The 288,358-nt window shown below is 40.1% G+C and overlaps 13 protein-coding genes across 26 annotated transcripts; 8 read left to right on the forward strand and 5 right to left on the reverse strand.

Moving 5' to 3' along the window:
• The first annotated feature begins 2,137 nt into the window (after nucleotides 1-2,137).
• LOC103723260 (methionine aminopeptidase 1A) lies at nucleotides 2,138-34,246 on the forward strand. 4 transcript variants are annotated; one of them, XM_026800024.2, is made up of 19 exons: nucleotides 2,139-2,346; nucleotides 2,660-2,713; nucleotides 2,854-2,931; nucleotides 3,478-3,519; nucleotides 8,128-8,178; nucleotides 9,296-9,469; nucleotides 11,506-11,581; nucleotides 15,796-15,843; nucleotides 15,940-15,984; nucleotides 18,064-18,163; nucleotides 21,922-21,973; nucleotides 22,073-22,114; nucleotides 27,957-28,018; nucleotides 28,101-28,199; nucleotides 32,649-32,722; nucleotides 32,824-32,893; nucleotides 33,092-33,157; nucleotides 33,222-33,310; nucleotides 33,869-34,246. In XM_026800024.2, the coding sequence occupies exons 5-19, from the start codon at nucleotides 8,141-8,143 to the stop codon at nucleotides 33,944-33,946; spliced, it is 1,113 nt and encodes a 370-aa protein (XP_026655825.1). In that variant the 5' UTR covers nucleotides 2,139-2,346; nucleotides 2,660-2,713; nucleotides 2,854-2,931; nucleotides 3,478-3,519; nucleotides 8,128-8,140; the 3' UTR covers nucleotides 33,947-34,246. The 4 variants fall into 4 exon arrangements, with proteins under 4 accessions (XP_008812354.1, XP_026655825.1, XP_038976996.1 ...); XM_008814132.4 differs by lacking the exon at nucleotides 3,478-3,519 and having other exon boundaries at nucleotides 2,138-2,346; nucleotides 2,837-2,931; XM_039121068.1 differs by lacking the exon at nucleotides 3,478-3,519.
• Nucleotides 34,247-34,746: 500 nt separating this feature from the next.
• Nucleotides 34,747-78,590, reverse strand: LOC103723259 (tubulin-folding cofactor D). Of its 3 annotated transcripts, XM_008814131.3 has the most exons (18): nucleotides 78,304-78,567; nucleotides 77,831-78,141; nucleotides 77,594-77,729; nucleotides 74,629-74,731; nucleotides 69,257-69,433; nucleotides 62,845-63,036; nucleotides 60,796-60,912; nucleotides 60,417-60,521; nucleotides 57,876-58,046; nucleotides 57,531-57,746; nucleotides 51,825-52,023; nucleotides 46,412-46,617; nucleotides 45,998-46,222; nucleotides 45,351-45,902; nucleotides 43,377-43,652; nucleotides 40,085-40,129; nucleotides 35,439-35,624; nucleotides 34,747-35,195 (listed from the first exon to the last, which is right to left on the reverse strand). In XM_008814131.3, the coding sequence occupies exons 2-18, from the start codon at nucleotides 78,027-78,029 to the stop codon at nucleotides 34,908-34,910; spliced, it is 3,393 nt and encodes a 1,130-aa protein (XP_008812353.2). In that variant the 5' UTR covers nucleotides 78,030-78,141; nucleotides 78,304-78,567; the 3' UTR covers nucleotides 34,747-34,907. The 3 variants fall into 3 exon arrangements, 2 of the variants coding, with proteins under 2 accessions (XP_008812353.2, XP_008812349.2); XM_008814127.4 differs by having other exon boundaries at nucleotides 77,594-78,141; nucleotides 78,304-78,589; XR_005509361.1 differs by lacking the exon at nucleotides 34,747-35,195 and adding an exon at nucleotides 37,630-37,826 and having other exon boundaries at nucleotides 35,538-35,624; nucleotides 77,594-78,141; nucleotides 78,304-78,590.
• Nucleotides 78,591-102,296: 23,706 nt separating this feature from the next.
• LOC103708511 (hsp70-Hsp90 organizing protein-like) lies at nucleotides 102,297-108,597 on the forward strand. Its single transcript, XM_008793471.4, has 7 exons — nucleotides 102,297-103,347; nucleotides 105,507-105,795; nucleotides 107,401-107,486; nucleotides 107,600-107,823; nucleotides 107,917-107,983; nucleotides 108,063-108,122; nucleotides 108,307-108,597. Exons 1-7 carry the CDS (start codon nucleotides 102,478-102,480, stop codon nucleotides 108,418-108,420), a joined length of 1,710 nt encoding a protein of 569 aa, XP_008791693.2. The 5' UTR covers nucleotides 102,297-102,477; the 3' UTR covers nucleotides 108,421-108,597.
• A 4,680-nt stretch (nucleotides 108,598-113,277) lies between these two features.
• On the forward strand, nucleotides 113,278-118,024 carry LOC103708510. The gene is made up of 6 exons (XM_008793470.4): nucleotides 113,278-113,595; nucleotides 113,687-113,742; nucleotides 115,188-115,311; nucleotides 115,414-115,520; nucleotides 117,535-117,604; nucleotides 117,692-118,024. Exons 1-6 carry the CDS (start codon nucleotides 113,511-113,513, stop codon nucleotides 117,766-117,768), a joined length of 519 nt encoding a protein of 172 aa, XP_008791692.1. The 5' UTR covers nucleotides 113,278-113,510; the 3' UTR covers nucleotides 117,769-118,024.
• Nucleotides 118,025-119,164: 1,140 nt separating this feature from the next.
• Nucleotides 119,165-124,499, reverse strand: LOC103708509 (elongation factor G-2, chloroplastic). Its single transcript, XM_008793469.3, has 4 exons — nucleotides 124,155-124,499; nucleotides 121,096-122,510; nucleotides 120,015-120,527; nucleotides 119,165-119,542 (listed from the first exon to the last, which is right to left on the reverse strand). Exons 1-4 carry the CDS (start codon nucleotides 124,390-124,392, stop codon nucleotides 119,375-119,377), a joined length of 2,334 nt encoding a protein of 777 aa, XP_008791691.1. The 5' UTR covers nucleotides 124,393-124,499; the 3' UTR covers nucleotides 119,165-119,374.
• A 2,014-nt stretch (nucleotides 124,500-126,513) lies between these two features.
• LOC103708529 (21 kDa protein) lies at nucleotides 126,514-127,326 on the reverse strand. The gene has a single exon (XM_008793488.3). The coding sequence runs from the start codon at nucleotides 127,266-127,268 to the stop codon at nucleotides 126,642-126,644; it is 627 nt and encodes a 208-aa protein (XP_008791710.2). The 5' UTR covers nucleotides 127,269-127,326; the 3' UTR covers nucleotides 126,514-126,641.
• An 8,240-nt stretch (nucleotides 127,327-135,566) lies between these two features.
• Nucleotides 135,567-136,455, forward strand: LOC103708508 (21 kDa protein-like). The gene has a single exon (XM_017843170.2). It carries the CDS (start codon nucleotides 135,682-135,684, stop codon nucleotides 136,306-136,308), a length of 627 nt encoding a protein of 208 aa, XP_017698659.2. The 5' UTR covers nucleotides 135,567-135,681; the 3' UTR covers nucleotides 136,309-136,455.
• Nucleotides 136,456-141,105: 4,650 nt separating this feature from the next.
• Nucleotides 141,106-172,233, forward strand: LOC103708507 (AP-2 complex subunit alpha-1-like). Of its 2 annotated transcripts, XM_008793467.4 has the most exons (27): nucleotides 141,107-141,488; nucleotides 144,346-144,477; nucleotides 147,672-147,797; nucleotides 151,799-151,861; nucleotides 151,943-152,040; nucleotides 152,139-152,346; nucleotides 154,776-154,847; nucleotides 154,927-155,019; nucleotides 156,346-156,447; nucleotides 156,623-156,720; nucleotides 161,217-161,298; nucleotides 161,545-161,633; nucleotides 163,964-164,069; nucleotides 164,181-164,246; nucleotides 165,492-165,598; nucleotides 165,689-165,793; nucleotides 165,923-166,043; nucleotides 166,181-166,357; nucleotides 166,439-166,678; nucleotides 166,945-167,025; nucleotides 167,213-167,377; nucleotides 167,463-167,549; nucleotides 167,658-167,783; nucleotides 169,967-170,047; nucleotides 170,121-170,192; nucleotides 171,408-171,487; nucleotides 171,563-172,233. In XM_008793467.4, the coding sequence occupies exons 1-27, from the start codon at nucleotides 141,357-141,359 to the stop codon at nucleotides 171,720-171,722; spliced, it is 3,069 nt and encodes a 1,022-aa protein (XP_008791689.2). In that variant the 5' UTR covers nucleotides 141,107-141,356; the 3' UTR covers nucleotides 171,723-172,233. The 2 variants fall into 2 exon arrangements, with proteins under 2 accessions (XP_038977047.1, XP_008791689.2); XM_039121119.1 differs by lacking the exons at nucleotides 171,408-171,487; nucleotides 171,563-172,233 and adding an exon at nucleotides 170,299-171,395 and having other exon boundaries at nucleotides 141,106-141,488.
• A 2,187-nt stretch (nucleotides 172,234-174,420) lies between these two features.
• On the forward strand, nucleotides 174,421-225,133 carry LOC103708528 (endonuclease MutS2). 4 transcript variants are annotated; one of them, XM_039121125.1, is made up of 20 exons: nucleotides 174,423-174,798; nucleotides 174,899-175,027; nucleotides 178,121-178,288; nucleotides 178,381-178,464; nucleotides 185,458-185,508; nucleotides 189,329-189,385; nucleotides 189,465-189,547; nucleotides 196,947-197,076; nucleotides 197,149-197,208; nucleotides 198,977-199,231; nucleotides 204,219-204,302; nucleotides 204,401-204,548; nucleotides 208,574-208,701; nucleotides 214,377-214,424; nucleotides 216,345-216,472; nucleotides 217,610-217,692; nucleotides 219,986-220,089; nucleotides 222,905-222,975; nucleotides 224,297-224,586; nucleotides 224,712-225,133. In XM_039121125.1, exons 1-20 carry the CDS (start codon nucleotides 174,556-174,558, stop codon nucleotides 224,876-224,878), a joined length of 2,511 nt encoding a protein of 836 aa, XP_038977053.1. In that variant the 5' UTR covers nucleotides 174,423-174,555; the 3' UTR covers nucleotides 224,879-225,133. The 4 variants fall into 4 exon arrangements, with proteins under 4 accessions (XP_038977061.1, XP_038977066.1, XP_038977053.1 ...); XM_039121129.1 differs by having other exon boundaries at nucleotides 174,424-174,798; nucleotides 196,947-197,070; XM_039121133.1 differs by lacking the exon at nucleotides 214,377-214,424 and having other exon boundaries at nucleotides 174,421-174,798.
• A 1,111-nt stretch (nucleotides 225,134-226,244) lies between these two features.
• Nucleotides 226,245-236,411, reverse strand: LOC103708506 (probable ribonuclease P/MRP protein subunit POP5). Of its 2 annotated transcripts, none has more exons than XM_008793464.4 (5): nucleotides 236,223-236,411; nucleotides 235,381-235,580; nucleotides 235,071-235,208; nucleotides 226,694-226,881; nucleotides 226,245-226,508 (listed from the first exon to the last, which is right to left on the reverse strand). In XM_008793464.4, the coding sequence occupies exons 2-4, from the start codon at nucleotides 235,556-235,558 to the stop codon at nucleotides 226,733-226,735; spliced, it is 465 nt and encodes a 154-aa protein (XP_008791686.2). In that variant the 5' UTR covers nucleotides 235,559-235,580; nucleotides 236,223-236,411; the 3' UTR covers nucleotides 226,245-226,508; nucleotides 226,694-226,732. The 2 variants fall into 2 exon arrangements, with proteins under 2 accessions (XP_008791686.2, XP_008791688.2); XM_008793466.4 differs by having other exon boundaries at nucleotides 226,251-226,465.
• A 3,818-nt stretch (nucleotides 236,412-240,229) lies between these two features.
• On the forward strand, nucleotides 240,230-243,970 carry LOC103708503. Its single transcript, XM_008793460.4, has 2 exons — nucleotides 240,230-240,412; nucleotides 241,972-243,970. Exon 2 carries the CDS (start codon nucleotides 242,025-242,027, stop codon nucleotides 242,454-242,456), a length of 432 nt encoding a protein of 143 aa, XP_008791682.1. The 5' UTR covers nucleotides 240,230-240,412; nucleotides 241,972-242,024; the 3' UTR covers nucleotides 242,457-243,970.
• A 643-nt stretch (nucleotides 243,971-244,613) lies between these two features.
• On the forward strand, nucleotides 244,614-253,738 carry LOC103708505 (probable plastid-lipid-associated protein 10, chloroplastic). 4 transcript variants are annotated; one of them, XR_005509403.1, is made up of 10 exons: nucleotides 244,614-244,953; nucleotides 245,027-245,152; nucleotides 245,250-245,384; nucleotides 245,481-245,576; nucleotides 248,938-249,018; nucleotides 252,513-252,599; nucleotides 252,983-253,038; nucleotides 253,135-253,248; nucleotides 253,345-253,407; nucleotides 253,491-253,738. XR_005509403.1 is itself a non-coding variant. In XM_039121148.1 (8 exons), exons 1-8 carry the CDS (start codon nucleotides 244,798-244,800, stop codon nucleotides 253,247-253,249), a joined length of 858 nt encoding a protein of 285 aa, XP_038977076.1. In that variant the 5' UTR covers nucleotides 244,616-244,797; the 3' UTR covers nucleotides 253,250-253,252. The 4 variants fall into 4 exon arrangements, 1 of the variants encoding a protein (XP_038977076.1); XR_005509401.1 differs by having other exon boundaries at nucleotides 244,617-244,953; nucleotides 245,033-245,152; nucleotides 253,129-253,248; XR_005509400.1 differs by having other exon boundaries at nucleotides 244,636-244,953; nucleotides 253,129-253,248.
• An 18,549-nt stretch (nucleotides 253,739-272,287) lies between these two features.
• LOC103708502 (protein RESPONSE TO LOW SULFUR 3-like) lies at nucleotides 272,288-273,031 on the reverse strand. The gene has a single exon (XM_008793459.4). It carries the CDS (start codon nucleotides 272,841-272,843, stop codon nucleotides 272,532-272,534), a length of 312 nt encoding a protein of 103 aa, XP_008791681.1. The 5' UTR covers nucleotides 272,844-273,031; the 3' UTR covers nucleotides 272,288-272,531.
• Between the last annotated feature and the right edge of the window lie 15,327 nt (nucleotides 273,032-288,358).

Raw genomic sequence — 288,358 nt, forward strand, 5'->3', positions numbered from 1 at the left:
TAACTGATCTAGTTAATCTCTTTACTTCCATGCAGCCAAAATACAAGGATGAGCAAAACATCTGCAAACCATTTAAGCAATATCCAGTCATTATGAGGATGAGTGGAGCTTAAAGGGACATAAAAATCATTCATAAAATTTATTTTTAATTTACTAAGGTTTTAAATTCTTAGTAAATTTATCTTTTACAAAGATTTAAATCCTGTGAGTGGGGGTGTACTGATTTCTTCATAGAAGAGGACGCTTCACTATCCTATCTCTTTTCGCTAGTCATCTCACTTAAGCATCTTAGTAGGTATCATACATTTTTTTCCCTTTTTTTTTTTTTCCTCTCTCTTTGTTTCTTTTACTTTTCCTTTTCTTTCCCTTCTTTCTTCCTTTCATTTGTTCCTCTCTCTATCTCTTTTTTTCTTCTTCCTTTTATCCTTCCTTTCAATTCTTTCCTCTTTTTTTCTTCTTTTTCTTTCTTTTATCCTTGCTTTCTCTCTTTCCTTTTTTTTTTACTTTTTCTTATTCTTCTTTCATTTTATTCTTATTTCTTTTCTTTCTTTCTAATTTCGTCCTTTACTTTCTTCTCCCTTTCTTCCTTATTTTTCTAAATTTTTTTCCTTCTTTTATTTTTTTCCCTCCTATTCTTTTTGTTTTTTTGTACAATCCTTTTATTCTTCTTTACTTATTTTCTTCTTCTTCTCTTTATTCTTCTTTTTGTTTTTGAAAAAATCTGACTTGCTGGATTCGAAACCATGACTTCTTTCCTCTTTGTTCTTCTTTCTTTGCGTTCATGGAGTATTGTCCCTATCGTGGTCCTATTTTCTTACAGAAACAAAACGGAATGTTTAGAAAGCCACTCATCCCATCACTAGTTAAAATACTGTTTCTCAAAGTATAACTTTTGGAATTTCAATAAACATTTAAAGTTAGATATTTAAAGGCTAAATAAAATAGAGAATAAGGATTTGATTTTGCAATTCTACCTAAATTTTAAGCAAAAATAATCACAAGTCCTGAAAATAAGCCACAAATATAATGTTCACATAAGACTTACAAATCAGAGGTATGTACAAAGAAGTGCAAATTTCTGCAATAAAAGATCCACATAAAGATTCAGATGTAAAAATCCAAATAGAAAAGCACACCGTCAGAAAACCACCATCAAAGTAAGCAGGAGAAAATATTAAGGGACATATCTGTGATTTAGTTGTATTACCAATAAAAAAGAGATCATTTAGGATTCCAAGCAAAAAAAAAAAAAAAACAAGAAAAAGAAGGAAACTATCCTGTCAAAATCCCTCTATTAAATGTATGTGTACATAACCGGTTTGGCGCTTATTCGAGGTACATGCCAGGGTACACTCTTCTCCCTCGGTGAACCAACCGTGAGGTTTCAAAGAAGGTCGGATGCATGCACTTGCGGGAGAGAGAAATTGCTGCAATCTGTCCAGGAACTTGCCACGTAACACCAAAGAATCAGACGCAACATGGGCACAATACACACAGAAAAATCAAAATTTATTTTACATAAATATCTTCCTCAAAACTCAAATTTACATAAATTTCTTTTTAAAATTTATATTTATTTTTATATTTTCATAAAACACTGTTTTTGCACAAATACTCCTAATATAACGTTTTTTCAAATACCATTAATAAAAACCATATTTATTTTAATTAAAAATAAAATAAAATTTTGAAATTACTTTTTTATTCTCCATCACGATAATTTTATAAATATTTTTTTTGGCATATTTATTCATTAAAAATATTTTAATCATTTTAATTTGAAATCATTATTTTTTAATGGCGTTAGATGGCATGGATACATGTACAAAAATAAGGATAAAAAAGAGTAAAATAGTAAAACAAGTATTTTATGAGGATATACATACAAACATCAATTTTGAAAGGTTATTCATGCAAAATTTGATATTTATAAAAAAAACCCCAAAATAATAACCTGTTGTAAGTCAGTACGTGGGGCCTGAATTAATATCGGCAAGCACAATACCGGAGACATTTTTACATATAACTCCCACAGAAGGTTAGTATTACAGCGCACGCGGTCATTTTTGTGCACCGCGTGTCGAATTCTAAAATTAATCTGCTATTTATTATATTGTTATTCCTGGGCCTCTTTTCCCTCTTTTCTCATTCTTTTTCTCGAGAACCCTTGTACCTGGAGTTCAGTCTCCTCCCTCGGCGCTCCTCCCTCCCCCCCTCTGCAACCCTAGCCTCTTTATCCCTCGCCTCATCTCCGTTTAAAGACCGAATCCATATATAATAGAAGTAAATTCATCGCAAGATCGATCTCTACCTGGAGATAAGGAGGGCTCTCGCCATAAATCCCCGGTATGGAAGCTCGCCGCCGCCTTCTCCTTATTCTTCATTCCTTAAGTTTTCCTTTCTTTCTTTATTTTTTGTTCTTTACCTTCTTCTTTCATCAAGAAAAAGCATCTTTGCTTTTATATCGGAGTGCGAGCATCCACTTTCTTTCTTTTTTTGGTACTTTTCTTGATTTCTTTTCTTATTTCCTGCGAATCTCACGGGACGATTGTTTCAAGAAAGTGCTACGGGTTGATATCTTTGAGAGTCGTTTGTTTTTTGTTTTTAAGATTTTGTTGTGATTCTTTCCTTGCAATGATATTTCTTGATTCTTACCCAGGTATAAGGCGGGCCACCTAAATCTGCTACCGGAGCTGGTTCGGTAGAAATCTAGGTGATCTTTTTTCTTTTTTCTTGGGTAACCATTTGATGTAATAGGGAATTCTTGTTCTGCTTATGCTTGTTAGATAATTCTTATTCCGTGATCTAGCGGTAGGGTAATTCTTTGTTGATGCAGTTATTATTAGAATTCAGTTCGATGGACAAACGTTCGAGCTCACCAGCTGAATCAGTTCTGTCTTGTGCTCGCTGTGGAAAACCTGCTTACCTTCAGTAAGACTTTTCATTATTTTTATTCCTGACTGTATATAATATGGATAACTGGTAACGATTGAATGGATGTGATATGTCTGGCCATTGTTATGATCATTTGAATTTTCTTATTTATTTTATTTTTCTTGTAATCAAGCTTAATTCGGAGGATGATGTCTTGACATGGGTTTTATTTTATTTTTTATCACAGGATGTAAGGTTTCATGCTTGTCAGTCAAGCAGAAATTTTGAATTTATTAGTTATCTTTTTTTTTTTGGGTGGTCGTGGTATTGGCAATGGAATTAGGTAACAACTAACAAGATATGGTTTGTGATAACAAAGTGGTAGAAACCAATGACACCAAAAAATAAACCACTAGATCGGCATGTTCAATAATATATGACAATATCAAGATTGATTGGTGCAGTGAATCTTTAAATTGTTTGACACTGCATTAAGGTCCCTAAAGTGTTTACTGCATCAGAATGAATTGGATTTGGCGCTTTTACATAGTGTGTGCTGCTTCTCATTCTTTCTAAAATATTCTTCATTTTCTCATTCTCCAGAGCCCCCTGCCTATCCTGCTCGCCCTCCAACTAAAACAGCAGGCATGATAAACCCTACTTGACATGACTTACATTTGAAAGCTATTTAAGTTTTCATAAGAAGAAATTCTTTACCAAATATTGCAATATTAAATATAGCTCAAAGAGTAATAGTCGCTGTGCTGCAAACTGCTATGAAAATAGGTTCTCTAGAGCACAGCTAGCAAGGCTACATTACTGATTTGGAGGTTGTTATAAGTAAGAAACTTGTTCACAGGAACTCCTATGAAAGCTTGAACTTTAGTGGTATGTAGAGTTTTCTTTCCCAATAGAAGCTTGTTAGATGACATGAATATTTGCTTGGAACTTTATCACATTCAGAACCACATTTTTTGGCCCATGGAAAGTCATTGCTTTTTTTGTTTGCTCCTACGGAATGTTTGTTTTGTCTTGCCATGGATGGTTGTGCAAATTCTCAAAACATTTGTGGTTTATATCTTTAGCATGTACTCTACAAGTACACCTTTATTTCTTACCATTTGAGATGCTGCATATAAAAGTGTTCCTATTGCTTGCCTCTTCTATGTGAATAAATACGGCAGTAGGTTTCCCTATCTTTCTTCCTCTTTACATCAACTATCAAGCATGAAAGTTGCCTTCATTGCTGTTCTCCTTGGCAAAAATCTTCATTGGCTCAGAGAAATTATTGCTACATTTTTCATTACCTCTTTCATAACTTTATATTGTATCTGTAACTATAAGTTCAGTCCTATGGTTGTTAGTACCATTTTGTATAATATCATTTGTTGTTTTGAGTGGCACTGCATTATTTTTGATCATTTATTATTTATTTTTTCTTAAGATATCATTATAAAATCTAGGTATAAAAGTATATTTTTTTTCTCCCATTAAGCTAGTTCAATGAGTTGATGTGCACCCTTGTCAAGTTGTAATGAAGTTCCCACAAGGTCCTGATCTTTAACATCACCCATTACTTTTGTAGAGAGTAGAGGGTCAAGAATAGATAATGACACGGAGATGCTTATCCTTAATTTCCACATCCCTTAATTTAGTAAGATGCTTGGTCACCAGATCAGTTTCCTCTCAACTTTTTGTTGCCACGAAAAACTGCCTTCTTCACAAAAGCGGTAAAAAAATCAGCCGCAATACAATTAATTTCCACATCCTATTTATCCTTTGAGAATTTAATTCTTTTTCACTTCTTCTTAACCTAAATTGTTCGCCACTCTAATTTCCTTCTACCTTTCAAAGTTGTTTATAACTTTATATGAAATGACATTATAGATAATGGTAATAGGTTGATTACTAGTTAAGATACATTATAAATCTTCATACCTGTTTTATGCAATGACACTCAGTTTAACTTGATGAACTCCAAGGATTCATTTCAAGAGGTTGGCATGAATCGATGTTTTGATTGTTTTAAGCAAGGGAGGTAGTATCCTTTCTAACTAACTGTTAATCAACCTATGACTAAGGATTTCATTTATGTTTACTACTTTGGACTTGATCCATAACTCGAAACTCGGTATTCAAGGACCATCCTGCATGCAGTATTAGCGATCCCTTAGCCAAATTCCTAAAGTAGCCTTACCTAATTGACCCATGGATATATAAGTTGCTCCTCATGGTAGCCTCACTAAAATATGATAAGAATGTTTGAATAATGTAAATTATTGTGAATGCCGATCCCTTTACGAGAGAATAAATGTTAACTTTTAAGTTGTCCTATGATAATGTACTATCTTCCTAATCTCTTGCATGGGATGTCTTAATGATGAAGAATGAAAAGGAGATTGCAAATATATTAAAATTCAACAAGTCCAATTTGGTTGTAGACCATCTTTTGGAGAATAGGACACAATTGATCCCAAGTTAATTGATAAACCAATGACATAAGTTTATTTAGTTTCCTTTGTATGTGGTTATAAGCCATCATTGGTTTTGGGATTTTAGCTCCCTTAGAATTGTTGTGGTACTTATGACCAAAATACAGAGAATTAGAGATTAGATTAAGTCTTTCATTTTGAGTGAGTTGACATGAATGTATCATATTCTGTTTGAGTGAGAGGTCATTATAAGAAAGTTAGGGACTGACATGGTATGCATACTCTATGTCGTATCATGTCTATATGTGCTGGCATAGAAACATACACATCCATAAGGAAAAACTGCAATTTATGAATTAAGATGCACTGCTTTGTTCATCTTTTTAAAACACAAACTAATTTTTGCTTTATATTAAGATATAGACATTTGTAATAAACAAATATGGTTTCTGACTAACCTATAAAAGTCCTGGTGTACAAATTATTCTCGATCTAGTAAATTGTGGGCAAATAACCAGATGTTTTGGGTTTGAGCTTGGGTGTTGCATCTTTAAGTATTCAAACTTGGGTAGTTATTATACATGTCAGCTTCCCCTATTTTCTCTCTCTCTCTCTCTCTCTCAAAAACAAAAAATCATCTAGATCTCTTTGATTGCATTTCAGCTATACATTATATAGTTTTACCTAATCTATAAAACCTATCAAGACAACAATTTTACATATTGGGAACACAAATAAGCCAAAAATTCATGATAAAAACCAAGATTTGCCATGCCGGTAGCCCGTACCGGTCGGCTGGCTGCACGGTTCAATATGCCCCTGTGCCGTTCCATGCCGAGCCCGTATCGATGCAACAGAGAGGGTGAGGGAGCAGGAGAATGAGAGAGAGAAAAGGAGAGAGAGAGGGGGAGGAAGGGAGAGGGAGAGGGAGAGGGAGGGAGGGCCGTAGGAGGGGCCCCAAAGGGGTCATTTGAAACAGGGTCCGTCAAGGCCTCTTTTTTTATTTTGAAAATTAAGTGAAGTCGGTAAGGGGTCTGCCGACTTCATTTAAAATTTGAGCCCGCCCTTTTCCAATCATAGCTATAACCATTCGGTCCGTCGCCGGCATGGCTCAGAATGCCCCAAACCGGGCGGTTCGGGACAGTTCTGTATTCATTGATAAAAACTAAGCAATAATATTTCAATTTTAAGTGATTTACACATGTTGCCAATGCTAATAGTAGCAATAGAACCATGAAAAGCTTATATGCTATAAATGATCTTGGTTTCTAACTTGCAGTCCTATTTAAAGTGATAACTTCTTATAGTTATGATGTCCTGTGGGCTTTATACCCTCAAAAAGATTAAAAAAAAATCAAGAACAGCTCTTAAGCACAGAGTAGAAAAATATGATGTTTAGGATGGTCAAGCAGAGGCATAAACAAGAAAGTGGTGTACAAGTCCATACAGCAACATCGTGGCCTTTATTGAAGAGATATGCATCAACATGGGCTGCGACATGTTAATGACGGGCACGCAGAGCTCAGAAGTGCTTACCCTCATGCATTTTCTGTCACAATATATTGGAGTGCTGTCACAATATATATTGCAGATGTGGTAAGATATAGAAGGGCACTTTAGTCCCTGATTACAAGTAGATACTTTCGTTTCCTTTTCGAGAGGAACAAGTGGATAGTTTTAACCCTGTAAGGATGTCAATTGTCCCCTTTAGGTGTTTGTTAATGGACACATGCAACATTCTCTTCCTTTCCGATAAAAACAATCCTTTGAACCCTGTTGCTGTGCCAATCTTCATTAAGACAAGATTCTTTATTTAAGTTCTGCTTGGACTAGCAAATCTCTGAAAGAAGCTTCTGCTTTCACCTCCTTCCTTCGCACACTAAACTCATGCTTTATTTACTTACAATCTCCTTCCTGGATAGGGAAGTGGGTTGCAGTGGAGTTATCCTCTCTCTTTTTTCTTTTCTTTTTCTTTTTTTTTGGTGGGGGGATGTCATAGGGAGGTGAAGGATTTGGGAGACGAAATGAGGAAGCATATATCATATGGAAACATTTTGTGAGACTCTTGTTCTATTTTTCGGTTGGAATTATGAAATCTACTTTGTTGTTGTACATGGACACTCCAAATTATAGGGCATCTCACTTAAAATATTAAGCCATCAAGATCCTCAATCCAGTAATCTAATTATCTGAACAACCATGTGTAGCCAATATTTATTTAGTTTCACATTCTTATTTTAAGTTAATGGAAAATGACAGAGAGAAACATAGCCTTCATATCTCCAATCCTGTGAACTCTATTCTCATGATTCCCTGCAGTATCCTTCTTATCGTGCATGGAGCCACTATTTTAGATCTTGACCTTTGTTGAAGGCTATTTACATCCTTGGCTGTGATAATGCAACTTGCACTCACAGACTTTGGTCTTTGTCTCTTTAATCCTGATTTTTAGACTTCTTCCCATGTTTAATGTCTTGCCATTGTTGATCTAATTATTGATGAAGAAGAAACTAAGAAAGGGCGAAGGGAGGGGGGAGGGGGTTTCCAACATAAAAAATCCATCATCCATTATCTGTTGAAACCTAAAATACTTTCCTTAACTAGATGAGAAATGGGCTGCATTGCTGACCTTGTCTCTTGTGCTGTCAAAAACCTTTTTCATTGCATTTATTGCATATATATAGTTCATGGTAACTATTCTTGTTTGCTCATAACTTTTTGGTTAGAGATCTTAACCTTTTAAATGCCAGCATTGATACTTATGCTTATACCTTTGAAAAATGTCTAATGCATTATATTATCTGCCTGCCCTTGTTCACAGATGTCCAAAATGCATGGAGTTAAAGCTCCCTCGAGAAGGTGCTGCTTTCTGGTTCGTTAAGTTTTCCTGCCCTGGGTTCTATCTTTTGTTTAGTGCTTAATGTTTTATAAGTACTTCTAGAAAGAATGGTGCTAATTGCTTAATTGATACCTGCTTGTAGGTAACTAAAATCTACATGCCTCAAAAAGCATACCAATCCAGAAGTTCTGTGGCTTCCACCTGAGCTATGGTGTGCTACGCACACAGAAACTATGAATCCGTGGTGATACTTCCATGGGTTTGAGCCTTTCACCTAGATGCATGTCTAGCTCATAAATCCTGCCTTTTACAACATTCTGCATCCTATGGCAGGAAGGTCTTCCACAAACTATATGAGGAAGAAATTAAAGACTGTTTGAAAGTGATTGCTTGATATTCATTACAAACTTGTACTAATTCCACTTTCTGTACTTGAATTAATTTCTATGATAACCTTATGAAGAATCTTCTTTTGAAGATAGTTAGTTCGCTTCGTGTCGTCACCTTTTCTTTTGATGTTGCTTAAAATTTGAATCTTTGTAATGCTTTTCTACCCAAAAATAGGGTAATGCAAGGATATCAAAATAATGGAGGAGGATTCTAATTCTTCAGTTCAGAGCTGAAAGTGATTTAAGTGTAACCAATTCACATTTCAAAAGAAACTGAAACAGGCTTAATAATCTACGACAGTTGACACCCATTGAGCTAAGTAATCACTTAAATATAATACATTCCCTGCTGTTTACTTTTTAGCCAACCTGCATGCAGCCAAGTTTGCATTCCTACAGCTATGCTGAAGGTCAGTTATATGTCCTGGGATACCAAATTATTTCCATAAGGTTAGCCTTCCTGGATTAAAATCCTTCCAGGGTACATGATGTCGACTTATGCATGCCCTAAACAAAGAATGAGATCTGAAAAGCTTAATTTCTGTCATGAGATTTTCTTAAGTAGTAACATTGTTGACCTGAACATATTTGTGCTTTTGTACTTGTAGGCATAGATGCACAGGCTTTTTGAATAACTCTTTTCCCTGAGCATTGGCTCTCCTTTTTTTTCCTCCTATATTGACTCATTTTGAACAACTTGCTACACACACTTAGGAGTTCTGTTTGACAAGAAAAAATGTTCTGCTTATTATTGCTTGCAGCACGCAGGATTGCTTCAAGGCAGCCTGGAGTTCTCATAAGTCAGTGCACCTGAAGTCGAAGTTAGCAACTGGTATAGCAAGTACACCATCTGAACAATCTCAAGAGGGTTGGCTATATTGCTTAAAGAAAGGCCAGACTCGAACATCTGTGCTTCCCCATTTTGATTGGACAGGGTAATTATCTTTTCTCATTTGGATGATTGGCCGTATGATATGCTCGAGTCATTGTAAATCCTTTTGGTCATTGGATAGACTTGTAAATTTACATTGGCATCAAAAATCAATGCAGATTGAATAACCAAATTGAGTAGATCTGATGGTGCACTACTGTATCATGAATATTTACTTAATTGATATCAACAACTATGAATTAATGTGGAAATATTGATCCAAATTACAAGAATGCAGAAAAATTCAAGTTGAAATATGTCCACCATATATGGATGATATGGAAAATCTTGAAATAACATCAAAGGTGGCTCTAAATAAGAATAGTTGGTGAATGAGGACCCATGACTCTAACCCTGAATTCTGGGGATAAGGGTGGATGGTTATGGTTATGCGAGCTGGCAAAAGATGCAAATGAAGTGTGGATTCTGCTTATAGAAAAGATAGCTGTTCATCAAATTCTCATTCATGTTGTGATAGACGTGCAGATGAATATGGAAAAAGAAATTAATAGGGCATGTTCATGTTTACTTTATTGCTTAGCAAACTACCTAGGAAGCCATGAAATCTTTGTTTTCTGCAAGGATATTATAACTGCCCATCTATTTCATTTCATTTCCATGATATGGATCATGCTCACTGGTTATTGACATGTTAGATGTATGCATACCTTTATTCTATTTGCATTAGCTCACATCAGTGACTATCAGCCTATGTCAGTGTTTATTGCTTTGAGTTGCGTAGTACAGGATGATATGTAATGACACAGGTCTGCATTCTAATTTCCCATAATGATTTTTTATCCCCGACCATCTTTAACAACCATTTTTCTAGTTTAGATGGCCTGAAACTCTTCCCTACATGTTTTTTTTGTCCTCTTGAATTTGAGATGGTTTGTTATAGATTGGACATGATAATAACAAATATTAAAATATTATCATTCCATATTTAGTTAAAGTTTAAAAATCAAACTGACCATGGTATATATTGTTCCCATGGTACTACAAATTTGCAGTTTTCATAGACTCTAAGTGTTTATGCAACATATTATGCAACAATTAAAATATGTTGCTAATGTGTAGCTACATGCCCTTGTGTGGTTTTTATTCTGAGTTTAAAGTTTTTTTGTGTTCTCATGTATCAAATAGTTGCTACAGTTTCTAAAGTGTTGTGGGTGGCTGATGAGAAGAGAAGTCTGGGACCTCGGTGCCTGGGCAGACACCTGGAGGTCAAAGCAGGTGAAAAATTTAATCGATATCAAAGAGAATCTAGAAAAAAGTGGCCATATTCTACAAAATGAACATAACATATCAAATAAGATATAACTAGTTGATGGGATGCACCAACTTTGCAACATTTAGTATTAATTCATGAATATCCTCCATGTACCTATAAAATGAAACATGACATATCAAATAAGATAATGTTAGTTGATGGGAAGTACCAACTTGGCAATATTTAGTATTAATTTATAAATTGATGTCATCCTTCATGTTCCAATAGTCAAGCATGATGCAAGTTGTTAAGGTGGGTGGCTAGGAAGCCATTTTACATAATATTGGTTGCCTAAACTAGGAAGCTAGTTGATTCACAAACTAAGCACATGCTATATTGCAACTGTCACAGTTATCTATGATGATTTTTGATCATCCGATCATACGTATCTGCATATTACTTAAAATTTTGTTTATCTGTTGACAACATGTCTGTTGTGCTATAAAGCGATTAAAACTGGTTTGTGTTTAGAAAGATTGAATATGGAACAGTATTTTGGCATGCCAAAAGTGAATTTCTTTACAGAATTTGATTTCTTTCAATGCCAGTGTATGCACTATAAGATATCCATGTCATTCTAGGTTCTAATTGGCACAGGCACGATACATTGTACTTCATTCCTTGCTCTTTTGATATCTCATCACTTTAGTGCTTGTTTGATTAATAAAACACTTTCTGGGGCCTACTTGTGTCTCTTCTTTTGTACTTGTGGAGAATATCTTGTGCTATTTTGTGGCAATAAACAAATGCCTTCTATGTTCTTGCAGACCATTAAGGCCATATCCAATATCAAAGCATTGTTTGGTGCCAGAGGGGATCGAAAAACCTGATTGGGCCCTTGATGTGAGTTTAATTATTTTTTATTCTCATTGCTTGCTCCCAAAATTTCTTGTTTGGGGATGGTTGGGTTAGTTTAAAGGAAGAGAATGATTCTGATGTTTTGCATTTTTAATGCCTTTCTTCACTGGCTCATGTTGCTGCCCTCATTCATTGGAGCTTTATGAATGGCAATATCACTGTTTGTTATGCATTGGTATGTGACAGTCCAAAGAATACATATACCGATGTAAGTGGTTACATAGGTGGCTACTGTTTGTCAATTTACTATATCTAACTTGTTTGACAATCTTAGGCAGCGTTACCTGGACACAGGACATGGGTGTCAAGTGTCCAAGCAACCGAATAATGCAAAATGGCAACTATGAGAAATTCAGATAGGGACATGACTAGATATACCTATAATAAATTATTGCCGAGCAATGAGACATTGAAATTGACCAAAAGCAATTCGTGATCTATACAAAATAACAGTGATATTGCGGTGATGATGCAATGGCTGAAAGTTAAGTATTCAAAGCTATTAGAAGAAAGAGAACAGGGTTACATGCAGAAATCTCCTAGGTGTAGCCAATCAATGTGTAACTCTGACCTCTTATTGACAGCTGGTACCTGACATGGTGCTGATTGTCAATGAGAGGATTATTTAAAAAGTTACACCTCAGTCATGAAACTTTTTCTGTGGGAGACTTTCGCATTACTTTAGCATGCCATAAGAAAGGGGACAGAGCAGTAGTACGGTTGGATAATGCAGAAGTCATAGACTGCCCTGGTTGAAGAAGAGAGGAAGGAGAAAAGTAGATAGTGGAAGATGGAGAAGAGGGGTACTTGAAGGGGAAACTCAAAGGGCAAAGCCTTGGAGGCGAAGAGGAGAATCAGGTAAGTACCATGACTCTTCTTCCTCTTCCTTTCTTTCCTTTGTTTTTTCCTCCATGTCCTTCCCTCCTTCTTTACGCTTCACCTAGGTAAGAAGGATGATAGAGAAGGAGAGTTGGGCTCTTTTGCCCCTTATGGCTTATTGCACAGAGGTGGAAAGATGGAAAGGGATGATTTGGGCAATCCATGGGGTTGGGAGTGAGCTTGGACTATTGAAAAACTTTTTCCTTAGTGTATGACACTGTATCTGATGTACTATATCATGTCCCTATGGGGACATGGTGAAAAACCCAAGGATGGCCGTATTTGGGTGCCATTGCTTATATATTCTCAAAATTGTTGTGGTCCATGATTATCGATGCATAGAATAGATAGAAATTGTATTAAACAATCTAATTATGTGCCTTATTTTTTTATTTTTATGTTTTTATAGTTTTTTAGCCTCAAGGCCTTTCACAATCTCATTGGATGCTGTGTGTATAGGAATGGTTTTGGCAAAATTCTTTGCAGGTGCTAATTATAATTTGTAAACCCTTCACACCATGGTTTACCAATACCCGACTCTACAGCCCTGTCCTCGATATATCGTAATGGTAGTGAACTGATAGCATGGGAGGACGTACCAAGTCCTCGATACCATGAACCAACCTATACTAACACTATGCCAAAATGGTACTGGCACGGGTACTAAACTGTCATTGTGAACCTCGCTTCAAAGATTGCAACTGTTGGTATCGATCCAAATTTCTTTTAGGGGACCTTAGCTTTTTTGTCAAGTAAATGTGAAACTAGATCTTTCATATGGAATTGTTGAGGTATTTATAGTCCAAGCTCTTGGGCATCATCTTCTCAAACACATGCTTTTCAACCTCTACGGACCATGTTGGTGTCACAAAAGAGAATTACATGAAAGTGGAAGAAAGAAGTGAGGTGTACTTTAATGAATTAGAATGTACTTAGTAATAAGTACATATTTCTTCTTTAAATGTTGACTGGCTGTATATCTGTATGCACTATGAGTCTTGGGGCTCTCTAGAGTGCAAAAGCATTGTTGAAAAGAGGTCTATTGGAGGCTTACCTTGCCTCACACCTTGAGGCAAGGCTGTTAAAATGCTTAGGGGTGTGTAGATGGTTCTATATTTGGTGAAGCACACATCTCTCATAGAGAGGTTTGTGCAACCTCCCTTGCAAGGTGCAGACCTTTACTTTCATTTTATGTCCATTGTAGGCACTAGGCACACAGTCAATATTTAATTATTTTCACAACCAATGGAACGGAAGCAATGGATATCCATTAGTTTTTTATGACATGTGGACTAATTGGTGTTCTTAGTTATGAAGGCACATGCCATCGGACATTTGAAACTTAATATGGAGTTGTGGACATCAAAGCACAATCATTTTGTGCTTTCACAGCCTTTTGATACCATTCCTTCGAGATTTGCGCACAACTGGCATATGCAATAGGAGATCTTTGCTTACCAAAATTAGGTACAGTACCAAGTCTAATTCTAAACACAATGCCCATTTCCTTGGTCTGCTTAGCATGCCATTTATCATTTTGCCATTTTATTGTTATAAAATGGCTTATGCATTTCGGTTAAAGAATATTTGACTTGCCCAAAGCCTTTGCCTTCTTTAACATTGTGCCATTTTGCCAAAAAAAAAGAAGAGAAGAAAAAAGCTCGCTGCCTTGGCTTTGTAGGCAGTTCTGCCTAATGGTTTCATAGGCACCTTTCTCGATCTTTTGCATTACATTTGAGTATGGTGGAGTGTATTGATTTCTTGATAAGTATTGAATGTTCCCAGCTTTACTTCCCAAGTTCATTTAAATTCTAGACACATTGTTTGGGCAAAACACGTCATTTACCTTTTCGTAGGCATAATTCTGTCTTCACACGTCAGCTATAGAAATTTAGTACATATTTCAATTGACTACTTTTGACTCCATTGGTGTATTGCATGGATTTCAGCTAAGGTCGTCGTAGTGGTTCTCAAAATCTGGTTTGGCAATTGCCTAGAGTTTGGATTATTTTGAGATAAAGTGGTTTCTTTCATTCTTTTGATTTTTTTAAAAACAAATGTTCTGGTGTTGGAAGTGATATACTCAATAGGCAGAAACATACAATAAATAATAGTGATTCCATCAAGAATTCTAACCATAAAATTGTTTATCTTCGCATGTTGATAGTTATAATCCGACTTTTGATTCATGTAAAGTTATTTTTCTCTTTCCAATGCTCTCTCAATTTTTTTTTTTTTTTTTTTTTGTAAGAGGAGTGTATTTCAAAAGTGAGAGCCCCAAGGTCTCCTGCACAATCAGTGGGACAATTGGATTATATGCAGTAGAGATGGTTGTAATTATTATTGTTATGAATGGAGGAGAGTAGAAGTAACTAAAATGAGGGATATCCTAGTGCAGATATGAATGGTGAATGGGTGGTTGAGTCTGATGCATGAGGAGTATGACTTCTGTATTATTAGGTTGGTGCAGAAAAATAAATAAACTTCTTTTCTTCATTCTTTTTGAGTAGGTTTTGGTATCGTATTTGCCCCATAGGTCATGGATTACTATCTGATTTTATGATTGTGCAATATTATCCCAGAATCAAATCACACTATCAGATGAATAAAACATATCATGATGTACAAGAGCTTACTTAATTGAAGTTGACTATTGATTATACTTGCACTCACTGCATCTAATATACAAACAGAGTCTTGTCTCACCAAGATTTTTGCAGTCTGTCATGTTTGATCTTAGGATCTTTGAGTTTAAGAGGGTTCTTGATATCACCTATATATAGAGTTGTTATTTAGTTCAGACTGCTTCATCACTGCGTTTCTTATAAGATGTCGCAAGGTTCCAAGCCTGAACCGGTGTTAGCACCGATATGAAAATCATCCTGTCATTTTAAATTACCTGATTACAACAGCTAACCATCTTTGCATATTCAAAATTAAACCATACTCCCATCCTCTCATGTTGAACTTTGTGCACAACTTGCTCAAATGTGCTCCATACCCCTCGTCTTGTGTTGCAAACACATGCTTACACATAGAACTTGATATGCACCTTGAAGGCAGACTCTTGTGGCTAGAAGCATATTGCCCTTATATCAATCCGATGCAAGTAAATAAAAATGGGTCATACATTTTCTATGTAGTTGTTTTTCTATTTTACTCATGAGTTTGCTCGAGACTTTGGTAAGCAAATGCAGAAGCTTTGTTGAGAGAAGAATCTAGTTTTTGCTTTTTATTTGCTTGTTTCATATGAGGGGGCTTTGTTTCACCCTTACTTAAAAGTATACTGTATTTATCATACTGTTTACCCACACTGGCAGGGTATCCCCAAAATTGAGCCCAATAGTGACTTGCAGAATATTGTGGAGGTAAGTGTGAATTGGGACTTATATCATAGCTGGGTTTTCAGGTGGATATTCTTATGAAATTTGTTTAATGTTATCTTTACATTGTTGCTTTCAAAGATCAAGACGCCGGAGCAGATAGAGAGGATGAGAGAAACATGTCGAGTAAGTATTTTTGTAATGCATATGTTTCCCATACAAAATTGCCTGTTTCAGTATGCTTCTCAGGCTTGTGTCACATAGTTGCATAATTTTTTTCCTATGCCTTTGAGCTAAACAATAGCAACAAGCTGGCTGGAGATCATTTTTAAAAGTATACAACTCATTGTTGCTGTATTGTGAGGCCATATTTTGTTGGGTGCCTTTACCCCTTTAATTCTGGGTTTATGAGTATTTCCTTTTTTTTCTCCGTGTTCATATGTGCATTCCTTGCAAAGTCATTAAATTGATATCTGCAATGCCATGGTCGTGGCTGAAAGCACTTTCTGCTGTTCGTAGCATATATAGAACTTCCCACTTCATGGATAATGTGATCAAGTTCCTGAAGATGTTTACTTGTCAACAAGTTTGTTTTTGGCTAGATTAACACTGTCCACAATGCGAACCTTGAAAACTTACCACTGATTTTCTTTATTGGTAAAGAGAGCATATTCACTTCGTAAAAAGTATTATGCGAAAATTGACTTATTATGACTGATAGAAAATTTATAAGCTCTTTTTATTGAGGTTATCTACCTATTATGTACTGCTGTCAAATTATGTATATATCATATAAATAGTTTTCATACAGTATTGCATAATTCAAACGTGACTGATCGAAAGTTTGATCTGCCCCATAGAAGTTAGCTTTGGTGTCCAACAGGATGCTTTTATGTGGTAGATAGTAAAACATATTCTAATGGTGAGTAATTCTGCATATTGATAGCAGTGTAGAATTCTAATTGGAGTAGGCTCTTCTACTTGGCTATGAGCTATTCAAATGGGAAAAATTAAGTTCAGTCCGCAATTATTATTATTTTGTGTTTGCTGTTCCTTTTGGAACTAGTTAAGTTATTTTGTGGTGGTCTGGAGTGTTCAGTCAGTTTGTGAATTTTGAAGAACTGTCCAGCCACTGAAATGGACCCCTAGGAATAGGTCGGTAATAACTTTTTTTTCTGTTTTCTGTTGTTATCTTTTCTTTTCGATTCTTTTTTTGGAGAAATATCCTTGTTATATTAGAATTGTTTTGGCATTACATGATCAAGTTGTGAAACTGATTTCAAAGTTTATATTTATCTCAAATAATGTTTTTTTACTTCATGGTAGTTTGCCAACCAACCATAATATTTGAATTTTTTTTTCTTTTTCAATGCCGTGATTTTACCTGGAAAAGTTATCAACTCTTTGTGCAAATTGATATCAATATAAAACATCTTTAAACATTTTTAAACAATAATTTTTTCTCTTTCTGCTCTTTCCTTTTGTTGATGTGATCAAACACCTAGCTCAAAATCATCAACTCTTGTATTACAATAGGGTTTAGTCTTCTAGGTGGATATGCTTAGAACTGAAGGGTCCTTAATCTTGGTTCCTGCCTTTGCGCTATTAGTTTTTAGGCTTTAAGTGTGGCCTAAATTTCACCTTCAAAATTATTTCAGTATTCTTGAGACTGCCCTCTATTGTGCTTGTGTCAGCTTGATATATTATCTATTTCATATAATGGTTCTTTTGAGAAATGGGCATAAATCTACTCCTTTTCCTAACATGCACTTGCTTCTCTCCTTCCATTAATGTTTTGGGGTCATACATACACAAGAGGAGAGTATTTGTTGAAGACTACGCTATATCTATTAAATATATCATCTAATAAGAACTATAAAACTATACTCCTAAAGCCAAGTATGTTAATATGAATGACATTGTTTGGCATGTTTCCTATTCCAAAGAAAAATGAATTAATTGATTTTCCTTAATTTATGTTTATAAGTTTGGTCTGACTTTTAGAATTGTAATTAAGCTTTTCAGCAGATAGTTAATGTCATGAAGAATAATGAAAATTGTGCCTGCATTTTGTGCATTTCTTTGTTCTAACTAGATTTTGTGAATCTGATGGTTTTGACAAAGATCTCTGTACCTATTTATGCAAAGGGAACCTGTCTGCATTTCATGATGACATGATCTGATGAACGTGTGAGAGAATAAACATTTCTCTCATATTGTTTCTTATTGTATCATTCTACGTCTTATAACTTATTCATGAATCAGATTGCAAGGGAGGTTTTGGATGCAGCTGCTCGTATCATCCGACCTGGAATTACAACAGATGAAATTGATAAAGTGGTTCACGAGGCAACAATAGCTGCTGGTAAGTTGTTTTTGTCATTTTCCTATAGACAGTTTTTAGCTAAGAGTTTATTGCACATGTAAATGTGTTGTACGAACTTCTCTGCCAAATCCAGTGATCAGATAATGAAGTATGCCTTTCTATGCGGAAGTTATTCTTTTACAAATTTGGTTTCTAATCACATTTATGTCTCATAAGAAGCAGTCAATGTGGAAATCTTAGAAGTGTAACTTTACTAGGGTGTGGCATGTACCGTGCACAGGATGTGAAGGACACCCGGTGGAGCTTCACACACTTTTCGGAAGTTTGCTTTTAACTGTAGAATTGGCATAAGCTTATACTTAGAGATATACTTGACTGTTCTACCAGAAGAAGAATGAAAAAAAGAGTCAAATGCAACTGTGCAAACTGTGAAGTAGGGCTATAAGTGGGCTGTTACTCTGTTGATGATATAAAGTTTCAATAGGATTGTCCTGAATACGCGACTAAAATTAATGCAAAGTCCGACCCACGAGCAACCCAATTCCAGCCCTAGTACGGAGGGTTTAGTTCTCAGTAGGCGTGATGCTTGCAGCTCTGCATCAGTTGAGAGGACTAACATGGCGTGAAGCTATGAAAGCATGTGAAGTTGAATTTTTTTATTGTACACATGAGGAGTATCTGCTATCCCTATATTTGCTTAAAATCACACAATTATCTTGGCATTTTGAGATGATTGGAAAACTTGATACTTGATATCATTGACAGAAGTACCTGCCAAGTGATGTATAAGTGATAACGTTCTACTTACATACCAATTAGTTATGATACGACTTTTTGATGGCTGATGTGCTTTTATATCTATATTTGTGCAATGAAATTGGATAACCTTGAATGGTCTCCAAAGGATGGAGGGAAAAAAATGAACAAAAATAAAAAAGAACTGGACCTTGGTTACCTTATTTGGGACAAGGTGCTATGCTGGATTTGGGTGTGAGGGGGGATGAGAGCTCCCAAAAGAAACATTAAGAAAATACTAAGCAACCGTGCTATGGGGAGTTTCTGAAGCAAGCGTGGTACCTAAAGTAGAAAATTCTGAGTACTAATAAGTGGACAGAAAGAAACAAAAAATATTTAAATTAGAGAAGTAAATGAAGAAGAATATTAAAATGTTGATGCTGCTAGTGTTATTGATGAGAGAGAAATGGTGTTAGATACAACAAATTTGCAAATTCTGCTCATGGTAACATGGTGGGTTGTGGTGAGGAGTTTATCATTCATACAAGCACCAAATGTGCAATCGTCAATTCATGATAGTAATATTATCATTCGAGAAAAGATAAAACTGAAAGTTCAATAACAAATAGGGATCTTCCATTTTAATGTTAGTCTTGTTTACTGTAGAAGTTATCACTCTTAGGCAAAATTAGATGCAATACTCATCGCGGAGCTATTGTTGTAACTGATGAAGGGAGTTAGCCACATTATGTGCACTACATGATTTAACAAAGCAGTTGGCAAATAAATTAGGAAGAGTACCCATAGATTGAAATTTGATAATTTTCATGACATATTTGTAGTCCTAATTTAGACCTCATCTGTTAAAAAAAAAACTAACATGTTAGTTATGAACAAGGTTAAAAAATCTTATGGTATATACCATGTACCTTTTATGTATCCATACTGTAAGAGATGTGGGTGGTATAACCCCCTTGTCTATTCACAGTTTGCTAAACTGGACAATACCCCCATGCGGGGTGATATGGTTTGCTGTGTGTGGTTGATACGGTATGGTATGGTCGAGATTTGAAACCTTGGTTATGAAATAAAGTTTAGCTTGGAACTGCTGGCTAGTATATGAGACTTGGTAGTCATTCTAATATATGATATGGTCAAGGTGAAAATATGTGATGAGAACAATTTTTTTGGTAGAACGGTGAGAATGATATTAAAATGCAGAAAAGATTTGCTATTGAATCATGATTAAAATAAGGCAGCATGATGCTAATATGTGTTATAATTGTATATGGAATCATTAAATTTATCTTCATAAAATCAATCACACAAATTAAAATTGCATCAACTTTCCTATATCCACATAGTATAAACAATGGTGAGATTTTTGTTATTCTTTACAACTTGCTAGAGCCACATGATAATTGAAAATCAGAATTAGTTAGAATGGAATGATTTAAATTCAAGAACTAGGATTTATTTTTATAAATGTTTATATTGTATGAGATTCTTACCAAATATCATCTAACTTTATGGTGGTATCTAATTTATTTTTGCAATTCATGTTATTTCTTAATTTCTCCTATTTTAGATGTTTTCATATTTTGTAAGCATATGACATGTAAAGATTCTAATAAGCTATATAATGTACTCTTGATCAACTTGTAAATTTTTTTGCTATACTTTCCTTTATTTTTTATGACAAATATATTGATGACTACTTTTGGCTGAAATCTGAAACACAAATGAGACTTCTGAAGTCGCTGAAATTGTTGAAACTGGAGAACAATCATCTCAGTTTGAAAGGGAAACTGAGTTTTTGAGCCTTGTCTTATCAGTTATGGTCGCTATTGAATATCATTGTTTATATTCCTCTTGAGACCTTTGAGGGATTATTTCCAGACTGTGCCTCTCTAATTGTTATATCTAAATACTTTAATGCTTTTTATGTAGATAGTATGTCTGAATAGACATGCATGCATGTGCATATTATTCCAAGTGCTCTGGCCTTATCCAAATCCAACTTAAATGTGCTCCGGGTTGAGGAGTTGGAGCTAGAATTTAACCACTGGCTGGATGGGAAAGGTTGCTTCTTGTTTTCCTTGGGGCTGGTTCAGTTTTTCTAGAGCCTTGCGTGACCTTATTGGTGGTTTGGTTATTGTTTTCTGGTTTCCCCTCATAGGTTACAGCAGTAGCTGATCACGAGCAGGAAATGTTGGGTATAATTTGGTTCCACATCTGGTTGGCTACAGTTTAAATCCAAACTCACTTGCATCCATACTTAGGCAAAACCTGAACTTGTGACACTTGTAGTGTTTTTGTATACTTTCTGCGCTGAGTGCTTTATAATCATCTTGTAACTTCTACTACTTCTACTCGAGAGCATGCACATACGCTAGTGTTTTTCTCTAGATGAATATTTGTGGTGATAAATTTATAATTAAATGGCAAAAGTGTAATCACAAGATTTGTAGAAACTTGACTAAAATGGCACTGCATTGTGCTGCTATGAAAGTGAAGAAAACAAAAAATATTTGATAATGCATAAATGTATAATTATGTGCATGAAGAGTATAAATAGAATTATGTATGTAAGAATGCATACGTGTATGTAGATATTCTGGGAATTTATAACATGCTGCTTATAGACAATTCACTCCCTTGACCACTAATGGTTAGATCCATCGCTACCCATGGGCTATGGCTGCATGACCAGCTTATTTGGATTTGTTGGTAACTTTCTATCCCTGGTCAAAAGGAGCGGATAACATCTTTAATCCTGATTTACATTATATTCTTTGCCTAATTTGCTAACCTACAATGTGCTGAAGTGTAACCTAATCAGAATAGCAGGGAAGTCTTTGCTTCAGAATATGGGATATTTAGTAGGATGTACACATTGAAACTTCTGATTATGGTGGTGATTAATGGAAATTTTGCTTTAATTTACAGTACATCTATGACTTTGGTGTAGATGATATACAGTTTTTTTTGTTTTTCTGAATATAATGCCTGCATTATCATGTATTTGTGGGGGTTCTTAATCTATTTTAATTATTTTCCAGGAGGATACCCATCTCCATTAAATTACCATTTCTTTCCAAAATCTTGCTGCACGTAAGTTTTTTTTTTTTTTTTTTTTTAGTTTAAGATATCAGAATTTGCTGTCAAACTAGGTTTATTTTGTTGACCTTTTTTTGTTCTGTTAAAATACAGGTCTGTTAATGAAGTCATCTGCCATGGAATTCCAGATGCCAGGTGTGAATTATCTTAACTTGTATATCTACGTACTTTGCCTTGCTTATACCCAATCCGATTTTCACAAAGGGAATTTACTACAAAGATTCCATCAGATGTCGAAATCTGGTAAATTTTGTACATCAAAACCTTTTTGCTTTGAAGTAATGTAGATTATCTAAGGTCATTATGTTTGAGAAATCCATAATTTTTTATTTTTGATAGTGGTAGACTAAGCTTGAACTTCTGCATATACTAGAATATGAAGAACCTTTAGGTATAAAACTAAAGTTGTAAAGGAATCCTTTGTTGAATCTATTTAATTGTGCTTATTGAATACTAGTTGGATTGGAAAGGGATGGGTGGTCAAGGAGATTGGTAGATTAGGTGTAGTACTTTTTGAATATGTGGGACATAAATAAATTTATACGATCATGATAGAGGGTAAGAGATGAACGCCTTCTCTGAGGGACAAAATTTAGTTGTGTTGAAAGTAACAATTAGATTTTTAGGTTTATGGTATTGGGCACAATGGAGTCGCCATCAATTCTGGGACATCAATTCACAACCTTGTTATTAGCCATCAGTTGGCGTATTAGCACTTCTCCTTGCCAAGTTTGTTAATTTCTGTATTCCTTGTACTTTTATATAAATAATCTTATTGTTACAATCATGCTTGAATTGTGATTTTGTACAATTTGTAAACTTGCACACACTCCAATAGGACATGATGGTGAACTTAAATGATGCATTATGCATCACTTGGTCTAAGTCACTAACTTTTATAGGCCCTTCTTTTTATATTGAGATGGATGATTTTTCCAGAGTAACCAATTGGCAAAATGGTATGCACATGTTGCTCAGTTTGCAGTGTCGATGTTGCTGAATTCAAATGACAAGCTCTTTCAGATTTGTTCTTGTGTACCTGTTAATGGGAGATCATGACCACAAGGAAGCTTTAGATGTGATTCATGACAATAGCCATGATAGTGCAATGCAAGGAGTAGGTTTGCACATGTGTTCATAGTACCAAGATGAGCTGAATATAGCATGCACGGCGAGTAATCTTGAAGCTGCATGCAATATGGGTTGTTCTGATATGAATTGCTGGAAGCAAGATTTATTGTCTCACCCTTACCGATACCATGTTGGTATAGTGTCAGTATGCTCAAAATGAGATTAGTTTGGCATACCGAGACTTGGTATGCCCCTGTATCGAGTCTCGGTTCAATATTGGTACAGTAGGTATGCACCGGTATGGCGGACCTTGACCAAAAGTGTAGTTTAGTCTTTGAAAGAAGCCTAACTGGCAATTTTGATGGCAAAATCAACCTCTGATCTGGTCAATGATGTAGGACTAAAGTGGACTGTCATTAAGTTAAATTGCTAGAGAAGCTGGCTAATTGATCAGAACTAGAGCAGGGGTTTGTAGGTCATGTTAGGAGCATGCTGATTCTCTAAGAGCATGCATTTTGGATGAAAGGCTAGATCATGACGGGTGCATAGGTGGTAGATGTAACTAGGTCTTTGTCAAGGTTTTAGACTAGTCAGATGATTGTGGAAAAAGGTGCAAGAAACCGATGATGCATGTGAAGCTGGATTAATCTTCGAGGATCTAATGATAGCATGGAGATGGCTATCTTAGTAGAATGTATATGGTGTGACAATGACTTCAACTAAATAAAAATGTTCAAAACCTAACATTTTTTCTTAGCTCATCGGATTTATAATCCCCGTGGTTACTTTAGTAAGTTTTGTTTGTACGGTCTGCTTTAACACGTTTTTATGATACATCCATGGATTAGATGAATTGAATGTTGCAAGAGGCTAAAGAGTCAAGATAAACCTTAAGAGCTTGATTAGATGTCAGATTAACCAATCCAGGAGATACTTCTGCTGATAGGGGTGAAAATGGATTTAATAATACCTGTCCACATCCATTTTTGTATATGAATCTTTCTAGATAGGGATAGAAATTAGAACATGCGACTAGTTCTGTATTTGTATCCACATCTGTCAAAGAAAAATGGATACAACTACGGATAGACAACTATTCAATTCGTACCCAAGTATCCAATTCCGTTTGTAAACCTATTTAATCTTATATAGCACTCATGAACTTTTAGCAGAAATAAATGACAATACCGACGTGTTATTGACTTAATTGACTTTCTATTCAGTGATATTGTTGATTTGGTTGTCATAAAGTTCAATTATCTGACATATACATGTATTTATATCTATATTTTCTGTCCTATTTGTATCTGTGACTGTTTAAGACAAATACAAATATTAATTTTTGCATCCAATTAATATCTGTATCTATATCTGTATTTATCAAATAAAAATGGATATGGATAATGGATATACTTGTATCCAATCTATATCTGATTTGTTTGCAGGCTTATCTGCCAGGATGATTGTACCATATGGAGGAAAAAAGGGAATACAAAAGTTCAGGGGTGGGCCTATAAGCGTGTCAAGGATCAACCTGAACTGAACCAAGTAATTTCATTGAGCAAACCCAATAGTTTGTCAAAAGTTCTTTGTAAACCAACCTAATCAAGAGTTAGATTTTTGATCTGATTTGGCTAGGGGTTGGGGTCCAGGTCAAGGTAAGCTGATAATGTTTGGGTTTGTATTCAGGGTAGGATTGGGATTTGAGATAGGAAGGAGTTGAGGGTGGAGGGGTGGGGTTGATGGTGGGGTCAGAGGTAGGAGAGCAGGTGAGGTCAAATTTGGGGGAGATATGGGATCAGAGGTAGAGGCGGCGATTGCACCCAAGGCAGGAAGTGGTTAAGGATAGAGGTGGACAGGTGGCTGTAGTTGGAGGTAAAGGTGCAGTTAAGGATGAAGGTTTGGAGTTCGTTGTGGTGAGGTTAGAGATAGTGGGCAAGTTGAGGCAGAGAGAGAGAGAGAGGCACATGGAGAGGAAGAAAGCAGGGAGGAAATTGGGGGGAGAGAGATTTGAAGTGAGGAGGATTAGAGTTTGCCAACACTTGCTTAGCATCCAAGCTTAGAGAGATCAAGCAGTGGGAAGACCCTTTACCTTCTGAATTTCACCTCCTTTAACCTTCATTAGGTCTTTGATTTAATGATTTGTGTAAAGTTTGTTTAAAAATAATTACTTGTTATAATTTGTATTATATAAACCTATGTTAGTTTGGGCCATGATCGGGTAAAGTCAGCCTATGCCCAAAGCCCAATCTAATTATTGTGTCGAGTAATCAGGCTAACTTATGGATGAAAAGACTAACTGAACATGACTTAATTGGGTCATATATGGGTTAGATTCAACTCACTGATAGGCCTAATGCCTAGAGGTCGTTGCTCTTCAAACCTGAGTTTTCAGGGATTATGAAATCCATCAAGAAAGGTGGTGTCCCTGGTAATACTTTTGTGATCCTTCAATTCAGGGTACCTTTTATTTTTCCACTCCACATATTGCTAGTCGGTTACACTGAATTGCAATACGATTTACTATAGATTGGACAAAATGAGCTATTTCTTATTGGGTGGATACCTGTTGGTGATTTGGATTTCTGATGGTTGTAGGGTGGCCATGTCTTGCTGAAATCCTGGATGTTGGGGGTGTTAAGTCGGGTAACTTTTCTAGATAGAATGGCATTTTGAATTTGAAAAGAGAGTGGAGGGTATAGTTGCTGGATATTAATAAGTGCTGGGGCATTGTGGTTATAGATAGAAAAATATCTTGAAGTATCTTTTCTATGTGAGTTGACATACATAACTGAACAATGTGTAAACCTGAAGCCTTATAACATATATTTTACACTTTTAATCGATAAATAAATGGATCAGGTTTTAACAAAGCAAAAGTTTAATGGAAAATTATTATTGAATTAGAAGTTGACACCATCCGTATCTAATCAAAGCGAAGTATAGAACTTTCTTAATGTTTGTACGAGAAATGTTCTTTTGATCGTACTCTTAGCGGTATGAATCTGTAGCTGAACTAAGCAAACCAACGAACTTGGTAACATTGCTTCCACTTCATCCTTTTGCTTTATCTCTTTGCACCCTCTCAATTTTTTTAGGAGATATCACATGGATAAATTTGCCAAATATGAGGAAAGTTGTGGAGACCCTTATTGAAGTAACGCATTTGAATACATGTTGATGTTTGGTGCAACAAACATTCTAGGGAGGCAAACATACCAGCTGATTGGTTAGCTAACAGTTATCATACATCTAGCATATCTTCCAACTGCACCTCCGGGTTAACCTTGTGAACTCCATCTCACTATAACTGATGCTGATGGTTTTATTCTTTTAAGGGCCTAGGCCCTTTTTTATTACCGAGAAAAGATCTTCTTAAGAGCACAGAACTTGATCTCACAATATGTTATGTTGCTCTAATTGAGATGCTAAGAAGGCCAGTGTTAGGGTAAATTGGTTTAAGTTGTACACAAATTTCTTTTTCATTCATCAATAGCTGCGGTTGGTGCACAGATATCAATAGAGGGAAGAAAGTTCTTTAAAAGGATCATTATTTTGAATAGTATTTCTGATGCATCTTTCTAGGTGTTGTATGAATTTGTGACCCTGTTGGATTTTCTTTTAGGTAGGCTTGGCACCATGTTGACATTTTGGCTTCAAAATCTGTTGGACATTACAACCTTGAAGCCTTATACACATATAAGAATGATGATTAGATGTTCATATTATGAACATCAAGATTTAGGATATATAGTAGGATAAGGTTTGCCAAACCGCTATTGGAGGACGTATCGGCCGATTGTGGGTTCACCACGTTATGGGTCCGTACTGTGCCATACTGATACAAGGAGAGCCAAAAGGGAGGAGAGGAAGGAGAGAGAGGGAGGGAAAGGGAGGGGGGAAAAGAGGGAGAGGGAGGGGGAGAGAGAGGCCAATAGAGAGAGGGTTGGAAAGCCCTCATAATTGGGTATGGGGGGCTTGAATGAGAGAGGGCTCGGAACCCTGTCCCTAACCCCGTAAGAGAGAGAGAGAGAGAGAGAGAGAGAGAGAGAGAGAGAGAGGGGAGGGGGGATGCATATTGATGATGCTAGCAAGGGGAGGGCATGCAGCATTGAGGGTCGCGAGCATGGGGGGAGGCGAGGGTTGCGAACGCAGCGGGGAGGTGAGGCCGTGAATTGAACACTAGGCCAATGAGCGAGGGTGACTTTTATACCGAATCGAATGGATATGTCGAACCGTCCCGGTAGCTGAACCAGCCGGTTCGACATGATTTGGCAAACCATGTAGTAGGATATCTTTTACTCTTCTACTTCTTTGCATTCTCTTTTTATGTTTTACATTTTACATGTTTTCCTTCAAATTTTCTTTCAAGAAGGAAATTTTATGAAGCTTATGCCTTATCTTATGCCTTATGGATGAAACTTATGTTTCTCCTTATTGGGACTCTGAAATCTGAATGCCTTGCTTTTTCATCTGCCATTTGAAAGTTTGGTGGGAACAATAACCTCCAAGAGTCTCGTAGTTCAAGATACTAGAGATTAAGTTCAGGGCTTTTCGTTGTGGTTTTTCTTTTAATGCCATGTTTATCTACTTGTGTAAGAAAAGTTGCACATTTTTTATAATATGCAGGGTGAAGCACAATTTCTATGCAGTTGGAAATTCTGATGAAGTACAAGTGCTTAAATTAATAGTGTTTTTATGCACGAAATATAGGCTAACTTCTTATGCATAAGGTTGTTTAGGTTAGTTTGTGATTGCTCTCTACATACCGATATTGTTGCACTATGTTCATGCTAGAGAAATTAATGGATGTATATACAAAAAGTTAGCTTATTTGTGCCATAGCTGTTGGCTAGTAAGTATTATCCAATCCAATTGATTAATGTTATATCTTTTTTTTATGCAGGAGACTTGAAGACGGTGACATTGTCAATGTTGATGTGACTGTATATTATAAAGGCGTCCATGGTGAGATACCACTACTGGTTACTAGTAGCTTGTTGAAACGATTTTCCTTTACATAACTCCATAGTATTGGATGAATCTGTAGGTGATCTTAATGAAACATATTTTGTCGGGAATGTGGATGAAGCTTCTCAACAGCTTGTCCGTTGTACATATGAGTGCTTAGAGAAAGCTATTTCAATAGGTAGTTCCTGTTAAATACATGTTTTTATGTTCTGCATTATGTGGAATCATTTACTTATTAAACATTTGATGATTTTTCTTCCAAGTTAGATTTTGTCATGAATCATGGACAGATTATAATTTCTAAAGAGTTAATTTCCCTTCATTGAGATCAATTCTTGTAAGTAAACTTATTCAGCATTATTAATTTTGCTAACTTCAGTTAACTGCCTCTTTGGTTCTTCACAAGCTCTTCTCCTTGATGCATAGGTTTATTCTGCATAAATTAATCACTGAAATAAGATAAGTGTGCCAAAGAAGAACATAGTGGTACAAATTAGCAATTGCATGGTAAAAATTAACTTCTAAAAAAGTCCTCCACTTGTAGAACACAACCAAACACCTTCCTCCTTTCAACCTCAGTTCTAGATTTCAAAATCATGGACACCCTTGCATCCTTTTGCCAACAATTTTGATTCTTTGTTTCCTTCTTGCTCTTATATTTCAACTCATAGACAATACCCACCACGAACTCCCTTCTCACAACCCCATCAGCACCCCTATACTTCCCAATGGGACAAATACCATCTTCACTCATCTCCCTCATCTGAACAGTGCACTCCATTTGAATGTCTGCAGTTGTATAGAAATCTGCCGTCGGGTTCGAGAGAAGGCCATGAAGAGGGGAGGGGATTTCATCAGCTAGGATGAGGGATTTTGGGAAGGTGGATAGATGGAAGAGAGAGAGGTGACGGTGGAAGAGCTAAGGATGATCAGTGCTGGAGGATTCCTAGAATGGATGATCTGTTCTGGAATGGAAAACCAGTTGCCAGAATGGCCAATTGTATCACGGGAAAGGCTAATTAGGCTAGAGCTTTGATGAGGCAAGGAAGAGGATATGGAGAGATGTAAGCTAGAGCTGATACTGGGAGTGGGATGAGAAGACTTGGTTTTTGGGAGGATTTGTGTTACCTTAATGCAGCTTGATTATTTTGATTGCACCACTCAAGCTGTGATAGCTTGTCCTCCGCAAGTTGCTACATCTCATCGTGTTTGGCAATTAAAGTTTCTGCATCTCAATCGGGCGCATCTCTCTAAATAGTCTCAAGTAGTTCCGTTGCTGCAACCAGGGTTGTAGAGGACCAAGCAACCAAACAAACTCCTATGTTATTAATTGACTTTTTGTTCTCTAAAAGATATCCTGGTTGAATTGGTAGTCCTAATTTAAGTGTTGAGTCTTTTGAGATGGTTGGGTGCTATTTGTTAGAAGTCCATTTTAGAAATCTTTGTCACCAGGATTTTTGTTTCCATTTTCAGATTTCTCTGTTCTTTAATCAAATCAACAAATTTTAATGTTACAAGTAAAGAAGGTCCAAGAAAAGAAGATGCATGTACTAGAATGTAGAATGTTGGGTTGGACTTAGAGGGGTAAACTAGAAAGGATAGAGTTAGCAATAAGTATATTAAATATCTAGGAGTTACATTAGTTCAAGACAAATTGATGGATTGTCGGTCAATATGGTATCAGCATATGCGGTGAAGATTTGAGAAGTTTTCCACAAGGAAATGTGCTTGAATCTATGTCAATTCTTGAAGGATATAGTATGAGGGAATATCTGAATTCTGAAGTAACATGCAAAGGAACTTGTGATTAAAGGTACGGAAAACTTGCAATAATGTCAATGGTTGATGTTAATTGGAATTATTGACAAATGAAAATTGATAACGCCAATTCCAAATAGTTGGCACAAGCCTTCATAGTTGCAGTATGTGTATGTGCCACACTTTGAATGAATGTTACAATATGTTTGGTCAAACCTATTTATTGATAATATGAGTTGATCCATTTTATTTCTGGGAACTTTGAAAATCACTCATTGGTGTATGATACTTAAATTTGAACTCTTTATTTTAGGTGGCAAGGTGTGATTATGCTTTTAGTCTTCAAACTTAAACAAGTTTTTTCTCCTCATATCGCTTATCAACATCTTGATGGTAGTGCAAATACCTCAAAAGCATGGAACATTTTTTTGATTCTCCACCTTAATGTGATGTTACAGTTTATCTCTAATAATGCAACAACCATGATCTCCCTCATGGGCTAGTATCTCTCCCAAGAGTGGGGTAGAAGTGGTCATTTGATCTTCCTCTTGTGGTTGTAGTTGCTACAATGAATATTTCAAAACTGCCAGAATAGGATGGTAGGATTGTTACCATAATATTGCAACGTGGAATCAGCACTCATACGGGTATTGGGATATCAAAACACTATGTACTGGTACATGCTAGTCATATCATAAATCAACCATCAAGGTTTTCCAAATCGGTATCAAGGCTCATATCGGACGATGACCAATTCGGTACAATAAAGGTCCGTACTGTGCCATTCCAGTTGTATGGAAATAGGGAGAGGGAGGGAAGGAGGGAGAGAGGGGGGAGGCTTATCAGTGACTCTTGGCGGCTCTTTTGGTTCTCCATCATGTTGTCCTAGCTCCACCATCGGCATACCTCCACCCACTTGCTCAACCTCAGCGACATAGCACCAATGCCCGAAAAAGAAGAGAACACCAGGAATGGGGGTTTGAGGGCTACACCCTAACTGTAGCTCATCATGGGCTGGGCTTGGATACAAAAAATGTCAAATTTTAAATAGGCCAGGACCAAAGCCCAACTAAAAATAAGTAGAGTTTAGGCCTGAGGCCCGGCCCATGATTAGCTCTAACCCTAACCCTGATCCTAACATAGAGAGAGAGGAGGGGCATACCAGTGACGGTCTCAAAGAGGGGGAGCAAGCAGCATCCATTGATATGTGAACAAGAGCCCTTGAAGGTTCTTGAACCATAGAACCAAGGAGGGGGGCAGGATTTTATAACTGAACCGGCCCATCCTGTTGAATCGTTCTGATTTAGCGTTGGTTCAGTTTCATATGGGCCTAACCACCCGATTTGGGTCTGTTCGATGACCATTGCTGACCATTTTTCTTTTTTTTGAAAAAGTAAGTTTTGATATGTATTATTGATATCGGAACCATATTGTTATCATACCATTCTAATAAAAAAAATGGTACAAGCTCGGTACCAATATTTAAAACCTTAACATCAACTATGCAATTGACTTAGAGTACAAACACCTTTGAAATCATCTGTGTTGCAAATCGAGATGTTATTGTGATCCAATCTTGTGCTTGCTCGTTGTGGGTGGGGTAGTGGATGTGAACCTTGCTGGTGAAGCAGTCTCAATGTGGTCATTAAGGTAGTTGCAGTGTAAATGATGCTTGAGTTAGGGTTGACTAGGTTTTGCTTGTTGTGTCTACATAATCTGGTTGCTTGTTTTGCTAATGGCATTGAGACTAAAGTTGACACTGCAGATTGGCAATAATCACATGGAACACAAGTTACCACTACAAAACTAGAAATCATTGATGGGGTGCTTGGTGCCGCATATCTACGGGTCAGTTAAGGCGGTCATTGGGAGGGGTTTCACTTGCCCGAAATGCAACAAGAGAAATAGAGGGGGAAAGGGGCATTAATGATGGATGAAATTGGGGAGGGTAATAGCAGTCAAGTTGGAAGAGGGAGTGGGAGCTTTTGTGTGCAAGATTTTGAGGGATGTTTGGTTAGGTAAATGTGTCATCTTTACTTTTGCTAGAGGCATAACCAGAGTGATTGGATTTATATATATCTATATCTATCTATCCATCTATCTAGCTATATGAACTTTGGAAGTGGTTAGTGGTTTGTGTGGAATCAAGAAAAGGTGAGGGATTTATTTGTAACATTGAGGTTTTATATGGTGTAAAATGAAAATATCTTAAAATGGAGTACTAAAACTCTTTACCAACATCTCTAGGTTACAATAGTTTGTTGCGATAGGTAGGGAGAATAACGAAATAAGAAGAAAAATAAGAAAAGAACAAGAGCACACAATATTTATTTGGTTCGATCTATTGACTTACGCACATGGGCAGCAACGTTGCAAAAGTGTCACTAAAGAAATTGGAGATCACATAGTACAAAATTTCCACAAAAACCCTAGCTCCCAATACATCCGATCTCTAGAACACTCAATTGCTCTCTTCTCTTAGGGTTACAAGAGAGTTATATAATAAAGTCCATTTAGACTAGAATTGGTATCCTACAATAATCAAGTTAGCCCGGCCTGCAGGAGTTCTGCCCCCGCACCCTTGGCTAACTATTTGTGTGACCCAAACAAAACGTGTGTGGCAGCATGGGACCATTTTGGCTCTCTAGGGCTTGTAAACTCAAGACATACTCACCGTAATTTTTTCACCACGTTTGAAAACGAGTCTAAGTTATTATTATATTTTATTTGTCATCTTGTTGATGACAGTCATATTACATCTTCTATACTAATGTTAAATTTTGTGACATAGATCATCTGCTTGTTTATATTGTTGGTACCTTTAATTTTGAGATAAACTGATTCAGTTACTATCTCTCTCTTGGATCAGTTAAACCTGGGGTTCGATTTCGTGAGGTTGGGGAAGTCATTAATCGGCATACATCGATGTCAGGGTTCTCTGTGGTAAGGATGATGTATCGTATATGATGATCTAAGTGATTCTTAATGTTTTGTAGATTACTGTTTCACTACTTATTTGCATAAAATACTTATTTTAAATGCAGGTGAAATCATATTGCGGACATGGTATTGGAGAGCTGTTCCACTGTGCCCCAAATATTCCGCATTATGGAAGTATCCTGGTTGCTATTAGTTTTTCAAATGAAATCTTGCTCTCTACTTTTCAATTGTTCTGACATGTCAAGAAAATATAGCATTGTTGGATGCAACTTCCATGTGTGTAAATTGTAATAAAAGAACTGCTATAACTATTCTTCAGTCATAATAAACATTCCTGACAATCTGGGCTGCTCTTTCCTTAACACATCATAGGAAATAAAGCTGTTGGTGTCATGAAAGCTGGGCAGACATTTACTATTGAGCCAATGATAAATGCAGGTAATCATCTGAGATAGACAAGCATATCTGTATTTAAACATCTTAAAGGGCTGCTTTTCTGCAGGAGTTTGGCGTGACCGATTATGGCCAGATGGATGGACTGCAGTTACTGCAGATGGTAAACGAAGTGCTCAGTTCGAGCACACTCTTTTGGTTAGTAAACCTATTCACCTATATTTATTAGTTTTCTCATATGATATCTTGTTTTAAAAAACTATTTAACAGATTTGTTGTACTGATGTTCTCTGCTTTACATGTTGAATTTGTACATTTCCTTCAAAAATATATATGTTGAATTTGTATGGTGTCTAGTTACCAGAGATAATTGAAACTACGTTCGGTAAATGCAGCATGTTGTCAATTAAACTAGTAGACTGAATTTTCTAGGCTAGTTTAAACTCAGTCGTCCTTTCTGTTGAACCACAAATATGCTTAGCATATGCCCAAATAAGTATGTCAAAAGTTTCTTTCTTCAAAAGGTCGTCTCTACAGATGATATCCATGTAATCCTTTGGCTCAAGAGTATTTTAATTCTCAACCACTTCAATAAAAATGCTTACGTTATATAGCTGCTGTGACATTTATACCACTTAGGTTTAACTACATTTTGTGCCTGTGTTTATTTGTATCACTTGATACTAGAACATTCCAATAAGTAGGGGTTATTTGAGATTTGTCTTCTGTGTTCTGAGCAACAAATTTCTTCTTCAGGTTACAGAGACGGGGGTTGAGGTTCTAACAGCACGATTGCCTTCATCTCCAAATGTCTTTCCTTGGTTGAACCCTTAATCACGCATGCAGTAACCAGCTGCTTTTCAACTACAAAGCCATCAGCGGACGCAGCGGTGACATCTAATTCTGTCAGAATTTGTTTTGATCCTGTTCACATTTGTAACAGATCAGCGATCAGCTTTTCCAGCCATTTGTTTTGTTGTACCATATGATTGAGCCCAGATTGCTGCTTTTTTTGATAGGGAATCATCTGTCATTTCCATCAGGCCTTGTATGCCGGCAATTTTTATTGCATCAGTATACATCCATATTAAAGTTTTTTAATGGTGAAAAACTGGGGTATTCATTGGTCGTTAACTTTTTGTGAATGCTCAGAGGGGGGATTCGTTGGTCTGCCAGCGTGGAGTATAATGTAATGACAGACTCGGAGCTGACTGTTCTGTAGTTGCTGGACAGTGTTGTGGCCTTTCACTTGCTTACACCAAACTGCTGTTCACGCTGTGCGGCTGGTTTCACATTCCTGGAAGAAAAGTTGGTAAGACTGTACAGCGATTTATGGCAGCAGGAAGGCAAGGCCTATTCCATCATCTAGATACATATGTTAGAGGTAAGATGTAAATTACGCGCTTGTTCATGGATCACAAAGATCTGCGACGGTAGGGTTTTTTTGGGGCAGTGCAAAAAGTTAGATCAGACTTGCTCCGGAGCTTTGGAGGAACTTTTTTTATTCTATTTTTTTTTTTTTCTTTTTGCGCGTCATTGGAGACTAGCCTATCTGCCTGTAGGATTTCACGCTTGTTCATGGCAAATTTCTCCAACGAATGTATCAATGGCGGAGTTTGCCACAGGAATCTAGATAGAGAAAAGTGAATTATATTTGCTTCATCTCTCAATGGCATATGAAGCATGTTTAATTTCACTAACAAAAAACTAACCCGAAAATATATAATCTCTTATATATATGTCCTGGGAAAAGTAATCAGAAATATAAACTTCAACAATATTAAACATGTTGTCTTTAAAAGCCGCTAAAACCAACTAATGAGGAATATGACATGTTTTCATCAGCTGATGTAGGCCTTCTCCCGACCAACTCGGTAGATTCTCCACTAGCCTTTTGACGGGCGCCCCCATCCAAGCCAGACATCTCACATAATTGCAACCTCCTACTTCTGGCCTCCTCTGCAGCACCTTCCCAGCATGTTTCGGAAAGGACTTCAAGAGCTCTTTCCAATTTGTCCTCTGCCACGAGATTCCCATTTTGCAGCAAAACGAGATAAACCTGATCAGCAGCAGCTTTCCGTATCTGAAGTACAAACCAAATGATGTGTTAATATAATTTGTGCCAAACAGATATGAGGAAAATTAGTTCCCCGCATAGAAAATGCAACAGCATATAACTTAATGCCTCACGAATCATTTTAATAAATGAAATCAGCTTGACCAACGATAGCCAATAGGGTAGACATAAAGGACAAAAGTATTTTGTTGAAATTTTAGTAGTCACATACTACGAAGCCTGGAAAAAGAAAAGGATGTGCGGTGTTACCTTGGGGTATCTGTGGCCAAGAAAAGAAAGAAGCTGAGAAAATGCACGGGAGTTGATTGGTTCCGTAAGTGAAGCAACAAACCCAAGAATCGAGAGGCCGGTGCACAACTTAGTGAAATCCCTTGATCCTTTCAACTCAACATCCAAAGCTTCCAAAACCCCCAAGCAGAAGAGCTGAGTATGGTCCTGTTAGCCGTGATCAAATATAACAAAGCCGCCAGAAATCTAGGTATGCTTATGCAGATTACAAGGAAAACAATGAAGGAACCATAGAACACAACACCAAAGCAAAATACTTGACAGTGCATGACCACTATGGCTTGACCCAGTGATCATCCCTCTCTATTTAGCAACCAAACTTTCTGGATTTGTCTTGGATGGTGCATCATCAAGCATCTAAGCCTAGGTAATTAAGCGCAGGTAGACCCCCCCCCCCCCTCCTCCTCCTCTCTCTCTCTCTCTCTCTCTAAACCTTAACAGTTCTCAAATTTCACTACTAGTTTTATTCTTTCCATATTTTCTATGTTCTTTTAACAAGTTGACTGATGTAAAAAATCTGAAGATTTACTGTACCAGATAATATGGTGGGGCAACAATATTAAAAAAAAGCTGCACCATTGTCCTAAGTGTGACCTCCAATCCCACGTATTCAAATAATGTAGATTTAATCATGAAAATTTTGAAGAAAGGAGGGCAGTTCATAACTTATAAATCTTTCCTATCTGGGTTAGCTTCATGAATCTTCATTAACCACTATATCCTAGTTTCCAAATCCTTCCACAAAAGTTCTATCAAAACCTGAAACCCAATAGGTTCAGCAGTCATTCGGCAAACTTGGGCATGTATAAACAACCATAAGGCCAGGCCCAGGCCAGGCCCGGGCAGGACTGCCACTTACACTTGATCAGGTCTTAAGCTGAGACACAATCCAGCTCGCCCATCCACCTAGTCCAACTTGGAGAACTTAAAATTCCCATAGTGTGACAATCCTAACCTCTCATTTTCCTCATCTTGTATCTTGATATAACCACAACAATTTGGATCCCTTACTCAACCCATGATCACCAATGTCTATATACTATGTATGCAGGTTCCTTCCCCCTCATTCCTCAACTCCCCCCAACCCTTCCAATTGCAACCCCTTGCCGTGAATCAAGAAGCAAGAACAAGAAGAAGAGCAGCTCATCTCTGTGCGCGCGTGCGCGCACGCGCATGCACGCAAGAGAACCTTTTAATTCCACCTCCTTAGCCACTGAGAAGGTTAAAGGAGCTTGGGGAGAAAAAGGATCATCATCCATGTAACTCAACCCATCTTCTTCCTTATATTCCACCTTGAATTAAACATAGGATTTAGCAATATATAAAAGGAAACAAACGAAAACTCTGAACTCTTGAACTACTACTTTGATGACTCTTTAGCAACCATGATTTTTGAATACTAAACTTGACTTTCTACTTAATGGCTCATTTTGCATATTCTTAACAACTCTGCTGGGAACTAGATAATGACATATAGTACATTAAACATCTGCATAGGGTAATATCTCAACATAAACAAACCTCATCGCTTTGATATAAGCACTACAGTGATGTAACCATATCATCTAGTTGGTGCCCGTGGTCTAGTTCCATATATGCTATAAATGTCCTCCACTCCTTACCTCTAACACATTTGCATTGGAACTACACCCTTGGTTCACGAATATCCTAAATTGGCATGACTTTGTACCTCGCTAATGCACTCAATTCCTTCTTGATTTTACCTCATATTCATCTTTCCAGTCTTTTATATACTATCCAAGTCCATTTTCACAATTGTCCAATGAAATGCTTATAAGTTTAGAAAGCAATCAGATCTTGTCTGAGCTCCAGAATCAAGTTATTACTCCTCTTTACCTTCATCAAACAACAGAAGCAGCAGCATCAAAAGTAACAAGATTTTATACAAGGTCTAACTGCTAAGTCAATCAGGTATCTAAAGCCAATGGTGCATGAAGATGCCCCATGGGAAAAAAGATGAGTGGTTGAACATTTCTATACCTCAGCCTAACTTTTACTAGAAGTAAAACTGTATTGATTAAGAAGCCATTTCTTCCAAATATGTAACCGTTGCCAAATATCCTTTCATCAGGACACTAGAAATGAACATTATGCCAAAATAGTCATTTATGAGAAGTTCAGAAGTTACCACCTTGATATCATTAGCTACTATATTTCCTCTCTCAGCAGTTCTTATAATTTGTTAAGATCATCTCCTTGCATGGTCAGTCATCTATATGAATTATTTGGCTTGTTCTGCAACATGGCTTGCTCGCTATGTAAAACTTAAGGGGAATTCAAGCCCTGAGCGGAGTGACCACCTTCAAACATGTCCTTTATCATGATAAACTGAAATGCCAAATGGAATCATGTATAAGAACAGCATGTCCTGTGCTATCTAGAAACCAATGACAACTACATGAAGGATATCAAAACTCAGACACAATATTATTAATTATATTATCCCTTGTTTTAATTACGTCCTCCCAATTTTATTTTTTAAATTAATGTCAATACTCATCCTTATATGAAGGCTACCAAGACCTAATATTATTAACAATATTAACTCTGGAATTGTTTTAGCCAAGACTTAAGCTACCATCAAGAAACGATACTGGGTCAAGGTGCAGCATGCTGAAACTGGCAGGTTTGGTTGGTACTGCACCTGGCCCACTGGTCCACCCATTTTGAGAAAAGGGGGGGGGGGGGGGGGGGGGGGGTGTTGAGTTGGTAGGCAGCTTGCTCTCTTTTTTCTGTAAGAAGGTACTGGCGCAACAAGAAAGAGAAAAAATTCAGCCCATCCACCCACCCACTCTGTTGCTAATTTCTTAAAGCCAACTAAATCCATGAGTATCAGTACAAGTATTGGCATCATATACCCCCATAAAAACCACTCAAGCATGTAAAAAACAAAAAAAAGTCACTCAATATTCATTTAAGATAAAAAAAGGCTAAAAATGAAAAAAATAAAATAAAAAAAGTCTCCAGGTATGGAACCAGGAAAATGAACTGTCCTGCAAGTTAGTATAATACATTCTGGTACGATACAGGTCCAATGGAAAATCAGTACCACTGTCAGTATAGGTATTTAAGTCCTTGGATTTAAGGAGCTGAATATCTATATTTTATTTAATAATGTTGAAATTTTGCAGATAGTGGTACAATGATAAATAAGGAACAACATCATCTTGTTCGTAAGCTAATAGATAAAAAAGTAAGCTAAAGTATTTATCATCAATGATGAATATATTGTTATTTTGTAATAAACTTCTCTTTCGTTTTATATCCCCATAGTTGTATTTTATTTTCATTATTTTTGGATGACCTATATACATTGAGTGAATCCAGACTAGCACTAATGTTGAGAGTTGAAAAAGCATCTTGGTCATGATGACTTGGCTCCTAACGAAATTTAAACCTTATGCAAGTTCAAAGGTGTGCATTACAGAGTTTTTGTGCTGCTTAAGTCCTTTAAACCCTTACGTTTTAATGGCATATTTTGTTTGATTCAGCTAAGGTATTGCAACTTCCAAAAATAAAGAAAGAGCTGTAATATATGATGTAATCAACTTGCAATCAATAAAAAAACAAGGATGATAATATGATAAAAGGAAGAAACAGTTACAAATGGGTACTGTAGAATATGTGCTAAACTGACATAGATAGAGTGATGGACTAACCTATAAAAATGACAAATTGCAATAAAAGGCCAAAAAAACAGCCTACAAACTACAAACTTACAAAGCATGCCCGCATATGGGTAAACATACAAAAATAGAGGGCAAAATGATGGAACAAGATTTATAAAGGCAGATATGTAGTATAATAATAATATGTGTCAGTTATAGGATTGCTCTGAATATTTGAAGGTGTAAAGGTAGGTTTTAACCATAGATATTTAGATATTCATACTTCTATTATGTTGACTATGTCGAGGAGTTAGAATTGTTTTTGAAGCTCTAAAACCTGATGAAGAAGGAAAAATATCTTCAGAAATGTCAATCTTTTATAGTTTTATATGATTAATAAGGTTATACAATAGATTTATGGAATGTTGTACCGCCTTGAATTGTCTGGTTCAAGGTGCACCAAGCCGTACTGGCGGTAGACTAGCACAATTTTGCCGCTCAGTTGAGAAATCCGGCGAAACAAAAGAGAGGGAGGAGAGAGAGAGGAAAAAAGGGAGGCGAAGGAAGCGGAAGGAAGGCAGAGAGAGGGAGAGGGAGGGGGGAGAGAGAGAGGCTGAGAGAGAAGGCTTTTGAGCCCCTTCTCCTTCGGCCACACAAAAACATCCTTCCTCTCTCCCTTCCTTCCACTCCCTCTCCCTCCCTCTCTTTTTCTCTCCTCCCTCTCCCATCCCTCACCAACTCTAATTTTCAGTATGAAATGGAACAGCACAGTACTGTACCATACCGTCGGGCAACCAGTATGTGTCCCGGTACCAGCATAACATACCTTGAGTAGACTTGTCATGTTAATATTGTTCTAAAATCATTAGACTACTAAAATATTGCTATCTTTTGAGCATACAATTTTCCAATAACATATATGTGTGAACATGTGCTCCATTAGAAAAAAGTAACTTTCGATGAGCAATATAAACTGACCTCCATATTCAAGAAGATTTTTTTGCTAAAAAGAATCTCAATTGTCTGCACCAACAAGAACGGTTGTGTTAGAAATCCAAAAAGGAACATCAAGCCATTTTGTCACAGAAACTTGGTTAAAAAGGTGGACATGATTAGGAAATCTTAGTAGGAAAATAAGCAACCTTGATGCCAGAGCACGAGTTAACAAATGATAGAAATAATTGACAAAACACAATATTTTAATATGATGAAGTGAGATAAACTGCTGTCACAAAAAGGTAGTAAGATGCAACATCCTACTAATGCCACGTGCTAGACTATCAGATATGTCTTCATCACTTATCAGCTTTAAGTCTGTAACTTGAATACTTGGTATTAAAATGAATGCATAATCTGATTAGGTTATAAAGCCATTTATTAACATGTACAATAAAGTCAATCCTGTGTAAGACACAATACAATCCATATACACACTTCGAAAATACAAAAGTATACAAACTCTCGAAAGGATTAAAAGAGTATTAAAATAGCTCACAACTTTATTACACTCTTTCAAACTCTATCCAACCCCCCCCCCCCCCCCCCCCCCCCAACCAAAAAAAAAAAAGAAGCATTGATCAAGTGAAGTTAAATTTTAAACCATGATTACGACAATCTTATCATAGGTTGAAATCAAAAGCTCTAGATGTAATTGGAGGACCACCTAACTCTAAAGCAGGAGAGATGGCCAATGTGGTATAAAGAACAAATTTTGAGTGCAGAAAGTGTTTAAAGATGCAAAACGACAAAGTGGCATAGAAGAACTGTAAGGAATTGGGAACTATCCTAAAGGAGAAAAATTATGGATAAATAGATAAGAAATCTAAGTCGGTGATGTCCATAACAAGAAGATAGAAACCTCATAAAATAAGACAAAAAATACATGAGATGGACTTTGTTCCTCTCAAGTCCAATATCAATTATCGAGCCCCTAGACCAAAGATCCACAGTGATCATGATCTATACTACTAAAAATGACTAAAAACCTCTCTAACCTATGCATCAAGTAGACACAAAAATGGACGATTAAAGTGATAATGACACCATGTTTTGCTTGACCAAAGCATTAAAATCTATTGATTTTCAATCTATATATATTTTAACATGTGTTGATCATGATCAATGAGGTGAATTTTTAGTTTAACTGCTTTATCTTGTGTTTTGGCACATTAGCACAATGGAAATTATCCATTTTTTCTAGTTGATGCATAGGTTTAGACTTTATAGATCACTAAAACATGCGATTTTTCCATTTGTAGGCATTTTCAGTAATATAAATCATGATCAATGGTGTGGATTTTCAAATTGAGTGGCTGGTTATTGATTTTGGTCCTGTGGAGTAAATACCCTCTCAAGCTATGCAAGAAGCAGCCTCAGGAAAATGGTTAATTCAAAACACCAAGAGCTAGAACATCCTCTAATAGGGTAGAACTATAGGTTCTGGAAGCAAAATTGCAAACAAGCAACATAGTATAACAATTATTACCCTTGAACAAAGAAACAAAAGATCTGAAAGGGTAAAGAATTGGACATGTAGCAAACCAAAAGTAAGAAAGGTTATGCAAAAGTTGAAAGAATTTTCTGCATACTAGTCCCTCAAGTCTACCTTATTCGCATATTAATCCCTTGATTCTTTAAATTTTCATGTTATTCCGTAAAATTATATAACTTATTGCATATAGCTCCGTACAGACTAGTTAACCACAATTACAGCATATATTCATGGAATATTCCCAAGTAGGCATTCAGTTTGTAATGGTCCAAAATATTTTAGAGTATTTTACCCTTAGATTTTTTTAGGGCTTTTATATATAAATCAATGAAAATTTCTTAATTTGCTTCAAATTTGCATTAGGCCATCCAGGCATTTAAGACATTGCATATTCATCCCTTGAATTAACTATGGTTTTGTAATGAAAATTCTTATTTCTCTCTCAAGTAAACCCATCCATCTCTTAATTTGAAACTTTATAGTTTAAATTGATTGGAAAAATTTTCAGTTTTGGATACCTTAAGCACCAATCAAATATTGCATCTTTTCCTATTTCATAAAATGTATATGAGTAAAGATTTATAGTAAATTGATTGGAAAAAAATTCAGTTGTGGATACTTTGAACACCAATCAAATATTGCATATCATCCTGTTTCATAAAATCTGTATAAGACTACTGAAGTAACTACTTGTGTTCTCTAGAAGGATAAAGGACAAGAAGGGGTGGGAGGAGATGGATCGAATGAGAGAGGAACCCCTAACGTGCAAGCACTACTGAGGATAAAAGCTTAATCTCATCTGCGCTTAACCTAAAATATAGACGAGGGCATGTAGATCAGCTTACCATTTGGATAGAGGTAGGGCAACCAGAAGGAATATTATGTCTAACAGATGAAATTTTTATAGGGATTAATATGCATATTGAAAAAATTGATGGATTAATATGCAAATAAGAAAGATTTTAGTGACTTTCCTATAAAAATTTTTTCAAACCCCTTCAGGTATGAAAGGTTCAAGATTCCTTCAAAGTCCATCATCCAATGAACAAAAACCTTAATTGTCTAATTGAAATTCAAGGAGTTTTTGACAACAAGCTAGCAGCCAACAAGTATGGGGATCCCATTTTCGTTCAACCGTTGCTAAAGGACACACATAGAGAGAAGATAAGAATGATTCCATCCAATGCTAGCAGTTGAATATGCGTGAGCAAATCACATGAGGAGGCTCTCTAAACTCTAAACCTTTTGCTAAGGCCTTAATTGTTCCCTCCTATGTCAAGAAACTTGAGTGAATGAACTAATTCACCAAGGCACAAGCAACAAACTAATACAGTAAATCAGAGATCTACATCCTAAAGATAGGAAAACATACATGAGGCACATACAATCGATGTACATCTGAAAGTTCATAAACGATGTAACAAACACATGAGCACTACATCAGTGAAGGACAATAGTTTATGCAACAAGCATCTGAGTCAGCAACCAGAATTAAGTGTAGTATCACTAAGCAAGGTTCAGGGTACCTAACTTTGAATGCACTTTGTTATATTAATTCAATATATTCGCTGCATATTGTAAATCTTAAGTATTAATTCCAACATTGCATTCTTACATTATAAAACAATCTGACCATATTGTACGATTCTGATTTGGTCACTCAAACAGAAGCAAACTTTGCACATTAAAAGACTGAAATAGTAAAGAAAGAGACAAAAAACTAGATAGCCCAAGCGTCTTGGCAACATGATATCGGACAAGGCCCACATATCTAGGTACCTTCAATGTCGGTGTGATAACTCTCTCACATTTCTGATATTTTTGGAGAACCCAAAGAAGATCAGTACTTAATACATACTCCCTGGTTTTTTTCACATCATTTGTGTCAGTATCAGCTTCAGAAGCTTGAAGATACTCTAGCAAAGCTGTTACTGATGCCTTCCGCAATGACTCCTGCAACCCACCCATAGAAATCACAAGCCCAGAAAGCACAGATCTGCTATAGCAGCTGATCCCAAGGAGCTGCACTAAATGTGGAAAAGACACGGAGGGCACCTGGTCAAGTGAAAGATAAGAATGTATTAGAATATCTCTAGTAATTTTGATCTTTCTGGAAAGAATGCAAACAGCACTATCTACACTGAAAATTGAAGGCATAATCTAATGCACTTGTACAAAGCGCGCATTGTACAAATAAGATTTGAAGATATTATACTATTCAACTCAGAGTATATCTTATCATATTAGCATAACTATTTTTTTTAATAGGTGATCTCTTAATTGTAAGTTCTTGTAGAAAAGAAACCAGGTTACAGTGATAAACACTCAAAATTTGACAAAATAAAAACTTCAGAAGCTTAACCTATGGTTCTTTTCTATTATCACTTGGAGAACCATTACGTTTTTGCATTAAATCCAACAAATGCATGAGTTCATGAATTCCAGTAGATTAAAAGAAAGCAGCTGAATGACAGGAGAGTGATGAATCAATAACTAAATTACAAAGCTGCTTACTTCAGAATCATGTTGCTAAAATTATTTCAACCAAAACCAAACACTGAAGCTCTAGTGAATGTGCTAGGAAAATAATTAGTTTGACAGAATACCACAGGCAGGATGAAGGCATAAAACTGTGCAAGCAAGAAAAGAGGGGGTCATAGATCAGAAATTGGCAGGTCTGATGTGGTCCAACAAAGCTAAAGAATGATACTTTAAGCTATGAAGTTGCTGGCTCTATTTCAATTATGAAAAAATGGGAAAAAATATTCAAGAAGTATACATATTTACATAGTTTATTAAGTGTCAACTAGAGATCCGCATAACCTCACTTTCTGTATAATTTAGGCTAGTCTGACCAGGGCATCGCCCTGTGAGACACATTACAAAAGAGAAATATAAAAGAATGGTACATGTTTGTTTGCCTACACAGTAGAGGAATAATTTCATGTAGCATTTTTTCCTACCATATGAACTACTTACATGGAAAAGAAAAATGGGAAAAAAAGAGAAAAGAGAAAACGATAACATGCTTGCCATTATATATGACGAAGTATATAATTAAAAGAGCACTCACCATACACACTCATCAAAGAAAGCATTATTAAATATACAATCAATCAAAAACTTCAGTAGTTAAATTGACATAATGAAACCTAATTATAGAGAAACGATTTTTCCAAAATTATGACTCCCCCAAAAAAATTTGCAAGTTAAATGCAATTACACCATACTATAATATTCAAAAAATCAAATCTGAACTTAGAAAATCAATTCTTAAAAAAATCTTTCTAAAAGCAGACAGTTATCGTATGACAGAAATATGCAAAAATTTGCAATTTGAATTATAGGTATGTGGATAATGCAGCAAGCAACTTTTCATTCATCCAAGTAAGCCAAATGTGTATGAGAAACTGCTACCACATTTTAGGCCATCTTGCATCTAGTTATTGATTAAAAATAACCACTGTAATCTAGTCCTCTATAAGAAAACAAGAATGACCAGCTCATTACTAATTTAAATGTGAAAGTATTGCTAGTAATAACTACACCACTAATAAAAACTTATTTTGTTGAGAAAACAAATCAACTAGCAGAAGCATATGAAGTTTAATATAGTAGTTACAATGTCATAATTAGTTACAGGAAAACAAAAGATCTAATGTAACAACTGCAATGTTAAAATAAGGGGCAAGTGTGAGAACGAAGTGAATCATTAAAAGTTATCATAATCAGCAATCATCAACTACAACTTACTCCCCACTTAAGATCTGCATCCCTGGGAATAATAATTTCCAGTGCTTCTCTATGAGGTATGTATGAAACAAAGTAATTTTGGTTGTATAGAATCCTTTGTAGAGTCTTGGCAGCTATATCTCTTATTTTATCTATTTTTTCAACAGCTTGCTTTGCAATTCCTCCAAGTAAATCAGTAGCAACTTTTGCATCAAATAATGGGTGTGCAGTATCTCTAATCAGATCATAATCATGCATCTTTGGTGGATGCTCAAAACCTAGTGCCTTCATGGAGCCAACAGAATCTCTCTTGCAAAGTATATACGTGCATCTTTCGAGGGCAGCCATTGCAGCTTCCCGCACCCAAGAACCTACATCACCTCTGTTGTCTACAGCATAGTCATCAAGTGCTTTGAACAATGTCTGCATCACTTCATTCTTGATTAGCAAATAAAGAGAAAGGTCTTCTTCAAACTTAAGATCAGAAGAAAAACTAGTCAATGTTTCACAAACTGAAACTATTCCCCTGACAGCATTTACACGAGCTTCAGCATCAGGATCATCAGGCCTATCCTGTACATAAAGGATGTTACAATGCCAACCACATCAATCAAAAAATTACGCCAAGCCTAAGTCAAATGGATTGATTCAACATATAAATCTACTACCTCAATTGTACAAGAGCTACAGAGTTTCGTTATTACAGCTTTCCATCTCACAGCCAAGAATCCATAAGGTAAGATACCAAGAGCCAATGCTGCACCTCTTCTTGCAGCCACATTTGGGTCATCTAAGAGTTTCAGGTACTTTAAGGTAACCTCATTGGCAACAATATCACCCAAAGCAACAAGATATGCTGGAACAAAATGCTTTAATGCATCAACAGCAGCACACTGCATAGAGAAATTAATCAATAGAAATTCAGATCAGCATGCAATCCAACTAAAGGACTTTAAGTTCCATAAATTATAAGAGATGATGAATCAAAAGCACATAAATGAAATATGTCAGTAATCATAAATTCCACAAGTGAACTAGTGTTAGTAACTGCTAGTTAGATGCAAAGTAGGGCGAGTTTATACCTGTATCTGAGCATTAGGATGCTTTAGATTCTCATTTAGGGTATCAAGCAAACTCCTTTTTGTCTTCTCAGGTAGGGATACTTCAGAAAGAGATAAACATTCAATGAATCTGGAAACAGCAAAACGCATGATTTCGCCTCCCTTTCCCCGATAAAGGCGCGCCTTTTCAATAGCAGGAACAATTCCTGACAAAGTTTTTTGTTTGTCTGTACATGAAAAACTAACTTATCACTGGAATGCAACAGCAACTAGAAAAGATGATCCTGTAAAGAACAAAAGTTCTTTGTCTGCATATCTATTCAATTTGACTTGTCTGTACATTATTAACTTATTACTAGAATACAACAGAATTTAGAAGAGATTATGATTCAAACAGTTCGTGTGAACATTGATTTTCTTTAGAGAAACAAAAATGAAACGGGAAAAAAAATAAATCAAGTAATAAGAACATTAACAAAAGTCTTCATAAGTTCGTATAATAAGTCCAAACCAGTAAAAATAATAACAGAACTAAAATTGCATTTTTCACATCCTTCTGCAATCAGGTACTCATTACGAAGAACATAGACTGTAATTCTGCCAGAGCGAAAAAAACAGAAGTAGAAAACCTAGAAAGATACATTGATAGACATGTAGATATGCATGCAGCCTCAGCAAAAAAAATGGCACAAGCTCAAGCAGTACATGAAAGCTAAGTACATAACATTTTAAAAAGATACATGAGATTATACGTGAACAGCTTGAAATACATGCATACATTGGGACAATTAGCAAACAATGTTGCTGATAAGATAGGTAATTTTGATATTCTAGTCCTCAGGAAGATGTCTATGCAACTTCTGACCTGCAAATCATAACACTTTCCACAACAAAATGTAAAAAGGCCATGAAGGGAATAAATGCTAAAAGAGAGTTAAATATTTTTAAAAATCACGCTTATTTCATTTTCTCCTTATGTGTGAAGTCTTGTACAAACGAGTTGACATAACATGATCTCTCAGCCATATGGCATCTAATCTATGCTATTGATTTTGAGAATCACCTCACGTACGGTAACATCCCTGCCAATTAATACCAAATAATTGTAATTGCCCAATTTAGCAAAACTTTATGAACAATTATTTCTGGTATAGTATTGATTAATGAGAAGGAAATAAGCAAGAAGGCTACAATTACAAAGAGTTGGAACTGGACATATATGCACACATGTATGTATACATGCATATTTACTGAGAACTAGGATAGGTGGAAGCCAGGCAAGAATCGGAGTGAGGGAGGAATTGAACCCAAGTCTCTTGTACAAGATCCGCAATCTTGCAACGGGCACCTTATCAGTTCGGTACGGTACGGTACTATGAGATCTTGGAACTGGGCCCGGTCCATTTGACCGGCCCAACCCAAGCTTTTGGCCTCACGTGCGACGCACGTGAGGGCGCGGGATGAAGGGAGAAATTCATCCCGAAAAAGCCGGGATTGCCTGATTTTTTAGGGCTTCTTCCTCCTCCCTTGAAGCCATCCGAAGCAAAGCCGCCAAGCCCAAGTCCCCTTCTGGTTGGGGGTCCTTCTTCCTTGGGCTACCGATCGAGAGAGAGAGAGAGAGAGAGCCGAGAAGCCACAGCACGGGCGACCCTTTTCTTCCATTGCCGCCGGAAAGAAGCTGCCGGATCTTCGCCGGGGCTGAGGTAAAGGTTTCTATCCTTCATTTCTTTATTATACCATTTGAAAGAAAGAAAGAAAGAAAGAAGAAGAGAGGGAAGAAGGAGAAGGCCGACCGTCGCGGGCTCTTCTTCTCCCATCCGCATGCCTCCTCCGCGGGAAGGAGAGGGCTAGCCGTCGCGGGCGCCGCCGGCCTCGACTTGGCTTCTCCCGAGCTCGCCGACCTCCTTTCGCGGGAGAAGAAAGAAGAAGAAAGAAAGGGGGGGAGGAGAAGAAGTCGGGAGAAGAGAAGGAGAAAGAAAAAGAAGAAGAAAGAAAAGGGGGGAAAGAGAAGAAGTCGGGAGAAGGTTCTGGAGAAGGAGAGAAGAAAAAAGAAAAGAGAAGAAAAGAAAAAGAAAAAGAAAAGAAAGAAAGAATAATAATAATAATAATAATAATAATAATAATAATAATAAAATAAAGGGAGGAGGGTGGTTTACGGGTATGAACCCGAATCCGAACCCGAACCCGGGGTGCTAGACACCTCTGCAGGGTCGGCCCTAGGAGAATGTTAAAATTTAAGTTTTATATATATTGTGATGAATTTTACAAGAAAAATATGATTTTTGGATATTAAGTTTTGCAAGAAATTTGTGAAATTAATTGGATTTGTTGTGGATCGCGTTCGAAGTAAGTAATGAACTGCCTTCTCTAGACTCTTCATTTATATAATATTATTTTTGTATTGAATAACTTGTTAATGAATTTATATATGATTTATGAATTTTACGAGATGATTTGAATGAAAAATAAATATGTGAATTGGAGTAATATTTTTCGGACTATTGTTATATTTACTGCTCTTGCATCATATATGCATATTTAGATCAGATTATGATATGCTTATTATGTTACCAAAAGAATTTTGATGTGCATCAGATTTGGAACTCTCAGCCTGACTATGTTCTGGACCCTGCCAATTGGGGGTTATACATTGGCAATTCTGGCCCCACCGCAGGGTATAAGTGTGGTATTCTGGCCCACTCCGCAGGGTATAAGTGCGGTATTCTGGCCCACTCCGCAGGGTATAAGTGCGGTTCTGTTTTTGGCCTAGCCACAGGGTATAAGTATGGTCGTAGTTAAAGGCTGTTGAGATGGATGTAATTTGTTTTGAATCAGATTTACAATTATGCATATGGATATTTAAAAGATACGAATTTATATGAATTTGTGTTTGAAAATGAATTGATTATGTTATTATGTTGATTCATCGAAATTTGTAATTTATATTTTATGTTATTATATGAATTGACTAGTTAAGGTGTTTATTACTTACTGGGTTGTCTAGCTTATTATACAATTTCTTGTTGTTTTACATATTCGGAGAAATAACCTATCAGGGTTTCAAAATGGGAGAGCGATTAGAAGAACTGTGGCACAAGTTATCTTAGATTAGGGTTTATTTAAATTGATGTTTTATCTTAGACTATTGTTAGACATCGTAAGGTTTTGTTATTTAAAGAACCAAGTTTTACATGCTAGTAATTTATTGTTCCGCTGCATATTTAGAACCGTGAGACTTTATAATTTGTGTCCGTCAATGGAATAAGATTGCATTTATTTCAGCTGAATTATTTTAGTTACATTTTTGAGATTTGGTTAAGATGCCTTGCATGCTCGTGGGGAGAGTTTCCTACGGGTGTGCGGCGGTTGGCGCGGACCCCCGGCGCGCGATCTCGGATCGGGGGCGTGACAGGTACGATATATTTTTGTACCGAAATAGCTCTTTAACTATTTTTCTCCATTTTTATCTCAGTACACCTTGGTACGGACTAGTACGCATCTCAGCATGCCACGGAATAGGTCAGTATACCTCAGTATGGGGCAGTACGTCTTGGTATGAGGCGATACAGGGCTTGTACCAACTTGAAGTTAAGTTTCGTATCGATTTTCTCCCGATACGGTATGGTACGCCCCGTACCGAATGGTACAGGCTAGTACAGCAGACCATGCTCTTGTGTCAACGCAAGAGAATTTACCATGCATTCCAGCTGGCACCCTTAATTGTGGTGATAATTTTATAAGATTTACTGTGAGTGGTTCCAAAATTGAAAGTGTTGCTTTCTATTCAACAATATAATAAAGCATATTGATTCACTGTTTCACAATTTCCCACAAAATATCATCCAAAGCTACTTGCAACCTACAGATCTATTAGAAAGAACACCAACCCAATCAGATGGAAGATATATATTTAAGGTTCTGGATTTTTAATCAAGAAAAATTCTTTAAAATAATTTAAAAAAACTAATCTCGAAAAGAACTGAGCATCTGGTGATATCATCTGGTGATATTAAAGATTTCAACAATTGATAGCTCTTGCTTAGAAGAGAACCATGAGTACAATCTTGACTAGCATGGCTAATGCCAAAGAATATGCATAGCAAAAGCTAAAGGAGGAAAGAGAGATATCCAAGCCATGAATTTAGGTGCCAATGCAGGCCATTAACCCTCACGGCACATGCTATGTTAGGAAGAAATTAAAACAAAAGGAAAAAAAAAAACTAATATCCTTATGAGTTATAAAAAATGAAAAAACCCCAAAAAACAATGAAAAGGTACCATAAAGATCTGTGCCAAGTACCGCTACTGACCCAGCACAGGCTGGTACCTGAAACAAGTTTAAAGTAATATTATGATCAAATGTATGAGCAGAAAAAGTACAAAAGCAAATTACCAATTTCTAGGTATATTGAAGCAAAAAAGCAGCTTAAGATGACAAAAGTGTAACAAGAAAAGCATTTGAGTCTTTGAGAGATGCTTAAATAATGTAAAGGTATAAATCTGGCACAAACAGAAAATCGATGACAAAGGCAATCAATGAAGAAAGGTCTTAAAATGACAAAATAAAGAAATACAAGAAGTAGAAGAATTATTAACTAACCTTTATTCTTATTGCACTTAAGGACGTCATTTGACGAATTTTACATAACATTACCATTGGACTATTCACGCACAAATAAATATTGTAGTAATCTGATAGAATTTGTAAAATTATGTCCATCCCTGCAGTGATGCACTATAATTTTTCCATCTTACAGGAATAAGTTTGGCTTGAATATCCAACTCCATCCCAAAAAAGTTAAATGGATACAATTATTTTTTTCTTTTTTTTTGTGGTTATAGATATGTGCATATTCATGGTTGAATTCGTAAATATCATGTATAGAGGTTTAGAGTTGTTCGAGCTACTAAGGATTAAACAGTCATTTGGGTGTTAAGAATTTAGATAGAAGTTAATAGACTTAAACCATGTCTTTTGCGTCAGAACAGAGTCTCTGTAGCAGGAAAAAAATAGCAGATGTCATAGAGGATAGCAAAACATATAGTATAGTGCAAGAAATGCTGAACCGGCCCGTAACGGCCGGTTCAGCCCATATCGTTACAGGCCGGTTCAGCCCATATCGTTACGGGCCGGTTTGGCATTATGGGGCCGGAACCCAGCAATACCAGGCCGGAACCGGCTTGAACCGACTGGTACTAGATATGTACCGACGTAACCAAACGGTTCCGTCCAGTATAGCTAGAAACTGGTGCGAACCGACCGGTTCGCCACAGCGCGCTGTGGGTAGCGTGCCTGTCGGTACCGGTTCAGCATACCTTGGTATAGTGATTAGAGAAGAGTACCTCTTTTATCCTAAGTCTCTTTGTTCTTCAAAGGATTCCCATTTAACAAAGATACATATAGCTCAAAGCTCAAAGTAGATAAAATACTAACCAATAGGAAAAACAAACCCAAGCTGATGCAAGGTCAGCACAAGTTCTCCAGCTGCCAATGTTGCACCATGGCGTGTGCACAGGTCCAATGATAGAGTGCAGGGAATTAATTTCTCAACGACATATCCTGCAAAATATTCATGATCGTATTTCGCAAGAGCAGAAAGAGCCTCAGCAGCCAATTCTCTCAAGCTCTTATCCTGAGAAAAAAGAAGGGTGAGTAAATTAGATATTGATAAAGAATCTGTAAACATATTTTAGCAGAATATAATAAAAGCAAGCTTTTAGAAAGAAAAACCAGGTACATATTATGCATGTCTTAAAGACCTCAACAACCATTCATAGTTTGCTAACATTTTAGATCATAGGAAGGGTGGAAAATGAAGATAATATGAGCAAATCATTAGATGTTATGCTTGGTGCCAAACCCACAAAAATAAAAGAAATATAGTCTTTTTCATTGCAAGACATGATTCAAAATACAAGATTAATATAGCATCATATTACTAACATCTACAGAAATAATATTATAGGGTTTCACTATCAAGATTATCATGAGAAGGTTTAACACAAACCATGCATAGTGTTACATTACAAGAAGAGAAATATTTTCAATAAGAATGGCATTAAAAAGGTATTGCAAAATAAAGAAATGAATAACTGCAAATGTTGCGAATTCACTCACAAACCAAGATCCAATGATTTTTAATTTACACAAGCACAACCTTTAAATACTATTGAAAAAATAAACTAAACTTAAGACAAATTGGCCCTTCAAGTTTTCCATCTCATCTCATATGGTTAAATACTAAAAGAATTACTAGAAATGTTGAAGTAAATATATAATACAGACTATTGTTAGCAAAAGGCTCACAGACAATTAATGGTCATTCACTAAAAATATGTGCTTAAATATCTTTACTCTAGTGTCATATTGTATCTATGATAAATGGCTATCAAAATCAAATAGAACCATATAAACTGAGAGGGAGATGGGGGAAAGAAGCTTGAAAATCTTGAATAGAAAAATAACAGCAACAATGCCAAAAGAGATGTATTTAAGAACTCAGGAGCTTCAGGGGGAAAATATCTTACAGCAATTTTTGCTACCTGAATGAAAAGTCACAATCACAAATAGCTAATTCCATTGCATACCCTACAAAATCACAGCAAAGTTTAACAAGAGGGAGCTATTCTAAGGGCAAGGGAAGTACTGAGGATAAAGAGAAGACCATCTTCAACATTCCTAAAGGATGAATTGAACATCATCCTGGGTTTTTAAAAATATCCGACAGTCACCTTCAGAGGAAAAAAAATCCTATAGCAATTTTTGCCACCTGAGTTCAAAGTTGCATTCACAAACAGCTAATTTTATTACATAATCCTACAAAATCAGTACAAATCTTAACAAGAGGGAGATTTTCTAAGAGCAAGGGAAGTACTGGGGATAAAGAGAAGACCATCTCCAACATCAACAATGGATGAAGTTAACATCATCCTGGGTGTTTTAACAATCTCCGACAGTCACCAATACTTGTCAATGATATCATATTATCTCTAACTTTGCTTTTCTTCACCATTTAGTTGAAGCCTAGCTTTCCCTTGCTTAAATTATTTCAAATGAATTTAACTTAGTTCAAACGAAAATAACTTTGCATCATACTTAACAGACTGCAATAGTTGTAAATGCTGGATTTTTGTAATATGACACAGAATGCCTGTGAGATGAGCAAAATGGTAATCTGGAGAAAAGAAACAAAGGAGAATTGGGTTTAGACAGAAGCTCCTCCTGAGCCATGTCTGCCATATTATGCATTACATAACTTGAGTAATGCAGGCTCTAACTTTCAATGTGATACTCAGACAAGAACAATAACACTGTGCAGTGGAGAGATTGCTCATGAATACTTTATCTTAATCTAACTCATCTGCATGACAACTCAAACTGACATAGCTCTATGGCCAAAAAAACAGTGGGTAAGCACCCATAAACCACAGTTAATTACAAACTACACTCAGCTCGGCACTTGGATTGTCCAACTACATCATAAATGCACCTGACCATGATCTTCAATTGTGCCTTGATGGCACGCCATATATGTTTGTTCACTCTACATAACATAAATGAAAGAGATATAGACAAGGTAATACAGAAAAGAGTCAAGGCATCAAAAAGACCTTGAAATCAAAATTCCATACAGAGACACTAAGCATTGTCTTTGCAAACCATATATCTGCCTCGTACAACCTATCAAACATCAAGGCATGATCATGTGAGTAAATTTTATATTAACTGATATTTCTTGGTCTACCGTTGAATGTAGAGCTATGTAATGAGAAGTTGGTCTGCTGATCTATTAGCTTATCAGTAAAATAACTTGGGATCGCTGTTAACCAGAACTGCTGTTTCCCTCTATAAATCACTCGAGCAATATGATTTGTACCACAATAATGAAGATGGGGTATATATTGAGGATACATATATAAAAGCATGCACAAAACTCAAATTGCATTATGATTCCTGACTGTAGAGCCCAATATGAGCCCAATCAATTTCTTCTCTAAAAAATAGTTTTTCTTTTCAGACTGCTAACTGTTGTTAGGTTTGGAGTCTTCAACTTGATGCCCTCTAGAAGATGAAGCTTCAAATGGACATGAAATAAGTATGAGAGAATTCTAGAATGGAATAATGCCTCAGATTTCTCAAGACGACCAACGAAAAAGAGAGAGGCAGGACAGAGCCTGTAATTTCATGTATAAACATGTCACAATAATAATGACCAAGATAAAATTAACATTGAATACTCGAAAGGACTTATCCCTAAATAAAGTATCCTGCAATGGTCAAACCTTTCCTCTGTTGGATGCACATAGCATATAATTCAGTAAAGAACAAGCATCCAAATGCATTTGCTAGAAAAATTTAAAAAAGATAAGCTTCCAAACCTACAATGTTCCCCATGAAGATTGAAAAAAGGGGGCCATTACCTAGTTATCGTCCCAATAATCTGTGGTCCTAGGAGGGGGGCATTGGGGAGTTGGGGACCGTCCTAACCTTTGGCTTCTTTTGCACAAAGTGGCTGCTTCAGAACTTAAGCATATGCCATTGTACCCAAGCCTTTTACTGCTGCGCCAAGCAATGGCCCCTTAACATTCCCCATGCAAATTATAGTGAAATTAATTTTAATAATCCAATACGCTTCAAGAGCATGGTTCACTATGTCGTTAATAATTCAATAAACAAACTGGTGTGCAATCCATGTTTTATGCCTGATATTTACAGATATTGAAAGTCATAAATATATTATTTTGCATATCTTACAAACATGACTCTTTTAATATGCCACCCATTTATGTCCATTAATCCATATTATGAATCTGTACATGGATTATATGCCCCATGTATGATGACATCATAATTGGTTGAAGACTTTAATTTGATTGTGCTTTGTATCCATAATAAGACATCCAATTTACTGCATCACAGCCTCCTTCAAATCTCATCATATCAAAGTACCCAAACCATCACAAGAGGACAAATGCAAAGCTAAAGGGATCATCATTAGACACCATCCTTATTTGACAAAATCACAATGTTGATTTGGTGCACTAAAAAGATTGTAAATGTCATATTATGACCAAGGATCTCACTATAATGTAGTTGGAAGTGAATCTAGAGATGACCGGTAAAGGTCACCAAATTCCAAACATTTTATGGGTTTCTATGGAGGATCATTGATACTTATACTATGTTAATAGTTGGCACAAGTTAAAAGGGTTAGACAGATATTTAATTTTCTACCTCATTCCAATTCTTAAATTTTGGTCACCATCAAACAGTTCATTCATCTATTTTTGGTGCTTGACACCATATCTTGCTGTTTGTAAGTAATACCAACTCTTCTGCAAATCCAGTTTGGCTTAAACCGAATAAATCTCTCTTAGTTGAGTCTCATTTCCTCTAAAACTGAAGGTACATATTTGTTTTAGTACAAAAATGTTTCCCGCATTTTAATTCTCTATCTTTTGCTTCTCTTTGCTTCAGCTCGTATTTCTTGTTCAATTCTAGAGCAATTAAGCATGAGCTTCAAGCTTCTCTGTTTGACAAGTCTACTGCTCATTCTAAGAGTTAAGGACTGCCAACCTGAAGGAGTTTTTTCATACTTTGACTTGTAAACTCTATGGTAATTTCCCCCTTCTTATGGCCTCACTTTTTTTCTCAGGTTACAAGTTAAAAGAACTCTTAGTAAACCTAGTCAACATCACAACATTCTCGTAAGTATTAGAATATTCTTGTTCACCTGGACCCTTGTTATTTTTTATTTTATACTAATTTATAAAATTTTACAATCTCATGCAACAAATTTCCATTTTAATTAATTAAATTGATAATAAATATTCCCTATTCTACTTGGGTTAGCAAAGCTTGGATATTGAGCTCATCATGAAGATTCCACATAAATCTCCTCCAAGCCAACCATTCCTATTCGTCTAACACCAAATTTATATTGTTTTCACCATCCAATCTACAGACCTTTTTCATTTTATGAGAAATTGGATGTCAAGAAGAACTATTTTTCAACATAGTTTCAAGCATGGATTCAAGAGCTGGTCCATCCAGGCTACCTTGGATAGGATTGGCGGGAGATTGGATCCTAGGATGATTATGGTACAAATAGGTCCATACCAAGGAATGTGCAACCGAGCCAAACCGACCGGTTCCACCAGTTCCGAGCTGTACCGATAGCTCACCGGTACAGTTCCGCCATTGAAAACGGCTTGCTGCCAGAGACGGAGAAGGAAAAGAGAAAGAGAGAGCGAGCAGGGTAGGGAGGGTGAACGAGGGGGACGGCGGCGGAGGCCGCGGCCGCATCTCCTGTTTCGAAACTTGCCGACTTTACTTAAAAATTTCAAATTAAAAAATATTAATTTTTTTAAGTAAAATCGGCAAACGGCCTCACCGCCCCCCCGCAGCCTTCGCTGGCCCTCAGAGGCAAGCCGCTCGGCACGGCCCGTACCGACTCAAACCGCTGAAAAACCGGTACGGTGCCCGATACCAGTTTCTCCACCCTTGGTCCATACAAACCATAAGGTCTCGATATTAATACCAGCCAGAACCAGCCACACTAGTGGTCACGTAAACCAGCACCAACCAGGACAGAGCTGCGACCTGGTGGGAAAAGAAAGAGCATGAGGCTCTATTCCTATTTTGGCATGCAGAAGTGAGAAAAAGAGACAAGAAAAAGGAGAAGGGGAGAGGAAGAGCTTAAGGTAGGTTTTACCTTTTTTTTCCTCCAAAACACTGGTTCCAATCAGCATTAGTGGCATTATATTGTAGGATAGTATAAGGAAGAAGGGAATGTATAAGGGTTTAGGGTAGGGGTAAAACTTAGAAGGACTAGCAAGGCAATACAGCACATAGAAATTCATATAATAGCTTTGTTTGCTAAAGTGAGAGGAAAAGGATGAAGGCATTTACAAACATAGCAATATTAAAATAAGGACTAGATAACAAAAGAAAAGCTACATAAAATATGCAGCAATGTCTATCTTAGATGCCTCTCTTCACCATGAATAACAGGATTTACAATAAATAATAATAATAAACGCTTATCTAAATAAGGTGCAGATTTTCAGAAATAATATGGAAAAGATAAGAAGTCAAAGTGGAGCACGCTGACATTGTTTTATAGAAAAAGCAGAATACCCAGTGTGTTATTTTATTGCATAGTAATTCTTCGACAAAGGAATAAAGATAATCATTGTACTGAGCAATGCGAACAGCAACGTGAAGATAAGAATTTGCTCGTGAGGCAAGAGAGAAATAATCAGCTGCATTCACAATGTCAATGCCATATGGAAAAGCTCCTTGTCTTCCAACATTCTCCTGAAAAGCTGCAGAAGCTGCTCTTCTGCAATTAACCTAACATAATTGGAAAAAAATAATAATTATATCCCAACATCTTGAACAAGACCATGATGAGAGTTCTGGACAGCTGTCAACACAAGAAATCCAGAGACTCTCACTTATGGCAAAAGAAAATCTAATCACCTCTCGATCATAACAAGCAACTATTAGAAGATGTGGAGCAAGTTGCTCCAAAATGCCTTTCATATCAGAGCTGGAGTATGCGCGACCAAATGCCCAGCACACGTATGCAGCAGCATCACGTACATGAGACCCAATGCTGTGGGAACCTCTTCGTATGTCATAATGCAAGGCCTGAAAAAAACTATGCTTTTAGCAAGTACTTGCTGTTACAATACTTGTTGTCTTAAGCAATTCTTAACTTGGGTTTATGTTGCTTAAGTACTGTTAAATATCAAGCAAAGTGGATTATATGTACCCTAGTATTGTTTATAAAGAAAGTGAAGAAATATATATGCAAAGAAGCATATTTGGGCATTATTTCATATTTACTTCTATGTTGCATGGATTTGCATCATTATTGGATTTTCCAGATCAAACAAAGGAGGAATTAAGGACCTCATATATTCAAATACTCCTCCAGTAGTTGCCTAACTAGAAAGTATGCAAATACAATTCTTATAATTCAAAACAAGATTTAACTTTATCCCGCGTTGTGGTAAAACAAACATAATTAAAAATTTCCAGATGAAAGGAACAAGATTGTGAACTTAGAACCTCGATTAATGTCATCAAGATTTCTGCACATGGGGAAGCTATAGTTAGCAAGAAGCATACAAGTTAAAGTGAAGATGGTGATGGCCTAGGTGGTGACACAGGCTTAGCCTGAGGTCCGTCAAGATGCGCCTGACTGGGCCTGAGTTACCCCAAGTCTGAGCCAGGCAATTTATGCCATTCAGCCAAGCCATGCTCATGTTGCTAAGCCCAAAGATTGAAGAAATTTATACATGGTCATCACCTCCAACCATGGCCTACTTGTACTAGATCTTTCCCTCAACACCTTGTGCTCGCAGCAGCCACAACTACCCAAAAGCTTGGCACAAGCCCCACACTTCCCCATCCCACCCAACCCAAAACAATGCTCTTCTTTCATTCATATTTTTGACATAGCCAAGTCCAAATCAGACCATGTCTCTGGAAACTTAAGATGGGACCAGCTTTAGTCCTAGAGGAGTCATGAATTGGCAGCGAACAAGTAGATATATCCATACAATAAGCTTTATTTGGGTCAGCTAGTCCATAACACTTTATGATGACTGATTTCCACAAGTTTGCATATGGTGTTTCCTAGACCAAAATAAATACAAATTCAAAGAGCAACAGGTTTTTAATAAAGTCACATCATGTTCCTTAGTGCACCATCATTGGGTCTCTTTTTGGGTTAGACTAACTTCATGATCCTCACTGAACCATCATGCAATTAGCTTAATGATTGATTTCCACGATGGTTTACATATGGTGCATAGTTCGCCATACCGTACCGTACTGATTCGGTACTAGTACGAGTGACATACTAACACTCAGTACACCGAAAAGACTCCATACCGTACCGACACAATGCTAGTGTGGCACCGGCACGGAGTCTGGTACCGAGACGGCGAACCTTGATATGGTATCTTCGAGGCCAAAATAAATACAAATTCAAAGAGCAATAGATTTTTAATAAAGTTCCTTATTGAACCATCATTGGGTCTCCATTAGCCAAACTAATTTCACTGAGGTAGATTTGTACCCAAAAAAATGGTAGACCTTGACCTCAAGGACTTGGGCAGAAAGGCTTACAAGTTACAAGCTTGAACCAAAGTAGATTTGGCTGTGGAAATAGGAAACCAGCTCTGCTAAAAATTGAAGTATGAGCATTTGGGCATCTAAAAATGGCATTGTATGATCAAGTATCGTTTATCAGAAAAAAAATTATAGTATTTTAGTTTTGCTTACTCTATCTATGTCGTGCAATCTAAAATAGTGCTTGGTTGGTTTAAACATATTCATATAGACATCTGTCAGCATCAAGGCAAAAGTAGAAAGATAAGTATTAGTAAACCGCAGCAGTATCATAGTATATAAAATCAAGCTTTCATAGTTAAGATATATGTAATTTTGAGCATTCATAATTTCATATCGTAGTATGTTTTCTACCCTCTCTCTCTCCCAATGTCTCTATGGTCCACAGTAATGCCCTTGCTATTGGGTTCAAATAACCATCATAAATTGGGTCCAGTTCACCATCATAATATGTTCCAACTGCTCTGTCAAAATTATAGAGCACTCATATATTCAGACATGGTATAAATTACAATGCTTTATTCAACAAACCATGGTAAAAACCATTAGCAATAAGCCAATAAGTTCTGAGTGCCATGACATGCAGATTGGATGTATATGCCACATCAGCAACCTTTAGAAAGGTCACTCAAAAAGTTACACAGGAAAAGTGAAAGTGACCAAACTTCTTGTGAATAAACTAAAGAAATTAGCACTCCGAACTTAACAGAAATAATTCGAGAAATAACAAAATTGTAGCAAAGTATAAAGTAATGAAGTTGGAAGGAAGACGACCAAATTCCAGAAAGACCGCAAATATATGTTTCTGAAAAAATATAATATAATAAACAACTGATTTTCGAATCAGATTAGATATTCAAGATGAAAAGCACATTTTACCTCAGTTATTACAGGAACTACTTTAGGAAGACTAACAGGTAGCAGCAAGCCTCTGCGAGCCAGCTCTGCCAAAGCCAAGCAGCCTCCATGCCAGGAACCATCCCCCTGCAAAACAACAATAAATCAGAAACTCCCAAACAAAATTCCAAAGTCATTCGTTTCTCTTGGAGAAAAATGGTACATAATTGATATGATGTTGAGGAAGTGTAATTTTTTCCCCTTTTTCTGGTAGGCACATCTTCTGATGGCCAAATCAATGAGCAAAGAGTTCAAAGCACTAGAAATGAAAGGCTTCTTCGGACAACAGAAATAATAACACTTTTTTAACAACTAGCTAAAATTTCTAAAAAGCAAAACAGAAGAAGCATGGACAACAAACCTCTCCAGGTGAAAACAGCTCTAATATGGAAGACAACACCTCTTCAGAAAGGGAAGATGTCAAACGTGCAGTTATTCGACCAATGCCTTTTGCTGCAGACCAACGTACAACTGTGTCCTGCACTGTATAATAATTATAACATGCTTCAAGTAGCAATATAAAGTTATAAACAGAAACAGAACCTGAACCGGCTAAGCAACACTTCTTCTAGAGTTCTACTTTAAAAACATAAAGAAGCTAAAATATATCTTGTGAGATATGTAATTATCTCATCTAAACATTGTTAGAGATTAACTTAATCCTAACCAGCCGCTATAGCTTCACTGTTGTGGGACAGTGAATAGCTATACAGCCAAATAATGATATTTCGAAGCAACAGTCTTGTCATTATCTTCCCATTTTAAAAATGACGGACTGTTCCACCACAAGAAAAAACGGACTGTACATAATACCGTCTCAACAGTCAACTATGCAATAAAAGACCAAGTTATAATACTGTAAAAGAAGACCCTTCATGGTAACTTTTTTCATGCAAACCAATCTCTTACACATGCATGCATGAAAGCACATACATTTATGTGATGTTCCCCGAAACTTGTGTTACTAGAGCATGGTATCCTCTAACTACAAGACAATCTCCTAATCACTCTTCCACTCTTTTTCTTCCTTAGGGGAGAGTGCATGTCTGGGGTATTTAGACCTAGATACAATGGCCCTATGTTTGGCACCGTGTACTGTATTGTGTGTACTGTGTACTATTTTGCATGGCCTTTTCATGCATTCCCAAGTTCATATAAAAGCAAAGAAGATGTGGTGTTCACAAAGATGAATCATCATCAATCATGTCGACATGATTGTTCGTTTGCTTGTAAGTAGTAACTCTTATGGTTGCATGTGTTGCTGACTGCAGAGTTCATGCAAAATGTTTGTGTACCAAGAGTTCATGCAAATGAGTGTTTGCTACTGCTAATCATGGTTAATCCTAGCATATTTCTCAAATAGATTACATGGCTGCCCTAAATCAGTTCTGTTCCTACATACCAGAAAACAATGTTCCCACAACATATACTATGAACCTGCTTGGGAAACAAACATAAAGCAGTTCGGAAACATGAAAATGGCGAATGTTCAGAAACATTCCCACTGGGGCCTCTTCTCTGTTCGCCAGCTGACTAAGCATTAAGATTTAAGAGCAAGGCGAGGGGAATGAAATAATGCTCTGCTCAGTTTTTTTGATTAATTGGATTCTCATTCAGTAGCCGAGCAGAAAGGATGTTAGGACATGTTTTAGTTTCCATTATTGTATTTATGATGATAAATGTTGCCAAAGAAACAAGATATTCCTGTATTGATTGAAACTTAACATTATATCATGAGCCAAATACCTATATAGTTACATGAGAAATTCTGCTGTCCTCAATATATAAATTCTCAAAAGTTATGGTTTTAAATAACATATGTCATAGCAATAGCCACTATTTAACTGTTTCATGGTACCCCATTACGATACACATTTATATATATAAATGGCCAAATAGAATAATCGCAGTTACATAACGGACATCAGAAGAGTGCTTTTTATGGCTGTTTTTTGACCTTATCAGTGTTCATTAATAGAATAATAAAGTTAATCAATATTTACAAGTTTATGAGGATCAGTATAGACGATAGTATTGAACAATGACTTGTCAATTAGTGTCATTATTTGCTGTTGTTATGCATTATTTCGAATTATATTTAATAACAGCCACTCTAAGACAGTAATAAAATTAATAAAGATATTTTTAAATTTTTAAGCCAAATAACAATTCTTTTATTACATAATAATGACCAATGACAGTCTTGTCCAGTCATTTCATATTTCTAACAGCATTACTAAAACCTTGTTCAAAACAGTGATGCAGCATTTTTTTTTAAAAAAAGAAGATTTTCACAACTTTTAAATGACTTATCTTGCACATACAGGAAGATAAAGCTCAACTTTTATTTTCACAAATTTACACTAAATCAGAAGAAACAGGATGGCAGAATTTTGACACACATACATACCCAATCTCTTAAACCAGAAAGTAACAGCTCAATTATCTCCTCCACAATTTCTGGAACATCCATATCCTCTTCTTCTAGGCAAATTGCATTTTGTGTATTATTGCAATTGTCCGCATGTTGACCATAGTTAGTTGAAGAACTTCTTCCAGCAGCATTCAGCAAAAGATTTTCTCCTAATGAGCTATTTTTTCCCTGCATGAAGAAGCTAATAGATCAATCAAAAGAAAGCCCATGCATCTACATATGGAGAAACCAAACAGGTTACTGCTACTAAAGTTGCCTCTTTAGATAATTTTGCATAAGCATGATATGAGAATCATCATGATCTCTTCTACTACTCCATCATCTTAAGATACATATGATGACCAATCCCATGTAAACTAACTGAAGATATGAAATTTTACATAAACGAGTGGAGTGTGCATAATTTATGAGGAAAATAAAGATGACGCAATCGGAAGTTCTGTAAAATATAAAGCTGAAGGCATTAGCTAAAGCTTCAGTAGTAAAATGCAATGGCAGGAAAACCATATGCACCAATCATATCTATAATGTCGAGCAATGAAAACTGCAGAACAAGCTAGCTTGATCATTACTGCATGTTATAACATATGGGGCACCTTAGTGACAAAAAATGTAACCTTGGTAATTGCTGCAAAAATTAAGTTGCTTGCACTAGGATTTTCACTTGACCAAGTGGACCTCTATAAAGACACGGAACAGATGCAGCCAAGCCAAATAGCTGTGACAAGCATACCTGCTACCACGAGATACAGATCTCATAGGAGTCATCTTGGTACTTCAGCTTGATACGAACCTACAGCTTGATCTTGGAAGAAACAAGTGGAAACACAGGACTTGAGTAAGTCCAAAAACAGGAAGAGGTAGATTCTTAATTGCACTCTTCTATCTTTTGTTTTTTATTTAACAATAAGTTAACGCTTTATTTCCAAACACAGGCATTTAGCAATGTGCTTTATTATCTAATAAATTTGTAGCATGTGTCATAATCATATGATACACAAATGTCATAGAACTAGAATGAAAGGATTGCACCATACACTCACATGCATACACAAGTGCAGGTGCCCACACATAATTAGTTATGTGAGCTCATACTCTTGAACCCTCCTACAAAGAGATTCTTAGAGAAGAATCATCAAAAGAACATGCTCTCCCAATAGTATTATTTGATATGAGAAACTATTAGTTTATATACATTTCATAGAGATTCAACTATATAGGGGTGCAACATGGCTTAAGGAACTAGAAATTGAACAAGAAATTGAATTTGCGAAAGCATACTCTTGAAGAATGCATTTCAGTTTGTAGGCCTTATCCCGAATAACAAGTCTAAGAGGTTGTTACAGTGCAAACATCTTGTGAATCTTCATGGAGGTATGTATTCTTCACATCTTGTGAATCTGAAAATATTGCAAAAGAAGAGAATGGCAATATTGGAATTCCTTCATGGGATATCTAGATTGGAGAATCAGGTTAATGAGCAAACATGGATCTACCCACCAATAGTTTGACAATTTTTATTTCCCCAAGTTCATCTAACAAGAGAACAAGTAAAGAATAACTAAGGTACAACATAAGCACTTCTTAATCCTATTAGCACCATCCAGCTCACAACTGTCACGCCCCAACCTCTGCGAGGCACGTGAGGCACCTAGTGCCCACATGGGGGCCACATGAGGGGGGAACACGGGGGCTCCCCTGCCAGATATTGTCCGGTTCTGGGGCTTCACGCAAGCGTCCTTCACCCCTCCCCGGTTTTGTTTTCCACCCAAAACGCGTCTGCAGGATTTGGAGACACCCGCCTCATATGCCCAGGCTCTGGAACGAGTCTTTCCGATGTGGGACTATTGGGCCTCACACCCTTCCCACCATCGGACAAGAGCCGTCCTCGGCTCTGATACCAAATGTCACGCCCCCGCCTTTGCGGAGCACGTGAGGCACCCAGTGCCCACGTGGGGGGCCACATGAGGAGGGACCGCGGGGCTCTCCTGCCAGATATTGTCCGGTTTCGGGGCTTCACGCAAGCGTCCTTCACCCCTTCCCGGTTTTGTTTTCCACCCAAAACGCGTCTGCAGGATTTGGAGTCACCCGCCTCATATGCCCAGGCTCTGGAACGAGTCTTTCCGATGTGGGACTATTGGGCCTCACACCCTTCCCACCATCGGACAAGAGCCGTCCTCGGCTCTGATACCAAATGTCACGCCCCCGCCTCTGTGAGGCACGTGAGGCACCAAGTGCCCACGTGGGGGCCACATGAGGGGGGAACACGGGGCTCCCCTGCCAGATATTGTCCGGTTCTGGGGCTTCACGCAAGCGTCCTTCACCCCTCCCCGGTTTTGTTTTCCACCCAAAACGCGTCTGCAGGATTTGGAGTCACCCGCCTCATATGCCCAGGCTCTGGAACGAGTCTTTCCGATGTGGGACTATTGGGCTTCACACCAATGTCACGCCCCCGCCTCTGTGAGGCACGTGAGGCACCAAGTGCCCACGTGGGGGCCACATGAGGGGGGAACACGGGGCTCCCCTGCCAGATATTGTCCGGTTCTGGGGCTTCACGCAAGCGTCCTTCACCCCTCCCCGGTTTTGTTTTCCACCCAAAACGCGTCTGCAGGATTTGGAGTCACCCGCCTCATATGCCCAGGCTCTGGAACGAGTCTTTCCGATGTGGGACTATTGGGCCTCACACCCTTCCCACCATCGGACAAGAGCCGTCCTCGGCTCTGATACCAAATGTCACGCCCCAACCTCTGCGAGGCACGTGAGGCACCTAGTGCCCACATGGGGGCCACATGAGGGGGGAACACGGGGGCTCCCCTGCCAGATATTGTCCGGTTCTGGGGCTTCACGCAAGCGTCCTTCACCCCTCCCCGGTTTTGTTTTCCACCCAAAACGCGTCTGCAGGATTTGGAGACACCCGCCTCATATGCCCAGGCTCTGGAACGAGTCTTTCCGATGTGGGACTATTGGGCCTCACACCCTTCCCACCATCGGACAAGAGCCGTCCTCGGCTCTGATACCAAATGTCACGCCCCCGCCTTTGCGGAGCACGTGAGGCACCCAGTGCCCACGTGGGGGGCCACATGAGGAGGGACCGCGGGGCTCCCCTGCCAGATATTGTCCGGTTTCGGGGCTTCACGCAAGCGTCCTTCACCCCTTCCCGGTTTTGTTTTCCACCCAAAACGCGTCTGCAGGATTTGGAGTCACCCGCCTCATATGCCCAGGCTCTGGAACGAGTCTTTCCGATGTAGGACTATTGGGCCTCACAACAACTATCATATATTTTGCCTCGATGAATACAACCTCACTCTGTTTGAAGATTATCATCATGATTTTTCACTAGTACCTTATAAGGTGCTAGGAGATGGAAGAGCTAGTCTTTGAACAGAAGAGTTTCACTTGTGAATGTGGTTCGCTTCTAGGAATTGGTAGGTATGGCCCATGGTGCCATGTGGTAACCAAAGATTAGTTCATCTTAACAGAATACTTCTTCAACGGTTCCCAACCTCTCTCGAGGTTTATTGAGCATTGCACTGAGGCTGAATTTTGGCTGATAAAGATTTTATAACCAGAATGTAACTGTGGGATTTTGAAAATCACTTCCAAGCAAGGTCCGTTGTACCGACCGACCGACGTACCGGTAGGCACCGGTACCGTACCGGTTCGGCTGGTTCAGGCCAAAAGCCAAAAAAAATTTGTGATCAGTACGGGCCGGTACCGATTTGGTACGGACCGGTACCGATTGCAAATAGTCGGAACCGAAAAATATAGCTGTACCATACCGGTTTCGTCCGGTACCGTTACGTACCGACCCGTACCGATCGATACGGCAGACCATGCTTCTAACTTTGTTCCTCCACCTTAACGTCCAACAGGAAAAAGGAAAAAAATGATATTTTTCTTTCCCCTGCATTTATATATACTAGCTCGCTCTCAGACCACTGCACATACCCACCATTTGTTTTTTGTATATAAAGTTGAATCTGCTGAATCCACGATGAACTGAGGATCTTCGTCACACAGATGTTAAAAAAGATAATAAGCCCTCTGTTTGCAAAACATTCTTGTAATTATTTTAAGAGAACATTTACAACAATTGGCCTGTGCACTGATGCTTCCAATTTCCCAAGCAACCGAAAGGAGAAAAATAGAAAAAGAACATTGCACATTTTAGCCTTTTTAGCAATTATTAATGTATATAATGCAGGGAGACCATGTGAACGGTTATAGTAGCAGGAAACTTCTATCTAAAATACTGCATTAGCTTCGCAACCTCTCAGGAAACTTGCTCCGGCACCAGCTTCCTAAGTGCTTCCATTCTTTCTTCTTTCCATTGATAGGTTTCCTTCCCTACACCTGTACGGTTGTACCCAAATCTGCTCCTGGACAGTTCTTATAGGTAATTAAGCTCCTCTTTGTGGCAGGTTTGTCCATCTAGCATAAAGAAAAGATCTCCACACCAGAATAATCATGGAATCCACATGTCCAATGAGTAAACAATGGTAGAGATATATTTCAGATTTGATTGGTATCTCTCCTCGCAGAACATGAAGGAAATAAAGGAATAGCAAAAATTAAATATATAAAAGATGTATGGATTGCAGTACACCAATACCATGCCATGACTTAGTCTCGTACAGCAGTACTGGATCTAGTTCCTTGATCCATTTAAAGGAAGAATAGCCAGATATTGAAGTATCCAACAAGTTAACAAGGGCAGAGATATATTTCAGATTTGATTAGCATCTTTCCTCGCAGAACAGGAAGAAAATAAAGGAATAGCAAAGATGAAATATATAAAAGATGTATGGATTGTGGTAGTCCAATACCATGCCATGACTTAGGCCCCGTTTGGGGGAGCTATTGGCAGTAGAGCTTTTAGAAGTGGAGCTTTTGGAAGTAGAGCTTTTATAAAAAGTTGTTTGTTGTTTGGTAACTATATTTCTAAAGTATCGTACCGCTTTAACATGTGTTTGGTAAAGAAATAGAGAAAGTACTTTTGATATGACAAAATAACCATAAAGAACATTGCATAATATTATACAACAGAGCATAATACAATATAATATATATTAATACATAAACATATGATATAGTACTGTAATGTAATATAATATTATTATAATATAATAATATAATATTTTATACTATAGCATAATAATTTAATATAATATTAAATTATTTAACATAACATATCAATGTATTATGATATAATGTAATATAATATTATATCTATAGTATAATACAATAATAAAGGTATAAAATATTATAATTATTAGCTATAACAAATTTTTTATACTATAACAATTTTTTTAACTAGGTTATAAAATTGTTTAGCAATTATTAAAGAAAAATTTTGTGTAATTATTATATTTTATCATAGGTATTTTGGTCGAAAAAATAGCTTCCCAACCGAACCTAAAAGTGCTTTTCCGGAAAGCTCCAAAATGGAGCTTCTCCCAAAAAGTTGTTTTTAGCTTTCTGAAAAAAACTAAAACAGCTTTTCGAAATTTTTACCAAACACCCATATTTTATCTAAAAGTGCCAAAAAGTGCTTTTTGGCCTTCCAAAAGCTCTCCCAAACGGGGCCTTAGTCTCATACAGCAATACTGAATCTAGTTCCTTGATCCAATTAAAGGAAGAATAGCCAGATATTGAAGTATTGCCTACCTAAATACAACTACACAGGTTGTCAAGCGAGCAATGTCATAATGGAATAGAAAAAGAACATCTAGAAAGAATGGGAGAAAAAAGAAGAAAGAAAGAAACAAGGGCTCAAAATCTGATATCTCAAGTTATGCACCCCCTTTTGATATATGCCCTACATAGTTTAATACATTATTTAAAATAGACGTTCAGCTAAAAAAGAATATGCCTACATACAAGCTCAGAATATCACAAACAAAGAATAGAAAGTGAGATACACTTTGTATCTTCAACACTTCAACCAAGTTAGGCCACATTCAGAGAAAACTTATTCAAGCAGCCAGGTTCTTTCAAACATTTCAACCACAACATAATTATTTTAGAAATGCACCTTTCAGTCCACTCAACAAAATAGCCACACTTAAACGAGTTCATCATGGCCAGGCCATTTATTATTGATCTTAATAACCCAAAAGGCTAGAAGTGAGACCAAACATACAAAAGCACACTTTAGCACCATCCTAGGAAATCAGATATGGATAGAGAAACAAGTGTAAAGCAACTCGAACCTGGCAACAGAAAAAGTAACATGATACCTCTAAAAAAGCCAATATGAAATAAAAGTTTGCTGGTGTCTGATATAGCTAAAAAGTCTGACTATGTAGTGAACAAAGTACAACTATATATAATAAGCAGAAGATATATTATCTCAACAACTAAAAAGATGTTTAAGACAGTGACAAACCATATAGCGCCATGTTGGAGAACGATGAGGCAAACAAGTTAAACCAACACGTTGTGATAATTTAACCAAAAATTTTCTAAGTAAAGAACTCCGAGTTGCAGTTGTAGACTTCATCAGGAGGGAACTATCATTCCAGGTTGTAGAAACCACATCGAGCAGGATTTTTCGACTTCCAACCTGCATCACTAATATTAGCAATCACATGAATAAAATTACGTATAAAATTACAATAACTAAGTTGAAAGACCAGAAGATATGTGATAGATTATACTAAAATTCCTAAAAGCATTTCATTGTTGGCTTAAGAAAGAGACACAAGAAAAGGTGTGAAAACCACTCATAAAGGCAGCTCTTATAACTGGCAGAAGAAAAAAAAAGGATACATCCAAGAATATAATTCTATCTTCATTGTGTTAACATATGCACAACTAAAGTGGAAGATTGCAGAGGTTAAGGAAAAAAACAGTTCCGTAACAAAGAGCTATTATCATGTAATTATAAGAAAATAATTCAAGTTCCACAGAATAAATGTGGTTTTCAGGGTTAGTTAATAGCTAAAAGGAATTTATAGCCTAACTGAAACCATGGCAACACAATATTGGTCCTGCTATAAGATTGATGAACTAGACCATTTTTTCTCTATATATGCTGCATGACAACTCTTGCAAAACAAAGGGTTCAACTGCAGCATGAAAAAAAGAACAATATCTAATGTCTAAGTTAAAGAATATTACCATTAAACCAATCATAGTAGATTGTTAATTGTTTATCTTCCATGAAGACAACAGTAATTTATATGTCGAGCATGCTCTATTTTCATTTATAATAGCCAGAAACAAGCAAGTCCTTCATAAGGTGATATTAAGAATCTCCAGTTTGTTGATATCAATATCTTTGATGTCAAGATTGACAATTGACTACATGCATTGAATGCTTAAGCATAAAGCCAGGGGAAATGAACCTTGTTTAAAATGTAAAAAAAAATTGCAATAAACCTGTATCATTAATGTAGGATCTCACTCCATATCCAAGTGTATTAATCATTATCCAGTGCGGCATAATAGCATGGCTGGTACTTGTTAGACTTAGACCCACATTTTTTTTATTACATAAAATCTCGTTAGATTTAAAGTCTCCTAGCGGTGTTAATTTGTTGTTAGTTTTTGGCTAGGAATAGTTAGAGTGGTAATACAATATTTTGAAAGATACACCAGTAGAGATGTTAAAGCATAACCCAGAGGATTCATAGTCTATGCCAATGTATGTATTAAGCAAAAGTTGCAAGCAACAAAGTTTTTATCACAATGGCATCATAAAGTTAGATATTTTAGGTGTGTGTGTTTCATGGGTTAGGGGAGGGAAACCTAAGGTCAAGTATAATTGAGTGTACTTCCCTTGAGACTATGGCCGACAACTCTCAGCACTGAGGCGGGGGAGGGTCTCCGAGTTTCCGATCTGCTCCGACCAGGAGGGGCCGAGTGGGATAGTGACAGGCTGGGCCAGCTGTTTGGAGAGCATCTAGTAAAGCGGGTTTGGTCGATTCCCCTTCCGGGGTCCGGAGGTCCAGATGTCAGAGTCTGGAGCACCACCAGTAGAGCGAGCATTGGGGTCGGTGATGTTGCCCGGCTTATTCAGCCAGGTACACAGCCGGGGCTAGACTGTGGCTGGGTGTGGAGGTTTGGGCTACACCAGAGGGTTGCTCTTTTCCTCTGGAAGGTGGCCTGGGCGCGATTGCCGACATGCTCAGAGCTGTGTAGACGCGGTATGGGCCTTTCCCCCTCATGCCCGGACTGTGGGGTGGACAAGTCGGTGGATCATGTTCTATTCCACTGCGCATGGGCGAGAGGTGTTTGGAGTCTGACTGGGATCCCGGAGGATACCTGGAGGAGTAGGGAGTTTTACTTAGAGGAGGTTCGGCTTTGGGCTGGTTCTGCTCGGATGCAGGGATTGGCTATTAGGGCGTCCTGCACAGCGTATCAGATATGGTTGGCCAGGAACGCCCGGGTGTTTGGTGAGCGTCGGTTGTCCCTACGTTTCGTGATGGAGCGGGCCTGTGCTCAGGCGACAGAGATTATCCAGGCAGAGCCAGCTCATAGACCTTTGATAGCTCGGGACATCTGGGGATCCCACAGTGCTTCGGCAGCTCCACATAGGGTATTCTTTACCTGGGAGCCCCCACCCCCGAGTTTCCTCAAGGTCAATTTTGATGGCTCTGTCTGGAACGGTGGTAGGAGGGGAGGGGCCGGTTTTGTTGTTAGGGGCCCGACGTCGGATGTGGTGGCAGCAGGGGGCCGTCAGATTTTTGATATTTCGGTCCCAGGGGCAGAGTTGCGAGCGGCCTGGATGGGCTTGTCCTACGTGCGGCGAGTACTTCGAGCGAGTTCGGTTCTTCTGGAGGGCGACTCGGTTACGGTGATTAGCTGGATTCGCAGGGTCCCGGTTGGTCACGGAGGTGCTCATCCTCTGCTTCGTGACATTTGGATGATGGTGAGAGAGGGTGTTACGCTACAGGCTATGCATGTATATCGTGAGGCCAATGGGGCGGCCGATTGGGTGGCCGCGTTTGTTGCGAGCCACTCTGGAGGCACCCTATGGGCTGGGGAGAGAGAGATGCCCGAAGCACTTCGGAACATTTTGTATTCTGACTCTTTAGGGTGTATTCGTACCCGTGATGTATGAAATGCCCGTTTAAGCAAAAAAAAAAAAAAAAAATGCATTTTTTTTGGTGCATCTAAGTAAATGCCATGATACATTAAGGTTTCTTACATACGAAACGGATACAGTACCTATCATAAAATTGATTGAGTGTCAAATATATATTGTCAGATTTTGTCTCTGTTTTATGTTTAACATTATGGAATCTGAAAAAGGAATGGTGCAGGAGAGATATGAAAGTATTTTCCTAAGGAGAGACGGTACAAAAGGGAAGAAAGCAAGAAAATAATTAACTAGAAAGTGGTAGAAATCAAGGGGAAATATTATCTTCTGCAGATGCATTCTTTGAGGAAAAGTTCAATTCAAAAAACTGCAGAGAATAAGATGTTAAAATGCATCGGGAATAACAATCATGAACACAACTACTAAAGATCTAGTACATGCGCATCTTCATCATACTACACACACACACACACACATATACATATATATATATATGGGCAAAATACAGCAGTATGTATTGCTGCTCGACTGTCGTGTGTATCAGTCTGTGCTGTTCGCCAGAGACCAGTGTAAAGCAAATATGAACCATGATAGCCTCCTTAAGTGTTTTCTCTTATGTTTTTCAAATGAAATTGTTGGACCTCATTTTTAGTTAAAGTATCATCCTTCATGATTTTGAAGGCTCAATCTTCGAACCAAACATTTTTATGATGTGAATCATCGTTCTACATCATATCAAAGTACAGAAATCATCTTTAACAAAGAAAAAGCAAGCTATTATCAGTTCATCTATATAACTTCATGCATCTTTGCTTGAACAGACTTTATTATTGTTGCTAATGCATTAATTTATTGCTGCTAATTCATTAACTGAATCAATTTTAAATTATGTGCATATCATTAGATCATGCATGTCAAGAAAAAAAAAAGTGTTCTTTTGATGTAAATATTGTTAAGAAGTTCTCATGTCATTGTAGATATCCCCAAGAGACTTTATTCATAACACATTATATAAATTCACAAGGCCTTATAAGTGAACAAATGACATACATAATCTAGGTATAAGTTTCTGAAGCACCTAGAACACATTAAAGATTGTAATTTAATCAGACAGTAAATTGAGCATATACATGCACAATCATGTACACAAGTGTGTACACATGCATTGATGCACAGAATGCTTGGAGACACAAATAAATGTGAACAGAAACATATTTTTCTTTCCTGTTCAAGGGATCTAAAAGAAGAGTTTAAAATAGAGATAAAATTGGAATAAATGTCTATGAACATCAACATGAAGAATGAGTGGATCAAAAGAATTGATGTATCTGGTTTTGGATTGCGAAGAACATTATCTTCTTGCGACCATGCAAGAGATAATCACTAGTCAAGTATTGCTAAAACTGATGCGCAAGTTCTTTCTTTCTTGAGTCTCAGGGTTCTACATAAACTTCAAGTCCTGACATTAGATACTTGAAGTTTCATTATTTCCACTTTTATAGGATGCTGGCTTATTATGCTCCAGAACTCCGTTTCCTGTTGCTTTCATACATCCTCATGACTCATCTACATAACCTGCAACCACTCCAATTTAATATGATCTTTACCTATGATAATACGATGTGGAGGAATCTGTAGAGTTTTGAATAAAGTGTAGCAGGAGAGAAAGGTTTGTTGGAGAAGACGGACAACTAAAAAAAAAATCAGATAGCATAGAACATATAGGAGTAATGTTGCGTCATGTTGTAAAGCTGGAACATACATATGCCTTGCAATTTAAAAGCAAAGCTCCCAAAGAAACTATTCAGATAGTTTACATATAATATAATAAAGTCACTAGGGACTGCCTCGCAACTGGCACTGATATGAACTATATAACATGGAGGGATAGGACTCCTGCTAGTACTTGGGTTTGCAACAACACCACTACTTGAACTATTACACCAAAAAGAAATTATCCTGCAGCTTCTCTCGTCTGGTTAAATGAACCAACTTGTCCCTGAAACCATGAGCAAAAAAGGCAGAGAAAGTGATTGAAGCTTGATAACCATGTTCAACCTGATATCGGCACTTCCCTCCAGCAAATACAGAAGCAAACCAGCTCCACCTTCTTACATAATGCTTTCAAGAAATCTTGTGTATCAAGTGATGCACTTAGGTTTTGTCCTACCATATTTAGTACACGTCATTTTATCCTATCCAGAAAGGATGATGCAACTTTAACGTGTTGGAATGGATTAACTGCATACAGGTCCAAATAATATAAATTCCATAAAACAAAAGACTAGCTTACACCAACAACTCTAAAGATTGTATCTATGCATCAGTTTCTTTCTCTTAAGAAGAAACAGAATTTGTAGCAGCTACCACATATGTGTATCCGTTTTAAGTGAAGAGACAAAACAGGCAGCAGACTGGCCTGCAAGATGGAGCGAGCATAAATACATATCACATGGCAGCAATCTTATAAATGATGTGCTAAGGCTGGTTTTTCTGTATATTTTCAGAAGGTCCCCTATAAGATGGAATGGAATCTAGCCTAAAGTCTGAGTTTTTATACCTTCTTAAGAAAAAGAAGAGACCAAAAATGAACCTTGAGGCCTCATTTTTATTTCGTAGTGAAGAATCTGGACATTTCTAGAAATTACAACATGCATATTTTACTTTTCATCGAAAAAGGAAAGAAAATAAAAGAAAAGAGTAAACAAACAGACCTTGAATATTGATGCTAGAGCTTCAACCACACCAAGTAACCTAAAGTGGTCGACAACATCATCAGTTACAGATAACAGGACTTCATGTGCCCATTCAGTAAAACTGAGGATAAATCATGAAGAATGTGGAGTTAGCCTGTGCTTAAACTCAAACCAGTCATATACTTCAAACCGACATATAATTAAATTTCTAAGCATAAAAATGTAGAAATCCTATTCATGAAGTATAAAAAAAACAGATAAACAGTAGCAACCAAAAAGTTTAAAATTATAAGTAACTCGCACTATGTTTACAAAAGTTCTAGCTCTAAACAAGCAATATAATAGGAAAATAATCAATGCATTTGAGAAATTGACAGTGAGCAAGTTAAATGATGTGATTAACATTTCTCTTTCCTGTCGACTTCTTCGACTATGGATTTCGAGGTACGTCAGTCCGACTTCCCTGTGTTAAGCATATAGCCATTCCTTTCTATCAGTAGTTGGGAAGTATAAACCCCGGCTATCTACTAAGAGCTACTAGGAGCTTACTAGCTATCTGGGTAATGCTCTAAACCGTCGAATCACGATCTTTAGCAAGTTTGAAATGAAGTCTGGATTTTGGCAAATCCGGATTGCTGAAAAAAGGACAGGTATCAAATGGTAGACCCGCAGGAGCCCCCCATCTTCGCAGCTCTGTGGTCCCAAGGAGCGAATAGTCAATCTTCTCTCAGGGAAAAAAATGATAGTCAATATTTCATCCCATGTTCTGGCTGGTAAGTTAAACTTCTAAGGATGAGGGGGGGTTTATCATATATAGCATAAGGACATTGTCTTGTTCATTTTACCAGCTTCATAAATGTAAGCCAACTGTTTGACACTCGACACTATCCTCTTGACAACCATCTTATCTATATTTTCCTTAATGGCATCATTTATTGTAGTTATTACTAGGATCAATGTGAATTTTGACAACCAACTATCGTGTACAATCCATCTCCATGTAGCCCCTAGAAGACATCGCATATGAGAGCAAAGGGTGCAATCCTATACCACATATAGTTATTAAATCAGATGATTCTTGGGCCAGTATATATCAGATAACTGTTCTACATCCATTATTATCCATTTACCATCTTTTCATAAGCTAAAGCAAGTGTAGCACACCATACAGGAGATTTAAGCCACCAAAGCCTCACCATCGCTTTCATGAATCTTCCATATGTGTGCCAACTTTTTATTCTCTGATAGTTCTTACCTTTAACATGGACTATATTAATGAGTTTTCTTAACACAGGTCAATGCAACTCCTAGAGCTTCTCTCATGTACTCTGCATAACCTTAACTGTTGTGGATTTACATAATGTCATGCAAGAGTTATTTTTAGGCACCCTTCATTACCTAATATCCTAATATGTGTCATGTTGTTTAAATGTTGTTGTGGGCTTTGAAATTTTCTCTTGGTATCAAGTGGCAGATGGAGATTACACACTCTCATGTCTCCACTAATAAATGAATCTTCATAATACATCTCGTAAACTATACATATATATAATGAAACCAGATGGCTACATATCATACATATGGAAAGTAATTAGATGGTGATTCAAAGGCTTACAATGAATAAGAATCACATGAAAGAAAACAAAAGAAAGGGAAAAAAAAAGAGAGATTCTATGACCAAACCAATCTAAGCCTCTCTCTCTGTCCCTTTCTCTCTAAGTGTGGTTGTTTTTTGTGTGAATTATGGGGAATGATGTTAACTTGATGTCACTTGCAAAAGAAGCCCAAATTATGAATTAGTATAAATTCAGCTTGCAAATGGCCAAGATAGTGCTTAGTGCTGAGGGAGAAGATAAAATGCTCATAAGGACACCTGGGTAGATTATATTGGAACGTTAATAGCATTTCAAATATCAAATTAAAAAAAAAGTATCAAAGATAAGAAGTAAGGTTTGTCGTCTCGATACCGAACTCTGTACTGGACTACCGATGCCACACTAGCACAATATTGGTACGATATGGTGCCGAATTTTTTTAGTGTTCCGAGTGGCGGTACGCCATCCGTACCAGGTACCGGTACCGACCGGTACGGTACTAGCTCGGTTCAGGCTAGTACGGCATACCTTGGGTAAAAATTATCCAGAAAAAAATAAAATAAGAAACAATTTCATGTCAATTGTCGACTTATCTAGTGTAATATGGCATAATAACTGGTATTATTACAAACTTTCCTAACAAAGTCTACAACAATATTGCTTGATCATCCAGAAAAAGAACATGGGTGATATCTTAAGTGACCTAATGCAGCAAAACACTATAAATGATGAATAATCGATGTAGCCTCAGAAAAAAAAAAGCAAATCAAGAATTAATGAAACTTGCAATTGATAATTGAGGTTGTTGAGCGCTAACAAGAATCATAGTTAGAGTGATCCAATAGATACAGGATTCACAAGTCATTGCAGTATGTAATGCAAGTCTCAAACAGGGATTCGGTGATGATTCAACATATCATCATAGGGGCAATGATGAGTAGCATAGATTGTTTCTATTAGAAACAGAATCATGTAATGAGGGAAAAGGAAAAATGCATAAGCTAGGAAGAAACCCATCCTTGAAGTTGTTTAAATTAAACTCAAAAGTCAAAGGATATTATTGGCAAGAATAAATTTCCTCTGAATGGATATCCTTCCTCAAGCCCCTCAACTCTGTTATAAGTCCATGCCATATGGAGAAAGAATACTTTGATGTATATTAAATAAGTATAATGCATGTAATATGTAAGCATATGTTGTTGCATAAATGTGAATCTTTCTTCAATCAGAACAAGATGAAGCTACACAGATCCCGCAACATTATTTGCATCTGAAGTTCTGGGCGTAATCAGAAACTAGAACAGGCTTAAGCTCCCATGTTACCCATACTGTTAACAACATAGGCAGAATTTGTATGAATATATAAGGTGTGTGTAAGAAGAAAGAACCTGTTAAAAGCCTTTGGCATGTCTGGACGAGTGAGGAGCCTCGCGAGCAACAATCCTGATATCCTACGCATAGGACCAGCACTTGAAAGATAATCCTTGCAAATCTCCAATATCCTCGTAACCAGTGGTGAAGGCTCTGATCCACCCAGATAATTACTATTTGCAATACTGGTATCTACTGAAGTGATATCAAAAGGAATCAAAACAAGAATATAAAGCCACAGGAGCACGACGCACTTCGTCTCCATCTCTCCAGTGCTTTCTTGTCGCAGCGACGTCGCCGGTTTTGTTTGGTGGCACTTTTCCAAAAGTGCAACTGCAACTTCAAGATCCGAGACCTGATGGGGAAAGAACTTGATAACACTCTTGTATCCGCAGACAGTAACAAGCGAATAGATAATGATGCACAGAGGCTTGATGATCTCGAGAATCTCATCGGAGGTGGCCGCGAGCTGCATCGTTTTTGAGCGCACTACGAGCATCAGAGGAGAAACGATGCTCTCCAGGTAAGGCTCCAGCAGCTGACCTTGCTCTTGATACTTGTCCATCTGATTTACAACGAGGATAAACAGATAAAACTGGAAAATCTTGAAGTATACAAGGGTTTTTGTTTCTTTTCTTAGGATTTTAGGGATTAGAGAGATGAGGAAGGGCGAAATCTTGGAGAATGAATGAGATTTAGAGAGGGGGAGGAAGAGGAAAAGGATTACGATTAAGCGGATCTTGCGGACATCGGAGGGGTCGGAGACGCCGCCATTGGAGACGATGCGGTCGAGAAGGGACTTGACAAGCTCCCATTCTTGGAGGAAGTACCGGAGGACGACGCTCTCCTTGGAATCATGTTCGTCGTCTTCTTTGGCGTCCAGAGGGGAGGCGACAACGGAGGTGGCGTCGACGGCGTCTTCCATGGGGGAGTTGCGAAGTCTGACGGCGGTTGTCCCTCTCTTCTTGATTCTTGAAGCTAAAGAGCCGATCGGGCGGTGGCCACTCGGCATCAGGCTTCCGGTTCAATTTATAATGCAAAGTGGCCGTCGGGGCTCACGGGTCTCCAGGCCGGAGGGTGTTTCTAAATAGGGTCTGACCGGGTTCAGAGAAGGCGAGCAGACCGGATCAAACGGAAGGCTCTGTTTGAAAACTTGAAATTGAGGACAAAATGGAAGAAAAAATTAAAAATTTTAATATTTGGAAGGTTTTTAGTGAAGGAAAAAAAAAAAAAAAAAAAAAAAAGAGAATAGGAGGAAAAATTTGGATTCCAATTTTCTCCTTTCTTTCCTCCCATAAGTGGGAGAATTTTTAGAGAAAGAAATTATAACTTAATAAATTTTTTATAATACCTATTATATTCTTAAATTAAAGAAGTATCAAATTAAAAGGACAAATATATTCTAGGGCATCTTTTATTTTAACCTTTCATATATCATCTCCATCTCCATATACCCATCTGCTGCACCTCTGTGGAGCTCCATCTCCAAAGCTGCACTTTCAGCTGACCCGGTCTCTCATGATTCAGTCCGACCCGATCCATTTGCACCTCTAGCCATAAGCATGCCCTTTTTATAATAAGGGTATTTTAGTAAAGGTGATAAAAATGTATACTTTCTTTTCTTTTCTCTACAAATTTCCAAATGAGAGGAAAGAAAGTATTTTATATTCCCTTCTAAAACTCCCAAACAAGAGGAGAGGAAAGTATTTTCTATTCCCTTCTAAAACTTCCAAACAAGAGGAGAGGAAAGTCTACTCTATTCCTTTCTCTCTCTTTTTCTCTCTTTATTAAAATTTTCTTTTCTTTTCTTTTCTCTCCAAAACTCTCAAATGGAGGGAAAAGTTTGGGGTTTCTTGGAATTAAGGGGCAATGAAAAAATTAAAATAAAGAAAGAAAAGAAAATTTAGATGCGGTCCGTTCCATTTATTTTTTAATGGCACACGCCCTGTACTGCTGTGTAGGTGTTTTTTCTTCGAAAAAAACAAATGTCGGCCTACGTATCCCGTCCTCTAGAGGGTGATGGTGGGATGGGACAGGCGAGGGCAGGGAGAGCCCTCCTTATTAAAATTTTTCTTTCTTTTCTTCCCAAAACTCCCAAATGGAGGGAAAAGGTTTGGGGTTTCTTGAAATTAAGGGGCAACGAAAAATTTAAAATAAAGAAAGAAAAGAAAATTTAGATGCGGTTGGCTCCATTTATTTTTTAATGGCTCACACCCTGTGCTGTGCTGCTGTGTAGGTGTTTTTTCTTCGAAAAAAACAAATGTCGGCCTACGTATCCCGTCCTCTAGAGGGTGATGGTGGGATGGGACAGGCAAGGGCAGAAGGAGCCCTCCTTATTAAAATTTTTCTTGCTTTTCTTTTCTCTCCAAAACTCCCAAATGAAGGAAAAAGGTTTGGGGTTTCTTGAAATTAAGGGGCAACAAAAAAATTAAAATAAAAAAAGAAAAGAAAATTTAGATGCGGTTGGGTCCATTTATTTTTTAATGGCTCACGCCCTGTGCCGTTGTGTAGGTGTTTTTTCTTCGAAAAAAACAAATGTCGGCCTACGTATCCCGTCCTCTAGAGGGTGATGGGGGGATGAGACAGGCGAGGGCAGGGAGAGGCGGGAGATGGAGGGCTGATCGGCTGGAGCACGGAGGGGAGAAGAAAGTGGAACGAAAAAAATCACATGGCGCAGGCCCGAGAGAATAAAACACAGAGCAGATTTTTTATTTGGTCGTACCTTCTCCAGTGCCTTTTTGAAAAAATAAATAAATATATAAAAAGACAAAAAAAAAAATTATCAACATAGCTACCAGTCTAGTTATTAAAAAAATATCCAAAATATTTTATGCAATATCCTCCTCCTCCTCCTCCTACTTCTTCTTTGCTTGAAAAAAAGAAAAGAGGAGGGTGAGGAGAACCTCACCCACGTGACTATTTTCTTCTTCATCAAGCCTCTTCATCCAAACTCTTTCTTGTCAAACTGTATCTCTCATTCGTGAGATTTTTCTTCTTTTTTCTAAATCTCTTTCTTCTCTTTCAATTTTTTTTATCTAGAATTGTTCACCTTATACTTTATGAAATCTAATGAATGAGATATATATATATATATATATATATAATTTTTTATATTAGACAAAGCTAAAACTGTGTACTAGTACTAATGAACATCATATTTTAAAAATTATATATTGATTTGTATAGAGATATGTATTGGCTTGTTAGATGACTAATATGCTTGGTATGTATTACCTAGTCATATAGTGTATACTAGTACAAATAATGCTCTAAAAATTATGTATCTATTTATCCGAAGTTACGTATTGAATTAGTGTTATATATGTATCAAATAAGCTTATACTATATATTAAAAAGTCGATAAATATGTATCACTTAACCATGTATGTAGTGTGTACTAGTGAATATGATGTTTTAGAAATTATATATCAATTTGTTTAGAGGTGTATATCGGATTATTGGGTAACTAATTTACTAAGTATGCATCACCTAATCATGTACCGTTGGTGAGCACCATATTCTAAAAACGGTATGTTGATTTACCTAGAGGTATATATTGATTTGCTAGATGGCTATTTTGCTTGGTGTGTATCACCTAACTATATAATACATACCATTAAAAAGTATGTTCTAAAAATGAGAAATAAAGAAAATGTTGCATGTGATTTGCTTTTCTTTTTTTAATTAATTTTTAATTTTGAGACTAAAGACATTATTAGTAGGCCGAGTTTCTGACTTTTATTTTTTTTAATGGGTATTTAGAAAAATATGGCAAAATAGAAAGATCGCTCCATATTTTGTTCTACGGTGCCCACTCTATATGGTTCTTATTCAAAAAAGTGGGGTATCAAAAGTTTAGCTCACAAGAGAAGAGAAATAATAGAAAACAAAAATATAGTTGGAAGGAATGGTTACGCTTATGGGAACTACAATTGGAATAAATTACTATATCCTTCTCGGTGAAATATTTATTCCAGGTTAGATTGGATAGTTAGTTAATGTAAAGTTTGAAAAAGTTAATATATCCTAATTAACCACATTAAAATTATGCTGTTTGGCAAAATAAAGTGGAATGCATCTGTTTTTACACCATCTTATCAATTCTAGCCCAAATATTTTTACTTTCAAGCAAAGTTCATTTCATTAAAAACATTTCCTTCCGGTTCGAGAAGTTATGGTTGTCATACCCCCAGTCCTGGGATGTGGTCAGGGAGGCTTGGGGTATGCCAGTACGGGGGGATGCCATGCAGAGGGTGTCGCGCAGACTGGAGCTTACCAAGCGACGCCTTCGTCGATGGAACCGTGAGGTCGTCGGTAATATTTTTCGGAGATTGGAGGGGGTGGAGGCTCAGATAGTGGATTTCCAGGGGCGGGAGGATCGGGGAGAGGAGCTCACGGAGGCGGAGATGGTGGACTTACGACGATCACTAGCTACTCATCATTCCTTGCTCCGCCAGCAGGAGATCTTTTGGAGGCAGAAGTCCAGAGTTCAGTGGGTTAGGGATGGTGACCGGAATACTAGTTTTTTCCACCAATCGGCAGTCATCAGGAGGCAGAGGAACATGATTCGTTCCTTGAGGGTTGGAGTTGGTCCACGGGTGGAGGAGGATGCTGCAGTGAGACGGGTGCTGTTGGAGTTTTTCAGATCCAGGTGGACGGAGGATGGTGGGACACATGTCACAGGTCAGCTCCCTAGGCCGCTGGTGAGAGTTGAGGAGACAGAAAATGCAACTTTGATCCGGCCAGTGTCAGAAATGGAGGTGCAGGAGGCGGTATGGAGTCTGGCCGAGGATAAGGCCCCAGGACCGGATGGATTCCCACCTTTCTTCTTTCGGAGATATTGGTGCATTATTCGGAGGGGAGTGGTGGAGGCAGTACAGTTTTATTTTGGTCGGGCAGTGATGGCAGATGATTGGAAGGCCACCTTTATAACATTGATACCGAAGCGTCAGGATGCTTCGGAACCGAGTCACTATAGACCTATTAGCTTATGCACTACTATGTACAAGGTGGTTGCGAAGATCATGGTGAGGAGGATGAAAGATATATTGCCGAGGATCATTAGCCAGGAGCAGGGAGCTTTTGTGGGGGGAGGAATATTTCTGACAATATTCTGCTAGCACAAGAGATGATGGGGGACCTACTGCGCGCCTCGAGGAGGCGGTGTTTGATGGCAGTAAAGCTGGACATGGAGCGCGCCTATGACCGGATACGGTGGGATTTCCTTCGGCGAGCGCTAGAGAGCTTCGGATTCCACCAGATTTGGATTGACTGGATATTGGGATGTGTGCACGGGCCTAATTTTTCCATCCTGATCAATGGCACACCATCGCCTTTCTTTCGAGCCACCATGGGTCTTCGTCAGGGATGTCCTCTCTCCCCGTATCTATTTATCATTTGCTCTGATGTACTATCACGTGCTTTGCATGTTGCTTGTGGGAACCGGGAGTTGGTAGCCTATAGCCCAGCCCCGGGTGCCCGCCCCATCTCTCACTTACTTTTTGCAGACGACTGCCTCTTGCTCGCCAGGGCGAGAGAGACTGATGCGAGAGCTCTTCAGGGAGTTTTGGAGGGATACTGTGAGATGTCTGGGCAGAGAGTCAACCTCCAAAAATCTGCCATATACTTCAGTCCGAGCACGGAGCGGAGGACACGACGGGAGGTACGGGCGATTTTGGGGATGCAGGAGGACGAGGGGACCCTGGTTTACCTAGGAGTCCCCCTCACAGGGAGGAGACTGCGGGTGGCGGAGTGCTCTATCTTGTTGGAGAGGGTGCGGAGCAGGCTAGAGGGTTGGAGAGCATCATCACTCTCTATGATGGGCAGGTTGACGCTGATCAGGTCAGTACTATTTTCCATGCCCATTTATCTGATGGCACATACTGTCTTGCCAAAGAGGGTCCTGGAGGAGATCGAGAGGCTCATGAGGAGCTTCCTATGGGGCTCTTGTGGGGGGGGTCATGGAGTACATCTGGTGGCTTGGGAGAGAGTATGCTTGCCCCTGCGTGAGGGTGGCCTCGGGGTGCAGTCACTCCTGGCGCGGCGCGAGGCCCTTCTGGCACGGCAAGCGGTGCAGTTTGTTCTCGAGCCACATAGTTTTTGGAGCCAGATCATGACTGCTAGATATCGTCGAGGCGGAGCCACTGTGCAGGCGGTCGGCAGCCGGAGGTTTTCCTTTATGTGGCGAGAGATCGGGAGGTATGTGCCGATGGCCCTGGCACAGTCCAGATGGCTGGTCGGCGACGGACGGAGCATTGATGTGATTGAGGATCCGTGGGTGGATGCACTCCCATTGAGATTATGGCCGACGATGTTTAGTGGCGAGGGAGTAGAGGGGCTTCGAGTTTCTGACCTTCTCAGGCCAGGGACGGCGGAGTGGGATGGTGACAGACTTGGCCAGTTGTTTGGAGAGCATTTGGCGGAGCGGGTTCGGACGCTCCCCATTCCGGGATCCGCAGGCCCAGATGTTAGGGTTTGGAGCACTACTTGTAGAGCGAGAGTTGGGGTCGGTGATGTCTCTCGAGCTATTCAGCGGATGTCAGTGCCAGGCTTGGACTGTGGCTGGGTGTGGAGGTTTGGGCTACATCCGAGGGTCGCTCTTTTCCTCTGGAAGGTGGCCTGGGAGCGTCTGCCGACGTGCTCAGTGTTGAGTGGACGAGGAGTGAGTCTTTCCCCCCTATGCCCAGATTGTGGGATGGACGAGTCGGTGGATCATGTGCTTTTCCAGTGTGACCGGGCGCGAGGTGTGTGGAGCCTGACTGAGATTCCGGAGGAGGTTTGGAGCCGGAGGGATTGGTTTTTGGAGGCGGTTCAGCGATGGGCTGGTATTCCACAGATGCGCAGCTTGGCTATTCAGGCGTCCTGTTCAGCTTACCAGGTATGGTTAGCCAGGAACGCCCGGATCTTTGGCGAGGGCAGGCTATCTCCGCGTTCGTGATGGAGCGGGCTCGAGCACAGGCAGCAGAGATCACACATGTAGACCTAGCCTACAGACCTTTGACAGCTCGGGACATCTGGGGCCCCCACACTGCTTCGGCTGCTCCACATAGGGTATTCTTTACCTGGGAGCCCCCACCCCCGAGCTTCCTCAAGGTCAACTTTGACGGCTCAGTTTTGGATGGAGGTAGGAGAGGAGGGGCGGGATTCGTCATCAGGGGGCCGAGTGCTGTCGCAGTGGCAGCGGGGGGCTGCCATCTTTTTGACACTTCGGTACCTGGGGCAGAGCTGCGGGCGGCTTGGACGGGCTTGTGCTATGCGCGGCGAGTGCTTCAGGCGCGGTCTATCCTTTTAGAGGGAGATTCGGCTACTGTGATCAGCTGGGTCCGAAAGGGCCCAAGCAGCCATGGGGGGGTCCATCCCTTACTGTTCGACATTTTTGAGATGGCAAGGGAGTGTGTTACATTCCGAGCCATGCATGTATACCGTGAGGCCAATGGGGCGGCCGACTGGGTGGCGGCATATGTTGCGAGCCACTCAGGAGACACCCTATGGTATGGAGAGAGAGAGATGCCCGGAGCACTTCGGGACCTTTTGTTTTCTGACTCTATTGGGTGTATTCGTACCCGTGTTGTATGAATTACCCGCTTTAGCAAAAAAAAAAAAAAAAAAAAAAAAAAAAAAAAAACATTTCCAATAGAAAACATATAATTGTAAAACAAAAAGCATACTTTTACTATAAATAGCTTTATCCACTTTCTTTTATCTCACCACTTCTTCACCCTCCCAAACACCCATTCCACAAGGCTATCTATAGACCTTTTTCTTCTATTATCCTTGGAATCAATCTAGTCCTCCGTTCCACACCAAAAATATTGAGGACATATTTGGTTAAGGGAGTTAGGCTCTATAGTAAAAATAGGAATGAGTGACTCCTCTAATTATTTGGTTGGAGAAAGTTCTATTCTCATTTCTATTTCACGAGAGAATAAGAATGTTTTGACCTCTCAAAACCTAATCAAGGGGGAATAAGTAACTTCTCGCAATATTCAAAGCCAAGTTTATTTTAAAAAATATTTTTGAAAAAACTTTATTTTAATTATTTTTTAAAAATACTTTTATATTAATTGATTTCTGATTTTGATTTTAATTTCAGTTATGAACCAAATGCATCAGAGAATACGATTATTTTGATTCAGTCACGAGCCAAACATAATCCAAGCAATGTTGGCGAGAAATGATCAAAAGGAGCTCATTATATTTGTCCCTGATGTTGATCCTATTACACTACACCCGGTGCCAGTATATCATGACCACCTTTTTTTTTTCTGGTAGATTGGCCAAAAAGTTACAGCAGATTAAAAAAGGAAGAAAAAGAAATAAAGCAAAAAACAACTAAGGAAATCTAAAATAAGTGCACACCATAGCACCGGAGGGAAGAATACTGGCAAAATCTGAAGGAAAAAGAGAAGTCGAATGAAGATCCATTGTAGCATGCCTTGTAGCCAACCAATCCACTACGGAATTTTCCTTCTCTGAATACATGATCAGCTGCAAGAGAATCAAAGGTAGCAATCAGCTAAAAAATACCATGCAACAATGGAATGGACTTTCCGTTACAAGATCGATTGGTAATCCAATAAGTGACAGTTTTAGAGCCTGCTTCCAAAACAACTTCCTCGCTGTTGCTGGAAATTGGACCCGAGGGCAATCTTCGGTCGAGGAAAGGGAGCGGCGAGTTCTCACGGCGGGGCGGCGGTCCGTTGGCGAGCGGCGTCCTCCGTCTGGGGCGGTCGGAGAGATGGGACGGCGGGTCCACGCGGCGAGGCGACGATCCGTCAGCTGGCGGCGTCCTCCGTCCGGGTGCCTGCACACGAGCCGGTGGCCGGGTTTTCCGGCGCCGGCCCTCCGACGCTCAAGTCAGGGAGGGGGCAAACAGTGTAGAAAGGAGATAAACGGTGTATGTAGAGTGTACCCATCCTCCTCCCGTGGGGCCAAGGTCCCCCTTTTATAGGCGGGGGTCGGTTTACCTGCGATGTAACAGGGCGAGGCCGTAGTACGGCTCGGCGTGTTGTTCAGGTCGGCGCATGGTCAGGCGAATCATTGCTCTGATGTCGGCGGTGAGGGCGTCGTACAGCCCGAACTAGCACGCTATCAGGCGAATTATTGCATTGGTGTCGGAGTTATGGCCGAGATCGGAGACTTATCATAGTTGACTAGACTCTGCTGGGCTGATTTGCCGTGGAGAGCTGAGAGTCCGTAGATGACAGGAGCCATGCGCATTTATGGTGGAGTAAGCCGGAGATCCGCATTTATTGTGGAGTAAGCCGGAGATCCGCATTTATTATGGAGTAAGCCGGAGATCCGCATTTATTGTGGAGTAAGCCGGAGATCCGCATTTATTGTGGAGTAAGCTGGAGGGTTACGGCGACCATGCGCAATAAATGCCAGAGGGGCGTCGGGGTATGGTCCTCGGCCAGACCTCTGAGGCGCACGGCCGTAGTAGGTGGCTGACAAGAGTAGACCTCGAACATCGGGGTTTTTCTTAGGTCGGAGGTCTCGAGGTTGGGCGTTCCGAAGTCGGACGCCGACTTCGGCCGTCCGGGGTCGGAAGTTGTACGGCTTCTTAGGGGCATTTATGTCACTTGGGAAAAAATCTTATTCCCCCCAACACTACCCCCCGACTTCCGAGTTCGAGCGACTTGTGGGCTCGGACGTGGGAAGTAAAGTCTGTCACTGAGGTTGGGGGGCGAGTCTCGTCCGCCCCCTTGCGCTTCTCGGAGCTTTCATGGTGAAACCTGCGCCCTTTGGCGTCTCGAGGCTGCTTTATTCGGTGAGCTTATGATGAAGCTCGCATCATTACGCTTCTTGAAGCGGAGGTGGCGTCTCTTGAATCGCCAGGATCGCCTTACGGCGGATTAATGATGGGGGTCCTCGAGCTCGTCGAGGCGGTGCCTCAATCCCGTAATCGAGGCTTCTCGCTCATTAATGAGTGTGCCGTTACGGGGTTTAAAACGGACACGCGGCGTGACCCAAGGTCGGACGCTTCCGATTTCGTGTTACTGGATCACAATTCCGGAGAGGTGGAGGCCACATCGAGGCTCCACGTGTCCCAGATCTTATTAAATGAGGGGAGCGGGGCAGCGCCCGCTCGTTCCTCAAGACGATTTGATTTTGCAGACCCATGATGAGGCCCCGAGATCCGATGGGACAACGCTTCGATTTCGTACCCGATTTATTAATCTGGAGTGAATACGGTGCCTCGGCTTCCGAGGTCGACACGTGGCGCAACCCGATCGGGGGATGGAAACCGACCCCATCGATCTGGGCCGTCAGGGGGGTCTATATAAACCCCTCGAGGTTGCCCTAAAGGTCTCGTTTGGCTGCTTCTTATTTTTGTTGCCTTTCTCCCTTGCTTCCTTTCTCAACCGAACCTTGTCGTCGGTGCCCGGAGCGATTTCCGGCGATGTCCAGTAGGTTTTCACCCTGTTTTCACTAAGGTTTCCTCTTTTCTTCTCCTCCCCAGCTTCTATTTTCCGCTTTTTTTTTAACTTTTATTTCGTTCTTCTGTGGGAATGGGTTTGGGTCCTGAGGAAGTGGGATCGAGCCTGTCGGGGGAGGAGTTGGAGCTGATCCGCTCCCGGTTCTTCTTCCAGCCCGGGTTTCGTCTTGAAACTGCGGGGCCGGAGGACAGGGTGACGCAGCCGCCCCCAGGTCGGATCGCGGTCTACCGCGAGACACTTTGGGCTGGCCTGCGTTTTCCCGCCCACGAGTTCGTGAGCCAGCTGCTGGCCGAGTACCAGCTCGTCCCGGCGCAGTTGGCTCCGAACTCGTGGAGGACCATAATCGGGTTCTTGTCCCTGTGCCTCGGGCACGGGATCCCGATCTCGGTAGGCCTCTTCCGCCGGTGTTTTCTGTTAAAGAAGAACCCGGCGGACGCAGGGTGGCTATACTTCGCCTTTCGGGGCGGTATGTTACTCTTTCAGGGTGCCCCTTCCTCGATTCATGAGTGGAAGGGGAAGTTTTTCTTCCTGGCGTCCGAGGCGCCTTGGGGGTTCGACCCGAGGTGGGGGAACCCTCGGTTGAAGACCCTCAATAAGCTCTCCGAGCCCTCGAGGAGGGAGCTGAGGACCCTGGACTCTGTGCGAGCCCTCGGGAGGGGCAACGACCTGACCGAGCTCCTGCAGGAGGACGCCCTGGCGAGCGTAGGTCTGAGCTCGGCGCGCCCCGAGGGTAAGGGTGGTTACATTATTTTATTTTTTCTTCGTTCTTTGCTTTTACTGTCACTGGTCTGACACTTAACGAAATTTTGATTTCAGATATTCCCCGCCTGCCGACCAGCAACACATCACTTTTCTCTCGCCTGAGGAGGCGAGAGGCCGAGGCCGGGGGAGCTAGGCCCCAGCCCCGGAAGAGGGCGAGGTCGGACGGCGCCTCCAGTTCAGCCGGCACGAGGGGCCCCGAGGCGGGGGCCCCTGCAGCCGACCCGAGGCGGGAGCGGGTCGTTAGTGATGCGGGCCCGTCGGCCCCTCCTTGCCCTGCCCCCCTTGCCCAGCGGGGGGAGTCGTCCATGGCCCCGCAGCAGCCAGAACCCGGGCTTGCTCGAGGCCCCGAAGCGAGCGGCTCCGGGACCTCGGGCCCGGTCGTGCCAAGCTCTTCCCGGGCTTTCCGAGAGGAGTCGGTCGAGCCGGACTCCCCTATTCCCGAGGGGAGCTCGGCCTTTCAGGATGCCGAGGTCGCGCGCTCCATGTTGCGGCGTGCGGTACTTCCAGCGGACCGGGCCGTGTTCCGGAATGTTTCGCTGGAGGAGGTCGTTGGCAGCGCTTACTGCAACACCGCCCGGGTAAGCTTCCTTCTTAATTTCCTTGAGTTACTAGCGTACTTGTGTGCTTTTCAACTCATAATACCCTCGCTTCTTTCTTTTCAGCATATTCTCGAGCTCGACACCTTGGCGTTCATCGCCCACGGGTGTCGGGAAGAAGTCCGACAGCTCGGCCGACAGCTGGAGCCGGCCAAGAAAAGAGTCGCCGAGCTGGAGGCGGCGTTGGCCGCGGCCGAGGCTCGGTGGGCGGCCACCGAGGCTGAGCGCCTCGCTATAGCGGAGGGGCTCGGGGAGGAGAAGGCCGCCCACGCCCTAACTAGGTCGGCCTTGCGCGGCACGGAGGCGCGCTTAGGGGAGGTCCAGGCCGAGGTCGCGGCCCTCAGGCATGAGGACGGGGTCTCCCGCCTCCGAATCGAGCAACTTGAGGCCCGGGAGAGGAGGGCACTCGAGCGAGCCGAACATGCCGTGGAGCTCTTCAAGGAGTCGCAAGAGTTCCGCGACATGTTGGAGGAGGAGACAGTGGACGGGTTCCTCCGAGGTTTCGAGAACTTCCGGGCTCAGATGCGCCGGTACTGCCCTCAGTACGACCTCTCGGCGGTCCGTCCGAGGGAGGACCTGGGCTGGGGGTCTGATGTCGAAGCCCTTCCCGCCATCCTGACATCCGAGGTGGGAATATATGAACAAGACCCCGCCGAGCCTTCGACGGGGGTGGCCGAGGCGGTCGGTGTCGTGGAGGCGGCTCCAGCGGCCGAGGTGGACGCCGTCCCGGAGCCGGTGCTCGAAGCTCCTGCCCCCGACCCCGAGCCTGTTCCGGATGAAGATCATGAGGTTATTAATGTGCCGGACGACCCCCCGGACGTTGCTCCCGCCGCTTAGGACTTAGCGTATTTTTCCTTTCTTTTTCATTGTATCCGAGGTCGGCTCTTAAATGGTCGACCTCCAATTTTGTAATCGGCCTTCGGCCTTCTGTTAATGAAAAACACTTTCATCATTATGTGTTTGCCTTTCTTTTTTGTTGCGAACGAGGCTAGAGCCTTAGCTAACTGCCTCGACGACCTCTAACTTCACATCTTAGTTTTCGGGTTGCTTAACGAAGTTGTCCCCTTTTCCTGGGCTATGTCTTAGCCTTCTCGGGTTCCAGTCATTCCGACCAAGAGGAGGTCCGAGTCTTAGGTTTTTAGAAAATTCCTCTAAGTCCCATAGCTCGGATCTAAGAATCGTGGAAGTCATCACGTTTAGCCTTTAGGGAAATCCCAAGGCATCGAGGTCGGGCCTTAGCCCTTCAAGTAAGACCGGACTAGGTCTATGCCTGCTGCTATTCGGGGATTTTAGTCGGGTTTCCGAACTTAACTCCGAACCCCTCGTAGGGAGCGCGGGCTAATAAGTAAGTCGTCATCGAAGGTTTTCGTAGTTATCATTCTCGGACTCTGCCGAGATCTCGGTGAGCAAGGCTGGGATTTCCAAAAATTGCCTTGGTATCCATGTTTGGCTGATACACTCGTGGTCGGGACCACTTTCTCAGCTAGATGTCGGAGTTTTCGTAGAAGAGCCGAGTTGGGCCCTAATTTATGAAGCCTTCGTACAGATTGCAGAGACTGAACGGAGCCTGCATAATGTAGTTAGGGGGTCGATCTTAAGCTGACCCATTGGAGAGGCCCGACTTTGGGGCGAGATAAGACTCCAACGTTGGGATTCCGCTCAGCAATATGTAGATAAAATTTGATAAGGAGGGCGTCTAGTTGGATGTACCTCTTGCATTCTCCGAGTCACGCTTCGCATGGTGGAGTAGGTTGCCTCCTTTCCTCGTTGACCTCCGGAGTCATTTTGACTTAAAGGGGGGCTCGGGTTTCTCACGGACCCAACAGCGCTCATCGAGGTTGAGAGGATTTGGCGAGGCTTTATTGAATTGTAGCTCTCTGCGAGGTCGAGGGAGTTTCAGACCCCATGGTAGGACCTCGGGCGCCTCAACCTTGGTCGAGGGATCTTGCGTCAGGTCGGCGAGTCCGTGGACGCTTTGCTGACCTGTGGTGCCTCCCATGATCGAGGGAGTTTGGGACTCTACGGTCGACCCTCGGGGCATCCCGACCTTAGTCGAGGAATCGTTCGTCAGGTCGGCGGGTCTGGGCACGCTCTACCGACCTGCGACGCTTCCCGAGGTCGAGGAAGTCTGGTTCTCTACGGTCGACCCTCGGGGCATCCCGACCTTAGTCGAGGGATCGCTCGCTTCGGGGATCGGGGATCGTCGACCGCTCCCGGGGGTCCACTTCATGGCGCCCCGGGTGGAGCCACCCTTTCCACCCCTCACGGCGCCTTTCCGAGGTCGAGGGAGTCTAGTTCTCTACGGTCGACCCTCGGGGCATCCCGACCTTAGTCGAGGGATCGTTCGTCAAGTCGGCGGGTCTGAGCACGCTCTACCGACCTGCGACGCTTCCCGAGGTCGAGGGAGTCTGGTTCTCTACGGTCGACCCTCGGGGCATCCCGACCTTAGTCGAGGGATCGCTCGCTTCGGGGATCGGGGATCGTCGACCGCTCCCGGGGGTCCACTTTGTGGCGCCCCGGGTGGAGCCACCCTTTCCACCCCTCACGGCGCCTTCCCGAGGTCGAGGGAGTCTGGTTCTCTACGGTCGACCCTCGGGGCATCCCGACCTTAGTCGAGGGATCGTTCGTCAAGTCGGCGGGTCTGGGCACGCTCTACCGACCTGCGACGCTTTCCGAGGTCGAGGGAGTCTGGTTCTCTACGGTCGACCCTCGGGGCATCCCGACCTTAGTCGAGGGATCGCTCGTCAGGTCGGCGGGTCTGGGCACGCTCTACCGACCTGCGACGCTTCCCGAGGTCGAGGGAGTCTGGTTCTCTACGGTCGACCCTCGGGGCATCTCGACCTTAGTCGAGGGATCGCTCGCTTCGGGGATCGGGGATCGTCGACCGCTCCCGGGGGTCCACTTCGTGGCGCCCCGGGTGGAGCCACCATTTCCATCCCTCACGGCGCCTTCCCGAGGTCGAGGGAGTCTGGTTCTCTACGGTCGATCCTCGGGGCATCCCGACCTTAGTCGAGGGATCGTTCGTCAAGTCGGCGGGTCTGGGCACGCTCTACCGACTTGCGACGCTTTCCGAGGTCGAGGGAGTCTGGTTCTCTACGGTCGACCCTCGGGGCATCCCGACCTTAGTCGAGGGATCGCTCGCTTCGGGGATCGGGGATCGTCGACCGCTCCCGGGGGTCCACTTTGTGGCGCCCCGGGTGGAGCCACCCTTTCCACCCCTCACGGCGCCTTCTCGAGGTCGAGGGAGTCTGGTTCTCTACGGTCGACCCTCGGGGCATCCCGACCTTAGTCGAGGGATCGTTCGTCAAGTCGGCGGGTCTGGGCACGCTCTACCGACCTGCGACGCTTCCCGAGGTCGAGGGAGTCTGGTTCTCTACGGTCGACCCTCAGGGCATCCCGACCTTAGTCGAGGGATCGCTCGCTTCGGGGATCGGAGATCGTCGACCGCTCCCGGGGGTCCACTTTGTGGCGCCCCGGGTGGAGCCACCCTTTCCACCCCTCACGGCGCCTTCCCGAGGTCGAGGGAGTCTGGTTCTCTACGGTCGACCCTCGGGGCATCCCGACCTTAGTCGAGGTAGGAGAACGAGCCGAGCTCGTCTGGTCAGAGAGGACCGTGCTCATAGGTGGAAGTTGATGGAGAACGAGCCGAGCTCGTCTGGTCAGAGAGGACCGTGCTCATAGGTGGAAGTTGATGGAGAACGAGCCGAGCTCGTCTGGTCAGAGAGGACCGTGCTCATATCTTGACGTCTCGAACATCCCTATGGCCGGGGCATCCCGACGTCTCGGGGCATCTCGACGAACCAGGGCATTTTGACCTTAGTCGAGGGAATTTCGCGCCAAGTCGATGTTTCGTCGTCCTGCGATTCTTCCCGAGGTCGAGGGAGTTTGGGACTCTACGGTCGAGCCTCGAGGCATCCCGATTTCGGCCGGAAAATCTGAGGATCACAGACGACCCAATATTAGAAGAGAATTACAGCCATCAAGATAAAAGAATTGTTTGCGAAAAGGAAGCTGAGTCCATTGTCCTGATTGTCTTGAACCCCTAGGGGTTTTACTGGTAGTACATTCGTAGATTCTCGGAGTTCCAGCCTCGCGGGATCAGGGTCCCCTCTAGGGACTTTAATTTATACGCCCCTGGTCGTTGTACCCGGGCGATCTGATACGGCCCTTCCCAATTTGGGGCGAGCTTTCCTTGCTCAGTCGGTTGAGAAGCCTCGGCTCTCCTGAGGACGAGGTCCCCCACTTTGAAGAGCTTTGGCTTGACTCTAGAGTTGTAGTATTGGGCCGTTCGCTGTTGGTATCTCGCCATGCGGACCCGGGCAACCTCTCTTGTCTCTTCGACGAGGTCCAAGTTGCTCCTGAGCTGGGAAGAATTGGTGTCGGGGTCGTAATGCTCCACCCTTGGAGAAGGCAGGCCGATCTCCAACGGGATGACGGCCTCAGTGCCGTATGCTAGGTTGAAGGGGGTCTCTCCCGTGGGCAGTCGGAACGTGGTCCGGTACGCCCAAAGGACATTGTACAAGTCCTCGACCCATTGTCCTTTGGACCGATCAAGCCTAGCCTTGAGCCCCTGCAAAATAGTGCGGTTAGTTACCTCAGTTTCCCCGTTTGTCTGGGGGTGAGCGACTGAGGTGAAACGGTGATCAATGCCGAGCTCAGAGCAAAATTTTCTGAAATGAATATTGTCAAATTGTCGACCATTGTCAGATATAAGGATACGGGGTAGTCCGAATCTGCAGATTATGGACTTCCACACGAAGTCTCGCATCTTTTGCTCGGTGATCCGGGGGACGGGTTCGGCCTCGACCCATTTGGTGAAGTAGTCGATGGAGACGACCAGGAACTTTCTCTGTCCGGTGGCCAGGGGAAAGGGCCCCAGGATGTCGATCCCCCATTGGGCAAACGGCCAGGGGGCGATGATGGGGGTCAGCAGAACTGAAGGTCGGCGCTGGATATTGGCGTTTCGTTGGCACCGATCGCACTTCCGGACGAAATCCGTTGCATCCTTCTGGAGTGTGGGCCAATAATATCCTTGTCGCAGGACTTTATGGGCTAGTGCCCGACCCCCCAGGTGATTTCCGCAGATCCCTTCATGGACCTCTCGGAGGGCATAATCCGCCTCGGAGGGGCGGAGGCATCTGAGAAGGGGAGAAGTAAATGATCGTCGATAGAGTTTATTCTCGTACAAGACATACCGGGGAGCCTGACGCTTGATTCGGCGAGCCTCCATCTCGTCGTGAGGCAGGATTCCGTCCTGAAGGTAGCAGACGAGCCCATCGATCCAGCTTGGCTCGGAGTCGATGCACATCGTGGGCTCGGGTTCCTCCGTGCTGGGGATCTGAAGATATTCGAGCGCTGTTCCTTTGGGAAGCTCGCTCATGCGGGAGGTTGCCAATTTGGATAGCTGGTCTGCCCTGAGGTTCTCCGCTCTGGGAATGTACTGAATATTGAAGGAATTCAGGGTAGATATGAGTTTCCGCACCTTTTGGAGATACTTTTGCATGGATGGCTCTTTAGCTTCGAAGTCTCCTTGGATCTGGTTCACTACCAGCTGGGAGTCGCTGAAGGCCGTCAGGTCTTCCACTTTTAGTTCTTTCGCCAGCTTAAGCCCGGCGATGAGAGCCTCATACTCGGCCTCATTGTTCGAGGCCGGAAATTCGAGGCGCAAAGCTTGCTCTGCCACCACTCCGTCTGGACTGGTGAGGATGAGTCTGGCCCCGCTACCCCCCGAGGTCGAAGACCCGTCCGAGTGCAGGACCCATGGCTGCCTCGGGGCCTCCTCTACGGATTCGGGTGGCCTCTCGGGGTCGTCCGGAAGGGTGCATTCCACGATGAAGTCGGCGAGTATCTGAGCTTTGATAGCCGGCCTGGGCCGATATTCGAGGTCGAATTTTCCGAGCTCGACCGCCCATTTGGCGATCCTCCCCGCACGATCCGACCTCTGCAATATTTGCTTCATAGGCTGGTCGGTCAATATGGCTATCGTGTGGGCTCGGAAGTAAGGCCTGAGTCTCCGAGCCGAGATGATGAGAGCGAAGATGGTCTTCTCAAGTTTAGAATATCGGGTCTCAGGATCCCTGAGAACCCGGCTGGTGTAATAGACCGGCTTTTGGAGCTTGTCCTCTTCCCGGACGAGGACTGAGCTTACTGCAGCTGGGGAGACGGCCAGATATAAGTAAAGGACCTCGCCTTTCTGGGGCTTGGTGAGCAGCGGGGGAGAGGCCAGAAGGCTCCGAAGCTCTTCAAAGGCCTGCTGGCATTCTTCTGTCCACCGGAAGTCTTTCGACCGTTTAAGGCTCTTGAAGAAGGGGAGGCATCGCTCGGCTGACCGAGAGACGAACCTTTCCAGGGCGGCAACCCGCCCCGCGAGCCGTTGCACCTCCTTGACAGTCTTTGGAGGCGACATCTCTTGCAGTGCCCGGATTTTCTCCGGGTTGGCTTCAATTCCGCGCTGGGTCACTATGAAACCCAGGAACTTGCCCGAGGTGACCCCGAACGCGCACTTCGCCGGGTTGAGTTTCATTTGATATCTTCTGAGCTTGGCGAATGTCTCGTTGAGATCGGCTATGTGGTGTTCCGCCGCCCGGCTCTTTACCAACATGTCGTCCACATAGACTTCCATGTTCCGGCCGATCTGGTCTTTAAAAATTTGGCTGACCAGTCTCTGATAGGTGGCCCCAGCGTTTTTCAGGCCGAAGGGCATCACCTTGTAGCAGTAGGTGCCCTTGTCGGTGATGAAGGCCGTCTTCTCCTCGTCTTCCGGCGCCATTCGGATTTGATTGTATCCTGAAAAGGCGTCCATAAAAGTTAGTAGTTGGTGTCCTGAAGTGGAGTCGACGAGCTGGTCGATGCTCGGAAGGGGGAAGCTGTCTTTTGGGCAGGCCTTGTTCAAGTCGGTGTAGTCCACGCACATACGCCATTTTCCGTTGGCCTTCTTTACGAGGACTATGTTGGCGAGCCAGTCCGGGTAGGAGACCTCCCGGATGAAACCGGCTCCGAGGAGCTTGTCCACCTCTTCAGCTGCCGCCCGTTGTCGTTCCGGAGCAGAGCCTCTTTTCTTCTGCTTTACAGGCCTGCTGGTCGGCCTTACCTAGAGTCGGTGGACCATGACTCCAGGGTCAATTCCCGGCACGTCCGCAGGCGACCAGGCGAAGACGTCAGCGTTGTCCCGCAGGAAGCTGACAAGGCAATCCCTCTCGCGGGCGCCGAGGCCGGAGCCGACCTGCACAGTTAGCTCGGGAAAATTTTCTTGTAGTGGGATTTGAATAAGGAGCTCACCGGGCTCTACTTGCTTCTTCCAGAGGGTGTCCCTCGCATCGAGGATTTCTATGGGCAGCGAAGGTCCCATCGGGTGGTCCGGCGCCTCGGCTGGTTGCTTTACTGTGTGGGCCGCCATGTAGCATTGCTTGGCGATCAGCTGGTCTCCGCGGACCTCGCCTACTCCTTGGTCGGTGGGGAACCGCATGAGCAAATGGTGAGTTGAAACCACGGCTCGAAGGGCATTTAGCCCTGGGCGCCCAAGGATGGCGTTGTAGACCGAGGGCAGACGGACCACCAGGAGGTCCATCCTCACAGTGCTCTCCCGGGGGGCGAGGCCGACTGTGACAAGGAAGCTAGCCTCACCTTCAACCGGGACTGCATCTCCGGTAAACCCAACCAACGGGGCATTGACTCTCCGGAGATGCCCTTCTGTCAATCCCATTTTCTGGTAGGCATGATAATACAAAATGTTGGCTGAGCTTCCATTGTCAACTAGGACACGCTTTACATCAAACCTATTTACAATCATAGAGATGACCACAGCATCATCATGGGGGGTTTCGACCCCTTCTAAGTCCTCGTCCGAGAACGAGATGGCTTCACCAGTACGTGGGCGCTTCGGGGGTGCTCCCTGGGCGGCCGTTCCTGCCGAGGCCCGCCCGATCATGTTGATGGTGCCGGCGATGGGCCTGTTGTCGCCCGGATTTTCGGTTGGTGCGACATTCTCCGCCGGCCTCCTTTCCTCAGGTCGGTTCCTCACGAACCGGTTGAGTACTCCCCGTCGGATGAGCGCTTCTATCTCATCCCGGAGTTGGTAGCAGTCCTCCGTGTCGTGCCCACGATCTCGGTGGAAGCGGCAATACTTCCTGGGATTCCGGAGGAATCCCGTGTCTCGCATAGGAGGCGGTGGTCGGAAGAAGTCCCGACCCTCGATTTCCATCAGGATCTCGGCCCGGGGAGCGTTGACGGGTGTGTAGTTCTCGTACTTTCTCGGGTACGTCCGAGGCCGTGGTGGGGACCTCGGCCGAGGAGAGGTCCTTTGCTGAGATCGCCTTTGCTGTTGGGGCGGGCTTCTCAGTCTGGGGAGGTTCTTCTCTCGGCGGGGGGATCGGCTCCTTTGTCGGCCGCGCTCCTCGCGGCGTTTCTTCTGCTTCTTGGAGGCGGGCTCAATTGCCCCCCGCCTGGATGCAACTGCCTCCTCGGCCTTGGCATACTTCCGGGCTCGGGCCAACATTTCAGTGAAGTCGGCCGGGAAGCTCTTCTCGATGGAGAAGAGGAATCGGTACGAGCGAACCCCAGTCTTCAGAGCCGACATAGCCATCGACTGGTCTAGCTCGCGAACCTCCCATGTGGCGGCGGTGAAGCGGTCCAGGTACTCCTTGAGGGGCTCCCCCTCTTTCTGTTTGATGTCGAAGAGGGAGTCTGACGTCCGTCGCTGGCGCCGGCTGGCAGCGAAGTTGGTGGCGAACTGCCTGCCGAGCTGCTCAAAAGAGGACACCGTATTCGGCTTCAGTCCAGAAAACCAAAGCCGAGCGGTCCCTCGGAGGGTCGCTGGGAAGGCCTTGCAGAGTATGGCCTCCGAGGACCCTTGTAGGGCCATGAGGGCCCGATAGCTCTCCAGGTGGTCGAGGGGGTCGGTCGTCCCGTTGTAGGGTTCCACCTGAGGCATTTTGAACCTCGCGGGAACCGGCCCATCCTCGATCTGGCGGAAGAAGGGGGACTTGGTGGTGAACTCAAAGTCTCCCTCTTGTCTTGCCTTCTTGCTGTGGAGCGCCGCAATCTGACGCTCCAGATGCTCAACTTTCCGGTCGAGCTCCCCCACCCGTGGGATTGTCGCTGTGGTTTGCGCCGGCTCACGGTGATCTGGGGCTGACTCTGCCTCAGAAAGTTGGGGTCTCCGATCAAAACCTTCTCCCGGTAACTCCCTCCGGGGAGAAGCTCGTTCTCCGTTGTTGGCTCTAGAAGAGCCATGCAAGTTTTGGCTTGGGAAAACCGGGCCGTTGGGGAGACACTCCGGCGGGGCCTGAGCCCGTGGGGGGAGCGTAGGTAAGGCTTCCTCGCGCCGCAGACCCTGAACGGCGGTGGCCAGGGCCTGGACTTGTTGTACCAAGGCGTCAAACTGTTCCGGCTGGACCTGAGGAACCGGGTCCGCCGGAGTTGGAGAATTCTGGACAGAGTGTCCAGGACTTTGCGGGGGACGCCGGGAGGCGTTAGAGGCTCCCTTACTTCTCAACTTCATGACTGCTACTCAGTCCCTTCCTCTAGCGCCAACTGTTGCTGGAAATTGGACCCGAGGGCAATCTTCGGTCGAGGAAAGGGAGCGGCGAGTTCTCACGGCGGGGCGGCGGTCCGTCGGCGAGCGGCGTCCTCCGTCTGGGGCGGTCGGAGAGATGGGACGGCGGGTCCACACGGCGAGGCGACGATCCGTCAGCTGGCGGCGTCCTCCGTCCGGGTGCCTGCACACGAGCCGGTGGCCGGGTTTTCCGGCGCCGGCCCTCCGACGCTCAAGTCAGGGAGGGGGCAAACAGTGTAGAAAGGAGATAAACGGTGTCTGTAGAGTGTACCCATCCTCCTCCCGTGGGGCCAAGGCCCCCCTTTTATAGGCGGGGGTCGGTTTACCTGCGATGTAACAGGGCGAGGCCGTAGTACGGCTCGGCGTGTTGTTCAGGTCGGCGCATGGTCAGGCGAATCATTGCTCTGATGTCGGCGGTGAGGGCGTCGTACAGCCCGAACTAGCACGCTATCATGCGAATTATTGCATTGGTGTCGGAGTTATGGCCGAGATCGGAGACTTATCATAGTTGACTAGACTCTGCTGGGTTGATTTGCCGTGGAGAGCTGAGAGTCCGTAGATGACAGGAGGCATGCGCATTTATGGTGGAGTAAGCCGGAGATCCGCATTTATTGTGGAGTAAGCCGGAGATCCGCATTTATTGTGGAGTAAGCCGGAGATCCGCATTTATTGTGGAGTAAGCCGGAGATCCGCATTTATTGTGGAGTAAGCCGGAGGGTTACGGCGACCATGCGCAATAAATGCCAGAGGGGCGTCGGGGTATGGTCCTCGGCCAGACCTCTGAGGCGCACGGCCGTAGTAGGTGGCTGACAAGAGTAGACCTCGAACATCGGGGTTTTTCTTAGGTCGGAGGTCTCGAGGTCGGGTGTTCCGAAGTCGGACGCCGACTTCGGCCGTCCGGGGTCGAAAGTTGTACGACTTCTTAGGGGCATTTATGTCACTTGGGAAAAAATCTTATTCCCCCCAACACTTGCAATGCAGTGAATTAACCGAAACAAGAAGACCCTCCTTAGCATTCTGCATGCATATGAAATATAATGGGTTTTAAAGGATTTAGCTCCAACCATCAGCAACTTTCCATCGTGAGCTCTAATCAAAAAACCTGCACCTACTTGGTCATCTAAAAATGAGCCATCACAATTTATCAGCTGAAATATTTGCTGAAGGAAAACACGAGAGAGAGAGAGAGAGAGAGAGAGAGAGAGAGAGAGAGAGAGAGAGAGAGAGAATTTTATTTATTTGTTCGCCTCAAGAGTTATATATACATCTTAAGAGTTCTAAAAAGAAAGATAACAGTAGCAGATTAGATGATTGGTGGATCTGGTAGTATGTTGAATATTTGCAAAAGAAAAAAAAAAGAAAGAGAGAGAGAGAAAAAAATTTTTATTTCTTTGTTTTGTCATACATTTTAAGAGTTGTATATATTAGTGTATGAACTGTATACAAAAAAAATAATATAAGCTGATACAAGAGCATGCTAACCAAAATATATATATATATATTATTAGCTGATACAAGTTATTATGTGATATCTAAAATCATTTTAGTAAGATTATGAGATCTTTAGTTAACCAAAATCGGTTCAAAATGAAGGGGGCGCGTAGAGCTGCCAACGCCCAGGGTAAAGAGCTTCATTAAACTCAATAGCCATTTAAATTGAGCGGTCCGCAACATCCTCGGGTTTAATATTCTTCCTCTCAAAATACGCTTTGATTCCCATAACACCCTGAAGTCCAATCAGCATAAGCAACCACTGATGAGAATAAAAAAGTCGTGCTTATCCAACAGTGATGATATCGGAGAAAGCTACAAAATCAAATCAGGGGAGAACGTGAAGCCCGACTTCGTCCAAGCGTCCTTAGCTGCCGAACAGTTGATAAGGATGTGATCAACATCTTCAATATCGCTGCACATATCACAAAAACCATATCCATTAGATTTAACATTCCCTTGGGCAGAGGTTCCATTTTACATGGCAATCTAAGCCATATCACTTTCCACAAAAATAAGATAATATGCGGGTTGGTTTTCAGTTTCCAGACTCTATAGAAGTTATCGGTAGTAAGAAATTGAAATCCTCATCGTCTGAATTAAGATCCTCACCATCACGGTAGATCTAGGTCTAAGAGCATGAATATTTCGAACTAGTTAAGGTGCAGAACCGAGAAGAGAGAGAGAGAGGATTGTATGCAATCGTGCAAGTGCACGGTGATATGCACCTGTTGCGACTAGGCAGACTGTATCCACGTGTTGTGTTACTTAAAAGCTGGCGTCTGATAAAGCTCTGTAAGTAGGACTATAGATATCTAGGGCTCGTCAAGTTCGCGGGAAAAGAAAGGGAAAAGAGTGGTCAACGGAAAAGTAATAAGATGCCTCTTGTTTGGTTGGAATTTTCAAAGGAGAGAAATGAGAAAGTTGTATTCCCATTAGAATATGATTCCCACATTTTATGAAAAAATCTTTCCCATGAGAAACATGGGAAAGTTACTTTTCCATGAGGCGGAAATCACTCTATTTTTATTTTTTTTCCAAAAAATCCCTTCAGCATTAAAGAGACATTAAAGACCTAATTTTTATTAAGGGTATAATAGGAATTATGCATAACTTTTTCAGGAAAGTGAATGGTCAACCAAACATAAGCACTCCGAAAATCTATCACTTTCCCATGTTTAACCAAACATGCCAAAAATACATTTCCAGGCATTCCATTCCTAGGAATCTTCTTTCTTAGGAGGGAAAGTGCTTCCCGCGAACCAAACGAGCCCCTTGTGGGTTTGTAATAGAGTTATAATAAAATTAATGCAAGTTCAATACCTAGTGTATCAAATATTCACAATTTGTTTTTGAGGTATGCTGGATGAATTAATTAACATGAGTATAGATACATTCATAAAAAATTGAAAATAAAATATTTAAAAATTATGCAGGAACATTTGTTAAAGAATTATGCCATGTAGTTTCAGTATAATTGTCCACTATTAGTTTTTTTATAGATATGTGATGACAATCACCAATACTATTAGTTTTTCTATAAATATATAATATTTTAATAGAAACTAAAATACATAGGTGGATCTGACAGAACCGATCCATAAGTATCTAATTTTTTAAAGCTTAAATACATAACCATTTTAAGGATCGGAAAGTATTCATTGTTTTTAAGCTTAAGCACATATCCATCTTGTGAAGGAACCAAGATGTCCAGCAATTCTCTGGGCCGGGCCGTCCGCCTGGCTTGGACTTCGTACCCGAATCAGATGTGCGCCCGCACGTGCGCGATATATATCCCCGGTCCGTCGACCGAGATCCGTCTGCCTCGTATGACTCCCGAACTTTCCAGAACCACGCTGAAGGGAACGCCTAGAACTCTCTGCAACCTCTTAAAGGGCACCTGCTCCCCTCTGACCCCCGCCCCCCTCCCCTCTCCGCCGCTCAACTCTCTGCTTCCTGATTCCAACCTCTCCTCCCACTCTTCCACGCTCGCTTAGTCTCGCTATCTTTCACTTTCGATATATTCGATCGCAGCTTCTTCTTCTCTCCTGCTTGCTCCCATGGCCGACGAGGCGAAAGGCAGGGGCAACGCGGCCTTCTCCGCCGGCCGCTTCGAGGAGGCAATCCGCCACTTCTCGGAGGCGATCGAGCTCGCCCCCACCAACCACGTCCTCTACTCCAACCGCTCCGCTGCCTACGCGTCCCTCGAACGCTACGCCGAGGCCCTCACCGACGCCCTCAAGACAGTCGAGCTCAAGCCCGATTGGTCCAAGGGCTACAGCCGCCTCGGCGCCGCCCACCTGGGCCTCGGCAGCGCCGACGAGGCTGTCTCCGCCTACGAGAAGGGCCTCGAGCTCGATCCCTCCAATGAGGCCCTCAAGTCCGGCCTCGCCGACGCCCGCCGCCGCGCCCGGCTGCCGGGGGCCTCGCCCTTTGGCAAGATTTTCCAGGGGCCGGATCTGTGGGCCAAGCTCACCGCGGATCCGACCACCAGGGGGTACCTCCAGCAGTCGGATTTCGTCAAGATGATCCAAGACGTGCAGAAAAACCCTAACAACATCAACCTGTACCTCTCGGACCAGAGGATGATGCAGGTGCTCGGTGTCCTTCTCAATGTGAAGATGAGGGCGCCTACTGATGAGATGGAGAGGGACTTCCCGGAACCAGAGCCAGTGAAGCCCCAGCAGGAGCCTGCAAAGAGGGCACCGGAACCAGAGCCGAAGCCTGAGCCGATGGAAGTATCGGAGGAGGAGAAGGAAGAAAGGGAAAGGAAAGCGGAGGCACAGAAGGAGAAGGAGGCGGGTAATATGGCGTACAAAAAGAAGGACTTCGAGACGGCAATCCAGCATTACACTCGAGCGATAGAGCTTGATGATGGGGACATATCGTTCCTCACCAACAGGGCTGCAGTTTACCTGGAGATGGGAAAGGTAATGGCTTTGCCCGTACATAAGCTGAGTGGGTTGAAGTTCTTATTTCCCTTGCTTATGCTATAGGATATAAATTGCTTGTTTTATGGCTATGCCAAAAAGTAAAAGGTCTACATTCTTAAATTAGTAATTTCATGCAGAAGATTAATTCATACGGAGAGTTTGACTTGAAGACTAAATCTGTTTTTTAACAATATTATCAGATGGTTAATAATGTTAATTTGAATGGACAAAATTTGTTCTTTAGTTTTGCTACTACAAATGTAGCTACCAATTATCTGTGTTCAGTTCTAGGAATTTTCTATTAACTGATAGAATATAATGACGCAGGTAAGTCATTAGCTTTTCTATTATCAAGAATTCAAGATTATAAGTGGATAATGGTGGCTGCTTGTAGTGATAATTACATCGATGAGGCCTGTTAATATATGATGGGCATCTAGATGAACTCAAAATGTAGAAAGAAATTATGAATGCTGCAATGAATTTGATGTGTAATAATCCTGTTTAGGGCATATTTTAAGAAGTATTTGCTAATGGTTAGTAATCTGATTTTAATTATGAAGAAACACAAGTTGTCTGGAATCTATGAAATGGAGTGAGAAAGTCCAGTTTAAAGAACTTATCTTGTGAAGGTTAAGCATGAACTCTGGTAATATGGTTTAAATGTATCAGCTAATCGAAAGCAATGGATGGCTTTAGGATGAAACTGAATAATCCTTCAACAGTTTAAAATTTCCCATTTCGAGCAAATTAAGCAAAGGTTGCTGAAAGTAGTGCAATTTAAGGTATATGGAGACCTTGTAGTCAAGGTATGTATCTTTAATTTAAATTTTTTTTTGGCTCTTTTGCGATGACGCATTGCACCTTGAATGTTACTCAGATGTTCACACTTCGATCTTAGCATCTCTTGCAAATTTTGTTGTTCTTACAAACGTGTATTCTTGATTATATCCTTGTTAGTTTCATATTCAAATCTCAGATTGAAAAATCTTGATTTGCTTTCTACTGTGTTACCAAAAAAGAATATATTTTTATATTCTTCCAAATCTCCCTCATTTACATTTTTTCTACGCATGTGAATACCATCTATGGTTTATGTCAGCACCCATAAAATCATTCCTGACAATTGATACAATACAGCACTAGTTTTGGGCACATGTGATGCATGCGACTTATTTAAAATGATTGAGCATTTGATGGATGGCTGTGGCCCATCATATGGTTGTCTGAATTAGTATTCTCATGGTTTATTCGAGAGAGGAACTTGATGAATAGCTGCAATTTGATAAATATATTATGATTTATATTTATAAGCTTCCCTACAATTTCCTTCTTAGTCATAGTCATTGTTTATGTATTGAATATTAAGAGGTGTTTTTATGAAAGTGAACTTGCTCATCCGATGTCATGCGTAGGAGAAATAGAAAAATGGTCCTGTCATAGAAGTGCTCTTGGTATGCATTCCCATGTGATAAACATGATTTGTCCAAGTGGAAGATCTCGATTAATCTCCAGGAGGATGGTCAGAGACTCGTCAACTTTTATTCTTCTTCTTATCCTATTTGTGATATATAGAGCTCTAATCTTGTAATGAAAGACTACAAGATCCTTTTTAAAGTCAGGGCTTCCTTGTTATGTTGATCAGGATATACTTAATAAAGTAATTCCTTGAATGAGGATGATTCCAAATTTATCTCTAACTATCAGTTGAAGTTTTACCTCAATATATTGTTGTTGTTGTTGATGACGTGAATAGATGAACTCTCTGCCTGATGATCTAGTTCCTATCATGCAATTTGCATCTTTTAGAATGCCTAGGGCTATCTTGGTAATTGTCAGCAATTACTGGAAAGTGATATTCACTTATTGTAGAATCTAGGTGACTTATGATGCTTTATTTTGCTTAATGTTGCACTGCATTGCCCATAGTAGCGTTGAGCTGTTGAGATTAACATTACTTTGATACTATTGTGCAGCTCATTAACATTACTTTGATACTATTGTGCTTTTTCTCAACCACTGATTAGCATTAGAAACAAGCTACATGGTTTTTCTAACATTACTTTGATACTATTGTGCTTTTTCCATTATCATATTGGTAGGAATTCGGGCTGTTTCATTATATTTCCTGACAAATTTTATTCATTTGTGTGTAGTATGAAGATTGTATAAAGGATTGTGATAAAGCTGTTGAGAGGGGCAGAGAGCTTCATTCTGACTTTAAAATGATAGCAAAGGCATTGACTAGGAAAGGAACTGCACTAGGGAAGCTTGCTAAATGCTCAAAGGACTATGAACCTGCTATTGAGACCTTCCAGAAAGCTCTAACTGAACATCGTAATCCTGACACGTTGAAAAAGCTTAATGAAGCTGAGAGGGCAAAGAAAGAACTAGAGCAGCAAGAGTACTTTGATCCTAAAATAGCTGATGAAGAACGTGAGAAGGGTATGTTTCAACTCTCAATTTTTGTGTTATTTTTATTGTCGTTCTCATTCTGCTTTCATTTTTTTCTGTGCTTATCTTTTTAAATAATAATGCACGTTAACAGCATCTATCTGTGCTGTGTGTTTTTTCTTGGGTAATTTTTGTGGTGTACTAGCAGTATGTCAATATTGTAATTCATGCATTCTTTTAATATAAGCTTTACTCAGTTATGGGTTGTTTTTGTTTTTCACCTACTTAGCTCTATGCCAAAAATAATATGTTTTCGATCAGTTCCTGTGTTTTCAACTTTTTTTATAATTGGCATATCTTGCTAATTAAAAGGTGTTCGTTTATGATGGCATATTAATTTTGTGATGATTTATGAGTTTTTCTTTTTACCTTTCGAAGAATAATGTTTAGTGCTCAAGGGTCAGATTGTGCCCCCTCCATCATTTGTGATGCTTTGTTGTTAATGTATGATCGCTATTTTCGTTGTTTTTGTTTTTTCTTTCTTTAGGCTAGTCTTAGGCACGTTTTTCTATAGCTTGGCTACTATGTTTGGTATGTTGTCTTTATTCTCAATTTTTGGTAATTTCAAACTCTCATGTTACCTCTATACTAGGAATTAATTCTTTTGTGATGATCATTTTATAAAATTGTATGCTCAATTATTTATTTATTTTTTTCAAATGAAACATCACTTACTGTTTTATGAGACGGTTGCTTTGGTTATGGAGTTTATCCACCTAAGTGCCCGCATAACGTTTTCGATTATGCTTGAGTATGAAGCGTGAGATAGATTTATAAATTACTATTGAGTGTTGCGAAGTTGATAACCCTCTATTGGCATGCTACATCTTATTTGATATATTATATGTCATGTGCTGGATTATAATTAACTTTCAATTTTTCTCCATATATTTATTATTTTTTATAATATACTTTTGGATCATGTTGACTTTCGATGCTACTTGGTGCATAGGTGCTAGGTGACCTGTTCTCTGCCTGTTTGCTGCTTATGGCCTTCTAAAATAATAATTGTTTGCTCCAAGGTTGTTTGTACTGGTACCGCAACCATTCTGGTTGCCCTGCATTACAGTATGGGACCATGCTGTGCCATTTCTGGCTATATGGACAAAAACAGAGCTGGAGAGGAAGGGAGGGAGAGGAAAAGAGATTAACTGATATATTTACTGATACATGCTTTCTCTTGTGTCCATCTCTTGTTTGTTTTGCAAAAAAATCAATAGTTTTGTTCTTTGGCTATATCTACTTTCACTTTGGCCAAGCACAGTTCTAAAATATCATACACGGATAATTCCTCCTCCTATCTGATGATGTCAAGCCTGATTGCCTTTGGCCTATTACCTGCCTTTGCTGACCTTTTGACACATGGCAAATCTGTTGTTTATTAAAAACTGATCATCTGCCTTTTACCCCTCATTTATTGCCACTTGTTTCTACTTCTGTTATTCTCTGAACGTAGTCAATTTATTGCCTGTCGAGCATGGAATTTTTGTTTGTTAGATATGAAAAGTGGCAATTTTCATTTTCCTTTTTTTATTTGTTCTTTCTACTACTTACGTGTCTCTTTATGAACTTATTTGATTTCATACTGATGTGCAGGCAACGAGCTTTTCAAGCAACAAAAATACCCAGAAGCAGTGAAACACTACACTGAAGCTTTAAGAAGGAATCCAAAGGATCCAAGGGTAACGCCCATGATCTCTTATAGCTGATGTTGTACAAGTTAGAAGGCGGTTGATGTTTAGGAACCATTTGTTGGCCCATTTTTTTAAGCATTCAAGAAAAATGTGATGTACAGGTATACAGCAACAGAGCTGCTTGCTACACTAAGTTGGGTGCTATGCCTGAGGGTCTGAAAGATGCAGAGAAGTGCATTGAGCTGGATCCATCATTTTCCAAAGGATACACAAGGAAAGGTGCACTTCAGTTCTTAATGAAAGAACATGACAAGGCATTAGAAACATACCAGGAGGGCTTAAAACATGACCCAAACAATCAGGAACTGATGGATGGTGTGAGGAGGTAATAAACCTGTGATATTACATCAGGCTTTTATAAAGCTGGAGTTATCCAGCTACTTGGTGTTACAAATTTTGTGTACTTGGCCCCTTACAGGTGCATAGAACAGATTAATAAGACTAATAGGGGCGAGATAAGCGCAGAGGATTTGAAAGAGAGACAGGTCAGTTATTCTCTATGTTCTGTGTTTATTTGCTGTAGTCATTTGCTGGAGTAGTATATTAACTATGTTTGTCTTGCAGGCAAAGGCTATGCAGGATCCAGAAATACAGAATATCTTGTCTGATCCCATTATGCGTCAGGTACCTGGTTGTGCTGAAATTTTTAAAAAGAAATGAACTTTTGAACTTTTTTTAGAGGAAAAATGTTTTTATTAATGAAATGTATTATTAAGATGATGTCATGGTTGTGCTTAAGGTTGTCACATAAGCCTCAATTTGCCTGGCAGTAACTTGATGCATAATGATTTGAATTAAATGTGGGCAGGTATTGATCGACTTCCAGGAGAACCCTAGGGCTGCCCAGGAACATCTTAAGAATCCTCAGGTGATGCACAAGATACAGAAGCTTGTTGGCGCTGGAATAGTCCAAATGAGATGAACGATGTTTGTTCAACCGTAGTGTGTTTAACATAAGCTGCCCATGTATCATTGGATACCTCTTGGACTGATACTTGTTAATTTGAGGTTTTTGTTTGTCTCGTGGACTTAATATTTTGTCAAGAGAGGATTTTACTTTTTACTAAATTTAGTTTCTGCAATTGTGGCTAGTTGTTTATTGATCCCTCTGTTTCTTGGTTTTGTTAATTTTTCAAATCGTGGACTAAGTAAATTTGAATGTGTGTTGTGAGAAAATGTTTCCTGCAGAAGTGTGGACCTCTTTAAGAAGATACAGAAAAAGTATCCAATATAATTGAACTTATGTAAGACAGAATGCTTGGATTCTCGGTGGTTTCAGAGATTTGCTGCGGGATTCGTGATGTTATGGTTCTTTCGGAGGGTCGTTTTTTCAATAGGTGACGCCTTCCTATTGGAATGAAAGAAGAAAGGAGGGAAGAAAAAGAAGAAAAAAAAGAAATAAATGAATGGATAAGAAAAAGATAAAAAAAAAGGGAGAAGAAAGAAAAGTAGGTAGAGAGAAAGAAAAAAAATATATAAAAAAAAGAAAGGAGAGGAAAGAAGATTATTTGTTGGAATGCATGGGATTGGGACCATCGTAGGTACGATGGTCGGAACGGCAGGGATCTTATTTCATGGAGAAATTAATTTTTTTTTATTTTATAAAATTTAAAATTTTGATGGATTTTTTCTATGCTCTTACCCTTCTACTTCATGGCACTGGTCCTGATGACTGGAGTGGTCATAAACTTAGGATTCTACCTTAAGAATTTCACTTTGAGTAAATTTCCACCTATGCTCAAAACAAAATCTTAAAGAATAATGGTGCTCAAGGTTCAAACCACGAATCCTTAACATCCTTTTAAGATGCGTGCGCATACAACAACAAGGATAACAACAATATTTTATAATAAAAGTGTTTTCATTCCCTCTCCATTTTAGGAGATATAAAAAAATGCAAGTTATATGGTGCTGGATCGTTGAGTAAAATGTTAAAAATAATACACTATATAAATTTGGTGATACTGATGCCGATTAAATTGGAGAGCTCTAAATTAGCTTGATCATTGAATGGAAGACTGCCACTAAAGTTTAAAGTCCGAACCTCTTCCAAGTGGAGAGGTGTGCCAAGTAGCTGACATAAGGGTGGCCAAGAGTATGGCCTATACTATTGCAAGCCGGTGCCTTGTCCTAGATTAAAGAAGATGTGAACTTATAGTCTCTATTAACCTATGGTAACCAATTTAACCAAAAGCTCAAGCTATCATAAAAGAGGACAATATTGTACATCAACCCTTTGCAAACCCTGGATAAAATAATTAAAATAATACATATTACCAATTTATTGGATTCACTTTTCTCAAGAAATGAGCTGTTGGATTCACTTATCCTATGCTTCGCCTTAAACTCATGATCCAACTAGTTTCCACAATAGTACATGGTGCGTCCAAGAATCCATAATACTAGATTTAGATGTTCTTTATGATTAATTCTCTAATTTTAATAGCCTATATTGAAAAAATCTTGAACTATTCCTTAGATCCTTTCCATTTGATTGAGCCCTTCTTGGATTTTTCTCACAAAATTAAATAAATTAATCTTTTTTTATGGTAACAAAAGTACAAGCCTCAAAAGTACAACTAAAATCTTTCAAAAGTTACGACCAGAGTAGTTGCTCTCCACTTAATTTCCAAAAAACAAAAATTATAACTATAGCTACCTTCCATGATCAAAGAAATAACAGAAATGAATTAACAATTGTTGACTGAAATTCATTTTTTTTATTTATTTACTAGTAACTCAATTAAGAAATGTTCGGGATTATTAGAAATTAATAATTTTGTCGATTATTTTAATGGTGGTATTTATTACTATTTTTTTGTTGTTTTGCTATTTTATTTCTTTTTTTTTTGCATGAATTAATATAATATTTTCATGACCTTTAATTCTCTACTTTTCATAATTTATTTTTATTTTATGATTTGGAATCTTTTTTGGACTCTTATCAAATTTTTTGCTTTGTTTTTTAATTCCTAATATTTTCCCTTGGTCAAATTCTTTTCCAATACTGACATTGCAACTTTGAATTCTTTTTTTATTAACCAACTTCAAACACTGAAAAATAAGTCTGGTTAAAAATTAATATCAGTTCATTGAAGTTATTCACGAGGGATTGAGTGTTTTTTGACACCAAATTATTTGTTTTGTTCTTGATGGTGCACAAAGAAATCCAATTACACTCTTCTTAGATATTTTATGATTTATGTTGCATTATTAATTTTAGATCAAAATGTGGCAGACACATTGGACAAAATTCATATTGGGCAGGTTGAAGGAATGCAAAGCCAATGCTGGTTGCATCTTGACCCATTTAGGAGTTATCAAAGAAATTCTTTATTTTCAGTAGTTGATGCATGCAAAACTGTCATCTGCTCAAAAGCATTTTCTTTTTTTTTTGTCAAATTTTATTTTCTTTTCTTCGGTTTTTGTTTTTGGACCTTAGGTCATGGTTTTGTGTTCTCATGTGAACTGGTCACCTCGCCTTTGTTCCGGTCCGCTTCGCATATTAAAAGGACAAACTCCCCATTTATTAAAATTTAGAAAAATAGATAGGCCGTCATTGGACAAGGGAATCTGGTTCATTTCTCAACAAGATTTTTTTTTTTATATGAGAAAATAGAACCTTGTAGATGATGTACCTACAAGATTCAGGCCCCATTTGATATTTTATTTTTATAAAATAGAAATACAGAATCTAATCCAGAAAAAAAGTTTAGTCACTATGTTTTTGTTTCTTATTTTTTCATAGCTTTTATTATTTCTAAAAAAAATGGTAGAGAAAAAATTTCACTTTTGCTTTTTTTTTTTTTTCAAAGTAGGTTTATACCCCCTCTTATCCTTTCTCCACAACCTCTCAACCTTGGCACCGCCCTTCGGCCTTATAAAATATAATATATATTTTAATATATTATATCATAATATTACATATGCTATGATAGATTATATATTATAAATCATATATATCATATTATATTATTAAAAAAAGATTTAATAATTACTAACAAAAAATATTATATAATAATTAGGATATATATATATATAGATATATATATATATTATATCATTATAACAATTACATAATACTAATTAAAATAATATTATTATATAAAATATATTATTTACAGTTATATTAATATTGCAATTGTAATAATAATGTACATAATGTATAATATATATTATTTTATTCTTATACAATAATTATAATAATTATTAGATATTATTTTAATGTAATAAATATTATATAATTATCAAGGAAATATTATTATAATTATATTACATAAGATATAACATTATTTTAGAATAAGTATAAATTATATGTTATAATAATATTATAATAAACATATATTATACATATTATATTATAACAATATCATTATAATAATTATATATTATATTACGTTACTATTATTATTATATATAGTACTACATCTAGTTGTTAAACTATTATAATTAATATAATAATTATTTAATAATATATAATTTTATTATAATAATATAAAAAATATAATATAATGATTATGATAATATTCAAAAAATTATGAATGAAATATTTCTTTCTTATTCTAATTATAATATATAATTATTATAATAATTTCAAATAGATTTTTGTAGTTATATTTAATATAATATAATAAAATAATATTTACCCATCAGTTCTTATTGTTTAAAAAAATGAGAGACTGAATCAAACATATTATCTAAAAAATCTAAAAAAATTCAAAATAGATTTTCTATTTCTATTTTTTTTTTAAAAAAAATAGTAACGATACCAACCACAGCCTCAGGTTTTACTGTGCATGTCTGGCGGGGTGAATTTTTGACTGTAGAGCATAAGCAAGTGTTACCGTCAGTCACTTGGACCTACCTTTGCTATGATTTAGATTTAAGGCTGATATGAGTTAACCAAAGTTTAACCCCATTTATTTGTGGGTGCACGTCGAGGTGCATTTCCTGAGCCTGATAGGCTAGGCCTATTTATGCACCTATGGTTTCCCACTTTTAATCCTTTCTTCTTTAAAAAAATAAATCAATTGTTACTAGATTTATCCTAGCCCACCATGTCAAATCCTTTTTCTAGTTTCGCTATCTCTATGCAATGCGTCGAACCTCGGAAAATAATGAGTACTTAAGCAATTGACTTGCAACAATCATACATACAACATCGATGAAATAAATTTAAATGTAACCAAAAATTTTAAAATTTCATTTTATTATTTCACAAAGACTGACTGCATATGATTGCTGCAATTAGGTAGATTTGCAATTAACATAAAATTTGGAATCTATGAAATCAGATTGCAATTATATCACATATTGTCAATGACCAAAAAACAACAATCGAAGATCCATGGCAATTACTTAACATGAAATAATAACATTTCCCACTAATTCCTTGCAGTGTTTTGCGATAATGACATTGGCACTGTGTATTATATGTAGCCCCATATGTTATATTTGTCACGGTTATGAGTTTTGTCATAAGAGTTATCAAACTAGAATTTAAGAAAATAACAAAGAACTAAGCATCAAATTCGAACGTAATCGGGTTTAAAGTGAATAGAGTCCATGTAGAAATGCGTGACCCATTCAGGTTACATGCAAAAAATTAATAGAAATTAGGTAAAAAGTAAAGCAGATCGCCATGCGTTTGACCCATGTAGATGGCCATGGGCCCATGGCTGCCGTATCAGGAATCATCACCAGATCAGCTGGTTTGAACCGCCCGGTCCGAGCCAATGGCTAAAAAGTAAAGCAGATAAGAGGGAAGAAAGGGGAAAAAAAGAAGAAAGAAAGAAAAAATTGAAGCGGTTCGGCTTTTGCTTCGAGGCCCGTTTCGGAAGGCCCCAAGCGGTCGCCGGTGCCGGTGATCAGGAAAAAAAACAAAAGCGATCACTGACGCCACCGCGACGATTCTTTATACCAGCGGAGCGTGAACTAGCGAAGAGGAAAAGGGTTCGATAGATCGATTCCAGAGAAGAAGGGAAAGGAGAGAAGAAAAAGACTCCCGCTCTGATGCAACAGAGGAAAATAGCGGTCTCCGGGCGGCCGTCGGGAACCGATGGCTCCGATTTCTCCTACCGCATGGTCGTCGATTCCAGTAAGTTTCTTCTCTCTTGCTCTTTTGTGTTTTTCCCAAGGAGAAAAAGAAAAAGGAGAGATCGATGTTTTTTTTGTTTTCCCGATCACAGGATACACCAAGGTTGCGAAAGGGAAGTCTCGCCTTCGAGCTCTGATGGCGGCCCAGGTTCCATTCTTTAAACCCTACAATCCCCCTTTCTTGATTTCTTCTCTTATTTTCCCACTTATTCTCTCCCGTTGATATGGGAGACAGAAGATCACCATTAACATGCGTGCAGTTTCAATCCCATGTAATGGTTGAGAAAATTAAAATGTTTCTTTTTGTATCTTTTCGTTATGTCTTGATACCGCAATTGGACGCTTCAGATCTGAGATCTAATGATTTAGTTAACGTTAATGCTATGACGGAGTTTCTAAGTGGATGTCGGTGGATAAGAAAGAGGGTTAGAGCTACATGTAGGAATGTAGGCTATGAGTATACTACTATTATGATATAAATCTTTCTTGCTTTTTGGTCTCATGGGTTTCATTCTTGATGTGCAATTATTGTTTGTATCATATGTCCATTACTTATAATTTAGGCTGTTGTTGATATTCCTGTGGCTTAGCATCTCAATGGATACTGGAGTTTAGCAGTAACAGACCCCTTATGTTTTGGGAATGGATAAGTATGTTGGTCACTAAAGGACAAGTATGTTGGTTTGTTGTAGGTTATCCTTTGAGCAATCTGGAAAAGATAACTGGTTTACCTGTTACGCATCACAGTTGCTTTTTTGAACAGTTGAAACTACGTTTGCAACATTGTGAGGAGATATGGTCCCGTCTTTATGGTGGATAGAATAGTTTCGCATATGTGTACTACCATGTCTTGCAATGCCCTACCTAAACAGAACTAGTTCATGAACTGCCATGTCTTACCTGCTGAAATGTGCTATACAAACATCTAACCAGCAGTTAAAGAATAGCTTTGTGGAGTGTTGATATAGATATTTAAGAGATCCGAAATTGCTATCCATATCCAGCATCGATGATGCATTATTCTGCTTAGGAATTGATTATTTTATTTTTTAGGCTGTCCTACGATTGCCATTTCTTTTCTGTGACTTTTTTTTATAATATTTGCATAAATGACTTGCATCAATATTACATAAGAGCCAGGTTTATGTCACGGGCATCATAAATATCACATAAGTCAGGCTTATGTTCTGGACATCATCAGTATTACATAGGAGTCAGGTTAATGTTGGGCACCCAATATAGTGCACTATACCTGGCACATCTTCACCACAAGTGCATGATCTCCATTGGCTTCAGCCCATGGCCACGCAGCCTTGAGCTAACTGCCCTTGTTATAGGCTTGCATAGGGCTTAGAACTGCAGTCTGGTGTGCTTAGGACCTAAGTTTTGTAGTAAAGTTCCAGTTACATAAGTAACCTTCGGTAGGTTCTACATGTTTTAGCTGGTAGGATCTATTTAATCTAACCTTTTCTATATTTGCTTGTTTACCCAGTTCATAAAATTTATTATTCTAATATGTGATGTGCCTTTAAAATCCCATCTTTAGAACTGCTTTTGAATTTCTTTATTTATTTTTGGATCTGTTAATTGCAGACTGTTAATCAAGTGATTGGATCTTTATGGGTGTATCTGACTGCATTAGAAGCAAAAGATGTTAACAGTTTTGCTGTCCTATCAATTACTATTGGCTTCATTTCTCTTATAATTGGAGAACTGGGTATGCCATAAAATCTAATTATTTTTTGAAGCGATTGCTTTGCAGTAGTTGATGACATAAAGCTGTAAAGGCGAACTTATGTTAGATTTTGTGTTTGAATAGGACGGAGGCGCAGCCGAGCTAATTTGTTGAGACTCTACACTAGCATGTCATCCATTGCAACTGCATTTGCCGTTGCATGCATGGTTAGAACTGAAATATTTTTGAAGGTACAGAAGGCTCATTACACTATTGCTATTTATTCAAATATTTTGCTCATGCTAGCTATATGGGATTGCTGCCTAACTAGATGTTAACATCTTCCACATTGTGTTGTTTTCTCATCCTTTCTTTTCTCCTTCCTTTTATTGATAGTCTTACCTTGTTCTCTGTAGCATACTCAGCTCCATCTCCACTTTTTAACAACCTGTTTTAGACCCACTTATCATTCATCAACCTCCAGTACTTAAGTTTTAACCATGTAGTATGCTACTGAGATGCCTATAAAAATGTCACATTAGACTCTGGTCCTACCAACTACTCCTCTAGGTAATAACCCCACTTATTTCCTTGCTCACCACGAGCTTCTCCATTACTTTGTGCTTGTTACCCTTTGAAAATGTCATCAATCATTACTTGCCAAAATTTCCCTTGTTCTGTTACTTTTTAGAATTTCCTTTCTTATTAAAATCCACAAACTTATCTTAAGGTCAGAATAATTTCCCTAGAAAGACATCATGGATAAGGAGCTTGCTTTTTGTCAATGCATACACGCATGGATCTTGTTTCAGCTGCAGCTTTCGAGAATTTTTTTGTTTTTTTTATTTAAATTCATTTGCATTTCGAAAGGGTAGTTGTGATATTCTATCATATAAGAGCAATGACATGTTCTCTTGCATGCATAGTTTGATAGCTGATACTTTCACAGGTTTATCCAAAACTGAGACTCCATAATCTCAAAGCGTTCTAGTGCACTATGTGTAAGAAGGGGAAGAACTATGGAATGACTTACTTTTCTATGAGCAAATTTGGACTTGAAATTTGTTGTTTTCTATTTTCCATTTTTGCCTTTTTGGTTTTCACAGATGCAAGCATGCAAATTAACTTGTATCATACTGGATGCTGTGGACCTTTTGGAAAGAAGAGAAACCTCCTTCACCTCTTTGTTTATGTTAACTAAATTTACTTTGACAAAATTGATAAACAATGTAAACTCTAGATTAAAGTTCAATTCAGCAACTTTCATTCAGCAAGCATCAAGGTATGCATATAGATTCTTTTTTTAAAATAAAAATGTATAGAAGGATTATTGATGATGAACATTTAAATTGTTCATATTAAAGAAAATATGGGAACCGGTGGTGTTTCAAAATGGCAGCATCAATTTACTTGTGTGGATGCCAGTGATGCAAGTGCTAGAATCAAGTTTTAAGGAGTTCTATGTAATGTGGAAAACAGGATCCACACAATCCTCTAAAATATCATTGCAGAAAAAACAGGTGAATTCAAAGGACTCCAAAATGTATCTCGCGATCTGAATTCATGCTGAAAGAATATTTCTCTGAGTCAATTAGGTCGTTACTCTTTCCTATATATATAGGAAAGAACATAAAACAATCAGAGTCAACATAGCATGATTATGATTATGCTATTTACATTGCATATAAAGGTTTAAAGATTAGTCATAAAATATAAGCTGCTGTGGAATTGATGAGTTGGAATTGCAAAGTTCACTTTTTGAGAAGTAAACTCCAGCCACATATGGTGCTAGTGGAAAAAAGACCGGCTTTAGTGTTTCAAATATACCACATGATCTAGATGATTTCATCTCTCCTACTTAAACAGTATCAGGTACTTGATATATTTTATATATGAACATTGCGATGCATCTTATTTACTTCATTTCCTTTTTTCCCCCTCTCTTCTCTCCTCTCTTCTATTTTCTTTCTTCTTCTTCTTCTTCATGTAATTTTCTTACCTTTCCTCTTCCTAAATATTTTTGGTGGATAATACCTTCCTTAACCCTCAAAAAAAAAAGAAGAAGATGCATCTTGTTTACAAATTTAACAAGTCTGTATCCTTAACATGGTTAGGCATTTATTCGCATGCTTCTAATTAAACACTGTTTACTGGTTCAAAAGGTTCATTACTTGCATAAAATTACTTCTCCTTTTGAAAAGCAAATTGTTTGGAGGAAATTCATAACATGATTTAATCCTTCTGACACTACTTGATTGTTATTAGGTTGTCCATAATCACAACATTTCAGCCATATCAACTTATGAACTCATTGAGGCTGTGCATGTTTTACTGAGTGAGTTGAACTATTCCCTTTGAATTCTTTGAGTTATATGATGACAAATCTTACTATTGAACTCTTGCCATTCTGTGCTGTTACCAGGCATGGTGTTGCAAATATTTGTCATCATCACGACGGTCACTCTGGTGCAGAACATGTCTACCAGGAGAGATTCCTAAGTTTGTAATGCTAGCTGCAGTACTTTACTCATCTAGAAATTACATATTGGCATGCTGTATCAAAAGAAGTGTTTAGTTACTTTTGCAGAGTAAATCTGCCAATATACTAAAGGAGTATTTTTTGGAGAGAGTTTTCTCCATTTAGTGCTGTGAAGATTTCCTCCAGCTTAATTTTATAATTGAATTTTGTTCCTTAAACGACAGCATAAGCAACTAGCTGTGTTATCCTAATGAATATATCTTCACATTCCCTTCCTACTGAGGACACACCATTCATCAGTATTGTTTTTTTAAAAAATAATATTACACAGTTTGAACGGTTGAACCAATATTTTATGGATTTATTAAGTTCTGGTTTATTAAATTAATGTTGGTAAGGAACAGCTTTGATATGCCTAGCCCATCATGCACCACATCAAAATGCATGCCGAGTCACACTGCTTTTCACGACCACAATACACATTTCCTGAAACTCGCTCTGGTAAGAAGCAAGATATTTAGATTTTTGATGGTACCCGACGGCACATTAAGGCTTATATGTACTTCTCTATTTAATTTGTACTCGATACCTTTTTGGCTGATGGAATAGGTTCATACGGTGTAGTAATATAGTCCGTAAATAAGATTGTTAGTTTATAATTCAGATGAGAATGCCTTCTTGACTCATCTTTTTCGTGGAATTAAGATCCAAGACACTGGCCGTGAGACACTGGCTCGATTCTCTTTGCCAAAAGAATATTTTGCCAGTTGCCAATTGACAATTGGCAAGTGGCAATGAGGCAGGCGTCCCCCCGCTTGACCGAGCGTGCATATTGATTCAATCGGTGGCTGATGATCAATAAGATAAAAGTTTGCACACACCCCATATTATTGGTTTGGTATGCAAAGCATCCACGTGTCTGTACTATCTACCATCAGAGTTAGAGCCATGAAACATATAAAAAGAAATTCTCATCTTGATATAGAAATGGAGAAAAATGCATTATTTTTCCAATTAAGTTCTAAATCGAGAATATCTGGCGAGATGTAATCATGCTCTTTTCCACCGATTTTTTGCTCACAAAGGGATGTAATCATGTTGAAACAATAATTCTGATTTGAGTAAATTTAGCACCGAGCTGATAGCCAAGGAATGCCGTTTATGTATAAAATATTTGCAATTTTTAAAACTATTCCATAAAATTTCAAAAAAGAAGCACTTGCCAGAGGTTGAGGAATAAAAGTTGGCCGAATGCGATTAGTCACTGTTCTGACAGTTAAGAAACTATTGCTTTGGTCTTCACAAGTGGCTAATTTGCAGTCGTTTGGTCCCAAGAAAAAGTCTTTGAGATGTATCAACTGATGGGAAGTGTGAGGAGAAGCCCTAAGATTATTGTCCAAGTGTCGGCAATAAGAATGTCATGACTGCATTAACATCAATTTTCCTCATTATGAATTAACAATCTTTATGAATTACGAGATAATGACTGTGGGTCTATATATCTTTATTACATTTTCAATAAATATTACAAGTACAAAATGTTTTCTCTCCTCTCAAACTTAAGGGTTGAAACTTTCCATGCTCCAACAGCCTTGCTTATCTGCATGAATTCCGCAATCAACTGTATTAAGCTGCAACTGCTTCCTGTTTTGAAGAGAGCTGGTTTTGGATATGCTGTGGGACTACATCAAACTTGGCAAGCTGCATTGTGTAAGATGCACGCCCTTTCGTCATTCCCCGAAGAGTACTTACATATTGGAACATTTCAGCCAGGGGCACCAAGGCATCAACAACCTGCATTTGAAAGTATTGGCAAGGACCCAGTGAATGCCTATTGAAGAGCATTAACAAACAAGCACAACTTAGTAGTGAAACGAAAAGTTCGCCTACAAGATGAAAGAATTTAATAACTGAGCAATGCATGAACATAATCCTGGATGAACAATTAGTTTACGGTTTTCCTCTTCCCCTTGAATTAACAGTAAGCATCTGAACTAGTTATATAAATACTAAATAGGGAAGTTGATCAGTAAGTGGGATAGACCTATTGGAGATGATTGCTTGAAAAAGAGGATTATATTATATTCATCAATGTTATGAAGAAGAATATTACTAATAATAAAAGAACTAGAATCAAACTAGTGTTCATCCAATTCAGGTTTTGGAGTCTACCATGCTGCCTTCTGCTACAGGGGTTTAGCAATAACCAGAAAAAAAAGTAAGACACACTAAACAGGATGATAAATTATGGTGCTTTTTAACATACCTTAAGACCACCTGGCTTATCACCGAAATTATTGATCTGGCCTCTCCTAGAGTTCAAGTCACCAATAACGTCACCCAAATGCTCTTCTGGAGTGACTACTTCAACCTTCATTATAGGTTCCAGCATTTTCGGGCCAGCTTTTTTCATTCCCTGTCGGAAGGCACCCCGGGCTGCTAGTTGAAATGCCAGAACACTAGAATCAACATCATGATAGGAACCATCAACCAATACAGCTCGGACATCGACAACCGGGTAGCCAGCAAGCACGCCATTGCTCATGCATTCTTCCAACCCTTTCATTACTCCTGGGATATATTCTTTTGGCACTGCTCCTCCCTTTATTTCACTCTTGAATTCATAACCACTTCCTGGTTCCAAGGGTTCGAATCTGACTGTAATGTCTGCAAATTGCCCTTGTCCACCAGACTGCTTCTTGTGGATATATTGCACTTCTGAGACTCTTGATATGCTTTCACGGTAATTAACCTGAGGTGCACCTACATTTGCTTCGACCTGTTTATGCAGTGGAATCCATGATGAAAAACATGGCTGGCAAAACTTGGAAAATGAAGAGCTAGGAAAAGAAACATCCATGAAAAATAAAAGGATACACCAGCCAAACAGGGAGATCCAATAAGAAAATGATAAAGCATGCGTGAGTTTAGCTACTAAACGTGGTTTCAGAATTCAAGAACAGCATTCACACATGAACATGCAAATCAGAAAGTTTAATTATGCACTCAAAAATTGTCACGACTAAAATTTTCTTAGCTACAAGTGATAGGTCCCAGTGAAGTGATTAAAGAACACTAATTTCTTATATGATTACCATATTTTGCTTACAAAGTCATCTAATATGACAGTACTATAATTTTAAAGTATAAATATGTGGATTAATTTGTATAACATTTAAAAAACCATTACAACTCATGAAGAAGATAGAACGAAATTGAGTGAACTCAAACAAAAGCTTCTTATTATGGAACAAAGGATCATTTATTTATAAGCTTAAGAACATGTTTCTAGAAAAGTAAAAAGATTTTTAGGACTCAAGATAGTTATTATTAGTTAGAGTACAAACCTTGAACTCCCTCTTCAGCCGGTCGACGATGATCTCAAGATGCAGCTCCCCCATTCCTTCAATAACAGTTTGGTTGATTTCCTCGTCTCTAGAGAAGTGGAAGGATGGGTCTTCTTGAGCAAGCTTAATTAATCCAACTGCCATTTTATCAACATCAGCCTTGGTCTTGGGTTCTATAGCAACCTTGATAACAGGATCTGGAAAGTCCATTCGTTCAAGCACTATAGGTTTCTCAGGATCACACAATGTTTCACCAGTGATTGTATCTTTCAAACCTGCTAGAGCAATGATATCACCCGTCAAAGCTAACTTGATGTCTTCCCTACTATTAGCATGCATCTCTAGAAGTCTTCCAATTCGCTCTTTCTTTCCCTTGTTTGCATTGAGAACGTAAGAACCAGCACTCAACTTCCCCGAGTAGACCCTCACAAATGTAAGAGAGCCTACAAATGGATCACTCATAATCTTAAAAGCCAGACCAGCAAACGGTTCGTCATCACTAGCAGGCCTTTCAATGGTAATTTCTGGGTTGTCTTGATCAGAACCCTTCATTGGTGGCAAGTCTATTGGTGAAGGCAAGTAATCAACAACAGCATCAAGCAATGGTTGAACACCTTTGTTTTTAAATGCCGAGCCACATAAAACTGGAACAAAACTACTCGATATTGTGCCTTTTCTAATTAATTTCTTCATAGTTTGCTCATCCGGTTCAATTCCTTCTAGATAGTTTTCCATAGCTTTATCATCTAATTCCACAATAGTTTCTATCATCTGGGTTCTGTATTCTTGAGCCAAATCTTGAAGATCGGCTGGTATGTCTTCATATACAAATTCCGCGCCTAACTGTTCCCCTGTCCATAAAATAGCTTTCATTTTCAGCAGATCAACAACTCCTTGGAAGCTGTCTTCTGCACCCACCGGCAATTGAACAACTAGAGGTTTAGCACCCAAGTTTGTCACCATCATGTCCCTAGTTCTAAAAAAATTAGCCCCAAGGCGATCCATTTTATTAACAAAGCATATTCTAGGGACTCCATATTTATCGGCTTGTCTCCACACAGTTTCAGACTGGGGCTCCACCCCAGCGACACTGTCAAACAAGCATATAGTACCATCCAGGACCCTGAGAGCACGCTCCACTTCAAGCGTAAAATCAACATGGCCAGGAGTATCAATAATGTTAATTCTGTGATTGTTCCAAAAGGTGGTAGTTGCTGCAGACGTTATAGTGATGCCTCTCTCTTGCTCCTGTTCCATCCAATCCATTGTAGCTGTTCCATCATGTACCTCACCAATCTTGTAATTCCTTCCCGTGTAGTAGAGAATCCGCTCTGTGGTAGTAGTTTTTCCTGCATCTATGTGAGCCATAATTCCAATATTGCGGTAATCCTTCAGCGGTACTTTTCGCTTCGTCTCTGGCAAGAAACCATTTAAAAAATGTATCGCTTATATACCAGACAAACAATTATTATTTTCAAAAATGACTTTTGGCATCTTAAAAATCATAGACAAAAAATTTCCAACAATTTAATTCGTTTAGTATATTTTCTTACCTGTCTTTATTTGCATCGTGAAATAGACACACACATGTACCATGTGCATCTATGACATGGAAAATACCTAAATATGCAGATAGCTCAGTGAAACTTTCATATCTTTGATAAGATAAGGCATAAGACTCAAGATATACGGCACAAGCCTCATAGATAATCCAGAAAAAGTTAGAAATCTTTTAAAAAAAGAATGCTGTGAATATACCAGGTGAAGTAATACAACTGTCATGTATAAAGTTGGTTCCAAACTTGGTAGGAATAATTACACATCACAAAGCCAATTGTCCAAGACTCGGTTAACGTACTGCAATACTTTCTACCACAATTAGGCTCGAATGCCATGATCTGGTAAATAGAAAAGAAGATTCACCCTTCCCTTGACTAGAAATTACCAGTGCTTCTCATACAAAGTATAAGATGAGGTGCAAGGTGCGTAAGCCTGATATGAACCTCTCTTCAAGGCATTTTGGAGGAACCTTGTTTTGAGGTGGAAGGCAAGCCCAGCCTCGGATAAACCTTATAGACAGAACCTTGTTAACATACAGTACCGGAAAATATTGGCTGATAAAACTTATATCTGAAGAATAAATAAAGGAATGAACAACCAAGATATGGGAAGTTTTTCATGTTAGCACATACAATGTGTGCTAGTTTCGTAACTATGAGGAAAACAACTTACCATCATAAGCTATAATGGTGAGCATCGCCCTGCTATTTGGAGTTGGCTACATGGATCTTCATTCGCCAAATATACTTCAAGATTCTCTCACAAATTTCATCTATGCTACCTCGAATACCAAATTGGATCCATTTCATACTTTAACATGCTTCTCATTACCGGCTATCAACCTAATTCAACTCTCCAGATTTTTCAGCCAGATTTGGGAATATCATCAGCCTTTTATCCATCATAAACTTGAACAAACTTCGAGAAGAAGAATGGACATGCTATCTAGCCATTTTGTAGCAAGTCTAGCGGTAGGTATTGGACCTTTCCATGTCCAAACCGCTCATCTCGCTTCAGTTTAATAAAAAAATATTCATAATAATGTTTAAATTCTCGGATTGGAAGATGATGGTTTCATTGAGTCTGTATCAGTTGAGATGATAAGTTAACCAGCAAAGCAGAGGCTCTGGTTTAAAAATAATAATAATAATACTCTCCGAAACTTTTCCTTTCTCCATCAACTATTACACGAGAATTTCCGGGGACATAGGAACATCACCTCGATTCCTAATACTAAAGAAGAATTTAAGACATAAAAAAATTTGTTACTCAGTGAGTACTCTGCTTCTGAATCATTTACACAAACATACTGAATGCGTTCCACAGTACATGCATCTTAACTACCATTTCTGTTGGTTAGTGAAATACAGACACCAGAAATCTTTATCCAAGACTCCCACAATCTTCAACTTACTATAGTTTAAGAGAAATAGAAGGCAAGAAACCATAGCAACTCCTAGAAACTGAGAAGAGAAAGGGGAGCAGGGTATAGGACTGACCATCGGCAGCCATGGCAACGACGGAGGGCTTCCTTCTCCTTTCCTGCAACGTCGAAGCGTTCGAATTGGGCCTCAGGCGGAGGCCGCCGAAGAGGTCGGAGGAGGAGGCTCGGCGGAGGCCGGAGGTGAACAAGTAGTGAGGCCCCAGGAAGCGATGGGAAGCAAGAGGGAGGGGACGGCGGGAGCCATGGAAGCCACAGGCCGCCGAAGCCGTTATCCTAACTGTTTCCCCCGCCATTTTCTCTTTCTTTTTTGTTCGCTCTTTCCTTTCTCCGTTGCCCTCGCTCTCCCTTACCCTCCTCCCCTCGCTTCACCGCTTCGTTCTGCCACTCTTACCATTTGAAACAGGAGAGGGGAGGAAGAGAGTTAAAAAAAAAGTAAAAACTGCTACATGTTTAGCCTAGGCATTCATTAAAATATCGATACTGCCATGACCGATCGTGAAATCTTGGGCAGAGATTAATCGTAATTTTCTGAGTTGGGCCGAGCCGGGTGGTCAGGATTAGCTGGCTGGGTCAGGGATTAAGCTAAATTTCTCCGTGATGGGGTTTAAGTTTAACATTTTAGTGGGTGATTGGATGGTGATTTGTTGAGTGGCTTGTGAAAGAGGGGAAGGGTAGGAATGGGTACTTGGTTGAAAGGGCGGCGAAGGATCCACGTCACCAGGCATTCTATCCGCAATAAAGGGATTGGACGGCTAGTATTTTATCATCCGTTCAGGTCCACTCGCTATACTTGCTTCAACAGGTTTCGTCGTCATTGGCCACAAGTTAACGGTCAACAAGTTTTGTTTTGATGCAGGGTGGTCTCCGTTCCTTCCATGATATGACAGTGGCGAACTTTATTTTTAGTGGTTGAGGTCCGCATGCCATCATGAACTACAAATAGAGAACCCTCCTTAATAGTAAATGCCGCTAAGACCCTGGTGAATGCAGAGAACTTGCACACTAATTATAATCAGGTGGTTTTGTTTGGACACCAACTTGGGCATTTGGGCTGTAGGTTTTATCATCGTCGAGATCTGCTCTTTTGCTATGCGTGTTTGAAACTTGCTGCAAAGGCCTTTAAACTTGCAAACTAGCCTTGGCAACACTGGTACTGAACCGCACGTTGAAGGTAAATTGAGTGATCAGAGATCACGACTCTAGGCTGATTGTTACGGAGGGACGTCTTTCTTTCGAGGCTTCAGCATTTGGGGCGGAACTTAGGGCAGCATGAGAGGGACTCTTCTATGCGAGACATGTACTAGAGGCTAGCTGCATCATCCTACAAGGCGACTCAACTTCGTTGATTAAGCACTTATAGAAAGAGCGGGAAACGGCAGAGCACCCGCTTCTAGGCGACACGACGGATGCTGTGGGAGTACTGTGCTATTCAGGCCAGACATGTACTTCATGAGCCAAACCAAACTACATATTGGATTGCCTCATTAGCTGCTCATCATTCTGGAGAATTTCTCTAGACCCAGCAATATTTTTCTTCTGCTTTGTGTAGTCTTCTTGTTAGTGATATAGCTGGCTGTGCTCATGCGAAAACAGTGGAAGTAGTCGATGTACTAAAAAAAGAAAAGAAGGTAAGTTGAGGGGAAGTCTAACCAAATATCATAGTGGAGGTTTGATTATTGGGATGCCAAGCACAACTAACGCAATGTTTAGTGATGCTTGTGGGCATCCACAATTTGTACATGATAGCTATGTATTCATGTGCATTAGAATGTAAAACAAGCCACGAGAGTATCATTATTTGAAGGCCTGTCACGCGTACTGTTGATGGCTAACCAAGTGACGGATTGCATGTTCATTTGCAAGGTTGCAAGCGAACTGAGCTATTATCCATGGATAGCCTTTCTTGCTTGACTAGATTACAGGCTCATGTGGGCGCTCTTTTTTCAACCTAATAAGAGCCAAATCAAACATTTTAAAGCTCAAATCATAGAAGAGTTGGACTTTAACTCCTTAGATTTACAAAAGCAAGTAGGAGATCGACTTAACTTGATAAAATGCTTGTTCAAGTTCCATTCACCAAGAAGCCAAAATTGAGCATGTCCTGTCAAATGAGCATGAGCTAGGTTCAAACTTGACGCCTCTTTTGTATAGTGAACTGAACCTTTCAGTAGCCTAACTCTCCGCTTGGCTTGGCTTCCTCATGAGCCTACTCATGCAAGAAGAAGAGGACAACGACGAGAAGAACAGGATTTCTCTAGTATATCGAACCCTGGTTTATTACTTTTCTTTCATTTTCAAACCTTTTTTTTTAAAAAAAAAGGAGAAAAGTTTAGGAATCGCTGCAAAATTACATGAACATCACCATCGAAATGCTTGTTTTTTTTTCTCTTTTAAATATATATCGAGCAACTGAATTGAAACCACACTAATGAAGATGGCAGCATTTGACCGTCTCAAATTTATACATCCATGCACACACCAATCTTTAACTTCTAGAATTAATCCAACAATCCAAATAGGATATATAGTCGCATCCGTGCGATCAAGGATAGGACCGGGTGGACGAGAGCGCATTGATGAACGCCAAGGCATTGCTTGTGAGCTGCGCCACGTTAACGACGTGGCCCCTTACGGCATTCTTGACCTCGCCGTTCATGGCATTGGCGGCCAGCCCATCCATGCAGGTGTCGTCATCGGTGAGCGCGGCACTCACCCAAGTCTGGATGTCATTGATCTGTAGGCCCATGTTCTTGCCTCTCATGTGCGCCATTTCTGCGAGAGACTCCTGGAGCTCGTCGACCGAGTCGCCCAAATTCTCCATGCAGTCGCTCACCGCAGCCGCCTCTCGAGGTTTCATGCCTCCCGCTGCCGACATCCTCGACATCATGGTGGACGTGGACCGGGCGGTGGAGAGGCTCACCGTCAAGGCGGCGTCAGCTAGTTTCATGGGGCTGTTTTGGATCGTGCTCGCGTAGGATGAGAGAGAGTCGAAACAGAGGATGGGGTACTCCGTGGCACTGCAAGAGGTTCTTATGAACTCCGTGTTTGTTGGTTTTTGAGGACCTACTCTTGCTCCATCGCATGCTTTCCAATGAAAGCTAGTGAATAGAAGAGCAAACAGGCCGGCGAGTAAGAAGGAAGAAGCAGCAGCACTAACATGGTTTTCCATCGCTCTATGGAAGAAAGAAGATAGCGGGAACGGAAGGGAGAAGGGGCAGGGGACTAGATTCTTTATGATGAGTAGTTGCGAGTGGATATAGGTGGGAATATGGTGCCATTTTATAGCTACATTAGTAGTCCATTTGTGGCTCCCACAACTCTCGCCACTTGATATTGGTTGCATGAATGTACTACTATAATTTGGGCTAAAGTTTAGCTGCAATCACTATTGTGCTGTTGTCCTCGTGAGATCTTGGGCATGTATTTTGTCCCGTATCAATTATTCATTAAATAGATTTTGAGTAATATATAATCAAGAAATCTAAATAAGATCTTATGATTAATCTTTTTAGATGAGATACTGAGTTATTATAAAATGATATCAAATTGCGGAGTAGAACCACCATGCTGCTACAACGGTTGCAAGTAACTAATTATTTTCAAAAATACGTGGATAAATGTTGTCGACCACTTCAGTCATAGTCATGAGACTTTCCTGGCCAGCGGATTTTTTGCCATTTATTAGGGCAGAAGTTCTCTATTGCCGCCCCATCCTCCGGAGAAAAATGGCATCTTTCTTTCGTGCAAGCAGATCCATCTCCGAGACCAAGAGCAGTGCTTGTGGCTTAGAGCACAGCAAGTGCGATATGTGTCTCTTCCTCCAACTTGCGAAAGCTCTTTGGCCGGATCCATGTCTTACTCCAAAATGCTCTAGCTTAGTGGCTCCTACCATGGGCGTGCAGCCCCTGTAACCCACTTATGTTTCTTTTGTTCATATCATGGTCACGGTTTAGTGGCTCCAGGCTGTATAACAATATCATCTGACTTATTCCTTCCCTCCAACCCAAAGAAAAAGAATTATTAATTTTTAAAATTATTCTTAATCTCTCTGTCTGACCAAAATAATATAGACAAACAAAATCGGGAACTATCTGATCATCTCAAATTATATGAATATACATAAACTAATTCAAGAATTTACAGATTACAAATAAATAATGCACCATATTATTGGTTTTATCTTTCTTTCTTTTTTTAACTGGAAGGTTCAATTCCTTATATATATATATATATATATATATATATATATATATATATATATATATATATATATAAGAAACAAAACATTGGGATGAATGACAATTAGGTGTGACCTGGCAGTTGATAAGGCTAATGAAGGTAGGGCGCTTAGGATGATGTGTCCATTGACACCCACAGCCATGCAACTTGAGAGCAATTTGGTTTGCATGCATCGTGACGCTGATGGAGCCATGAACACGGCCTCTATCCGTCCCAGCGATTCACGGGCTTCAGATTCCGCTACATGCCCTCTAGCGCTCATCCACTTTGCGGGGCGTCCTCATGTTTTCGATAATCAGAATGCTTACCTGGGTGTGTTAATACGATAATTTAATTTATCCTTGCTTAATACAACGAGCACCGTAAAGATTTCGTGGACCTCCTGCTATATTTGGTGGGTTAAATGTGCATGATTAATTCAATAAAAGAGAGTATTTGACGGATGTGATCTCCGGAATCAATAATGTTCAGATAAATACACATTATATTTAATTTCTTTTTTTTGATTTAAACGCATAATATTTAATTTCATGTATTTCTAGTTTTTCCTAATTCCTAGATTGTTCTAGAGTGAAAGTAAAAGGGTATACAAGGAAAATGCGCACCCAATGATTTACTTAAGGAATTTCTAGTGAACCTTATGATTCTATAGAGGAGAATAAAGAAATTGCTTCAACCCATCCAACTTGAGTCTCTTGAAAAAAAAATAAATAAATAAAAGAAGTAGGGTGCAAGTATCCTTTTTCTATATTAATGAATCATAAAATTAAGTTACCAAGACTCTAATTATATTAGTAAGGTCCACTCTTATCCAAGTTAAGTGGGGTTCCTCTGCCATCTATAACATGTTACAGTATTTTTGAAATAGACATGATTGTTGGATATTATCATTAAAAAGTTAAATTTCCACGAGAGATAAATCTCAACTGCTATATAGACTTTATCTTTAATCGCTTTGTCTAATTCTTTTTGAATTAGAACATATAAATCATTTTTTTTTAAAAAAAAATTATTCTGACTGATTAGTTTCGAGATCCAAATAATGGAATTTAGTCTTGATCTCTTAATGCATCACACACTTGAAGAAATATGGTATCCCTCCATAAAGCTCGAAAAGCTATTCATTTTTTTTTAAAAAAAAAGCAAATCAATCAGATGCCACATGGGCAAATTATGGCTTCCAAAAGTTTGATGTGGAATTTAGTTTTCTAATGTGGCAACTTCTATACTCTATCAAGTCCTCTTCATGGCGGCTAAAGTAGTCTGCATTGATTCTGATGGTCCTCGTAGATCATCTAGTCCCATGCATTCGTATTATATTTAAAGATATAACTTATACATTTTAATGTGCTTAATATGTTGTCATGCTCATCTACACTGCTCTCGTAGATAAAGGACGACATCAATTAGTATAGATGCCCGCTAAATTGAGATTTTAGTCTTCACTTAGTTTATTGATATAACGAATCTTAAAGAGATAAGGGAAGGTATTCGAACTTGGGGCATTGATAACGACTCTTAGTTATTTTACCAATTGAACCAGTTGACACTCATTTGCTAAATTCTTTATCATCTCTCAACCCTAAATTTGACATCCTAGGTCCCTATTTCAAATTTGTGCCAAGTTGTATACTTTATGAACTCAATCTCATTTTGGCTCTTGTAAGATCAAATGTAGAGCATATTGGGCACCTTTTCAGGAACTATGAAAGCAGGAAACTTGGTCAAAAATTAGGTGAGAGCAGTTGATTAAGCTCAGGTATTGGTATTAATCCGCAATAATTTAATCAAATGTATTAGTAGCCCCGCGTATATAACTCATGGTTTACTTAATATTGTTATTATATGGTCATGTCTTGCTGAGATGTTAGAATTTTAATGTGTATGTATGGGTTGGCTTGCCTTATAAAGAGATAACGAGCAACAAGATAAGCTTTAACCACTTGACTTACTCAAGTACAAATACAGTTTAAATCATATATTCTCTACTGCCAATGCATCTATCATAAACCAAGGGATCTACTACATGTAACTGGGTAATTGATCAGGCCATGGGTATCCGTATAAGTTACCGACAGCAGATTAATATTAACTTTCGGCTATTGTTCGACTGTCATTTAACAATCAAGAGTCATTGACGGGGAATTTAGCTTGCAAAACTTGATTTTGATGGTCATTTAGCTTGCAATCATCAACCTGTATAAATATGTTTAAAATAAGATTTACAGTACAAAATATCTAGAAAATAAAAAAATGAGCAAAACATGGTAGGAAGGTTGTGATTGCAGGATTGGATATTTTCAACTCAGGCTACTCAGCGTCAAATTGACTAGTATCTGAACTCTTCAAACAAGGGAATAAATGTCAGATTTTTCAGATTTTTCTAAAATAACAAACCAACAATCCATCCTTAAAGATGGTCGGGTTTCCAACTTTAATCGTTGATGAGGAAATCAGGAATTATGCTATCCAATAGTAATCCCGATGGAGAATTTAATCAATAGTATTTGGATCAAACAATTCTAAGGAGAAGTTGACAGGTTTTAGACTTTTATCGTGCTAAAACCAGATCATACAAATCTGGACACAAATAAATCATATAAATCTATAGTTACGCGTTCTGGGGTAAATTTCAGCAAACCAAATCACAGAAATCCGGACACAGAAATAAATGCTGCAGAGAAGCCAAGTTCTCAAAATGTTACCAGCCTTCACTGTTCTGCCATCTCGGCAAATGATGGAGCGATAAGATGGGGCCCGCAAGCCATAGGTCTGAGAAAATGAAGTGTCCGAGTCTGGTTCCACTTTCCTATGTGCCTTCGTGGTTTCTTATGATATTTTTTTTTCTCAATTAAGAAATCTAAGTGATCCATTGGAAGCTCACAAGTCACAACGTACCATGAGGGCATAAAACGGCATCTTTCTTCCTCAAATTATCTGAAGGCCTGGTCAGTAGGATTGGCCATCACAGGTGCCATCTATCGCTTGCCAATCTTCAAAAGTTCTTTTCTATTCAGGCTTTGTGATCAGAAGTTCAGCAAAATTATTTATCCTTACAGGCATAGTTAGATTTTTTTGATACCATATGATTTTAAAAAAAGACAAACTGCAAGCAGTAAAAAAAAAATGATGTATAAACAAATTTTGGATGCCCCACACATTCTTTTTTTGTGCGGCAGTTATTAGATAGCTATCGATTTTATCATTTTCAGTAAAATTGCAGATATATGATTGCCAACTTATGTTATTTTAATGCTCGATATGTTTATAGGAATGCAAACTGTAGAGTAAATTGGTTTACGACTTATATAGCCAATTATAGAGAGACTGCTTTATGAACTTCTACTTCTATGAGCTCAGTATTTATTTAGCCAATCTTTTGCGAAAAAGGTCCGTTTATTTGCTCAAAGAAAAAAGGATTTCTCTTTGAAGCATGAGACATTACCGCTGTCACATGAATGGTGGTAGAATAAGGCGGTTCTTCCATGGGTCCAAAATAGTGTTGATTTATCAAAACTGTCCTTCTTTGTGTGCTGTCTCCACTTGAGTTAGCCGTGATGGGATTTATCATCAAAACGGTGTACATAAACATCCAACAAGTTGCATGTTTCAATTTCAGTGCCGGGGGTCGTGTCATGCTAAAAAAATATAGATTTATCAACTAAATATCTAATCCTCATTTACTAATCTACCAAAAACAGCCCACATTTTTACTAGATCTTTCGTAAATGCATCATGGTTCCACCCTTCGCGCGAAAGGACACTCTCTCCTTCGCGCCCGGCCACCGTTGGATCATCTAACTTCACGCCTTGTGATTTGTGCAGATGGATAAGGCGGAGTTCAAGAGTACTTTGAGATCTGTGCCATGAATGATCCAACATGCGAAGATACGCGACAGATGCAACCAAGATCGTTCGTTCGTAAATAGCAGCATTAAGAAATGTGCAGATTAATGATAATGTAAACTAATGTAAACGTTGCTTATCAAAAAAAAAAAAAACTATCGAATTTAGACTAAAATAAAAATGCACCAGTAATAAAATTAAAAAATATTTATTAATGATAGAAAGTTAATAAAAAATGTTCTAGCAAATCTGGTGCAAATATAAACCCTTTATGCATGCATCGATCTTGAGGGCAATCTTTTCTGTTTTAATCACCTAGATATTGTTAATAGAGGAATGCACAGGGTGCAAGAACGTAGAAGAGGACAAGCTAGCACTGCTCTTCCGAAGGAAAAAGAAGAGAACAATATACATAGAAAGTAAGAAGAGAGATCGAGAATGGGAAAGAATGAAGAAAAATGAAACTACAGTGGCAAAAACACGGGTGTGTATAGATGGATGAGATCTTTATATTGCCAGCGCTATGGATGGAGCTCTCCACGCCGACCTCTTACGGTATAAGAGCCTGATCTTGCATTACAGAGGCGCGGAAGCCAAGAATATTTCATGTGTTATAAAATGTATGGGTTCTTGCCTACTTCCTTCATCAGCTACCCACCTGCAATGTGAAAGAAAACAGTTGCTTTGATGGATTAAAGTTAGTCCTTCATTCTGTCCACCAAAATTTTCTCTCGCGTTTAACTTCCTCTTCCAGCATAACCAAACAAAGTATTTAATCTCTGACAAGACCCTGAACTTCCAGAGCATGCTTGCAAATGAACATTTGATGCCCCTGGTGCCATGCAGAAAGGCCTTGCTTATTTACCTCCTTGGAGATGCCATAAGCTTGAGCAAGGCCACAGTTGCCGTGCTTGCTTAAGGAGTTTATTATGTTGTTTTTCCTCTCAGTATTGTTTTCTTTTTTCTGTTGTAATGCTCTTGACTTTGTATCTTTACTCCTCTTCATTGTATCTCTCTGCCTAAACTTTTGTAAATTCTCCTGATCTTTGATCTTTAATAAAAGTTGGGTGGCTGCTCTTGTAGCTTTACCCAAAAAAAAAAAAGAAAAATCTAGTAGGAGCTTTATTTTCGTCCCAAGTGCCATGCATGACCTCAACGCATTCATTAGACATTATTTATGTTGCGCCTGTAATCATTCATCACGATATCATCGGATATATTTGCCCAAACCTAATCTCAACTCCATCGATTGGTTACTGCACTCGGGTCCACGGAGATGATAAGTATTTGAGTACACGTTGAACCAAATTAGAAATGCCGCATCCTCAAACCAATGGCTCCACTTGGATGGATTTTGCAATGTTCAAACATGCCTAAATTGGTAAACTAAAGGAAGCACTTACAGCTTGTCTGGATGCGTGGATTTCTCATCCGTGGATGGATTACGTTCTACTCTCAGTTTTTCAGATAACAAATTCTACCCAAGAGGCGATTTTAGTTGTTATTCCTTAAAAGTCGATAATCTTGAGGTGTCTAGTTTCCTATAAGTCGTTGCCAATGTTAAACATAGACATAAAAGGGGTGCACTTTGTGCGGCCCATGCGGGTGTCTAAACAGGCCCTTGATTTTTTCCTTCCTGAATTGGATGTAGCAAGCACTTGGGGTTTTCCCAAATCTAGAATTTCTAAGCTGTCATGAGCCATATAGAGTGGCACATCTCTTGAATTCACGTTTAACGTTATACCAATTTATGGTGCAAGCGCTTAGCATGAGAGATACAAGAGCGAGATATTCAAGTGACATTTTAAAATGACACTCTGTAGTTAAAGAAATTACATGTGGGTCAAGTATGACACTCTGTATTGAGTGGCACATCTCTTGAATTCACGTTTAATATTATACCAATTCATGGTGCAAGCGCTTAGTTTGAGAAATACAAGAGCGACCTATTTAAGTTATATTTTAAAATGACACTCTATAGTTAAAGAAACTACATGTGGGTCAAGTAGGACACTCTATATTGAGTGGCACATCTCTTGAATTCATGTTTAATATTATACCAATTCATGGTGTAAGCGCTTAGTTTAAGAAATACCCGAGCGGCATATTCACGTTATATTTTAAAATGACACTCTATAGTTAAAGAAATTACATGTGGGTTATGTCGGTCAAGTATGGCACTCTATATAGAATGGCTTGAATTCACGTTTGATGTAATACTAATTCATGGTGCAAGCGCTTAGTTTGAGAGATCCAAGAACGACATATTCAAGTTATATTTTAAAATGGCACTATATAGTTAAAGAAATTACATGTGGGTCAAGTGTGACTATAACTTTGACACTCAGATTTGGATGAACAACCCACGCAGCAACTTCGGAAAAGAAATTCAAAACTTTAGAATGCTGGATTTAATGTTACTTGAAGTCAACTCTACCACTGTACCAAACAAAATAAAATTCAACGGTACCGCACTGTGATACTTATCCAGTAATTAAATCTCTCACGTGCACAGAGCCATGGATAAATAAATGAGGAATCTTACACAATCTTACCGAGTCTACTACTTAAATCCGTAGGCCCTGGTTTCTGTAACTTGAGTTCACAGCAAAGTCTTTCAACCAGTGACAATGTCGCCTACCCCCAGCGAAGACTAACATCCATCTATATGGGCAACTAATGGTCGTGATTTAGGTGTACAAGATCCACATTTCACGGTATTCTTTTATGGAAATTGAAAAAAAAAACCATCCTGTCCCATCCAGTGCCACAGCGTGGTTCATTGGGCAAATCATCAGTGGCCAATCGACAATAAACTACATTGGTATGTCGGTGTCTGCCACGTTTGGGCAGGTCCCGAAGCTGCCGAAAGTGGTGCCTTAGGCTCCGTTTGAAGGGCAGTTGAAAGTAAAATTTTTATAAAAAAATTATTTATTATTTGATAACTATATTTATAAAATGCTATAGTATTTTAGTATTTGATAAATAAATTTAAAAAATATTTTTAAAGAGCCTTCCAAAAACTACGGGCCTTAGTCGGCATGACTCAGTAAGAACACGGAGAGGCGCTGTAGTATTGCACGGGTGCTAGATTTAACCGTAGATACGTAGTTGGGTCTGACGACATGGTCGCCAGGTTGGCACCATACTAAGTTGACCTAAGCCAATGCGATAGGCACGGTCAAACACCGTTGGACAACTGGACGAACCTTCCGGAGTTGTTCGGCTTCACCAACCGATGTGCATCACGTGAGCCAGCTCAAGTCTTACTCGGATGGACTCGTGTCTCGAGAACCTCCTCCGAAGAATCCCATCCGTCGAACGCATGACCTTACTAAAGCCCGGCCCATTCTCTCAACTATATAAGAGCAGCATGAGAGGGGATATAATCCACCCAAACCACTTGGAAACAATCCCTCGGTCATCCATCCCTTTCCTTAATCCTGTTCCTGGTCCTCCCAACACTGTTTCTATCACCACCATACAAGAAGGAAAAAATGGCACGTTATAGTAGCACCTATCTTTCTTCCTGCTATGTCACAGCTGCTCTCATCACTCTGCTCACCTTTGGTTTCTCTGGTTTCCATGGCATAACAACATGCAGTGCAGCGAGAATCCACGTCCAGAAGAAAGTAGGCACAAACTTCATCGCCACCAAATGCGGCACCACGAGTTACCCACGACTCTGCGTTGATACGCTCTCAGCCCATGCCAGCACGATCCAGGACAACCCCTCGCAGCTCGCCCAGACGGCCATCTCGGTGTGCCTGGCCAGCGCGCGGAGCACATCGGCCGTGCTGTCGAGGCTGTCAACCACTGGGGGCATGAGTGCCAGAGACGCGGGCGCGGTCAGTGACTGTAAGACCACCATGGGAGACTCTGCGGACAAGCTCCAGAAGTCCCTGGGGTCGATGGGGAGCCTCGGAGGAAAGAAAGGCGTGGCTCTTCGGATCAATGACATACAGACCTGGATGAGCACGGCGCTGACGGACGTGACCATGTGTAGGGAGGGTTTAGCGGGGAGCAGCATGGATGGTGGTGTCACGAGCAGTATTATGAACGCTGAACGGCTCACAAGCATTGCTTTGGCTCTTGTCAATGGTCTCGGCTCTTCGTCTCCATGATGCCACTAGCTAGGAGTTGTTTAGCCTGCAAGGGTTACCATGCGTTGATGTATACAGTTTCACGTTTATCTGTGCAAGGGGTCTGATGTAGCTTATAACTAATGTTTCAAAGTGGCTTATATATTCGATGGATTATTCTAGTTCAAAGACTCTGAGTGCAGAGCTATCCTATATATATTCTGATCAGAATGTGCATGAGCCAGGCTGTGCTATAATCCTTGTCAATCCGCTCAATTAGTTTTCATCAAAAAAAAAATCCAGGCAGATTAGCCAGTCGAGACGTCTCGAGAGCAAGTTAACGAGGCTTTTCACTTTAGAACTTAATTCTTTAAGATTCAAAAATCAGCTAAGTTGCAGAATATGAGATCTTTATTATATGATACTCTACAGCGGCTATGCTATAGAATTTTTATCTGGAATTAGCTAGGTCATGTAGAAAGACATAGATGTTACATGTAGAAAGACATACATGTTAGGCATACTCAAATATTGTCTTTGGACTCAACCTGTGGGCACAGGCAGGGCCTGTCATGGTGCTTGGTCAAGGTAGGTAGCTGTGCTGTAGAATTTTTATTGATGTATATGCTGTATATGACCTAACTCAAGAAATAATTTCCAAAGACCTAGCCCCAGCTGACTCGATTGACCAAGCTAACTTTTGCTGAATGTAAGAATGATAAAACTCCACATCATCCAGATCAGGTTCAAGTTCCAACAACCAATCAATTTGTTTGAGCTTTTTCAAATCAAATAACCAGTCACAACCACAAATTGTGGCTTATCTCAATGGTCATACCCTCAAGGCTTTTTTTTTTGTGCGCGCGTGTGCGTTGTTGTTGAAACAAGGGGTTACCCCTCACCTAATTGACTAGGTGAAGGTGGGATCGGAACCTTGATCACTGGATACAGACCTAATAGCTTTGTCAAATACAAAAGTTGATATCCATCGAGAAATAGAGATATTAAATCCGATAATATGAAGAAGGGAGATCGGGCCTAAGGATGCATCTGGTTAGGATATCTCTCCAAAGTGGGGGATATCCCACCAAACACCCAAAAACCCAAAAAAAGAGAGAGGAGAGAATAGGCTTATCCATGAGAACGGCTAAATAGATGGTCAAATATATAGTTTTATTCTACTATTTTGGTAGAATAGACTTACACCAAAGGAGAAGTTATTCCTCCAATTACTTTTTAATCCATCTACTCCCTCAAATTATTGCAAAATTTAATGCGCATTAAATGCACTTTACTTCCTGTACTTATCCTTCTAACCAAAAAATAAAACTTGGAATAAGTCCTATAATCTGAATAAGTTTCCTTAGCCTCTCAAAATTTAATCTGCAACTAATGGTAGACTAAAATGACATTATTAGTTAACCAATTGCTTATGGTAGACTAAAAAGAGAAACCTTCATCATCAATTAGATAGAGATCTAATGGATTTAACAAGTTAATGGCAGATTACATCATTAAGACATTAGTTAATGCAGGTATAATGGAGAACTTTTTAAAACCCCAATTCTATAAATTCTCCATACATACATTATGCTCAGTACTTACACCGGGAAGATGTTCGGAAGAAAAAGACATTTAGCTCCAAATATCTAATTACGGTGTGCCAATTCAAATGTCCTTTTGTCAGAGTTGTCTCCGAAAAAAATACAAAGTTCCTTGTCAAAGGTCTTTGAATTTTGATTATTAAGGGGGGGGGGGGGGTAACTAAACGATAAATGAGTTGGCCTTCTTCCGAGCTTAGAATCCCCTTCCTCTACTTCCCTTCTTCAACGGGTTTGACTTCCCAAGTAAGAAAGTATTTCATTTATAGAAATCGCATGCAATTCTGTAAAAAAAAAAGAAATTACCTCTCATGAGTGCAGTCAAGTCGCTAGGACGGAAGGCCCTGTCAAACTGCATTATAGCAGTTGTACCATCCATTTTGTGTGGGTGATTGCTTGCGTGGTACCATTCCTACGAAATAATTCATGATATTTCTACAATTATTTTCGGGGGGGGGGGGGGGGGGGGGGGGGGGGGGGGGGGGGGTCTTTTTATTTTTTTTAATAAAATGGATGGATCATATATATATATATATATATATATATATATATATATATATATATATATATATATATATATATATATATATATAAATATAATATCTAATGAAATTTAAAAATAAAATATCATACACTATATTCAAAACAGCCGACAAATTAGTCCAAAGCACCTAATTTGCAATACTACTCAAAATGCATTGTCATAAATGAAGCAACTTAATCCGGAATACTATTTGCTTCACTATAGATATGTGTGACCACTAAGAAGATATACTTCCTCAAAAATCTCTAGATGTCGTATCGGGGCGAATGAGCAGCTTCAAAACTCGTCCGACTCTAGATTCAGTTGATTACCATTGCCATGTTATTCTCGATGGCGATAAAATTAGCCCTCAATATCTGCCTCATGTAGATAATACCCGTCCAGGCTATCCTCAACTCCGCTCGTGGAATTGAGACATCAAAGATCATGTCCTACCAATTGCGATCGATACACCTCTCTTCACACTTGTTTTGGTTCTGCATAGTACTAGAAGCATAAACAAGTTTATTGGGTAGAGATGGTAGGGTATTTATTAATATAATCACACTAAAATAGAACACAAATTACGTGAGATGATGCCTTTTGTTATCTTCACAGATGCATCATGCGTGCTCAGGACTACTTTAAAGATAAAAAAAATAAGTTCCGAGAAAGCTTGATACTAAGTCCACCTCATTAATCATTGGATCCTCAAGCTCTATCTCGTTGAAAGGCTGAATGGCCTTCGCCCACGTGCTATTTTTGTAATTAAATATTGTGATGTCAAATTTCTAACATGATTCCTACCTCCTTTCCTTTTCCTAACCCGATGGGTTTTGCATTGCGACCAGTTATACACTGCATGGATTCCCAACCAAAAATTGAAAGCAAAAAGAATATCAACAGTAATCTTTGTCAAGCAAAGAAGTCTTGCCCTTCTATGATCTTGTCAAAGAAAAAAAAAAAAAAAAGAGAGGGGAATTTCTTCAACCTACTGACTTTCTGAAATTTTAGTATCCGGGTAAGTCCTCTATATAGAAGATCTCACTCAAACTTATTTAAACCAATTCAAAATGGTCAAATTGATCTATAGCAGATCATGTGCTTCTTTTGTATCAGAGATCCACCTATTTGATTAATTAATTCCGTTCTTGTTAAATTTGAAATTGTAGTTCAGATAACGCCTATTTTCTCGTTCTGCACCTGAGCCTCTTAATTTTTTTGACATGAAATCATCCTTTGCTTTGAAGTATTATCCTCCTTTTCTTTTTGGTAAATAAGTATTAACAGAATATTTTTTTCTTAACCTCCGGATGATGGAGACAATTTTATGACATTTTTCTAACTACAAAGGGCTCATGTACATATCCAAAATAAGATATAATCCTCACGTTCCATTTGGTGGAACCTTTCTCATGGGATTAGCTTATATAACATTCATTTTTATATAATACAATATCAGCTATACTCGTAAACTTATACTTTGACACGCTTGTGAGCTTCAGCTAATGTGAAGCTGATGTAATGCCGTTAAAAAAGGTATACTGCATTGCTTATCTTATTAAATATTTCTAAAAGATGATTTATAAAGAATTTTTATGTGACTAATCTCAGAAAAAGTACACAATGCCGTTTATTCGTGACCTTTTACATGCTAGCGTGATTCACAATTCACAGTAGAAATTTTGAAATCCGATGAGATTATTATTACCTAGCTCCGTAAGTCATTCCATGGTTCTGTAAGAGCCTAAACAACGGATCAAAGCCGGCTACGAAGGGAAACATTCGGTCAACTACATCTGTTCTTCAAGGATAGGGGCGAGGTACTTGAGGTAACCAGAAAGAAATGGTTACCAGATCCAAGCAACTCGTCGCAGGTAAAATAAGCCATAACCTCCACTGATGATCAAAATCGTCGAGAATGTGAAATGCGTTATGTTGCTCCCTCATGGCTAGTTTGGCCAGCGTACGAGAAGGAAACCAAGATAAAAGACGAAAAAACAAAAAAAATTGGAGTACCGCCTATCATATCCGACTTACTAGAAATGTCCTTTTTTAAGGGCAGCACGTGTTGAGGCTTGGATTAGAGAGAGTGTTGGTGCAGACTGATGAGGTCTTTTCTCTCACTATAGTTCAAGAGATTGAGATATTCTTTCTGTTTATGCAACGATTTGGTTGGTTTACATCACGTAGAAGCTTCTATCTCTGAACTTTCTTAAGTTCAATTTCAATAGTAATATGATGGGCGATGGCAGCAGAGATGGAGTGGAGTTTGTAATCCGGAGTTTAAACTCTAGGCTGATTGCAGTAGGCAAGTTGCGATATTTGGTACCTCGATTCAGAAGTTGAGCTAACGACGATATGGGCAAGAATGAGGCAAGTTTTGAGAGTTGACTACTTAGTTATCGAGAAGGATTCAACAATAGTAATTGGCTGGATTCATAGTCATATGGTGTCCGGTGTTAGCTAAGGCTCTTGCTTGATATTTGGAAAAATGTGAAGGTGTATATTTTTTTAGGAGGCTAAATATGTTTACCATAAAGTAGAGAGGGCTAGGTAGAGTTACCTCTTTTGTGGTAGATCGTTTTTTTGACTGTTGAGTAATATTTTATTTTCTAATTTTATTAAATATATTCAACTTAGATATGTATGATATGTAAAAAAATTCAAATAAAACAAATTAGTAGAAAAGAAAACAAAATAAAGAAACGGCCATCGGCGCGTTTTCCAAATCCGCCATCATCTGCTCAGCTCCCGGTCTTCTCCTCTCTCTCTCCGCCCCCCCTCCCCCCGGAACAAAAATCTCGGTCGGTTTGGTGGTGTTCTGGGGTTTCGAGATCGGTGGGCGGCGGTAGATCTCTCTATCCGGCAGCAGATCCGGCGGATCCGAGGCGCCTTGCGATCGATCAGGCCCAGTGGCGGGCGTATCCGATCGGCCGGGCTAGGGTGAATCGAAGGAGGAGGCGATGGCATTGTTGGGGATGAGAGGCCTCTCCGTCTTCATCAGCGACGTCCGGAATTGCCAGAACAAGGAGCAGGAGCGGCTCAGGATCGACAAGGAGCTCGGCAACATCCGGACCCGCTTCAAGAACGAGAAGGTAAGCTTCTTTTCTTCCCTCCCTCTCATCTCTTTATGTGATCTTCCCTGTTTCAGTTCTTGATTCGCCCTTTTCTTGCTAAAAGCCTTGGTTTTGTGCACACGGTTGTAATATTGCTGCCAGTCACTGGATTCCGGAGTGAATTCTTGGGACATGTCTGTATGATCTATTGAAACACGTTGTCCGTTAACTTACTTGAATTATTCCTTTGGAAATAAGAGCATCAATATCTAGCTCGTTACGGCAAATGGATTCAAATTTCGACCATGCTTCAGAAGCATCTTTAAACGTATGGGTTTTTCTTTTTTTTTTTCTTTTTCTGCGCGGGGGTGGTTGGGGGGGGGGGGGGGTGCGGGGCGGGGCTGGGAGGGGGGTAACTGGGTAACTTTTCCGCAATTTACTGAGTAGATTTGTATGATTATTGCAAATTGTGATACGATGAAACAACAAACTTCGAATGGAATGAACATGAATGAAACATCAAGTTCAAATCTTTCCCTTTCATATGTTTCTGAGATTAGGTATCCAAAAAGACGAGAAAAGATAATCATTGGTGTAATATCTGTTCTTTAACAGGACTTGGAGTCTGATTTATCGTCCAATAGAGCCTCAATGAAGTCCCACCACTTGGAAGAGATTTCATGAATATATTCTCTTTATTGAGCTTTGAATATGAAAATTAATTACTGGACAAAATTAAGTCAATAATAAACATGTTTTCAATATATAGACCTTGTACCAAATGGGTTTTGAAAGTAAATTAATCCAAAGTAATATAATCCATGGCCTACAATAAGACATCTCCTAACCATATAGAAAACAAATCACACAGTAAAAAAAGATCTAATCTCATATAAAACTATATTGGCTTTGATAACTTGGTCAAAATGACACTGTTGGTATGTTTAATGCTACCAAAAGATCATGTCATTGAGGTACAACAGAAATTAGTATTAAAATTTATAAATAAGTTGTATAATCTTGTTCCTCATCCTGGTTTTCTTGTTGGGCAGAATGAGCTTTACTTTCAGCATTTTCAGATTTAGTTACCTCAATTAGAAGCGGTTGTGGGAACATGTTTCAAAAGGAGATTCTAAAGCAGATGCATTAACCTAGGCAGAAGTTTCATGTTGCTAAGGTTTCAACTAAAATATAGTAAAAGATATGACAATCCAAAAGTAAAGAACTGAAAATAATAAAACCTAAAATGATGTAAGATAACATAATAGGAATCATTTAAAGTGGATTGCATAGTTTGAGATATTTGACAATACATTTTTGGTTGTTTCAAGATAATTCTGTTGATATGTTATGAAGTATGCTTATATTGTTTTAGAGGGTAGCAAATCACTAACTATTTAATGTTAATTTAACTCATGACAACATAATGAGTAAAAAGGATGAGCTGGTGCGATATGAATTGTGCTAATGTTTATGCAAAATAGTACAGGACTAACATATCAATATCTTTCATAATTACACCATTACCTAGTTATGGTCCAGGAAATTGGGGGTCTTGGGATGGGCAAATTGAGGGCAGACCTAACCTTTGGCATTTTTTTGCACAAAATGACTGTCCCAGAACTCGAACATGCCCCATTGCACTGGTTAGCCCAAGCCTTTTACAACTACACCAAACAATGATCCCTATATATTTCATGATTACATGAATCAAAATTTACACATGGAGATGATAAAGTATACAAATATTAGAGTAATGAGGATTGGATTGAGATGCATGCCTAATTTTTTTTTTAGGATTTTAGTTTGATACTTCACATATGAAATTTTTGCTTGAATTTTGTAAGTTGAAGAACAGAGCTTGAAAATCCATTTTTCGGGGTCTCAATTTACTATATGAACCTCTTTTCCCAAAAAGTTAAAATTTCTGGAAACCTTGAAAAATTTTTCCTTTTTCTATTGAATTTGTTGGAATCAAACACCTAAATGCTTCAATATTTCTCAAAATCTGCAAAATCCTTGTCGAATTTTGATACAATACTTCTTGAGATTCATATAAATGAACGAATGGATAAATGAATAAATGATCAAACAAAGCAAATTCTGCCCATTTATGTGTCAAACATGGACTTGTAAGTTTATTTGAGCCAAACCTGAGAAAACTGACTTTTGTTTTGGATTGAGTTTGAGTGAAATCAAAAAGATTGTTTTCAGTTTTTGAATTTTGTCTAAAACCTAAAACAATGCGTTGGTAGTATTAAACAATGCTTTGTTCTTATTTGGACTATCTTCCTTGGAAAAAAAATTGCTGGATTATACAAGAAGAATCACAGAAGATCATCGTACAATTAGGTCCCTGTATGCCGGTGCTTGTGCAATTGCTTTAGTGATGCTACTTTGACAAAATCAAGTTTTTTTTGGCTTTTTTTCATTATTCTTAATTCAAGTTATAGTAATGATCTTGGAGTATATAATTTTGTTGCTATTCTTTGGAAAAACTTCAAACATTCTCTTAGGCACTGATTAATTTGAAAAAGATGTATCTTCAGATCAAAGTATTATCCAATTTTGAGAACTACATGTTTATTTTAACTTTTGTTTGAGTTTTTGGCTACCATATTTGATAGCCAGCTGCTTGTTACCTTCTTCTTGCTAACCTTTCCTTTGGGGGATGTGAAAAAGAAAAAACCTTTTACTTTTTTTGCACATGGAGACGATGAGAAGTTGGTATATTTCTGATATCCTGTTAATATCCGAAACCCCAACTTTGAATTATGCGTGTTTCTGATAATCCTGTTAATTTTGGAAAACCTGTCTTTAGGTTACACATGATTTTAGTATCTTTATTCGATTGCAGTGGAAAAGATAGAGATGTAAGATTCACTTTCTTTGACAGGGCTTGACACCTAATGAAAAAAAGAAATATGTCTGGAAAATGCTTTACATTTACATGTTGGGCTACGATGTTGATTTTGGCCATATGGAGGCTCTTTCTTTAATATCTGCACCAAAATATCCTGAGAAGCAGGTAACATTTTCTTTAGTTTATTTTTGCAGTTTTATGTTACATCAGATCCTCAAGTTCATTAACTCTCCAGAATCTCTATATTCATTTTACCAGGATGCTTTTCTTTCTTTTCCTGGAATATGGGGTTCTTATCAGGTCTAGAATGTGAACCTTTTGGTGTTGTGAGGTTTATAGACTTCTATTCTGTATACATGTATATGCATATACGTGTTTATGGATGCATGTGTGCTGGGTAGAGATATTCCACACAGTGTATCAATTTAAACACAAGGATAGAAAATGCTAAGTACCGGTCATCCCTACCATATAACATAAATGCCTCAAAAGCTGTTGCACACATGAAGCCAGTTGCTGCCATGAGGAGATTGTATAAACAAAATATTCTATGAATAGCGTAGCTTTCTGTATTTGTCTTCAAATGGGCTCTTCTCAAGTTATTTAGAACAATGGCTCCTCTCTTTCATATATGATTTACTACCTTCACTTTTTTAAGATGTTAGTAGCTGAAAATTAGGTATAACTGCACTGCAGGCTAATAATTGTTTTTGAAGGCAATGGTCCTTGCTCTCTGTTCATTATCAGACGTTGATTTTGAAGGGAGAATTTCCCGAGTTGTTCGATAAAATCGGACGCCAGGCATGAAAAATCAGTTTTAAAATTTTTATTTATAACAATTATAAATATTAAACATACTAATATGTAAAACATACCTCGATCCCGCAGCGGAAGTTGGATGAGGTATGCCGGATCTGGATCTGGATCCTTGAAGGTAGCTCTGCGAGGCCTGGATCTGCAGGCCCTCTACTTCGCACGCACGTCGAGCTTCATAGGAAGGAAGGATGACTTTGATATTCGTGCAAAACACCTTTTGCAAAAGGGACCCTAGAAGAAAAGAAATTCCCTTTTTCTTTTCTTTTCCTTTTCCCTAACAGCAAATCACTGTTTTCTTTCCTCTCCCGTTTCTTCACGGCACGCCCGAGAGCAGTGACGCCTGAGTTTGATCCCGATCACAGAGGAAGAGGGAAGGCAGAAGAGAACGCCGGATCTGAGCTGGACTCCGTACCACTAGAGAGAGAGAGAACTTCCTCTCTCTTCTTCTTCTTTGCTGAATCAAGATTACCTCTCTCTGTCTGACGTTTTCTTCCCAAGAAAAAAAATTCTCTCTTCATCTCCTTCTTTGAGGAAACGGTGGTCTACAAATAGGCTAATGCTGAGAGGAGTTAAGAGGCGTAAATGGCCGAGCGTTATTGTATTCATTCGTTATCTAATATGAATGAATTTCATAACGTTTGTTTCAAAAACAATCGTAGGGAAAAAACAACGATTAATGCCGATAACTGCCGTATTTCAAAAATTAAATTGAACTGGAATATAGCCGGTTCAAAACCGGACATTCCAGTCCAAACGACAATCCAAATGGAGTCCGGATGGAGACGTGGCGTGGCTTTGAAGCATCGGCGGAAAGTCCTCTGTTTTCTCCCAGGCTTTCTCCCATCGCGGCTCACAGGACACTTCTTAAGGGTTCATAGCTTTTATCCATCGCCCCTCATAGGGGATGCTTAAGGGTCCATGGGAGCTTAAGGGTCCACGGGTCCATGGGTTATTTAAATTGGGATTGGGTCAGCAGTTCAATAAATTGGGTTAGCCTACTTGGTTCTAAACCAAATTGGTGGCCCAATTGAATGATTTTGACCAAAAAAAATTCCACATGAGTCCGACTCATGGAAGGTTCAATTGGGTCCAGTCTCGGGTCGATCCAAGTCCGACTTAGATCAAAACAAATACGAAATTAAATCCCAATTAAATCATGATCGAGCCCAATTACTCTAATTAAGACCTAATCAAACCCAATCTCAACAATTGAGTCCTGATCAAGTTCAATTACATTAAATGAAACTTGATTGACCCTGAATACAGACTTAATTAGTTGTTCATCCATGAAATTTAGCATGTACCTCATGCTTAGTGCTAGCTGAACATAGACAGAACCAAATTCCAAATGACCCATAATTTAATTCTTAATTAAATTGGGTCAAGATTTTCCTACTTAGCTTGACTAATGTGCGTGACTCTGATAGGTTCGAACACTAAGCCGGTAGTACATGGACTACTCCATGCACTAATCGAGGTGACCATCTAGCAATGATACCCGACGTCCGGATAGGTCGAATATGCAAAGCAACATTCAAGAACCTAGACATATGGTTATTGCATAATTCATCCCTATGCTCAAGATGACCTCAGAGTGGACTGTCGAACTCTGGGTTCGGTCATCCATAGTGTATTTCAAATAATCAAATGAAGTAACCTATCATTTGGTTTACCCTGGCCAAGGTTTTACTGAATTGAAATACAGCGAGACATCAACTCCTATAATCTGGAGTGGTCAATCCCATCTTGACTCATACACAGACTTCACGAGTACTTGACTGCACCCAGCATCCTTCCGATTCTTGAATTAGAAATTCAGGTCGTCCAGTGCCTAAGTATAGTGAGTTGCTTGCAAGTCACTGTGACAGTTTCAGGTCTAAGGGGTACTTATGCCCATACGCTTTGCTAGCTAACTTCCGACAGTGGAGTGCTACGCAGGTGAGTCACTGTTCAGTAATGATGTACTCCTACATCTCACCTGTATGCCATACAGTGTCTCCACACTCCTTGGTTTAAGAGGACAACCAACTAAATGGCACACAACGACCTATACTTGACATAGCTATCGTCCAATTGACAGCTCATCATTTGGTCGCGAACTGGTTTAAGGACTAAATGATAAAACCTCCTTTATCCACTAAATTAGTCGTAAGGATTTCATCACAATACACAGGAGTTCAATTTGAAGCTGTAACACTTGTGATGAATAGAAAAATGCCAGAATAAATTTTTATTCATTTTAATAAAACATATACACACACCAATTTCTTACAATTAAAAAATTAGCTTTGGGACACAATTCTCAACAGATTTTTACGAAATGGCTGAATTAATTGTGTTGTTGATGATGGGAATTCCAAACTTAGTAATTTTCTTTTTGCCCAAGATCCTGAATTTTATAGCTTTCTGGCTGCATAAATTTTGATGATGATATACTTGTTTATCTGTGATGCATCGTGATATCAGCTTACTTTCGTTGAAAATGACATGCTAAGTGATTTCATCATTGCTTTCTCCTTATATGTTACTGGATGATGCTGCAGGTGGGATACATTGTGACATCTTGCTTACTCAATGAGAGCCATGAGTTCCTAAGAATGGTTATAAATACTGTACGCAATGACATAATTGGGAGAAATGAAACCTTCCAATGCTTGGCACTTACAATGGTATGATATTGCTGCCTTCTGTTAGATTGAGAATTTTTTGCTCGTGCAAACTCTGTTTGATGGCTCTTTGTTTAGAACTAATCTTCTTTGTACATTGTATGTAAGCCTTTATAAAAGGTGCTCATGCTGTAGCATTGGTTTCTTTTTCACCAAAACTTGATCACCTTTATACAATACAGAAATTTAGTTTAACACTTTTTACTATATCTATGCCTGGATCCATACACTTCATCCGCGAACTTTTTGCAACCATGTCAATGATTATCGCCCACATGAACTCTGCTGCTACAAGGGCCATGTTTATGGGTTTTGATACAGCAAATCTTCATAAAAACAAACATTGCAGTGTGCAGCCACCCATGCATGGTGCACATATGTGTATCTACATACTTGGATGCATAAGCAACAGTATTTTGAACATATATTGAAATTTTATGTTTATGTTAAAATAACCAATTTAAACAGATTAGAGTTTAGTGTATGAATGATTAGGACTTTTTACATGAAATGGCAATATGATTAGAGGGTTTCAATTGAACTCCTTTTTTCATTGACCTAATGCAGTTCTTTCTCCATTTGAAAAGAGATAGAAAGAATGTGTTAAAAATTAATCCTCATTATCATAAAGGCTGAGGGCAATTGTTTTATGGGGGGTGGGGGGAGGGGTTTTTGACTCAATAATAAGTGTCAAGTGATATTGAAGGTTGAATGAAATTGTATACTTATAAGTTATTTCTTTTATGTTCTTGGGGCATGATTGAATAGTTAAGCCCTAGAGTCAAAATGCATGCTGGGACATTCAAACTCGAGGATCCACATGTTTATCATGATGTACACCACTCAAAAGGACCGAGCACTATAAAACCAATGCTCTATGGGCTTCTAAATTTGCAACACATGATCAACAACCAAACATTTTTTTCTTTCATAACAAGCTAAATGGTTTATAATTTTATATTAATCATGGTTGGAAAAAATTCAAACAAATATGACTTGGTCAGCATGCATCTCAAGATAAAAAAATCATGATCACTGTGTGCCATTAATTTGGATGATTGACTAGTATCTTGGTTTTAGGGCACATTTTGGTTATTCTTGGGAAAGTAGAGTAGTTGTTGTACCTGTACACACTCATACAAATCACACATTTAGGGCTTATCTGGTTGCGGAATAAGTGGGGGATACCATTGCGAAATGTCAAAAAAAAGGCCATGAAATAAGGGCTTATATTGTGTCGGGGTTTAAGTGGGCCCACACAGTATAATGCTGTTCCACCATTTTGGTGTATCAGACGTATATTGTCACCAATTACCTTTTTGCCCTTATCCACTAGATAAACACATCGAAAAGTTGGAGGGCAATTTGGTCACCATGATAAAATCCAAAGCATCTCAAAATCCAATGCATATTAAATGTACCTTATTTCCTGCACTTATTCCTTCAACCAGATGCCAATTGCGGAATAGGCCTATCCCTCCAACAATACAAAGGATATCCCTTAAAATTCATTCCGCAACCAAAGATACCTTAGGAAGAGAGCTATTTCCCTCTGAAAAGAAATTAAAACACGTTGATCTCCAATTCTTTCTGATGATGGCTCATCTCTCATTCTTCTGACATGTAACCCCCACCCCCCCCCCCCCCCCCCCACCACCACCACCACCACCAAACCCAACGAAAAATAGAAAAAAGAAAAAAAATATCATCTGCATATAACCTGTTAATAGTAAAGTTATCATCTTTGCTTTCTGTTCATGCTTGCACATACAAATGTAAATGCAATTATGCAAATTTTGGTGAGAGTAGTATATACCACATATGTAATTTGACAACTGTATGACATTTGATAGTGTCAATATATTTAATTCCTTCGGCATTCTCTGGTTGATGATTCTTGGCATCATATATGCTCTAGTTTAAATGGTTGTCCATGTGATTTGTTTTGCTTCTTGTTTGCTTTATGTACTGTTGATTTTTTTACTACTCTGTCAGTTGTGTCATCGCACCCTAGCTTATGTCCTTAACATCATCAGGTTCGTCTACTTATTGAGGTATTTTTCTCAGAGAATATCCAAGCCATTGGGGTGGGATAATTCAGGCTTCTTGCAATAGTAGACTCTATATGTTTTAGCACTATCCAACTGCCTCTATTATGATATGCCACTTCCATGATCATCAATTTGACTTAATCTTGCTTGCAAACTTACACAGTCACTGGCATTGTGCCTCCAGTGCTTTAACTTGCGTAATGCATCAATGCATTGAAAGCTTTTATGATACCTTCCGTGTGTTCCTTCTTCCATGTCGCTTCACAAACTTTCTCATCATGTTTTACTTGGTCTTCCAGCAAACTCGTGGTGTATAGCTTCCTTGAGTTTAAAAAGTTGGGAGGGAGTGCGAGAGATGGTATTACGTCACATAAAATTATGTCCAATGCCTGTATGTCTCGTATGACATCCAATTATTTATTCTTTTAATTTTTTTATTTTTTAACTCATAAATTATATGGATCGTGTTTTTGTGCACATTCAGATGCATGTGGTGGCTAAAGATTTTAAATTTGGAATAATTAACTAAAATCCTTAATTCTAAAAGGACCTGAAAATAGTTAATTCATTATTATTTTTTTAATGCATCATATTTTACCTTTGTCTCTTGGTTTGAAAGCATCTCTCTTCCTTCTCCCTTGAAAGGTCTTAGAGTTCAGATGTAGTAAGATATCGTTTTTAGAAGTTTTTGAAATATTCTTTTCTTGCTAAATTGAATTTTGCTTGTAGACCAGAAATGTTAGAATCCCTTCTTCTATGAAAATCTAGCATGGTTTAAACCATTTAAGAGAAAAATTCAATTAGGGTTATATAGGAACACTCAAAACTTTCAATGGAGCGATCTGATTAGGTTATTTTTGGAATTGAGAAATTAGAGAGTTGATCTGTTTTTATATAGTTTAAAGATGTGTATATGTGTGTGAAATTGTGTATCCCCTGGCATGGTTCTTGCTCAAGTTGCTTCATTCTGTAATATAATTAATGGATGCTCCTTAGAATCTGAACTGCAGTGAATATGTATGGTTGACTTAAGTGTAGTCTTGGCACTTGGCAGCATCGTTATGGGTATTGAATGTAAGCATTAGTCATGGCTCCATAGAGATGCTTTTCAACCACATAGTTAGTGATCTGCATTTGGTTAAATCATTGGTTAACTCATCTTTATTTTGTCATTCAACATGCATCTTTTTATGATGTCTCTCTTACATACTAGGTTGAAAATTGTTATTGATGTTTCAAACTTATCAGAGCTTGCATTCATCTTGCATGGTTTTAAAAGTGATTAAAAAAAAGTGATGCATGGCATCCTTTTAAATTTATTTATAATTAATGAAATTTTCTACCCCTGGAGTTTATGAAGTTCAGGAGGTTAGCATCGGTTTATCGCTTCAGAGATAACATGGGCATTGTTTCCTCTATAACTCATAACCTCCAAATTAAGGAATCTAGTAATGGAGAATTGTTCTGTTGGATCTAACGAGAGACATGCTATTTGTTGAGTTCATTTAGAAACAATCTATGCTTGGAAAGAGTGAAACCCATGGTGAAGTTTGGTAGGGCAAGTTTTGGAAATTAACTTGAAGAATGGTGCAACATACACACACATATACATTAGTATAACAGATAGAGCCTTTAGCTTAATTTGGATCAAGATAGAAATTTAGTAGGTCCAGACAAACTTTAGATAAAATTAAGAAAGCCAAGTTGGTAACTTCATGAGAGTAATTATTTTATTTTTTATCAAATCTGGCCGGAAATTAAAAAAATCAAAAAACGTAGAAATATATTAAACTGAGGTGGAATATGAGGATAAGATTTGTTGACCCTGTTGCTTTGTTATGCCATTGTAGGCAATAAAATATATTACCTTTTGAAGAACAAATTGGCTGTGTATTTATGCTTGCTTGGGTGCTTTTTTTTTTGAATTTTTTTTATTTCTCTTGTCCTTTGCAGGTAGGAAATATTGGTGGGAAGGAGTTTGCTGAATCACTAGCTCCTGATGTCCAACGACTGCTTGTAAGATAATCAGAAATTTTCATTCTTATTTCTTATCATGTGAGGAGTACTAAAAAAAGGAGCTACTGTTTTCTTCATCAGATTTCAAGTAGTTGCAGACCGCTCGTCAGAAAAAAGGCTGCACTATGCCTGTTGCGTCTTTATAGGAAGAACCCAGATGTTGTCAATATAGATGGGTGGTAGGCTTATATGTATACATATACAATGTACATGCATCCATGTATGCACTATTATATGTATGTATAACTGTATGTTTGATGGGTTTTCTTGTTTTCAGGTCTGATCGTATGTCACAGCTTCTCGATGAACGTGATTTGGGTGTATTGACATCCGTCATGAGCCTTTTCGTTGCACTGGTCTCGAATAACAATGAAGCATATTGGAATTGTCTTCCAAAATGTGCGAAAATTTTAGAGCGATTGGCTAGGAATCAAGATATTCCACAAGAATACACTTACTATGGAATTCCATCTCCTTGGCTTCAGGTCTGTGAAATTCTGTTACTTTATTCTTGACGCTAATTATTGACTGAAAGTCAGTATTTTGAATGAGAGAAGAGATGGTGTGGCCTTCATATGATAACTATTAGTCTAACTACATGCATTGATATCAGTTATTCTGTTAAATGATTGTCCATTATAACTTTATATTGTTAAAGCCGTCATCTCTCCAATTTGGTCACTATTCAGCAACAAAGTTTATCGACATGTAGAACATGGAAGTCACATGTCAGGGATGGTCTTTTTAATTGGCTAGATTGGTTAGTTATAGAGTTGGAGGGGATAGAAGATAAGGAAGGAGTACAGGAAGGTGATATGCTACTGCTTAGAATAGCACTTCTTCATTATGGGCATAGCTGTTGCAAGGCGTGCCTCTTCTACACATTCTCCATGTCCACCATATGATGCATCCTCCTTGAGATTTAAAGGATACAAAATATAGTTCTGCACCCAATTTTGGTTCAAATCTGATTTAATCTGAGTTATATAACAATCTTCATGCTTCACTCAGTTGCAACAGCTATCACCTTCAAAATTTGAAGATAGATCTGCTGCTTACAAGAAGATGACAGCAGAAAGTTGGCTCAGATTTGATTTCAGATCTGAAACCCTGTTAACTCTGCTGTTCTTTTATACGTTAGAATAGAGATTGAGTAATAATAGATGAATGTGGGACAAATATATATATAAATAAGAAGTACAAGATGAGAAAGGAGGAAAGTGAAGACCTACATCCACTTTTATTCTCAGGAAATCTCATGTACAACTCCGGTAATCTTCCCCGGAAACAGCCCGCTACTATTCCTTTCATAGTGGCTTGGCTGGCCACTAATAATACTCCTATTAGATGCTTTGAAAGAATGTGTTAATCCTAAACAACGCACTAAAAAACCCTTATTAAAATCCTTGATCGGCTACTTTTCCTACTTTGGCTCTCATAATGTCAAAGAAATTTGGGCATGTCACTTAATTGAGAAGGTTACATGCAAGGATTTTGCAATCAACTTTTGTGTTGATGCCAACCCTTTAGAACTTGGTGCCTTCCCAGTCAAGGCTGATTTAGAGAAGCGAGGGGTTTGCTATGGATATCTGTAAGGCTAGTTAGGAGATGGGGTAAATTACTATATGGTTGCAAGTTAGGTCTATGCAGCCTAACAGAAATCCTCCAGAATTCCCCTGAAGTACAAAAGTTCTAAAGATGAAGAGGGAGAAGATAAATATTAGGATAGGTAAGTGTTCCTCTTTATGAAACAAAAATCTTTAATAGCTAAATAAAACACAGTCCCATGACTCCCATTATTCAATACTTTGGAGCATTCAAATCTCCATATCAATTTTGAAGACAATAGTTTATTCTGTGAGCAGCGATATAATTGATTAAAGTTTTTTTTTTTTGTGTAGTTATACTTATTTTACATTGTAAAGGCTAATAGTGACCATGGTAACATCCCTTATCTAATTCCAAGCTGGACTTGGCAAATAACCTTGTTACTTCCATTATAATGGTAAATAAAGGTTTGGAAGAGGAGGCCACAATAGAACCATAGCGTTATACATTACTTTGTAGAACATTCAATTTGCTATACATTATACATGTACATGAGCCCATGCCTAGACATATTTTCAAGTGATATTGGATGCTGGATTTCCGTTTATGATTCTTTTAGCTTGTTCTAAAAACTTCACACATCTTTTGGTTTTTGACCCCTCAGGGTTTGAGACTTCTTTAAGAAGCAGTACCTAGTTTAACTCTATTATAGGGTGCATCCAGGTGCTTATATTAATTTTCAGGTGTTTTTAAAATGGTTTTTTAGGAATCCATTGAAATCCCAAGCTTAGGTGGACATGCTTTCTAATCTAGGTGCTTGGACGCCCCTGTATATTATCTGTCATTATGCTTAAATGACATTTTAAGTTTTAGGCATTTCCTTATGTATAAGTGTTATTTTTTATGAACAGAGGATTGGATCTGTCCCTTGGAAATCTATTGCCAATGGAGGATTGCACCATTTCTGGAAGGACAGCATTTATTACATTTGTGATTGGAGCATCTTTAGTCAATAAGTTAATAAGACTCCATTTGTATTTTAGGTCCCTTAAGCTTAGATGTCTATATTAATAACATAACTATACATATATGTAACTTTGAGTTTATTCAACTAGAAGATGAATTGAAACTAAGCTAACAAACATGAATACAATTAATAGGACAGAACACTAGAAAATTGATTTTTTTACAAGAGATCTGTTTCAGCTAGCCTACTGCTTTTTTGCACTTTGTAAGACAGCTGCTTATAGCCACTGGCTTCATTTAGCCATGTTGCTTACTGAACTGAAGGATCACAAAAGGAAATTAAAACTTTTATAGAACAAAAATCTTCATAGCATCTTAGTAGATATTTTACTTGATGCAGGTAAAGACGATGAAGGCTCTTCAGTATTTTCCAACTGTTGAAGATCCAAACACCAGAAGAGCTCTGTTTGAGGTACAGCTTTTTCTGGAATGGAGTATGTCGGTATGCTCGGTTAGCTCAGAATTTCTCATATACCATGTCATTTTTGTAGGTTCTGCAACGTATTTTGATGGGCACTGATGTTGTTAAAAATGTTAACAAGAACAACGCATCACATGCTGTTCTTTTTGAAGCCCTTGCTCTGGTAAGACTGCGGCTTAAAGTTTGGCGCACGTAAGTGCACTGTATTAATTCACTTTGTGCAGATTGTGTGGTCTACACCATACTGTCAAGTTATCTTACCAGGATAAAAAATAGGAGTTTACGAAACTCTTGCATGTATTTCAGGACTGCCATGAAGCATATGTATTATTTTAAAATGTCTCAATTTATTAAAAAATATTTTTTATTATTCAACTTTAATAAATGAACCTGTGAAGGCCAAGCCTGAGTCAATTAGACAGTTAGTTGTCTATAAAGTTGTTTTAATATGAAACAATTATCAAGATAAATAAAAATAAAAGCTATTTGTTTTGCTCTCGGAATTTAGTCCTCAATTTGTTTTTGCCTATCAATTCGAATTGACTATGTCACTTACATATACATGGATATTATTTTATTGAAGGTGATTCTGTCTATAGATGTAAATTTTTCTACTTACTATGGTATGCTGAACCATCCTGTATTGGACCGGTCTGATGGCTGACCGGTCTGGTTCCGCAGTGAAAAATGCTACAGGGCCCGTATCGAGAGAACCCAGTCAGAGTCGGGGAAGAAGAGGAGGAGAGAGTGAGCGGGGGAGGGAGGGAGAATGAGAGGCCTCTGCCGCCCGCGGAGGGCTGCAGAGGGCCGGCGGGGCCCGCCGGGGGGGGGGGGGGAGAGGGGGCGGCGGATGCCGCGGGGGCGTGGCGGACGCCGAAAGAAATAGGGGCCGCAGCCGCGGCTTCCGCCGCGCCCCCCTCCCTCGCGGGCGGCAGAGGCCTCTCTTTCTCCCTCCCTCCCCCGCTCTCTCTCTCTTTCACCTCGTCTTCTCTGGCTCCGGCTGGGGCTCTCGGTACGGGCCTGGTACCGAAATAGTACCGAGAACGATGAATCGGTCCGGTAGGCCACCGGTACACCTACCGGTACCAGTTCGGAATACCTTGCTACTTACATTATATGTTTGTTCAATTGAAAATTGTTTTCTTCATGTGCTTGTATGGTTCTTGATGAGAAATTCTTAGCAATTATGGTCATTTGTTCAGCTGAGTTTGTTTATCTGGTTTCCTGCTTGTTAAGTTTTAGTATCTTTTTTAAAGTCAAAACAGGAATGACTGTTCATTCTTGTATGCTTGTCGGCTATTCTAGCTTCTGCTTTTTTTGTCAAAAATTTTATGTTCGATAACATGAATCTTTACCATAGGAGCTTGCTTTTTTATAGGGTAGTGTAAAATTTTACTGCTTGATGGTATTAATCAATATCTGATATAGGCATCCTGGTGTTAAGTAGCAAAAATAATTTATAATGCTTCCTTCCTTTTCTCCGTTACAGGTTATGCACCTTGATGCTGAAAAGGAGATGATGTCTCAGTGTGTGGCTTTGCTTGGGAAATTTATAGCTGTCCGAGAACCAAATATTCGATATCTTGGCCTAGTAAGTGTGCAAAATCAAAATTACGATGTGGATTTTTATTTGCATTTGGTCTTTGGGCCTTTGTGCTAGTGGAGGTATATCATTTATGGATATTGAAGTTCTTTAATGACAGCCCATTGGTCATATTGAAATATGTCAGCTGTATTCTTACATAAATTCTAATAAATTGGTGCAGGAGAATATGACCAGGATGTTGTTGATCACAGATGTGCAGGATCTTATTAAAAGACATCAAGCACAGATCGTTACTTCTTTGAAAGATCCTGATATCAGGTAGCTTTCAAGTCTTCACAAGAATAAATCATCGTTTTTGCTTTCATGACAAATGTTGGCAGCAATATGCATATATTGATGCTATATTCTGTGTACTCATAACCTTTGTTGCTTCATATTTTCAAATCATTGCTTCGTAATCTATATTTGTTTGTTAGGTTGGTTTGACTTGTGAGTTTAGACTTTCGTGTGCAATCTATGAATGTGGGTCTGATAAGCTCACTAAACCCACCAGGACCTGGTGGGTTTAGTGAGCTTATCAGGGTCTCAGTCTTTTTATTCCTTGTATTCATGAGCAGTGCGTTTACTGTGGACTCAACAAGTGCAGAGGTGTGCCAGAGCTTTTGAGTTTATTAAAAGGGAATTGGCAATTTTGTGTGATTTGCTGATCCAATTTACCTCGTAAATGATTATAAAAATATGTTGGTATATGCCACTGAATTGCATGTTTGATTTGATACTTTCTGTCTTCTCTTGCTGTATCTATTATTTCTGTTGATCATCTTCAAACAGATTGTCAATAAAATGAAGTCTTTCACGATGAAATCCTAATTAGATCTGGCATGTCTTAAAGTTTTAGATGCCTTAAACATGCTTTATAGTTAATGAGAATAGCTATGGTATTCTAGTCTGGTCATTGCATGAGGCTGTAATATCTAAGGCCTGTTTGCTTGCATGTCACTGAACTTGATGCGATTCTAGTATCTGCAACTAAAATCCAGTATTTAGCTTCACTTAGCTTAATGTCCAACATGTTAATGCAGCAGTGTCAGTTTGAGGCTCATTGCAAGATTTTGGCAAGATAAGTTTATATATAAAGGTACAATAACAATATTATGAATTTATGATAGTCATGTGCAGTAAGATTATGATATTATATATGCTTCAATAATGTGTCTTATATATAACGCAACCAGATTCTTATGTTTTATTTCTCACCACAAACAACCCAACAGCTAACTTGTAATTCAAAATACTAGAATTGCAACTGCATGAAGCTCCATTTATGCAGCATTCCTCATTGCAAGCAACCAACCAGGCCCTTAGTGCATTTCAGTTTATCAGTGACAGTATATTCTCTATTAAATTAAAAAGTTTGTAATACTTGTTAAATGTGACTTTCAAAGAAGTTTGGGAAAACTAATATCAACAGTTTGTCGTATTGACTTTTAGGAACATCTTCGGATCATGATTCATACTGAAAAAAATGTTAATAGATGATATGGGCTCAACAAAGTTCGGGGAGGGTGGCACAAGTAGAAAATTTTATAATTAGGGAGCCTAGTTAAGAAATGATTGGGTTCAGTATGCTGTTAACTAATACTAAAATTTATTTATTTGTCTGTCATTTTCCCATGGTAATGTTCTCTTGGCTATTGAAAACTATTTTTAATCATCTAGGCCATTGATTTGAAAGATTAACTCTTTTGTGATGTTAGTCCTTAGGAACACTTCATCCTAGTTAAGTTGGGGAATAGTGTTCGATAAGGGGGAACTGTTATTCCAGTTAAACACCATAGTTTGTACTAAGAATAAGGTTCAATCGTTTTTCCACTTGATGCCCCTCATCTAAGGATGACTGTTCCCGGGTAATGGTGGAATTTGGTTACTCTAGGTTTAAGTACCCATTTCTATTCTAGGGGCAACAGTGGAAATAAAGCCCCACAATTATTTATCTTATGTTGAATATTATTTAAAATGCTGTACAATATATTATTTATTGTAGCATGTTAACATATATTTTTAATATATTGATGCTGCTTAAGTCTTCATGCTAACAGTAAGCATAATATACTACAAAAACATGCTATATTATGTTGGTTTGTATCAAGGTCTTAAATATGGTCTATATTTGGGGCACCATAACAGATCAGTAGGAAATTGGTGCTAGGTATGCCCCTCAAACCAACACTAGATACTGTTTCAGCATACCATACTGATTCTTGGTATGATGCTCGTACCAGTTGTTTGCTGGTATCAATACTTAAAAACCTCGATATGTTATACATCTATTATGATAGTATATTATTTTTATTAAGTAAATCATATTCAGTACATTTAAGTTATAATTGTATATAGGTGTACATACTTTTGTACAGAAGACAATAATTTATAATGTAAACATGCTATACATACTTAAAAGGGAATGCTAAACCATAAGCATGTGCCATCATCTAGCTGCAAGTTTTCCACCAAATCCGTTGTTTAACTGGAATGATCAATTAAGAGACTGAAAGACATTAGGTATAGCTTGTTTGAACCACCTTACTTAGCCAATATCATGGCTAGTGGTTGCTTGAAGGGAGAATAACACTTGTCTTTTTAGAACTTAAATTTCTTATTATTACTCCTATTCCACCCCAATGATAACAAAAGAGACAATTCTATCCATAGGTAATAATTTTAAAGTACTTTATTTTCAATTGCATCTAAAAGACTAAGTAAAGAAGGGTTTTATTAGAGCCACTGCTGTGCATTCTGAGGAAAAAAGTTGCCACAGTCAAACCATGGAATCTAGTTCTTGGGCAAGGCTGTCATAGACTTGCCATGAAGGGTTTTCTGAAAAACGAGGAAATTCTTGTCTTGTTAATATCATAAATTAATGCCCATAAGTATAGGAATTAATTGGATAGGGCTTGGAGCTACACCAATGTTTTTTCCACCTGATGTCAACAATGTCTAGAGTCAGACCAATGATTGTAGTATCATATTATGAATTAATGCACAAGATTCTTTGGATTCGAATATTTCTTATTGAAGAAAAAGCAAATAGAACTTGGATATAAATTAAAAAGAGCATAATCTAAGCCAAAATTGGTTCACCTGCACCATTGCTTCATAATCACATGATCCTTAGTGAGACTCTACCACTGAATTAGAGTATGGTAGCTGATGTGGCGGGGGTTAGCTCCAAATTGGACATTTAATCACTGGTCCAATGTCCATCCCCAGGAAATTTGGATATTCACTACCACTTATTAGGACTTCCAGCTTTCGGTACCACCTTAACACTACCATGCTGTATGTCATTTGTATGTGGTTAGTTTTAGGAGCTGCGGCGTCAACTTTAAATGATGAGGCCTGCTTTTGTTAGATCATGTCCACCGGAAAGGAGATGCAGAAGTGGGGAAAAAAGAGGGGAAAATGAAAATGATCGTGGTGAATTTACCACATTTTATTCTTTTCAAGTCCACTTTTCCATGGGACAGCATCATCGCACAATTTTGCAGCTGTTTCTTCCCCCGCCCCGCCTCGCATGAAGGCAAAAGAAGTTGAGAGAACCACCTAATATAGTTATCCAGGCCCAATATGTTGGAAACTACACCAAGATTCAAAGCCAAAACATCCTGCCATGTGGAGCATGGGTGCGACTACTTGGTTAGTGCCCAGTTTGATGCACATTAATTTTTGTTGGAGAATGTGTAGGAAAAGGAGGGGAAGATCTGAGGTAACTTGGATGGAGGTTGTGAAGAAGTACATAAAAAGCTTAAAATAACTTCATTGATAACCCTAGATAGGACTTCTTGTAAATAGAGCTTCATAAAACCTGCCAGAATAGTGGGGGCAGTACTTGTTGGTTGTGGTTTTCTTAACTAAAAAGTATATTACATGCATATATATGTATATCTATATATGGTCATTTTTATCCTTCTGGGCTCTGATTGATGCAGGGTCAATATATTCAAACACTTTTTTGAAAGCATTCCTGACTAAGGAGGTCAGAACCTCCAATTCCCTCTGGCTTTCCTTTGTGGACAATTTCAATCTGACTGCCTAGTCAATTTAAATCTGCCTGCCTAGTGGCAGGTAAAATCAAGTCAAATTCTGAAATGGCATATAACAATTAGTGCTTCCAAACTTTTTTTTCTAGTCACCCTTCTCTTCCGGATTGTTTCTCATTGTTACAATGTCTTGAACATGCTTGAATATCCCTAAGAAAAAGCTTCCATTTTTTTTTTGAGGAAAGAAGAAAAAGCTTCCTTTTTTTTCAGTGGAAAATATTTAACATTTCTAACTGTTGCGCTCACTATCTTCCTTCATATGGATAAATTACTTTCCAGAGTTCCAAACCTCTGTCGATGTGGATGTTCTTCATGTTTCATAGTGTTCCCTGAATATTTTCCTGGTCCATTAATTATGATGAATGTAAAGGCTTAAATTACAGTATCTAGATTTAAAAACCAGTGGTAACAAATTTTAGGTCATATTTGGCTTTAGCTTTTGAAAAATAAAATCTGTCATGACGTCTCTTATTTTGTATTTGGATGTTACCTTTCTTGAGCACATATTCCTGCTGGTATGCTTCAATATTAGAATAAACTTTTTTTCTTTCAGAAATTTGTGGTGCTTAAGCATGTTTAGTAGTTCACTTGTAATTTTAATTGCAGGGTATGGGATTGTCAAACATTTTATTGAATGCGTCTTCTCCTGCATAAATGCGATTTCTTCCTTATCTATAGCGAATCTTGTCCCTCATATTGCTGTTTTATTTTCAGTATTAGAAGACGTGCTCTTGATTTGCTCTATGGAATGTGTGACGTGACAAATGCCAAGGATATAGTTGAGGAGTTATTGCAGGTACAAGTGAACCTTATGATATAGAAAGAGCTTTTTCTGAATATGAGTGCCTACATATAACTATTAAATTAATATATGTTGTATATTTTTAGTTGCAACACGAATTGTGAAAGTTATCTCAACTCTCTTTCTTCATCAGCATCTTAGCACCGCAGATTTTGCAGTAGGAATTGGTTAATATATGTCGTATATTCACAGTTGGCACCTGAATTATGAAAGTTATCTCACTGTTTTTCTTTTCCTCAGTATCTGAGCACAGCAGATTTTGTAATGCGTGAAGAACTGGCACTAAAAGCTGCCATTCTAGCAGAGAAATTTGCCCCAGATCTTTCTTGGTAAGAATACCAGCTTCCACATGGGTTTTATATAAAACTTTTTCTTATTTTATATCCTATTAAGTGTTTGCCTTGTTATTTTTTCTTTCTTTCTTTTTTAACTTTTGTTCGAAGGGTTGATGGCATGCTTTAAGATTTGATTCCACTGCTTTGGTCAGAGAACAATTAATCAGCAATGCAGGAGGAAATTATATTTTTCTCATTGAAAATAACACATGGAAACCTGATTTTTTCCACTCTAAAAGAATAGCTCTATAGATTGAAACTTGAAAGTGGGTTTACCAAATGCTGTTAGCTTGGCTGGTTGGCACCCCTCTCCTAAGGGCTTGCCTTTGCGGGAGGTCCAGGGTTCAGACCCTGGTGGTGGCACATTACCACCATATTGCTCGAAAAAAATAGGTTGGAGGTGAGTCTCTACTATGAAGCATGATTTTTCTTGAAGCATAATCTTCATGATGCTGTGAAGTGGCTGGCAGCCAAAGGGTACGAACCATGGAATGCCGTACCGGCCCGTACCGGCCGGTACATACCGGTCCGGTCCTAGACCGGTACCGGAACTACAAGAAAACCGATATTTTTCGGTTTTTTAGCCGAACCGGCCGGTACGGAGCCCGTACCGGCCGGTTCGCATCGGTACGAATTTTTTTTTTATAGAACCACAGCGCCTCGCGCTGTGATTTTTGAAACCACCGCGTACTGGCCGGTACGTACTGGACCGGACCGGTACCATACCGGTCCGGCCGGCCACCGATACACCGACTGGTACCGGTACGGCGAACCTTGGTACGAACATATCTAGGATATTGATTATTTGATACCAGCTTTTTAAAGGTTAATATTATAAGTTACCATGTGAATTGTCATATCTATTGTCTCAAATCTGAAATGGCAATTGTACCAAAATATATGTTAATAAAGCTTTCTTGATGTGAGTTTTATGTGGAGTAACTGCATCTTCTGTCATCCCCCACCCATCTGCATGGGTGGGGAGCTGTGAACTTAAAAAAAGTCAGTGCCGACCAACCAATCACAGTCTAAGTTGATGTATCATTTTATGATTAATGTAATGTGCACCTTTTGAGAAGTTATGGAATATTCTTGCAATTCTTTCCTTGCATTCATGGTTCTCAATTTGATGGGTCAGGCCTGTGTGATTATTGTTTATATCAAGGTTTTCATTATTGAACCCCATAATGGTAGCTTAATAGTATGGGTCAGGTCAGTATGTAGACTGTTGTAGCAACATGGTAGACTACTAGCGGTGAGACAGTAGTTGTACCTTTGTCTCAGTACAGAACCATATGGTGGTGCAGAAAACCTTGGTTTATATTATGTTTAGGGCACTAATCAAGTATTGAAAAATTATTTGAGTACTCGTTAGTGGTTATTCTGCTTCCATCACTTGAGAATGTTGGATAGTAATAGGTTGTGTTCTTAAGGCCTCTCCTGCTTCCATAAAAAGAATACACTTGTGATGTTCTTGAGGGATATTCTATCTAGGAATTGGCTTTTGCAAGCTCTAAGTACCTAAAAGTACTGGCTTTATTATCAACTAAGATCAGAGACAATGCACATCATGGGGAAGCCTCATGTAAGATGGTAGGCCCACTTGCTTTTTAGGAAGAGGTTGGGCGGGGGGGGGGGGGGGGGGGGGGGGGGTATTTATGTTTATTATTTATAGTATTCTCGCTACCTTAATATATCTGTCTTTCCTTGCTTTGAGAAGTCAGCTTAGTACTTCTTTATTGCTATTGGCGTCTAGACATTTGTAAGAGCAAGAACACTCATCTCCAAAGATTGTGGAATGTATGTAGCACTGACCCTTTCAGATGGAGACTTCTGGGAGAAGAAATATCTGAACCTTGCAAAGGGTTAATCAGTGAAAAATGGATGCCCAAAATAAGTTAAATGGGATTATTATGACTTAGTTTTGAGTATGGATGGAAGATTGCATGGTATTCCATATATAGGATGGAAGTGAACAGAGACATCATTGTTCTATAATAAGGTCGTTGGAAAACTATCTATGGGGCAGGTTTTTGAGCCTATGGAAAAGATTGGTAAAACAGTTTTAGTTATGTAGACGCGAACCTTCGAAAGCAGATGATATATCCCTTTGTTTCTGTTTACTATAGAATCCTCTGAAAAATTAGCAGGTTTTTGCTTAAAATTTTGTATGGATACAAATGCATGTGTTGAGGTGTGGTTAGGTGATTAAGTTTTATGAATTGGGTGGGATCTCAGATGTGATGATATCTTCCATAATGCTTATTTACCTTCAAGTTTTTCATTGGTCAGATCTGTAATTGCTAATCCTTCTTTTCTTATAGGTATGTTGATGTTATTCTTCAGTTGATTGACAAAGCAGGGGATTTTGTTAGTGATGACATATGGTATCGTGTGGTTCAATTTGTCACCAACAATGAAGATTTACAGGTGTACTTAATTTGCGATCATCATTGATGCTTTTCTTGATTAATATGACTTTCTAAGCTATCATTGCACATTTTCTTTTTGTTTAGAAATCTGATTCTTGTAATGTATCAGCCATATGCCGCGGCCAAGGCGAGAGAGTACCTTGACAAGCCTGCTTTGCATGAAACAATGGTCAAGGTGTTTGTCTTGTCCCAATCTCCATTTCTTTCCATATCAATGATGTTCAACGTAAATTGGCAACTGAAAGTATTTAACAAAGCTAAGCATTGAAAACATGCTTTGTCTTGGAGCAAACCTGATTAGTCCTTTGCACGAAAGTACATGGTTCACACAAAAAGATTTCAAACTAAATATTAAAAGGAATCTTTAAAATAGTCAGAACTTTCGACTAGCTAAAATTAAATTTGCAAATTCAAATTCACGCTGATGCAAGTTAAAGAAGTGATCATATATTAAACACCTTTTGGTCTCTCAAAAATATTTAACACTTCTTCTGGTACACTGATGTAAGGAAGGCCTTTTATTGAGGACTTCAATTTAAAGTTGGTTTGAAATGTGTTCGTGATATCAAATATGAATGCTGCTCTTCTTCCAACCATACATGGAATTTTCTTTAAAAATATTTTTTTTTTGTTTCCTGACATTTTGGGCATAACTAGTGAAGCCATTTAGGATTCTGTTTTGAAGTGTTATTGGATTCTTCATACGAAAGCCATTATGAAGTTCTAGAATTTGTTATTTGACTGATTATTGCAAATAACATTGGATAGGAAGTATTTTCATCCTACCCCATTTGTCTCTCCACCTAGCTACCTCTTTCTTTTTTTTCTCTCCCCTTAACCTCCTTGTTTAGTTTCTGTTAGTTTCATAGCATATTATTCTCATCAACCCTATGCATGTAGCATGTCTGCCTATGCATGGGCTGTCATGATGACAAACTCTTTGCCCAAAAAGACAATATTACAAGCCTATACTGAAATACCTAGGATAGTAGTTAGGTTTTGTTGACCTAGAGCTGAACCAATTGCGAGGTCATAAATATTGTTGACCTTGGATGGAGATTGATTGTTGGGAAGGTATTGGTAGGCTCATTTGCTTAAGTCCAAAGACATTATAAAGAATGCAAGAACAGCTTTCCCAAGCCATGTCAATTTTTTTCTATTTGAGCTTGGTCTGGGCTTGAAAGCTATATTCATTTTCTACTTAGCTTGGATCCAAGGTTGAAATCTTTGTACTTGAAATACTTTACCCAACCTTAGTGCAATGTTTTTTTTTGGGTTTAATGTTTTACACACGTTTCTTTCATGACATGGCAAAACATTTATAGGTCAGAGAAGTGTTATTAATTTGGACTTGAGTTGCATTCTATTACCAAGTATAGTAGTTCTACAGAAATCTTATTTATTGCAACTCCTGCAACAGGTCAGTGCTTATATTCTTGGGGAGTACAGTCACCTTTTGGCCAGAAGACCTGGCTGTAACCCTAAGGAAATTTTTACTATTATAAATGAGAAGCTTCCTACAGTATCGTAAGATGATAATTTTTTGCATCTTTGTCCTTTCCTGTTTATAACATTGCCGGATGTTTTCTACAAGCTTAAGAATGTCATGTGTTTCAGAAAGCCTACGGTTGCCATCCTTCTTTCAACTTATGCCAAGATATTGATGCACACTGAACCCTCCGATCCAGAATTGCAGGAACAGATCTGGGCAATATTCAGAAAGTAAGTTTCACCATTAGCTCGTCTTTTATTTGATTTCTGTAAGTACTGCTGTTAGCCTCTTATTATTAATTTAGGTTTTGTGTCATAACCATGACCTTGAAAGTTTACCCCTTTGTGCATTTTGGTCAGATATGAGAGTTATATTGATGTCGAGATACAGCAAAGAGCAGTTGAATATTTTGTACTGAGTAGGAAAGGTGCAGCTTTAGCGGATGTTTTGGCTGAAATGCCTAAGTTTCCAGAACGACAGGTACAAATCTGCATAAGACCTTCTATCAAAAATTTGAGAAAACTTTGTTATTTGAAAGAAATTGAGAAGGCTGATGCAAGGGATGGATTTGAGGCATCATGCTTGAAACTAATTCTGTTTACCATCGTCAAAACCAGTCTGCTTTGCTGAAAAAGGCTGAAGATGCTGAAGTTGATACAGCAGAACAAAGTGCCATAAAACTACGGAGTCAACAACAGACATCGAATGCGCTGGTTGTAACTGATCAGCAACCTGTCAATGGACCTCTTCCGATCAACCAGCTAGGCCTTGTTAGAATACCAAGTCAGAAAATGGTTAGATCTGTTCTTCTCTGTTCATGATCCTGCAAATAGTCATTTTGTGATGAGTTCATTAAAAGTTGTGGATATATGCAGGAAGCTAGCTCCCACAATCAAGGACTGACCAAAGAAAATGGAGCTGTCAGTAAAGTTGATCCAGAACCCGCCCCTTCAGCAGATTTCCTTGGAGATCTTTTAGGTCCTCTGGCAATAGAGGGCCCTCCAGCTGCTACAGTTTCAGCCGAGCAAAATATGATCTCGGGATTGGAAGCTACTCCTAATGCTGCAGATGCATTAGCATTAGCAACTGTTGGTGATCAATCAAACTCAGTCCAGGTATAAATAATTTTTCCATGCCTTCAAATTTCCAAGCTTTTGAGATAGTTGATACCTCGATGATCTTGTTTTTAGCATACAGCATGCAAATTATTTTGCACTTAACCTTTAAATGGCACCATTCCTTACTCTTAGAAACAAATACCTTTTTTCTATAAATAATGCATTTCTCTTGTCCTGGGTTCACGGTAGCCCCTCCTCCCTTTTTTCTCTTTTTTCCTTTGGGTTGTCCATGCTGTTCAAGTAATTATTTGCCTGTTCTGCAGCCAATTGTTAATATTGCGGAAAGGTTTCATGCACTGTGCCTGAAAGACAGTGGGGTGCTATATGAGGATCCCTACATGCAGGTTTGCTACCGAACAACTTTTATTATGTGGACATAAATCAGATAATTGGCATGTAAAAAGCCCTATACTGCTTATTCATTCCAATACCATGCTTAGAAATTAACTATGCTATCTTGATGTCAGATTCTTCCATGCTTTTCCTTTTTCTCCGAAATGTTTGTTTGTATTTCCTGTCTTTTTTGTTTAGATTGGCATAAAGTCGGAGTGGCGAGCCCATCATGGGCATCTTGTTCTTTTCTTGGGAAACAAGAATACTTCACCTCTCTTGTCAGTGCGAGCTGTGATATTGCCTCCAACTCACTTAAAGGTGGAACTCTCATTAGTACCCGAGACTATTCCTCCAAGAGCACAGGTCAGGAGCATTACAATGTGTTGCCTTCTGTGAATTCTTTTGCTTGTGTGATGGTCCATCAACATTTCTCTCTTACATGTTCTAGGTGCAATGCCCACTTGAAGTTGTAAATCTTCGAGCAAGCAGGGACATTGCCGTTCTTGATTTCTCGTATAAATTTGGAACTACAGTGGTCTGTCCTACTTCTAAGCTTGGTTTTATCCACTTCTTGTCTATAAGTCTAAGCAGATGCTTCCTTTTTCCCTGATTTATGATAATATACTTTATTTCCTTCATTCAGGTTAGTGTAAAGCTACGGCTTCCAGCTGTCTTAAATAAGTTTTTGCAACCTAAGTCAGTCTCTGCTGAAGAGTTTTTCCCCCAGTGGAAATCATTGTCTGGACCACCTTTGAAGCTTCAAGAAGTGGTAAGCTTGCACTTGCCTCCTGATTTAGTCCTTTCTGAAGACATATGGTGAAGAAGAATGTATGAGGCTGACACCAATAGATATAAAATGCTTTTAGGTTGTCGTTTTGATATTGTAACCAAAGCTATATGATGGTACTGAAGCTTTTACTAGGATTAAAATGGCAAAGAATGGTACATGGAAACCTTATCTCTTCATCCAGGAAAAAGGAATCCAAAATCTAAGTTATATGAGATACATAACCGCTCAAGGGACTAGGTAAGGATAGAGTTAATAGACAACAAAGGTAAATGAACTAATGGAAAGCATGATCAGAAACAGAAAACAGCTCGACCAGTAATAAGTTCCTCCCAATCCGCAAGTTGCTCCATCCTAAAACAGGCAAGGTTTTATCAATCCATTTGACCTAAAAGTCGACTTCTTCTCAAATCCCTTAGGTTGCATAACCGAACAAACCAGCAAACAGTGTGCTTGAAGACTTCTCTTTTCAAGAATTTTCTTTCTTAAATTATTTTAGACAATTCTTGCATGTAGATGCTATTCATTTTGGAAGAGTTTCATGATTGATGTTTTTAGCTGATGTTTTTAGTTGTCACAGTAGCCCACTAAAACATTACATGCTTGATTTCTTCACCACTCTAAGAGTCCATGTGCCAGTTGCTATCCAACCCATGTTCTTTTGCTTGCCATGTTATACTATTCGTACAAGGGTTTGTACTTAGAGAGGATTGATGGCAGCATGAATTTTCCATAAAACAATACTGAAGGCCAATTATATTAACATCGAGATAGAAATAAGACTATCATGTCCATTTATTATATATATATATATTCCTTCTGAGACAATGATTCCAAATAAAACTATTGTTAACAGTTTGCCTATAATCTACAAGGAAAGTTGATTTTAGAGAAATTTGTGGGGAATATCAGTGTGACAGCAATACCATGCACTCACCATGTTACTTTTGTCAACCCTTTTAGCTTTGGAAAACGGTCCCAAATTTGGAAGGAGATGATGTTGCAGTTTGGTGCTTTTCTCATTATCTGTAGGATATCGCAATGATTTTCAAAAGACTAATGTTATTATTAGTAGTCTTTAGCTAGTATCTGGAATCTTCTTCCTGGGCTCCTATACCCTCTTCTGTGCTTGTTTCCTAGGTGCTACCATATTTCGCTGTTTCCTGGAACCAGATCTGATTCTGTACCAATTCCGAATTCAGCTAAAATTTTCAGTCATTCCATGAAGATGCTAAATTCATCTCATTTCTCCTTAGAAATTTGACAAACCCTCCCCCAATTCACAAGATGCACCATTTTACCACTTCTCATGTCAAAATTTGAAGGGTTCTACACTTCTACTTAATCTTTCATGCATTGTTTGGTTAACCTGCTGTCCTTGGCGACTTGTCTTGGGAGGTGGAATAAGTCATAAATATCTGCTAGTGTGTTATATCTGCTTTTTCACAAACCTTGCCAGCAATCATCTTTTCTCCCTTTTTTCATTGTTTACTTCCTAATCTTCTGCAGAATTAGATGACTAGGGACCCTGATTTGCCATGATTCTTAATAGTGCCCATTAAGAGGCATTTAGTCAAATGATAACTCTGACTGTCACAAAAATGATTGGCAAAACGAAATGATACTTAACTTACTATGTTCCAGTTAATTGTCATTTTAGATATCACTAATAGATTTTGTCAGATATTAATGTCATTTTGGGTTTGGATGCAATCCGAGTGATAACTCATGTGGTTTCTTGCTTTACTCTGATTTAGGATTTGGATGTGGCATGTCTCTATTGTCTCTTTGCCTTTAGTGATTATTGGTTTGATAAAATGCCCACCTTATACCCGATCAAATTATTGTTTGCTGCCTCTATTGTCTCTTTGCATTTAGTGATTATGGGTTTGATAAAATGACCATCTTGTACCCAATCAAATTATTGTTTGCTACTATTAAACTGCTTGTGCCCTCTCCATGTATTTAAATGTCACTGGGTGCTCCTTGGGGTGAATCATCAAAGCCACAAGGGCCTATGGGACTGAGGCAAGCATCAGCCTGTAGAACATGCCCTACCACATTTTGCTTATAGTTATTTCCTCTGTTCTGGTAGTAAATTAGATTCATATTGATGTTCTTCATGAACTATTTTTATGATGAACCACATGTGACCATTTGAGCAGGTTAGAGTGGTAAAACCGATGTCTCTTCCTGAAATGACAAACTTGTTTACTAGCCTTCACTTGGGAGTTATTCCAGGACTTGTAAGTTGTCATTTGTTTGAATTTTAACTGCTTTTGTTATTTCAGATAGTTAATGTTTGATGTTCTTTACCAGGACACAAATTCAAATAATCTGGTTTCTTGCACTGGCTTCTATTCAGAGAGCACTCGAGCCATGCTTTGCCTGGTAAGAAAATAAAAATCTCTGTTTCCTTCCATAGGTACGAAAATTCTTGCTGCCCTATATTACTAAAAATGCCTTTGAACAACCCTTAGGCTGCATTTGGTTGCAGGATAGCTAACCAGGGGTTGGATGACTGTGACTATTGGTATCCTACCTTATCCATTTCGTGAAGCTGAAAAAACTGTTGTTTGGCTGCTGCTGCTTATCCATTTCTTTTTGCTGGTGTGGCAAAAATGTTGGTGGGTTAAAAAGGCATGCAATAAGTGGTTATGTGCCACTTTTGGGTGAAATGGCAGCTGTAAAGAGGAGTAAAATGTGAGCGCAGAAGGGAAGAATGGGGAGAAAAAAAATGCAGGGAGGGGGATCCAAACACCCAAGAGGCAATAGTGTTGGGCTGTATAATTGAATAACCTCCCCCTACCCATGGGCTAACCTGGATCCAAATTGGTGACTGGGATGTTGAGGGCATCCCCTTCTCCTAGGGGAAGCTTTGAAACCAGTGCTAGATGTTGGTGGATCTCTTTCTTTCGGATACATTTAAGTGTGAGGTTACATGCAGTCCCTGCTGCTTTCCAATTTTATAAAATTATCTGTTGCAATGCATAGAGGATGAGCCTTAGAGCGATGCTAAGGTTGCTCCATTATGACCTAGGTGTCATGAGTTCGAAATATGGAAATAACCTCTAAACTCATGGGGATAAGGCTACATCTGACCCTAACCCTGCAATGGCGGGAGCCTCGAGCATTGGGATGCCCCATCTATTGCAATGTATGCCGATAAGGACTTTGGGATTTCACTTTATGCTTTCTTTTGCAATTTGTTTATCCTCGTTGCTTCTGGTTTATTTGTCAAAGAAAAATAGTCTGTTTACTTTTTAAATGTTATGAATAATGTTGCTATCTTGAGTAATTTTAAAGTTACCTATTGTTCTATGCATTTTTGTTTATGTTACGAGTAGCAGACTGCATGTGCGGTCTTTGTTGTAGTCTCAGAGTAGTGGGCTTATTTCTTATCAAGAGGAGTCATTGAGTTTTTACTGTGTTCTCTTTTTCCCTAAGCAGCATTCTATTCCTGATTTCTTAGCCTACTATAATTAAAGGTGGAACAAGTCGAGCTTAAATTTGAATGAGTTGTTGATTTTCTGGTCAATGGTTCTATCCTACACATTGGAGTTCTATTAGTTTATTATCTAATAGATTTTTTTTAATTTTTTCCAGATTAGAGTTGAAACAGATCCATCAGACAGAACCCAGCTCCGGATAACTATTGCATCAGGAGATCCAACATTAACATTTGAGTATGTCTCTTTCTCGACTCTCCCTTTATTTGGTTTGTCCCACTAGCAGACTTTTATAAGCGTTCATTATGACAGGTTGAAGGAGTTTATCAAGGAACATTTGATCAACATCCCCACACCAACCCCTGCCCCTGCCCCTTCTCCTGCCCTTGCTGCAGCTGCATTACAACCACAATCACCAATTACCCGAGCAGGATATACTGATCCTGGTGTCATGCTTGCTGGGCTACTTTGACATCTTAAGCGGTTGTGTTTGGATGTGCTCATTTAATTTTCCAGAGAATGTCCTTAGACCAGCAAAAGTCCTGTTGGAGAGGAAAGGATGCTTGGGAGAGGACTGCAAGTGCCAGTGCTGGCGGGGCAAAGGCAAGCTCATTGTGATTAACTTGGTTTCTAGTTGGATTTTCTCCAGTGAAGTGTTAAATTCTTTGGGGCCACTGCTCCAGGCCCTCTGTAGAGGTATTATCATGGTGTGAAATTTTTTTCCTTTTTTTTTAATATAATCCCTTTTCCCTAAGATCTGGTGGTCAAATATTTGTAATCTGTTTAGCAATGTATTGGATTCACTGTTTGCAAAAGGCCGCTGTAAATGCTTTCTTTGACATCAATTCCATATTTTTATGTATTTAATAAGGGTAGAGCAAACTGGAACATATTATTGGTTTTCTCGTGGAGATGTGTAACCTTTATTCTCTTGCAATTTTATACCCAAGAAATCTGGATCAGTTACCTGAACCATTTATCTACATTTTTGCATTGGAAGAAGTATATAGTGATTTAAGGTGTTGCAAAACAATATTACTGTTATTCAGGTTCATTGGTCCCAGTTTCACGCTGCAGCGTTCAACTGTTGGCCAAGAGGTTACAGGGTTCTCCCATAGTGTGTGTTTATTGGGGAGTGAAAAGTTGTGCCTACTGAACGTTCTCAGCAAGTCCCTGCATTACTGAATGCTGCAGATTGTTAGTTAAGGTGCATAACTGAACCCAGAGGCTCTCCCTACCATCATTCACCCAACCGCATATTGCAGATTTTCATTTTCGTTTTGAGTAAAGATTTGTGGTACGCCTGTTTGTCGTTAATTTCTTGTAAGAACTTTGTTGATGCCGAGCTTGGAAAAGGTATGGAGGAACAAAATGTTCTACTCCATGCCAAGAAGTTACACCAGGCTGCTGACTTGCCTCATAAGAAGGCAACAGAAATGACACATGGCAATAAGAAGGGGGGGGGGGGGGGGGGGGGGGTGGAGTGTGATCAACAGAAAAGTAATGAGATGCCTCTTGTTTGGTTAGAGTTTTCAAAGGAGAGAGATGGAAAAGTTGTATTCCTATGGGAATATGATTCCCACATTTCATGGGAAAGTCTTTTTCATGAGAAACATAGGAAAGTTACTTTTCCATGGGGTGAGAATTACTTCATTTTTACTTTTTCCCAAAAAGGCCCTTCAGCATTAAAGAAACATTAAAGAGGTATTAAAGATCTAATTTTTATTAAGGGCATAATAGGAATTATACATAATTTTTTTAGGAAATTAGATGACCAACCAAACATAAGCACTTTGGAAATTTGTTACTTTCCCATGGTCAACCAAACATATCAAAAGTACTTTCCTAGGCATTCTCTTCCTAGGAATTTATTTCGTAGGAATCATATTCGTAGGAGGGAAAATGCTTTCCGTGAACCAAACGAGCCTTAAAGCGAAGGTGAAAATAATTTAACTATGACAGTCCATAAGGTAATTTAGGTAAGTTAGGGTGCGTACTCATTTATTGCTCTGTTCCGTCAGTGGAGCATATGAATTAGAATCTGTTGGGCCTTGTCAATTCAGGTCCCAATCTTGTTGCTGTCAATGTCTCGATTTTGTCTGTTGTATTCATTTCATAAGCTCAAAGTGTGAGCTGTGCCGCCAAGGTGGCAGCCTGGTGGTAAGAGGGCTTAGACTCCACCTGAGTTGTTCGGATTCGAAACGCGCAGGTGTCAATTAAATTAGGGGACCGCATGCCTCACTTCCGAATGGCTCTGTGTGGATATGCTTTTTTTTCATCAGTACTGAAGTGGCGCTAGGGTGACGTACTCACACGTGGATGGCCCAGTGAAGTTTCTCACGGGTTGGGGAGGGCATGTGGAAACTTGCGATCCGCATCGAACATTCTCTGTGGAAACTACGCGGGTGGAGTTCTGCCCCTCCCACTCCCCTCCTACTTTTTACCCAAAAAAAGTGTGAGCTGTTGTCATACTTTCCTTGCATATCTTTTGAAGGCATTTCCAGAACCAATATTCCCCCATTCAGAGGACAAATGATTCATGTCTCAACATTTGCAAATCTTTTCTCGGCCTTGTTCTGATACCGAAGATGACTTCTATCTGTCATTTCTTACATGTTACCTATAAGAGTAATAGATTGGATCACATAAACGAAAACGCTATTTTTTCAGATACCTATATAAAAATATGCATGCAAAGATGGGATCAATAGTTCTCGGTGCTAATGTCTCAAGTTATCATTAATACTGGTAGTTGACGCGTGGTGAAGCTATACCGGGTGACGGGTTATCCACGGCGCATCCCTGCTCAGCGAGCTAAGACAAATAAATGGCCTTGTTCCAATACCCCCCAAACCCAACCTTGATTAGGTGGATCAGAAATTAGAGATCGTACTTTTATTTTGGTGGTCTCACTTCCATGGATAGCCTTCCCCCAACCTCACAAACCCAAAGGGCCGATGATAACATAATTTAGACTTCACCAGCTGGCTGAATAGCACCTTTTGTAATAATTCCTGCCTTGATGGTAGTGGTTCGTGCTTTACAATTGCGGGTGGGCTTCTGCACGGCTAGATTTCAACACGGACGATGATGGAATTTGAACCAAAATTTCTTAAAAACTGAGACAACCTCACGGCAAAATCAGTCTCGCCGCTCAGCGGCACGACCATTTAGCGTAGAAATAACGGCGTAATGCCCCAGTCTATTTGTAGCCACTTCCACCACCTATCCGGACGTGCTCGTATCGTATCAAGATTTCCCTCGCCTCCACCCAACGGCTCTCCGCTAACCCGATTCGCCTTCCCATGTTCCTCTTCTCCCTCGATTCCCGTTCTGTACCAATTTTTGCCACCGCCGTCGCCTTCCCCGACCGCCGAGCCTCTCATCTCCACCCCCGCGCCAGTCTCCTCCCTATTCAGGTCGGTTCCGCCGGCCGCCCTCCCAAATCTGCCGCCATCTCCGACAGCCTCAGGCTCCTGGAATGGGACAAAGTCTGCGACTCCGTCTCCTCCTTCGCCGGCACGGCCTTGGGCCGAGAAGCGACCAAGGTCTCCTCTTTTGTTCCCTTCCCTCGGTCTTGTCATTCTCCTCGCGCCGCACGCGTTTCTTGGTTCTTGAACCGTTTGCTCTTTTCCTGGTATGCCTTAGGCGCAGCTTTGGTCGGTAGATGTGAGCTACGAGGAGAGCAAGAAGCTCTTGGACGAGACCTCCGCTGCCATTGAACTGATCAAGTATGGTGCTGGTGGGATGGATTTTGCCTGTATAGATACTAATTTGGTGAGTTCTTTCTTTCTTTCTTTCGTTCTTTTCTCTTACTCTTTTTTTTGCCCTTCCTTTTGTTCTTTCTTTTTCGGAACTTTTTAGGTTAACAGTTTTTTAGATTTTTCCTTAACGCTTGTTCCATCAACGAGCGAACTTGAAGAGCGTGCAGTTGCATATGGATGCTTCAAATTGATATGTATTTACACCCTTCTTTTCTGCTACCAACGAACCCTTCTAAAGAACGCGAGTTCGATCATTTTATGACCTGAGAAAATCAAGAAAACGCCCTTTTGAAAATAAAAATAACTGAATACAATTCTCGGTCATCAGGTCCCAACTCCCAAGTCACTTTCTCAATTAGCCTAGCCTTGAAGAATCTTGAAGAAGAACGTTAAATATTAATTTTGAAAATTTTTCTTAGTTGCATTTCATTCGTTTCTGATAGCCTTTGATAACACTTTTTAAGCATATATTCCTTCAATGAAAATAGTTTTGAGCATATCTGCACCCATCATTTTTCCTTGAAACAACGATTTGTTAGCTTCTTGTGGTGCTTTATGTTACAATCTGCAGAGGAAGACAGTCATATTCCAGTTGTGGATTGAAATACTCACCTTTTTTTTGTTCTGTATGTTAAACTTTGAAGAGATTGGTTTCTGTGGGACATCAGAAATTCAGAATGATTTTTTTTTGAAAGACAAAAATGTTCTGTCCTGGATAATGATATATTTTTCTCTTGGTCCCAAGAAGGAATTTAAATTAGGCCAATTAGCATGCTTTTTTTTTTTTGGAGGTAAGGCAATCTCATATATACACACACACACACACATACATATATACATACATACATATATGTGCATGCATGCGTGTGCGTGCACGTGTGTGCATGCGTGTGCGTGCAGGTGGGTGCACGGGTGTGTGTGCATGTGCATGTGTGCGTGCATGTATGTACGTATGTTAGAGAACAAAAATGTTTGTTACATTGTCAATTATTCATATGCCTTTTGGTGTAGAGTTTGTGTTGCTGCAACCTTGGTGTTTGGTTTCCCACATTTTGGTGTAAGTCTTCTAAATATTAGGTTAAGCCGGAATGAGATAAAGCATTCAGTAAAACACTAGCTCCTGAAATTTCACCATATTAAGGTTATGAACATTTAACTTTGGACCATGTTGAAGCTTTAATAGTATGTAACTGGGTATCTGACCATCATTAGATGGGTCCTCTCATTAGATTAATCCTCACAGTAAGATCCTCTCTGTCTACACTAATAGTTTTCTTTTGCTGAATAGGCTAAAATATAATGAACTGGTTGCTGGTGACTACTGAAAATGCTCTGTAGATTTGAGGACTCTATGTATTTGTCTTTCCATTGCTGGAAACTCAAAGGAATCCTAAGATAATAATTCTCAACCTTTACCTTCTAAATAGTTTCCAGAATTTCTTTTTTGACCTCAATTGTCCATATTTTGTCCATCATCTGAAGCTGGACCATTTTGAGGTTTGTTTTTCCCTTAGTTGCGCAACAGGCATCCTATAAAGACTAACCCGTCTCCTTTTCCCTGACATTCATGTAGTTTAGGCTGTCTACTTTTCCTACTTGCATATCTGCATTGCTATGATGTTCTCCTGGCCTGAAAATGTCAACCATGTGACTCAAACACCTTCATCACTAGGATTGACATTTATTATCAGCCTGTATTCCCTTGCCATTGCTTATGAGATAGTGCCATCCTGTAGGTGATTGGCATCATCTTTGCTTTAGGTTATAATGTTGAATTGTTGCCTCAAACAATTCTTAATTTAATTCCTAGAATCTTGTGCTGCTCCTCTTGAATAATTATCACCATTACTGCTTACAGTAATAAATATGCAATTAAATTATATACCTTTTAGAAATCCTGCTATTGTTGTAAGGTGTAAACCCTCAGTATTACCGGGTTTCAACCAAAAATATTTCTCTAACATTTTGTTCTGTCTGAGATGTTTAGTCAGTTTTATGGATAGAAACAATGGTTCCATTTGGCAGATTATGCTGGCAGTAACATGCTCGTTTCATCCTATGCTGAATGAACTGGTTTAAGACAAAGTATTACTTGTATATATATTCATATTCCAGTTAAACTTTTCCTTTCTGAAGTAAATGAATTGCACTCTGTTGTCGAATTGTCTAGGTTCACATTCATGGCTATTTTTTATGCTTGTGGAGCTCTTTTGCAATAACTTGCACCAAGGTTTGCCATACTAGTCGGTACTAATGTGTACTGATGGTGCCGTATTAAACTAGTACCGAACTAGTATGCGGTACGGGAAGTGTACTAACATTTGGTACGCCGAATTGACTCATATATGGGGCATACCGACATTATAATAGAATGGTACGAGTATGGGGTCCGGTACCAAGACAACGTATCTTGACTTGCACTATTTTATGGCTTTTAATGCACCAATAAAAAGACCAAATAGCTCTTACAGTTATATTGTAATAAAAATCATGAGTCAAGTCCTTGGTTCTGTCAAATTTGCCCGTATAGGAAAATCAATTCATCTTTCTATTTAATCTTTATATTGTATAGATCGTGTCCATGGGCAAAATTGGTAAAATATACAGCTCTCTCAGTAGCATAGAATCAATTCAAATTTAAGGATAGAAACTTCCCTTCATCATAATCTCTTCTCTTTGCTCTCCATGAACCGCCTTAGAAGCCCACACTCTCCATATAAACAATTCCTCCTTTGTAATCTTTTCTATTTCGATACAAATATTTTTTATTAAATTTATTTTTTAGATTTCATGTACATTGTGCATACATGTAGAATAGTCCTCAGAAAAATAATAATAGAATACTAAGGGGTGACCTTTCTTTGGTAATGGCAGTCATATCAGGTGGTTTATCTAGAGCTTTATATATACACCAATTTTATGTAGCTAGATTTTTTAGAATGCTATTCCAGTCAAACTTCTCAATGTCATAATATTTATATGCTATCATTTTATAGTTTTGGTGATTAATGATTATAGAATTTGTCTACTCTTTTGCTTCATCACCTGCTGCACTAATCAGTGATTGCTTGCATTTTGTTGTTATTAATCTGGTCACTCTTCAAAGGTAAAATCAGCAATTCATCGTGCTTCTAGAGGTTCTCTGTTAGATGGAAGGGAAGCAATAGCTGTTCTTAGCCTCATACTGTTTGCTGAAAATCTGCAAATTACTCTGAAAACAGCAGTCAAAGAAAATGCAAATTGGTACAACCGTTTTATGCCTCTTTCAGAAATGGTAAGCTTTTATGTGATATTTCACTCTATATTATTTCTATTATGTTGCTGCTGTGCGTATAGTTAACTCTTTGTTTTTTGAGTTAACTGTAGATAATGGATGTTGCTATAAGCCGATCATTTGCAAAGTTGGTGCAACAAGTGATAGATGAAGATGGCTCCGTCAAAGATAGTGCAGTTTGTTTCCTGAAACCCCTGTCCTAAAATTTGGCTGCTTATTCTCTGGAGAAAATAGCATATGATTATTATTGTATCATCTATTAATTAGAAACTGCAAGAAATAATTTGTGGTAGACACTAAAGTGAGATGCAACAATAGATCATATTTCATGATTTTTCTACTTTCGCCTTCTATGTATATTAGCTTCCCATTACTTTCAGAATGGTCAACCTACTTCTTGGAAACTTTTATCTGATTAAAGTTATGTAATTTCTTGTAATCCGATTTGTTTCACAAGTTTGCAGTTCACATTGTTGATAGAAACACTCTCAAGTCTCAAAAAAATTAGTTTTACACAAGAAAATAATTAAAGCCAAACATATAATGGATCTTGTGAAGTAGAATAAAATAATAGGGAACACTGTATTTCGGAAATATTCATGAAAAAGGAGAACGAGAGCAATGTCTAAGGCTTCTAGTGATTTATCTTATGCAACTCTGTGTCTTAGGATAAGTTCAAATGCAAAAAAGATCATGCAAAAGAACCAAAGCAATGAAATGAGAATCCATCTTATAGCATCAAAGAAACAATTAAGGACAGATGCTGATCGGGAAAGGACAATCAGCTAAGGAATCACCAGATTTATGTATTATACTTGACCAAGGAGTAACTATTTTTGAATTATTTTGATCTGAGAGAACATGTGTGACTGAGCCTATAGATAAGATCAAATGATCAAATGCACAAAGGATCATAGTCATGCACCCAAGGTCTGCAAAACGTCCCGAATCGCTCGGTTCGGGGCATCCCGGGTCGTACCGGTAGCGGATCGAGACGGTTCCGCCATTGAAACCGAGACGTCTTGTTGGAGGGGAAGAAAGAGAAGAGGAAAAGAGAGAGAGAGAGAGAGAGAGAGAGAGAGAGAGAGAGAGAGAGAGTGGGGAAGGGGGGAGAGGGAGAGGAAGGAAGAGAGGCCGGGGAGCCTCCGTGCGGAGGAGGCGGAGGCTGGAGAGATGCGGAGGCGGGGCTTCGCCTCCGGGCCCCTATTTCGAACGGAGCCGGCCCAGCCGATCTCTCTTTCCTCCTCTCCCTCTCCCTCCCTCCCTCGCTTTTTCTCTTTTCCTCTCTTGTTCTTCCTCTCTCCCGTTGTAGAAGATGTGTCGGTACAGGCCCGGCCTGGTACGGCACAAGCCCGTATCGACTTGTCCTACCGGGCAATTGGTACGGTGCTCGGTACCGGTTCTGCTGTCTTTGGATCATACAAAGAGCCAATATTAAAGAACCAAAGGACTAAAGGGCACATGCATTGGATTGCATTAGGAAAACAATAGAGCATAATGCTGATTGGGAAGGCCTGTCAGCTAAGGAAATCAGGGTTGGCGGAACCATCCGGTTCGGGGCATTTCAAGCTGTACCGGCAGTGGACCAGGACGGTTCCGGCAACGAAATCGAGATGCTGTTGCCAGAGGGAGAGAAGGAGAAGGAAAGAGAAGAAAAGAGAGAGTGAGTGGGGGAGGGAGGGAAAGGGAGGGAGGCCGTCGGAGGTCGGTGCCCGAGCAGGACGCGGAGGCCCTTGTCAGATCTCTATTTCGAACGAAACAGAGGACCCTGCCACGGCCTTGCGTCCTGCCTGGGTGCCAACCTCCGCCACCCTTCGTCGGACTCCTCTCTCCCTCCCTCTCTCCTCCTCTCTTTCTTTTCTCCTACGGTCTACGTTCGCCCTCTCTTGACGTATAGGCCTGGCCCGGCACGGCACGACGCTAGCCCGTACTGACTCGTATTGTTGGGCAACCAGTATGGTGCCCGGTACCGGCGTAGCAGACTGTGGGAATCACCATATGGGATGACTATTTAAAAGCCATTTGATTGGAGGAGATGTGCTAGTGCTGTCTATTTATTCCAGTGTAGGGTCTGAGGGTAGACCAAGTATTTTCATTGGATATTCTATTTCACATTTAGGATGTTCTGGCATGCATAAGTTGTGCACTCTGACTAGCATTATTCTCTTTATTTAGTTGGCCTTTGAGATCACCATACAATTCATTGATGTTTGAGAGCCTTCTACTCACTCTTAACTTGGCCTCCCTACTGGAGTGGCCACCACATTAAGGGTGGCAATTTGAATAAAGAGGGGCTGCCATTAGGTTTTGGAAGCTACTTTACCAGAAAGAAAACTATTTTTGGCTAAACAGATTAAGCTCAAAGAATTTAGGAGCTACATTCCAAGGGATCTCTGAGAACTGAAACAAAGAGAAAACATGGTTGGATGCAGGGAACTAATTCTTATTTCTGACACTTTATTTTTAAGCTAAAGAGATGAGTCTGGACAGAATTAGAGCTGCTGCAGGTATTCTTGGGTTGTAATCTGAGTTTTATGTGAACCATACAGGTTGCTTAGTTTGTGTGAGATTATGAGTCCATATTTTATGATGGTGTATATGTAAGGTTCCTAAATTATTATATGGCAAGTAATTTAATTATCTTAATACTAGTTTGGTATGTTTGTTCCCGAAGTCCTGATATATAGATGTAAAGTTGTGTTGAATTTTATGCAAATTAAATATATGCAAATTATGTATTTAAAACAACAAGTGAAAAGATTCTTTTTTAATTGGTGATAGTTCTCTCTAGCCCCAATGACACTATATCGAATGACTACCTATAAGCCATTTGATTCTAGGAAATATGTGCTAGTACTGTCTATTTATTCAATTGGAGTCTGAGGGTAGACAAATTAAGCTCAAAGAATCTAGCAAGCTAAGTTCCAAGGATCTCTGAGCACTGAAACATGGAAAGCATGGTTGGATATAAGGAACTAATCCTTCTTTCTGGCAAATTTGTTTACTAAAGATATAAATCTGGACACAATTAGGGGTGCTGCAGGTATTTTTGGGCTGTAATCTGAGTTTTTTGGGAACCATACAGGTCATTTAGTATGGGTGACATATTTTATGATGGATGTATATGAAAGGCTCCTAATAGGTGGAAGTAATCTAATTATTTAGTACCAGTTTTGAGACGCTTCTTAAGTCTTGATATATAGTTGTTAAGGGGTGTCAAATTTTATGCAAACTATAAAAAAAATGAAAAGATTCTTTTTAATTGGTGGTATTTGAGTGAGTTACATTGATGACTCTAGCCCCAAATGACAACTCCGTGTCAAACAGTGGTGGTGGCTCTGTTTTATCTGTCCCTCTTCGTTGTTTTTCCGGTTACTGTTTAGATGTTAGTTAAGCCGGGTTTTCCTCGTATATCTTGAAGGCTATCTCAAAAATCTTTTATCCCTTAATTTCTTTCAACAAGACTAGTTTCTATATTAAAGCTTTAATCCATGATTTTTCTTTAACCATCCTTTTTCCTCCTTTTTTATAAGTTCTGTCTAACAATTCTTGTCTTCTTAGGTTAACTGTAAGCCTTCTTATAATTTTAATAAGCCCGTATGTACTCTGTAAATCTATAATTTGTTTCTCCTTAGCTTCTATGAGTAATACTTAATTCAACACTTAGTGGACTCCAGAATTAGAAGTACATCCAAAGTTTGCCCTTGCTTCTAGTAGAGACCTTAGCTTAGGGGGTTGTCCCAACATTAGTGTCTTGTTTTGGGCTACAAGTTCCCTTTAACCTACAAATTCTCTTCTACAATATCTAATTATCTATTGTTGTTGTCATGTTCTAGAAAAGGGATTGGTCAGCAAGGTTTGTGGTACTGGTCGGTATCATACCGTACCTGTCACTGTACTATACTAACACTTGGTATGCTGAACCTTACTGTACCATTTTATTTACCTAGTTGCAATACAGGCTATAATAATATTATATAAAGTGAGATTTCCCTAGAAAGATTTTCTAAGACAACGGAGCGAAAACATCCTGCAAATGATTAATCAGTCTTAGATTTTATAATGAAAGAAGTTATAGATTATTTTTTTCTGATCACCAGGCATCCGTATTCCATGAGAAATTGAACTTGTAGCTTTGTGTTAAGAAGGTTCATTGCTCGGGAGTGGGGTTTTTTCTTCTTTTTGTTCTTTTCTTTTCAGTTTGAAGAGGTTCAAGGGCTTAAAGCTAAATATGGACCCAATATTGAAATTGTTATCTCCCTCCTCCAAGCATATGAAAAGAGTCTTTGTTGAGGATTTCTTGATGTTTGGGGTATTTTTCTCTCAATCAAGGTTGGGCACTATAATCAACTGCAGATCTGGTGGATGAGGTGGACATCCTTCATGAGATGTTTACTTATATGAGAAAATCCATAAAAGTAGGATATTTACCTTTATCCAGATACTTATAAGTTATAACATTTATATCAGAACTTCAATTAAAGATTAAGAAGACATTCTGAGTGAATAGGAATCGCATGACACCGGTGCTAGGATTCAAGCTACATGGAGGGTTTTTGTAAGTTATGCAAGTTCAAGAAGGTAATACATTGTCTCGAGCAGTTGCTGCAAGCTAGCTTAGAAGGTCTAGATCTTGCATTTCTATTAGGATTAGAAGAAAAACATATTACAAGATAATGTTATATGTAGCAACTGCATAACTTACAGTAAGTAACAACAATGATGACATTGAGGTGGATGTGGTAAAGTTGGGAAATTGAGGGGAAGTGACATGAACAAAGCTTAGACTTGCATCAATGTTTGCAATATGGAAACCAATAAAGATGGTGTCTCCAAGTGCAACAAAGACTAAAGTACTTCTTGGCAAAGGAAGGGGCTCAAATTTATGTAGTACTGCTAGCAACAGGGAAAGGCCTAAACCTGAATTGAAGCATGTTGGAGAGGCTGATTTGGCCCCAATTATAAACATATCATTCCACCAATAAATGCTGTAGGCTACACTGGAGATGAAGTTGTTATGCCGTTGCTGTTAAGGATGATGGATCCTGTAATGCTATAGGCTGATTTTTACCGCATGTTTTCATTTTTGTTTGAAAAATTGTATATGCTTCATATATATGATGCTTCAGTCCTGGTAGGGTAGAGCAGGAGGGTTGATGAACTATATCATGGATAAGTAGTCTTCTAAACAACTTTTATAATTGGTGCTTTTTAGTGGGTCTGCATCCAAAAAATACAGAACCTCGCCAAGTATTTAGTTGTATGCTCATCTTAATAGATCAAATATATGGATGATCTTGATCTTCTAAAATCTGAAGACCCTGATAAGCGGAACTTTACTGGAGTGAGTCTTCATTGAAATTGCATGATCACAAGCCACTTCTGCATTTTTCGCTGGTGAGAGTGAAGTATGGAGATGATAAAAAAAGGAGAATCTGATGGGATACATGTCTGAAACGTAGAGTTATATTCATGGGAACAATAATTGTATATTAGGTTTGTCAAAGAGCTGTTAGAGCTTTTTGTTGCTCCAGTCAGGATTTAAATCCTAGGAGTGAGGCTCAAATGCTGGATCTTATCTCTTCTCTTTAACTTTCTTTTATTTTTCTTTTTCCTCTTTTTTTTTTTGCGGGCCGGGGGTGTGGGGGTGTGGGGTGTTGTGGAGGGGCTTTGGTTGCCTCAGTTCAATATTTCAGTATGTATTAAATCAGGCTAACATGAGCCCTGTACCATTAAATATATATCAGAACATATGATCGTTATCATAAGAAAAGTTTTGAAAGCATGGTCTGCCGAACCGACCGGTCTGGCCTGGAACCGGTATCCACTATCTGGATACCGGTTCCAGCTATTTTCAGGCTGGTATCGATCAGTACGCATGCGTACCAGCTGCGTATCGGTCTCGTACCGGCCCGTACCTATGCGAATCGGCCGGTTCGCACCGGTACCTTTTTTTTAACTACAACGCTCGTGTGCTGGGGTGTGAAAGCGCGTGGCCTGAAAGGGGCAGAGCGCCCCGTGCGCGGTTCCCTTGGTTCCTACTGGATTTTGGGCCACACGCTCCCTCGGGGCAAAATGCCCCGCGGTGGGGCAGAGCGCCCTGTGCGCGGTTCCCCCAGTTCCTACCGGAATCGGTCTCGAACTGGTCTGATAGGCGACCGGTACGCCTACCAGTACCGGTTCAGCGTACCTTGTTTGAAAGTATGAAAAAGTAAATATACTTGTTAATTAACATAGTTAATGTTTTTACTTGAATTCCTTTTCACTTCTATGTTATATGTTTGAATGTAAAATTACGCGATGTAAATGAGGCCAAGCTTGAATTATGCTAAGCCCATCATATCTAGGCTTGAGCTAACTTTGGTAATCTAGATTTATCCTGGTTCAAGATGAGCTTATGGGCCCAGAATCTGTGTTCTTGCTTAGCTCGCAACTAATCATGAGTTCTTAGCTTTTTGACAACTTTGTTGTGTACTAGTATGCATATTAATGTTATATTTATAAAGAAGGGAGCAGATTTCGCTATCTTTGTAGTGTATGTGGATTGATGCAATTATGACATGAAATGTTAAAGTGATTAAAGCTAAAGAAGTATCACGAATGGTCTCTTTTTATGATTTATGAAAGCTTAGAAGTTATGTGGAATATTACTTTCATAATCTTTTTTCCCCTCTAGTGAAGTTATCGATTCGATCTCATTCAATCAGCATATGTGCATGTGACTGTTAGTTTCCTAATCCGAGCCACATGACTCTCGAATTGCACCTAGAGATTAAGTCAATGAATTCTGAGAGATTAAGTCAATGACTTCTGAGAAGCATATTTGCGTGGCTACGTACATGCTGACCTTGCTTATGTGTCAGAACTTTGATGCTCTTTTTTTTCAAGTGAACATAAGCAGAAGCTCTTTATATATATATATATGTATTTATTACATCAAATTCTCTTTTAGCAAGAATTATAAGAACAATTTGTTATCTATGTAGTTTAAACCTTTGGTTTCTCAAAATATATTGGTGAAGCAATCATCAACTCTACAAAAGCACTGTTACTGACATTGTTTTTCCTTTTTGATAAACTATCACCAATTACTAAATTTTTGCATATACTAGTTGTACAACATAATTCTATATAGTTTAATTGAAAAGTTTATGTTTTTGTTCTTTCAGAGTCCTGAGCTCAAAAGATCTCGAGATCAAGTTCGTGCCCTTGAAAGGAAGGTATTTTACATATGTTATATCTAAAGTTAACTTCTTTATATGGAGAATCCTGGTTTGTCTCTGATCAGGATGGTAATTTTTGGACCCAACCCACATACCAAACTGACTAATATGGGTATGGATACTGCATGTCTCACTTGCAGATTGGGCATCAGTCAAGCACTGGTTAACACCACTAGTGGACCACTACGGATACCAATTTATTTCTGTGTTTCAGATTATCCAATTTGATTTGCTGCAAATAGTTCGATTTCCTTTCAAACTATATATGGCTTGGAAAATTTACCACAAAGCAAACTAATGTGCATCATGCCCTTGCTAGCCAATGTTGGCACAGCAAGGGTACCAAATTCTGACACTTGGAATGGTGGCATAGAAACAATGATTGCCGAACCGGTACCAGGTGCGTACCGATCGACGCTTGGTCCAATTCGGTTTTGGTTCGATCTGGTCCAAATCGGTTGCCAAAAATGCCATAGCGCGCTCCTGCTGCAAATCTAATCGGACTCGGTCCGGTTCCGTCTAGTTCACTCTTGTACCGGCCGGTTCCATTTTCTATGCCCGAACTGACCTTGCTAGAGACCGAAGGGGCCGGAACCGTTTTCTATGCCCGAACTGACCCTGTTAGAGACCGAACCAATTTGGTACGGGCTAAATCGGCCGGTACCTGGTTCAGCATTCCTTGCATTTTTAAAAGGTTCATTAAGATATGCTATACTGTTCATTTTTTTTGACATAAATTAATTTGAATTGCTTTATACTATGTATACATGTTCAAATCAAATAAGCATTGTTTCAACTGAAACTTAGGAATTTGGGATAGTTATCGTCTAGATATTTTTGTTGACTGATATTTAACATGTGCATTGAGTAATCTCAAGTTTTTAGCAATGCAAAAATCACACAACTATATTTGCACATTAACAATAGAAGTAAGCTCAAAATTTATTATAAAAATTTATAGGGGATTGGTACTATAAACACACATTAACAACACATTATAGGCATTACACACATGTTACTAGGACGATGGGAAGTAAGGGTTTGCATGCTGCTGGCATAGGTCATGCTAGCTTAGCCAATGGATACACCATGCATGTGCCATGTGCCATGCTACACATGTTGTGCCATGTTGTGCTATGCTACACGTGTTGTGCTGTTCAAAACAAACAAATAAACAAGTAACTAAAGAGCCATTTTGGCTTCGAAACAAGCCATATTGGCTTGTGCCAGATCCACATCAGTAGACGCGGATCGGCTTTGCTCGATACTAAGAAGCTCTTGTACATGATACTGGCCTTGTGTCCAGTGTCCATACTAGCTTAGCACAATATGTGCCAGCTTCCTTGGTCCCACACGACTTGTAGTTGAAACCATGCTAACATCCATAGGCATTGGTTGCTCTTCTTAAAACTTGACAACAATGAAGATCAATTGATGGTGCTTTTAAGAGAAAAAGAAAAGTAGTGGCTAATGTTACATAGATATTTGGCATGGTGCCTACTGCCTAAGTGTCCTCAAGTGTCAAGCATGGCAATATCCAAAAATCTAGGCATGGGGAGACAACACATATATAAAATCCATTTATATTGTCTCTACATATTTGTGTGTTTATTTATGTATGTGTAAAGTTATAGTATGTGTGTTTTGATGCTTATTTGAAAAAAAAGAGAAAGTAAGAATTATATTTAACAAATAAATTAGTGGAAAGTTTGCAAGTTGTTCAATTTACTTTTTGAGATGTGATGAGATACTTAATGATAACTAATCATGATATGTTTGTATTTAAAATATAATGAGATTTTGTTTAAAGTGTCTGTATAACTGTGATAATTTTATAGTAAACGTGTAATAATACATTGATTAAAATATCCATTTAATCTTGATAACAAAGTTTGTCATACCAACTTGTACTGCCCCATACCACCTATATCATAACCGATAGGGTACTATTATTCGGCTCGATATATGAGCTGCGCTAGTCTGAATAGAGTGAAATCGCCTCATGTTGTCTAGTTGGTTGTTGTACTGACACTGATTGCCTGATTTTGGGCAATAACATGGTTGGGTTTGAGAAATTATTGTGTCAATATAGCATGCATACTATACAATACCAACCATACTGCACTAGTAAGGTACTCAATGATAGCCAATACGTGTACAACAAACTTGATTTGATAATTTTATTTTAAAATCTTAAAACTACTTGAAGTGTCAAAAAAAAATTAAGGGCACTTCATTAAAAGTGTCCGTCACTTAAAACTAAGGGTCTCCTGCATCACACTCTAGAAAAAGTGTGTACTTGTACTGATATCATCAAGACAATTCAACTAGGAGTGTCCAACTGTTTGGGATGCCATCTTCTGTTGTATCCAAGGCATGCCGAACCGATACCGGTCAACGTACCGGTCGGCGCCAGTAATGGTTCGAACCGGTACTGAATCAATTTAGGCCACAGTGCGCCATAGGGCGTCCGCGCTGTGGCAAAAAAAGAAAAAAATTGAACCGGTGCGAACCGACCGGTTCGCATCGATTCCTAGCCGATTCGTCCGATTACGCCTCTCATATCGGTCGGTTTAGGTCGATTCTAGCTCGGTAACATTGTAATTCTGGCCCCATAGGGCTGGAACCGTTTTGTATATCCGAGCCAGATTGGTTGGCGCCGGTACCGATTCGGTACGTGCTGAACCGGCCCGGCAGCATATCTTAGTTGTGTCCAAGTGACACTTTCAAATAGCTTAAAAATGGGTGTCCAAATGACATAGGTAGTACGGAGCTAGTCTCTCTTTTACTTTGCCTTAGTCGTAGGGTACCACAGGTGGAGACCAAGAAAGTGAGATGGAGAGAGAGGAGAGAGAGAAAGAGATGCTTTATTTATATTTGTTGGTATTTTTAAAATATTATTAAAACCATGAGTATCGAGAGTATCAAGGTCGGCCAGACCGACTGTACCGATGTACCGGTGGGCACTAGTACCGATACGGTACCGATTTGGTACCTGTTGGAACCGGTCCCGAACCAGAGACGCGCGCATGGATGCGACGCTCGCATGGGTGCGCTGCCCCGCACGGGGAATCATGCACAGGCGCGATTCCTTGCTCGAGAACCAGCCATGGGCGCGATTCCATGCGCGGGGAATCGCGCACGGGCACGAGCTGGGTGCGTGATTCCCGCTCGCGCATCTGCATGTGGACGCAAAAAAAAAAAAACAATGCGTCCGCGCGCGGATGCATTAAATGCCACAGTCTGTGGCATTAAATGGCCCACGCAAGCGCGTTGCTCCCTGCGCAGCCCGCAGGGAAGCCGCTCTTGGGCCAGTGCCCGGTTCGCACCGGTACACGGCGGAAAATGGCCGGTTCCGGCCCTTGTAGGGCCGAAATCCTTTTTTATAGCTGAACCGTACCAGTTGGGGCAGGTACCGGTACGGTACGTGCTGAACCGGCCGGTTCGGGCCGGTTCAACAGACCTTGATTGAGACTGATACTTGTGCTAGACACCCCATCGTTGTTCAAAAACCACTGAAACATGGAAAACAAAAGAATATTCACTAAAAATTATTCTTTTAAATGAAGATTTAAAAATAAAAAAATACAAAAAATATGTCTCAATATAGTACCAGCATGCAGGACTATTCTACGCATTGGGACCATACTGCCCCAGTACCTTACTGTCCTAATGAAATACTGATAGGCATCTTGGTATCGGTATTTTACACCTTGACTTGCATTATATTGTTATCTAGCATATTGGTGCATGATTACTCATTTTAAATTGCAGATACTAGCTCTCCAGCTACTGATTGTTCCTGTTGTTTGTTCAGTTATATCAGCTATTGGTCGAATTAATAAGGAACAATGATAATGAAGAATCCACTTTGGTATGGTCTTAATATTGGCAAAATTTCCTTTTGCATCTTGCATGGGTAAGTAGTGAACATCCTTCACGATTTGCTTTAGGAAGTTTGTGTTGTTAATGGCAGGTGCTGCTTGAAAGTGATGGCTGATCAGCTTACAACGTTCAATGGATTACTACTGTCCAGGTGTGTTAAATATTATCCATGCGCATTAAGTATTATCCATGCATTCATCAAAAAAAGTATTATCCATGCATTTCTTAGTGTCTGCTGTGTCTTGCTGTGCCTGTGTGTGCAAATATTTGTTCAGCTGAAAAGCATAAATTTCATTAATGCAGTCTCAAGATGAAGGTTGGCCGTTGCAATGTTTGTTCTTGCTGGCATTTTTTCGATATTTAAGTGTTTGGCTAAGCAACACACACATATGTGCATATATATAGAGCTAATATGTGGGTCCCCACTCCCCATATAGTAGTCCGAATAAAGTCGATCTTGATTGGACGACTAGGGTCCAAGCATTGGTGAAACAAGCTGTTGGATGTGATCTACTCTCTAAACTGATTGTTATCAAAAAATAATCTGATTTGGAGATCTCCAGTGGTCAAAATATAAGCATTATTCATGTTAGTCAAACTATCCATTTTTCACCACTGGATGCATAGTCTAGCTTTTTTTAAGAAGTGAGACTCTTGTTTTCCCACAAAAAAGAAAAAAAACTGAATATTTTCATGTTTTTAGGCCCAACAACCTTCTTTTTCTATGCTTCTCTGTAGTGCAGATCAATTTAGGATTGGATGTTTAATTTAGATTTCAGTGGTGGTTAGCTTTTTAAAAATCTGTGTGGGTTATTATTTCTCTTATGGTCCTACGACTCCTACCATTCTCTCTCCTTTGAGTTGACATGTGAGACCTACTTACTGTATTCCCCCTCCTCCCCCCAGGCTCTCGGTGATTTGAAGCACAACTGCATAAGGACCAAACAAGTGCATCCTTGATCTATCATACTGTATAGATGCGTACCATATTTTGTACTCTGCTCTGCATAGTGATAGATTAAAGAGTAGAGTCGAGCAGTTTTGTTTGTTGTTATTTCATCCATACAGTCTTAGTATACCTATTTAGATTATAATTTTTCTCCAATTTGTAGCACATTTTCTACCACTACCTATTCATGCTAAAGGTACCGCATCCACCAAGTATTTACTCTTTGTAACTAATTTTGTGGACTGTATCTTAGAGTTGGGCACTGGGCCGGGCCGCCCATGGCCTGGCATGGCCCGGCACGAAGCGGGTCGTGCCTGGCACGGCCCGCGTGCTACAGTACCGGGCCGTGCCTGGCACGGCCCGCGTGCTACAGTACCGGGCCGTGCCTGGCACGGCCCGCGTGCTACAGTACCGGGCCGTGCCTGGCATGGCCCATTAAAGGGGGCCGTGCTGGGTTGCCATTTTCTGGCCCGCGGGCCGAGCCCGGCATGGCCCATTAGGGCCTGGGCTGGCATGGCCCGCGGGCCAAGCACGGCACGGCCCGCGGGCCAAGAACGTCGCGGCCCGCGGGCCGGCACGGCCCGCGGGCTAGCCCGGCACGGCCCATAAGGGCCTGGGCCGGGCACGACCCGCGAGCCAGCCCGGAACGGCCCATAAGGGCCTGAACCGGGCCTGGGCCGGGCCAGGCACGGCCCGTCTCCCTTAAAATAAATGGAAATAATTTTTTTTTATAAACTAATAAATATTGAAAACTAAGGATTTATTAATATAAAGCCACCTTAATGGTGGGGGGTTTGGCATAGACCCCTACCAGTTTATTAATTTAAATCAAAATGGTACATGAAGGGAGGTTTGGACTTTGGACCTTGGTCTGACCTCCAGAATATAATAAGAAAGGAGAAAAAATAGAGATGACTCACTTTAACAATTAAAAAAATAAAAATGTACAATTATAAAAAATTAAGAAATCTTACTAATCATCAGTGATTCAGTATTCACTATTCAGTAGTGTTTGTATCATCATCATCAGAGGATGTTGTATTATGTCCACCTTTATCTTGAAGTCTCGCCTCAGCATCCAACCAATCTTTGAAGCAGAGAAGCATCTCAACCTTTTCGCCAGTCATCCTACTTCTCTTTTCGTCAAGAACACGCCGACTTGCACTAAAAGCGGATTCCGATGCTACTGTGGACATCGGCACAGCTAAAATATCGCGTGCAATTGCAGACATAACAGAATATTGATTTTTAACACTCTTCCACCAAGATAATACATCTAGACTCTCTATTTGATTTTCATCATATGCAGACTGAAGATCATTTCGTAAATAAAATTCTAGTTCACTACTTAAAGATGAAGAAGATGAAGATGAACTTGAAGCATGTGTGTGTTTTCTCTGTGCAATGAATGAAAAAATAGATGACGAACGAGAACTACTAGAAGAAGAAATAGAGCTTTGTACGGAGAATCTAGATCCACGAATTTTTTCATCATATATAGCATAAATATCATAAAGAAGTTGTTTTACCTCAATTTTAACAGGTTCAGGATCTTGAATCATATTTTCACAGTATGCATCAAGTAAAATTAGCACGCCATTCAATTTAACTCTTGGATCAAATACAGCAGCTAAGTTATGCATAGGACATATCTTGTCCCAATACTCATTCCATTTAGATTCCATTTGTTCAATAATAGGCATTAAAACATCATCATATCTATGTTCTGTAAATTTTTGACTAATTATATATGCTTGTTGTAAAAATGAACATGAAGTTGGATAATAAATACCAGAAAGAGCATTAGTAGCATTATAAAAACTAAGCAAAAAATCTTTCAAAATTTTTTCTTTATTCCAATCAGTTTCAGTCAATGTAAAGCCTAATCCACGATCATTAATATATGCACTTAATAAGTTTTTATATGGGTATGCATCATGTATCATGCTATATGTTGAGTTCCAACGAGTAATTACATCAAGTTTAAATTTTTTAAAACGTTTACCATGATTTATACATAATTCCTTAAATTCTTGAAGTCTTGATCTTGAAGCATGAATAAAAGAAACTGCATTTCTAATTTTTGAAATCACATCTTGAATCATGCCCATGCCAGCTTGAACAGAAAGATTTAGGATATGACATGCCCATCTAATATGCAATAAATTTCTATTTAACATGGGATGCAATGAGTCCTTTAATAATGTAACAGCAGAATTATTATTAGATGCATTATCAAAAGTAATAGACATAATTTTATCATTAATATTATATGAACATGCAGTTTGATAAATGACATTTGAAATTTGTTGCCCAGAATGTGGAAAATCAAAAGCACGAAAAGCAAGAATGCGTTTATTTAATTGCCAATCATTATCAATATAATGAACAGTAATGGCAATAAAACAATTACTACCTACAGATGCTGACCAAATATCAGAAGTTAATGAAATTTTTACATTTAAAGTAGAGAGTGTTTCAATTAAACTGTCTCATTGCTAAAAAGTTAGTCATAGCTACTCTTCTAAATGTACGCCTACTAGTTCTTTTGTAAGCAGGTTGTAGGTTTAATTGAACATATTCTTCAAAATTAAAAGATTCACATAAACTAAAAGGTAATTCATCCTTAACTATCCATTTTACAAGTGCTTTTCTTTGATTTTCTTGATTATATGCAAAATTACCTACAAGTGATCCCCCTTGTATATTAAGGGTACTTTGAGTTTGAGCATGAGAATCATGCATCCTATGACTCTCTTGATGTCTTTTTAAATGGCCTGTTCCCCCACTACTACTACAACTATAAAGTTTGGCACATTTTTTACATTTTGCTTTCCAGACTCCATCAACCATAATTCTATCAAATTCATTTCATACAGCACTAGTCCTCTTACGAGAAGAGGTTTGATCTCCACTCGGTTCACTAGTTCTAGAGGAACTAGGAACATGGGGTTGGGGATTAGTTTCTTCTCCCTCAGAAACAGGAGGAATGCCAAAATGACTTTCCTCAAAAGTAGAGGTGATCACGGGCCTTCTGGCCCGCCCAGCCCGCCCAGCCCGGCCCGAAAATTTTCGGGCTTGGGCATTGAAAAAGCGCCCATTGGTCGGGCCTGGGCAGGAAAAGCGGCCCGACCAAAAAAATCGGGCCGGGCCTGGAAACTTTTAAAAATGGCCCGGTTCGGCCCGGCCCGACCATAAAACATTGATATAATATATTAAAATTTTTTTGAGAAACCCTAAAGACTAAAGACTAAAGTCCTAAACCCCCCCCTCACTGAGAGCCGCCGCACCCCCCCTCCCTCGCGGAGAGCCGCCGCACCAGGAGGAGCAGCGAGCGACGATGGCGGTCGACGACAACGACGAGGCGGTGATCGCCGCACTCCGCGCCTCCCGCTCCAACATCGTCTCCATTCTCCGTGCCTCCGCCCGCATGGACAAAGGCCTCGCCGCCGTGGACGCCCGCCTCTCCCTCAGCCTCGACTCCCTGGACGCGGTCACCGAGGCGGTGGCACCGCTACAGTCGCAGGCCATGGCCACCAAGGCCCTCCACGCCCGCATCAACCGCGCCGTCCCCCCGGCCCTCTCCCTCCTCCGCAGCTTCGCTCTCGTGGAGTCCCTCCAGCGCCGCCTCCTCCGCCTCTCATCCAGGACCTCCTCCTTACCCCGTCTTCTCGACTTCGTCGACTGCGTGGACCGCCTCCGCGAGACCATCGCCGCCGTGACGGCCGGGTGCGAGCCGGCAGTCCTCCTCCTCTTCGAGCTCGATCCCGGCTACGAGTTCCAGGATGGAAGAGAGAGAGAGAGAGATGGGGGGGGGAGGGAGGTGGCTACGAGTTCTAGCTCCAGCTCCTTCTCTTTTTTGGTTTTGTTCTTGGTTTTCCTTCCCTCACATTGCTCCAGTTCCAGCCATCAGGAAGAAAGATCGGGGGATTGGAGATGGATTTCTTGGAGGGTGGAGATTCTTTTAATTTTCTCCTCTTGGTTTCTTCTCCCTGAGATGGACTTCTGATCCTTTTTTTTTCCAGTTGGATGGAACTTTATTTTTTTTAATTATTCATGTTCAATCATTAACAATAGCTAATATTTCAATTTTGTGTTTGTAGGTTTTGAAAGTTAGAAGATGCAAGGATGTTCTTCTACAGTTTTCTATTATGAAAGTGGCTTCAAGAATTATGATTACATTTACTTTTGAATGCACAAAGATGCATGTTTGTTATAATGTTAATGGGACAATGTAATTTGTATTTTGTCTAAATATGTAATTGTCTAAGTTTGTAGTTTTTATTGTTAGGTTGTAATTTTCAGCTGGACAATAGTGTTTCATACATTTTATTTTCTTTCTATTGGCTTGAAAATGCAATTTTTTTTTTTAATGTTTGTAGATATATCCAAATTTCAAAGTTTAAAACCACCACCAACACTATCTATTCACTATCTATTTGAAATAGGCTAGTTATATCCTTAACATTAACCAATTAATCATTGGAGAAATAAAATAAAGATAGAAAAATACATCTAGTTTTAGAGAGCTCATTAAGCTGTTGGGCCATTTTTGCCCATTTCTAGATTCCAAACAAAAAAAAAAAATTGGGCCTGTCGGGTCGGGCCTGTCGGGTTGGGCCTCTCGGGTCGGGCCTGGGACCAGATTTATAAGGTTGGGTCGGGCCTGGACAAAAATTTAAGCCCGACAGTCGGGCCGGGCCGGGTCTGGGCATAGCCATCGGGCCTAATTTCTGCTGTAGAGCCCGGCCTGAGCCCGGCCCGAGCCCGGTTTTGATCAGCTCTACTCAAAAGATGACATATCTAAATTGATGAATGCAAAAAATAAAAACTAACCACAAGGAGGAATTGAGTAGAGGGTCAGAGGGCAGAGGTAGAGCCGAGATTCTGAGCTTCCTCTTGTGCTCTCAACAGGAGTGACCTTCTCTTCTCAACAGGAATCTCCTCTTGTGTAGCACTTGAACACTTGCTAAATGCAAACTAAAAATTAAATTGCTAGAAGAGCACTTTAGAAGAGAGAAATAGTAGTAGTAGAGCAGGAGAGAATAGTTGGTTTGGTGTGGTGAGAATGAGGGAGGAAAGGGGTATTTATAGGACTCCAAAATTTTTTTCCCCAAAATACCCCTCAAATTAGCCGTTTTTGGACTGTTGGGAGGGGTATTTTGGGAAAAAACCAAAAATAGCCGTTGGAAACGGCTATTTTCTCCCCTCCTTCCAGACGGGCCGTGCCAGGCACGGCCCGTTTGCGCCCGAGACGGGCCGTGCCTGGCACGGCCCGTCTCGTGCCGTGCCGAGCCCGGCCCGCCAATCCACGGGCCTGGGGCCGGGCCGGGCTTCGGTTTTTCGCTGAGCGGGCCATGCCCGGCACGGCCCGCTACGAAGCGGGCCGGGCCAGGCACGGCCCGTTTAGTCCGTGGCCCAGTGGGCCTGGGCCGGGCCGGCCCGGCACGGCCCGATGCCCATCACTACAGTGTATCTTCTAAATCTGCCTGCAAAGTGGATGTGGTGCTTATGTGTCTCAAGATTGTTAAAGTGGTGAAAAGAAATTTAACTGAGCTAGTTTTAGTCCAAGTAACTAAACATCATAATGCTGATTTTTATAAAGTTCACTTTTTTGTTCCAACATGTTACAAATGCCATCAGAAGTTTTTTTCTTTATAATCAATGCAGCAACTTTGAGCATGAAATGCGCTCCTTGTTCTTGGCTTTCCCAAGGAATTAGAAAGCATGGAAAAAAAAATCATGGATTCTATTGTAAGATAATAAGAACTTAGAGTTGTTATTATGGTATACCGGGTGCACTGTACCATACCGGTTCGGTACCGGTATGCAATATAGACTATAGAGGGTGTATTGACACTCGGTATGCCGAATCAGCCTTCGTACTAGGTGTACCGACACAGTAATAGGGTGGCACCAGTACTGAGATGGTGTACCTTGATTGTTACATCAATAGAAGGTCAAAAAAAGTACAAGTAGAGGATAGAAAAATTGTTGAATGGATTGGAAGTCTGCAGCATATGTCAAAGGGGTCCTAGATTAGGTGCAGATATTGTATTTAAAGACTAAACATGTTTCTGAGAAAGGGATATACATACTTACAATGTTAAAAGATTTGGATTGAGCATGGAACAGAAGTCAAAATAGAAATTCCAGAGCAAATGCCAAATAACTGAGAAAAAAGGTTGGTTATCTATTTTTGCTGAATTTCGGAATAAAGCACCATGGTGTTAAGAACTTGCATTTTGAAAGGTTTTGTTACAAACTTACAATTATTATTACTAACAACTGTTAACCCATTTATTTAGGGCTGACCATGCATCTTTTTCTCATCCTATTTTAACATGAAGATTTCCTTAAAAAAAGAAAAGAAAAGAAAAGAAGTAATATGAAACATGTTGTTCCTACCAAGATGGAACTAGGGAATGAAGAGCTGATGTCAAGTGGACAGCAGTTGTTCTATTTTTCACATGGCTTTTCAACTTATGCTTCTGCGAATCTAGCATAGTTCCTTTTTATAAACTTGGTCTACAATGTTAACATGAATAATTTATTCAAATGTCTAAGTGTCACTTCTCTTGATACAGATCATGTGTTTTAGTGGATCAGGTGTTGGAAGTATAATAGAGCCAATTGTTGCTGTTCCATTAAATGATGAGTTTCAACAAGCAAGAGTTTTAGTGGCCAGAGCTGAGGAAGATGTGCTGTCAAGGTTAACTGATAAGGTTCAGGCAAGCTTAACAAATCATTATGCTTTTGATAGTGTTATGATTTTATCTGACTATTCCATTTCTTATTTACAGATGCTGGCAGAACTTGATGACATCCAAAATTTGTTGCACACCATAATTCGGCTTGATGTTGTAAGTGACTCTTAATGTTTTTTCTCTTATAAACCTTCATGATAGCATTTAGAATCATGTCTACATTGCACATCCATCCGCAAATGTACAGACCTACTACTGTCTGCAATTGATTATGGTGAGATTCTTTGGGACCAGCTAATGCTATGGTATGCATAATGTATCTAATTTCCTGGATTACATGTTTTTTAATTGTTGTCCACTTTTGCCTGCCCTTGCTTTTGTACTCAATCCATAAGATTTTGAGTGTTTTCCAGAGCACTTCCTTAGTTTTCAGCAATTTGTCTTCATATCAAGAGCCTAAAATTTTCTCTTGCTAGTGATATTATAGTTTACATTTATTAATGGTATATTTAGCAAACTAACTTATGTATCGCCTAACTTTTGTGTAATTGTTAATAGAATGATATGGAATTCGAGTTATAATTCCATAGTTTGCTCATATGTTATTAACTAATAGCAGTAGTCGACAATATGCTAAATCTTCCAGTGTTAGCTTTGTTAAAACCCATAGATCCCTCAAAATGTATTTCCACCCAAACTCAATTTGCATAACCGACAAAATTTAAGGAGGCACCTACTATGCAAGTACATGTTGAGTCCAACACTCTGATACATCATTGTATGCACCATGCCAGTGCCTTATTGACACCCCTGGCATGGTACTGGCTGCGTGCCAATGCTTGGCATGCAGTACTAGAGCATGCCGAGCATTGGCAGACCATTGCATGTACAGTGTCAGTGCTAGGCTAGCACAGCACCAATACATGATACCTCATTCCTTGCATAGAGCAAATTTGTTCAGTTGTTCCTTTTAAAACATGCCACTAGAACACTGACCTCATCATTTCTTCTAGTCTCATGCACTTCAAGCATGAGGACAAATTACCATTTCTTTTATTTTCCTTTTTTTTCCTTAAGTAAGCCTAATGGTCCATCACTGAACTGGAACTTATGTACCGTCTTTGACAAAGGAGTGAGGTTAGAGAGATCACTGTCTGTAATGATTGCCAAATTTCTCATGCACAATTGTAAACCAACTACCATTATAATTAGAAGAATAATTCATGTTCATTTACTCATAGTTAAAGATGATGTTCATGAGCGTGCTTAGAATATGATGTATATTGTGCATGTATTAGTTAATTCTAGATGGATCATATGGTGCCAAAAATTGGTGCTGCTGCACATGCCGTAGTCCTAGCTGATAAGAAGTGAAGGATCCCAGTGATTGATTTAGACTTAAGTTGGCGGTTAGCTGGCTAGTTCGATTTAGGATATAAATCTCGCAGATTTGATGAAATAAGTCACACATAATCTGATCTGGCCAGAGTTGAAGATTAAATATTTCATAAACGTAGCATTGATCAGTTAGAGATTCTGTCAAAATCCTAACTAATTACCAAATTAGATCATGCTTAGATTTTTTTCTCTTTTTCTGTTCATAACTGAAAAAATCTCCTTATTTAACACAGATGAATGCGAGCAGGTTCGAGTGTAAGTTCTAAGACTTCTATATCTACAAATAGGGGTGCTTAACCATAGTGAAGTTTTCTTTGAGTTGCATTTAATTATTAGTTCTTATCTCCCATTTGCCAATTGAGTCTATTTTAATTGTTTTTCTTCCTCCTATCTATTTTCTCCAACTTTTTCGATGGGTCTTCTTCAACTAGCACTTCTACAATATCTAATTAAGCATGCAATAGCTTTCATCTTCTTTTTTATGCCCGATTTTCTAATTCTTTTTAGAGTTTCTCTTTGGTTGCAGATCACTGCACGAGCGAAGTACAGTGTTGCATATAATGGTGCCTTTCCAGACTTATATCTGCCAAGTGATAAGGGTGGAGTATCCATCACTGAAAGTAACTTCTCTCCAAATGAAACTTTCAGCAAGGTCTCCTTATCTCATCGCCCTCCACGAGAATGGAAACTATATATGCCAAAAGCCTACCATCCTCTGTTACTTCAACAACATCATGATTACTTGCGTAGGGCCAAAAAGGATGTTGCTAATGCTACCGCTGTGAGTTGAAATTCAGAACTAGATATCTAATATGCTAATCATGTTTCTGTTTTCCCATATCTAGTTAATATCACGCCCCAAATCTGGGACATAACACGGCCATGCTACCGAAGGGTACAACCCACGATAACACGAAGCCAAATATTTTATTTAACTTTCAAATTCATCTCAAACAAAATATAATAAATAAAATTTCAATTTCATTATCCATTAAATGCTACCAATACTAGATCAAAGCATCTAAATCCAAACATAATACTAAGCCCATGATCCTCAATATTCAGAAAATCATTAACTATAAATTCATAGTCAATTTAAAATACTAAAATTCTTCTATAAAATTGTCAAGCTTGCTTGCGTGAACTCTAAGTCTGCACCATCCTTCGTTCCTATCGACCTATTCGTCTAGAGAGAAAAAAATAAAAATAGAGATATATGAGTGACACAGCTCGGTAAGTAAACTTTTCACTACCTTATTACATCGAGTATAAGTTTTTTTACATGCATCAATAAATCATTTAGAGAAGATAACTGCCATTAAAAAAAGAATATTTCATAATAACAGTATAATCATAAATCAATCATGCTCTTGCATATGCATAAATCATGCAATTATATAAATGGTTCCCAATGCATAAACAAAATCATAAATCATGCTAATTTTATAAAGTCGTAAATCATTTGTCATTTTTCCATATCGTAATTTATAATAATTCTCTCAGACTAAATGCTTAGATCACCTTCTATCCATGATATGGTCGTAGTCAATATCATGCCAAGCTATTATAACCCGCTGGCGGGGCTGTATACCAAGCTACTATAACCCGCTAGCGAGGGTCGTATGCCAAGCTACTGTAATCCGTTGGCGAGGGCCATAGGCCAACTACTGTAAATCATTGGCGGGGGCCGTACATAGCTATCTAAGAGTCCATAGTCATATCTTTTTTTAAAACAAATTTTCTTGAGTCATTTTTTTAAATCACATTGTCTTAAATCATACATGAATAAATCGGTAAAAGACTATAAGAGTTTGTAGTCCATAATTAAACCTTTAATAGTAGAATAATCATGAAATTATTCTTTTCATAACAAAATACAAATTTCATAAATATGGAGTTCATAGTTCATAAATAGTGGTTAGCGGTAAAATAATCATGGAACCATTATTTCGCAATAAATCATGAGTTTTGTAATATCGTATGCTTAAAAACTGATAAGGCGTGTTAGGGTTACTTACCTCTTCCGTCTTAGACTTTCAAATTTCACTCGGCGAATCTGCTAAACCTATTTAAAGATAGTAAAAGTAAGATTAATCTTCATTCGATAACTTTAATAGTATTGAAATAACAAGACAAAGAAAAACGGTTAGTCGGATGACGGTTGCCCAGTTAGGTCAGGTTTAAGCAACTTGATCAATGAATCATGGAGCACAGACTCGATTAGGGCCAAGGCCATTTGATGGGGTTCATCAATATTGGGTTTTATTGGCACTTAACAGGATTAGGGTGATCGGTCTGGCAAGCGGCCTAGGCACAGAGACAGATCAGGGCTCCTTGCTGGGGTCCACTCGAGTCCATAGAATGGATCTATGGGTCTTCTTAGAGAGAGAAATAGGGAGATGAGAGAGAAGGCAGAGAGAAACAAAAGAGGGATGGCTCTTTCTCTTCTCATCGTCGTCTTTTTCTCTTCTTTCTCTTCTTCTTTCTTCGCAAAACAGAGGATGAAGGGAGGCAGGCTGGTGGCTGCCATGGTCATGGTCTGGCAAGGTGACAGCATGCGGCGGAGACATGAGGCAGAGGGCGGTCGGCGGGGCAGCCGGCCGGCCAAAATCAAACCAAAAATAGGGCCGAACAGGGGAGTCATGGCTCGGTCGATCTCGAATCCCAATCCGCTCATCGATATTGGGGGGTTCGGCTTCAGCTGGGGGCCGATGCAGGGAAGGGGCTAAGGTGTTGGCCCGCGGGGCTTTGCGGTCCCAAACCCCGCGCCAAGGTCCAAGGATGGAGATGGTGTTGGGACCGTCTTTGATGTGGGTAACGTGCTCGCTTCTTGCTACCTTTGGAACCACGCCTATGCTTCTCCAATATTGGTGCTCGGCAATGGGAAAGAATCAAAGTGTGGGGCTCAATATGAAAGAAAGATGACTCTATTCCAATAAGCAACGAAATAACAAGGACTCTTAGCAAGATCGGGAAGGGATCATGTTTTGCCTAGAACAATCTAAGGAGAGTTGGTTTATCCCACCCTAGCCCAAGCCTTGCGGCCGAAATTCCCATCTAGGGGACCTAAGGGACAACCCTTAAAATGAAGAAATATGACAAGTCAAAGATAATTCCATATGCCTTTGAAGGGCCCTAATGGCTCCTTTATATAGGCCTAATGTCCATGGCTTATTGGCGGAAACAATTCAAAATTGAAAAGATTCTAAGTTAGCCGCAAGGGTTCCAACTAAGTTTGGCCTCCTTCGGCCATGTGCTGAAATCCTTGGATGCTCGAGATGCGTCGCTTGGTTGGCCGGGGGGCGCGTCCCGTGCGTGCGCTGCCACCAATTGTCCGCGGTTGGCCTGATATGGGATCTTTGTTGGTTGGCTGGATGGGCTCCCGGGCTGGCTGGGATGCGGGTCTTTGTTGGCCGGGACGTGGATCCAGCTGCCTGCTCTTCCATGGATCAGTGACTTGGCATTCTATCCTCCTTTCATCTTGCGGCTTGATGCATCCTGGCCGCCCATGCCTTTGCTCGCCAAATCTTAATGGAAGAGCCCACGGACTCCTTTGATTCTGTGCGTGCTTTTTCCTTGTTTGGCCCTGCGCTTGCGCTGGGATTTTTGCCATGTGGCTTGGCCTGCTGTCTTTGGCCAAGTGCTGCCTTGCAGGGCCTTTTCTTGTTTGCTGCTGCGCGCGGATGGTTGCCAGGCTTGGCCGATTATAGCTTTCCTTATTTGGCTTTCGAGCGCACATGCGCTGGCCGGGCATGGTTCAATGCGCGCGGGCTTGGACTGATTGGGATGTATTTGGCTTGGCTCAACCCGTGCGCTTGCCTTTGACCCGATTGGCCTGATCGTGCTCGGCTGAATGCGGTGTTGGCCGAGCCTTGTGCTTGTTGTGCCATGCCGTGCGCTTGGTCCTTCTCTTGTGCACGCGTGCTCAGGTGCGCGCGCAAGGGCTGGTGCCCCCTATCATCACCCATGTCCATTCCCACTCTTGGTGTGCACGCAACAAGCTGTTACGCATGTGCCTGGTGCTGGTAGCCTGGCTGTGCCCCGACCCTGTCTGGCCATGGCAAGGTTCGGGCGCGCAATGTGGGCGCGGGCGCAGAGCTCCGGTGCGCGTGGTGTCGGGTCGGCCTGGCGCTTGGGCATTGGCTAGCCTGGCTGCTGGTCATGCGCGCGGGGGTCTGCGCACTGAGTCTGGTGCGCGCGGAGTCTCGTGCGCTGCTGGGCGTGCGCGGGGGGCCGCGCGCTGCTGGGCGTCGGGCGCTTGGAGGAGGCAGCGTGCGGACTGTGGTGCGCGCGGAGGGCCGTGCGCAATCTGCTGGCGCGCGGTTGGCCGCACACGCTTGAGGCGTGTGTGCACGGTTGGCCGCACACGCTTGAGGCGTGTGTGCACGGTTGGCCGCGCGTGCCTGAGGCTGGCTGGGAACGCGGAGGATCGCGCGCTGCGGTGGGCGCGTGGGGTTCGCGCGTGGCTGTGCCCGGGCATGCGCGCGGCTGACCGCGTGCCGCCGCCGCTGGCTTTGAACCTCGCACGGGCGCACGCGTGCCGCTATTGCTGGCTTTGAACCTCGCACGGGCGCTGGGCAGGGCCTGCGCAAGGCTGAGCCGGCTGGTGGCGAGGTTGGCCACTGCTTGGGCAAGCCTCCAAGCAGTGGATTTGGCTCGTTGATTGGTCTTGGCCGAGGTTGGCCTCGGCCATTTCCTCCGAAATTTGGCTTGGCGGGCTGAGGTTCTCATCCCAAGGCCCTCGGTGACAAACACCGGCGGCGGCGGTGGTCGAAAAGAAGGGTAAAGAGGCAAAAACATGGGATGCTTACTTCGGTCGATTTTTCGCTGATTTCGCGGCCAACGGCCGTGTTTCGGGTCATGGAAAGAAGAACAAGAAAAGGAAAAGCGGGTCGCAGCATTACCTTGGCTCGGACGGTGTCGTTGGTCTCGATTTCTGGCTAGCACAATAATGGCCGCGATTTTGAAGCGAGAAAAGAGAGAGAAGGTGTGATCACCATCTTGGAAGGCTTTCCGGGGGGGGGTGTTTATATAGTGGAGACCTAGGGCTCGTCGGGGAGAGGGGAGGAAGGAAGACTTCTCCGACTCCTAGTCGGAGTTGTCTGGGAGAGGGGAGGAAGGAAGACTTCTCTGACTTTTAGTCGGAGTCGTTGGGGAGAGGGGAGGAAGGAAGACTCCTGATGGGAGTCTTCCACCAATCACGTGCGAAGCACGCATAGGGCTAGCATGGCCAAACCCAGTTAGGCCAGGGAAGTGCACCGGGCTCGACCGGGCCTTCATAGTTAAAAATAAAAAAATCACCATTTAAGAGCTTTTGGAATGGAAACTAATGTTTATCTGGTACATGTTGGAATAACGAAAAATGTCAAATACAAAGCTTCCTTAGGGCCTGTCAGATGAATTATCTGTGCATAACCTTCTGACACAAGAATGAACTGAGGAGCAACTGATGCATTGGAGTAGATTTTGAAGGTAATTAAAAGATTTGTCAATACAAGTTAACTTGAATAAGGAGGACAAACAATTTGACTAAAAGATGATTTAAATTATTAATAAATTATAGGGATAAAGGAATCAAACTGTACTTCAATCCCTCTCCTGATCTGCTAAAACTACTTTCCAACACATGTAGCTATCCCTAAAAATCTCTTATACGAAGAGGCTATGCATGAATAGTCTGTTTGTGCATCCAAACAGGGCCTCAGTTGCCATCGCTTGCTGTTTTGGATTTTGCATCCCATGATTTTGTGATGGTTTTAAATCTATAGGAAATCAGGAGAAGAAAATTGCAAGTGAAGAATATTACAAAAGAAGATGAAATAGATTCACATCTTGCATCCATGAAACTCCAGGTGATATTTAAATTTTGAAATGAAATGGAATTCAATTTTCTTCATGCCACATGTATGAAATTTTTTATTCTTTAATTTTAATTATGTTCTGCTTTCAGGTTATTGAATTGGAAAAGAATCATCCTATTCCTGTAGATTTTATGATTTCTGCAAAAACTGGAGTGCTGGTTATAACTGGTCCAAATACAGGGGGCAAAACTATCAGCTTGAAGACAGTTGGTCTAGCATCTTTGATGGCTAAAACTGGTTGGCTCTTTTTTAAATTCTTTTTATAATATTTATCATGCTTACCCTTTTAATAGCATTTATTGTAGCACTCTTTCCTTTAATCAGCCAACCACTTGTCTAGACAAAATTACTATTAAGAAATTTAGAAAACCAAAAATTATATGAATTGAATATATTAAACCCAAAATTTTGTGGTTTTGCATTCGTGCATAAGCACTTGGTCATGCATTTTTCATGACAAGATATGAAGTAAATCAGATCACCGGTATATATGAGCCAAAATCATACCCACGGAAGTTCAGCCACATAACAGAAATAGAACTTTTCAAAAGTAACATGATGAAAGTAGGCAAAGTCTTTTAACAATCTTCTAACCCCATAGATATAGGCTATCAATTAACTATGCATAAGTTTGCAAGAATATGGCTTGATACCAATATACTTTTAAGGTTTTCTACACACTTGCCGGCCACCATATTGGTACCTTATCGAAACGGTATGCTATATCAACATAGCATTTTCTCATGACTGAACATAGTGCAAAATGAAACTAGGTGGTACTGGTTGCTGCGACATGGCATAGGGTGGAACAGGATGGTTCCAGTTGGTTTAGACCGGTTTTGCTCGTAAACCCAATTGAACCTCGATACTGCACCAGTACCTTACCTTACGATACGGTACATCTGGTACGAGATGATACAAGCCCGTACGGCAGGCCTTGATTATTTTGGAGTAAGCTAGATGACCCTAAGGTGTCTTTTGATGCAAATCTAATTTTATTCCAGCCCATTTGTCTGCTTTTCATATAATACTCTGTGAAATATTTCTTGTTTTGACATGATAGGCTTTCAAGCGCTATTTAAGGAAGTGAAATGAGTTAAACAAATATGTTTGAAACCTTTTTCATATGTTTCAAAGTACTTATGTCACATTGTTGCTATAATAATGTGAGTTTTTAATTTGGAAGATAATTTGAATGGAAGTTGCAGATATAAGGGAAGAACCACAAGTGGTATCACAGTGTAAGATTCTTGTGGTGTAGCAAGCTCCATTCATAATTAAACTGAGATCTCTCCCCAGCACTTAAGTGTTCCTTTTAGGTGCATCAGCGTAAGTAAATAATGGATCCAGAATAGTTAAAGTAAAAAATCATTTTCTTGGTATACTAATCTGCTGGACTGTATGCCATCATCGGTTGATATATACTCTTTCATCTGCTTATCTAATTTGCGGATCTCTCTTTTCTGATTTAATGTAACTCTACTTCAGCAATTATAAGTAGATTAACATGGCCTAAGTGGACTAACACAGTTGGCCACTTGAACTCTAATGAATTTGGATGATACTAATGTACAGCTGAAGCATGCATTAATCTAACTGGCAAGTAATAACTCGAGTGAGACATTGAACCAGGATGTCAATAGAACTTTTGTACAAAAGCATTGAAATTTCCATTTTACAATTTAGACCCTAATCCATAATTTTAACCAGTTTACCCATCTCCTTTCGGTAAGAATGTTGCTTTAGCTTGGAATGTTTCATAATTTTCCTCAAGATAGTTTTGGTCCTCATGACAATTCCACCATGGTCTTCCAATTAAATAAAGTATTATTTAAGGATAATAAATCTACACATGCAAATATATGAGAATGCATGGCTTTTTAATGCCACAATAAATGCTAGTGGTCATCTGTTGCAACCAGTTTTTTTTTTTGAGAAGTTGTTGCAACTAGATTTTCATGCTTCATAACCATGGCATTAATCTGACAAGCCTTATTCTTATTATTTTGGTCTGGCAGTATGAATCCATTGTTAGCATCTATTTCCATTAAGGGCTACATTCTAGGCCTCGTAATGGGTTGGGTCCTGACCTCTTCAACCTGGTGACTTGAACTCAACCTGACCTGGCCATCTTGGATCCAACCTAACCCAAACAGATCTGTTATTCTCTTCCTTGTCCCCCTCTCTTCCCAACAAAGCTATGCCTCCACCTCCACCATCTGTCGCCTTGGGGGAGGGGTGGTAGGGGGGTCGAGGGGGGAGTGGAGGGATCAGTGATAGCAGCGAAGAGGGGGAGGGGAGGAGGTGGTGGTGGAGAGGGGTGGGAAGTGAGGAGGTGGAGAAGAAGGTGGAGATGGGACAGGGCCAGCGACGATGAGAAAGGCAGGAGGTGATGGTGGAAGAGGTGGTAAGGGAGGAAGCAATGATAGAGAAGAGAGGGAGGAGTGGAGGCAGTGGCTGTAAAGAGGGGCTGGAGGGAGGAGCCAGAGGAGAGGGTAGAGATGAAATAGGGGTCGATGATGGCACCAACATGCAGAAGGTAGGAGGTGGCAGCAAAGAAGAGGGTGAGGAAGGTAAGAGGTGGCAATAAATAGGGAGGAAAAGGAGGCAAAGGAGAGGGTGAAGATGGGATGGCCTCGATGATCGCCTCACAGCTCTCTTGATTGGAGATTGGGTCAGGTCGGGCTCCCAAGTCGGGTCTTGTTGGCCTCCTTGGTCAGGTTGGGTCATGCCAAGATTTGGCCGACCCAACTTGTATTCAAGTTGGGTGAGGTCGGGTATTTAGCACAACATGTCAGACTTAACTCATTGATGAGCCTATAATATATACCACATTATAAGGCTTCAACATTCTTAGGCTGCGTGTTTCTTGAATCTTCTAAACAAATTGTGGCCCCTATATTAGGCCACTTTCAATCATCATTGGTTCCTATATAGTTTATCCTTTGTTTTTGCTTTTTTTTCTTCCTTAATTAAGTCTATAATTCTTAGTTTACCACACATGCAGTTCAGTGTTCTTATCCTAACTATCATCTATTTTGTCATCTTTGCTTGCCAACATTTTTGACTTAAACAACATTTCCTTACCATTGTTAACTTACAAAAGTTTTTCATTAAGCCTCAAAAAATAGTGGTAGTCATATTGGCACTCAACAAGCTCTCCATTTCATTCTGCTCTACTTGTACAATATATTTCTTCGGTTTTTTTTCCATTTTTCTATATGGTAGAAGTGTAGAACCAAGATAGAGATTATGATCGCTCAAGGTTACCCTCTTGGCCATGAATTCTTGTTGGAGCTTAGTTTACATCCATTATATAACTATAATTGCATTAGTTATGCACCGTTTAGCTCTTCAGTTCCGATTAGCGTGGATAATTTTTAATCCATAATAGCAAGGTATGTTATATCGTACTAAACTGGATGGTACAAGGCATATCCTATCATACCAGTTTGGTACCGATTCGTGGTATTGGAGGTGGGTATACTGATACTCAGTACGCTGAACCGGCCTTTATACTGGGTGTACCGCATACTAATGGGGTGTGTGGTACTAAGACGGCATACCTTGTATACTAGCATACTACATGTTTTATGTTAGCAACAGGCAGTAGTAAAAAAATGCTTTTTTCTCTAGTTCTAGGTATTGGTCTTTTTGTTCTCTACATATTCAAACTGCTACTAACTATCTGAATTTTTCCCATTGGTGTAGTGCACGAGGCTCCCGCCAATGTGGGAGGGGGGGGTGTAGTTCTTTTTCCATAAGAGACTTATACCACATGCAGAAAGGTTGTTTTTGTGTTTCAAACCCATGACCTCCAAATCACAATAGAGTATCCTTACTATTGCACCAAGGCTCACCCTCCATCTGGACTTTTTCCATTTTTTTTTTAATTTTTGCTGATTTGTAATTGTGAATTCTAAAATTGCATATTTAAACCAAGTCCATGTCCTCTGGCATGAAAATTTCAACCCAAAAGAAACTTCTTTATCATACTCGGAAATGGTATTTGAGGTAGGGGCTAATTCTATGAAGTTTGTAGCATCAGCAAAATTTAGTTACTTTTTTATTGAAATATTATATTGCTCATCCTTCAAAATGGTATTGCCCTTTTTTCCACGCAAATTTTCAGGTCAGGATTGTTGGACAAGGCAAATCTTGAGAATCTACATTCTTTTTTCATTTAACTTGTTTACACATTTGAAAATTATGTTTCAGATCTTGGGAATGGAATGATGTATAATGTCACTTGATCTTTGCAGGTCTTTATGTTATAGCTTCTGAGCCTGTTAAAATCTCATGGTTCGATGCAATTTTTGCTGATATTGGTGATGAGCAGTCTTTGACGCAATCATTATCTACCTTTTCTGGCCACCTAAAACAGATTGGTGTAGGTTCTTTAGTTTCAGTTTCTAACCCATTTATATCAGGATTACTGCTGATTTTTCAAACATTTATTTCACCTTGACGAAAGCTGTGAGTATATAGAGAAATAATAAACTTTGTTTACTGTTTTGATTTCCTGATGACTGCTAAAAAAATATGCACTATCCTTGAGAGTTGAGAGGATGATGTAGGTAAGTAACTTTAAAATGTCACTTCCAAGGCATATGTTACTCCAGCGGGGCAATAGAGGAGGTTTATACTAGATATTGAAGAGAAAAACAGTCTCGTAATTGAATCCAAAATATAGTTGTCTGACATGATAGACTTCATTTGGATAGCTTATTCTGATGTGATGCATAAAGTTAAGTTAGTTGCTTACTATTATGGCATAACGTCTGAGCAACATGATAAAAGTTAGTTATATCTGGTTCAGTAGGAAGGTCCCAAAAGTTTAGGATTGAGAACAAGAATGTTGAAAGATGAAACATAAAACATGCATGTAATGAATACAATCAGTGTATATAAGCCTATCAAGCTGCAGAAATTGTGATATCAGTGATTTAAAAAGCTTGAGCCATTCTAAAATAACTATTGCAGCATATTTGTCAATACTGATAACAAATTCTTTCACTGAAAAAAAAACTACCTTTTCAATTCTATATGGAACTCTATCACTACCCTAAATGATTTAATGAACATGTGCAAAAGGTACATTCTCTTAGATTTTCAAGATCAAGGAAGTGCTTGTGCAATGTACAAACCTCAATTGCCAAACAACAATGCCCTTGTTTAGGTGGTACATTAATTTGAAGGGTGATAAGAAAATTTTATTTAGCATATAGATTCAGTTGTATGAAGTATGAACCATCAAAAATGTGATCTATTAATCATCCCCGTCGTTTGAAGAACCTACAATGTGGAAGGATAAAATGTAACAAGACATTGAAGAGAAAAGGAATACTTGTACACAAGGTCTATCATACCGCCCCGTACCACACCATAACGGAAGAAAATCGGTACGAAATATCCATTCAAGTCAGTACAAGCCCTGTATCGCCTATATTGGGGTGTATACCGGTCCGTACCGAGGTGTATCGAGATGAAAATTGGAAAAATGGGTAAGAGAGCTATTTCGGCACAAAGGCATACCGTACTGTACCGAACCAATAAGGTACCGATAGGGTATCCAGTATCGAGATTGTGGACCTTGCTTGTACATAGGCAAATTGAAGTCAAAAGGAAATGAATTAATTGATTGTGCTACAGAAAAAGCGATAACCCTATATGTCGAAAAGAGCTTTGGAGCTATAATAGAAGAGGTTTTTTATAAAGAACATATTGGACTGCCTGTGTCAACAACTCTTGGAGGGGATTCTGCAAAAGAGAGCAGAGCAAGAAGAAGAAAAGGTGAATGATTCTTTCTCATATTTTAGTCATTCACTTCTCTTGAGAGCAAATTTAAAACATCTCCAAAGCCGTTGGATTGAGGTCATGGGTTTTGACTTTTGATAGATTGCTGACCGACTGCCCTTTTAAGGGTAATATTTGACGTAATTTGCCAAAACTGGATTACCTTACTTTCTGCAATGCATATGTTCCAGTATAGTATTTACTATAGTATATAATGGTAGCTCACATAGGTGACCAAGAAACAAGTGTCTGTCTATACCATGACCTATCTACGATACCATCCTAGCATGTTATTGGCACGGCAAGAGTGTCTATCTCCGTGCCCTGTGCTTGCCCGCATCAATGTGCATCTGATCGTGTCAATGCATCTCTCTTCGAATACCAATAAATGCAATCTGATAAATTATGCTATAGGCTTCTACTCAGCTTTTTCATTTAAACAATTAAACTATAGTCAACCATCTTGAATAGCTTCTGTTTTTAGACTAGGTGGTCAACAGCTCTTTCCTGTTTTTTTTGTTTTCGCAACAAGAATTTGAAGGACCATAGAGCATACTTGATGTTTCAATTAAAGTAACTTAAAGAAATAAGCTTTTCACATATGTAGCAGTATATAAGCTTTCCATAGTACTAGCTATGTGTAAACAGTTAGGTTTTTAAACATTTTCTTGTGCGGACATGGTTGCATGTTCCCCTATATTTCTATTATGAAATTTGAGCCTTCGTATTGCTAATTTGTAAAATTGTTGGATAATGTTAATTTATATGACAAATTACTTAAATTATGTAATATGCATGTTAAATTGCAATTAGCATAGATGTCTAAAAAATGATTTATAATCCTAGCTTTCTATAGGTTAATTGAAGATTATCTTTACTAATTACAAATGTCTACAAGAACACAAAGCAGTTATAATTGTAGGTGTTCAAAAATATTGAATAAAGTAGTCTTTTTATTCATGTTAATCATGAATCTTTTGCAGAGCTATGAATCTTTGTTGGAACATACTGAATCTCAATATAATATAGAACAATATGCCTACCTTGTTGTCTGCTACTTGCACGAACATGATATACAATAATCTTTGTTTTGGCTCCAAGCTCCTTGTTGTCTGCCTCAGTCCCTCATTTTTTATCTTTATTGCCTTCTTTTAGGAGATAACAGTAGATTTTGGGGACGATCATGCATGAACAATGACATATCTTTAGATTCAAATTCTGAACTATAGTGTAGCTTTAGATGCCACCCTAGGAAGCTAGTACTAACCTTCCCCTTAACCTTCGTATTGAAGCCATCATTTTTGGGCTCCCACCCCAATGAGATGTTCTTTCTGCTTCCCTCTAGCACTCACTAGTCTACATTTTATGTTGGATCACCACCTAGCCGTGTTGCTTTTGCTACTATGGATTGCCTTGGTAACCTGTAATTATTGGCCTCCCTTCATCTCTTCTCCTCTCTCTCTCTTGTTCCATCTTATTCAAATCAACATTATGCCAAGGCTTCAGCCTTGTGAAGATTTAGGTCTATCTTGGTCCATCTTGGGTGATTGGACCCAACCTGAACATTTTAATTTGGCTTTAATTGGATATGGGCATACCAAGCTTGGGCTGAGTTGTTCAACTTGAGTCCTGACTATTTCCAAGCCAATTATCCTTGGTAGAATTTTTCCATGGCTTGACATGCACTACACCTTTTTCATCCAAGCATGGGACTAGCAGTGATAGTGTCAGATGAAGATACATGAAGAAATATGTAGTAGACTTACAATTGGAAAGATGATATAAAGAGATGCTTCTGGTGTGTTATGATTAACGAGGCATGCCTTTGTAACTAGGAAAAACTTTATCAAACAACAATAAGGACCAACATGTTGTATAAGAACAAGTTAAATGTAATAGACATTATCATTTTGAGATGGATGCATGGCAAAACTAGGAATGATAAAGTGAGGAAAGAGAATATTGGATGAGCCATGGAAGTTACACTGCTAATGGATTAAGTTATTGACAATGGATTGAGATGGTATGAGCATGTCCATCAAACTTATGGAAAGAAATAAGTAAAGAGAGCTATTCTAATTGATGTTGAAGGATTTAGGAAGATGAGAAGGAGACCTAGAGCTAAAATGGGTGGAAGTTGTGAAAAGGACATTTAAAAGGTTGTAACAGCATAAGAGGTAAACCTAAATAAAAAATAAATGTTGAATGATTATTCATAAAGTTGGCCTCAAATAGTGGGCCTAGGCTCGATGGTTTATGTTTTTCCTTATCAACATTTTGAGTATTGGACTGTACTAGCCAATATGGAACTAATACCTAGAACACCCTCATATTGAGTGTCGGTACCAAGGGATGCAAGTATGCAACATACATAAACTCAGCATGGGGTGTACCAAAACAAGTACTGAAACTAGTACTTAAACCTTGAGATCATGTGAAAAATATAGTAATTGGCAATAGCATTGAGACCACATTATAAGTGAAGTCGGCAATGGGTTTGCCGACTTCAACTTAAAAAATGCAAAAATAAAAGGGCCCTCTTCGGGCCCTGTTTGAACGAAACAGGGACCGGAGGCGGAGCCCCGCCTCTGAATCTCCTCGACCTCCGCCTCTTCCACGCAGAGGCTCTCCGGATTCCGCCGGCCGAACCTAGCCGGCCTCTCTTCCTTCCTCTCCCTCTTCCTTTCTCCCCCACTCTCTTTCTCTTTTCCTCTCTCGTTCTTCCTCTCCATCTTGTCTACTGTGTCGGTACGGACCTGACACGGCATAGCATGGCGCGGGTCTGTATCGACTCGTCCGGCCGAGCAACTGGTAGGGTGCTCGGTACCGGTTCTGCCGACGTTGGCTGCTTGATTAGAGGAGTGGGTTGATGTACCTCCTAACTATGCTGATGATCCGGATATCTGCGAGAGGCATTGTCACTCGACCCGATTTTAAATATCAGTATGTATGTTGTACTTTAAATATATGTAATTGATTGTATTATTTTTTAATTTTCACCGCACTACTTAATTTAAGGATATTTTATATTGTTCATTGTAGCATATAACATCTCACTAATCATTTTATGATTTGTATCATTTTAAAACAATAAGATGTATCATTTAGGTTAAATCAGGATCATAGAAACATCAAAAAAAGAAAACATCAAAAAAACATCAAATTAGACTTAAAATTATCGAAAAAGTTTAAAAAGAGTGATTACCAATTAAAAATTCTTAAACCAAAAAAAATGGGCGTGCCGGTATGGAACTGGCATGCCCTACCTGTACCGACATGGTACGATACTGAACCGTATCGGCCACCAACTGGTACGGATCCTGGTACCAGTTCGGCAGACCTTGCTTGATAAAATTTGTAAAATATGAGCAGCAGGTTAAGTAATATACATAACATGTAGGGAAAATTTTTAATTTAAATTAATTTTTGAAATGATAGGATTATAAGATAGAGTTATGCAAATCTTAGATAATATAGTGTAGCAATTAACCCAGTATAATCTAAAATTGCTGAACTACTACTATGTTTGTAACAAAATGGCATATGATTATCTAGAATAAAAAATGCAAGGATAATTTCTTGATGAAGTATCCTACATTAGGTTAGAAATGAAAGGTCATCGAGAGGAAAAAATCGTTGTATTTCGCCTTAAATTTCATAACTAGACCATACGAAGCATTCAGAGCAAAAATTAATATCATCATGGAAGAGTTCTTTTAGTCAACCAAGCCATTTGCATGTTAAGCACTAGACTATAAGAAAAAGATTCGCTGTACCGGTGCATATCGTGATGTACCGGGCATTACTATTTCAGGCTGGTATCGAACCGAGACTTGGATGGGGGACCTGTGTACTAGGCATGTTGACATTGTACCAGCATGGTACTAGTACAAGGTCGACGAACCTTGCTATATGAAGTAGCACAACATTATGTACAAGAAGCTTGTGGAGCTGATATTATGGATAATGCATATTCTGTTCTAGAACTATATCATTCTACCAAGTATTTAACTTTAGATATCTGTCACAGTATTTCATTATTGATGTGATTTGGTTGTACCTAATGTTCTGATGGCTGAAAACTACTACATGGTAATATATTGTCTAGTTTGTTAGCTTCCTTACTCTAGTACCTTTTCACCTATCATCCTGTAATGAAACATAAGCATTTCAAAATTGCAGCATCTTTCAAATAATATGATAACAATATATAATCTTAGTGTCTGTCCATACCTGAAACTAATTTTACTTTTGAATTTATTTTTCCAGGTTATTCGTTCACAATCGACGAGAAAGTCATTGGTTCTTTTAGATGAAGTATGTGAAAACTAGTACTTCCGGTCAGCTGTTTTTTTTTTTTTTTGATTTCAGTGATCAGTCATAATTATGCATAAGAAACAGCTTTATGTTAAGAGAAGGTCCCTTTTTTCTCATTAAGATCTCTTTATGGAATGTTTCATGATTGAGATGCAAAACTAATGGAGTGGCTCGAGATGTTTAAGTCCATGATTGTATCTAGACCATGGTATGCCGTACCGGCCTGAACTGGGCGATACGAGGCGTACCGTACCATACCAGTTCGGTACCGGTACTCGGTACAGGTGTACTCGGTATGCAAAAAAAACTCTGTATCGTGCCATACCGATACCATAGGGGTCCGCTACCGAGGAGGCGAACTTTGATCTAGATTGATTCAACTTTAGCGATTGTTGATAACTTGATATGCTTTTATTTTTTTAACATTAAGCTTACTGGAATTCATTAAATGTGGATTAAATAAAATTAATAATTTCTACATCTGATGATTATTATATCTTAAAAACACAAATAATCAAATATGTTAATAAACTATGTATGAACATTAGCTAAGATTGCCTATCCTACATGCTCATAGAATTCTAATTTTTAAAGAAATTTAGTGTGCAAGTAATGATTCCTAAAAATAATGCTGCCAATTCTGCTTATGTTCCCTCATATGGCGCTCTTGTCATACATTCCGTAACCATGTCTTGTGGATCATCCTTGATTGTTATGTACAATCAAAAAGGTGAAAATGATGTCTTCTTTGGTCATTGCTACCTAATTGCAGATACATAAAGTGAAAGCTATTCTAAAAAGTAATAATAGAAAAATAATGATTGATTTTCTTTTCTGTAACTTGGAGTAAAAAATATCGATACATAGAGCTGTCTTCTTGTTCCCATTGAATTTCTACTTTTTTCTGGAACAAGGCTTAAGTGCCCTCTGATTGACAATATTATTCTATAGAATCACTCGAGAAAAAAAAAAGGAGGAAACTTTTTGGGATGATTTGCCTTCATCGCTTGACTCTTTAAAATCTTTAAAAGCAAGAATGATTTAGTGAAAAACTTAATCATTAAGTCAATTTGAACCATTGATAAAAAGTGAGTGAAACCTAATCATCTATATCGGCTAGATATATAGTCATACAATCGTTTTGCTTTACAACGTAAGACAATTTAGAGCTATATAATTCTGTCCATACAAATCCTTTGCTGTGCTTTGCAATTTGAACTGTTTTACTCTAGAAGCATACGCAATGTCAAAATCAGGTTACAAATTTAAAGTTACGTCCCTCCAAATTTTCTGTAAAACTGCATTTCAGGAAAAAAATTAAACAAAAAGGCTCTAAAATCTACACCTACTCTTCTATCTTACAAGGACTTCATATGAAGAATTTGAAACTAAAACTAAATCCATGGTGATAGAAAATTTTAAACTGCAAGGCTTATACCACCTACATGAGTTTTGCTTGATCAAAATCCTTATGTATAAATTGGTACCTAAAGATTTTTTATCCTATCATTTCTCAACAGAAATTTGAACATAAGTAATTACAAGCTACATATCTACGCCAAGAATTTAGATGTTGCGAGAGTGGCATACAATGGAATGGCTTGCTATCATGGTAAATCATGAGACAACATTTCCTAGTGTACCTGCTTATAGTCGGTGGCAGAAGGTAGAGTTGAGGATAGAGCACTAAACTACCATCAGTCACCTCTTTTAACAATGCAAAGAAACAAACTAATCATGGTCCTATTTATAATGTTCCTTGTGTCTGGTAGGATCTGTTTAAAATGGTGTGCTGGTTGCAAGTAAACGTTTGTGTGTGTTGACAAGTTGTTGACTGGATACAATAATAGAAAAACATTTCTTAATGGTTCATTTATAATATCTATTGATAATATAATATTAACTTTCTTATTATGTTAGGTTGGTGCTGGGACCAATCCACTTGAAGGGGCAGCTTTAGGGATGTCACTTCTAGAATCTTTTGCTGAAACTTCATTTTTAACCATAGCAACTACTCATCATGGAGAACTAAAAGCATTGAAATACAGGTTTGTAGCAGTTCATATTAACGGAAGATGGTTATCATTATGAATAAGAGAACTTAACACTCGGTCCTTCATTTGACTGCCAATTTATGTTTAGCCCTGACACAGGTAGCATTTTATGTTTAGTCCTGTTCACGTAGACCTGTTTTTGCACACATTTATGCCTGTTTCTGTACACAGTTTTACCTATTCTGGACACATTTTTGGATGGGCCAGAATTTGAACATAAAATGACACCGAAATCAAGGGCCAGAGACAGTTTTTGCTCAACAAGGACTACAATAAAGTGGCAGTAATTCGAGAGGGTGGACCTGAATTTTCTGTTGTAACTAATTCAGTTGCTAGCATTGACAATTCAGCATATGAAGTAGATATTTTCACTAGCTATGGCAAGCAACTAGTACATCATTCATAAAAAGGAGGATCACTACATTTGGATGTTATTATAATGGTGATATTCTTGTGAAAGTCTTTGTATACTTTTGTCTTTCCATAATGTCCTGTCTGATTCTTGCTTTAAATGAACTAAAGTGAAACTTTTTTGTTTGCCATCCTTGTTCATTGTTTTATATGAACTGCCTGACATGTCGTGCCATATTATAACTGCAGTCTTTAGTTTTTGCAGCAGCTGTTGGTCCATCTTGCTATGCAAGCTGTTATCTCTTTCTACTAAAATAGCATGTTAAACATTGTCTTGGAGGCTGTCTGCTCTATATATCATGAAAAAATCAGTAAGAAGCAAATAGTAACAAGTAATGTAAATAACATCAACAATAACTAAATTTAGATAATAAGGACAACGTAATGTAATTGATCTAATTAGAAAGTCTACACTCTACGTTTTCTCTGGATTAAGAAGTGTCAAGCAGCAAACTATCACCAAAGCATCCTTTTTATTTGCATAAAATTTTTTGGACAGTCTGATACACTTATTGTGAGCACTTGTACCACCAATGAGATCGAAACGAGCTTTCATGCATCTTTAGATGTTGACCCTTCTTTTACCAAATATGTATCAGCTATTTCAAACCTTAAGTCATTGCTTGTTTTCATCTTTATTTGACTGAGATATTTGTGTCCATAGAATGCTTTCTAGCCTTTTGAATATATAAATTAAAATTCTAAATGACTTTGTTGCAGCAATAATGCATTTGAGAATGCATGTGTAGAATTTGATGAAGAGAGCTTAAAGCCAACATATAAGATACTCTGGGGAATACCAGGTTTTTTCCACATTTCATCCACCTATGCTCAAATTAACAGAATGTTAATGATGTATTAAGATTGTTTCTTTTTGCGATGCTTTTGATTATGGTACTTTTTTATAAGATGAGCAAGTAACTTCATTATTTTTTTCATTTTAGTAATCATCATATATTCTAAACTAGATGCATGAATAATGAATAGAGCTTGTGTCTAGTTTCTAAATGAACCATGTTAAATATCATCAATCCGAATCTTCACCTTATTTGTAAGTGACGTTTACCCATGGATTTAACTGCTGAGTGCTGCCAACTGCTGGTTCCTGCAGGCCAGTACCAGCATCCAGCATTGGGTTTGTACCCTGTGCCAGGACCCAACACTGGGTTGGCACCCAGCAGGTTGGTACTGTCTCATGCCATGCTTAAGACCAAGGTCCGCCGTACCGGTACCGGTCGGCGTACCGGTGGCCGGCCGGACCGGTACGGTACCGGTCCGGTCCGGTACGTACCGGCTGGTACCGGTCCCGTACCGGCCGGTACGCGGTGGTTTCAAAAACCACAGCGCGCGGCGCTGTGGTTCTAAAAAAAAAAAAATCGTACCGGTGCGAACCGGCTGGTTCGGATAAAAAATCGGGAAATACCGGTTTTTTATCCGTTCCGGTACCGGTCCACGGCCGGACCGGTACGTACCGGCCGGTACGGGCCGGTACGGCATTCCATGCTTGAGACCCTTTTCTTTATTTGCATTAGAAGTGTTGCATGACATGCTAGCCACGGGTTGGCATGCCCAGTGCTGCCAGGATTTAAATGCTTATACTACCTAGAAACAGAATAGTTGGGTGAAAACTTCAAAAGAAATAAATACGAAAGTGCTCTAAAGAACATGGTGGAGGTGCCTGTAATCTTATATTACAACAATAACAAACAAAATGGAAAGTGTATATTGAATCTGGAAAAGGTGTGAACCTTTGAATCCATTAGGGGGAGCGGGAGCAGGAGCAGAATTAGAGGTCACAGAAGGATATTTATGATAAAAATGATCTTCCGATGGATAAGGGGGATCTTCCAGAGAATATAGATCTACTGGAAAAGAGATATTCGTTAGAGAATGGAGATCGAAAAAAGTGTTTTGGTAGGCGATTTTTCTCTTTCTCTTTCTGTATCGGAAAGTCTGTGTAGTGGATATAGTTCATATAAAGAAAAAGGTTATGAAATTGAAAATAGGTCTTCCAACGGGGGGACTGCTTGTACCGCTGTCTAGACAAAGCGAGGACCCTCCGGAAAAGCCAACTCAATGAAGAGCAGGATCTGAGCGAACCAGAGCGATTACACCCAATGTCTTTATCTAGCCTTAAGCCAAAGTAGTCAGTAGTCATTGTTCCTTAGTGCGACCAGTTCAGTCATTGATTTGTTGACAAGTGAACCCAGCAGCAGCCTTCCACGCCATCGGCACAAATGAATAAATCTCCAATACTACCAATACTGTTGTACAATGGGAGGTACAATGGAAGGTGAAATTTGTGATGATGTGCAAAAGCTAAATGGTTCTGTATAACATATCAAAAATGATATTCATCGAGTACTAGGCTTTAATACTGGATGATAAGGCGATGTAGGATGGGTTAAGTATAAAGTTACATGGAAAGCTACAACCAGATTCCTCTGAAGGAAAAAAGGCATTGTTTACAAAGTTCTGATTCCAAGATCATTAGTTCTTCGCAAATCCATCAAACGATTTCAGATAGTGATACAACTAAAATTGAGTAAATCTTTTGAAGTAACAGGCTATAAGAAAAGTAAAGAGCATCTTAAGATCTTATTAAATGCTTCTGACCAATTTTAGTTTGATATCAATTATTTTAAGGTGTCGAGGGTGCTGTCCAAGGTTACCTTAAACTCAAAATAGTCTAGTCAAAGAGGGAAGATGGCAAGGATATTTTTTAAAAAAATTGTGTTCATCTCTAGTGCAGGAATTGTAAGCTAATGAGGTAGACTAGAACAAAACCCTAAAGGTGTTTTGATTCACAATTTTGAATATATGGAGAAATAAAAACAAATATCTGAAAACTGAGGCCTTTGGCATGCTTATGGGAATTTATTATTGATGCAAAAGAAAATTATCCTATTCCTAATACAGCTATGGATAGAAAGTAATTCAAGTCAGCCTACTTATGACTTTGAGCAACACCCCTCATACAATTCTTATCATTTTTATGTAATGTGGGTTTTTATTTCTTTCAGATGGTAATGTCAGATGGTAACATTAAACATCTTTAATTTGTCGATATTAATTTTCAAAACATCCATGTTACAGGCCGCTCAAATGCAGTTAATATCGCCGAGAGATTAGGTTTACCCATTGATGTTCTAGATAGAGCACGCAAACTTCATGGAACAGCTCGTGCTGAAATCAATGAGGTAAAATTATCTAAAGAATTCTATATTCATGTTTCTCTCAATTACAAAATTGTCTTTACTAGTGTGACTATTACTTCAAAAGTCTTGAGAGCATCTATCTAAAAAAATTTGATGTTTAACAGTTCCTATCAAGGATTAGAAGCCCTGGTTTGTCCGGTCCATCCCTAGTTGGATCGATAAGATATCGTGTCCTAGGATGGGTTGGGGACCACGGTACATGAAATATCAGGTACTTCTGACCGGTACCAGTTGGTACAAACTTGGGTGGGTTGGAGTCCCAACAATTTACTTAGACACCAATTTTTTATGTTGTTTGTTATTTTTAATGGTTGTTTAGATATTTGTAGGGTTTATTTATGTCATAATTTAGGATTACGGAATGTTCTTGTGGCAATAGGTGGCTTATGGTACTGATAATGGAATTTTCTGATTTCTGATAAAAAATGGCAAAAAAAATGAAGTGGGAGACATGGAGGGAAGATTACTGGGTTTTAATTTGGATTGGACTTGGAGGAGGCTAGATCTGAGCAATAGAAGCTGGATATGCCTCTTCCCTTCTTCCCCTCTGTCCTTTCTCTCCTTCCTCTTCTGGATGAAGGAATCAACCAAAAGAAACATAGTTCCGGTACCGGTACTGGTACCAGCACTGTCACTTATTAACTTAAAAGCTTCCTTAATCTAAATCATAATATAGAAGAACCATAAAGGGCCTCTAAATTATCATTGAAAACAAACAATAGAAGAAACAAAGAACAAAGGAAAAAAAAAAAAAGGCATCCCAAATTCCTAACGAATTACTGTGATACCAGCCCTGTGCCAAGTGTTGAAACAGTACCATTCGGATGCTATGCCAAGTGTGGAGTAAATGCTATCCCAACACTATCCCAATTCCCAAGTGTCGAGATGGTATCTTCCTAATATCATCCAACCGAGTCCTTGACTTACACCAGATCCAGGACTAGGATCTAAAATCTTGGTTCCTATAGATAAGCATGTTTTGATGTCAAACTCATTTATAAGTCATTTTTCATTGAGCAGACTTATATTTCTTATGTATTTTGTATTCTCTCTTCTTGCGCCTTGCATACCTATGCTATATTTATTTGCTAATGAAAGTCATTCTAAGTAAATATGAAATATTTATAAAAATCTTCAAGTCATATTTTGTCAATTTAGTCCTTTATCCTTTACAAAAGCAACACAACATTCTGCGTGACTGTATTCTTTGTTAATCTAGGATCAAATGTTATTTGTAAATATATAGTTGTTACAGAAAATTTAGACAAATGTCTTTTATGGCATAAGAATGGTCAAACTGATGTATTCAACCAATCAAAATATATTATTTGACTTAGCAGAGCAGTATAGATAAGGTGGCTACTGAGGCTACTAGTTTTTGTGTCCACTTGTGATTACTGAATTTGGATAGGTATCGCCACTAGAATTCTTCTCTAGATATGTCAAAGAATCTTGAATTTTAATGTTCAAAGTTGCAAATCTGATAGCATCTTCCCTTTGTTTTTCTTATTAGCACACTGCTGTATTTCGAATGCAAAATGTTCACTTGCAAAATATTGTTGTTCATATAAACAGAGGTAGAGTTTTGCATTGGATTGTATTTTTGTGGACCATGGTCGGCGGAACCGCCTAGTTCGGGGCATATCTAGCCATACCGACGACGGACCGGGACGGTTTCGGCAACTAAAATAAGAAATTGGCAACGGAGGGGGAGAAGGAGAAGGAAAGAGAGAGAGAGAGAGAGAGAGAGAGAGAGAGAGAGAGAGAGAGATGAAGGAAGAAAGAGGGAGGTGGAGGCTAGCCGGTGGAGGGCCGCCGAGGGCCAGAGAGCCGTGCGGAGGGGCGGAGGAGGGTCTCCGCCTCCGGTTCCTATATTTCGAACAAAACAGGGGAACCGGAGGTGGAGCCCCTCTTTTACCCCTCCGCGTGGCTCGTCGGCCTCCGTCGCCATCTTTCTCTTTCCCTCATTCTCTCCCCCCTCTCTCTCCCTTTCTCTCTCCGGTTCTCCCTCTCCCCCGCCCCCTCTACTGTGTCGGTATGGACCCGACATGGAATGGCATAGAGGTGTACCAACCTGTGCCGCATGGGGCAACCGGTCCGGGCTCTGATTCCGGCATTATAGTCCTTGTTGTTGACTGTTTGTCTTATAATCAATGCATGAGAAAATTCATATATGAACCTTGATATCTTTTCTCTTTGTTTACTCTTTCTGACTTTAGGCATATCATCGAGTTTTACTCTTGTTTCCATAGTTTAAACTGCATAACTAGTCAGACTCACCAACTAGTCTTGTAGGCTACTCTACAAAGCCCTTTGCTGGTCTTGAGCTTGTTGAACTTTGGTGCCTATTTAGAAAACATTGGCCGTGACTTGGAAAAGGTTGTGTGTTCTCAAACATCGGTTGATCATACTTAAATCCTTACATTTTCCCTGTATCTGTAAATTTGCACTCTGTTTTTTCCCTCACAGGTATGGGTTTCATTGTTTTTCTCATAATGCAATCACTATGTATATGAGTTGTATGCCAATTTCGGCAAAATTGGGTTGTTATGTATGTAAATTTCTTTTGTCAAGAGAGTGATAAAGTAAATGTTCTATCATATTAGAATCCCACTAATGTAAATTCTTAAAAATAACTCTACCAGTGTTACTTTCAAAATTGTTATATTGCTTAATTAAAAATTCATGGATGTGAGGTGCTGAAAGTGGAACATTGTGTGTTTTTCCAACACCTTGATGTTTTGTTTTCATTACCCATATAGTACTTTCTGTTTGACATGTAAATTGTTCTGGGCAGGTCATAGTTGATATGGAAAGATTTAAACACAACTTCCAGCAACATCTTCAGGAGGCACAACATTATCTAATGTGAGGGTAGTTATTTTTGCTTGCATTTTACAGTTGCGTGTATAAATATAGTCTTACAGACTAATTATGTTTTTCTTAAACCACATGATTGGGATTTGGCATGCAAATCATAGTTCTTTACATGGTATTCATATGACCTCTGGAAAATATGATTTTTAGTGTTTTGGTATCTTAAATGTTGTAAATGACAATCAATGGTGCAGGTATTTTACTTGACTGGCCACCCGCCACCATTGATTTTGCACAATAGATCCATTTAAAAACATAATAATAAGATGTGTGCATTCTAGCTGATAGTGGATATTGGAGAGATCCATTCCCTTAAAAAAGATATTGGAAAGATTCAAACAATACCCCAAGAATGTTTTTGAGATGTGTGGCATTATCTACTGTGAGTGTAGTTATTTTTGCTTAAATTATATATCTTTATATATTATTAGTAAAAAATATATATATTGTTATAGTCTAGAAAACTAAGTTCTTCATTAACTGTATGTGATCTTGATCATTGGCATCCAAGTCACTAATCTTTAGATGATATTATAGATCACGGTCATTAGTTTAATTGATATTTTTGAATGTTATAGATCACAATCGACCTTCTGGGAGGAGTTGATCCAATCATATCATAAAATTCCCATTAAACATTCAAATTGAAGACATGCATTACTATGTTACCGGACCCTTAAATTTAGCCTAAAGTAGCTATAATCAATGCTTAAGACACAAACAATGGTATGATATTTGAATGTCTCTATAAAAAGAAATTCTTTTGTATTAAAAGGATTTGACACTTCATTTTGCACCCACAACCAGGTAAACGAGCCCTAGTTCACGTAAGATAGCATACTGCACTAAAATGCCTATAAGTAAAAATCACATGCTTTGGAGATCTCCTACCTATGTATCTTGGGCACAAAAATAGATGTAGCAGTTACTCAATAATGTGCAAAAATGTATGATAGGGATGTATTGCAAATATATCTTGATAGTCATGGTCAATGTATCTTAAAACATGCATGAGCCCAAATTTGATAGGAAAAACATTGTATTTTGTTATAAAAACCATATGTTTTGTGTTCACTTCAAATAGGAGACCTCCAGGATGACTTTTGATTTCTAGATAGATCAATAGTGTGGATCTTCTTATTGGATGTGTCATTAATAATTTTGTACCATTAGTTGCATCAACGATGAAAAGTTCACAAGTCAGGAAATCCATTCTGTATTTTAATGAAACGGAAATATTGTTATATGATTTAGGTCAGTATCTGTTACCTCATAACGTTTAATTTGTATCTGACTATTGATATAATGTCAGGCTGTCAAGAAAGCTTCAAGAAAGTCTGTTCATGGCAAAGCAGAAGGTTGCAGACCATGTTGCTATTCAAGAAAAGAGAAAGGTGAAAGTAATTTCAGAGAATGCAGCTACAGCACGTTCAATCCTTCGTAAGAAACTGCACGAGGTTCGTGAATTTGCAATGACTGAAAAGACACCAGAAAATGGTGAGGCAGAGAGCAGCAGGCACTCCATTGAAAACGTGAAGCAGTCATCTTTACCTACCATTCCTACAGAAAGGATCAGACTGTCGGACACCACACTTGTTCATGGTAGGTATTAAGCCACATTAAAATGATCTAAAGATGGCGATGCTTCATAGGAAAAGGAAAGCTCATATTGGTCTCCAAATAGGTGTAAGGTATTCTCCTCACACTTTTCTTTTTCTGGTTTTCAGAGAAAAAAATCAAAATTCCAAGCATTGGTGATGCAGTTCATGTTCCTTCTCTGGGTAAGCATGCAATAGTGTTAAAAGTGGAAGCATCCAAAAAAGAGATCCTAGTCCAAACCAGTAATATCAAGCTGAGATTAAAATTGGGGGACATTGAGACCCAACAAGTGTAAGATTCACTGTTGACATGTGAACTGCATTTATGTTTGATAAATCATGATAATAGCCTCCAACAGCTCATCAAATCCTTGTAATAGGTTTCTGTTTTACAATTATATTGCAGATGACTTGGTCAAGCTTTATAAATATTAGTCAAGACATGTACACATCATTCCCTAATTCATAGGCTTTTCTTTGCAAAGTTTCTGTATACAGAGTTAATTTATATAGTGCAATGCAATCATAGAATAGGAGTCCGCAATATTTAATTTCAAATAACCGTTGTTTCTTCCCAGTGTTTGGTGAGGCCACCGGCTTTATAGTCTGAAGCAGGATCTTGCGGTTGTTGTTATGGTCCGTTAAACATGAAGAACTTGCAACTTTTATTAAACTTTTTGTATTTTGCCTTCAAGTATAGCACAACTGAAATCTGAGAATTGATTTGATGTGGTAAAGACTGGCACCTTTCTCATGGACAGGCAATCTGAAACTGGATGAGTTTTCAAATTATAAATTAACCACAACAATAATTGATTGCTCGCTTTACCCAATTTCTGTTTGAACTGGATCATGTTTGGAGTTTAGGAAGGTGGACATTGTGCTGAAGAAGGGAATTTGGCAGCCGAGGGGATGCCTCTGATACAAAATAGCCATGCCTGCGATGTATCTGGTGTAGCTCAATTTCTTCCAATCCTGAAGCACAATGTCCTTGCAGAATTTCTCTTCGGAAAAAGGTAAAAAGAAGTCCTTTGGATTGGTAGTATTATTCTAACAAAGTATACAATGCCGGTGCATGCTAGAGAACCTTAATGACAGTTTTTAGAGGCCAGCCATGATGTCCAATAGACATTCTTATGTGGTGGGATTTGCCCGAATGATAATGGTTTATCTGAGTTGGACTACTGATTTCATCCATTTGTAGGGTATGGCAATTCACCGACCTGAGCAAGCATTTACATCGAGTCTTATCCTCCAAGATATATTCTACTTGATTTCTGGGCCTCACGTTGCATGTTTCCAGTACATCCAGACTATGTAGTAGTTTCGGAATTGGTCTGAACTAATTTAAGACAGCAAGTCCTGGACAATGGCACAATCATCTTTTAATGGAACCAGTAAAATAACTTCTAATCCTCTCAAGTACCAAAACATTTGCTGGCTGGGCTAAACTACCTGGTTTTCACGCCATGGTACTCCATCGGGACCAGTTAAGATTGCTTATAAAAACAATATCCTTCCCCACGAAGATCCTAATTATTTTGCTTTTTTTCTATTTAATTCACTATTTTCCCTGTAGAAATAATCATGGCCTCCCTAAGCAATATTTCATGTACACAAAGAGGAACCGGACTAAGTAGAATTACAAGATACTAGATATTTGGGACATATCACAGGCCTTCATCGAAATATATACCAACAAAAAAGTGCATATAAATCCAATTTCTTTTTCAATTGGAAGAATCTTGTAAACACTGACACGGCACTTTTGCCACTCAAACTAATGTTAGAACTCCATTAGGCAAAGCGTGTGGCCCTTCTTTTCTTCTTTCCCTGTTTTGGCAACCGATCCTTCCATTTCCTTTTTATCTTTCTTCTTCCCTCTGCAGATACCATTGCCAATAAAACTTTTGCAAATCCAGGAAACTGGTAATGAAAAATACAAAAAAAAAAGAACGAAAATGAGAAATTGATCAAGAGATTGAAGACCCGGGTCTCTTATACATAATATATTTTGCTCAGTGAAAAGGGGGGGAAAAGAAAGGCTCATAAACTGAATGGTACAAAACAAGAAAGAGTCCACAAAAATTTGCAATGTTAAGCATACATACTTCCACTCAGAATTGGTGCAGATGGGCAACCTCCTGCCTCTAGTTTTCTAAAGTTTTGATTTTCTCAAAGCGACCTTTTACATAATGAGTTATCTCTGGTGTGACACGATCTCCAGCACTTAGCTTGTATTGTTCAAACTTTGCTTCATCACACTTTAAGGCAGCCCTCTTACAGGCTTTGATGCTTCCTATTGAGAGAAACAAAAGCGTACAAATGTTAGCAATAACAACACTACGTCAAAAATTTACACAAACAACCGATCTTCAACCATAAATCAAATCAAGAAGGTTGGGGTAATTCTAATGGAAGAAAAAGGTAAGTGTGTAATAAGTTATCTAACGTACCGAACCCTGATGGTCAGACAAAAAATTCACTCAACTCCTCCCTAGTGATCAACACACACACAGACACGCACACACGCAGAGAGAGAGAGAGAGAGAGAGAAAGCAGACAAAATACCACAATCAGCTAATCCAGGAAAAGCAAAATCAATCCCTGGATTTTATCAGCTACTTTCACAATGCTAATTTGAAACCTGCGATCACCGTATGGATCTAGAATGCAGAACATAATCCACTTCCATCAAAATTTACATGAGGGTAGGCATCAATATCAAACAAGAGCAATTAAATATTTACTGGAATCTCATGGGTTTAACATATACTTGCAGATTCAAGTGGATGCGCATACTCTACGAGAGCAGCACAAGCACATGACAGAAAACATGAAATAAAGAAAAATAATGCACCCGCTCACACTCTCTGTGATCACACTTTTCTAAAATACTGTTTGGATTCACAAGGAGAGAAATTGTAGCAAATGAGGCTTATTTGGCTTCTTTCCACCAAAAAAAAGGAGAAAATATTATGATTTTCAAAATGCCATGTGGAGGGAACCAATTATTGTAAAGAAATATTTGACAATTAGCTAGGTCAAACACTTCAGAAACAACCTCTGTAGTTTGCCTAGAACCTCCTCCAGATAGAGGGGTGCTGTTTGAAACTCTGCATTCTTTCACTTGAATGTGAAATGATCAATCATGCGACATCACGCTTTGGATCTCATTAGTTTAATTTAATATAGAGATCAAGGGCAATATAATTTAAAACTATTCACTCAAACCAAATATACCATCAAGACAGTTAATGCTGATGACAAAATGAATCAAATTATAAGAAATACTAGTTATAGTAACTCTAGACCTACATGCGTGCGTGGGTTAGAGTTGACTACACATGGTATAAGTCACAAACCTCATAATTTTAAGATATTACTTCTCATCTGTGCAACTGTAGATCCCAAATGGATTTTTTTTTTCCTGAAACCATGGTGGTCATAGAAGGTTGAAGTTTTCTTAGTCATTGTTCTACTTGAAAAAAGGAGGGGGAAGTGCAAACTGTAAGATGGAGTTGCCTGGTGAGCAAATTCATTTGTGTGGGATGAAGGACTTGTAGCAAGGAGATCAATTGGAATTTGGAATTGCGATATTGAAGAACTCAACTTTTTGTTGCTTTTAGAAAAGACTGGATGTCAAAACTTAGGGTATCCTTGATGACTGAAAGCAAGGAGTTCAGACTCCGGAGGACAGCGAGGTTTTAGGAGTAAGGTCTCTTGTAATGCCCATTAAATTGGGAAAGCATGTGTGGCAGGAAAATATGGGTTTGGGATTGAGTCCTTTGGATCCTTATTATTTGGAATAGTATTTGCATAGCCAATGGTGTAGTTTAGATAACCAAAATTAACTTAACAAGATCCAAGGGTTGTGAATGCTTACAGATAGAAATCATTTACACTTCTACATAGCATATACGTGTCATTTAAGAATCTAAATGCATACACATATATAAATATGGCTTAATTGTTATCAAGGCATAACTACTTTAAATCTTCTTATGACTAAAGACATGGTTGGTCATCCAAGTCAATGATCCAGACCATTCATGAAGTTCTACATATCTTAAAGATACAAGGACGTAAGTGGTTGGAAAAATTGCTATTATACATCAAACAAATCACCTATTAAAAACCCATCCATTTCATGATCATCTGGCACACAGGTGATACATCGCCAAAACCTTTGAAATTTTGTTTTAGACACTCCTGATAGATCTTGAAAGGAATGGATTACCGATTAGAATGTCCATTGCATAGTATAAATAGGCATAACTGAGTTTGTTATGCCCTATGAATATTAAAGCAAGTAAAATGATCAAAAGATGGCAAAAGGTTGGCCTATCAAATGTCAGAGCCAATAGAACTACAACACTTTTTCTTGGTCTTGACATGGCAAGCCTTATAGGCAAGGCGGGCAAATACATATCCGCCATGGCAATAGATGGTACAAGAATATACCACAACATGATTAATCTTCTGCATGTTAATATATGCTGAATAAGCAGATGAAGAGAATAAATTGCATCCAAGAACACATAGTTAGCTTAAGGCTCAATAATCAAAATTCTAACTTTACTTTTTCAAAAACAAATAACAATTTAAAAAAAACATAAATGTTTCCATCAAGTATCACACTAACTAAATATACAGCTAATATATTGGTTCAATGCACTCTCGAGTCTTGACAACGCAAAAACTAAAACTTCTGCATTTTCACTTCATGAAATGAGTAACCTCTGAAAAAAACATGAACCAATTGCTAAGTTTTCTTGTTGAAGGCAGTCTTATCATAGGATCCAATGTGTCCTTACGAAAAGAACAAAGTTTTAAGAATAATTTTTAGCAACATAAGCCATAAAAAAATAATTGCAAAAACAACAGTAGGGAGTTACAGGGATAATCGTACGACACAATTGTTAGAGAAACTGATGTTCAACTAAAAAATAGTTGCCAGGTAGGTTGGGATAGTGTTTAGTAGGAGAACAAAAGGAATGTTTATAATAAGGGATTTTAAGTTCAAATTAAGGAAACCTGACAGTGTAGAGAACGCATCAAATCTGGCATAAGTTTAAACCATAATGATTAAGATGAAGAAACTTATAAATCTTATTCTAGCACACCACAAGCAAACCAGAGAATAAAGTGACCAGATATCATATATTGTATTTGTTTAAAAGCATAGAAGTAGTATATTTGTAGCATGCCTTAATGAAGACTACAATTATTATAATCCAAGAGTATGAGAAAGCAGGAGAAGAAGCCTTGACCCTGAAATTTGGAAAATCAGAATACTCTCAGGCCATCGCTATCCCTGCTAAGGACAGTCATATACAGCAGTTAATCTTCCAATGAGAGAAGGCTCAGAAAGCAACTAATTGAGGGCTGCAGGATGTTGAGAGGAAGGAGCCATGAAAGGGGGAGAGGAGGAAGGAGATGGGGGAAGGTTTCGTAATGATTTCAAGAGACAGATCTGGAAGTTTTATCTGTTTTCCTTCCAAATCTACTGGTTTTAAGAGGAGAAACAACCAATGGAATCCTGGCCAGGGAGACCTACAAGGAATCTTGGAAATAGTTGCCATTCAACCAGAGGAGTCTCTAATAAATTCTCTAGTAAGAGGTCTTATTCCAAGCCTCCATATCGATTAAGAAGAATTAAAGATGGTGATAACATTGCCCAAGGGATTGAGAGGTTTCATCAAGACAATCGTGAGAGTCAAGATAGAATCTCTCCCTCCTGACCTCATGATCGTTCGAAACCTCAAAGTAGTCTTTTAACCCTCCTCTGAACCCCCTGCTCTTAGAGAGAGAAATTTCCAAGGCATCTTATCCTCCTCACTTGGCTGATGTGGTCAAAGGCAAATCAAAAATTGTAGGTAAAGCTGTTAACGAGAAGAGTTAAGAAAGAAGAAAGGAATCTCAGAACAAGACCAGAGGGAAACCCTTCCCAAGAGGCGGTTGTTAGCGATGCAAAGAGAAGGGTTTTAATAAACAGAGTTCTAGAAATGCTTTAGCATGCTTCTTCTCCAAGGAACTAGGACACAAAGCTACCAACACAAAAAAGCCACAACCAACAAGAATATGGAGATCAATGAGAAAGTGGAGAGATCCAAAGTGTATGCCCCCATCACTGAGCATGCCATTGTTACCCCAACAGACAGAGAAGCAGTAGTGAAAGCTACAACTGATGTACAAGAGATGCAGAAGCTAATGAGGAACTTATTGAAGAAGTTATGTAGAGCATCGCGCCCTATAAGAGTATTGCGTGGAGAGTCTGGAGGTATGGATACAACTCTTTTATGGTAACCTTCCCTTCTAGGCAAAGCATGTTTGACGCTATGAGAAATGCTCTTTCTGATTATAAGAATTTCCTTATTTCCATTCAGCCATAGTCCACTTGAGATGGGGCCAGGAATAGAAGTTCAATGTTCAAAGTCTGGTTATGTTTGTTGAGATTACCAATTTTAGAATTATCATTAGTAGCTTTGGAATTCTTGATGTCGCTAGCTATAAATCACCGCATGAGCTAGAACTTTCAGGGTCTGAATTATCCATGTATTTTGACAATCTTGCTGGCATACCAAATACCATATCAATCATTGCTGGTGACTTCAAATATCTAGTTAAATTTGTTAATACTTATTTTATGGAAGAAGACCCTGCTCCATCCCCTATGCTACCTAAAAGAGTTTGGGATAAGGACTAAGAATTCTGGCTTGGAAGCTCCTCTAACCCCAGCAATGGCAAGGACAGCCAGTGGCCGAAGGTAATCCTAATGTTGGAGGACAGCATCCTCTTTCTGATGCATGCTCTAATGAAGCTGAAATGAAGGATGAAGCTGAACTAGTGAACCAACCTAATGAACCGATCTAGAATGAAATCAAGCAGCACTCTGGGAGGAATGGGTGAAGGAGGAGTTGGAAAGTGGAGTTGGCTCTATTACTATACCAGTTAAAAGCTCGGAACTGGCTGCTAATCACAACCCTGAATCAGACACGGAACCAATTTCTCTTGTTGTCAAACCAGTGGAGGAACCTATGACAGAATCAATGCAAGTACACTTTGAAATTGAAAATCTCTGGTCTCCTAACCCTTCTCTTTGGAGGGGCTTCAAAAGAATTTTGACAATTTGCTCATTATTTGATGAATGATGCGGTGTGTGAAACTGTTGGACATGGACCTCAGGTACATGCTATCTATTTGCCTGAGTCTATGCTTTTACCTCATGGTTATATGGGATCATCGATTTGACTTGGTAGTTCTACAAAAGATTCCCTCTCTCCTTCTACTTAGACAATATAACTCCACTCTAGAAGAAAAAAATGTTGGAATTTTATAGTCATGTCCTATCTTATCGGTCTTCAACAGAAATTCTCTCATCAGACCATATGGCTGCACCAACCCCATTGGACTTAGCTGCGGTAGACCCAATTGGGCCCCCTTCTCCCAGGGACACTCCTCCCCCTCCCCCCAAAAAAAACAAATACACACAATTTTGTTGTTTCTCATGCTCTTCCACATACAGGGGATCCCAGATGACACACTAATCCTCAACTCTCTGGATGCTGAAGATTTCAAAGCACTGGGACAAAAATGTGGTTTTCTATTTGCAGATGACCTAGCAAAGGAAGCACTTAAAGTGATCCAAGGTTTGGAAAGAACCAAGCAAATATATTTGGTCGTATTTCTAGTGGAGTTATCCCGGAAATTATGACGGGTAGGTCGTGGCAGCATCTCTGCAACATTGCCCAGTTTTATTCTGGCTATGTGTTCTTGTTTTGAAGAGGTTATATTTTGCTATTTCTATTATGTGTCGATCATGGTGGGATGGTATTGTTATGTTGTTCTTGTTGGTTAGTGCTGTTCTTGTGGTTCTTTTGTCTATATCCTATTGTACTGGATGTATTTTAGACTTGGTTTGCCCTTTTTTAGTGTTTGGCTAGCACCTTTGGTGTCGTTTTGGTAGTCTAAGAATAGGATATGGAAGTTGTCTACTAGTAATGAATATTATGATGGGTTTCTTTCATGTAAGTATTCTGCTCGGCTTTTCCTATGTTGAACATTCAAGGAATGGGTCAACCTACTAAAAGAAGAGCAATATGAGATTTGGCAACGTCCACTGACTATGAACTTCTAGCAATTCAAGAAACAAAGATTGCTAAACCTTCGGTTAGTCGCCTTAGAAGTATTGGTGCACCCAAGGTGAATGCTTGGAAATACTTGGATGCAATTGGCTCTTCTGGAGGTCTAATTGTGGGTTATAATTCCAGGACATTTATCAATACCAACTATCATTTGCAAAACTTTTATATTACTCTTAATTCATTGACATAATCACAGAAAACAGCTGGACTTTTACTACAGTTTATGAGCCTAATGACAGACAAAGCAAAAAAGATTTCTACAGTGCTCAACAATATTATACAGATGAAGATTAGGCATTGGGTGATTGGAGGCGATTTCAATGTTACAAGACTACTTGCAAACAGGAATAGTAATCCTCACAACAAACAAATGCGCTGAAATTTGTTGATTTCATGAGAGGGAATGATTTATTGGAAACAGATTAAAAGAGGAGAAAATACGCTTGGAGTAACATGAGCGAGTCGCTGGTTCTTATGCAACTGGAAAAGTTCCTCTTTGACTTGAATTGCAAAAGCTTTTTTCCATTAGCTAATGCCAGCTCTTCCAAAACCTCAATCTGATCCCTCCCTAATTGGGTTTCACCTTTATAAAAGAGCAAACTCTAGCTGCATTTTCATATTTTAGAAATGGTGGACAAAAGAGGAACATTTTTGGATTCCATAGTCAGTTCTAGTTGGGTAAAAGCTCAAGAGGATGATGATATTGCTACAGTGTGAGTTTCCAATCTAAGGATCTAAGAACAAATCTGAAAAAATGGTCCAAGGAACTAAGAAGAGAGCAAAACGAAACATTGCAGGTAATACTGAGAAAAATTGAAACACTGATACTTTAGAAGAAGACAGAGAACTTGCACAGGATCTGAGAGATCTCCACAGTTAAGTGAAGTCACAAATTAATGAAATTTATGCAAAATAAGAGATGTACTCGCAGCAAAGATCTAAACTGAATTGGATTCTCGAAGGAGATAGAAATTCTGCCTATTTTCAGAGTTGCAACTGTCAAAAAGAAGAAACAATATAACTTCGTTCCAAGATGGAGCAGTGAGCTCTCAGATCAAGAGGGCATCCTCTCAGCTTTCACCAATTTCTTCAAAACGACATTCTAGAACAGTGATTCCATAGAAGTGAATCTTGACTGGAACTGTCTTTATAATGACAGCACATGGATTACAGCAATGTTTTTGCTCCCATTTCTACTAAAGAAATCAAAGATTTAGTTTTTGAACTGGATACTCAAAACCACACAAAAAAAAAAAAAAAAAAAAAAAAATCTTCGCCCCTGATTTTCCTTACCTTCCCACCCTTCTCTTCACATTCAACAAAAAAGGGATGAGAAAGGCATCAAGATGCCTTTTCCTCCCCTTTTACTCGTGGGAGGGCCTGAAACTGACTCAAATCAAGTGATACCAAGTACAACAAGGCAATTCCGGTCAGTTCGGATATTTTCAAACCGAGTCCTAAACTGAACCAACAAATCAACCTAAGTTCACATCGGCTTGGTTCAATATGCCTCAGACCAAGCAGTTCAGAATTCAGAATGCTTTTGCAAACCTTGTTTGAGGATGGTTACCGCGTGTTAGCTGAAAGAAATGAATTATTCTTTATTTAGTAGTAAATGAGTTGGCCCTAATTAGATTATCGAGCCATGCCAATAGTGAAGCACAATCTTTATTAGTGGACTACTGTGATTGAACTGCATATATTTCTTTTCTACATAGCATGGTAAGCTCTAAATTCATGTTATACAAATGCAGCTAAAATGGTACTCAAACACATACATGAGATAAGGCTCAAGAAGCAAGCATTGAAAATTCACTACATACTTCCAAACTAATAAATTTGCATCGAGATAAGAAGATAATGCACTTAATGACTCAAGCTACAACATAAATGTCACTTGCTAAGCAAGGATTCACAGCTTGATGCATCTCGCTATCATACAATTACATTGAGGTTTGCTAATGAATCAGGATATCCCAACCATCATGGTAGGTATCGGCAAGGAATGATTGGGATGATTATGTCCAGACACTTGGGATGGCCTGGTTATTTGTCCCTCTCCGGTCATATTGTTGATGGTTGTTCCAGTCCATCTTGTTCCATCCTAACCCATGATGGTACTGTACCAATCCTTGACCAAACCTAGACAGGGACCGGTAACATGACTTTAACCCTTGTTTCCAAGTTTCTAAGAAACATAGTTTGCACACAGCTCAGATACGAGTGATTCATATTAGCATATATGGGTTCCCGTTAAATATTATGTTAGGAAATAATGCAGCTTAAGTTCAGTTTACAATCCACGATGCAAATTAAAAATTCCAAATTTCACTTGACTTACCACTCAAGTTCAGTAAGTTGAATGTTACTGGGCACTTTCCAATGCTTCTAACCATTGTAATAGCAGACCATACTTTTTTGTGATCCTCGCGAGAGGTTCTGATAATGCATATCTTCGTCGTAGGGTTCACATATTTAACTATACAATCAGAAATGATCACAACCAGAAGTTTCAGAAACATGTGACTTTGGAAAAAATACGAAATGGTGCCGCATAAAAATAACAACACTTAAAAAGTATAAATAAACTCAGGATTCTGTACCAAGATAGTATTTGTAATTATTAAAGTAGATGCCAAAAAGAAGGTTACCTTGGAATGATCCAAGTGCTAAGGCCAGACCACACTCCCCAAAGTTTAATTGGATGCTATCTTTGATTGCTTTTGACACATTGAAATCACTAATAATTATTGGATCATTGTCAGCCAAGTCTCTGTTTGAATCTATAAAGACTTCCAGTACCATATATCTATTTTTAAATTGCACCATGCTGCTTTAATTCATATAAAACCTGCACTTTCCGATTAAAGAGGTCAGCACAAACATCTAAATGATTTCACAACCTACTGCCAATTATTTGTCTACCTAAACAGTTGACAGACTACCACAACAGCATGAAAGAAAAGGTCATGGAAAAAGCCATAAAGTCAATCAACAAGCATCATGAATATAAAATTGACAAATAAGTACACGATAAATAAATTTCGATGCTAAAATCTGATCAGCGTGAGCCGAAAATTATGGTTATCATTATGAACATTGTTTATGAAAATTGGAGTCAGTCGGACATGCAATATTGTTGCGGTTAAGGCAACAACTTTTTTTTCTTTTCCTTTTCACGAAGACAAGTAGAAGACAAATTGTTCTAACAAAAATTTTGACAATTTATTGGAGAAAAAATCATTCCTTCAAGGGGGAAAAGCAGGCCTTAACCGAATACAGAAAAGATAACCTTCGGTTGACGTTAAGCACCAAGGGAGGAGGTTTTGGTTCGAACAGGGAATTATATTTTTTGCCGTCATCTGAGTTTAGTAGGGGACTGGAGCAGAGATTTATGAATAACGGCTGGGATTAGACGTTTTGGGGGCTTCATTGGCGAGATTTAGGGCTGAGAGAGGGAACGGTGGAGTTGGGGACGGGAGGAAGTACATACCCGATGAATCTTGGACGCTCTTCGTCGCCGGAGATGGAATCGGCCGAAGCCCGCCGATGCCTCGCCAGAATCTCAGCCGGAGATCCGTCCGCGCGCAACCGTCGGGCGGGGCTAGGGTTTAAACGATCGAGGAAGGTGAAACCGTGAGAGCGCGCGGAGGTTTCTTGAATGGAGGTTAAGGGCTTTTTCTGGGAACAGGTGGATCCCACTGGAGCTGCCTTCCCCCGGCTTTCAACCCTCGGCCCCCACCCAACCCGGGCCGGGCCTGATCAACCCGAACCCCCATCCGGTGCCCAGTAAAGCCCCACATTTTATTTTATTTAATCCACGTTTTTCCTTAAAATGGTTTGCGAAATTTTTCTCTGAACTTATTTAACTCACTATTTTCTCTTGACCATCGGGAACATACTTGATATTTTGTAAGTCACACCACCACCAACCCCCCCCCCCCCCCCACCCAAAAAAAACAACCATCAACTCCGAAAGGATTATTAATAAAGATGGTAGTTTTTTCTTTTATCTATTTTTCTGCTCTTTTTTCTCACTCTTTTCTACGGTTTGGGGTTATTCAACCATAGGAATTGGTCTGTGAACTATTTTAAATAAATTTAATTTTTTAAATAATTTAAATATATATATTATTATTATTAGTTTATAAATTAAGAAACTAGGTTTCGAAAGTGTAGATACGTTAAAATGCAACACACAGAAATACTCGATGATGACTAAGAGGGATGACTAAGAGCAACCTGCAGTGGCATGGATGTTGTCAATAGAAGGGTTGCTTTTAGCAAGCCATGCATGTGAGTCTGGTCACCTCATTATCCTCCCCTAGTTCAAGGGGTCCGCTAGCCATGATGGTGAAAGCAACCATTTCTCTACTATCGATGGCTGAGGGAGCTCCTCAGCTTGTCGGTCTAATCACTGATGCTGTAGGTCATTGAGCCCTTCCAAGTATGGTTTACCAAGTCAATGGGGTTCGATGATGTTAAGCTCGACTGTTTAAGGTAGGCATGGGAGCATTGCTTGGTCAGAAAGTTTCTAGGTCGATAGCCATCATTGGAGCTATTACTTTGGACCTCAAAGTTTATTGGAACCTTAAGCATGAATTTCAACTGCTAGTCAAGTTAGATGATATTTTTTTGGGGGGGTTACATTTTGCTACTGAGTAAGACCTGCTTAAGGTTTGGGCAATGGGGCCATGGATAGTCATCGCTCGGATGGTCATCCTCAAGCAGGCAATGGGGGCATGGATGTCTATCCGAGGTGCTCATCCTCGAGTCTTGGCAACCCAAAATAGTGCCATTTATAGCTGTTATGGAATTCTAAGATAAGGGCATGGCCCTAAATATCTTCTACCACTAACGTCGTACAATCTTTGTATAGAGGCTATATTAATGGATCAAATTGCTTAGGTGGACTTCACTCATGTAGCTATGTTGGAACTTGTCACCTCCATCATCTTTGTTGAATTTCTTGGATTTGCATATGGCTGCAAATGGATCTGGTTAACCCATGACCCGATCCAACTTAACCCATTTTTATCCAATATGATTTCTAAGGAGCTGGAGGGGTAGGTCAGGTCCCAAACTTAGATTTGTTCAACATTTTTGGGTCGAGTCTGGGTTTATAGAATCTTGACTCGACTGGACCCAGCCCGACCAAATCCTTATATTATTTGTGTTTATGTTGGATCTTCTTTTTTGTTACCCAACCTGACCCAAATGATTGGATGTATTAACCCGCGATATAAAAACCCAAAAAAAGGCGGTGCCATACTAGGATGCTATTTTCCACGGAGCTCAAAGGAGGTATTGTCCTGCTCCTATTGTCCCCCTTAGACATGCCCATGAAGACACCCAACTAGGAGGTGATGACATTCTAGTTGGGACACAATCGAACATTATGAGGAATAGAGACCTTTTGAAAATCTGCTTGTTGATTTTGTAGTGTTACATAGGTCATCTCATGAAGCTCGCAACTGTTTACAGATTGCCATCAATCTTTATGCATGCAATGTGGACAAAAAGGACCGGAATCAAATTGAAGAATGGAAGCCTGAGAGATTTTTAGCTAGCAATTTTGAACCAACGGACCTTTACAAGACGACTTTTAGAGCAAGAAGAAGAATATGTGCTAGATCTTTTCAGGCAATGCTAATTTCTTTTACAACTATTGATAGATTCGTACAAGAGTTGAGCGGAGACTGAAATGAGAGGAAGATCATATAGATTCAGCTCACAACCCACAAATTTCAGCCTATGCATGCATACATTACCCCGAGAGCAATGGATCATTTAGGATTGCAGTCATCCTAAATTTTTCTTGCATTTTTCTTCTCCTGCTCTCCTCGCAACCTGTGCTGGTATTTTTATTTCATAAAGCATGTGAAACAAATACCTTTGTTACTGATCTAGAATTTCACATGGCATAGAATGTAATTTCTGCATATACTACAGTTTTTAGGCTATTTAGCAACTTTGCCAATGGCTTCCTTGGTGCGGTCTTTTATTCACAAGTCAATGATGTAAAGCTGATTTTACCGGACACCTTAGTGAAATAACCCTAGTATTTTAACCAAAGTTTTGTTTTTACTGCGGCTAAACATGGTCCAAATCTGATCTAGATCCGAATATATTATGTTGAGATCGGGACATACATGGCCTTGAGCCCACCCGAACAATCCACCGGGTCTAAAAGATTATCCATGGACTTATTCTAACTTATTAGGTTGTGCTTGGATCCTGGACCCCTACATAAAATTGGGTCAAATCAATATCAAGCAAGTTCTGATCCGGCTCAACCTATTCACACCTTGCGACTTTTAGGCTCTATTTAATTTATTACAAAAATATAAAAAAATAAATCATTATAAAAAAGTACAAAATATTTTCTTATAGGGTAAGAAAATTACATTAAAAAATTATTATGGACATAGGGACAATTTGATCATCTTGAACAATGTCTCTTTTTTTTTTTTGTTGACAAACACACTATTTTCAGAGGAAAAAAAGAATATGTTTGTGAGAGAAAATTCTGATGCATTATTTATCTCTTCAATTTTTTAATTCCTTTTTATTATCAAATAGTAAAAAAGAAGAAAATTTCATCCTTCACGCAGCTCACCCACCGCAATGCAACGTCCCTTCCTGTCATGGACGCGTGTCAGCATCGTAACGGGAGCCAACATGTTTCGCGGATTTTGGACATAGCTGATCGTGCCACGTCTCCCTTCCCCGCGCACAATCCTCCTCGGTGCACGCAACAGGTCAACGTTATCCGCTCTCAGCGATTTAAAATCGCATTCCAGGATCTTAGCACACGAGAGGAGGTCACAATGTTTCCTCCCCGCTATCCGAACGTCCGATCTTCATCGAGCGAGCTACGTCTCGTCACGGCCGCACCGTTCCTCGGATTCCATAAACGACGGCACGCCAAACGCGGTATTAAGTTCTGCATGGAAGAGAGTCGCTGCAGCGGGCCCCACAACTGGATCCACGACCACGTTTCTCTATGTAATTGGTCACAGGGTCCCCTTCACCTAAAATCGCGTTCGCTTCTCAACGCGTGGCTCTGAAGCTACAGCGGCTCGGCTAAAGAGTCGAAGAAACCCTCCATGTGACTCGTCTCGTTATACTACTGGCGTGGAGCTGTTTCCTTAGGAGTAAGCCGAGCTGACTCAGCTGAGCCGTTAGACCGAGCAAGCGAAGTGCGCCCGGTCGTTCAGCGGGCAAGTTGAAAGGTCGGTCCTTGGGTCCGGGTTCGGGCTGCGTCTTGATCCCGATGTCGACCGTTGGATCTCGACCCGCACAGCTCTTAAAGCACTCCGAACCCCTTAATTCGTCCGCTGTACAGCTTTCGAAGCGACCTTTGCGCGATCCAACGGTGGATTCGCGCGAAGGAAGGAGAATCCTTCTTTCGGGCAAAAGATACAACCTCTGTTCTTCGCGCAAAAGATACAACCTCTGTCCCGCCCTTTGGTCCATCTTCTATAAATAGGCGAGCCAACGTTGCCTTCGGGAGCGTTTTTTGACTGCCACGCGGCGAAGGGGGAGCAGGGTCACAGGAGGGAAGGGAGGAGCGAGTTCGTTGAGGGGAGATATTTGCTTTTGTTTATTCTCGCTTCTTTGATCTCTTCATCTTCTTCTCCTCGACTTCCAGTTTTGAGGTCACACCCCACCCACCCCAGAGTAAGTCTCTTATCTTTCTTTTTTTTTTTCCTTTTTTTTAAAAAATATTTATTTTATTTGCTCGAATTTTACGTGCTAGGGTTTGGTTTGGTGAACAAAAATGCTTGAATTTTTTTTGATCTTTTTGTGAAATGTAAACGTTAAAATTTCACTGGGTTTCAGGGGTGGATTCTTGGTTGGGTTTGGTGGGCTTTATCGATACTGATTTTTCAAAAGAGAGTGATGTTTCTGTTTTCACTGCTTGGATTTTTGTCTGAAATCTCTTTTTATTCGATGTTTTCTTTTTCTTTTTTTTTTCCCCCTTAATTTGATTTCCTTTCTTTGAAAGATGAGTAACGCTGTATGTGCTTCAGTTTATTTCTGGATTTCTTTTGGGTCTCGTCGTAGCTTCATTCTGAGTGTATCCCTTGCTCGGTTTTTTTTCGCTCACCTTAGCTTCGGTCTGAACTAGAAGAGAGTATTATCCAATATCTGCACAAGCAAGTGTTCAGCATCCATCTTATCAGTCATCATCATGGTGCCATTAACTACAACTAGCTGGCTTTGGGAGATTGGGTGCCATATCATGTAGATCTATATTATAAATTTATAATTTTATGACTCGGATATGTTCAAATCAAGATAGGAAGACTAATATTGTTTAAGTGAGATGATCAGATAGATGATGCAGTATTGAGCCCTCTTTGTGGTTTGGTACTTTGAGCGTGGAGTTCTTCTGCATGTTTTCTGGCCATGTCAGGTGGCGCTTAAGCCCCAATTTTGGTTGCTAATTTATGGTAAATTTAATAAATGGCCTGTGTATATCTTGGTTGAAGAAGATTGGTCCTATGGTTTGAGCCTTGAAATTTGGTTTTCAAACAGCATTTCTTGTTGTGTGTGGCTCTGCACCATTGCCGGGTGTGTCTTTGATATGCAAATCATTCTGTGCTCATTGCGTACTAGGATCTGATGCCCATGCAGAAGGATAGCAATGACATAACAGGAGTGGTACCTGGCGATTGCCAATTCGTATTGTTATATGTTTATTTCGTGATGTAATTAGATGGCCAATGATTGAAATTCTAATGGCACCCATCTAATCAACTTTTATCTGTATTAAGTATTCTTTATCTTGCACACATTAATGACTTATTTCTGACCATGCTACAGTTAGCAGTTTGCTCGTGGAAACTTTCCATTGAGATCTGTTTTTGATGGTTAGCTTTTGCCGTTGTAATAGAAAACTCAGAGCTTAAGGAAGATAAGGTTGTGATGAGGGAAGTTTGTTAAGAATAGTCTTGTATTGACTGTTGCCTGAGGAAAAATTGTAACAAGATATACTTACTTCATGCCCCATTCTATTTGTTCCCTTGATTGTGTCCATCTTAGACCTCAAATCTCCTAATAGAGCACCTTATACCTTCTGATGTTGCTTTCTTTCCATGTATAGCTTAAATGGTCAACTGTTTCATGTCAAAATGTTGAATTAGGGGAAAATTCATTAATTATAATGGATGCACATTTCACGTGAGACATTTACTCCATTCTAAAGAAAATCCTTCTGGTTTTTTGGGTTGCAGAGGCTTTGGTGCTAGAAAGAGAGAGACATACAAAAATATCAATCAACTGAGTGATGGAGGTATATGGAAAATCTATGATTGCTGAGCCAAGTAATGTGATTTTTTTGTCCAGTATTCTTAACAGGGAAGAGCCAATCCCTAGCCACAAATGTGATAAGAGATGCCAAAATGAACATGTATTTGGAAACATGTACCGCTGCAAACTAACAGGAATAACACACATCTGTGACCAGAACTGTAACCAGAGGATTTTGTATGATAACCATAACTCCTTTTGCAGAGTAAGCAGGCAGGTCTTTCCTCTTTCACCAGCAGAACAGCAGGCAGTTAGAGGAGTTCGGAGGAAGCTTGAAGCAGAGAACTCTGATGGCTGTGCTTTTAAGCGCAGGCGAGATGCCCAGCTGCATCCTCCTCCTTTTGAGAGGTCTTTCACTGTGGTGTCTCCAATCTGCAGTCAAGTTGGAGATGGCATGGACATGAGTTAATGCTCAGTAGTCCCATTTCCATTTCTTTTTCTTTTTCCACCTTCCTTTGCTCCCTTTGCGATGCATATTAAGAGTGTCCTTCCTCTATTGAGACTTGGAAGTGAACCAAATATGTTATGGACATGTTGTGAAACTCTTAAAAATCCTTTGTAGTACCATCCAAGTGGAATGGTCGTATTCTAACTGTTTAACATTTCATTAGAACCTACAACAGATTTGACTGCCATTCATGGATGTTCTTTTTTAATAGAATGTTTCAAGCAATCAGATTAGATCTACTATTTCTTTCAAGCAGTATGTTGATTCATAATTTAGACAGAGGGCCTTCTAAAGCAACTGTCATCATTTTTAGCTTTGATTAGATGATCCAGATGGTATTATATGTTGACATCTTTGCTTCCATGTTCTCTTGATGAACTGCAATTTTAATGCTCTGTAATACTGTCCTTGGTACATGTGTTTGGGTCATGGTTATCCTTTCTTAATGCCTTTATGTTGAAAGTATGCTTTATTTTCTATTGTTAGTTTTGGGCATCATTTAATCTGCTTATGTGTTAGATCCTTTGTGTGGAATTTGTCTGCTGCAACAGTGGTATTATTATCTACAACTGACTTGAATTGACAGGTTTTGGCAGTCCACTTGATGTATTCCTATTGTTTTGTTCTGGTAAAACTTTATTTATCTATTTATTTATTTTATTGTGTCTCTTAGCTAGTTGCAGCCTTGCAGGTTGTTGATGAAATATTTTTATATATGACACGAATCTTTTGCTTCCCATGTTGATATTTGTGAACATTTCAAATTATTTTGCAGGATAATTCGGGCTTGAAGCTCAGGAGAACTGAAAAATAATGTTTAGTTAATCGTTTTTCATTTCAATATGTGGAAACTCTAACCTTATGTCTTGCATTTTGAAGGTACAAAAAGGATGATTCCTATCACGTAGCTTGTCACAACACTGAGATAGTTGATTCCTGCTCAAAGCTCATAAGAATTCCTTCTAGCAGATTCTCCTAACATTATGTACAATTATCAAGGAGCTTAACCACAGCGTGGCAAGGCAGCAATGGTTCTTTTAAATGCTGCAAAGTTTTAAGAGGAAATCCTAGTGGGTGGTTTGATCTCATTAAGCATACCATGGTTGGACTGCATTGAAACTAGAGTCATTTTGTCCTGAGCTTGTTTAAATTCTTAACATATACTTGACATGTTTTGAGGCTCTCGCTGTGCTCTTGGATGCTTCAGGCTGTGCTGTAAAGGTGGTCATGGTGATGTTTTCCATTGATAATATCATCTCCTGCTTGAGCTTTCACCGCCTTTACTGTTTTCTAAGAACTGTGAAGCTTGACTTTGTACTCTAGGATGGTCACTCTTGATGTATTCTCAAGTCTCATTTGTATATCTGTTTATTGCACACTTTTTATCTGAACATCTTGTTGATGATGATAAAGTTGTTTATTGCAGAAGACTTTTTGTATTATGGTTACATATTATACATTATCTTTTATGTGGATGCCTATCTGCAAATTTTTCATTTCCATAGTTCTATATAAACCGTTCATCTTGTTATTGCTTTAACTTATTTCTTTAACTAATATATGGCTAGTTCAATGAAATATAGAATTTCACATTTCTTTTCCATGTATTCCTTCATTGCATATCCAAACAAGTGAATGGGAATTGTGATTCCAATTTCCTGCCTTCCATATCTATTCCATTCCAATTCTATTTCCAATTCTCTGAGAACCAAATGCAGCATCGTAGAGGTGGTTCCATGATATATGAATAGTGGTTTTGGCAAATAGCTAATGGTATAATGATCAATAACAGTAGCACTCAGAGGTGTTTACACAGGTTAATCCATGAAAGAATTGTCATTTTCAAGATTGAGTTAATCTGCCAAGGAGAGGATTCACATTTAGTAAAGAGGTAGGGCTCATACTAACATTTTTGAATGGAGAAAGCTATATATCATCCACTGCTGATCACTCCTCGGTTCACCTGGGGACGTGGAAATCAATGATTGGCTGAGTGCAGGCAAGGTCCCTGACACCATCAATCTTACAATGTTTAACACTGATCTCTGATTGCAGCATCCAGAGTGAATTGTGCATTAACAATACTTTTTTGTAAATTCAAGTTAATAATGCAGTTAGGCCAATTTGTAGCAAGCCCGGGCTGTAGACCTGACTCAAACTGCCTCTTAATAGACCTATAGGAAGATAGATCTTAAAATTGAAGAAAAGACACAAATAGCATTTTAACAAGCGAGAATCAAAAAGTGCGACAGCTTCAGCTCGGATAACGGCGTTCCACGCCCCGGAAGGTGCAAGCGACCAAATGGACCTTCCTTTCCCCGTTCTCCTACAAACTCCTATCCCTACAGTGAAGCCAACAAGAAAGTGGATCCCGTGGCCGAACCCCTGCACCAAATCAGCATCCAAGAGAACATCTCGGCCCAATTCGACGCGCGTCGCGGCCGCTGCCCCTTCCCCAGTAATTATCCTCCTCTCTCTCTCCTGCTTTCTTTTGGTGCCCTTTCTTGGAAAATTTTCTTTTACCTCATTAGGCGGTGGCGGTGGCGGTGGAGGCGGACCTGGAGAGGAGGAAGTACGATCTCCTGAGAGCTGTCCAGGACACGCAGCGCGGCCTCGTCACCACCGCCGACCAGCGCTCCTCCATCGAGGAGGCCTTGGTATGTACCAGAAGACATCGGCACTGTGTCTTTCTTTCTTTCTTGTTGAATTTTCTTGTCTTGGTGCCAAACCAAACCCACGGAGCTGGGTGGGCAGGTGCGCGTGGAAGGATATGATGCAGGCTTGCCGGTGGACCTATCGAAGCTGGACGGCACGTGGCGGCTCAACTACACCTCGGCTTCCGATGTTCTCGTCCTCTTCGAGGCTGCCGCCAGGCTCCCTTTCCTTCAGGTCCCGATCCTGCTCCCTTTTGTTCTCCTTTTCTTTTCCATGGACTACTGGATCACCCATGGTTTTTTTTCCCATTCCCCTGGGAAATTTCTGTAGGTGGGACAAATTTTTCAGAAGTTTGAATGTAAGGAACGGTCTGATGGAGGAATTGTAAGGAATGTTGTGCGCTGGAGCATTCCAACTCTATTAGAGGTAACAGACAGATGTGCTTTTTCTTCATTGATATAAAGTTTTGCCTGCTTTTGCTCCCTGAAATTTGTCTGTAATTGGAGAGAAAAAAGGACTTGGAAGCCTTTGGTCAACTGTAGAAGTGGATAGTGTTTGTATTCCATATCAACTTGCATAAAAAAGAATTGGAGGTTCTGTGTTTGTCTTGAGTGGTGCATCCTCCATTCTCAAGATTTCAGACCCAAGTAATTATGATCAGGCAGGATTCCCTGCCTTTCTCAAAAAAAAAAAAAAAAAAGGTTGGGCAATAGGCACAATTGATATCTATTATAAAATAAAAGAGACAATCTTTAAAATGTAAACTTGTCTTGAATTTTCTTTCCTTGAAGGTGGAATTTTGGTATGCAGTTTGGAGTTGTTATTTGTTAATAACATTAAATAATGCGTGTGTTTTCTGTTGATGCTTACAGACAAAAACATTACATAAAGGTAAGAAGTTATAGTTGACAAAGTTTTCATAGAAATTCTATGTTTTAGTTTAGAACCAGGTCTATGCGCTATAAAGGTTTATTCAAAATGGTCTAACTTAAGGGAAGGAAAGGCCATGTTAGATCTGTAGTTAAGTCTATTCATCTATTTATGCCATAAGTCAAAAGGACTAATCAAGGTACATCATCTCGATACTGGATTCTATACTCATATCATACTGGTACAATGTCGGTCTGCCCAGTATGAAGGTCAATTTGGTATACCTAGACTTAGTACACCCCCTTACCGAGTTTCAGTTTCATATCGGTATGAAATGGTATGCTTAATACAGAAAGGGACGCACTGGTACAACGAACCTTAGTAAGAGGTAAAGTGTTAGCTATAGTAATGGAAGCAAAATCTAAGAGATGTAAGTGATTCATGTAGTAGAGGCCTCTTTGTCTGAAGCCCATCCCAATCACCCTCCCCGTATGATGGTCCTGCACTAAACAAGATGAAGAATTAAAGTTAATAGTACAATGGCTACCGGTGAGTTGATCGACAGAATAAATATTCATGGCAAGCTTAGGAACATGACATGTGAAATAGAAAACTAACTAGAAGCATCAAATCAAGGAGTAAGTGTACCATGGTGGGTAACTGATGAGGTAGAGCTATTTGTTTGAAATGGAGTGTAAAGTGGTGATGGAAGCACCAAGAGAAGGCATTAGCAGTCATCTGGTGGAAGACTCTAGAATCAAGAATCCAACTAGAGGTAGATGTGGTCGAGGCTAAGCAAGGTAAAGAGGTAGGCATAGCAGCATGAATGGGCATCACAAGCTGATTAAGACAATCTAAGATATCTTGTGATATTCTTTTCTCATATATATGTATATGGGAGGGAGAGGGTTGGACTAGGCTACACTCAAGTGAAGCCAAGCTTGGATCCAGTCGCCTCTGCCATTGTTGGATTAATATGGATCTTGAGGCATTCCAAACAGTTATTAATAGCCAAGCCTGGTCCGTCGCAGGAAAAGGAAAAAAAGAGAACCATTAATTTGTGGGATGGGACATGTTGTCCATGCCAACACCCATTCCTCAAATAAGAGAAGCATTAATTAGTGGGATGGGACGTGATGTCTATGCCACTGGGAGAAGCTCCTGTTCCTGGGGACGCATCCTATTCTCTCTCTCTACCCCTATCCAAGATAAACACTAAACACCAAAACGAGAACAACTAGTCTGCGAGAATAAACACACATCTCGCAGAAATAAACAGAAAAAGATCTTGCCACCCTTGGTCAGGTGAGGACTACCTTACAGCAAACAACAACGGAGGATAAACAAAAAGTTCGGAGGAGCAAATGCTAAGTGCTCAAAAATAAACTTTAACCTACTGGGAGAAAACAACAACTCTAAAGAAATAGACACTAATGTGTCCATGATAAATACCAATATCCAAACAATAAATGCCTAATCTACGGAAATAAACATAAACATTGTAGAAATAAACAAAAAAGGATTTGGCCTGGGGTGGAGGAGAGATAGTGGGAGAGAGGGCGGCACGTCGTGTCCCATCCTGTTAAAAATGAGTGTTGTATCCGAGAAAAGGGGAAAAAGGTTTGAGGGTTGTCCCATCCCATTAATGCTTTGTCTTTTTTTTGTTTTTTGTTTTTGGATGTAACGGTGGAGGGGCTACTGGTAACAGCTTGCTTTTAGGTTCCAAGATCCATGCTAATCCAATAGTGGCAGAGGCGAATGGATCCAAGCTTGGCAACACTTGAAGTCCAACTCTCTCTCTCTCTCTCTCTCTATATATATATATATATATATATATTTATTTATTTATATACCAACTCTATTTAAAGAAGGAAAAGTGTTCTTTGCCCAAACAAGAGGAATGCTTCTCGGGTCATTAGATTGAGCATGGGAACATTTGGATGGACAAGAAAAAGGTCCAAGCCATCAAGGGGTGGGAGACTCCTACGGCTGTGATGGAGCTATAATTCTTTCTTGGATTGGTGAATTACTATCGGTGATTTATAAGGGGAGATTCTGTTATGGCAGCATCCCTGACCGACCTCTTGAGGATGGACCGGTGGCAGTGGTTATCATCCATCCATGAGGAGCCTGTAAGTGTAGTGCCTGGAATGGTAGATGGTCAGCTGCTTCTAGACCTTGTTGTTGATGATGGGAAATGTAAGTCAGATCTGGATGGAAGATGCTGGTGCTTCTTTAGCAAATTCTCAAACAGATTGTGAATGCTATAACAGAAAAGAGTAATAAGGCTGGAGAAATGAATCAGCTATTGCTGATTGCAGCAGCAGCATGAAGGCTCAATAGAGAGAAAAGAACAAGCTTTGAGCTGCATTTGACCAGTGATGAACATAGAGAGTAGCTAACTTGAGTTAACAACAATACCAAAGATGAAGACCACTAGAAGAAAGGCAAGATTGTTGAAGAAGCACCAAAAGCAATGGAAGACTGTTTGGTGGATTGCACCAAGGCCATAAGGCTCTGATACCATGTTAACTAGTCTCTAGTCCTCAAAAGCTTAAACTATTAGGTAAAGGGTCAACAATGTATATCAGGCCTTAACTGGTTAAAGGTTAATATCATAGAAGAAAGTGCATTATGTAAGTACAGGCAATGCCCTCCAGTGGTCTCAGTTTCATCTGATCAAGATCAGAAAACTCTCACAAGTGGATTCTTGCATATAAAGTGTTTATCAAATTTTGGCCAATTGTCATGTCATGCATGAATTTGATTTTGGGGGTTGTATGTGTGCTTTTTGCATAAAATTGCAACAGTTCTACTCATGTCCTGCCGCTATTGTTTATAGATTTCTTTTATGTTTTGCAATTTTTTGGGCTTGGTCTTCTTGATGTTTCGAACCTCATAAAAATTTTCTTTATAGGAGCAAGAGGGTGCAACACTGCTGGTCTCTGCAAAATTTTCTGTTCTTTCTAAGCGCAACATCTATCTTCAGTTTGAAGAGGTGGGTACATAAGAATTTAGTTGTATCTCTTATACACATGACATCTTGTTGGCCATTCATCTTGCACATGCTTTTAAATGTCTTGTTCATACTGGTCCAAATGAAACGAAGAGTGAAATTATTCAATCATAAAAAGGCTTGCTCAAATTGGATAACAGTTTTTCTAATCCTTTCCTTTAAAACAAAAAAAAAGGAAGCCTATTGTTATATAATAACAGAATAGCATATTAGACCAACTGCTAACTTGCAAACACGTAGAAGTCTAGCTGCCAAAAGTTCAACTGGTTTATATGCTTATACCCTACTATATATGTTAAATACCATGTTCTCGGATAGAGAACTTAAAAAAATTATGGTTTTTAAAATGTCATGTTTTCTGATGCAACTTTTTCTTTTGAAAGCTAAATCTATGATTCGGTGATAATAGAGCAGGCTATTATAGGGGAAAGAAAGTTACGATTAGAATGTTTTAGAACTTCAAAGCATTTTTCCATCAGCCTGAACCAACAACTCTAAGCAAAAATCTTATCTTTGCGTTGCTTGATGCTGGCTTTGGATGATAGAAGTCCTTAAAAGAAGTAGTTTTTAGATGCATAAAGGTCCTTAAAATAAGTTGTCCTGTACGTTTGTAGATCTCTGATTTATTTTCATTCCAATATGTTTGGTTTCTAATCTTTTTGATGCCTATGATCCCTTGCTGCCTGCTTTAGAGGAAATAACTGTAGAATGATTGATTGACATGAACTCCTTGCTTTATACAACAGAAGCACTTGCAATGGCTATTCTTTTTACCATATTCTCCTAAAAATAATGCTGAAATTACTGTTCAGATATACATTATTTCACCTGGTCAATTTGTTTTCTTAATATCCTGTTACTGCTTCTGCAGTTTGTGCTTAGTTGCAGGAACATCGTTTACAGGTTACTCCATTCTGGTGTTTTTTTCCTGCCCTCTAAACCCTTTTGAACACATAATAAAATTTTTCATTAAAAGATTCTGTCATAATCTTCAGTTCTAAAAAGCTAGTTGAAGTCAATATCATCGTTTGGAAGCTGACTAGGTTCTCTATATGAAGTAGAAGGTAAGTTATTTATGGATTACAGTGAGTAGATTATATTGTAGGTGTCCATGTCAGACCCTTGCTCAATGTTTGGAAAGCAGCCATGATATGCAAGCTATCAAATTACTGCCTAGTGCAATGTGGTATATGGGTGCATGTATGGGCCCCTATGTGGTTGGTAACTTGTTATTTTAGTTCACCTATGTGGTTGGTAACTTGTGATTTTAGAGCCTATCTTATATATTATTGCCATGTTAAATGGAGAAGAAATCTCCTTTGCATTAAGCTCATATTTCAGATACACTAACACAATGAATAATAAATTATGAACTAACAAAAATGAGCAACAAGGATTCATGGCTTGTAGTTAATCTTAAAGTACCTACCTAGTAAACTAGACATGCAGTATGTAAGTTACCAATATTCAAATAGACACTCCGAAGTCAATATTATTCAGAAAATAACATATCATTCATCATGATTACAATCATCTGGGCTCAGGTCTCATGTGAGCTGCTTAGGCTTATGTAGGCACTTGATATCTTATAGTGTGGCCCAGGTCCAATGTGGTATGGTCACTAGGTTGCATCCGCATATGTGTGTGCATTCATGATCACACAAACTGCATTTTAAGACATTGCCTTGATGATAAATAAAATAATGAGCGGCTTTCCTAATCAACGTCGATTACCTGTTCTGCATAAGAACCTATAACAAAGCCCTTATGGATACTCAACACAAACATACTAGGATCTACCTACGCAAAAGGGCTATGGCATCCTAGAGGTCATGGAAGATGTATTCTCTCACTTTCTTATATTTTATTGTTGAATATTTGATATATTCATGAGCCCATTGAAAATCTTGGGTTTGTCCTTTGGTGCAAGGGTATATTATCTTCTTCAAGTATAGTGCAGTTCAAGAGCCTCTGTAATGTGTTATGTCCTGTCTGACAGAGTGAGACAAACCTTTCAATGAACTAGGTGAACCTAAAATTTCTTGAAAAGAAACTTGGAACATCACATGCTCTGGTACGGTGAAGATAAATTTTGTCAAAGTGGACTCCTAGGGAGGAATACCTGTCAATTAGGTGCACACTACCAAAGCGCCTTGTCACCATGACCATGACATATACCTGATAAAGAAGACATATACCTGATAACAGGGCCGGCCCGAGCCCTAGGCGACCGATGCGGTCGCCTAAGGCCCCGGGCCAATGGAAGGCCCCCGGGAGGCTGACCAAAAGGAAGCAAAGGCCCCATATAAAATGGGAACAGGAGCTGGCTACGAGTCTTCCCCCTTGATGGAAGGGAGGTGGAGAGTTTCTTGGCCTGCAGAGGGGCAATTTGGGAAGTTGGGGACAATAGTTTTGTTTTGGGTGGAGAGAAAGAGAGAGGAGGGATTTGGTTGGCTTCATGCACGTCTGAAGCCACTCTTATCTTTCATCCCTTCTCTTTTTTGGTTTTGGTCTTGGTTTTCCTTCCCTCACATTACTCCTGATCCAGCTGGGCCATCAGCAAGAAAGATAGGGGGATTGGAGGTCGACTTCTTGGAGGGTAGAGAAAGAAAAGGAGGGAGGGGGGGTTGAATGGCTGCTGTGCCGTGATGTTGCAGCGGCTGCTTGGGTGCTCACTTGAAGGGGAGATGGTGGGATGGGACTTTTATTAATTAGATGGAGTGAATTTCCCATAATGCCCCTACTTTCTCTTATAGAGAGGTTCCTTTCTGGACAAATTCTTTCCCTTACCTTGACCATGAAGTGCCATGGGATAACCTTTTCCTACTCTGCTCTTGCTTGACATGGTAAACAGTACTGTCAAGCATTATCTTAGTTATTTAATCAGTTTTATGGGCCCTTCCTTAAGTATAATTACTTTTCCATGCTTCCATTCAAAAATTATATTAAGCTGAAAGGATTTTTTATCTGTCTTTGTTGCATACATGCATTTTTGTTGAAATAATGTACTTGATGGCTATCTATTTTCATATCTTTTTTCTAAATATTTTATACTTATTAATTTTTTTATTATTAAAAAAAAAAAGCCTCATTCACTGAATCTGCCTTGGGCCTCCAAATATATTGGGCCGCCCCTGCCTGATAAAGAAGACATTTTGATTGATATATTTTCTCAGGCTCTCTCCTTCACTTTGTGTCTTCCCTGTTGTAATCATATGTGATGTTATACTTCTATATCAAACAATGGCAGCATAACTTGCATGCTTGTCCATTCTGATATTCAAGTTCAGTAATGAGAATAGAGATGGAATCAGTTATGTAGCATGATGGTACACTTAATTTGCCAAAAGACTGGGTCTATTGTTGTGCATATTATTTTCTAGGTCAAGAAAATTTTGAAAAGAAAAGTTCTTTACATTGCTGCTTATTATTTTGTGGTTTGAGTTCTAGTGATTTACCGATCTACTGTCTTGTAGGTCGCTGTGGAAAATATCAAGATTAGCGAAGAGCTGCAAGCATTGATAGCTCCAGCTATTCTTCCTCGTTCTTTTTTAAGCCTACAGGTATGCCATGAGGCACCACAAATTTATCAACCTAATTATTCATTCTGTTGTTGAAATTTAAACCAGATCATATATGATAGTGTTAAGTACCTGACAAATTCATATTAATAAATTGGTAAGCACAAGTTAATACATGTCCACTGTTAATTGTTCTAAAATAACTGGTTGAATCATATCTTACCTCCACCTATTTAGCTTGTTGGCTGAACGATCGTCTTCTGACCACCTTTGGGGTCAGTGGATAAGTTTTGGATCTCCCTGGAGATGCTATTATGTAACTAGAAATAAGCAGGCTTGTACAGTAAACAGCAGAAATCTCTGGTTTAGTCCCAGCGCAGATTTTTTTTTGTTGCCCACCTTCCTAATGGTGTTTGTGAACGCAGATTTTGCAGTTCCTTAGGACTTTTCGAGCTCAGGTGCCAGTGAGAAGCCCAGAAAGGTACTTTATTATTATTTTTTGTTCAAGTACGGGAAATATCAATTTCATCTTTCATAGGATGTGAATAGCTCAAATCCAACTTCATTGCAGTCGCAGATCACCTGGAGGCTTGTATTATCTATCATATATGGACCGTGACATGCTTTTGGGCCGTTCTGTTGGGGGTGGTGGAGTTTTTGTTTTCACCCGAGCACAACCTCTTGCATCATAGTGAGTTGGCTTTTCCTTCCACTGAAATATCCATGGACATACAAGTATCAAAGCATGGTGGACAGTTACTAATATCAATGGAATTTATGCTGGCAGACTGATGTTAGATTTACAACCAGATCATGATCTCATGCTTCACGTATGGACTTAGGAAATCTGGTAATGTTCTTTGTATGATCATAGGAAGAATTAAATGCTTGATTAAATTTTAACATTATCATTTTACTTTAATTGCTTGGCAGATTACTGAGGTGTAATGTAATCAGAACCTGAGATTCTGAGAGGTGGAAACTATCAAGCATCACGGGTAAAAGCAAAAAATTATGAACACGAATTATCTTAATTGGTGTTTCCTTTGTCATATGATTAATTATATGTAAGTTGAACTAATTCTCGAAAGATGTTCCATGAAATATCAGAGGACACAATAATCTTGAAATTTTGGAACGTGATTCCGGTGTTGCATCAATTTTGACAATATGATCTGAAACGGGTTTGTCTTATCCAAATTGGATTCCGATCTTTCTCGGTCCAACCAAAATCCATCCTGTTAACGGCAGAGAAAAAAAAACATACAGTGATCCCCTTTGCAACACATGGCAGACAAGTTTGCCAAAGGTAGGAATTATTGGCTGAAGTAGATCGGGGTGTTAAAAGATGTCTGGCCTGACCGAGAAATTACTCGATGGTGGACCTGTCCAAATCCCTGTAGGGCCCTATTTTGATCATAAAGAGTTTAAGGAGCCGTTCGGTTTGAGGATAGATTTTTTTTTTAATCAAACTTTTTTTTTTTAAGAAATTAATTTTTGAAAATATGATATCTGAAAAAATAATTTTGGTATGTTTGGGTATTATATATATATATAAAAGGAGAGAGAGAGAGAGAGAGAGCAAAAAAAAGAAAAGAAAAAAAGAAATTGATTTTATTCTAGGTCTATAATGAATCTAATTCATGGAATAATATCTCAGCCTATACCTATTTAATGTGGCCTTATGCATGCACGCCATCAACTAGCTTATCTGGTGGATGCTGTACCTCATACCAAGTGCAGGACCGATTGCAACGCGAAAGCAATCGTCATGCGGGCGCAAGAAGGGCCGTAGGAAATTGGAACACTGGAAATCTTCCAATAGAGAAAAATTTGGCACAGTGAAATCATAGAGCTTGACTTTCTTTTCGCTTTGCTTTATATTGAGACAGAATTAAGCATCGTGACTATAAGGCACGAGTTTACATTATCAAGAGAGAGAATTGGACCCATAATACTGCGATGCTAATAAAGTTATATATATATATATATATATATATATATATATATATATATATATATATATATATATATATATATATATATATATATATATATATATATATATATATATATAAGTGGAGAGGTCAGATGCGAACTTACACTGAAAAGAGCTCCAGAGGAGACCGGCGAAGATAAAGGCATAAAGCTGATGACTTGACACTGCTAGAATTAGGAGCATAACCGAGCACTAATAAAGTTTTCGTTGCCGATACTCTTTGCGCCTTGTTACAAGATAAATGTTTTTTTTTTTTTTTCGGTGAAAGATAAATGTTCGATATTGTAACGGATCTATGGGTACATAAGTTCGTAGGTGAGGGTGACCACCGAGCCAACCAAAAATTTGCTCAAACCATCAGAGGAGGGTTCATGAGACCATCTCGTGACAAGGGCTTCCATGTTGGTAGTTGGAGCCTTGCATGTACGTTTGCCTTATATAATCCGATTTCCATTTAGGCTGAGAGCCTAATCGGGTATATATATTTTTAATAATATTATATTTTATTTATAATATATATTATTAAAATATAATATTTAGAATATAATATTATTATATGTGTTAATAATATTTTTAAATATGATAATTCTTTGAATTTGATCTTGAGTATAGCTCGGTCAATATTTGAGTCGAATTGAATTGAATTGATTTCGAATATTATTTTTTTATTATCAAACTGGCTTCGAGCTTGGATATTAAGATTCGATTGTTGTCGAGTGGAGTTTCAAATATGAGTATTTTGGATTAAATCGAGCTCGTACTTCTAGCTGTTCTACTTGGCTCAGCTCGACTGCACCTTTCGTAAGAATTTATTTTTAAAAAATAAAAGTAAAATTTTTCATTTTTATTTTTTAATAAAATAATAAAAATAATCTTAAAAATAAAATTATGATAACTAAACATATATTTTTTGCATTGGATTCGGTATTTTTATTGAAAATAGGTAATAAAAGTTTTCCAATCAGGGCCTCTGCGAGAACAAGACAAGTGAGCAAATCGTCATTCAAAGGCCCACGGTCCACCAAAGAGTGAATATATGAATTTTTTATTTCATTATCAGAAGGGAAGGTACTACTTTAACATGCAGATGCGCTCCGCGCCGAGTCATTTTTGATCTCAGCAAAACCTAGTGGCAAAAGAAAAGTCGAAGCAAAAAAGTAGATCCCAGGCATCAAGCAATCAAAGCTGATCCTTTTTTTAAAAAAAAAATTATAAGGTTTACAGTAGCATTCTTTTTTATTATTATTTTGGTGTTCATACAGTAGCGTTCCACTCCAAAAAGTCCACTGCAGCGTCACCTCAAACATCGCTGTCACGTTCTATCACGCACAGATTTCTTTTTTCTGGACAATTAGAGCAAGCTTGGAGGGTACCGCAAAATGGCATGGCCCTTCTTCCCGTACGTTTGCCAGTCACGATTAAAAAAATAGAAAACAAATAATAATTACTACTTATTTATATGAGTGAAATCATCATCACTAGTTCTTTTCTAAAAGATTCTGGTATCCCACTATTGTGCCATTTTTTATAACTCGATAAATTAGATAAATCTACTTTCTGTAATAATTCAACTTTATAATGCTTCTGAAATCTTCAGAGTTTTTGCATTATAATTGTGAGATACATATTACCGACCTTGCGAAGCAAGTCTGCATTCATATGAGACTTTTTTATTCTTACCGACCCGCAAACCCAACTTGCATTTCTTATTTTTTTTACGTAAATCTCAGCCCATGACCACACGTTTGTCATTCACTTGAACTTAACCATAAAAAAAGGCAATATACAAGCAATCTTCTTCTCCTTATCCATTATTTTATACAGTGATCACCACTTTGCCGAGGCAATGCGACATTTCCGACAAGCGTAGCGTGGAGGCACGAAGAATGATGGGAAAATCTAAAAAAAAACAGCCACCCTGTCACCATCAGAAAACAAAGGCATCGCGATCAAAAGTTAGTGGCGGTCCGTTACCGATCATTATTTATAACAAATTAGTAATATATAAAAATTTGATCACCATAATATAAACTTAGTGATAAATTGGTGACAAATCGATCACAAAATATGCGGATAGGATAAACGCCAAAATTTAGTGACCATTGTAGTGACGGATATCTGTGACAAAACTGATAATCAAAATTGTAATCAGACAAATTTAGCCGTCACAAAAATCATAATCCAAGTGTTTATAAATTTTGAAAATATTATTTTTTGCATTGATGGGTGTTGCTGGAAATTGGACCCGGGGGCGATCGTCGGTCGAGGAGAGGGAGCGGCAGCGGAGCGGCTGTCCGTCGGCGAGTGGCGTCCTCCGTTGGGGTGCCTGCAAAAAGCCGGTGGCCGGGTCTTCCGGCGCCGGCCCTCCGACGCTCAAGTCAGAAGGGGGGCAATCTATGTGAGAAGAAGAAAGTGTGTTTATTAATTTTTCGTCCCCCCCTCTGAAAAGCGAAGGTTCCCTTTTATAAGGGGGGGTCGGTGTACCTGTGGTGTGATTGGACGAGGCCGCTTGTACGGCTCGATATGCCGCTCAGACTGGCGCACGATCAGGTGAATCATTGCATTGATGTTGGAGGCATGGCCGAGATCAGAGACTTATCATCGTTGATTGGACTCTGCTGGGCTGACTTGCCGTGGCGAGTCGCGGGTCCGTAGATAACTGGAGCCATGCGCATTAATTGTTGAGTAAGCCGGCGGTATGCATTAATTGTTGAGTAGGCCGGAGACTTTCATCAATTGTTGAGTGATCCAGAGGTTTGCAGAGATCACGCGTAATAAATGCTGGGACAGCGGCAGGGTATGGCCTTTGGCCAGACCTCTGAGGGGTACGGCCGTAGTAGGTGGCTGACGTGGATAAACCTTTGGGGTCGGGAATTCTCCAGGTCGGAGGCTCTGAGGTCGGACGCCGACCTCAGTTGTCCGGGGTCGGCGGTCATGCGGCCTTCTAGCGGCGGGGTTACTGTATTACCGGGGGAAAACCGTATTCCCCCAACACTACCCCCCGACTTCCGAGTCCGAGCAGCTTGCAGGCTCGGATGCGGGAAGTAGAAAATGTCCTTGCGGTTATCGAGGTCGGAGAGAATCGCGTCCGCGTCCTTACGTGTCCGGGAGCTTTTATGACGGAGTTTGCGCCCTTTGGTACCTCGAGGTCGCCTTTAGGTGGCGGACTTATGACGGGGTCTGCGCCCTTAGGCATCCCGAGGCGGCTACAACGAGGACAACGCCCCTTGGATCTCCGAAGTCGCTCCGTTCGGAGAACTCATGATGAGGATTCCTGGGCCCAATGAGGCGGCGCCTCGATCTCGTGGTCGAGGCTCCCCTCTTAAATAGGTACGTCGTTTCGTGCCTCAAAGTGAATACGTGGCACGATCCAAGGTCGGGTGTTTCTGTTCTCGTATTGGTGGGACAACGATCAGGGAAAGCGGGGGCTAGATCGACGCTCCACGTGTCCCTGAGGCCTATTAAACGGAGGAAGCAGGAGTGGCGTCCGCTCGTCTTTCAAGATGGTCCGGTTTTTCGGACCCATGATGAGGCCGCGAGATCCGATGGGACGGCGCTTCGATTTCGTACTCGATTCATTGCTCTGGATTCAATACAGTGCTTCGGCTTCTGAGGCTGACACATGGCGCAATCCGAGCGGGGGGCGGAAACCGAGCCCGCCGATCTGGGCCGTTAGGGGGGCCTATATAAACCCCACGAACCTGCCCTAAAGGTTCTATTTGGTTGCCTTTGTCTTTGCCGTCTCCTTCTTTGCTCCTCCTCTCAACCCAATCTTGCTGACGGTGCCCGGAGCGATTTCCGGCGACTTCTCCGTAGGTCTCTACCCTGTACCAGTTAGGGTTCTTCTTCCCCCTCCTCTTTATTTTCTTTTCCTCCGGCTTGTTCCACTTTCCTGTAGGATGGGTTCTGGTCCAGAGGATGTGGGGTCGAGTCTGTCGGGGGAGGAGTTGGAGTTGATCCGCTCCCGGTTCTTCTTCCAGCCCGGGTTTCGTCTCGAAACCGCAGGGCCGGAAGACAGGGTGACGCGGCCGCCCCCAGGTCGGATCGCGATCTATCGCGAGACGCTCTGGGCTGGCTTGCGGTTCCCTGTTCACGAGTTCGTGAGCAACCTGCTGGTAGAGTACCAACTCGCTCCAGCACAGCTTACTCCGAACTCGTGGAGGACCATAATCGGGTTTCTGTCCTTGTGTCTTGGGCACGGGATCCCGATCTCGGTGAGCGTTTTCCGCCGGTGTTTTTTATTGAAGAAAAACCCGGCGGATGCGGGGTGGCTATACTTTGCCTTTCGGGGCGGTATGTCACTCTTCCAGGGTGCCCCTTCCTCTATTTATGAGTGGAAGGGAAAATTTTTCTTTCTTGCGTCCGAGGCGCCGTGGGGGTTCGACCCGAGGTGGGGGCACCCGCGGCTGAAAGCCCTCAATAGGCTTTCCGATCCCTCGGGGAGGGAGTCGAGGGTTTTGGACTCTCTGCGGGCTCTCGGAAAGGGGTTCAACCTGACCGAGCTCCTACGAGAGGGCGCCTTGGCAAGCGTGGGCTTAAGTTGGGCACGCCCCAAGGGTAAGAGTAGTCGCATCGCCTTGTTTTTACTTGTTCTCTCTTTTTCCCTAACGGTGGTCTGATACTTAGAAAAATTTTTGGTTTCAGACATCCCTCACATGCCGACCAGCAGCACGTCTCTTTTCTCCCGATTGAAGAGGTGGGAGGCCGAGGCCGGGGGGGCAATTCCCCAGCCTCGGAAGAAGTCGAGGTCGGCCGGTGCTTCTACATCGGCCGGGGCTGTAATAACCCCAAAATATTTTTTTTTTATATAAAAAAAAGGATAGAATAGTCCTTTAAAATTGATATAAGGGGTAAAATTGGAAGGAATCAAAAGTTAATGGCATAATAGTAGATGCGTTGAAGTGTTAGGGGCAAAATGGAAAGGAATCAAAAGATAATGGCATAATTGCAGATATATCGAAGTGGCAAGGGCAAAATGGAAAATTAATAATATTAAAAAAAGGGTGAATAGTGTTTTGATGTGATTTAATTGGAGGGTTTGAGCTGGCTCACGGGAGTGAAACCGAGAGAAAGAGGGAGGGGGTTCTCAGGCGTGAAACAGAGGAAAGAAAGAAAGAAAAAGAGAAGAAGAAGAAGAAGAAGAAAGAAGAAGAGGAAGGGGATTCAAGGAGGAAAGGGATCCCGGTTGCACTTCCAGCTGAAGGGAAAAACGTAGATCTCCTTCCCCTCTACGCAAGGACCTCGATTTCCAAAAAGAAAAAGGTAAATATCCATCCCTATCTAGTCTTTTGATGACATTAGGCTATACAAAGGGTGGATATAGTCTAGAGGGGTCGGATAAGGGTTGTAGAGGTGGTTAAAAGAAGAAGAATCGGATTTTGACAAATTTTTCCGGCACTACGGAAAAACTGTGTCGAAGTCCCAACTTCGGCAAATTATTTAGGGGGTCAAACGGCCTCCGATGATGATGCATGTTATCTCTTTGGAATCCTCTGTGAGTGTAGAATGTTAGGTAAAAATTTCATCAAATTTGGAGTCTTGAAAGTGGATCAAAACCGGGATGAAGTAACCCACTGTCAGTTCGGGTTACTGTTCATCCGGGTGGAAAATAGGGGATTTCATGCTATAATAGAGTATTAAGCCTAGATTAGGCTAAGGGAGACCTTGTACTCGTGCAAGGGAGTCCCTAATACACATAAATGATGAGTTAATTAATAGAAAAAGAAAAAGAGAAAGAAAAGAAAAGATTTAGGGAACGGGGGAGTTGAATTAATTAAAGTCCCCTATATTATAATTGGCACGTAGATTATAGCCCTTGATACAAAACTAAATGTATTGTAAATGCATGTCACAGTTGGGCAAGAAGCTAGGGAACAAGAGGAAGAAGTTCCCCACTGCCTGCTGTAGATTTTTGGAGGCGTATCAGGGCTGTGCCAGATTGACAGGTGAGTGGGAGTCATGTACTTTGCACCATGAGCATCCTTAATTCATTTTCATGAATGTCGCCAAGTGTGAATTGATTTCACTTGAGCATATTGATTGATATTGTAGTAGATTCCTCTATAATCTTGATTCTCCATGCTTGATTATTCTGTACATGCATTTGAGGGAACATTGAGAGGAATTACGAGGGGTTGATGAGTAATCAAATTGATTCTGAATTGTGAAATGATTTCTTTTGTAAATTGATTTCATTTCCTCTATTTTAAAGACTTGTGAGTCGTAGCTTGATTATACTCTTTTATGAGTAATTAAATTGGTTCCAAATTGTGAAATGACTTCTTTTGTAAATTGATTTCATTTTCTCCATTTCAAAGATTTGTAGAGCCTTTTTAGTGGTATATTGAGTTGTATTGCACTTCCTTGACCCTCACTCCTAACCCTGATGTTAGTTTATGATTGGGTCATGATCGAGTGAGTGGTAGTCTTGATTATACTCCTTTTTAGTAGAGTATTGGGAGGGTGCATTATGGCATTTATGCATGGCTTGGCAGTATCTGCAGGACACCTAGAGTCGATGGGGTTGAACATCGGCCTTTGTGCACATAGTAGCCTTCTGGGTGGGCGGAGCCCAGTCCTTTTCTAGGGGGGACACGGCCCTAGGCGTAGGATCGGCCGGTCCTACGACTTATATTCTGCTTGCCGCCGGGCATAGTAAGACCCCGCGAGGTGCAGTATGGCTTTCCGCGGATGTAGAATTTCCGCGAGGTGCCGTTTAGTATGTAGATGTGAGATGGATTTCTGTTCTGGATACTGGCCAGCATTTATATGATCAGTGTGGTGTCTTATCCTGCATGTGCATGTGACAGTAGGGAGTTGTTGCTGGTTCGCCTGGGGCGTAAAACCCACCTCCCGATAGCTGTCTAGCATTTATGTTATCGGTATGGTGTCTTATCCTGCATATGCATGTGACAGTAGGGAGTTGTTGCTGGTTCGCCTGGGGCGTAAAACCCACCTTCCGACAGCTGTCTAGTGATGATTTACATATTGGTGTGGTGTCATATTCGATATATGCATATGGCAGTAGGGAGTTGTTGCTGGTTCGCCTGGGGCGTAAAACCCACCTTCCGATAGCTGTCTAGTGATAATTTCAGCATATTGACACCTGATTTGTATGTTCCAGCATTATGATCTGTTGAACATATTCATGAGTAGCATATATGTTGACTTGATTATTCCATATATGCTTCAGATGAGTTGATATTGATTGTGGTGATATTGATGATTTACTCCATATTCTCTATGTTGAGTTCATGTTCATGTTGTTATTGATCTTGAGATTTCATCTCGAGCCATGATTATATTCTGTCTCATGTGCATAGTACTCTCTACTCCACTCACTGAGTATTTATATACTCACTCCCCAGTTTGGTGTTTTTGATTGCAGGGCAGGTATTGTATAGAGAGGAGCAGGATTAGTGGTTGCCTACTAGCTGTGCCGCTCTATAGTATAGTATAGTATAATGTAGATAGAGGTTTATACCCTTTTGGTGTATTATAAACCTTCTGTTGTATATAGTGTATAGTTACAGTCATAGATCCTGTTGTGGATATGGGTTTGACCATGGATGGAATGGGAACCAGATTTTTATACAGTTGAGTTATATGCCTGTGATGATGTATTGATATATATTGTCCAGGTTCGTTATGTGACAGGTTATGTGATTGCTGCTCTGACAGGTAGCGTTGTTGTATGTAATGAGATAATCCTGACAGGTCACCATAGGAAAAGTGATCATTTTGTGCATGCATCATGCCAAATTTTTCAAGATTTATTGATGATTGATAGGTAGTAGGGTTCTACGCGGTGGCTGGTGGCCTTATGCCTACCCGGACCCTAGGACCGTCGCGGCGGCCCGCCGGGAACGGGGCGGGGGTCGTGACAGGGGCGAGGGGCTCGGAGGCGGGGGCCTCTGTATCTGATCAGGGGCGGACGCAGGACGCCGGCGATGCGGGCACAACGGCCCCTCTCTGTCCCGCTCCCGTTGCCCAGCGGGGGAGGCCGGTCCCCATTCACCTACGGCGCCCGGGACCGGCGCCGGCCAGAGGCTCTGAGGTCCCCAGCTCGGGGGAGCCGAGCTCTTCGAGGGCCCGGCGAGAGGAGTCGGGCGAGCCGGGATCCCCAATCCTCGAGGGGCGCTCGGCTATCCATGATGCCGACGTTGCACGAGCTGTGTTTCGGCGTGCAATGCTTCCAGCGGACCGGGCCGAGTTTGCCAACATCCCGCTGGAAGAAGTCGTCGACGGTACTTACCGTAATACCGCTCGGGTAAGCTACTTTCCTGATTTTCTTTAAGTTATCGGCGAGCATATTGTAGGTCTTTCAGCTCATAAGTGTTTTCCTCTTTTTTTTTCTTGCAGCACATTCATGAGGTTGACACCCTGGTGTTCATCGCCCAAGGGTGTCAAGAAGAGACTCGGCGAGTTAGCCGGCAGTTGGAGCCGGCTAAGAAAAGAATCGCCGAGCTAGAGGCGGCACTATCCGAGGCCGAGGCGCGGAGGGAGGCCACTGAGGCCGGGCGCCTGGCTATGGCCGAGGTGCTCGAGGAGGAGAGGGCCGCCCATTCGCTGGCGAAGTCAACCCTGCGCGCCTCTGAGGCGCGTCTGGGGGAGGCCCAGTCCGAGATCGCGGGCCTCAAGTACGAGGGCGGGGTCTTCCGCCTCAAGATCGAGCAGCTCGGGGCCCGTGAGAAGAAGGCGCTCGAGCGGGCCGAGAACGCCGTGGAGCTCTTCAAGGAGTCGGAAGAGTTCCGTGATATGTTGGAGGAGGAGACTGTGGACGGGTTCCTCCGGGGTTTCGAAAACTTCCGGAGGCAGATGGCTTGGATCTGCCCCCAATTCGACCTCTTCACGATTCGTCCGATGATGAGGTTGGGCTGCGGCTCCAACGACGACGTTCCCGATGCCATCGCGGCCGAGGAGGAGTCCACCGAGGCTGAGGCAGACTCAGCCGCGCTGGCGGCGACGGAGGTTCCCCCTTGCGGAATTACCGAGGCGTCCGCCGAGGTTCCCGCCGTAGACCCCGGGCCCGTGCCTGCCGAAGGCCCCCAGGTCGTCGCCATAGATGACCCTGAGGGTGACGCCGATGCTGCCGCCGCCCCTTAGGGCGTATATTTTCTTTCTTCTCTCTCTTCTTTTTTTTTATTGTAGATGAGGTCGGCCTTCAAAACTGTTGATCGGTCGACCTTTGATTTTGTACTTAGCCTTTCGGCGTTTCTTTATTAATGAAAAGATTTCTTTTCACTTCTCCGCGTTTACCTTTCTCCCTTTATCTTTTTTGCTTGTGAACGAGGTTGGTACTTTTGCCGACTCTCGACTTTGTATCCGAGCCCTCGGGCTGCTTAATAAAGGTATGTTTTTTGGCCGTGCTTTGCCTTTCTTTCTTCTAACTTGTTTGAGTGTTCGAACTCCAATTACGCTAATTAGGGGGGCTCCTAGCTCAGATTTTAGGAAATTTCACCAAGTCTTGTAGCTCGGATCCGAAGATCGCGAGGGTCGCCGAGTTTAGTTCTTAGATTGTAGAGGCGTTGGGTTTGGGCCTCTGACCGCTAAGTGGGGCCGTGCTAGGCCGCTTCTTGGAGGTCTAGCTGAGCTTTTCGAGCTCGGTTTTCAGACCGTAGGTCTATAAAGAGGGGTTAGTGCCGTCCTCCAAAAGGGAGTATGAGCCACTAACCAAATCACCACTAGGGCTTTCACAGCTATCTCCCTCGGACCCTGCCGAGGTTTAGGTGTTCGGGGTCGGAACCTACGGAGAACATTTCGGCCCTCTTGAGCTCGATCAATGCGCCCACGGTCGAGGTTATCTTCATAGATTTATGGGGGCCGAATTAGGCCCTCGTTTACCGATTCGCAAGAGCAATCCGACCTTGGCCATATTTTAGTCGGGGTTCCGTCGATAACACGTAGATAAATATAACGAGGCAATCATAAAGCGGGATGTACCTCATGCAGCAGGAGTCGAGTGCTTCAAGTTGACTGGTCTTCTTTGGCTTGTGGTCGGCTCAGCTACGTTGAGGCGACGCGACGGTTCTTCCGCATCGCACTTCTCCCAGGCCGAAGTCGGCAGCTTTGCTTTTCGACTAATTTTTGTGAACGCTTTTTGTTCAGGGTCCTCCTTCTGGGGACGCCGGCACAATAGGAGAAATAGTTGCCATCGGAGATCTGTGTGAGCGTTGCTTTGTTGTTATCCGCGAACATTTCGGAGATGCTGCGAAGGTACTGCCCCGTCGTCCCAAGGTCGAGGGAGCTTGGGACCAGTTCCCGGGGCATTCCGGCTTCAATCAGAGAGCCGAGCTCGACACCTGGAGCTCGAGCCTGCAGTCGATCCGGTGGTACATCCCGAGGTCGAGGGAGTTTGAGACTCTACGGTCGACTCACGGGGTATCCCGAGCTTTGTCGGGGTATCGTGCGCGAGGTCGAGGAGTCCGAGAACGCACTGCCGACCTGCGACGCTTCCCGAGGTCGAGGGAGTTTGGGACTCTACGGTCGAACCTCGGGGCATCCCGAACTTTGTCGAGGTGTCGTGCGCAAGATCGAGGGGTCTGGGAACGCACTGTCGATCTGCGACGCTTCCCGAGGTCGAGGGAGTTTGGGACTCTACGGTCGAACCTCGGGGCATCCCGAACTCTGTCGAGGTGTCGTGCGCAAGGTCGAGGGGTATGGGAACGCACTGTCGACCTGCGACGCTTCCCGAGGTCGAGGGAGTTTGGGACTCTACGGTCGAACCTCGGGGCATCCCGAACTTTGTTGAGGTGTCGTGCGCAAGGTCGAGGGGTCTGGGAACGCACTGTCGACCTGCGACGCTTCCCGAGGTCGAGGGAGTTTGGGACTCTACGGTCGAACCTCGGGGCATCCCGAACTTTGTCGAGGTGTCGTGCGCAAGATCGAGGGGTCTGGGAACGCACTGTCGACCTGCGACACTTCCCGAGGTCGAGGAAGTTTGGGACTCTACGGTCGAACCTCGGGGCATCCCGAACTTTGTTGAGGTGTCGTGCGCAAGGTCGAGGGGTCTGGGAACGCACTGTCGACCTGCGACGCTTCCCGAGGTCGAGGGAGTTTGGGACTCTACGGTCGAACCTTGGGGCATCCCGAACTTTGTCGAGGAATCTTGCGTCAGGTCGATGCTCTATCGTCCTGCGATACTTCCCGAGGTCGAGGGAGTTTGGGACTCTACGGCCGAACCTCGAGGCATCTCGAACTTTGTCGAGGAATCTGAGGATCACAAACGACCCAGCATCAGAGGAGTCATAATTATTGAAAGGAGATTATCATAAGGAGGAGATTTGAATCCATGTTCCTGACTGCCCAGAACCCCTAGGGGTTTCATTGGTAATACATCCGTAGATTCTCGGAGTTCCAGCTCCGTGGAATTAGAGTCCCCTCTAGGGACTTCAATTTGTACGCTCCGGGTCGTTGTACTCGGGCGATCTGGTACGGCCCTTCCCAATTTGGGGCGAGTTTTCCTTACTCGGTCGGTTGAGAAGCCTCGGCTCTCCTGAGGACGAGGTCCCCTACTTTGAAGAGTTTGGGCTTGACTCTGGAGTTGTAGTATTGGGCCGTCTTCTGTTGATATCTTGCCATGCGGACCCGGGCGACCTCTCGGGTCTCTTCAACAAGGTCCAAGTTGTTCCTAAGCCGGGAAGAATTGGTGTCGGGGTCGTAATGCTCCACCCTTGAAGAAGGGAGGCCAATTTCCAGCGGGATAACAGCTTCAGTGCCGTATGCTAGGTTGAAGGGGGTCTCTCCCGTGGGCAGTCGGAACGTGGTCCGGTACGCCCAGAGGACGTTGTACAAGTCCTCGACCCACTGTCCTTTGGACCGATCCAGCCTAGCCTTGAGTCCCTGCAAGATAGTGCGGTTAGTTACCTCGGTTTCTCCGTTTGTCTGGGGATGGGCGACCGAGGTGAAGCGGTGGTCAATGCCGAGCTCAGAGCAAAATTCCCTGAAGTGGGCATTGTCGAACTGCCGGCCATTGTCGGATATAAGGATACAGGGTAGTCCGTATCTGCAAATTATGGACTTCCACACGAAGTTCCGCATCTTTTGCTCGGTGATCCGGGCTACAGGTTCGGCTTCGACCCATTTGGTGAAGTAGTCGATTGAGACGACCAAAAACTTTCTTTGCCCGGTGGCGAGGGGAAAGGGCCCCAGAATGTCGATCCCCCATTGGGCAAACGGCCAGGTGGCGACGATGGAAGTCAACAGGGCCGAAGGTCGGCGTTGGATGTTAGCGTTCCGTTGACACCGGTCGCACTTCCGGACGAAATCCGTCGCATCTTTCTGGAGAGTGGGCCAGTAATATCCTTGCCGCAGGATCTTATGGGCTAATGCCTGATCCCCCAGATGATTTCCGCAGATTCCTTCATGGACCTCTCGGAGGGCATAGTCCGCCTCAGAGGGGCGGAGGCATTTGAGAAGAGGAGAACTAAATGATCGACGATAGAGTCTGTCTTCATACAAGACATACCGGGGAGCTTGGCGCTTGATTCGGCGAGCCTCTATCTCGTCACGGGATAGGGTTCCGTCCTGGAGGTAGCAGACGAATCCGTCGATCCATCTTGGCTCGAAGTCGATACGCATGGTGGGCTCAAGCTCCTCCGTGCTAGGCGTCCGAAGGTACTCGAGCGTTGTCCCCTGGGGAAGCTCGTTTATGCGGGAGGTCGCCAGCTTGGACAACTGGTCTGCCCTGAGATTCTCCGCTCTGGAAATGTGATAAATACTAAAAGAGTTCAAGGTAGATGTGAGTTTCCGCACTTTTTGGAGGTATTTCTGCATGGACGGCTCTTTTGCTTCGAAGTCTCTCTGGATTTGGCTCACTATTAGCTGAGAATCGCTGAAGGCCTTCAGGTCTCCCACTTTCAGTTCCTTCGCCAATTTGAGCCCAGCAATGAGTGCCTCGTACTCCGCCTCGTTGTTCGAGGCCGGAAACTCGAGGCGCAAGGCTTGTTCGGCCTCCACTCCATCCGGGCTGGTGAGGATAAGTCCAGCTCCGCTACCCCTCGAAGTTGAGGATCCGTCCGAATATAGGACCCATGGTGGCCTCGGGGCTGTCTCCGTAGGTGCAGATGGTAGCTCGGGGTCGTCTGGCAAGGTACACTCCACCAGGAAGTCGGCGAGTATTTGAGCTTTAATGGCCGGCCTGGGCCGATATTTGAGGTCAAATTTCTCGAGCTCGACCGCCCATTTGGCGATCCTCCCCGCACGATCCGACCTTTGCAGTATCTGCTTCATAGGCTGGTCGGTCAATATGGCTATTGTGTGGGCTTGGAAGTAAGGCCGGAGTCTCCGCGCCGAGGTGACAAGGGCGAAAATTGTCTTCTCCAGTTTGGAATATCGGGTCTCGGCATCTCTAAGGACCCGGCTGATGTAGTAGACCGGCTTTTGGAGCTTATCCTCTTCCCGGACCAGGACCGAGCTCACTGCAACCGGGGAGACGGCCAAGTATAAATAAAGAACCTCGCCCCGCTGAGGCTTGGTGAGTAGCGGGGGAGAGGCCAGGAGGCGCCTGAGCTCTTCAAAGGCCCGCTGGCACTCTTCCGACCACAGAAAGTTCTTTGGCCGCTTAAGGATCTTGAAGAATGGGAGGCAGCGCTCAGCTGATCGGGAGACAAATCTCCCTAAGGCGGCAACCCGTCCGGTAAGCCGCTGCACTTCTTTGACTGTCTTTGGGGGCGCCATCTCTTGCAGCGCTCGGATTTTCTCGAGGTTGGCTTCAATCCCGTGCTGGGTCACTATGAAATCCAGAAATTTGCCTGAGGTAACTCCGAACGCGCATTTTGCTGGGTTGAGCTTCATCCGGTACCTCCTGAGCTTGGAGAATGTTTCGTCGAGGTCGGCTACATGGTGCTCCGCCGCTCGACTTTTCACCAACATGTCATCCACGTTGACTTCCATATTTCGGCCGATCTGGTCCTTAAAAATTTGGCTGACCAGCCTCTGGTACGTGGCTCCAGCGTTCTTCAGACCGAAAGGCATCACCTTGTAGCAATAGGTGCCTTTGTCGGTGATGAAGGCTGTCTTCTCCTCGTCTTCCGGCGCCATCCGGATCTGGTTGTATCCGGAAAAGGCATCCATGAATGTTAGCAATTGATGCCCTGAGGTGGAGTCGACGAGCTGGTCGATACTTGGGAGGGGGAAGATATCTTTTGGGCAAGCCTTGTTCAGGTCGGTGTAGTCCACGCACATTGGCCATTTCCCGTTGGCCTTCTTTACGAGGACTATGTTGGCGAGCCAGTCTGGGTAGGAGACCTCCCGGATAAAGCCGGCCCCGAGGAGTTTATCCACCTCCTCGGCCGCAGCTCGTTGTCGTTCCGGTGCGGAGCCCCTTTTCTTCTGCTTTACAGGTCTGCTGGTTGGCTTCACCTGGAGTCGGTGGATCATGACCTCGGGGTCAATTCCCGGTACGTCCGCAGGCGACCAGGCGAAGACATCAGCATTGTCCCGCAGGAAACTAACGAGGTGATCCCTCTCGCAGGCGCCAAGACCGGAGCCGACCTGCACAGTTAGCTCGGAAAAATTTTCTTACAGTGGAATTTGAACAAGAAGCTCACCAGGCTCTACTTGCTTCTTCCAAAGAGTGTTCCTTGCGTCCAGAGTTTCTATGCGTAGTGAGGGGCTCGCTGGCTGAACCAGCGCCTCGGTCGGTTGCCTTACTCTGTGGGCCGCCATGTAGCACTGCTTGGCAACCAACTGGTCCCCGCGGACCTCGCCTACTCCTTGGCCGGTGGGGAACCGCATGAGCAGATGGTGGGTTGAAACCATGTCCCGAAGGGCGTTTAGCCCTGGACGCCCAAGGATGGCGTTGTAAACTGAGGGTAGACGGACCACAAGGAAGTCCGTCCTCACAGTACTCTTCCGGGGAGCGGAGCCAACTGTGACAAGGAAGCTGGCCTCACCTTCTACCGGGACCGAATCTCCGGTGAATCCAACCAGTGGGGCATTAATTTTTCGGAGATGTCCTTCTGGCGACCCCATTTTTTGGTAGGCATGATCGTACAAAATGTTGGCTGAACTTCCATTGTCAACTAGGACATGTTTTACATTAAACTTATTTACAATCATGGAGATGACCACAGCGTCATCATGGGGGTCTCAACTCCTTCCAAGTCCTCGTCCGAGAACGAGATGACTTCATCAGCACGCAAGCGCTTCGGGGGGGCTCCCTGGGCTGTGGCTCCTGCCGAGACCCCTCCGATCATATTGATGGTGCCGGCGATGGGCCCGTTGTCGTCCGGGTTTTCGGATGGCGTGGCGTTTTCCGCCAGCCTCCTTTCCTCGCGCCGGTTTCTCACGAACCGGTTGAGTATTCTCCGGCGAATGAGCACCTCTATCTCGTCCCGGAGTTGGAAGCAATCCTCCGTGTCGTGCCCACGGTCTCGATGGAAGCGGCAATACTTCCTGGGATTGCGGGGAACTCCCGTATCCCGCATAGAGGCGGGGGTCGGAAGAAATCCCGACCCTCGATTTCCATCAGGATCTCGGCCCGGGGGGCATTGACAGGTGTGTAGTTCTCGTACCTCCCTGGGTACGTCCGAGGCCGTGGTGGAGATCTTGGTCGAGGTGGGGTCCTCTGCCGAGCTTGCCCCTGCTGCCGAGGGGGGCTCCTCAGCCGAGGGAGGTTCTTCTCTTGACGGGGGGATCGGCTTCTTTGTCGGCCGCGCTCCTCGCGGCGTTTCTTCTGTTTCCTCGAGGCGGGCTCAATCGCGCTCCGCCTGGAGGCAACTGCCTCCTCGGCCTTGGCATACTTCCGGGCTCGGGCCAGCATTTCGGTGAAGTTGGCCGGAAAGCTCTTCTCAATGGAGAAGAGGAATTGGTAGGAGCGAACCCCGGTCTTCAGAGCCGACATGGCTATCGACTGGTCTAGCTCGCGAACTTCCCACGTGGCGGCGGTAAAGCGGTCCAGATACTCCTTGAGGGATTCCCCCTCCTTCTGTTTGATGTCCAGGAGGGAGTCTGACGTCCGTTGTTGGCGCCGGCTGTCGGCAAAATTGGTGGCGAACTGCCTGCCGAGTTGCTCAAAGGAGGATGCCGTATTCGGCTTTAGTCCAAAAAACCAAAGCCGGGCGGTCCCTCGAAGAGTCGCTGGGAAGGCCTTGCAAAGTACAGCTTCCGAGGATCCTTGCAGAGCCATGAGGGCTTGGTAGCTCTCCAAATGGTCGAGAGGGTCGGTCATTCCGTTATAGGGCTCCACCTGAGGCATTTTGAACCTCGCTGGGACCGGCTCATCCTCGATCTGGCAGGAAAAGAGGGATTTGGTAGTGAACTCAAAGTCTCCCTCCTGCCTTGCCTTCCTACTGTGGAGCACTGCGATCTGGCGCTCCAAGTGCTCAACTTTTCTGTCGAGCTCCCCAACCCGTGGGATTGTCGTCGTGGTCTGCTCCGGCTCGCGGTGGTCTGGGGCTGACTCAGCCTCAGAGGGTTGGGGTCTTCTGTTGAGATCTCTCCCCGGTAGCTCTCTCTAGGGGGAAGTCCGCTCCTCGTCGTTGGCTCTGGAAGAGCCGTGGAGATTCTGGCCTAGGGGAATTGGGCCGTTGGGAGGAAACTCCGGCAGGGCCTGGGCCTGCGGGGGATGTGTTGGTAAGGCCTCCTCGCGCCGCAGGCCTTGAACGGCGGCGGCCAGGACCTGAACTTGCTGCATCAAAGCATTGAATTGCTCCGGCTGAACCTGGAGAACCGGGTCAGCCGGATTAGGTGGATTCTGGACGGAATGTCCAGGACTCTGTGGGAGGCGCCGGGAGGTATTGGAGGCTCCCTTGCTTCTCAACTTCATGATCGCTACTCGGGCCCTTCCTCTAGCGCCAACTGTTGCTGGAAATTGGACCCGGGGGCGATCGTCGGTCGAGGAGAGGGAGCGGCAGCGGAGCGGCTGTCCGTCGGCGAGTGGCGTCCTCCGTTGGGGTGCCTGCAAAAAGCCGGTGGCCGGGTCTTCCGGCGCCGGCCCTCCGACGCTCAAGTCAGAAGGGGGGCAATCTATGTGAGAAGAAGAAAGTGTGTTTATTAATTTTTCGTCCCCCCTCTGAAAAGCGAAGGTTTCCTTTTATAAGGGGGGTCGGTGTACCTGTGGTGTGATTGGACGAGGCCGCTTGTACGGCTCGATATGCCGCTCAGACTGGCGCACGATCAGGTGAATCATTGCATTGATGTTGGAGGCATGGCCGAGATCAGAGACTTATCATCGTTGATTGGACTCTGCTGGGCTGACTTGCCGTGGCGAGTCGCGGGTCCGTAGATAACTGGAGCCATGCGCATTAATTGTTGAGTAAGCCGGCGGTATGCATTAATTGTTGAGTAGGCCGGAGACTTTCATCAATTGTTGAGTGATTCAGGGGTTTGCAGAGATCACGCGTAATAAATGCTGGGACAGCGGCAAGGTATGGCCTTTGGCCAGACCTCTGAGGGGTACGGCCGTAGTAGGTGGCTGACGTGGATAAACCTTTGAGGTCGGGAATTCTCCAGGTCGGAGGCTCTGAGGTCGGACGCCGACCTCAGTTGTCCGGGGTCGGCGGTCATGCGGCCTTCTAGCGGCGGGGTTACTGTATTACCGGGGGAAAACCGTATTCTCCCAATAATGGATTATTGGCAGAAATTTTCGTCATCAAATTTAATTTTTAATTTTAAAAATATTAAAAATATTATTTTTGAATAATTATAAATTTAAAAAATTAGTGATATATATTTTTGTAATTAATTAAGTGACGGAAGCTCCGGTGTATTAGTAATCGGAAATATGGTATAATGACAGCCAAGAATCGCCGTCGCTAGAAGGATAAATATATTGCAACTTAATTAGCATCAACAGAACTAAATTACACACACGGTAAGTGTCTCCACACTCACCGTCACCAACGGCTCCTACTGCATGTACATGATCCAAGCAAAGTAAAACAACAAGAAGAAGAAGAGAACAGAGCGCAAGAATGCAAGCCGACTTGGCTTCAAGCTCCAGCTTAAGTAGCAGCAGCAGCTAACTCTGGTTTCTAATTTGATCTGTTGAGGGCGACGAGATTGTGGTGGAAGCCGGCGGAGGTGAGGATGTCGTGGGCTGTAGTGAGCTGGTCGGAGAGTGCCTTGATGCGGAGGAGGTAATCCCGGGCCTGCACCACCGCCTCCGCCTCCAGCTCGCCGATCTCTACACTCAGACGCTCCTCCGCCTCCTCCACCGCCCTCAGCCTCTCCCGCGTCCGCTCCAGCTCCCTCCGCGCCTCCACCTCCCTCTCCCGCGCCTCCGCCGCCTCCCTCTCCAGCTCCGAGTTCCTCCGCCGGAGCTCCTCCACGTCCGCCGCTGCCATCCCCGGCGCCGCCCGGATATAAACTGGAAGGTAACGAACCCGCAATCCGGTCCGCTTTTCTCGGAGGGTATGAGCGGGATCCGCTTAAATAGATGAGAATTGAGAGATTAGGTGCGTGGCCGCGGGCCCGCGGCCGCCCCACTGACGCCGTTGTGACGGCCGCGGTGTTTTCTGGTGCAGAATCTATCTTGACCGAGGTTGTTGTTTGGAACGATATATATAGTGCGAGACTTGCTTCCAGTGAGTGTTATTTGTCGTTATAATTAAAAATTTTGATTAATAATAGAAATAATTAGTAATAATATATGGCAGTCTAAATCTTTTACACCGATGATCACGGGCAAATTACAATGTAGATATTAAGAGTGTTTATTTTACCAAAAAAATATAATATTCTCTTTCACCATTTTTTCAAAAAAGGTGAAAAGGTAATTACAAGATAACCAGTATTTCAGTTTTTAAAGTTGACATGTACATGATGAACCTTTTCAAAACCACAGTAACGTCCGTTATGTTAACCTTGCCGGCACGTTACGGAAGGGATGGTCTTGCTGCCGGAAGTCATGGGCAGAGTCGAAGGGTCATCTAGTAATGGAAAATCATCTGGCGTTTACTAATCTTGGAGCGACTTGGAGGAGGGCACACGCAGCGTCGGCGTTATTGGAAGGATCGGTGGACCCACGAGAGTCGTCGGTTGCGTCGGGGAGCCTATCAGAATCCTGACCGTTCGTTGAATGTAAGTGGGTAAGACGTGAAAAAGGCATTCTGGCATGATGTGGAATCCGACGCCGACCAGCAGACATCGATTTGATGACCAATGCAGGTAACGGTCTGCTGGTCCACTATCGTAATGGCAGAAGATGCGTCATGTCTAAGATGGGGCCCTTCAGTGTGAACTCGACGCCCTCATTGCTTTCCCCAAGGGAGAACGAGTGCTGAGACAGCTAATGCGAAGGCCCAAGTGGGGACGGACGCGAATGCAAGTTGCTTGGTGCGTGTATAGCTTGGATCCATGCAAGTCCAGTCGCACGTTGACACGTAATGATGTGAGGGGGGAATAGTTCATGGATCAAGTGGATGGCCTTCTAGACGTGACCAACTCTGGATATTTGTCGCATTGCTCGATGGGTTACTGTTGACAGAGGCCGGTGTGGGCCAAATCAGCAAGACTCGTCCACAGCGGAGGCTGATGTGGGCCAAATCGTAATCGAATGCCGGAGGGACGCTTGAGATGGTCGGTTTAAAGACCATAGTTAAGCCTTCATTATCACCTACGGGTTTTAGTGAGATGGCAGCGCATACGATCCTAACAGTGGTATCAAAGCTAGCGGCACGGGTTCAATTTACAGAATAAGCGATTAAAAAGAAAAAAAACTCCCTTGCTATGGAAGAGAAGGCTCGTCCGCGGCGGAGGCCGGTGTGGGCCAAGTCGCAATCAAATGCCGGAGGGGCGCTTGGGATGGTCGGTTTAAAGACCATGATTAAACTTTCACTATCATCTGCGGATTTTAGTGAGGTGACAGCGCCTATGGTCCTAACAGTTACGTTCGTTGTTTGGCCCTTAGATTAGGACGTGCCAACCTTCTAGGCTTCTCTCTCTCTCACACACACACACGCGCGCGCGCACGTAGAGATGGTGAGGGCTCTAACCTTATCCGCCATCCTACATCTGCACTCCATTCTCCACAAACCCTTTCTAAACAGAGGAGGGATTCTAATCCCATCCCCCGTTCTATACCTAGAATGAAACTTTGAACCCCGGAAAGACCGAGCCTAATGCTTGTGCAGTCGAGATATGGAATAATAGAGGTCTGAAAAGAAAACACTTTTTTTAATTGATAAATTTGATATTTTATATAGCTCTTAAATAGATATGGCTAGCCAGGTCAAAAGAAAGAAGATGAAACAAGAAAATAGAAATATCAACGGTCGTGGCTCAAATAAAACTGACGACTTTCAGAATCGGACTTCGGACCCTGCCTCTTACTTTAAGATGGCAGAGATAGTACTGTCCGAACTCATAAGTTGACTTGATGTTCTCTATCATATTCATGGTGGAAGGGGCCAAAGCCCCTACAGTCCGTATCTATGAGCCACAAGCTTGCTACTGTAGACCGTGGCGAAGATGGGAGGGGAAACAAAATAACAGTGGGCGAGGAGAAAAGAGATGCGTGGGAAAGTATTCTTTCAGAAAAAAAATATTTTACTTTTCTAATTCTTTATATATATATATATATATATATATATATATATATATGGTCACGTGGATGATACTGTTCTAGTTTGAATACATCCAAAAAAAAAAAAAAAGACAAAAAAAAATATGACACAAAAAGGTGGGATAGTCTTGTAGCTTTTCCAAAAATACCACCCAAGTATTAGGCAACAAAAGAGGCAATCCAGTCACCAACCCTGTTTGTCTCGCGGTATATATATATATACATAAGTGGTCTGAAAAGTATCAGAATACATCGTCAACCTGCGGATGTTCTGCAGAAGAGGATGTCCATCGCTAGCTCTATGTTGGCCCTAGATCTACTTGATCACCATAATCGAATCCCCTTCAAGGTGAAAACAATCCACTCCCAAGATAAGCCTCGCATAAGTAATGTCTTCTCAAGTAGCCCTTAGCTCAGCACCAAAAATGGAGATATCATAATGCACTGTTCCCCAATTGTGATGAGTCTAAATTTGGGATCTTTGATCACAAAATGAGTTTCGCCCCTGCTGCCACCATTAATCACACTCCCATCAAAGATCACTTTGAGAAAACTTGAGGATGGGAGCTTCTAGGAGATACAGATTATCTAGATCGCTGCAAAAGCTGAACAGAAGTCTCGTATGTCCCTTGCAATTCTAGATGCATCATAGGAGTGAGACTGAATGACCTTATGAGTCTTTCGATGCCATCTTTTTGTTCTCAAAGATCCACACGTTTCATCCAACTAGATGTGATAGGCCACATAAGCAGATCGGACTCCCCATAATGCATTAGCCTTTATAGCATTCATTAACAAATAAATTTTGCAATATAATATTAGGGAAAATCCAAAGGTCGTTGGTTTTGGAGGCCAGGCCATGTGCTCGACCTGCACAAGATCATAAAGGCAATCTTTAGAGAAGTTTATTTAGGCAATCGGGGAGGGCTTGTGTATGTATGATGCAGAAAGTGCGAATGAAGGGGATAGGGGCCATGGTCAGGCATCTTCAAGGCAAAATTATTAGGTGGATTCTTACCAAAATACAAATTTGTTGGAGCTAGTTTGAAGGGAGCCTTTCATTTTTAAGTTCCCTGTTTTGTTTTTTTATTTTCAGTTTAGACTTTGAAATGGAAATGAGAATAATGGACTCATTGCAAGTGTTTGGTTGGAGAATTTTTTTTTTCCTAGTTCAATTTCGATTTCAGGAGAAATAGAAATGCCCTAATTCCCCAGAAACTAATCCTGATTCTTGCCTGATACAAAAATCCCATTTTGATTCTAATTCTAATTTTTATTCTAATATATTTTGATTCCGATCACAAGCCAAACACACTCTTAAGTTTTTTTATTGGCCTCCGTTGGGGTGGTTGTATCTTTTAAGAGGGCCTAGCCTGTTACTTTGGTCCAAACGTTTAGTCTTTACTTTGTTGGGCCACCTGTGCCGTCCTTTCTTCCTGTCCTCTCGTTTCAATATCGCAATGAAATTGAGAGGTTGCCACCATGTCTTGTACCAAACAAGAGAGAGAGGGAGAGGGCACCAAGGCTAGCTATCCAAATCTGGGTACATGGGTGGGTGGGGGTAAGGAGGCCAGCGGAGATGGTTTAGACTTCAGAGCATGGAATTCATCAAAGCAACAGGGCTAGCTATCCAATCTGGGTACATGGCTTTCCTTGACCTTCATCTCAGCTCTGTAAGGTCAACACCTCAAATTTTTTTTAAAAAAAATCAGATTGGTTGTGTTTCTCCAAGATCGTGATTTACTAAGATATGATCTTATGCAACCTATATAAGATCATGAGTCAGATTGGGTCTAAACGTAGACCCAAATACAAGTTTTACACATCTGCACCCCACATGCACATCATTAGTATCAGTAAATATTCATTAGCTGTGTGATTTTTTCCCCCACCAGAGGAGCACTCTCATGTTTGGTACAAGATCTTCTCAATGCATATTTAGTCACCAGGTCCACCGTCGATCTAGGATGAAATCACCTCAGATTGATTTGTTTAACTCTAGGATGAAATTATTAGGCAGGCTTATTTCACTCTATATCCATGGTGGATCTGTTCGCCTAATAATTCAATTCGGGCTTTTGCTCTTTAGATTGGTTGAGAGAAAGGGGACATTTCCTGCACCCTTTTCCCAAATGATGCTTTAGCATACCTAAGCACACCCCTTTTTCACAAACCAAGGTCTCAGGGCATTTTCTCAATACCTATTAAAATTTAATATCTATATTTACTCCTCATTTTTTTTCCTTCTCTTCCTATTCTAGTGTGCATACTAAAATTTTGGTCAGAGGAGATTCTTTTGATTCTTGACATGCTTGCATTTGTAGCAAATCAAAAGAGGGATCCGGTTGCTGACCTAATTGGAAATATCTATTTTTTAATATCTATATTTATTCATCATTGTTTTGTTTCTCTTCCTTTTCTAGTGAGCATACTAATGTTTTCGCCTGAGGATATTCTTGTGGTTCTTGACATATATTTTACATTCTTAGCGAACTAGAAGAGATGTCCGGTTGTTGAACTAATTGGGAGTTCAAATTCCCCTTGGCATTTCTATTTTAGAGTTGAAACATCAGAGGATCGTATAATATAGACTAATTACGTTCGATACTTTTTAGGTTATCAACCAAGCAATATATATGCTAACATCACATAAAACATATTGTTGGCATTACATTAAATACAGAAGAAATGTTTTTTCTTTTTTTCAACAAAAATACATGCTGCTAACTCCAATGGCTAAAATTCTAGTTGGTTACATGAAGTTGGGTTTTCAAAGACGAATCGGGAGCCTACTTCAGAATGATTGATTGGCCCAAAACAGAGAAGAAGCGGGTTCCTACAAAATTTGGGCCTCAAGTGGCTTCGGGCATTGGGCCTTCAGGGAGCCGATATGCCGAACCAGACAAAGCCGCAGTTTGAGTTTGGGCCTCTTTTCTTATCTTAAAAGGACTGCAAGTGCTCTAATATAACTAGGCCCAACTACGCCAGCCCTAGTGGCATAGAGCGAACAATTAGTGGGCATGAACCCAAGTGCTGTTAAATACATCCAGGTCCAGATAAGGGCGGATCATGTGGAGACACGAAATTTAATGTCTAATTTCCGACCTCATTTGAACATACATAAAGTAAATCTTTAGATATACGCCCTTTTTTGGCATAAGCCAACCATCGATGTGAAGAACTCTGTCGGCGTATCATTGACCAAGATAGCATAGGAAGGAGCTCGCATACGGCTTAAAATCTAGCTGATCTACACAACATAGAACCTAAGGCTCTTAAGGGCGTGCATAAAAAAAATTCCATCTCATGCGGTCATAAGCCCTCTACATTTCCAGCTTAATGCCATAAGACTGCAATGACATGAGACGCTCTGAAGATCATACATGAATTTCTGGATGATGAGGGCGTTATCCGTGCTGCTCTGGCCATCCATGAATGCTCTCTGCTTCAGGCTAATAAGCTGCCGTGACATGGATCCCTATGCAACCAAAGCATACCAAGTGGGCCACGCAGCTTGCCTGGACCTGACAATTCCTGCCACTCACATGCCCTCGTCGGGCCAAGTAGCGTGATTTATGGACCCATTAATTGGATCTGCTTCACGGCTCTACCGAACATGACCCTCCGAATTAATTAGTAATCGTTTGCACTGCACCTATGATTAAAAAATACACTATAAAACTTTTAATTAACTCTAAAACTTGATGTTTAGTTATAATATAGTCGACTCGTCCATCTCCATTAGATTCCATGAACGTATGGTTATCATATAACATAATTTCAGATATAATATTTCATTAATATCCTTTCCATCTGGATTAGAAGAGGAGTTTTTTTTTTATAGTGAAAACGGTAGAAGACTTTTGGCGGCGACTCCTCCATCCACCAATAATCTTCAAGGATATATTAATCATTTTATATACATCATTAATGCTGTTAGGGCTCAGATGAATGGCTGCACCATATTATAACTAAAAATTAAGTTTAAAGCATAATTTAAAAAAAAATAAAAATTTGAAGGAGTAAATAATTTTTTAAAAATTTGAAGAGGCCTCCCTACAATTTTTCCTTAAAAATTCATCGTTCGGACGATACCTTCATTTATTTGTTCTTTTACTGACGTTTATTTTCAGGGGAAGAACATTACCGTGATGCACAACATGTCAGATCTGAGAGGAAGCAAAACACTAGCTGTTTTGTACCCAAAAAAAATATAAAAAAAACGTTACATTCGGAAATGGAAGAGAGCCACCTATTGACAGCTGCGTCAGTAGTATGGCGGTGGCGCAGGTGGCTGCGCGGCAATGCACGGAGGATTATTATCCACTGGAGTTGGCGGCGGCGGCCGTGGCCGCAGTTTGGGAGCTGGTGCAAAGTAGTGACGCAGTGGTCCAGGCTTTGGAGCTGGAGGCGTTGGTCGAGGTCTCCGACGAGTTGCCGACGTTGAGCTATAGTATGGATCCTTCAAGCAAGGAGGTGGCAATGGAGGAGGAGGAGGAGGAAATGGTAATGGTGGTGGTGGTGGTGGTGATCGAAGCCGAAACTGGGGAGGAGTTCGAGTGGAAACTCGAGGTGATCGTGCAGGCCTTGGCGGTACCCGGCCCCACCTGGCCTTCAGCACTCCTAAATTGGCAGGCTCTTCATCGGAAATAGGATTAGCGGCGTTCTTGGTGGCATGGGAAGAGCATGAAGTTATTAAGAGGACGGCTATAGCTAGGAGCAGAAAGATTGCAGAGAAACTCATCTTCCTCACTTTCCTTCACTTCCCTGGTTGCCCTAGTTATATAGTAAACTTTGGGAGGCTTTAAATAACGCGACCCGGGGGTCGTCTCTTTGACTGCCTTGCTTGTAGACAATTAGTCGTTGACCAATTAAGTTTTGTTGAACCAATTATTAGTATATACGCAGTCCCACGCGAATACAGCTGGAAACATGATTTCTACATCACGCGTCCGCAGACAATTTAGTTTTATGCGCGTTTGCAGTCGAGATATTCCCCGTATAACAAAAAAAGACTTGCAAATAAAATAATAGTCGAAAGCTTTTTAGCAGTTTTTTTTTTTTTTTAATTTGAGGTTGCTTTTTAGCATAATTGGATTGACTTTCTTTCACTTCACTTTTTAGTTTTTACTAGTATATATCTGAAATAGAAGAAAAAAAAATTCCAATAGGTTACAGCATATACTTTTTTATAGTAAAAAATACTAATTTTTCTTAGCAAATGAACTTATATCAGTCTTAACATTCATTATCCATAAGTTGCTTGTCTAAATTGAAAAAAAGAGTAGAAAAATTCTATAAGAGTATTACTCAATTTTGAAGATTCAATAATAAAATATGATTAGAAATTATATAAAAAAAGGAATACATAGGAAGGAAATGTTTAAAGTTGAATTACCTCCGCCGAAATATCTCCGTAGGTAATGCAGGTAATAGTTCTCTGCAATGGTAATGCGAAGTTATATCAATTATTCTTTTTGTTGTAGATTAAAAAAAAGAAAAAGAGCAATATTTAAAGTATGTTACCGGCTTGTATTTGGTAATTTTCTGGAAGAAGTTTCTTAGTAAAGTTCATTATGAATCTATTTTTCGAAAGTCAAAATAACGTATTCTTCTTAAATTTGAGAAGAAGATTTAGATCTAGAACTTACATTTAGATCAGTACGTTGATATGTACTTTCTGAAAAAATAATTGTTATCATGAAACTGTAAATATTGTCATTAAAATTCTGTGACCTAAACATAATTTGGAAGATGTAGGTGCCATCAAGAATCTTTTCAACAACATCTGAAAAAGTAAATCTGTCGTATTTTACATCCATCATAAGGTTAAATGCCGGGACACCAATTAACTGTTGTTCCAACATTTTAAAGATTGCTACACCAATTATATCCTGGACGGTAGTGCTTAATTGCTACACCATTTTTTTCCCATACTTTTTTTGTCTTCCTTCATCAAGACATTTACCACTGTCATTTGCTCCAACTACGACGAGGTGATTGCACACATTCACCTGACAGCATGATGGCATAGTCACGCTTGCTTGCAGAGTTTTTTTTTTTTTTTTATTTCCGTAGGTTACGTTTCACAGTTCATTCATGAAGATAGATATTTTTCCTTTTTTTTCTTTGTTTCCTCGGCCTTTTGTTTCGGTGGGAAGCCATTTCACGATTCATTCATTAAAATAGGTACCCTTGTGCTACGTTTATGATTCATTCATTAATGCAAGTATCGTTTGCTCCGTTTTTTTTCTTTTTCTTTTGGTCTATGTTGTAGAGCGATCTCTCTAGACCTTTCAAACTGGTTGGATGGCGCCGCGTGGAGGTCTCCGATGCCAAGATCTCGGCGAATTTCAGTGAAACCCTTGTTATTTTGGAAGGCCACCGGGCCCTCCTTTAATGTACCATATAGATGACGTATGCAACAACCTAAACGACTGTTGGTTCACTCACTCACACGCTTATGGCTCGTTCGTGTCCAAATCCAAAGAACGTTCCCTGTCTAAGATCTAATGGAGTTCCTAAGACAAATCATAGAAAAAGCTGCCATCAAATTGCATAGCAGTTGGTGGCGTAGTGACAAATGCAAATAGTAATGATCTTCCTCGGGTTGTTCCACGATATTGAATGTGGTTTATAATTTTGACTTTTGTATCCGTAGAAACAGCGACTCCTAAACAATTTCATATGTTGACAATATCTTATGAAGACCAGTCAGCTAAATAATAATGGTTGCCCATGACCCAAGAGGCTTTGCACCCTTACAAGGAGGCCGGATCTGAGCTCACGCACTCCTTTGGCGAGATGAAAGGAGTCGTACATAGTAGTTCTTAAACACGGAAGGAGATAGGAAAGTCGTAGCTAACCAATTGGCCAGTTTTACCCAACAAGAAAGAGCCAACGATATGTAGATCAGATTTAATAGCTTCGTAGCATGCATAAAAGCTTCCTACTCCATATGTATAAGCAATATACATTGAAGCTTCCTAGTCCAAGTGGAAGATAAAGTTTGATCCTATGATTGGTCACCCTGGGGCTGTTTGTTGGGGAAGATCTAGGTAGTAGAGAAACTATGAAGCCCATTTGTTTTGATGATTCATGCTGTGTACCTTACTAATGCCCTATGAACTCTTTCAAGCAAGTCCATGATCAAAATTGCTTTTTTGGAGATGTCCTCATTTAATTTCTTTCAACTAAACCTATGTCTTGCCACAAAGAGACTCTAACAAACAGGGCTACAACTCGTGCTGCATGCATTAGGGTAGATTAAAGGCAAAATGGTAATTCTGCTCCACCTCTAAATCCTTCAATCTTAATCTAACCCACTCTTATCTTAGATCTCTCCAAACCAACAAAAAACCATTATAAGATAAAGTCGAGTTAGATTGAGTTAGCCGAATCAAGTCAGGTTTGTCAGATTGAGTTGCATTGTGCCACGTTAATTTGATTAAATAAGATTATATAAAAAAATTTAGCATAGAGAAAACATTTAAGGTACTTTTATTAAATTAATAATTATTGAAATGAGATCGCTATCATTTATAAATTTCAATTATGCACTTACACTTAATTTAATAAAATTACTTATATATATATATATATATATATATATATATATATATAAGTAACTTATATGAATCATTTTTTTTTTTATTTATATGATGAATTGGTTGGGTTGAAGGTTCCCTCCATCTGAATACTATCCATCCTTTTATGTTTTTCTTTTCTTTTTTTTCTTTCTTTTTTTTTTTGATAAGGGAGGCGGAAATCAGCCATCCGGCGTTTATTGCACCATCTGAGATTAAGACACTTACATCAGATGGGAGGAAATTTTACAAAGATTAATTAATTAGAAGAGTTTGAGCACAGAGAAGTCAGACCACTAAAAGCTATTGAAAACAAAGCATCGTGTGGAAAATGATATTATGTTTACCATCCTTTTCTAAACCTAATACTATGTTTACCATTAAGAAAAAGAAAAAAGAAAAGAACTACTGTCACAAAAGAAGTCCCACTCCCACGAATTCCCTGTCATGGAGAAATATCATGGTGAGATGCAAGCCATGCACGTATTCCCGTTCACTATACAACCTTAAAACCCTTGTTTAGCTAGGTTTTCCTCTTCTTTTCCGTATATATATAGTTACTAATGATGATGATATCGTGCTTAGACCCCGAATTGCTCGAGTAACTAGAAAAAAAACTAATTAAATCACATTAAATTAAAAATCTAAGTTGTCTCCCTATCTATATCACGTCTCTGACCTAACTTGATTCACTCCCTTTCTTTGACAATTTTTCCCCTTTATCACATTATTCTCATAACCTACTTGGATACTCTACTCGTATGTCAACTATCTAACATCCGGCGTGTTAAGAGCAATCATCATAGTTTACTAACAACATTTTGGTGAATCCTGACTCGTGTCTATGTAAATCTAAGCTTGTCTCTCGTCTTCGCTTGTTGTAAGTACTAGTATATATGATATTATTATATGGTAGATCTCAGCCATTAGATCTAGGATGTGCTGTATCTTGATAATTCAAATCATAATATGAGAGAGGCCAATCATATGGAGGTGCACCGTGGGTAGCCATATATTTTCTTATCAAATGAAGGAATTGTTTTATTTTCTTTCATGGAAATATGGATTTATATATTTTAGTTATTTTTTTCTTAAATTATTATTAGTTTAAGAAGAAATAAATATGGAAAGGTCATTAATACTTCGGTCCCTCACATAACCTCTTTGCTCAACCCAATCCCATCTAATGAATGGGTTGGTCGGATAAATTTGGGTTGAGCTTAGCGCAAGTTGCACCTATCAGGACCACATTGGATAAGGTGAATTATTGCTACTGTGGTCAACACTGGCAACTGCAAGTCGGAGATCTGGATTAGCTGCATGCCAGCTACAAAATAAAGATAATGAAATTATATCTTGGTGGTTCAAAGTCAACGCTGCAAGGTTGGGATGGAGATTCGGTAGATGCAAGATAAGATTGATTGAAGGGTCACATCTAGAAACATATTTGCCTTTAAATTATTTGCCTTCAAACTTGAAACTACGCATCCAAACAATTGGTGCTAGTGCAGAAGGGGACCATGTATAATATTCAAAGTAAATGATAAAAATTCATCTGAAATTTATGTTTATTATATTTATGTCTAATAATTTATAAAATTTATATTTATACTCAATTAAATTAATGGTGTTGGTAAAATGGTTTACTTTATGTAAAAAATTGAAATTATTTTTGAATGGAAATATATATATATATATATATATATATATATATATATATATATATATATATATTACATCATTGAAAGGCTATTATACCACTTAATGTTTTTTTTTTCTGATGTAGTATTTGGATTCTATGTAAGATTAATGGTCCGATTAATTAAGTTATAGATTAAAGTATTGGATAAAAATAAATCTTAAAAAGTAAATATAGATTTTCAAATTATTTGATATATATATATATAATTATCTCATATTTTTTTTTAATTTATATTAATATTTAATGTAGTTATTATCATGGAGAGTTCAGCCGTCGGCTGCCGTTCTTGCTAACTGGCAACCGAGCAACCGTGCGACGAATGTAAATAAAACTGCATCAATAGAATAAAGATAAGTAAACCAAAAAGCAGATGCTGAATATACAGACACAACAGAAAGCTATCACCAACACGATGCATGTAATAGAATTTTAAATCTATTTATAAATTTTATTTTTCATAAGTAATATGTCATAAATGTATTATATATGAAAACTATTGTAATAGAAATTCTTTCAATTTTAGAAGTTGTTAATCTTTGATTAGTTGTCCCATAAAATCATTTGTTGAATTGAATCTTCAAAAAAACTCAAATCCAATTATTCATGGAGTTTGGATGCCAGTTAGGAGCATAATTATTTTGATAGATTAAGCCCATATATGAACTCAAACTCATTTTTTTATCAACTTTAAATGCAAATACAGCTTAGATCTGAAGCGAGTTGGATTGTTACAGCTTCATGTTCAAATCATTTCAAATGCTAGAAAATCGCCCCATAGGAGAAATCACATCATACACTGCATAATATTAGTTTTCATCTAAAAATAGATCGTATAGATTGGATAAAAGTAGCAAAAATTATGCATTAAATTAAGGTCCTCTAGAAATGAACAACCTTTGTTGTTCTTTTGAATCATTTTCACTTGCTTTCATGTCCTATTATTTATACTCTCGACATTTAGATGAAGCCACTGTATAACTATTCTCATGTGCAAATAAAATAGTTTATAAATTTTTTTTTTTGGTAAGAGTAAAGTTATCTAGTTAATACTGTATTTTTATATTATGGATGGGACTATCATGGTAAACTCTATTATCTATATTATTTCTATAATAACTCAAGATCTTATTTAAAAAAAACTAACTGGAAGGTATTACTTAAATTTTTTAGTCTTATATAAGCATCCAAAATCTATCCGAAGTATAGCTGATGCAGGACTAAATGTAGGATCCTTGCAATTTCAGTCAAACCAATCTCGTGGGCCACATAAAAACTTTATCACCGGTCGTGATGGTAGAAGCCCCTAGGAATACCATGGCTTGATTATTTTGTACCGTTATGTTTACAACCAAGAAGCGAGTGAAATAAATGGAGTCGTTTGACCGCCCACGGCCAAATATTAACTCGCATTTCCACACAAAAGGCCTTCGTTTTCAATTTTCGAAAAGGCAAAATCATTGTTTAACTGGAATTTCCGACATGCACGAGCAGTTAGGAACTAATCTGAAGTGGAAATTATATTCTTTTTGTGTTTACGTTGTAACAAGAGTCATATGTGAGAAATCATATACTCATTTTATCTCCAAACGATGACAACAATTCCAATTGTAAATACCGTCATAGAGATTTTTTTTCTTTTTGCCTTTGTGATGTAACGGTGGAGGAAGGACCGACCTTCCCCCAACTTCATTGAGAAGTACAATTAGAATTAGGAATCTACGCTGCAATATGGTTCGGCATGATATAGATTTTTGAGCGAATTAAGACCTTTCATGTCCAGATTTACCCATCTAGTTCCTGAATGCAGTAAATAACCTTACATAATACGTAATACATACTTGGTACAACTATGGTCACAACCCTCTTTACTACATCTTTATCTACATAACGTGACTCTAGCAAACACACACACACACACACACACACACATATTATCCATACATCGCATGAAGTGGAAATGGACATTGGATAAATGTTTCGCCAGAATAAAGACGTACGAAAGGGGAATAACAAGGAGAAGGCTCCTGTTTGCTTTTGTGAATCAATCTGGACTAGCTGAAACAGATATCGACGATTATCGAACATACATCCTTCTGATTAAAGAGTAAGAGCTCTGAAACTCCCAACTTGGTGACGCTTGATACGAAGAGGCTATGCTTACTACATATATGGAGGTGGAGTAGGGATTGGTGGCGGCGGCGGCGGCGGAGGGTGGCGAGGAGGAGGAGGAGAATAGAAGATGTGAGGGGAGGAGGCTGGTGTCGGCGGGGTAGGCCGAGGTCTACCACGAGGCATAAGTGGTGGGGAAGGTGATGAGATTTTTGGTGGTGGTGGCGGTGGTGGGTAGGGTAAGTAACAGTTTGTAGGAGATGGTGGTGGATGGTGGCGATCGTGGTGGTGAGGAGGAGGCGGCGGCGGCGGCGGCGGTAAATGGGGCAAGGGAGGCGGAGATTTGTTGATATGTGGAGCAGAGACCGGTCGCGGAGGGGACGGCTGGGTTCTCAAAAATCTAGCCTGCCTTGGCTGTCCGAAGATCTCGTTGCCTAAAGAGGGGGTTGCCATCAATGAAAGGAGAAGGAGCGCATGGAGTAAAAGCTGCGGCATTGGACCCATGTTGGATCTCTGCAGTGTGGTTTCTTGGCTTCCTCCACCTCTGCCTACTAATATATTGAGAAGTTGGGAGTCTCCTAACAAATGATTTTTGTACTCTTTTTATTTGATCGATGCAATTCAATGGTCAAAAAGCAGCGGCACTTTCATGAGCTTTGACAGCAAGGAAATACTAGTTTTAAATCTAGTTGCTAATTTATTTCTTTATTATTGTGTCTGGCCATTAGGTTACGTGCCGTTGAAGATGGAAGCCATAGTTTTTGTCTTGTCTCAGTTACCCATTGTCTTTGGTCCAAGAGTTGAATGTTTTCAGTTTTATATTGGCCAGTCAAAGGAGCTAAACGCGTCTACCTCAGTTCATGCTAAGATGATGTCGATGGTCTAAACATTAGGGTGTTCTGCGAGGCCATAGTGGTTTCATGGAGTAAGAAGGAGCTGTTTCTAAAGATCAATTTGAATACAATAGTTGAAAAACAGGGTTCTTGCTTTGAATAGCTTGGTTCAAGGCTATTAATATAGGGTAATTTTTAAGCACCTTATTTGTTTTTAAATTCGGTAGCTGAATTTTAAATTTTCTATTATCTAAATTATAGTCTTTTAACATTTTTTTGGGTGATTAGCCTTCTTGGTTGAAGTTATCCTAACTGTTTCTAAATTACAAGTTAAATCAAGGGGTACCAAGTGCTATCTCGCATACATGTATTGGAAAAGAAAAAAAAAATGCCATCTCACTTCCAGTCAAAATATAATGTGGCATTTAGAATAAATGGTCTGCTAGATTATTTGCTTCTATGATAGTGCCATCACAACCATCCACTCTTAATGCAAGAGAACGGACACTAAGTAGATGATGCTCATGCAAACTCTAAAATATAAAACTAGATAGTTTTATATTGGTCCATTTGGACAAGCCTAGCCCATATCTGATTTTTATTTTTTTATTTAATGAAGACCTACCTCCAAGAAAATGTTTTGAATTAGCTCTAAACGGCAACCCATAGCATTACTTTTTATAACTCTAAAAATCTCATAGTGGCAATCTCATGATCTAGTTGTACATCTCTTCTCCTTGCTTTCTAATTTGAATAGAAAACGTGCTCCATTCCCTTAGTTATTTCTCATGGTGACAATTTAATGAGTTCATTGTATCCTAGAAAAATAATCTTGTGAGATTTTTTTTTTCCCTTTTTTTTTTTGTGTGTGCGTGTGTGCGTATGAGCGTGAGATTGTTCATTTTAGTGTTCTTGAAGTCCCGGGGCTACAAATCTATTAGTACATTGGCGTACTAGATCCAGATATCAAGAGGTGAAAGAGTATTTCTTTATTGATTTCGTTAAGAGATGTGGTGAGGTTAGAGCTTGAGGACTTGGGATCTATCTGATCGACACTAGAATATTA

This window comes from Phoenix dactylifera, chromosome 2, assembly GCF_009389715.1.
Source record: "Phoenix dactylifera cultivar Barhee BC4 chromosome 2, palm_55x_up_171113_PBpolish2nd_filt_p, whole genome shotgun sequence".
Taxonomy (NCBI): domain Eukaryota; kingdom Viridiplantae; phylum Streptophyta; class Magnoliopsida; order Arecales; family Arecaceae; genus Phoenix; species Phoenix dactylifera.

Bases quoted from the DNA above. Each gene is read 5' to 3' on its own strand.
- LOC103708507 (XM_008793467.4), top strand. From the start codon at position 141,357: ATGGCATTGTTGGGGATGAGAGGCCTCTCCGTCTTCATCAGCGACGTC. The intron at 161,299-161,544 runs GTACAAGTGAAC...TCTTTTCCTCAG, and splicing joins TAGTTGAGGAGTTATTGCAG to TATCTGAGCACAGCAGATTT. The intron at 161,634-163,963 runs GTAAGAATACCA...CTTTTCTTATAG, and splicing joins TTTGCCCCAGATCTTTCTTG to GTATGTTGATGTTATTCTTC.
- LOC103708529 (XM_008793488.3), bottom strand. From the start codon at position 127,268: ATGGAAAACCATGTTAGTGCTGCTGCTTCTTCCTTCTTACTCGCCGGC.
- LOC103708509 (XM_008793469.3), bottom strand. From the start codon at position 124,392: ATGGCGGGGGAAACAGTTAGGATAACGGCTTCGGCGGCCTGTGGCTTC. The intron at 122,511-124,154 runs GTCAGTCCTATA...GTTTCTTGCCAG, and splicing joins CGTTGCCATGGCTGCCGATG to AGACGAAGCGAAAAGTACCG. The intron at 119,543-120,014 runs GTATGTTAAAAA...TTTCAAATGCAG, and splicing joins ATAAGCCAGGTGGTCTTAAG to GTTGTTGATGCCTTGGTGCC.
- LOC103708505 (XM_039121148.1), top strand. From the start codon at position 244,798: ATGGACCTTCCTTTCCCCGTTCTCCTACAAACTCCTATCCCTACAGTG. The intron at 245,153-245,249 runs GTATGTACCAGA...CTGGGTGGGCAG, and splicing joins CCTCCATCGAGGAGGCCTTG to GTGCGCGTGGAAGGATATGA. The intron at 252,600-252,982 runs GTATGCCATGAG...TTGTGAACGCAG, and splicing joins GTTCTTTTTTAAGCCTACAG to ATTTTGCAGTTCCTTAGGAC.
- LOC103708502 (XM_008793459.4), bottom strand. From the start codon at position 272,843: ATGGCAGCGGCGGACGTGGAGGAGCTCCGGCGGAGGAACTCGGAGCTG.
- LOC103708503 (XM_008793460.4), top strand. From the start codon at position 242,025: ATGGAGGTATATGGAAAATCTATGATTGCTGAGCCAAGTAATGTGATT.
- LOC103708510 (XM_008793470.4), top strand. From the start codon at position 113,511: ATGCAACAGAGGAAAATAGCGGTCTCCGGGCGGCCGTCGGGAACCGAT. The intron at 113,596-113,686 runs GTAAGTTTCTTC...TCCCGATCACAG, and splicing joins CCGCATGGTCGTCGATTCCA to GATACACCAAGGTTGCGAAA. The intron at 113,743-115,187 runs GTTCCATTCTTT...TGTTAATTGCAG, and splicing joins GAGCTCTGATGGCGGCCCAG to ACTGTTAATCAAGTGATTGG.
- LOC103708528 (XM_039121125.1), top strand. From the start codon at position 174,556: ATGTTCCTCTTCTCCCTCGATTCCCGTTCTGTACCAATTTTTGCCACC. The intron at 174,799-174,898 runs GTCTCCTCTTTT...GGTATGCCTTAG, and splicing joins TGGGCCGAGAAGCGACCAAG to GCGCAGCTTTGGTCGGTAGA. The intron at 199,232-204,218 runs GTGAGTTGAAAT...TTAAATCTATAG, and splicing joins ATGTTGCTAATGCTACCGCT to GAAATCAGGAGAAGAAAATT.
- LOC103708511 (XM_008793471.4), top strand. From the start codon at position 102,478: ATGGCCGACGAGGCGAAAGGCAGGGGCAACGCGGCCTTCTCCGCCGGC. The intron at 107,487-107,599 runs GTAACGCCCATG...TGTGATGTACAG, and splicing joins GGAATCCAAAGGATCCAAGG to GTATACAGCAACAGAGCTGC. The intron at 107,824-107,916 runs GTAATAAACCTG...GGCCCCTTACAG, and splicing joins CTGATGGATGGTGTGAGGAG to GTGCATAGAACAGATTAATA.
- LOC103708506 (XM_008793464.4), bottom strand. From the start codon at position 235,558: ATGGTGCAATTTAAAAATAGATATATGGTACTGGAAGTCTTTATAGAT. The intron at 235,209-235,380 runs GTAACCTTCTTT...CTGATTGTATAG, and splicing joins AGCACTTGGATCATTCCAAG to TTAAATATGTGAACCCTACG. The intron at 226,882-235,070 runs GTAAGTCAAGTG...TTCTCTCAATAG, and splicing joins CAACTTACTGAACTTGAGTG to GAAGCATCAAAGCCTGTAAG.
- LOC103723259 (XM_008814127.4), bottom strand. From the start codon at position 78,588: ATGCCGAGTGGCCACCGCCCGATCGGCTCTTTAGCTTCAAGAATCAAG. The intron at 63,037-69,256 runs GTTTGTCACTGT...TTCTTCATGCAG, and splicing joins CTCCAACATGGCGCTATATG to GGAAAAAATAGCTCATTAGG. The intron at 58,047-60,416 runs GTAAAATGTGCT...AGTTTTTTTCAG, and splicing joins TAGTTCCTGTAATAACTGAG to GCCTTGCATTATGACATACG.
- LOC103708508 (XM_017843170.2), top strand. From the start codon at position 135,682: ATGGCACGTTATAGTAGCACCTATCTTTCTTCCTGCTATGTCACAGCT.
- LOC103723260 (XM_008814132.4), top strand. From the start codon at position 2,858: ATGGACAAACGTTCGAGCTCACCAGCTGAATCAGTTCTGTCTTGTGCT. The intron at 15,844-15,939 runs GTAAGTGTGAAT...TTGCTTTCAAAG, and splicing joins ACTTGCAGAATATTGTGGAG to ATCAAGACGCCGGAGCAGAT. The intron at 28,019-28,100 runs GTGAGATACCAC...ATGAATCTGTAG, and splicing joins ATATTATAAAGGCGTCCATG to GTGATCTTAATGAAACATAT.